Genomic DNA, 274,814 nt, shown 5'->3' with positions numbered 1-274,814 from the left:
GAATTGACTTGCAAGTGCCATGCGGTTACCTAAATTCACTTCAACTGCGACAAGCGTGTCTAAAAGGTGTAATCATGGTCTTTCGTGGCGGTTCAGAGCCACTTCATCTGCCCCATCGATTTATGCCGTGGTCACTTTTTAAGTGCGTGTACACTTCATGGGGTTCAACCCAGCTAAGAACCTTGTTGCATCCCTTACTTCAAGGGTACAGAAATAAAATATTGACTCAAGTGGGTTCCGTACACGCAGCGGCGCGAGCAGATCAGCTTAGCTGGCCACTGCACGAGAGCTCTATGCTGTCACCGCAGCTGGTCGCACCTTAGTGTTAAACGTGCACTGCACTCTCGCGCTGTGCATTGCTGAGTCTTCTGCAACTTTAGTCTGCGGCGCTAACAGATCAGATCAGCTTAACGTGAGTCTCACTATTGTCGCCAAAAATGTTGACCCAGCAAAACAGTACCATGAGCCAACCAGAAACACATGCTTTCACGCATTTACTGTGTTTAACTACGTTAAAACCCTACGTTTTTATCAAACCTGAAGCAAGTTCTCGTATAGTTTGCTGCTTTCAGGGTTCGTTCCGTGAGCCAAAGAGTGAGCGGTGTGTTGAAAGTATGAAATAACACATGCATTTTTTGCAACCAGATAAAGCTGTTCCAACATTACGGCGAGTAGGCAGGCCTGGCTTTTTTTTTAAGTGCAGATCGTGGGCACCCATTCTTGGCTTGCGTGTCGTCGGCATAACTGGAAGAGTTAAGCAAAGCGAAAAGCACGGCTAAGGATGAAAGCAAGCGTAATTTAAAGGGCCTCTGAAAGGAGCTCTCAATAAAGAAGCCGTATGGCTAGGATGTTAGACACCGCTTCACGAATATCCTCGATTAATTTTTAAATCGAAAGCTTTACTGGCCGCGAACTTGCGATTTTGCCGTGGCGGTACTCCTAGGAGGCACATGACGTCACAACGCGCGCCTTGCCGCGGATATTTCTCTCCTCCCTCCCCTAGTCACTACTGCGCATGCGCCACAAAGCACTGAGCCACAGGTGTTCGTGTTCCGCTGCTGCCCCCCGCCTTTCCTCAAAATCCAACTTTGTTTTTTCTTTCCCTCCCTCATCTGTCCCTTCCTCTACTGCGTGGTTCGGGTGTCCACCGAGATATGCCAGATGGTTATTGTGCCATTTTTCCTCAAAAACCAAACTAAACAAGTGAGCAGACGCTTCAGGCCGCATCTCTCTCTGTGAGGGGAAAAGGCCCCCAGCAGGTTCGAGCGTCCTCCGAGGTGGGGCCCCGGAGGATCCAGAAAAGTCGTCCCAGACCGTGCACGTCCGTAGATGTAACAAAAATGGTTTACTTCATATAGGAGAGCAGTCACTGATGAGTATGGAGCTGTGCGGCCGAGGGTCGAGGAGTGGCTCCGGTGTGAGGTTCCGCAGCCCGTCGCCGGAAAGGCGCCGGGGCCAGGTACCTCCGCAGGGTTGTTCTTCCTGCGGCCGGAAGCCGGGCGCGGAGCACCAGCACCGGTGGCGCTGACGACGCACCAGAAAGGTGACGGCCGCCCAGGTCTGGGCACCCGGGCACGGCCAGGAAGGCACCCTTTCACGGCAGTGGGTCCCAGCCACGGGACGGCAGGCACGATCCCACAGCAAGGCCGGCAGGATTTCCGGGCAGGCAGCACCGGCCTGTTCCCGGCGCGGCGCCCGCACTCCGAGGCAGCGAGCGACAGGCAGGAGACACGAGACAGCAGGCTCCTGGTTGAGCAGAACTGGGCGAGGACGGCTTACCCAGGCCTGGTCACCCGGGTTCAGGAAGCCGTTCAGCCGTGACCTCGCCTGCTCCGTTGCTCGAGCTCGTCTCCTCGTGCCGTTCGCGCCGCGCCCCGCGTCTCACTTCTTTTTCTTCACCTTGCTTTTCCCGCCTGAGCGAGCGTCAGGCCGCCGCTAGAGCTGAGGGTGCTGGTGGCGCATCACACTCTCATCACCGCCACATGTATCAAAGCGCAAATGAGGCGTCCGCATATCCAGGGAGCCAGTTATGCGCCCTTCCTTTCCTCAAAGCCATCGCCGTCTAGAACATAGCCAGTGCCAATGAACACAGTGAACGCTGACTTCTTTCGCTTAGTATACCCTGGATTAGCTGAGCTAATCCACATTTTTCTTTTTACTGCATTTTGTACATAGCTTACACTGGCTAGAGGGCTGACCCAGGTAGAGGCTGCACAACACCGGGTTCGGAAATTAGTGCCAAGTGGCGGCTTGGCTCTTGTTTAAAGATATATCGGCAGGAGGATATTTAACCCAGCCTAATACATGCGCTCAATGAGAAGCTTGCAGGCAAAGCAACCTCTCCAGTTCACGTAACTCGTCGAAATAGCCAAAATTGGTCCACAGCGTCGAGGGTAACCGCATTTTCGAAATTCTAAAAGCTGATGTGGATATTACTCGCAGTGGGCTACACGTACACCTCTCAAGAATTTGGGAGCCTAACAAAAAGCTAACTATTCAGTATTAACCAACCTACTAGTTAGCCCGTCTTGGCTGTATTGTAACGTACTACACTGCTGAGTATGCTATGCCGAAACAAACCGCCCTTCGAACTGAAACAGCCTGTTTTTAAAGTCGGTTGAACCCTGCATAACGGCTGCGCTGGCCAGAACAGATTTTTTCTCTCAACACAGGTTTCTAGAAAAATGAGGTATTTCTTGAATCAAGAATTGCTGTCTCTGGGCCTTCGAGTTAGATCGAGGCCTTCGATTTCGCCGTAAACTGCAAGAAATCCCGGTGGTTGGGAATTTGCAACATGCCGTTCCCTCAAATTTTAGCGGTGCAAACAAAATTTTGCAATTGGCTTTTGAGCGGGGCTACACAAGCCATAGCATAATGTGGAGGTGATATATTTCTTTTATTTTTCCATAATTTCGGCATTAAGGGATGAGAGATAGCAGACAATTACGTCAGCGGTACTGAAAGTCTGAAATGACCTATTGTGTAGTAGTATACAGCTTAAAAATACGGCAGTTGCTAACATTGGGCGTACTCCGCTGGAATCACGCTAATAAACTAAATCAACTTTTTACTGTGTGACTATATTAAACAAGCCAGGTATCAAAATTCTGAAGATTCTAATTTTTGTCCTTGTCATTAGCTCTTTGTTTAGGCAGCAAGAAAAGTTATAACTACTTTTCGTTGTGGAGGAATTCTGTGCGGCGGTCCTGAATGTGGGCGGAGCTTCACTGCGGACTCCACAAGTTTTATCCTACTTGAGGCAAAGCCCAGCTGGCCCAGCATTGGGTCGGGCGTCTCGATATATGGTGAGAATAAAACCGTCCGCGCCTTTGCAGACGCCTGCACTTGTACATATGGCAGTGGACGAATATACATGCAGGCACAAAGCTGAGCATTGAGGTCGCTCACGACTGTAAAATGGTGTCCGTGCTGAGAAAGGCGGAGTTTGGGAAGAGCCCACTCAAACGCGAAACTATTGCGCTCAGTCATGGAGTAATATCGCTCAACTGCGGAGAGAGGGCGGCTGACATGGGAAATGACGCGCTCATGGTCCTGCAGTTGTGCAAGGACAGCACCAGCCCTGTGTCCATTGGCGATGGTACGTACTTTAAATGAAGGAAGGAAATGGCAGCTCTCTCTAATATTCCAAGAAGTCGTAGCCTAGTTTAGCCAGTAAATTTTTCGTTGGCCTTCGGTGTGATGCAACATTCTATCTCCACAATACACTGCGTCGTATAGTGTTGTGGCGAGCGCGCTCGTGTGCTGTGCGGGAAGCCAAAAAATGCTGCCGCGCACCACACTTTCACACAGAGGAACCCACTGATCTCGAGAAGGACATCACTGTGCATAAAGTCCACACAGTACTGCACAACATAGCGTGCAGCTTTGCACCAGGACGAGACGGTATTCTATACAGATTACTCAAAAATCTAAGTCTGTAAGAACACCACTGCATGGCAACAGGGACCTATCGCACAAGAGTGGAGGCATGCGGATGTATCCCTGGTACCCAAATTGTGCAAACAACCAGCATTGACCCAACTGACACCCATCTTTTCACCGTGTGTAGGAAAGCTAGCTGTTCGAACGCATCATCCTGGCCGGACTCCACACCTACTTTTGGAGAAGCAGGGAGTGTTCCCGCACACGATGTTCAGATTCCTCCAGTGTCTGGGTACTCATCACGTACAAATTTGTAAATCAATGAACTACATGAGAGAATTAGCACAAAGCAGGCAAAGGCAACCCTTCGGAGCTCTATATTTAGAAGGGGTCCTTTGGTAGTGTAAATCATGACCTTATATTAGATAACCTTTTCCCTTTTACTGTCCTCTCATAAGAAAGATATAAAAGAGCCCAAACCAGCAAAGCTTTGCCGGGCTTAAAGTGGACACAAAATATATGAAAATGAGCTAAACGCCGAGAACAAAAAAAAAAACTATTTGAAGGAAAACACGGACGTACAAAAAGGCAAGATGAAAACAAAGCTGCAGATGATCCTGAAGTCCATGTCTCCAATATGTTTCACGATGCAGCAGAAGAAAAAGACAAGAAAAGAACGAGCTCTAGCCAGGGTAAGGATAAGGTGTTCGAGGAAGTAAAAGAAGGCGTCCAGGAGGTAGCAGCTGAAAGTATAAAAGAGTAAAAGCCAACAAAATACAAGCAAAGAACAGCAGTAATGTAAAAAAAAGGCAGATCGAGTAGGAAAAAAGTACGTGATGAAAAACTTGTGGAGAGAAACAGTGCAAACCAGAGGTGGAGAGATAAAAGTACTGAAAGACAAACCGTCGACAAAAGTCATGTAAATGCCACAAGAGATGTTACAAGTGAGATGGGAGAGAGAAAACATCGGTAAAGTACGTGGGAAAAAGGCGAAAATACAAATGACCGAAATAATCATAAAAAAATGAAAAGGAACAATCAGACTGGTGAAGGTAAAGGCAAAATGTTCTTATGCAGGAAGGCTGGGCCAGAACACAAATGCGAGCATGCCAAGCTCAGTACGGTACTATAGGAATAGGACCAAAGACCGACAACAAAAAGGCTTAAGTGAGGTGCAAAAACGAACCAAGCACCCACCAAATGCGGCGGAAAGGACCTAAAGGTATGGTTGAGCCTTGCAGAATAAAACAGCCATAATCGGGATGAGGGACATCAGTCCCGATCCCATCCACCTCGCAGGGAAGGGCACCACAAGGGTCATTTCTCTCCTCCACGTATGCTGTTTAACGTCGCATCTGTGGTTTGGCCCCTCTAGCTGCTGGTTGCTATCCCTTGAATATGCAGGTGTTCTATGCACGCGAAATCACTATCTGGGCCACACAGGGCTATAGCATGGGGAGATTCAATTAAGACGCATTGCAAAGAGCAGCGGTCACTACGTAGAACTATGCCCCAGCTGTAGTACTATCATGCGCCGTCCAAAAGTGTGAACTGTTTATTGTGAAAAAAAAAATGGAGGACGCTTAAGCTTCGCGACAGCGCGTTGCAGCACTGCCAGGGAGTCCACAGAACGCCATCGCCCGTTCGGCACGACGCTTCGCCCGTTTGACAAATCGCTCTGCTACGTACGGTGAAACGGACGCGCGGAGCGGCAAACCACGTAGAAGCGCTGCCAGGCTCCTTGCCGAAACGCGCGGGACTCAAGTTGCAGTCGTAGTTCGTCGGCACATCGTTCTCGACAAACCAGATGCCACGAACGCCAGCATAGCTTCTGCGCCGAACGAATGGGCAGCAAGCCGCAAGCTTTGTGGTGAACGCGCTTTGGATGTGCGCTGCGATGTTAGCCGCTCACCGCGTGATTCCTGCGTGCTCGCACGGCCCCACTGCGCCCGAACGAGATGAGCGGGAGGCGCTGCCGTTGCGCACTATCTGCTGGGGCAGTGGGGTGCATTGCGAGGAGGAGGAGGAGGATTTTTCGCTCACGGCCAACGCCGCCGACGACACCGATTTTTCTGCTACACGAGCTCTTTAACGCTATCGCGTTAAAATGACCCTCGATTACCATAATCCCTAATGCGATATCTGGGCGCAGCTTGATTTTGTAATTAATTAAGATAGAAAACTTAAGCTACCCTTAAGTGCCGCTATGTCGCATAAGGCCTCTATCTCACTGGACGAACGCTCCTGAGTGGTCTAGAGCGGACGACGTCTCGTGCAACATGTACCCCGAGGGCTCCAGAAATGAGCGATGATTAGTGTCACGATCACTGCTGAAGTTTTTAGATGACACTGGTCTTAGGGGTCAGTGATGTGGACGCAATCTATAAATTGAGTGACTCAGGCGGAGCAGTTGCCGACAGGCCTCCGCAAGGCTAATTCCGCCTGTACATTCACACCACCACCACCCACCTGTAGAGCGGCGCGGTGCAATCATTGCCCGGTTGCGGCGTAGTCTGGTGCATGGTGGTGAAAGCATTTATTGATTCTTGAGCCTTATAGTTACAGCCCACTGATCGGTCGGCTCGATATCGCGTAGAGTGACCGGCAGCTTGTGGCTCTCGGCGGCTCTTATCAAGCCTAGCCCACCAGCTGCTTTTGTGCAGCCTGGTCCGAGCTGGACATCGCGATCTCCCTTCGCACTATGTCGGTGAGTTGCCATTCGGAGGGCGGCTGGAGCTCAGAGGAAATGGTGACAGCCTGCTCTGGGTGCCCCGCAGAGGGTAGGAGAAAAGGCCAGAGTAGATAAGGGCAAGGTGAGCTGAGGATTGAAAGGTACGAGATTGGAGCTGGCACCAGGTAACCTGCTCGATTATATAGAGAGGGATTTGTGGGGAGAGGGGGTGGATACTGGAGCCGTTGCTCCCTGTAGTGGAGAGAAATTTCGTTATAGGTAACCAGGTGTTCTCGTGCATTGCCTGGGTGTGTAGCTGGCCCTGCTCAGTTGACGTGCGCTCGAGCTGTGTTGTGGTCTGCTTCATTCCCAGGGTTGCCTGCATGAGCAGGTATCCATAGGAGTTGATCTGGTCGGTGGTTGAATAGAATTGAGAATTTTGAAAGTAGGTGTGTGCATCCTGCCTCTTGGCCCGCCGCGGCATAGAGGCCGCGGTGGCTCAGTGCACGGTCAGGGTGCTCGGCTACTGAGCCGGAGTACCCGGGTTCAGACCTGACTGCGGCGGCCGCGTTTCGCCTCCATCGAAACGCAAAAAGGGGCCCGTGTGCTGTGCGATGCCAGTGGGGGTGGTAGAAACTTTATTAGGCACAGGGGAGTTTACGACACGCAGGTCCTTGGGCCCCCGCACGGCCCAACTGCACTCAAACGTTCATGTCCCGGAGGCTCATGACGCTGGCAGCCCGGCCTGTGGCAATGGCTTGCTTGGCCGGGTCCTCGGAGCGCATTAGGGTCTCCCAAGTGGTAGGGTGCTCCAGGCCCCGCAGGGGAGGATATGCCGAGCAGAGGAAAAGGATATGATCGAGAGTGGCTTTGGGGTGGTGACAAAGGGTACAGGAGGGGTTTGTGTGGACTTGGTGATAGCGCGAGCGTTATAAGGGGAGGGTAAAGTGCATGTTTGGAGCCGCCTCCAAAGTGTCTGGTGATAATTTTCGAGGGAGGGACGAAGCGGGGGGTAGAGCCGACTGTCGGCTTTGCAGGCCTGCGTCAATTCACTGAATGAATGCATACGCTCCCTTGAGAATTAACGCTAGATCGGAGGCCGCCGGTGCCCGGTTGAGAGAATCTCGGGCTAAAGCGTTGGCAGCCTCGTTTCCGGGATTCCCGGAGTGGGCAGGCACCCATATGAGCTCCATGTGGCGGGGCGGGTGTGCGGCGAGGGAGTTCAGTATGCGAAATGCAGGGACGTGAACTCTTCCGCTGGCAAAATTTAGTATGGCAGTTTTAGAGTCCGATAGTATATACCGGGCCTCCGTGCGCGTGATGGCTAGGGCAATGGCGGCCTCTTCAGCCTCCTCCGAAGTCTTTCTACCGAGCATGCTCTTTTAGCGCAAAAAGAAATAATATTGGAGGCATTTGAACAGGAATTATGTACATTGGGCGTTTTTATCGATTATTCCAAGGCTTTTGACCGGATCAGTCACCTAACATTATTAAAAAAACTGAATCATTATGGTTTCCGCGGCTTATTTCTTGATCTAATCAAATCTTACCTTCAGTACCGCAAGCAGAAAGTAATTATCAACAACAATGGCTCAGATTTAAGATCTATAATTTCAGGAGTGCCACAAGGAAGCATCCTTGGGCCGCTGTTATTCTGTATATATATTAATGACATTGTTAACATTGACAGTTCTGTTAAATTTATTGTGTATGCTGACGACACGTCCCTCCTAATTACTGCCCGAGATCCAAATGACTTGGTCCACTGTGAATTCCCTTGTTGTGAATGCAACCAAAACAAAAGCGGTCCTTTTTCGACCAAGAAACCGCCACATCTATTTGCAGTTGCAGTTTGAAAACTTGGTCATTGAAATTGTGCCTGTTGCGAAATGTTTGTGAGTACTCTTTGAACAACACTTGTCTTGGGATTTGCAAGTAGATACAATTATTGGAAAAATATCCAGAGTGTCAGGTGTACTTTCTAAATTGAGACATTGCCTCCCTAGAAGTGTAAAACTCCTTATTTATAACTCCCTTTTTATGTCAATAATAAGCTACTGTTATTTAGTCTGGGGGACAACCACATTATCAAAGATTAATAAATTATACATAATACAAAAGAAGGCTGTTCGCGCTATCATGAATGTTCCATATCTTACTCATTCCGAACCACTCTTCAGAGAACTAAAATTAGTGCCGCTTCCTGACCTCTATCAGCATACTCTCAGAAAGCGTTATCAAACAGGTATTAGAAAGAGAAACAGATCGCTTGAGACCATATCTTGTCTAACACTAAACAGAAATATTCGGGACACTCGCTATCATGAGATTTGGGAGGTCCCCTGTAACCGCACAAAATATGGTGATCAGATGCTGCGATTTCAACTGCCGAAATTAGTTAATAACTGATGACGCACATATATTTGTTTCCCTTGCATGTTACAAAGCGTTCGCCTCTGTAAGTGTGCTTCTTTGCATATATTCATTGGCTGTTTATTCACATTTGCCTTTTGTGTAATTATATTGCTGCTTTTCAATTATTATTTCTTATATGTAAAGTGTTCCTCACCTACTCTTTGTACATCTTTTGTTCTTCGAATTCATATTTTGTTCATATCTAATGTATATTTTCAATGCTGTGTCGTTGCCAAGAAGACGGTCAGTGGACGCTGTCAAGCCCTATTTTGAGGCTTTTTGTCCATTGTCCGCGACATCATTGTCTGTTGATATTGATGTTGGAATAAATTGGATTGGATTGGATTGGTGGCAATCGATTGTAGGGAGGGGTTCGTGATGGCTACAACCGCGTCTTCGCATGTGCATGCGGCATCCACCCACACGGCATCCGGTTCCGTGCCATAGTGTTTGTGGAGCGCCCGTGCGCGAGCTCTGCGGCGAGTGTTGCGAATGGGTCGCAAGCCCCAAGGGTAGCGTTGGCCTGGCGGCCTGGGGCACAGCTGGAAACATCCGAAGGTCCTGGCAAAGGATGAGTCGACTGCCAACAGAACAACTTGTTTATTCTGGCATCGCAAAAGAGCAGCCGGTCAGGGCGACCACGTTACTCGACGGAAGAAATCAAAGTCTCCCTTTGGCGTCCGGGGCAGCTGACTTTATACCCTCGGAGTCGAGGGCAAGAAGGAACGGCTCGGGATAAGGCGCACGAGACGGCGACGCACGGACACGTTGAGACGTGACGTGACGCGTCCGCCGGGCCGGCGCCGGTCAGACCTCCTCGCCTCCCAGTTGGGGAGCTCCTCTCCCCGGCTGCCGCGCTTTGACAAGCGTGGGCACCAACATGCACACACACACACGCACACACGAAGACACGTGGCACTGAAACCTGCCTGGACGCGCTTGGCGGGAGGCGTTGCGGCAGCGCTGAACGGGCCAAAATGACCGCCACTTTGAACGAAGCCCCGGCGTCCGTTGCATCCGCGCCGGCTATACCGCGCGTCGTAGGCGAAACGTAACAGACCGCCCCGCCGGGAGAAGGAGATCCCGATGGTCAGGGGACTGCATCCGCTGTCCGGAGGGATGTCGCTCGATGATGCTCGTAATCGAAATCGGTCGTCCCTCGGCGTTGCTTGAGCGCAGCGCACAGAGAAGGCCTCGTTCTCAGGTTCAGGTTCACACAGGACACTGCAAAGTGACTTCGGGAGAGTTGCCATTTTTGTTCTCGTTCCCAGCAAGCGTTAGAACTACGCCGAAACGCAACCGCTCAGTCAGCAAGCACGACACAACCCTCACTAAGCACTGCCAGGCTCTTTCCCCTTTTATACTACCGCCTAGTTCCTTACAGCAGTCAAGCAGCACTCAGAACGCGTCCACAAATGGGAAAATTGCACTAGAAAGCACGTCATCACTTTGAAACACTAAACAAAAGCAATATGTTAAAAATCCTGCCTCAGGAAGAAAACATCAGTAACAAACAACTTTGAGGCGGATTCCTACGTTAGGGGCCTCGACTTAAGCCATCGGCGTTACCGTTGAGACTCCCCTTTTTGTAACGCACCTCAAAGGAATATTGTTGCAAAGCGAGGCTCCAGCGCAGGAGGCGGCCATTTTTGGGAGAGATGGTCTGCAGCCATTGGAGAGGGCAGTGATCCGTCTCAATGATAAACCTCGAGCCGCCTAGGTAGCATGACAATTTCTGAACGGCCCACACGAGACACGCACACTCTTTCTCGGTGGCGCTGTACGCCTGCTCACGACAGGTCAGCTTACGACTAGCATACAGGACGGGGTGTTCCACTTCTCCATTTTCCCGTTGGCACAGTACAACGCCCATGCCTCGCTCACTAGCATCGCACTGAACAACGAACCCTTTTGTGTAGTCTGGCGATCGTAGCACAGGCTGGCTTGTTAGGGCGCTTTTTAGGGCGCTAAAAGCTCTTTCCTTTGTCTCGCCCCAGACGACTGTTTGGGGCTCTGTTTTTCTTAGAGCATCCGTCAGGGGAGCCGCGATATCGGAGTACCTGGGGATGTACCTCTGATAGTAGCCGGCGACACCTAAGAACGACCGAATATCGGTCTTCGTGCGCGGTTGCGGGAAGTCTCGCACAGCGGCCACCTTTATTTCAGAGGGGTGGCGACGACCCTGTCCAATCACGTGACCGAGGTAGACAACCTCGACCTGTGCTAATTGGCACTTGGGAGCCTTGACTGTCAAGCCCGCTTCGCGCAGGCGGGTTAGCACTGCCCGCAAGTGTGCCATATGCTCAGACCAGGATGCGGAGAATATTGCTACGTCGTCTAAATACGGTAAAGCGAATTCTTCCTGTCCCCGCAACACTTTGTCCATGAGGCTTGAAAAGCAGTATGGCGCGTTCTTCAAACCAAAACTCAAAACTTTAGGACGGAATGTTCCCATTGGTGAAATGAACGCCGAATACCTACTAGCCTCTTCTGTAAGTGGAACCTGCCAATAACCCCTGACAAGATCTAGGGTGGAAATAAACTGAGCGCTACTAACTTTCTCAAGGCGCTCCTCGATGTTAGGGATCGGATAAATTTGATCCTTAGTGATGGAATTGAGCCTGCGGTAGTCGACGCAAGGACGAGGTTCCTTGCCCGGTACCTCAACTAAAATCAAAGGGGAGGTATAATCACTCTCACCCGCCTCAATAACACCGAGCTGTAGCATTTTCTTTACCTCAGCCTCCATAATATCGCGTTGGCGGGGTGATACCCGGTACGCCTTGGATCGTACTGGCTCTGGGGAGGTAAGTTCTATTTCATGAGTAAGGACAGAAGTCCTACCAGGCCTCTCAGAGAACTGACCTTGAAACTCTTGTAAGAGTTGGTGTAGTTCGGTTTTCTGCTCAGGCGACAGCGGTGCTTTACTGAGTAAGTCACTAATGACCTGATCGGTGTCTTCCCTGTTCGTCACTGAGCCTAGTCCCGGAAGCTCGACCGGGAGCTCTTCGGGAACGTTTACCATCATACACACCACTGCTTCCCGTTGTCTATAGGGTTTGAGCAGATTACAGTGGTAAACTTGCTGTGCTTTCCGTTTTCCTGGCAGACTCACCACGTAGTTAACGTCCGACAGTTTTTGAACAATCCGTGCTGGGCCCTCCCACTGCACGTCGAGTTTGTTTGTTAGCGATGTGCGCAATATCATTACCTCATCGCCCACCTCAAAACGACGGGCCCTGGCTGACCGATCATAATAAACCTTGGCCCTCTGCTGGGCCTTTGCCATTGCTTCACCTGACAACTCCTGTGCCCTTCTTAAGCGTTCGAGGAGCCTAAGCACGTACTCGACCACGACTGGGTCGTCGCCCCTGCCTTCCCACGAATCTCGAAGCATGCGAAGCGGAGACCGCAGCGAGCGACCGTACACCAGCTCAGCTGGCGAAAACCCCGTAGCCGCATGCGGCGCGGTCCTTAATGCAAACATCACCCCAGGCAGACACAGCTCTCAATCACTTTGTTGTTCAAAACACAATGCTCTCAACACGCGCTTCATGACGGAGTGGAGCTTCTCAACGGAATTCGACTGTGGGTGGTACACTGAGCTGTGTAACAGCTTTACCCCACACCTTTCGAGAAAGGCTGTCGTCAAAGCGCTAGTAAACACTGTGCCCTGATCTGACTGGATTTCCGCAGGAAAACCAACTCGCGCAAATATGGACAGCAGTGCATTGACTATCTCAACTGAGCTGAGTTCTTTAAGCGGCACTGCTTCAGGGAACTTTGTCACTGGGCAGATCACAGTCAGAATGTGTCTGTACCTCGTGGCTGTTACCGGCAGAGGTCCCACTGTATCCATAACTAGCCGTCTAAAAGGCTCCGTAATGATAGGTACCAACTTCAACGGCGCCCTCGATTTGTCCCCTGGTTTGCCAACCCGCTGACAGGTGTCACATGTCCTCACAAAGTGTTCTGCGTCACGAAAACACCCTGGCCAATAGTACTCTTGCAAGAGACGGTCCTTAGTCTTCTTAACTCCTAGGTGTCCGGACCACGAACCGCCATGCGACAAGCGCAACAGATCCTGACGGAAGCACTGAGGCACGATCAGCTGATCGAACTTCACTCCCCTGCGGTCTAGATACTTCCGGTACAGGACCCCACCTCTTTCCACAAAACGAGCATTTTTCTTGGCGATACCTTTCTTGACATTGCAGCGCATGTTTTCTAGGCTGCCATCCTTTTTTTGCTCGGCTATCAAAGCCGACCGGCTGACTTTTAGCAACCTATTAAGTCCATCTGACGTAGGCGCGATGAGCAAATCTGCAGATAGCTCTTCTAACTTTCCCGTGTCGGGCATTTCCTCTCCAGTACCTGGTGCCTTCAACGCTACAGGCTCAATTTTATTCAGTTCGGACGTGCTCTGAATATCAGCTTGCTGCGCCTCCGACCCTTTCTCATTGTTCGACAACGTCGGCCCCGCAACTACCGCCTTTGCAGCGAGCTCCCGAACTCTTGATCTGGTTAAGGCCTGAACGCTAGCCTCACCAAACAAAAGCCCCTTCTCGCGCAGGAGGTGATCGGACCTGTTCGAAAATAGGTACGGGTACTGGGGGGGGGGGGGGGGGGGGGGGGGCAGCATAGATGACACTGCGGCCTCCGTCTCAATTGCTCCGAAAGGTCCTTCAATAAGCACTTTTGCTACTGGCAGACACACGCTATGAGCTTCCACGGCTTGCTTGATCCATGCGCACTTGCCCGTGAACATATCGGGTTCTACGTAAGAGGGGTGAACTACATCCATTGTAGCTGCGGAATCACGAAGCACTCGGCACTCTTTCCCGTTCACGAGGAAGTCTCGCATGTAAGGCTCGAGAAGCTTCATGTTCTCGTCAGTGCTGCATAATCACAAAAACACGACTTTTGTTTTTGTTTCTGGACACTGCGCCGAAAAGTGACCCGGCTTCTGGCACGTATAACACACGCGCGCTTGCCTCGTCTCGAACCGCTTTCTGCGTTCGGCTTCGGCTGCCGCCGTCTCCTTACGTTCGGTCGGACTGCTTTCACTCGCATCCGCACTACGCGTGTCCCCCCCTTGCTCTCATGGGTGTGAACTTCGGCCTCTCAGACTTGGAGCCAAATTCACCCTTTTGACCGTCCTTAGCTCCGCGAGCCCGACGCGTCACAAACTCCTCGGCTAGCTCGGCGGCTTTAGCCACTGTACTAACGTCTGGCCTATCCAAGACCCAGTACCGCACGTTCTCAGGTAACCGACTATAAAACTGTTCCAGCCCGAAACACTGCAGAATTTTCTCGTGGTCACCAACGCTTTCTCTTCTTTGAGCCACTCCTGCATGTTTGACATAAGCCTGTAGGCAAACTCTGTATATGACTCACTTCTGCCTTTTTCATTTTTCCCGAAACTTCCGACGGAACGGCTCCGCTGACAGCCTGTACTTTTTTTAGCAGACTCGATTTCACTTGGTCGAAATCCTCTGCCTTCTCTCTCTTCAAGCGAGCGACTACGTCGGCCGCCTCGCCGGGTAACAAAGTGAGCAAGCGCTGTGGCCACGTTTCCCGAGAGAACCCCTGCTTCTCGCACGTTCGCTCAAAGTTAACCGATCAGGAACAAACCAATGTCCTCTCCAAGCTTAAACGGCCGCATCAGGTCAGTCATTTTGAACGATACTCGTTCTCCTGCACCGTGTGCCTGACTTCCATTACGAGCGCGTTCCATCTCTACCTCGAGACGCTTCATTTCCAAAGCGTGTTGACGGTCGCGCTCGTCTTTCTCTTTTTGCTCCCTCTCCTCAATGGTCTCAAGGCATTCCGACAGCTCGTCATCCTCAGCCTCCAACTCAAGAATAGCCCTTAGCAGTTCTGGTTTTCTGAGTTTGTCTGAGACATCCAGACCCAACTCTCTTGCAAGCTCCAGCAATTTCGGTTTGCGCAACGACTTCAAATCCATGGCTGCTCCGAATGCTGCTTTCTCTACTGCCTACTATTGTCTTGCCGCAAACTAACCCGGCAGCAACGACAACGACAATTACCAGCTCTGTTTCTGACACTAACAAAAGCCTGGCAAAACTCAGAAGAAGAAAGTCCCGCACTCACCAAACCTCGCAGCCAAAATTCCGCGCAGTCGTTCCGCTGCAGGCAACCAGTCATCACACAGGGCTCGTTGCACTGCTCCCGGATGGTCGTTGTGCTGCTCAGCATACAGTCGACCGCATATCTTCGCTGCTGGCCTCCGTTGTCGCGATCTCACCGTTGGCAACCAGTTGTTGCAAATGGGTTGCAAGCCCCAAGGGTAGCGTTGGCCTGGCGGCCTGGGGCACAGCTGGAAACATCCGAAGGTCCTGGCAAAGGATGAGTCGACTGCCAACAGAACAACTTGTTTATTCTGGCATCGCAAAAGAGCAGCCGGTCAGGGCGACCACGTTACTCGACGGAAGAAATCGAAGCCTCTCTTTGGCGTCCGGGGCAGCTGCCTTTATACCCTCGGAGTCGAGGGCAAGAAGGAACGGCTCGGGATGAGGCGCACGAGACGGCGGACGCACGGACACGTTGAGACGTGACGTGACGCGTCCGCCGGGCCGGCGCCGGTCAGACCTCCTCGCCTCCCAGTTGGGGAGCTCCTCTCCCCGGCTGCCGCGCTTTGACAAGCGTGGGCACCAACATGCACACACACACGCACACACGAAGACACGTGGCATTGAAACCTGCCTGGACGCGCTTGGCGGGAGGCGTTGCGGCAGCGCTGAACGGGCCAAAATGACCGCCACTTTGAACGAAGCCCCGGCGTCTGTTGCATCCGCGCCGGCTATACCGCGCGTCGTAGGCGAAACGTAACACGGGGTTCGTGGTAGGTGGGGTGCATGTTTTTGGGAAGAGGTTTAATAAGTAGTTCGCGGTGAATGTGTGTGTGGGGGGGGGGGGGGGGACCTGGAGCTGTGTGGGATCCGTGGCTGGTCCTGATACCGAGGGTGTGTAGGATGTGTCTGCCGGTGGTGGTTTTCGCGAGACGTATGTATTGTGTCTGTCGGTGGGCCTCGATAAGCTCACCCATTGTGTTGTGTAGACCTAGCTGGAGGAGTTTTTCGGTTGAGGTATTAAGGGGTAGATGTAGCGCTGTCTTAAATGTTCGGATCATGGCATCCAGGGTGGAGATTTCTGTGCCCTGGAGTTTCAGGTAGGGCAGCGTGAAGAGAAAGCGGCTGAGGACGAAGGCATGAATGAGACGACATATATGTCATGCTCCTACATGCCCCTGTGGTGTCCAGAAACTCGACGGATTAGGTGCGATATTGACACCGCCGTCAGCTTGAGTTTTTGGATGGTGATAGTGTTTTTACCGTTGTTCTGAATGTGGAGGCCCAGCAGCCGGAGAGTGTACCCCCGGGATGTACCGGTTTTCCAGTGTCACGGTTATGGGGGCTGTGGGGCAGTTTCGAGTTGTAGGGCGGAGTATGAGGAGCTCCGACTTCTCCGGAGAGCATGAGAGTCCGATACTCCGCGCATGTTTTTGGGTGAGGGTAGCTGCCGACTGCAGAGTAGTCTCTATGTCTCCATCACTGCCATGGGTGGTCCATAGAGCCAGTGATATCATCAGCATAGAGTGTATGCCGAAGGTGAGGGATGATTTGTAGTTTGCGGGCAAGGGCGATGAGTGTGACATTGAAGAGGAAGGGAAGAGGACAGATCCCTGCGGGGTGCCAACCCCACTAAAGGTGTATGGGCGGGATGTGTGGGGACATAAGTGAATTTCGGCCGTGCGGTTATAAAGGAATGCTTGAATATAGGTGTACATACGTTCACCTATGTTCAAAGGGGAGAGCGCCGCCATGATCGCTTGATGGTCTAGGCGATCAAAGGCCTTGGAGAGATCCAAGGCGAGGACAGCTTTTGTGTGGCCCGGTATGAGGGGTCGAAAATATCCTGTGTGAGCTGGAGCATGGCATCCTGTGCCAACAGGTGGGGACGGAAGCCCACCATGCTGTGCGGGTAGAGGTCTTGCTCCGTCATGTGTTGGGTGAGTCGGGCTAGTGCGACATGCTCCAAAAGCTTGCCCAGGAATGATGTTAGTGAGATGGGACAAAGATTTGCAGGTGTAAGGGGTTTGTGGGGCTTGGGTATGAATAAGATTTTGGCGTGACGCCTGGATTGCGGAAGGGTGCCCTCCTGCCAGCATGTGTTGAAACACCCCGTGAGCTGGGCAATGGACTGATCGTCCAAATTGCGGACCATGCTATTGGAGATACGATCAACTCCTGGAGTGGAGTTAGAGCGAAGAGTCAGGAGGGCCGCTCTGACTTCTGCTTCCGTAATCTCCGGATCGAGATTGGCATTCGGGGTGCCTGCATAGGGGGGCAGGGGGTTTGAGGTACGGGGAGTTGTGTGTTCCTAAGTATGTCGATGAGTGCTTCGGGAGAAAGGTCGGTCCTGTGTATAAGGCGTGTGACGTGCACGTTAAAGATCCCCAGGTGGTCGAAATAAGTCTGGAGCCCTCCACTATAAGCCACCTATTTCTTCCTTTCTTCTTTGACTCCCTCCTTTATCCCTTCCTTATGGCGCGGTCCGGGTGTCCACCGAGATATATGTATGTACGTGAGACAGTTGAAAATTGGTTTTTGAGGACCCACCGCGGTGGCTCAGTGGTTAAGGTGCTCGGCTACTGATCCGGAGTTGCCGGGTTCGAACGCAACCGCAGCGGCTGCGTTTTTATGGAGGAAAAACGAAGGCGCCCGTGTGCTGTGCGATGTCAGCGCACTTAAAGATCCCCAGGTGGTCGAAATTATTCCGGATCCCTCCACTACGGCACCTCTTACTTCCTCTCCTCCTTCACTGCCTCCTTTATCCCTTCCCTTACGGCGCGGTTCAGGTGTCCAACGATATATGACACAGATGCTGCGCCATTTCCTTTGCCCAAAAACCAATTAATAATGATGGTGGTTGAGGACAGGAAATGTCGCATTATCTGTATCACATCTCGGCCGATACTTGAACCGCGCCGTAAGGGAAGGGATAAAGGAGGGACCGAAAGAAGAAAGGAAGAAAGAAGTGCCGTAGTGGAGGGCTCCGGAATAATTTCGACCACCTGGGGATCTTTAACGTGCACTCACATCGCACAGCACACGGGCGCCTTTGCCTTTCGACTCCATCGAAACGCTGCTGCCGCGGTCGTCGGGTTCGGACAGTTACTGCACCATTTCCTTTTCTTCAATTTCATTTTTTTTTCAAAATTCCGGATCGCTGTTTTTCAATCACTAAAAATTAGTGTGGCAGTGGTTGAGGAGATTGCTAAAGCAATTGCTGCATCCTCCGCCTCTAATGATGATGTAGATGTAGCTTTTGTCGAATCCGAAACTATAGGATAGAGTGTGTTAGAAGCTACACTCAAGGCATAAGCTTGATGACTGGCATATTTTGCGGCGTCAGTAGGCCAATGGTATTTACGTGGTAGTGTTTGTACAACACCGTGGCTCTGGCTTCTTGGAGAGCTGGGTGGTGGACCGGATGGACGTTTTTGGGGAGTGGATGGATTGTTAAATTGGTTTGAACTGCTCCCGGGGTGGAGTGCATGTGTCTGAGGGAGCTTGTAGGTTTGAGGCTTAGGGCAGAGAGAATGTGCCGCCTCGTAGTGGTTGATGATATGTGTTCGAGTTGTACTGCACGATGGGCTTCGATAAGCTCTAGGGTGTTTGAACCCCCATATGTAGGAGACGGGCATTCGACGTGTGCCTGGGGAGATTAAGGGCAGTTTTATAGGCTTGCCTTATTAATGCACTTACTTTTTCTTCCTCCGCCTTGGAAGGAAACGAGTATGGAAGTTAGTATACTACTGGATTTATTACGAAGGGTTGTATAAGGCGGCTGAGGTCGTGTTCCTGCATCCCTCGGAGGCGGTTCGCAATTCGTCGAATAAGTCTCATGGTCTAGTGGACTGCGTTGTCGAGTTCAGTAGTGATGGTAGTATTCTCGCCGTTGTTCTTTATTATGATGCTCAGTATACGCACCTTATAAATCTGGCGAACTTGTTGATCCTCGATATTGACTTGAATATTGGGCGAATGACCCGTGTCTGTTCGGCACCTTGGAGGGTGTAAGAACAGTAGTTTTGATTTAGTCGGCGAGCAGGCGAGGCTTATACAGCCGCGATGATGTTCGCCCCAACCTGGAGGGTTTCCTCCATTTGGCCGACATTACCACTGGATGTCCAAAGAGCAATGTCGTCCGCGAAGAATGAGTGGGAGAGGGGGGGTAATTGTGAGGGCTTTCGCCGTGGGAATGAGTGTAATGTTGAAAAGCAATGGAGAGTGGACTGAGCCCTGGGGTGTACTTCTGCTGCCGAGTTGGAAGGTTGGTGAGGAGAGTGAACTTAGTGTCAGTTCTGCCGTTTGGTTTCGGAGCAAGGCGTAGGAATGCGCGTGTTCCCCTACGTTAAGATTCGACAGAGCGTCCATAACGGCCGAACGATGAACGTTGTCTAAGACCGTCTTGGCGAGATCCAGAGCCAAGATGGCCCTGGTGCGCTTAGCGTCCATGGTGTGCAGTACCTATTCCGTGAGCTGTAACATTTCAACTTGGGTGAATAAATGGCTGCGGAATCCAATCATAGAGTGGGGGAATAGGCCTTGTTCGTGCATGTGTTCCGGCAAGTGACCCATGGCCACATGTTCGAAATGTTTATCTAAGCAGTAGTTTAGAGAGACCGGTCGGAGGTGCGACTGTATAAAAGATTATCTGTCACACAGATGCCAGTATGCGCAATAAGACGGACACGCATCGGAACATGTTAAAGTAATGTCTGACGTACCCTATAGTGAACGGTGTTAGCGCCTGTCTTATTTCTCCTTTGCATCAGTGATCTGGAGGTAAATCATAAACAGCCCGAATGTGTGTAGACGACTGCATTATTTGTAGAGACCAGTGCACTTGGTCAATTAGCGAAATGGTGTCGGGAGTGGCAGATGCCGTTCAATATCCAGAAATCTGATTTTATGACTACCAAGAAAAAAGAACCCGCCCGTTTTCCCGTGCGAAGTTGAAAACAGATCTTTAAAAGCAGCCAAATAATACAAGTATCCCGGAGTTGTGATCTCTTCTGATTTGAAATAGGATAAACATGTGCAATTATGCACCCTTTTTTTTTTCTTAAACGACCGGTTCCGTGTTAATTCCTCTCCCGACACCGAGTTACTTGCATATATACTGTTCCCTTGTCAGTCCTGTAGTTGAGTACAACATTCTGTGTTGGTTTCCGTGCACACAGCAATGCATAAATAAGTTAGAAGTGTACAGCAGAGCGCAGCCACGTTTATTTTTACCAAATATCGACGTAATGACTCTCTAACTAAACTTTTAAACAAAGCATGTATGGCCACTATTAATAACAGCACCCGAATCTCGCGCCTCAAGTTCGCCTTTCTTCTCTTAAGCGTTGTACTAGAGATAGATTGTGGGCTTTACTTAGTTCCTTCACCTAAAATAAATACGAAAACAAAACATTCCCAGCGTTTAGTGGACTATAAATTCCGTACCGACACCTTTCGTTATTCCTTTTTCCCGCAGGCGATTAGGGAATGGAATATTTTACCCGATAATGTTGTTACTTCCGAATCTCTGAGCAGTTTTCTTTCTAACCTGTCAACCTGTCATTAACAATGAAGTGCTGCAGCCGTCGCTGACGTTATTCTCGCAACATATCACCTAGTTCCTATTGCATTTGCTATTTCACTGTTCTGTTGTATATGTTTAATTGTTGTATTCCCAATGGTGCAGAAGTGTTTCAACTTGCACTGTTATTTTTGTTTACTTTTGCCTGTTTTGTTAAACCGCTTAGTTTGTATCCCCACCCTGCTAAAATACCAACTCCGGGATTACAGTATAAATAAATAAATAAAATTGTTTATTTGAACCATTATACTCCAGCATTGCATGTAGCATTTGTTGAAAAGTTTTATTTTTATTCTTGATGATGACAATACAAGAGGAAGAAGAGGAGAAAATCGAAGCGCAAATCAGAAAGGCATACAAAATCGCTCTCTGTTTACCAGCATATCCGCCCAAACCGGAAGAGTCGTGGCTATGGGCGCTTTCGCGACGTTTAAGGAACACACAAAGGCTCTCCTGTTTTTCCAAAGAAACAGGCTACAAAAATCAAGGACCGAAAGACAGGTGCTACAAGACCTACGTACGGTACGAGGCCTGACCACCAGGGAAATCAGAGGAACACTGCAAGCTTAGCCACGCCTAAAGGACAGAGCTTAGGGTACTGCCTATTCCCCAAAGCGTGGATCCGAAACACCATCAAGGCCTGCATGAAAGCAATAGAGAAGAACGTAGTCGAGGTGGAGGAGTCCATATACTCTTCACGGACGCTGGAAAATGCAGAGGCAACGTTGCCACAGTAGCGACGGTTGTGGACAAGAAAGGCAAAGAAATTCGGCCTGACCAAATTCAAGCGGCAGAAGTCGCAATCGCACTAGCAATCAGAGGCGAACCGCATTGGCATAGAAAGAACAATAATCTGCGACTCCCAACCTGCCTGCAGAGCCTCCCTGGAAGGGGAAATTAGAAAAACAGCCTGCCGGATTATGCAACTGAGTGGCAAGGACATCTCTGGAAGACACAAAATTTTATGACAACGAAAACAGTGCAGACTCGACGAAGGACGCAGAAAGAGAGAAAGAGCGGGTTTATTGACGGGAAAGGCAGAGAGCTAGGTTTCCGGAAAAATAAATATCTGGCGTGCTACTCTGCACTGGGGAATGAGAAGAGGAGAAAAAAGAGGGTCACGATGGTGGATGATGATGACGGGAGGAGGCAGATGAAAAAATACAAAAAAGACAAGGCACACTTTCTAACATCCCTTCAGACGGGACACAGACGAGACGAGTTTTCGTTGTGGTGAACAAGCAACTATCTCATGATGTGTTCCTCAAAATTTTATGGACACCAGCACACATGGGCTTGGCAGGGAATGAGGCCGCAGACCGGGCCACTCGGGCCACTCACACCGAGAGGACCTGATAAGCACCTGCAGTTATCTACGCCAAACACATACTCGGAAATGATTACATACTTTAAACTAGAAAGAAGAAAACTAGCGCCGCCCGACTCATCAGGGCTCTGGAGGGGCCGGCACCTTCCCCAACTTAGCAAGATATCATGCAATTTGGTCCGGAAAAAAACTACAGAGAATGTTCACAACAATCCAATCAGTGCGAAAGCATGGATTTGTGTCGCGTTGAAGACGACGATGAGCGGGCAGTCCCGCGGGACGGAGCGCTTGGCCAGCTGCGAACAAACAACGGTCTACTTTTCTCGGGGTTGGTGCCCATCGGATTAGTGCTCACGCTCTAAAATGCGAGAGGTTATGCCCCGCTGTAAGGCCACGCTTCATCAACGCGCACATTTATTTTTATTCCCTTAGCTTGCGGTCACTGCGGGCCTCCGGTCTGCGCCCCCACCCCCTTCCCGCGTGCCTCCCTCCCCCTTCCCCTACCCCCGCAAGCAGTGGCAAAGGCGCAGGAGGCACTGGCTGCTTGACAGCTGTAACGGCCGAAGGCACCTGGCTTTGTTAAGCGCACCAGGAAAGCATGCGAGGCGCACACAACGAGCACGTGGTGCCGCTTGGTCTTAGGCAGCATTCCCACTGCGGCAGATTGCGGACCACCTCGCATTCCGCGATGGGCCCCCTTTTTTTTTCTTCTTTTTTTTGGCATTCTCGATGGCACCGAAGCGTCGCGGTGGTGGTAGTGGTTTATTTAAAATAACATAAAAGGAAGGTAAAAGATTTTTGCTAGCCCCGGCATCTGCCATCACGTGCGGCGGCACCTAAGCTGGGGCAGCGGAAATAAAGGATAGCAGGCAGGTGGGAGAAATGAAATAAAAGAGGTGAGGGGACAGAAGAAAGACATGGGGGGAGGTAAATAGTGCACTACATAAAATAGATATACACTGCATAAAAACATTAAATGTAAACACTATAAATGCAAAATAAATATACTATATACATTATTTACACAAACAGTCAAAAAGTCAGTTGTCTTCGCGGCGCGCGTGTGCTGATGACGGGAAACTCGGCAGTCAATGGTCACACGCGCGCCGCACTTTGCACACAACAGCTGGTGTGGGGCGCCCAGCTGTTAGAGCGTCCGAGGTAGCACACACGAAGCGTTCAGTCACAGCACTGTACTACCTGGCGCAGAACAGGCGGGACGTCAAGCCCGCCTGTTCGAGAAATACACACAGGCTCACCAAGGTTCGCTCGCGGGTGCGCGCACTGCCTTGCGGCCACAGGAGCGTCTCGAGCGAGTCCGGGAAGATGCCCAGCGCTCTGTAGGCCGCGAGCATATCGCGACGAGCGTCAGCGAACGCGGTGCAGCGAGAACTCCCCCCCCCCTCCCCCCCGGGAGGGGGAGAGGATTTTCAGAATATTTTCTGTATGTGTATCTTTTTTTCTTTTTAGCCAAGCCCCACACTCGAAGTTGGGTCCAACCTACAGGGGCTGTTGCTACTACCTCCATTGGTTATCGAAGCTTAGGGCGGGCCTCGAAATATGCCCGCCCTAACTTCTTTGTTTGCAAAAGCTTTAAAATTGCATGTAAAATCATTGGAGAGCAGTCTTGTCTAGTTGAGCTAGAGGCTTCGTGCAGTGACACGTAATTGTACAGACCTAGACTCTAACCTCGGGTCGATGAGTAAGGTCTTGTCGAGTTTCTCTGTGTGAGATATTTTCTTTTAAGTTACAGTTTGACTGTCTGTGTGACTCAACTTGTAACGCAGTTTGCCAATGTACATCTTGTAAATATATTTTCTCTTTGTCTCCATCATCTGGCATCAATCATCGTCTGCTCCTTCAACACCGTCGAATTCACGTTTGGAGAGGTCCTGTGCCCCTCCGAAGAAACGCAAATAACCATCTTTGAATTTACTCCCGCAATGCGTAGAGCTCTTGAGGAACCTCTACTGCGCAGTCTGTGCAAAGCAAACCCAGATATTGAGGAAAACAGGAGGAGCCTCGAGCAGTGGGAGGCGGTACTGGCCAGCTCGACCCAGCCTCAGCTGGTGCAGAGGGCCTGGCGGGGAGCAACTGCCCTTGGACTTGGGAGAGCTGTACCCCTTTACTGAAAAGGTCAATAAAATGTTTTGTCTCTCTCCCTCTCTCTGGAAACTCGTGAAGATTCCCTTTAGGCCGAATTCTGAACCGAAAATTGCCTGAACAAGAAGGAGAAAATTCCTCAAAATAAGCATTAATAGAAATTATAGACACCGAACTGATAGATATGATGAGATTAAATGTGTGTGTGTTCTTAATTTTGGTGCCTGCTGCATGGTAGTGATTTTTTTTTTTTTTGCTGCGGCGCTATAATTTGAACGCCAGCGAGCTTTATTCAGTGCTTTCGCAGGACAGTCTGTGTCTACCAGAAGTAGCATATCGTGGTCTTTCATGTCTCGCGTATGCGCTTCACGAAACCTTCCTCTAATTCAGACCGTGATGTGAAATTTTTCTTTCTGTGTTTCGGCCCTGCTTTCTACCTCTTCGTTATGTCTGAGTCCTTTCTGCGTTTCAACCCTCCATGATGGCTTTGGCGTTCGAGGCTGCGAAGTCCAAGGTCGCGGGATCGAATCCGCACTGCGCAGTTTTGATGATAGTTCGATGGTAGTTGTGGTGCTGTGCACTGCCAGTGCACGTTAAGAACCCCAGGCGGTGGAAAATATATTCCAGAACCCTTTTACGGCGTCGGCACCAGTGGAGCGCTGAGCAGAGTTTATAATTCGCAACCCCCTGTAATTGCAGGGAACGAAAGTCTCGTCGTTGAACACCCAGCAGCACTGCAGTCAAAGAAGCCTTGTGATCGACAAGGTAGAGACAGTTGCGAACTTCGACCATCATCGCTGCAGAAGATAAAATACAGCCTCGCGACCAAAAAGTGGCCGCACCTGCTGGAGACTTGAATTCGGCGACGCGCTGATGCGAGCCTCTGTTCGGAAGCAGTACAGCGTTTAGCATCGGTTCACTTCGCACCCTTTGCATTTGCAGGTGAGTGAACTGATTTCCAATTCACTTATCTCACTTGTCCTTTTCAAGCACTGCTTTCAAACGAAATGTGACTATGATTGTGATTGTTTCATGCAGCGATGAGCAAAGGCGATGGAAAAGATTCCAAGGATGGTAAAGATGGATTAGACATTAAAGAACTAAAACGCTCACTTGATCGCTTGAAAGTTTTAAACAATACACGAGAACCGAGCTGTGAGAGCTAAGGGATACTGTTGCATGAACTTCTGTTCATGGGCATGCGATGGACGTCGGGACTCTTAGGGCAGAGATGAAAAGCTAATGAAGCGGAATACTGCGGTGAAAACACAAAATGACTGCTTTTGCAGAAAAGTGTGGATGAGCTTCAGCAGTACCAACGAGCAAACAACCTGGAAATTAAAGAAATTCTAGGAAACGATGGTGCAGCTACAATGTTGAAAAAAGTAGCCGCGGGGCATGCAGTCGGAGAAAGTGTGAAGCAAAGTGACATCGATCTTTGCCGCAGGGCGTCAACACAGAACATTGTAGTTCGCTATGTACAAAGGAGCAAACGAAATGACTTGCTTTCTAAAGCAACGAAGCAGAAACCTGACACTAAGCTAAGTGCCTTGGGCTCCCCGAAAACAATCCAGTATTCGTGAATGACCACGTAATAAGACATGGTATAACAAGACCCTGCCTATACGCCGGTATTGATGCACATGATTCACCGCACCACCTTACCTATGTGCGTATACACTGTGATGTTGAGGATGATGTGAACCATTCCGTTTAAGCGTGCCCGCATTTTTTGTGCCGAGCGTGAGGCACTCCTGGAAAACCTGAGCAGGCTGAACGGGGCGGCGTCTCCCGCATACATGAGGGCTCCCGAACTGAGAGGCGATTAGTGTCACGATCGCTCTTGAAGTTATGCAACTGTGGTAGAAACGCAGTCACTTAAATCGATAGCTCAGGCGGAGCAATTGCCGACAGGCCACTGTATAGAGGGCTAACCCCGCTGTACATTTACACCACCTCCGGCAAGCGCAGGCCGTGCGGCGGCACGCCAGCGTACCGTTGCCGGTGGAAACCATGTGGCGGCTACGCACTATGAGGCGGGGTATTGTCACTGGCTGGTAATACTAACTCTTTGGGCTTTCGCTTCGTCTTATCTCGCCAGGCACTAAACGAATGGGTGATACAGTTCGCATTTTGGTTTGACGATTCGGCAGCTTGACTGGGTGTAGTTGCTATCCTAAGTGGCAGTGCTATTTCGCAGCTTTCTCTGGTCATCTCGTTGGAACTGAGGCGTACGCCCTTATTCCTAGTTTACTGTCCACGAATACAGCTGTCATCACGTCCCCAGCTGTTTCTGTATTCCGCTGCATCAGTGTGTGTTGTGTTATCCGTTTCACCGTATTTTGTTTGAAAATGTCTGGCCTTTCTCTCCGTTGTTCTTCGTCGGTAAATCGTTTATGTGGGCCTGCCTTTCACGAACAGAGGAAAATTTGCGAACATTTTTGCTTTTACCTATAGCACTCTGCTCTCCCTGCACCTACGTTTCTCACACAAATTGTCTGTTTTACAGCTATATAGTTGTTAAAGGCCCGTCCCCTGGGTTGTGCGTCGGCGTTGTAACAGTATATAGTAGTTCGCCTAGCCGGAGGGTGGTAACTGTACCTTAGCTACAACGCGCACCATGCTGAGGCGTCTGAAGCCAGTGACATCACGTGCACAGCGTAACTCCTCCCATTTCCGTGACGACATTCCGAAGCGTGCATATAACTCGTCTTTCAGAATCAGACATTGGTCCAACGCCTTGAACACATCTCTTGCCACTTCTCAGATCACAAGGCTTCATTCGCGACTATCAAGGACTACGTGAGGTTCTACTTGTATAGAGAATATCCCTGTGAAATAAAAACAGTGGTCTATAGTTGGACATGTATACGTGTTTCTCTCAAATTCTTTGCCTCAGTATACTGCGAAATGAAAATACCACAAGCAACTGCCGCTGAATCTCGCGTTACACAGTGGTACCCGTCCTGCGAGTTTATAGAGTTGGTCCGGTGCTTCAACATCACGTACTCATGCCGGTGATGCTTCAGCGGAGTGTTCGTAGCGGACCGTAAACGCCGGAGGACCGAATGAGAATGTTGTTTTTTTTCACTTCCGTGCATTAGTTTTAACACCTAAATTCTTTTACACACCAACAGTTCGACTCACTTCGTCGCGTCGTCGATTTTACGCTATACTCAGTTTCAACGCACGCGGGTTCAAGCAAAGTGAGCTAGCTTGGAAAGCGAGGGAGATGCAGTGTTGGCTACGCATTTATTCATTGGGGCTACACAAGGGCCGGCCGTGGGCGCTGCTCGCACGGGAAGCGGCGCAGGCAGTCGGCGCCGTCCCTCGCCTGGCGGGCGGCCAACCGCAGGCGCTCCTTGAAGCGCTCCGGGATGAAGCGGTTCCTGAGCAACGTGTAGATGACCAGCGAGGCGACGTCCTTGTGCTGCGGCAGCGCGTCCGCCGAGAACTGGCAGGCCAGCCGCTCCAGGCAGCGGTTGTCGGCGGCCAGCATGCCGCTGCACTGCAAGTAGCCCGCCAGCACCTGGTCCTGCTGGTCGGCCCACGAGCCGCCACGCTCCTCCTGCGACACGCGTCGTTGGCGCCGCGCTCTTTGTACACACTTTGAGTGGCCGCAAAACGAAACGGCTGCTGAAAATTCAGCAGCACTGCGCACATGATGTGGGGCAAAATTTTTATCATTCAGAGGAGAACGAGGGCACGTCACCCAGTTATCCTCGGCGCTGCTCCGTCCACTGCACTTTTAGGAAAGACAGGCCACGTGCAGAGCATAAGCTGCATGCCAGGGTTCTCAGAGGTTGATACTTCTACCCCCGGCAGACCCTGTGGCCTGGCGACTTTTGGCGCACCGTATACATGTCACTGACCTTACCCTTCGGTAATTCGTCGATGAACTTGCTTTCGAGTATTCCTGGTGAGTTACGCGGAGATTCGAGCCTAGACGGACGCCGGCGCGGTCAGGCATTTTTCTTTTTTTTTAGCTGTCAAGTGGTTGTATGATACCGATATCTTCTGGAAGCGTAAGCTGTTGTCTATTCACAGGGAATCATGCAGTTAACGCACCAGGGTACATTTTCCGTGCACTTCGTGTATTCGCTTTTATAGCCGCTCACCAGCAAGCTGCTCTCACTCGGCCTGAAATAGGTATCGCTAGACGGCTTCGCTTGCTGACTGTGAACAATGTTCCCTGCCAGAAGCACCAAAAAGGTCGTATTAAATGTTGCATGGGACACCCATTCGTAGATCATAGGACGAAGCCTGCCTAGAAGGAGTGCATGCACGCAGCAACAAAGCCTAACATTGCCTCTTGCCAAGACACGTCGTTCCCGAGTCGCGGTTCGAATTTCGCCGTCCAGCTCCGCGATGTTACCAGAGCAACACTCAGGTCTCGTATAGACCAAGGTCCTGGCTCGGTGCCGCTGTGGGTCTGCGCGGTTGCACTGTGCCGCTTATGTATGGCGGACGTTCGTCGCACGTTTGCCGTTGCCAGCAGCGTATGCACATTCGCCGACTTTGCAGTCTCTGCTGCTCGGCGCTTCCCCATGCTCCACAGTGGAGCCATGGTGCGGACTGTGCACGTATCAAACAGATGGAGCTTTTAACTGACCCGACGCGCAGCCGCGCCGTGCACTGAGATGGTTCTCGTCAGGGGACAGGCGCCCTGTCAATATATGCACGAAATGGCTGCCGCTATAATGCGTTTGTTGCTTGACGATAATTTCGGTGCTCAGCAGCGTCCAACGCCTTCAGTGGAAAGGGGTACACTCACGAGGAAGGCGGCGAGCAGGTCCCTCTTGCGGCGTCGGCCGAGCACCGTGCTCATGGCGGGCACGAGCAGCGGCGCCATGCTCAGCGGCAGCGCCGTGCCGGCGATCAGCGGAAGCGCGGCCAGTGGCGCCAGTAGCGCCAGCAGGCCCGTCAGGTTCCCACCGACGCCCGCGCGAAGCAGCAGCCGGGCCACCTCTTCTCCCCTCCGCCGATTGGTGGCCAAGGCCCGGTTGCTGATGCCTGCCCATGTGTCATTTAATGCTTTATATTTCCTTATGACAGCTGTGCGGCTTCATCGCGTTCGCGCTCTAGCGCGTGTAAGAACGCTAATATTTTTAGACCATTTGGGAGGGTGACGTTTGTTTTAATTTGGTCCCGTAGGCGTTGAGTCGGTATTTCATGAATAAAACATCTCCAAAACTCACGCGACCAACTTCGCAATTTTGCGTACATCAGTTTTTTTCACCCTTTTCGCTTTAACCGCTGCAAAAGTTTTAGTTTGAGTATATTTTCTATCGCCTCTTGCTTGACCAATACATTCTTTATCGGCTCTAGCTGGACTGACAACTGATTTATTCCGATAAAGAAAGCAACGTTTATATGCTTTTCCTGCGCAAGCCCACATTCAGAACAATGTGATGAAAATAATCTCCGATGATAAAAACCGCCGCGGTGGCTCAGTTGTTAGGCCGCTCGGCTGGCTCCTGATCCGGAGTTCCCGAGTTCGAACCCGACCGCGGCGGCTGCGTTTTTATGGAGTCAAAACGCTAAGGCGCCCGTGTGCTGTGCGATGTCAGTGCACGTTAAAGGTCCCCAGGTGGCCGAAATTATTCCGGAGCACTCCACTACGGCACCTCTTTCTTCTTTTCTTTCACTCCCTCCTTTATCCCTTCCCTTACGGCGCGGTTGTGTCCAACGGTATATGAGACAGATACTGCGCCATTTCCTTTCCCCAAAAACCAATATATATATATATATATATATATATATATATATATATATATATATATATATATATATATATATATATATATATATATATATATATCAGCAGACAAGTTAAAGGAAATGAGGGGCCCGTTTGACAAATTTATGAAGGGAGCCAACAGTCACCGAAACCAAGGTGCATAGGGGAACGTTATTTTTTTTTAATGTGTTATGCTTATCAGTAGGATAATAATTCTTAGATTAATAAATCGCTTAAAGAAAATTACTTATAAAGCAGCAGAAAAAAAAAATTAACGTTCCCCTATGCACCTTGGTTTCGGTGACTGTTGGCTCCCTTCATAAATTTGTCAAACGGGCCCCTCATTTCCTTTAACTTGTCTGCTGACAGCTTAACGAGGGTCTCGGTTCTGGCAGTCTTAATGCCAAAGGTAGTATAAGGGGGCTCTCGCACAGTTTCCGCCCTCGCCGTTAGATGACGTTCTACGTCACGCTCGCGGTATTACAGGACGTCCTACGTCCGCCGCTATGGTCGAGGGTGGCGCTGGTGAACACTCTCAAGGCTCGCTTACACCCAGTAAACATAAATACCCACGAGAGCAGCAGATTGGACAGCCGTCGCCGTAGCTCAGTTGGTAAGAGCACCGGACGCGATATTCGGAGGTCGTGGGTTCGGATCCCACCGGCGGCATGGTTGTTTTTTCTGCTGCTTTATAAGTAATTTTCTTTAAGCGATTTATTAATCTAAGAATTATTATCCTACTGATAAGCATAACACATTAAAAAAAAATTAACGTTCCCCTATGCACCTTGGTTTCGGTGACTGTTGGCTCCCTTCATATATATATACATATATATATATATATATATTAGCAGACAAGGTAAATGAAATGAGGGGCCCGTTTGACAAACCTTTGAAGGGAGCTAACAGTCACCGAAACCAAGGTGCATAGGGTAACGTATTTTTTTAATTTTTAATGTGTTGTGCGTATCAGTGGGATAATAATACTTAGATTAATAAATCGCTTAAAGAAAATTGCTTATAAAGCGGCAGAAAAAACAACCATGCCGCCGGTTGGATCCGAACCCACGACCTCCGAATATCGCGTCCGGTGCTTTTACCAACTGGGCTATGTCGACGGCTGTCCAATAAGCTGCTCTCGTGGGTATTTATGTTTATTGGGTGTAAGCGTACCTTGAGAGTGTTCACCAGCGCCACCCTCGACCATAGCGGCGGACGTAGCACGTCCTGTAATACCGCGAGCGTGACGTGGAACGTCATCTAACGGCGAGGGCGGACACTGTGCGAGAGCCCTCTTATGCTACCTATGGCATCAAGACTGCCAGAACCGAGACCCTCGTTAAGCTATTAGCAGACAAGGTAAATGAAATGAGGGGCCCGTTTGACAAACCTATGAAGGGAGCTAACAGTCACCGAAACCAAGGTGCATAGGGGAACGTTATTTTTTTAATGTGTTGTGCTTATCAGTGGGATATATATATATATATATATATATATATATATATATATATATATATATATATATATATATATATATATATATATATATATATTCAAATACCCTCAGGGCCCGAAGGCATTAAAGAGGGGAGTGGGAAGGACATACATTGGGTCCGTACAGTTCAGCAGAAAAGCAAAATAGAAGAAACGAAAACGCGGCGAAAAATGAACAAAACATAACACAAAATAATGCAAGAGAAGGCAAATCGGAAAAAACAGCAATTCCCAAAAAAGAGAACATTTCCGGCAGACATCAAAAAGACAACGAAACCGAACGCAAAATAAAACTGACTAAATTCTACAAATAAAGATTACATAGGGCAGTCTTAAAAGAACTTGGATTAGAAATATCGACAATGTGCCTGGGAAGGTGGTTCCAACTGTCAGAAGTGTCGGGGACAAAAGAAGAAAAAGCGTGTTTAGTATGGCATGACGGAACACCTGCTTTGCGAAGACGATCAATGCGGCCTGAAACATATGTAGGAGTAGTTAGTAGCCGGCTCTTAAAGACGAGATTGTAGTAGTAGATCTTATGAAATAGGCATAAGCGCGAAATGTTTCTGCGGAGTGAAAGATGTGGCAATGATAAAGTAGTTTTCATAGCAGTAACACTGGAGATACGGTGATAATGGAAAGTATGAAACGCCACGCACGGTTTTGAACAGATTCGATTTCAGTAGTGTGGGGACCTGCCCTGCAGCCCCCTGAGTTTGCTCTCCCGCGAGGCACCGTGCAGCGGCGGTCTCACCTCGAGGCTGAGCGCATTTCCTTGTGAGTTACATTAACTGGCAAGAGAGGGCGCCAGCATCGCTGCGCGGAGACTGCCAAAGCCCGCGCGCGGGAGAGGGGCTTCGGCTGGGATCGTCGGCGCGACCGGACGTGCCGCTCGCGGCTCCGCTCTTCGCCGGCGGGGCGAGGAAGCGACGGGGAGACAGGCTCCCGTAGTCGTCCCGTCCGGCCTTCGGAGTATATATCCCTTGCCCTAGCGCGGGCGAACATTCGCTCGGAACCTTGCTGGTGAGTCGGACGACCTTGATTCATTAGCGTATCTTGTTGCTAGCTGGCGTTATTGTTTCTGTAGCAATAAATGCCTGTTTGTGTCAGCCAATGTGTCGTTCCTTTGTTCCCCCAGAGCAAGGCCCGCCGTGGTCGGCGAGCGCTCGGTAGCGTACGCGATCACGGGGTGGGGTCCGGGCGGCTTTGAACCGTGTCAGCCGCGATTGAGTGGGGAGAACGTACTTATCTCCCCAAGTCAACCACCACGTCTGGCAGCCCAACGTGGGGCCTGCTCTTGGAACATTGGACGACTGTCGGTTCGGTTCGGGGAACGCTCCTTGTCCGGACTTGACAAGTGCTAGGCCTAGAGTGAATTTTGATCGCTAGGACCTGCGGCATGCTTTCTTGAGTGCGAGTATTGCGCTGCAGCATGTTTGAACTTTTCGACATGCTCAGCACATTTTTCCCTGGAGTTTCTTCGCGAGAATCACTTGGTCCGCATCGAGGGAGCGCGAGGCCTAGCGCCCGCGGAGTCGCCGAGCCCGAAGCGAGTGAGTATGGAAGCCGCGTGGGTGGTCCGAGTTTCTGTATATATTTTCTCTACTGTCTCTTTTTCGACTCTGGGAGTCGCGGCTCCGGGAGCCGGGTGGCCTGGGGCCACGGGTGTCGCTACGAGCTCGCTGGTATTGCAGCTCGGCACCGGGCGCTCAGAAGCTGATTTGTGCAGTAAGCGGGGTAGGACAACCCCACAAAGCTGACGTCTCATCGCGGCTGCGCGCATATAACCCGTTTCGTGTCTTTGTTGTGGTCACGGTCGTTGTCGGAGTGGTAGTTAGGCCTGAGGCTTTTCGGAGCTGCCTGCACCACGTTAAAAGAGACACGATCACCGGACCGTGTCATTGAGAGGGGGCGCACTTTGCTGCCCGCCCGTTTTTTTTTGTAACCTCGCAAGAACTGAGCAGTCTCGTTCAACTCAAGAAAGGGCTTTGTTCACTCGAACTTTGCGTTTGCACAGCCGCCGAGACGTTTTGCTAGCGAGTTGGGCATTGTGCCACGAGGCCCTTGCGGGTGCCGTTTCCCCTCCCGTGACCTACGTTAAAGGCACGACGAGAGCGTTTCGGCAATTTTGCAGATTCGGTGGAGCCACTCAGGCTTGCTGTCCGGTGCACATCGTCTCGCTGCCACCTGCTGCGACGGAGCGGCCTGTATCCTGTTCGCCGCATCCATCCGGGGCAGCTGTGGCAAGACCAGTCAGCAGTCACCTCCGGCTGCTGCTGCCCTGGCGACTACTGCAGGATCCTGGCCTGAAGTTTTCCCACCGGCCTTCGATTCGCGGGCCATGCGAGTCGTCCCAGCGGAGACCTTCACGCCGCCTTCGGAATACCGCGGAAGTCGGCGTGACCTCCGCTGCAAGACGTGCCTCAAGGACACGAAGACCAGGAGACTCCTCCATAGCATGTACTTTCAGGCGCGTGGGTCTATTTAAGGTTGGGGGGATGTGGGGACCTGCCCTGCAGCCCCCTGAGTTTGCTTTCCCGCGAGGCACCGTGCAGCGGCAGTCTCACCTCGAGACTGGACGTATTCTTTTGTCAGTTACATTAACTGGCAAGAGAGGGCGTCAGCATCGCTGCGCGCGAGACTGCCAAAGTCCGCGCGCGGGAGAGGGGGCATAGGGGCTTCGGCTGGGATCGTCGGCCCGAGCGGACCTGTCGCTCGCGGCTCCGCTCTTCGCCGGCGGGGCGAGCAAGCGACGGGGAGACAGGCTCTCGTCTCGTCCGGCCTTCGGAGTATATATCCCTTGCCCTAGCGCGGGGGAACATTCGCTCGGAACCTTGCTGGTGAGTCGGACGTCCTTGATTCACTAGCGTACCTTGTTGCTAGCTGGCGTTATTGTTTCTGTAGCAATAAATGCCTGTTTGTGTCAGCCATTGTGTCGTTCCTTTGTTCCCTCAGAGCAAGGCCCGCCGTGGTCGGCGAGCGCTCGGTAGCGTACGCGATCACGGGGTGGGGTTCGGGCGGCTTTGAACCGTGTCAGCCGCGATTGAGTGGGGAGAACCTACTTATCTCCCCACTCAACCCCACAGTAGCTAATGATGACAGGTCAGGGTCCCAGATAGATGCTGCATATTCCAATTTAGGCCGAACAAGTGTTTTATAAAGGAGCAGTTTTATCAAAGTAGAAGAAAGGGAAAAGTTTATCATATATATATATATATATATATATATATATATATATATATATATATATATATATATATATATATACGGTAAAAACTGGCTCCTTTTTTCGGCGATAACAATTGAATGATCGCTAATGCACGTCTGCTTATTCTGTTGGATTAAAAATGCCTCCAGCAGCTCACGCTCACGTCTTGATTTCCCCCATCCGATAATACGAGCAAGATGAAACCGAAGGGAAAAGTGGCGGCAGTCTTTGACATGCAAAAAAAGTTGCTTCCCGTGCCCGAGCCCAAAGTTGTTCTGTTCTGCCTCAGACGTTCATTTACCCTCCAGTTAATAATAATAGTAATAATTGGTTTTTTGGGGAAAGGAAATGGCTCAGTATCTGTCTCATATATCGTTGGACACCTGAACCGCGCCGTAAGGGAAGGGATAAAGGAGGGAGTGAAAGAAGAAAGGAAAAAAGAGGTGCCGTAGTGGAGGGCTCCGGAATAATTTCGACCACCTGGGGGTCGTTAACGTGTGCTGACATCGCACAGCACACGGGCGCCTTAGCGTTTCGCCTCCAACAAAACGCGGCCGCCGCGGTCGGGTTCGAACCCGGGGACTCCGGATCAGTAGCCGAGTGCCCTAACCACTGAGCCACCGCGGCGGGTCATTTGGGTATTCAGGCGTATCTGAAACCATTATAAGCAGTAAGAACAGTCTATTCGCTTTTTTTCAGTGGCAGTCATCACGTTGCGCACAGTGGGGATGCGTGCGAAGTACCTCCTTCCAGATCGGAGGCAACTCTTGGCGCGGTCATGGCAGTTCTCGCTAATATTCCTCAATCCACATTCGCTCCCGTGGCACACAGCAGACATGCAGTGTAATGTAGTGCGGTGTGATGTATTGTATAGTGCAGTGTCGTGTGTTGTGGTGTGTGGCTGATGTACACAGTATGGTGTAGTGCTCCGGATTAATCTGAACCACCTGCGGTTCTTTAACGCGGCCATTTCGCCTCCAACGAAATGCGGCTGCCATAGCTGCGGGATTCGATCCCGCAACTTCGGGCTCAGCAGGCGAACACCATATATCCTCTAAGCCACCGCGACGGGTCGGTCTGTTCGAGTTTCTCGCGCCTGCGTCCCTGTGTCTGCGCAGCTGTTAAAGATGCGAGATTTTTGATGCCGGCCACACGAGCTCGTAGTAACAGTGCCCCTTAAATAATAACGCGCAAAGCTAGATCTCGGACTACCGTGACACAACGTTGTCCGGTAGGCCTTCGAAGCGAACCCAACCTGCATGGCTGGTTAAGTGAAGCCCCGGCGTGTGAAGTCGCAAGCCATATTTATTTTTGATTGTTTGTTTTTGAAGGGCGAGTTTCCGTAATATGTGATTGTGGTCCTGAGCCTCCGCAGCTCGTTGAAGACAAGAATGGCAGTCACGCATGCCGATGTGAATGCTCACTTTGTGAGTGGATACTTCATTGAGAGCGTGATGTATACATGCAGTCGGGATGTTTACACAGCTCAACCTGAGCCCCCGAATGGCTGAGTCTGTTTGATATCTTTGCAGCACTGCGACGTGTCAGTGGAAGATGCTCGTGTCAGTGGCTCGTCTTCACGTGTTTTGTATTTCGCCATGTGTCTCGACTGGCAATGAAGGGGAAAAAATGCGCTCGTGGTCTAATCGGTGGTGCACTCGTCCCGTATCGCGGCGGCTCGCAGGGAGTGGGTCCGGTTCCGACTGGTGCCGCTCTTTTTCGGTAGTTATTTCGCGCTTGTTGAGTCTCCCTTTAATGTGCTGTTGTTGCGTTATGAAGTAAACCGGCCGTCTTTAGTCATGAGCCGACTAACCCCGAAGCAAACGTATACTTGCCGAGTATTTGCGGGAAGTACGTTCATGCCTGGTAGTCCGTAGACTTGCTTCAAGCGTTCGTGAAGCCACAGCTAATGGAGCAATTAAATGACGTATATGGTGGTCAGTGCTTGAATGTAAAAGGAGGAAAAGCGACGGGCGCCGAGAGCTCACAGGTATTATACATCGCTGAAGTGTCGAGACTGCGTGGGAAAGGACACCTAGATGGCTCACGAGTAAATACATACGGCAAGGGCAAGGACAGTTTAGTAGAGAAATATTGAAACAGAAAGTAAGAGATTCCGAAAAGGCTCGCTGGAAAATGAAAGCGGTATAACCTTGCCTTCAATTTCAAGCGAAGCGATTTACTTAGCGATTCCATAGGGCTCTGGATCTGAGGACAAACCGTTGCTCGGACATTAGCTGATGGGAAACGTTCTTATTCGGATACGAGATGTTGCGGGATTAAAAGGCAGTCGATTTTCTAAATATCGGAGAAGGGTTCAGCAACGAAAGGTGAAGCGAACTGCGTACGCACCCGCGGTGGGGGGCTGTCCCTCGGCGACGGCGGAGAGCAGCAGAGCGGTTCCGAGGACGAGCGTTCCGACTCGGCCGGTGGCAGGCATCTCTGTGGCCGCCGCCGGGAAGCGCGCTTCGTCACGGCCCGGCGGCCCGCCATTGTGGTGACCACCCGCCATTGTGGTGACCATGCACTGCGGGCCACTGGGTCAGCGCCGGTGACACTTTGGGTACAAAACTGGCGTGCGCTGGACGGATGCTTTCAGCAAAAAATGGGGCGAGATCTCGTGCCAATGGGCGGGTCTCGGTACCCATCGCGACTTCGGTCAACGATGTCATCTGCAGTATCTGCTGCAAAGTATACCAGCTATTTCCGAGTATCTAAAGACACGTCCGACGTGTCCAGTTTGTGTTCGTCGGGCGACAAAAAGTAGCTGTCCATCGTGGGTCTAGCCAAGCTAGATATGTTCGCCGGGTGGTCAGTGCGGACCGACCAGGACTCATGGGTTCCAACTTCCTACTGCCTCATTTGACTCGCCTAACTGTCCGGAATGAGCAAGGCCACTAAGCGGCGCGCATCGTTTACAATGGCAAATTAATCACGGCTGTCCAGAAGCGGCCGATGTTGTGGGATTGTACATGCCTACGCTACAAAGGCATTCAGAAAATTGTAACTGCGCTGTTCAATCTACTTTCTGGAAATTCGTACTGATGGCATAAAATATATTACAGCGAAGTCGGTTGCGCGCTTAGGCGGTCGGCTATGTCCGCTCCGGTTGTTCAAAGGACGAAACAATCCATTGCGGCGATATTCATGTCGACTTGAGGTTAAAATATCGATCCCCAGGTGGTCGAAATTATTCCGGAGCCCTCCACTACGGCACCTCATTCTTCCTTTCTTCTTTCACTCCCTCCTTATCCCTTCCCTTACGGCGCGGTTCAGGTGTCCGCCGATATATGAGACAGATACTGCGCCATTTCCTTTCCCCAAAAACCAAATATTATTATTATTATCATTACTGTTATGAGTGCCTCGTCAGCATGCCTGTGCTTTGAAAAGGAAAGGAATAGGAGAGTTTTTTTTTTTGGCGAAAACGGCCGTCAGCTAGCCTCAGCATGCCCAGAAATCGATGCTTTTCGGTGCTAACCGATTCCATTTTCTTGTTTCGCTGTTTATAGGTTAAAACCGGAAAGTGCAGGTCCTAGTTACAATGTAGCGGACCCGGGCCGTGCTTACTGCCTCTCCCGATATCCCGTTGAGCCTTCTGACCATTCCGGCAGTGACTGCGTCACCGTCGTGTTCTCACTCTGCTATTGCTCACGTTGTGAAGAACAATGACGGGATTCCGAGCTACATTCCATTATCGACCGCCTCACCTCCTCCCCATCTGACCGTGCATGCATGCTGTGCGTCGGTTTTAATGCGAAAGCACCACTTAACACGCGGTTCCAACCAAAAATCTTGTGTGGAGCTTCAAAGTAACTCGGGTAAGCTCAGGTTATATCGGGGGTCCGTCGCGCAAACTGCTGCAGCCAATGGGAAGAAGCTCGAGTAAGTTCGTAAGAAGGTCGCGCCAGCTGTAGCCAATGGGAGGGTGACCTTGAGGGGGACTTTGGCACCCTCAAGGTCCCTTGCTTTCGCACCTTTCAAGTTTCCGCACGTCCGCTCATTTTGACTGTACGTTAAATCCCTACCACATTTTTGCTGGCCCTGACCTCCTGCTCATTGTGCCCAAGCACCTTCGCACTGATGTCCTCAAAGTGCTCCATTATATCCGCGCTGCTAGCCATCCAGGTGTCTCGCGTACCTTAAGACCGCGTGCGTTGTCGCTTCTATTGGCCCCTGCCTCTACCGGAAACGCCCACTGTCGCAGCGGGTGCGTACCTATTGACCTGCCCCCCCCCCCCCCGAACCTTTCTATCATGTCAGCTTAGACCTTTGGGTCCGTTTCCTGAGTCCACCTCCGGCAACAAATGGGTTGCAGTTGCTACAGACTATGCTATTTACGGGCAAGATCTCTGTTCAAGAATACGAGCGGGCGAATTGCCGGCCGCTTAATTCGTTAGTTGTGTAGCAGGAAACTACTTGCACTCAGTGATCAACTCAACTCTTGTGCTGCTGTGGGGCCGGGTCGGTCCTCGCGTCGAGCTTGGCGAACCATTTGTTGGATGTAGGGTTCGCGAGCCGCTGCTTGACGGAACCTCGGTCGAGTCGTCGCCCGTTCCACCTGAAGTCCGGGCTTTAGTTCCACCAGGACAGGAGTGCCGTCGAGTGAATGAGTTGGGTGATGATGAGCGAAAGAAGACGACTAGGTTTGTTTACATTTTGTACAACGACAAGAGCAAACGGGAGACTCCCCTGGCCACACTCGCTCTCATTCCCTGAAAGACCGTAGGCGGAGGACGACCTCGCCGAGGAGAGGGTGGCTTGTTGATCACGTTCACTTTTGACCACAATCTCACACCCTCTCACTTGTGGACACGCCGCCGTCACATGCTTGAGCTTGAGGGTGAGGAGGATGCCGATGAGGTAGCCTAGGCTGCGGTAGTTCAGTCTGCACGTTGTCGTTCCATGGCCAGCTGGTGGTCAACACGTGTTACTGACACCAGTACTTCATAACACCCGACGCGCAAGGCAGGCACGCCGGAGGGGAACCACCGGAAATGGGATCTTTGTCCCCAGCACGACCGGCTTTATTGGTCTCCAGACATGGTCGCCCGCCTGCTCGCCGCGGCGGCGCTCGGCTCGTGAGGAGGCTCCGGAAATTTGACCCTTTGGTGCCCAAACTTCTTGTAACCTGGCTAGACGATATAAAACTGAACTATTATTTGCTTTTTCACTCTTAATCGTCTTGCAAAGAACATAATCAAACAGTTTTGTAATTGGGAATATGCTGTATTTGTCAAATACGAATAAGGCGTATGGGAATGAAAGGGCAGATTGTCCAACTTTTCCTGTAACTTGTGAAGCTTCTGCAAATTTCTGTGAGTTGTAGACCAAACTGACAACAGTTGAGTCGGAAGGAGAATAAAATATTATGGATTAACATCATAACTTTCGGTGGTATTCCATTGCGATTGCGGTATACTAATCAAATTGCGCCAGCTGACTCCCATGCTGTCCACCCCAGAGACAACACTTACATCCAAGGGATGTATATGTCCCTGCGAAATCTTGAAAGGACATGCGGATGGCCCCAGGAAGTGCAGAGAAACTCCCGCGGACATCCCTCACACACCCTTCTGCCCGCTGTTTCTGTATCCAAGGAACGTCCGTAGAAAGTCCCTGAGGATTTTCAGGGGCCCTAACAAGGACGTATTGATTATTCATTAACGGTAAATTTTCCTGGGATTTTTTATGGGACCAAGAGAAAAAAGAAACTTGGTCGGCCAACGTGAAAAATATTCGCAAAGCCTAATTCACATTTCCTGCGATTTAGACAGGAAGAAATGACTGCAGCTGATTACAGTGGGGTAGTTGCTTGTCCCAGTGCCCACATTTTTACGGGTAAATTCTGCACAGCCTCACACGCTGCCACGGCGAATATGTTCAACAACAAGCATGTGCGAAGCATAGATCAGGCTACAGAAAAACAGCGCCAACATATACTGTAAATCTAAGACCATCCTTTTGGAACCAGTGACTGTTGCACGTTAAGCAATATTGTGTCATTCAGTTATGAGTCCGTGATTACATAAATAAGAAATAAAAACGAGCGAGCCACGTTGCAAATATCTTCTAATGGAAAGAACATGAGGACACTCTGCCATCTTTGTCGCGAACATTATGTAGATGTAACGAAACATGATTCAAGTAAATGTCAGTAATATCACCCGAAATGAATATCCACCGGATAACGTGTCAGAACATCTGTACCGAAATATTATGCATATCAAGTTATAGTGTCCGTAATATCACCCGAACGGGATATCCACTGGATAACGTTTATTTTATTTATTTTTTTAATTTTTATTATTTGAAATACCCTCAGGGCCACACGGCATTATAGAGGGGAGTGGTTATACAATGTAGTAAAACATAGAAATATGAGCACAATGTTACAGAAGGTTGCTAGCTATACAGTGTTAGCTAAGACATCTTGAAATAAACGGTGATCATCGATTAGTGCCAGTGGTGCGAGAAGGTGATTCCACTCGTCGGATGTCCGGGGTAAAAAGGAATGAAAGTAGGTTTTCGTTCTGCAGAATGGTATTCCAACCTTGCGGGCGTGATCCATGCGTGATGACACGTACTGTGGGGGTGAAATACGTTCTTCGCGTAGGTACGAATGGTGAAAATGTAATGAAAAAGGCTAAGACGAAGTGCTCGACGACGGGACGCAAGGGATGGCAGACTGAGACTAGATTTCATGCTGGTTATGCTTGCAGTTAGAGAGAATGAATCGAGCAGCTGTATTTTGGGCCATCTCAAGTGAGTGCGTTAAGTTCTGGTGATAAGGATCCCATATCGATGCAGCGTATTCGAGTTTAGGTAAAACTAGTGTTTTGTACAGTAAAAGCTTCAGCGGTGATGGTGCTTTAGCAAAGTTACGACGAAGGTATCCAAGTGTTTTGTTGGCGTTGTTAACGACATGTGTGACATGAGCAGTCCATGTAAGGTCATTAGTTATGTGAACACCGAGGTATTTATAAGAGTGTACGGAGTCTAGAGACAAACCGTTAAGGTGATAAGAGGGCAAGTTATTAGTCACTCGAGACACACGCATGAATTTGCGCTTGTTAACATTAAGGTCCATTAGCCAAGATTTACACCAGGTTGAGATGGAGTCGAGGTCGGATTGTAGCATTAGTACGTCGCTATCGCATGTTATTTCCCTGAATATTACGCAGTCATCGGCGAATAGGTGAATGTGAAATGAAATGCAGGAGGGTAGGTCGTTAATGTAAATAAGGAAAAGAAGCGGACCGAGCACAGAGCTTTGCGGAGCACCGGAGTGAACCACACTCGGATCGGAGGTGAGGCCATTAATAGAAACAAACTGTTGACGGTTTGTAAGAAAAGCTTCAAGCCAGGTTAGAATCTTTGGGTCCAGGTTAAGTTGCTGCAATTTGTATAGTAGTAAGTTATGACACACTTTATCAAACGCTTTCGCGAAATCTATGAACACACAGTCAGCTAGTGAGATACGATCAAGGATAACATGCAACTTATTAGTAAAGGACACAAGTTGGGTTTCGCATGAATATGATTTTCGGAATCCGTGTTGAAATCGCGAGAAGAAAGAGTCCGATTCTAGAAAGTTAGCTAGGTGAGAAAACAAGATGTGTTCGAGAAGTTTACAAGGAATGCTGGTGAGAGAAATTGGCCGGTAGTTTAGTGGGGAATGCTTGTTGCCTGATTTGTGGAGTGGAATCACCTTGCCCACCTTCCATGCGGCAGGTAGCGAACCCTGGTCAAGTGACTGCTGAAAAATTTTTGTTAGTATGACGGAAGCATAAACACTTGTATTTTTTAAAGAATTTGGCATTGATTAGGTCGCAGCCTGGAGCAGCGGATATTTTTAGAGAGTTTATCAGGTTTGCAACACCATCAAGGTCTATTGCGACAGGATACATGGGCGCATAATCGAATGACACTGTGCTAGGAAGCGGGGGATCGGCGGTGATAGAAAAATTGGATGTGAAAACGTCGTTTAATGCGCAAGCTTGCAGTTCGGGGGGAATGGTAGCTCCAGAGTTGTTAACAAGAGATATGCTATTGCTATCAGTCGGGTTGATGGTGCGCCAAAACTTTCGCGGATCAGTGCATAGCATGGACGGAAGTGTAACTTGTAAAAAAGTGTTCTTCGCCTGTTTTAGCGCTGCAATATATTCACGTGAAGCGATTTTGTACGCAGTCCATCGGTCACAGTTGGAAGAATGTTTTGCAACTTTGTACGTACGCTTTTTCCTGTTAGACAACCGCTTGATATTAGTGCTGTACCAGAGAGCTGTGCTGTTAGAGGTAAGTATACGGGTTGGTATGTACTTATATACGTTAAGTCCTTAGTTTTCGCGACGAAATAGTCCCAATTCGATGGAACGCTGCGATCGAAAGAACCGTCCAAAAAAGTGTCCAGGAATACACGCAGCTCACTGTTTATGGCATCAAAGTTGGCCTTATTATAGTTATAAAGTGTTTTCATTTTCTTGACATTTTTCGGCCGAGAGATGCAAATTCCAAAGGTTATGAGGGTATGGTCGCTCAGGCATGGCAAGTAAGCAATGTTCGAAACAAAAGAAGGTTGCGTTGTAAGGACCAGGTCGAGCGTATTTGAAACGAAATCTGTTGTTCTGGTAGCTTCTTTTACAAGTTGTGTAAGAGAGAATACAGAGCATAAATCAAGGAAGTCTTTACTAGTGTCGAGTTGGGATTAATGGTAATGGGGTCAGTATTCCATGCAATGTTCGGAATATTAAAGTCGCCAAGTAGGAACATAGGCGATGAAGGGTGCCGAGATGTAACAAGATTGATTTCATCGTGGAGTTCGTTCACGAAATTAGAAGAGTCAGATGGAGGACGATAGCAAACTCCAATCACAAGTTTCTGGTTATTAAGAACGATGTTAGCCCAAATTAACTCTAAGGAACTTGGAAACTGAATGCATTGTGACTGTAAATCCTTATTAATGGCTAAGAGAACGCCACCTCCCTGTCTATAGTAGTGCGGTCGCAACGATAAAAGGAAAACCTGCGGGCTGTCGGGAAGAGTTCCCAGTCGTTAATTTGAGGTCGAAGCCAGGTCTCAGTTAACACAATAATGTCGGCGTTAATAGTATCAATTGCAGAGGCTAGTTCATTACGCTTGTTAAGGATGCTACGTATGTTGCAAAACAATACCTGTATGTTTAACTGGCGTGTTTCACTTCCCCTCCCGTTTTCCTAGCTAGTGTCATGTGATGACGCTCCATCGTGGCAAGCATGTGTATGCTGTGGCGAGGCAGACTCGACTGTGCTATCAGTGGTGGCTATATTATGTTGCGGCACTGCGCCGTGGAAAGCATCTGTTTTCGGTGGCATGGTAATCTCAACTATGCTATCAGTGGAGGCATTGTAGGTGTATAATTTATCATTAACTGTCATTTTGTTGTAGCGCAAGTGAAAACTAGGGGAGCCTGGCAGACTTTTCGCGAAATTAACTACCTTAGTTCTGCCAGTACGCGTGGCGGGGGAAAAATCTTCGGACACTGTTATACGCTTGTCTTTAAGTTTGCATCTAAAACAGCGACTTGCCACGGACACCCCTCGCAAATGTGTTAGGAAATTTTGCTATGATTTGGATATCCCTGGTACCTTGTGTTATCACTGGGATATGGGCATCCCATGACATATTATCCTGATAGATAACACCTAATGTCTTAATACTGGGAGTTATTTCGTTTGTAGTTGCTTTTAAGTATATAGAGTTCTGTATTGACATGTTTTTGTTTTTACTTCGAACGAATACGGCTTTTGTTTTGTTTGCATTAATCGTCAGGCTATTTTACGTGATCATTCATCCAGATTTTATGACGTTAAATTAGCAGCATCAACAAGGTCGTCGCTAGTTTTGCGAATGTTAATAATATGCTGCAAAATATCCGCGTACATGATAAATTTAGCGGTTGCATCAATCCTCACAATATCATTCACGTACATTTTAAATAAAAAAGGTCCTATCTGGAACTGGAACTATCTGGAATAGGTAATGGGTTAGAGCGGAGATCATTTATGATCGACGACTATTTGGTACGATATTCAAAATATGACTATAAGAGATGCGCCTTTACCACGAAAGTCATAGCGTTTTGCAATGAAAAGCTGATAACTGATGGAGTCACGTGCTTTTGACAGATGAATAAATATTCGCCTTCCTTCTTCAAACTGATTTAGCATGTGTTCTTCTTTTCTAGCGATGCAAGCGGAGTGCCTTACGATAGTCATACTAATATATTAGTCAGCTAGTTAGTTTTTGCCCGAATTCGCTTAGCCGCTTTAAATGAACTTTTTCTAACACTTTTTACAAAACAGGAACTATTGATAATGGTCAGTAGTTTTCTGAGTCGTTCTTGTCACCTCTTTTAAAGAGCGCAGTGACTCGCACTATCTGCATCATTCGTGGAAAGGTGCCAGTTCGCTTATGCAGAGATTAAAGATATATGTTATACAAACAGAGAGAAGGTCTGCAACATATTTACGAGTATGTGAGGAAAACTAAAAATATATGTGCTCTAGAATTATATAGATATGCTGTCGCTATCATATTCTCTACCTCAACGTATCCTGTTTCTATATGTTCTAAATATGAGCCGTGGTCGCTTGCGTGACACCTGAAAGTGCATCCTGAACACTCGCGGGCGAGCGGCGCGAACTGTTCACTGCTTTTTTATAAGATTTTTGTTATGTATTCTAAAAAGTGTGTAAAGCTCGCCCTGTCCTTTCTCTCATCGCTCCCCTCTGTGCTTCTCCCTGCTATCCTCCCCCCGTCCCTTAATATTTCCACCGGCCACAGCTCGGGTGCTTAAGATATTAGATAGCAATTTCCGCGGCTGGCATTATTTAGCCTTTCTTTTTGCATTTTAACGCGAGAGCGTTAGTACCCCCATGTCGGAAAAAAAAAAGTGCGTTGTACGCAGATGGAATGTGGCGTGACCGGTAGGCGTAACCGGAAGGTGGTTACCGTGGAAGAAGGAGGTTGTGGCGAGAGCGAAGAATCCCCAACCATTGGCGGGTTACCATGGAAGGAGGAAGTATGGCGAGACCGTTAGGCGCAAGCTGAGGGTGGTTGCCGCGGAAGCCACCCTGAGGGTATTACTCTGGAAGGAGGAGCAAGAGGGTTACTGTGGAGGGAAGAAGGTTTGGCGAGAGCGTAGGAATGCGTAACCGGAGGATAGTTACCACGGGAACCATCCGGAGTGTGGCTACCGTAGATGGAGGAGGGAGAGCAAGGCGAGAACCGAGGAATGTAGCACGGTCCGTCGACGACAGCTGCTGCGAAACGCATCACCCGAGCAGAGGGCCATCGCTGATGCCGTGCGCGTATAGAGCGGCGGACTGGAGAGGAGGGCTAGTCGAAAAGCTAGTATGTGGGGAAAACTAAAAACAGTTCTTTAGGACTACAAAGATACTAAGTCGCTATCATATTCTCTACCTCAGCGTATTGCCACGTAGTGGTGACAGCAGTCCCGCGAGCAGGAAGACAGCGAAAATGGCTTCCAAGCAAAACTCCTTACTTGGGCTGACTTGCGCCCGCAAAGAACTGAATGGCTCGGCGGCGGCGAAGCAACAAGCGTGCTAGACGGCCGTCGAACGGAATGCCCGCCGCTGTCGGCATTTTAAAGCTGACGACGAGCTTTCGAGATACGACATACAAAATGACCACAAATCTGCAACAACGTAAAATCACTTCAACCTGGCTGCGACCTTTCGAGATAAATCTGGTCGCGTCTTGCATCACGAATAAAACGATAAAGCCGCGTGCCGGCGGCGTTAAACACGAAAAAATAAACACCAAAGCTTCACGGCAGTACCATAAAATCTAAGTATCGTAACAGATGTCTGTCGCTGCATCTCGCTTTACTAAATGGTAACCGTCCTGTCATTTGTTGTTGTTGTAGGGTTGTGCGAATATTGAAATTTTCGAATACGAATATGAAGAAAAAATGGTTTCGAATATTATACAATATTATATGTATTTCAGAAAATGATAAACAAGCAAATGTTGTTGCCTTTTTTTCTCAAAATAGTGTATGTGCTTTGCAACTGAAATAAACAAATCTAGACAGGCTCAGCACCGTTTAAAAAAGAAAAAAAAACGATGTGCACAGAAATGTATATTACTTGATTAGACAGCATAACAACATCCAACCGGTTATGCGGCCATGCGAAATTAAATCTATGAGATGACAAGACTGGCAACAAAAAGTAACACGGTAACTAGTAAAACCTCATTAATTCGGAGTTCAGTTAAGGGACCGGAAGAAATGCCCGGGTTATTCGAAGGTTGATTTGTAGAACGCCAAGCAGCCCTCGAAAAAAAAAAAAACTGCTGAAAATGCGGCAAAACCTTATGAGGAGGCTCCATCGCGCAAACACCCATGACGAGCGCCCAGTTTCGGCGTGCTCGAAGAACAACGCGAACGTAAGCGAGAAATGTCGCGACATTGTCGGAACGGCGAGACTGCTTCCATAGAGGGAAAAGAAATGACCAGCGACGCGCCAGTCGGCATCCGAAAGCGGCGCGGAGTTGGTATTCGATTACCGCGGAATGCGCGGGCCAACAGCTGCCCTCGCCGCGGGGGAGCGGCGAAGCTCAGAAACCGAAACTATACGCGGCCAGGCTATTTTTGGGCCTAGCGACAGTGGCCCTCCGATCGTTGTCACGCCGGCCGCTAGGCCCACTCAGGAGGAGCGCGGGTTACAATACACCATGCTATAGGTGACTTTTTACCGGATCGCTTGCCTTGTTGCGACACCTCGTCTCGACCGTTCGGGAGCCTCACGCGAAATTCCGCAAGGAGGCTTTCCCACGTACTGTAGTAGTTAACTAAGACGGGATGGAGGAGGTCTCGCTCAGAGATATGTGAAGGCGACGGGACTAATGCCATAGGTGTGGGCATTATGTATTTAACATATTACGAAAGGATAAAAAAAAACGCGCTTTCGCGTTGCGATTGTTCGAAGCGCATCGACGGCTGTATATCTTGTTCGCAGCACGTGTGATATGTGGGAAATTTTGCGATACTTGCGAAATTTTGTACGAGGTCAAGCCCAGCGACATCGAAATGCGATCGGTCCACGCTATAATCGACGGAGAAGAAAGGGAACAAGACCTTTGTGTTGTTTTCCTGGAACTGTAAACTCGACCGTCGGGCAATTTTCCCAAGGTCGAATTTATGAAAGTCGACGCGGTATACGATCGCTTGCTAGTATTCGGGAATTCTCGAATATCAGTGTCTCGAATATGAACCGAATATCAAACATATTTGATTCGTATTCGAAATTTATAACATTCGCACATCTTTTTTTTTAACGAGCACGAGGTTAGGCAGGAGCGCGCATATCGTGAACATTTTTGAGCTGCCGGGGTCGATTCCTACAGTGCAACCGAATCAATAAATAATCATAGCTGCTTCAAATTGGGCACGCAGCTCATTTCTGCCTTCAGCGCAGTGAAAGCGACGGGTCGGTGTTGGCCTTGCGTTTTCTTTGCTTTGTTTGAACTGTGTTACCTTTGTAATTGCCCGAACTATGGGAAAGAAGAAAATACGGTGGAGGGGTAGGGGCGAATAGTTTGCTGGGACGGAATTGCCGGGAAATCCACAAAACGTGTGCTTCGCGTTTTGAGGGAGATATATTCTATCTATTTGCTTTGGGAAAGATAATATGAGTTGAACGTGATTGCGGGATCAAGCGCCTTTTGTCATCTCACCCGCAGCTGGTAGACATAACAGGGCCCGCGTATATAAGTCCGCGAAGGCTATGGAATTTTCTATCTCTATCTGTCTATTTCGTATCGCTATCTCTTCGCTACACGCGCGTGCGCCAATATACCACGTAAGATGCATTGGGAGCGGGAAGTGACTCAGAGACCATATGTCCGTATGTATGTGGAGCGCCAAGGAGACTGGGAGGAGACGCGGGAAAAGGAGCAGGAACCGATTCTGCTTTGCTCTCCCAGCCGTTCCAAGCCACAATCACGCGGCGTGTTTCGCTGCCCGGCCCAACTTGAAGCTCCTGACACACGCACAGTTCCAGGCATGGATCCGGGGCCGAACTATTGGTGACGTTCTTGCCACATATATATATAGTTCCTGTAGAAAATTCAACATATAAATAGGCTGCCGGCGAGGCACCGTACATCCCCCTTCTTCGATCACCAGCTGACAGCATGCCTGTGGGCCTGAACGTATTTTCAAGGCTCCTAAAAGAAAAATCTGCATGGAGTAAAAAGAAAAAGAGAGATAATTGGGAAGGAAAGAGAGAGAGGAAAAACTGCATTATCCGCCGAAAGTGTTCTCGATTCCCGTAAACGATGCGTGAAGGCTCTGATTTGCTTTTCCTTGTCTTGTTTGGCCGCGCTACTCTGAAAGGCACTTAGTTGCAAGTGATGCGCGCAGCAGTAGTATTCGCTGACCCAGTCGGCTTCTAATGAGCCAGGTGCTCCGCTACTCCCGGAGCCAACATAAAAAGTGCGCGGTTTGGCGAGCGGAATAATGCTTTGACCTTCACCCGGGAGCGCGCAATATGGAACGTCCGACTCGAGCAGCGCCCTGCGCGATCGACGGCCGCATCGGCCGAAAGCGACACCTGAGCCCCTTCGGCCACCACCGGCAGCGTGCGCGGGTGCTCCTCTCGCGGACTCCAGCAGGGGGAAGTCTCGCCACTCGCGCGGCGGCGGCGCTCCGGCGCGGTAGTGATCGATCTCGGGCGGCCGCGGCGCGGGCCCCTACTCGCACGTCGGGCTCGCCTGAGCGCGGCTCCGCAGCGGCAGCAGCGCGGCGGCGCCCCCACAGCCGCCATCTTGGTTGCCGCCAGCGAGCGCGGTCCGTCCCATGGCGCGGCAGCGTGATGAGGAGCGCGCGTAGATCATGCGGGCCCCCGGCGAGTTGCTGCTCCTGCTGCTCGCCCTGTGGCTGCACGCGGCTCCTCCGCCGCTGCTCGCCGCCCGGCACAGGAGAGGTGAGCCTTCGCCGCACAGCACGCGCGCCTCGCGGGGCGGCCGCCACTCTGCAGCCCAGCTCGCGCGCTGTACATAGAGATCCCCCTGTAGCCTGTGGGCTACCCGCGTGTGCTGTGCTGTGTGTGTGTCTTCGGTGGACTTCTGCTCTTATATGTGGCTTCGGGACGACGCTGCCGCACAGGCTCTCTCTTAACTTCCCGCACTTTCGTTTCCTGCAGAGGCAGATTCGGCCTTTGATGAGCTTCCAGACAACAACCGGTTACTAGGTAAGATTTAGTTTTCAAGAATTCATTGCCAAAAGTCGAAATCTGAGTCGGTGCCATTTAGAATTCGCAGTGCGCGTACAATATTTCAGCCGCATAAAACTCTTTCTCCGTACGAATTATTATGGAGTAATATTAAGTTGTATCAATCGATAATTCCGTCGCCAAGACCATTCTTGCCACATCTGAGCACATGATTTTGTGTGCATATATGCAGCCATTAATTGGGGCCAACATGTGTACAACTTCCAAGTCACTCGATCTGTAGGCTGTTAACTTAAACCTAAATTGGGTGCTCTGCATGCTCTTGCAAATAGATATTGTGCATTCACAGATCTGCACTCTAGTGCACCTGCTGATGCAGGCCTTCAGGGCGTAAACTCAATCATTAGTTTATTAAGGCTAAAATGCACAAGAAGTAAGGCTTCTTTAGTTCTGTTTGATTCATTGTGTTTCTTGGTATAACTGTGGGGACAAATTAAATTGTTGACCTGGTTTCAAGCACTTTACAGCGATAGCTGTTAATGGCATGTGAAGCCCTGGACCTGTGACGTTGGCGTATACGCCCGCACAGCGAGAGGGTAGGAGGATGGGGAGTGTGGAGGGCTGGGTTAGGCTAGCTGTTACGCTATATGCTACGTCTGCGATATGTTGCTCAATTGCTTTTGCTGGCATTGTTTTCGTCGCACATGTAACTCAGAGTAACAGTTATCACGGAGTTCTCGCATGCATAGCATTAGAGTTTAAAAAATTTAGGAGTGATCTGATAGAATGCTAGCAAACTATTTCTGTGAGTCAGACGAAACCTTTTGTGCATGACGTACTCTACACAAATATCTGCTCTTAATTTATGTTATTCAAGACTCTGTCTTGATAATTCCTCATGAATAACAGTCAATTTTTAAACTGCAAATGATAATTTTGCACAACTTGTGGTAAAACTCATGCTGCCGCTACTATTCTGTATAGGTTTTCTTTCTTTTCTTGTTTGTGCAGTGGCGAGAATTTTGTTCTGTGCTCCTCTTGTCTTTTTTTTTTTTGTGATCCAAGTGCAACACAAATTGGTCAGGTTCAGGATGAGCCTTTCAGTGGGCCAGCAAATAACTTAGGCAGGTTCTTAAAAGGACATCATATTGTCTAGTGTGTCTGATCTCATCTGTGTACCCATAAACAGAAGTGATACCTTAGCTCCGAACTGTCTGAAACAAAAAGTGCTCTTGTTGAGCCAGCAGTTTTTTCCTGACTGCCGCTTATAGTTTCCTGTACAAAATACATACACTCTCTGTTGCTCAAACTAAACTTATCGCTGTCAGCGGTGAATTTATGGACCGCTGTTGAAGGAGGCAGCCTTGTATACACACTGCATTTCATGATGTTTCTTTGTCTAAAAACTGGGGCCAGCGCAGCTTTCCTGTACTAAATTCCCTGCTTGCTGGTCGCCCAAGATCAGTATTCTTAACAGAGTCGCATCCAGCCATCATGGACCCCTGTTAGTATAACAGCCATCAGCCTTAAATTGGGCGCATAGGAGGCGCGCAGGAAAGAATCAACACAATTGCACCGCTGGTTGAGGTACTGGCATGCAGCTGGCAGTTTCCATTATGTCTAAATCTATATAGTATTGGGGAAGTTGCAATTGGGACCGGCTGATCATAGGGTGGATTCGTAGGGCTGCCCTTGTGTGGGATGCATGACTCCAGTGTCTGGCCATTAACTCGTGCTGCTTTTACTGGCTGAGTGTTGTGTGGCCTCTGCAGAACTGCTATTGTGCACTGTTGTGCAGTGGTGGACCGGCTCAAGCGGTACCCGGAAAATGAGCGACTTATTGCAAGCATTCCGAGCCGCATCTATGAGGTGATCTACCCAGTTCAGGTGCGCCACCACCAGAAGCTGGGCATTTCCACCAGGGACACCACGGCCAACAAGGTACATATATACGTGCTGCCTGTAATCATGCATGGTGTGTTGGGTCATGCATGCAGCAAAAGTGTTCTACTCAGTAGTGTTACAGGGCTGAACTGGAAGCGTTGCAGGCATTTCAGGTCATATGACACTATATAGGCTGGTGAGTATGTTGGTGACTGTGCATGCTGCTCAGCTCTGGGGGAAATCTCGAAGGTGGAGAGAGACTCATGATAAGCATACTCTCTAACTGTTAATTTATTTCTTGAGCTATGTGCATGCAGACATGTGGTTCCAGACTTGGCCTCTTCTAGCCTGATTCCTGTGCACTTAGTTAGCATGTAAGACAAATAGCAGAGGGTGTTTTAGCAAAATTGTTGTGATAGTAATGGATTTGTAGCTGTCTTGCAAAACAGCAAAAGCATTGTGCAAGTGCCCAAGGAAGTTTTTTTTGTGCTTTGAGCTGGAGCCCACTGTGTTTCAGTTAATCTGGTGTTAGGAAGACAGCCTTGTGTTTTGCAATAGCGATTCTATTGTTTTGCTCACATAAGCACTGTGTGCGTTTTCAGATGCACCTGCGAGGTTTGCAATTGAAGCATGCAGTGGGTGTGTCCCAAGTTAATGGCAGCTGGCTGCATGAGGCTCATGAACCTGCAAGCAGCTTGTCAGAAGGACACACAGTTACTTGAGGGCAATGAATGTATTCATAGGGTCATTTTGAGGAAAAGCATCTTTCTCTTCGTCTCTGTGTGACCTCCATATTTATCACTTTTTTTATCACTTCTTCCTTTTAAACAATCACTGCTTGTAACCCATAGTTGTTCCTAAAGACAATCACCATGTCTTCTTGAAAAGGACATTACACAACACTTGTGTCAGGAGAGGAGACTACATGTCTGCACTCCCAGTGTGCAAGCATAAAAGACCTTTTGGCATGCTCAGATGAATGTGAATGACCAAGCGAATAGGCAGCATGTTTGGGGGAGTTGGTTCAGCATATTATGAACTTTACAGTGTGTAACAAGCAAGACAAAAGGTAAGCAGCACTTGCTTGTTATGCTTTATAAATTGTGCAAATTACCCTTGAATTCTTCCATGCCTGTTTGAATAGAATGGCTGCCTGTTTGGTTGATCATTTCACTGATGGTGTGCAAGTTTTTATATCACTGTGATCCTACGGTCCCTGATGACTCTGTCACTTGTGAGGCATGGGCGCTGAGCAGGGCAGTATAATATTGTCTCATATTGTAAACTGAACCAAGTCCAGATTTATTCATATCTGTGAGCCACTGAAGTAGTAGCACAGTAGAATCTCGCAGTTACGTTCCCGAGTGCTGCTTTCTCCTGGCTTATACATTTTCATGAGCTGGTCCTCGTCCAAGCTTCTATAATCTTGTGAATTGCTTTATGCCCACCAATAGGATTTTAAGAAAGCATGCCCAACAGTTGACTATCTCGTCTGCCTTGAAACACAGTTCGAGAGGTTTTCATGCACAATCAACATTGTCTGGCTGTTGTCTTTGATATGGAGAAGGCTTATGACACCACCTGAAGGTTTGGCATTCTCTGTGATGTAGCAGACCTAGATGTTCATGGCAGGATGCTGAACTACCTAAAAGATTTGCTGTCTGATCACTCATTTCATGTACGCTTGGGTTCAACCCTTTTGAGGAACTTCCTTCAGTAGAAATGTATTTTAAGCACTACACTCTTTGTCACAAAAATGGATTTCATAGCCAAGCAATTCCAAATTCAATTATGTACTGAGTCTATGTCGATAACCTTCAAATTGTATGCACATCTTCCAGCTTATTAACACGAGAGAAACAGATACAACTCACAATAAAGAAACTAGCAGTTGTGGCAGACAGAAGTGGATTTAAGTTTTCACCACAAAAGAACAAAAAACATAAAAAAATTCTGGTCCAAACCCACAGTGGAATTGACAGCAACAAGAAAGCGGACATGTGTGCAGCACAAGCTCACAGCAAATAAATGAGGAAAATAAGCATTCTCCACTAATACTGCATGAAGTTAGTACACTGTAAACTTAGGGATAAATGACAGTGTACATGGAGTAATCGAGTAGATTATAAGCTACACCTGATAAAACCTTTCTTAGGAGAATGTAAGTCATGTACACAACGAGAACGCTTCATAGAAGTTGTAATATGTCGTCTTCGTATCGGGTACACACACCTTACGCACAAATTTATCCTGACAAAGCAAGAGAAACGAACATGTGAACTTTGTGGAGATATGGTCACCACAGACCACATTTCTCTTTGTGCACTAAACTGTAGAGGCTGAGGGAAAAGTGTTTCCCACAATTTTATGATGAACGTATTCTGTTGCACCCTAGATTACTCCTGTTAGGAAATGCACCGAGTGTCATTTCCTGTGTTCTTATGTTTTTAAAGGAAGCAAAGCTCCTGAACAAACTGTGAGGTGTTAAATTATTTTAGTTCTTTCCTGCAGTGCAAACACATTAACCTTGCATTTGGCGCATGATGGCAATGTGCCATGATGGCAATGCACCATGATGGCAATGCGCCATGATGGCAATGTGCCATGATGTCTATGTGCCATGAAACCTGGCACAACAGAACTTTTCATAGTAGTGTTTTCAAGAAGTTCACATGGCATGGGTTTGGCAAAACCTATGAGCCTGCCTCATAGTTTACTGGCATCGAAATGGAAGCTACAGCGTGTCTGAGAATCTGAATTCTGAGAGTTGTTTGCTTTTCGGAACACTGTGTGACTAGCTGGCTTACCTTGGTGATTGTGTGTTCAGTTATCTTAACTGCCTGATTCATAGGCATGACAGATTCATAATGTACGAGATGTTGTAAGAATTCAAGCGTTGATTTTCTGGTGTTAATTGTACCTCAGCATCAGCTAACTGATTGCAAGAATTTTCCTTGTGTTCAAAAAGATGTCTCCTAGTTGTGATAGACAAAACAGAAAAACCTCCAGATTGTTGTCCATTTCCAGATGCTCAGCAGAGTAGTTTTTCTAGTGCACTGCATGTATATTTTAATTCACACTGCCTTTTATCTTGAGCTTGATGAAAGCTGACCAATAGCAGAGGTAAGGAGTGCATGCTTTTATGGCCTTGCAGGCCAACCTCCATTGTCTACTGTGCCCACACTGCCTGTCGAGATTGCACCCCAGCGCACCGTCAGTTATCTCATTCTGTGCACCAGGAAGATCTGGTGCACACCGGTTCTGATGAGCGAGAATTCTACAGAGGAGCTGTCAGGTTAAAACAGTGATCATCAATGTAGTCATCATCATCTCGGAGCATGTATTCCCGCAGTAGTCTCTTTCAGCATTAGCATGGGCATGAATGCAAATTATATGTACCAGCATCATTGAGGGGGAGTGTTAGATACTATGTCTACGTCTAGGCTCTTATGACTGTTCAGGACAGTTTATGATGCAGTAACAGTGAAAATAGAGAAAGTGATTGTTCTTTCCACTTACATGACGTGTGCTGTATATATGCTTGTGTACTGGTGGCGGCTTGCAGTGTTGAAGTTGGACTGCAGTGTAATTTTCTGGACACTTAAAACATGATTATGGAGGAAGCAGGCACCAGCCTCGTATAATTAAGTTGGCGAACAAGTTAAAATTGAAGTTGGGCTAAACCTGGCATTTCTGGGTTGTGAATAATAGAGTTCACTTTTGTGTGCCTTTTCCAATTCCAGTCTGCAGCAGAAGATCAGTTGCACGAAAGCTTTCGAACTACTAATGAGGCTATGTCATTCACTGTTATTTCTTTCAGACAAACAAGCATTTTCATCAAACATCCCTCCTCATTAAGGCATTTCACTACAAATTTCGATTGGAACTTGAGCTCAATGAGTAAGTAAATATTTATTTTATTGCCTTGGCGCCCCTGTAGCTGAACACGGATTTGTTTCTTAATATGAAATGTACTGTTTGTTTAACTGTGGTGCCACGTTGAAGCAATTGCTTGTGATTGCAGGGCACACATTTAGTCTGCGGTTATCATTGCACGTTAGTAAGTTTCTAAAAGTTTGTAGTTCATGAATTTGTGAGCATTGACAAAGTCGAATTCTTTGCTATATGCTAGAGTTGTTTCCTGGCCAAATTAAGGTACCGAAGCCTTCTTCTGGAAGAGAGAGCATCAAGAAGCCATTGTGTATTAATTTGCGCCTGCACATTGCTTTTGCAGCTACCTGCTTGCCCCCAAGATGCTTCAGAAGCACCTCCATCCTGATGGCATTTGGCAGTTGTCCAGTCAGGTGTGTGAGCACAGCAGGAATTTTCAGTGCATAACATATGTAACACCTAGCTCATGTTGAAAATGATGTGGGGGAGGAGAAACCTCTGTGTAACATGACTGGGCTTCCACCCTCACATGTAATGTTTCTTGTGTCCCTTGCCATGGGCCATTTATTTAAGTTTCAGGCACGCAAAGGGACTTTAAAGTATGCCTGGTGGTTGCTGCTGTTACATCGCTGTAGCTGAGTGAATCTCATTATTATCTGGTGCTCAGCTGGTGCTCACACCAGTGGGGCGCTTCTTTACACAAGTGGCAGCAAACTCTTGTGCGCTTCCTCAGCACTGTGTGGTTAAATGACACAGTGCAGTGCATGCACCAGAACTTTAATAAGCGGGCTAGGAAACAATGTATGGATGAGAGTGACTGCAGCCAGACTCTTCAAGAAGGAGAGCCCCGACAAAGTTCAGCATTCATTCTTGACTACTGCAAATGAAAAAATTTCTTTGAACTCCTTGAAGCTACACTCTACCAAAAAATTGAATAAGCATCCTATTTCCTGGGTGATAAAGAAATGAACAAGATCTTGATGGATATTTTTAAGCAGTATCCAAATAATAAATTCTCTACCTTCGACTTCACTCCAAAAATGGCATTACAGACTTGGTAAAGTTCGTGAGCCCAGCACTCATCTTTGGCCCATAGTGGACTTCATGAACTCGCTTCTCCAAGTACTATCTAGCCGTCTATGCCTGATCCTGTCAGCAGTGGGTGCATTTCTGGCCCATTTTCATTCCATAAAGCCAGCCATCTAGTTCACCCTTGAATATGTATGGGACAGCACTGTGCCTTTCCTTGTCATCTTTTTAAGAAGAAACAAGGGGTGCATGACTTTTTCCATGTATTGCAAATCATCATACACCAGATACCACCTACTATTCACCTCAAAGCAACCCATGACTCGCATAGCCTCGGTGGTCTCAGCACTTCTGTCCCATGCAAGCAGCATCTGCACAACAGTAGATGGCTGGAAAATGAAGAAGAAAAAACATGATTGCCAACCTCAAGCGGATTGGCTACCTTGAAAGCAGGTTCATACACCACTTCACATGCCGGCTAGGGTGCGTCCTTTCATTTTAACACGAGCGTTAAGGAGCTCATAAGACGGAAAAGCCAATGTCATTGCCAGCGTTGCCACAGTCTAACGCTGCCGCGGCTCTGTTGCGTAGTTAGTGCAGGAAAAATTCCAGGAGCAGCAGTGGTGAAGCATTTGCGCAAGCTTTCCACTTCTCACGGAGGCCACTAGGAGCACTGTGAGTGAGTGGGACATCATCGTTCATCCTTGTGGAAGTGGAGTCGAAAGTTTTCATTGTGTTTGGGGGCCTCTAGGAGCAGTGCGGAGTGATACCGTTATGTGGATGCTATAAAGAGCAGGCGCTTAATTGCTCCTGACACACTTGTGTGATGAAGCCGGTAATGTCTACTAGTGCAGGGCTTTCTTCTGAGTCTGCGCCTTCTTTGAATGCTGATGTGCCATCTACATCGACGGGTGCTCTACTACGAAGGGACGCTATCTCGTTTCACTTTTAAGGCAGAGCTTGAGCGTCTCCCAAGTTTTTGGTCCTTGTCTTCTTCTGCCCGAATGGAAACCAACTGTTTCGACAAGCTGTTGTCAGTGCTCGGACACCTACTTCCGCATCGAAAAGATCAATCCCAAAAGAAAGGGCTCAAGGCTTAGGTTTATCTAATGTACAGTTGCCAGCAAAAGTTTGCGGGGCACGATTTCTTGGAAAAACATTTATTGTATCTCCACCTCGCTACCCGTTTGCCTGATATTATTACCGGAGGAAGGAGCATGTAGGCACCTAGCATCTTCATACATTTTAAACAAGTGGCTTGCATGACTGTGCAGGAATAAATTTTTTTCTGCACACCCATGTCCCGTTAACTTTTGCTGGCGATATTACATCATACACAAAGTGTTTGGCCACTTATATTGGTGAGGCGAAAAACTTCCTGGAACAAACTCAGCAATGCGAAAATCTCATCCAGAAATGCTAAGCTGAATGCAACCCCATGGCTAAACACTGCAAAAAACATGACCACCAAATTGATTGCGACGATGCCAGGGTAATTGATTCCAAAACAACCAACTGAAGCGGCTGTATTTAGAATCTTAGAGTATGAAAACTAAATGTAAAACGAATAGTAGGTTGTTGGAGGCACTGCCGAATGCATACTCCCATGGCTTATCCCAACATTGCTGACCGGTCAAATCACGTTCAAGAAAAGTGACTGTACAAGTCTTGGAAGGTTGAAATGCTCTCTCTTGAAAATTTTGGCCAGAGTGTCTCATCCACACAGTTTTTATCCTGGGTGGGCAGATTTCAGGCATGTTTACCTTAACATTTACTTTTGTGCATTTCAGACAGGAAGAGGCATTTCTTTGAACCTTGTTTGTCTTTATCATTATTTTTGCTTTTCACAGGAGGTGGAGCACTGCTACTACCATGGCACCATCAAAGACTACCCTGGCGCTGTGGCCGCTTTTCGTACCTGTAGCGGGATCAGGTACATACCGCTGACTGAAAGGCGTTTTTACTAAGTGTTTTGAGATAATTTGGATTCAAGAAGAATGGTTCGAGAATGGTCATGGCAAGTTCATCTTTTGCAAAGCATTTCACTCAACTTCATTTGTAGCTATGTGTGACTTTCGCACTTGAGGCATGCACTCCTGGGAGACTGCACACAGACTACTTTGGTGGGTGAACTGCCGCCAAAGTACATTGCCTGTTCTGGTCAATGCAAACAGATGCTGCCGTCAAACGGTGTGCACGTATCAAGTTGGCTTATGAACAAAACATTTTACGCAGAACACAATAGATAATTATGCATCTTGTAGTGCAGTTATATTCTCATTTGTCTAGCTGCTTATTACATTGATTGGCCATAGCAAATAGCTGTTTACATCTAGTACATAGACCAGCAAAATGCTGGCATTGTAACACACATTTTTATTTTGATTTTCAATGCTTTAATGCAAAATATGTGTCCTCTTGTTCACTTGTCTGTGCAACACTTATTGACATTCTCTTCTTGAATTGCTTTATTACATTTCCACTTAAGTTTCCTATGTTCTGAGCAGGCTCTGTGATACTTGTGTTGATGATCGATGATGGGTTTTGTCTTGTCCACTGGCAGTGGGATCATCCACATCCGCAACGAGACCTTTGTCATCCATCCCTTCTACGGGGGTGACCTTTCGGTGAGTGCCCCAACGCCCGGTGGTCAGCCACCTTGCTAACAGTGACATTCTCCCTGCAGCGGGTCCACCCCCATGTCATCTACAAATACTTCAATGTAAACAAAAACCCTTACATCTGCGGTGAGTGTTTCCTTCAGCTAGTTATTTTTTAAAAGAATTAACCTGTTGTAGCTAGTGTAGACTGTGCTTCGATTGTGAGTTGTTGCTTCTTGCTCAGTTAAATTCTGCTACTGGCCTGTGGGATAACTAGTTTTGGGGTTAATCTGTCTGATGAAACATGTTCATTTAACCCTTTCAGGCGCCATTTTTGTCTTCAACAAGAACAAATTTTTTCCATCTAGATATTATATTGTGGCCTCAAGAAAAATAATTTGTTAGTTTTCCAGCGAAAAATACCGGAGGATCTTGGAATTAATTTCTGTTTCGAGGATGCACATTACGCTTAAAACTGTGAAAATGTGTTATTACTGGTGGCAAAATCCATCGCCATAAAAATGACGGATGGCACGGTACCTTTCTCATTGTTTCCCATATTATTATTCACCGTGTTCGTTATCTGGCACAAAAAACCATTTATTCGTGTTAAGAAGGATGCTGAATTCACCTGAAACGAAGAAATCACTGCTGGCAGCAGCACACACTAAGAAAAGGCCGTGAGTTCACTTTCTACACAGTTGTGTACGAAGCTCCTTAAAGGGTCAAAGGGACTCTGAAACACCTGAGGAAAGTGCATATACTCGCTGAATCACTGCATTGTGTTGTCATGAACACCTGAGCCTAATAATACATTTCTACATGCAGCAGAAACCCACAATCACACGCAAAATTTGGCTAGTCTTTTCTGGCGACTTTTTCATGCTTGTGCTCTCCTCTCTTTCATGCTCCTGCATATGTAGCTTGTGGCTATCAGTTTATGCTTTCAGACATCATGCAGCTAGCACAGCCACAGCTAGTCAGCCATGTCACTCTGGTGAATCAGAAAGCTCCACATGCGTCATTCCTGCATGCGTCATTAGGCAGCGATGGGGCCTAGAGGGTTGGGCCAGCAGAGGGGCACCGACCTTTCAGATTGGAAAAAAGTGATGAGAGGAGAGGAAAAGGTGCAGAAACACTGAAATTCAAATTTTGACTACAGCTAATTCAGCTTCTAACAGATACATCAAAAAATTCTTGCTGGAGGACATTTGCAAAGTGGCATCCTTTAACATCCAGGCGTAAGGCAACTTTATTGACAGCCCCTTTAAGGTCAGGGGCACTGACTTCTTGGGCCTAGCTGTAGCAGTGGCTGAGAAAGCAGTCTTTTACAGCTGTGGCTGTTAGAAGTTTGGTCATTTAAGCACACATGACCACAGGGTTGTGAGGATGTTGTTGTGGTGGCTCCAGGAGTGGGCACTCTTGAAAGCACAATATGTTTATGAGCAGATGTCATTATGGGTCCTTTGATACTGGCATCTGTCGCTTCTGTAGCACTGCTATGCAATTGTGCAACAACCCACCAGCTGTCATGCATCTGATGCATGTGTGTGTTCAGGAAAGAAGCCAGTGACAGTTTGCAGTATATTTTCATTTTAGCAGGCTTCTGGAGCCTTCTGTGTGAATTGCCCAGCCAGTGGTCTAGTGCTTAATCCCCAAGCGGGCACCTCTAACCATGCATGCAGGTAACTCGCGCATGCACGAGTGGGGCTTCAAGCACTTCCGCAAGACTCTCCCCCCTCCGCCCAGATACAAGGCAAGGCCTCTGCACTCTTTATCATTGAATGCTGCTGCTTGCCTGCCAAAGATTGCATGGGCACTTGAACTTCCAGGTGCTGCCAGTGCAGTCCCTCAGGACACGTTCATTTACCTCACTAACCCTGTAACCATTAAACCTGAGCTGTACTCATCATGGGAGAGTGTACCAATATCACCAATGACGAGTCACACTCGTCTGGCTCAGTGTTGTGTTGCTCCTACTGCTGAAGACTAGTTATGGTCGGCAATTGCATTGATTGCGATCTTCAACATTAGAAGGCGGTAGTTGTTCATTAAACACATTTTGCACGCATGTTTTAAACATGACAGCAGCTCACCAAAAATCTTCAAAAAAAAATGTGATTTTGGTGCATTCTTTTAGGAATAAATGTGCAGTTAAAGCAAGCTCTCAGACTCAATATACATTTTAAAAAATGTTTTGGTTGGGCTCAAGTTTTAAAATTGCAATTGTTATTTCTGTGTACTGGTTTATTGTACAGATATTCTGGACATTCTAGGCTCTGGGTGTGAATATCTCTTGCCACATAGTCTCATTTCATTGTTAGAATGCAATATTGAACGAATGGACATTCACGCTGCCACCTAAGACAGCCATCCAAATGTGGTCCTTCCAGATCGATGCCACAAGGGGCACAATTATTCTTTCACCACGCGGGAGCAGTTCTGCTACACCTGGAGCAGACAGAGCTATTATCTCTTTAGGGGCAGGCCACTTTATTACAAAGGAGTAGTACTGTGGCGGAGAAATCTCGTGTGCTGCCCTCAGTCGAAAAAGCTGTTCATTCTCCTGCTGCCCTTATCTGCTTCCTTGACCTGTGACATGCTTTGTAGAGCTGTGCAGTGCTTTCAGGTTTTCATGCTTGCACTCTCAAAAAAGTGTTGGCTTGCTTGCACTTGCCTTGCAGACTAGAATCCAGCCTCGGGCTGACAAGGTAGGCACCACGCTCATGTCTTCACACGTACGCTGTGATTCTGGAGCATGCTACCAAAAGCGTGTGATGGGGTGCTTCGTGTACAGGGTTCTTAAAATAAAACAAAAGCAAGTTTCGGGTGCATTCATATGTTAATTCAGAGTGACATTCAGTTCATTCAAAGTTTTGTAGTGTCTGCACTGTCGGTAATTATTTTTAGACTAATGAGCATCTTGGGGCATGCAGTTTGGAATGGGCTGCCACTATTCCGCATTTCTCTTTACTTTCCTTTTGTGGCATCATTTGTGTTTATTGTGCATAGTTATTTCTGTCATGTGTGTCGAATAAATATTAGAATTAGATGGAGTCAGAAGTTGTTTCGAAAGCATATTTGCGACCATGTGAAAAGCAGTTGCTACCACTTTGTTTCCAATAGGTCCCATTTGCGTTGTTAGAAATTTTAGCTGCCTTTTTTTTTTTACTGGAACGTGCTGATGCAGTTGTAAGCATGCATGTGTATATTGCCAAGAATCTAGCTCTGCACAGATTCTGCCACGTTTGTTTAAAATTTTCTTTTTTCTTTTCATTCGCAGAGAGACGTACGAGAAGTGTACAAATTCATTGAGCTTGCCCTCGTACTTGACCAAGCCATGGTGAGTCACTCCTTTAATCGCCATTTAGGCATCTGCGTTTCTGTTACAATTGTTTGACAAACCAAGAGATACACTGTTCCCAAGTAAGGGTGTTCCAGCTTAGCTTTACTGATGCTGTCCTTCTATGTTGTTAGGCATGCTTGTGTGAAAATGGAAGAAAATGGTATGAGAAAGTGTATGACTGTCCAAAATTTTGGGGAAAGAAAATGGACAGACACATGCTGAGCTTGTATTCATTGCTTTCGTCTGCAGTTTGACGCCCGTAACAGCACCCGTTCGGAGGTGGTGAGCGACGCCATACAAATAATCAACTGCGTGGACATGGTGAGTTGTATGCCACTTTATTGGCCTTGGCAAACACGATGAAAAGCCTGCAATTAACAGTGGTGAAGAAAATGTCATAGCTCAGCTGCTGGCACAGCATGCTTGCAAGCGTTTTTTTTTTTCCCCTGTTCACTCATTAATCAGTACATGATCTCTCTCAGACGCATTTTCAGAAAAGAAAAAATGTATGTCCTAATTGGAAAATACGAGTACACTGAATTTTATATAGACAGCTCAAAAATGACATGGCATGTCGGGAGCACAGTATTGCAAGGGCAGGTAGAGAAAAGCGTAATATTACCACTGTATTTATTACTATATAATGCAAGGTGATATGCTTTGTGCAGGTGTAAAAAAAACATTGCACAGTAATGTTGAAAGCAATTTATCGGCACCAACTCCCTGTGTATAGTCCTGGCATAGCATTCCTGACATTCGTTTGGGCCTATGATAAAATCATATAGTTGTTGGTACATATTTTTTTTTTTTTTTTGTTGCGTCAGCACTAAGCTGATGGGTACCAACCCCAAGCAAAATCTTCCGTTGTCACACTGTCTGTTTGCCTAGTGCAAGCGCTGCGTCCCGCAACACTGCCCGCTCTTTGCTGTCTTTCACGTGGCACTAATCTGGTGGTTCTGACATGAGCAAAATCATCTCTTGCATGTCCCAGGTGGCCTAGCACGATCGCTTCATTCCGTGGCACTGCCTGCTCATCGTCGTCTTAACGGAGCAAAAGTTTGTGCTTTTGCACTGATTCGAATGAAGTAAACATTCTCTGTAGTTTTTTTTCATCACAGCGTGCCAGACCTTACAAATGACAAAACTTTATGTGATATGCCCCAATGTGCTTTATATAAATATCTTAAGCTCTTTTTTCTTCTAAAAGCTACCACACAGAGCTACCGGAAGTCATGTGCGCTCACAAAACAACAAAAGAGTGACGTATTCACTGCTGCGTCGTCAGCTGCGCAGAGCATTGACATGGATGCGAGACTTGCCATTGTCATCCTCGTTTGCTTGACCCTGGTAATATATGGAACCAGTTTTGGAGCTTTCTATGTAGATTGCAGCTCTGTAACATGCAGCCTAAAAAGCTGAGGAAACATATTTGCAACACTGTCAGGACGTCAGTGCCAGGACGTCAGTAATGTCTACACTTTGCTAATCCCACTCCCATCATGAACCTGCTTGGTGAGGCCAGGTAAAGAGCACAGAAGCGATCACCACCAGTCAGGCACAGGCATGCATCTCTCATGGGCGGTTAAAAATATGGGTACGGTTTTGTCTCAAAATTTGACCCTGGTGGTTGTCAGTGATACTTTTAAGGCGAAAGCCTTTAATGGTTTGGTGTCAAGGTCATCTGCCATTAGCAGAAACTGTCACAGCTTTCCGGCCTCCTGATTGGTCTCCTCTGTGTCGTGACGTCACTGTCATCAAGTGCGGGTGTCGGGGTGCTTCAGCTCCGCGCAGGATGACTCATAACATCGGCACACGTGACGGCCGTGTGTTCAACGGTGCGCCCTGATATCACTGTCGTCAGGCGCTTGAGGTGGCCTCCCGATTGGGCGCTGTGTGGCCTGACGTCACTGTGGCGAGGCCTGCGTGGCGACCGTCTGCTTGGGTGTGGTGTGGCGGCGGCGGTGGTGGCAGCAGTTTACTTTACGGTATTGTGTGGGAAGGATGCCTCGTCTCGCCAAACCAGTGTCTCATAACACGCGACGTGTGGCAGCTGCTGAATGCAAGCGGCACTCAAGAGAGGCTGAGCGTATGTCGCATGCATCAGGGCGGCGAGGAGCGTCCGACACCACAGTGTCCAGGGGCATGACGGGCCAACGCAAGAGAGGCAATGCGTTTGAAATGACTCGCTGCATCTTCGGGTACCAAGCGTATGAGTTGTGTGCCTCCGTGGTGTTTCCAACGCAACAAATCGCCATTGGCAATGGTGTCAGGCTTCCACCGTTTCACACTTTAGCCTCGACAAAGTGTCTTCCCTAAATATGCTTACGGTTTTGTCCCAAAATTCGACCCCGGTGGTTGTCAGTGATACTTTTTTCTAAGCATTACCATACAATGGTGCGGTTATCACCACGTGCATGCACCTGCATTCACAATGAAGCATACAGGCAAGTCTGAAGTTTAGAGGGCTGGAAAATTTGCGAAGGTGCACACAAAGGTCTGGCAAACCACAGAAAAAGACCAGGCAGACCATTCACTGGGCCACGGGGATATTTGATTGCACCAGCAGTGAAAATCATGGCCCATATTTAACATGTAGGTTAGTAGCTTGTCATGTCGCTTGCGGACTTCTCAAAGCTGTTCAGACAGTTGTAAAAGCACAGCTTGTTGCTGTGCTCATAGGTGATGCGTAAGTCTGCTAGTCTCCAGAAATTAACTCCTGATTCTAGATGTAATTTGATTTGGGGTTTCCTAACTGATAGGATTACAGTGCTGTAGCACGGCCTGCTTGATGGTGTTATTGTTTCTAGTTTTCTGAGCCTAATACAATATGGCATTTTGATTGTTTCTATCTCCATCACGCTGCTGTTGATATCATCGCGTTCAGCATTGGGTGTCTGCTGTCCTCTTCAATATTAGTAAATTTTAAATTTCTTTTACACTTTATTCATAACTGATGCGTGGGTGCAAGTAATGTCTGCATTACCGGGAACTGTACAACAGGCTTCACATAACATTGAAATTTGGTGTGTATATTCCTTTGATGGCCACAACATGAGGTTATAATGGAAAGCCTAGCTGGATTTCAAGTCATGTTGAAGTGAGTGTTAACAAAAGAGCAAAAAGGTACGGGAGCGGCGGGAACTCGTGATGCTGAAATAAGGTTTACTTGACTTTACGAAGGATATATGCAGGAAAGTGTTGCAAAAATGCAGAGCTAATTTGGATGGTGTGGTAAATTACATGTTGCATTTGAGGGACCCGCCTAGAGGATTGGAACTCTGCAGGCACCAGGAATGTTTCTTTGTAGTGGTTTTATGTCACTTTCATATCGGGCACAAGTGCTAATTTGCACAACCTTGATCACTGTGGAGACTTAGTGGAAACCACATTCTCCTTTTAATGCAGAAAAAATCGCAAAGAAACCATAGCTTTTAATTGCATCTTAGCTTTTGAAAAGCAGGCACTTGCAAGCCCTTCCCTTGGTTTTAAATTTTTGGTAAATATTTTGAAAGAGAAGTTTTTAAGAAAAATTGAACAAGCTTAGCCTCAAAAGCAAGAAAAGGACTCCCGTATGACCCTTTGTCTGGTGCACACAATGGCTTGAGTTGATTATGGTATGCGCCCAACATAAAACTTAACATAAGCACTGACTCACTCATTCACTCGCTTTTACTCATTTTAATGCTGGCAGCTTGGTGTCTTTGGCATGGTGCACTGTGAAACTAATCTGAAAACACAGCTGTCAGAAAGCCTTATGGTTCTCTTGAGGTACTTATATTACCCATGTTATTCTTTGCAACTGCATGGCTGAAGCTGTTGACCTAAGGGGTCTGACAATAAGTGATTTATGCCCAAAGAAAAGTTGTTTGAGTTGTGGCAGTATGATTGGTTATCATCGTTTGTGGCCATGCAGTACTTCCGGACGGTGAACACGCGGGTGTCGATAGTGTACCTGGAGACATGGGCCACAGGTGACCAGGTGGAGCACACGAATGACATCCGCCAAGCGCTGCTCAACTTTGTCGACTACTCGGCTAAGAACCTCTACAAGCAGGCCGTCGACGCCACCCACCTGCTCACGTGTGTTGGGGTCAAGTGACAAAGCTAGGACTGCATGGGCTACGTTTACTCTGATGATACAGTAATGAACTTTGGATCAGCTGACATAAATGTGCTGATTCTCTTACATAAAATAAGGGAAACAAAAATAATTTCTGCCTCGCAGTTTAACTACTATTTCATCATGCTTCCTTGGCTTTCGAAAAATGTTTCCTTCTTTAGTGCAGTTCCCAAAAAAAACGTTAGATTAAGGCAGGAATCACTTAGTTGAAGGTCCCCTCTGGGAATTCACTTGGCATAAACTGGGATCAGCCTGGCTCTAATTGAATGCAAAGTGGACACGGTGTTGTTGGAAGCTTCACAAGTGTAAACCAATTCCATTGGAAGGGCTTTTGAATGCTTTCCCCCTGTTGTCCACCAGGCACTATAAATTTCTCATTGGTATGGTGTGCAGTTATGGCTGGAACTACTAGATGGGGTTAATGGTGCCGTTTTCATCCTTACTGCATCGACTTGAGAGTTTCATTTGGAATGATGAGGCCTGGTATTCCTAGCTGGGAACAGTTTTTCTCCCACTGTGACCAGCTGGGTTCTTGCTAATAGTACTAGCTGCGATTTTAAGTGGCACATTCCTTTACTGCACAAATTTTGTGCTTAGGCGTGGATAGTCTGCAAAATTGGATGGTGCTTAGTTATGCTGTGGAGTGCAAGTTCAACGGGTGAATTTTTCTCTCATCAGTGTGGTCTAGGTCTCTCAAGTAAGCAGAGTCAGCAATTTAGGATTGGGCAGAACAGAAATAACACATTATTTTTTTTCAACTTTTTTATGAGTCACTCCTATACCACACCTTCTGCAGAATTAGCAATTAGCTGACAATCTCAGCCATGGCCAAGTCTTGCCTTGATGCAACCTGAGAGAAAAGCAGCATCTCCATCGTCAGCATAACTACAGCTAGAGTGTTGCAATTTCAATTTTTTCTTTCCTAATACGCTGTGCTTTTCAAAAGTTGTCAGGCCAGAGCATGTGTATTGAATAGACGCCAAGCTGAGTAGTGGGGCTGCTGCCATGCTGTATGTGCTTTGGATCCATTAGGCTATGATGAACGTAGCCCACATCAGGCACTGGGTTGCATATTCTCATGGGCATAGTTCCCATTGGGCACACCAGCAAAAACAGAGAACAAGATGCCAAAAAGTAAGATTTTACTATAGGTTTGTTCAAGGTAGTGCACAATTCTTAACTGTGTCCCAGCATGGCACCTCGCAGGGCTTGAATCCATTTGTCGTGGCTGAAAGTAAATCAGGCCACTACTGTGCCTTAGTTATTGTTAGTTTGCAGACTATTGATGCATGTTCATTAAAGAAAGTAGCTGCTAAGAATAAGTAGGTGCTCTAGAATAGGGCTGTGATACCTGCAGCTTTACAAACCTGCGAAAATTCCGGTACCGAATTATTTTCAGATTCCTCATGCTGCCCTGCAGTTGAGTAAATTGCCAAAAATGACAGTCAGAAAACCTGAAGCCTCACAAGCTAGAAACTAGCATGTCAGGACAAGCTAATGCTCACTAGTTTTCCAGATTCAGAAATGGGCCACGAAGCAGTTGGGAAGGGAATGGCAAGGCAGGTATTTAAGACCTATGCTCAAGAACAGCAGAAATGAAACAGGAGTTTCACTGCAACCTGCAGTTGCACGCAAGCCCTATTACGGTGGTTACAGTGGAGACAAACAGCATGTTCTTGCTGCTACCTCAGAACAGGGCACTTGTTGTGACTTGTGCAGGGGCCGCCATTTCCCCAGCCGGGAGGTGGGTATGGCCATCCCGGACACTGTGTGCACAGCCAAGGCTGTGGGCATCAGCCAGGTGAGTGCTGCAGGAGTGGTGCACTTGTCCAGGGCAGGGCACAAATGCCGGCTTTCACTTGCAGGACACAAATGTGTATGAGCCCCACTTGGTGGCCAGCACTGTGACACACATGCTGGGCCACAATCTGGGAATGAGTCATGATGATGGAGGTGAGTGCCTTTGTATCTTGCCATTGCAGGCACAACTCCTTTGAAAGCCCACTCTTCCATTGGGTGTTATGGGGCCTCACCATGACAGTGGGGGCAATAACTATGCCAATTTGGTTTCTGAGTGAACTTGGGTGCTTGTGCTGTTGCGTGAGTTGTCAGGAGGAGACAATTGTACAGTAAGAGTACAATAAGAGTACAGTACAGTAATATTGCTAACTGTGCAAAATGGGCACTCGTGCTCAGTCGTGCTTAGTGTTGTAAGGAGTAGGTTACAGGGATAACAGAGATGCTGTCTGCCTCTCCTCACTTGGGGGTTTATGGAATAACTGCTAGGCCACTGCAGAGGGAGGGCCACAACAGGGACCGATCACGTGACTACTTCACGCATGTAGCCCATATCTAATTGTGTGAATTTTTCCAATACAAATGAATAAAGGCTCCCAGGAAAGGCATGTTTGTGTTCATACTCACTTTGCATCAGTGGAGCTGAGCAATATCGGAGAAAGGAGGAGGCAGGGGATGCAGGGACTCTGCATGGGTTGCACGTGCCAGCTAGCACTGATTTTCCACATTACCAGTTGTATAATCACCATTCAGATTTTTTTCACGTGGCTGTGTATTTAACTGATGGAACTGGAGCAATGTTATTTAAAGAGAATGTGTAAAAAGGTGCAAGCCACTGATAAAATGCAGAAAGATCGTCACCACAGTGTTGACAGGTGCTGCTTGAGACCTTTGAATGGATCTTTGAATTTTTCCTTCTGAAGCATGTCCAGCAAAGGAAGGAGTGCTAACTAAGTGCTTGTGCACAAGCAGCAGCTTGCAAGAAATGCATTGGTGTAATGCTTGGAACTACCGATTGGTTTGGGGTGATGTACTTTGTGAGAGAAAAAAAAAGAGAAAAACAACTTGTTTGCATGGAGGTTTGGACAAGTTGGTTGTTCATATTATGGTTGGTCAATGCGTGAAAAGGACAGCACAAACATGAGAACCAGGCACACACAGTGCTGACTCAAATGAGTTTATTCAAGAAATCATGAATTTATTCAATGATCACAGCATCAGAAACCAAATCATTCATGATTGGGAAGCATACAAGAAGGTCACCCTCTGACTGGAAAGCGAGATTTACTATCTTTCCAGTTTCTTTCCTAGTTAACTAATGAGCCACTGATGCATGAATCATGGTAAGGGCAAATCCCAGCTAATGGGGGAGCAGATTGCAAAGCACCAGAAATTTCATGACTGGTACCGTTGGCACGCCACTCTCCTGAGGTCATCAGCTAGCTCACATACTATGGGGAAGGTTTCCGAAATAGCAAAGCATTTCATTTTTATTTCGCGGAACTAAAAACTCTCAAGTGACCACCATCAGCTGTGTTTGTGCCAACACGTCAACACAGCAAACAGCATGCAATGGATGATGTGGGGCAAGTATGCCTCTCTGATATCAGCAATCAAAGTTGCCAGACCAGCTAGCTGTTTGCAAAAGTAGTTATGTTCAAAAGTTGGATGTCATGATCTCATTATTGCATAGTAACGCAGACCTGCTAACTAGGTATGTTGGAAAGCGTAATCTTTAGAAGGCCACGATTAGCTAGTGCAACCACTGATGACTAACACTTATTTCCAGTGAACCATGTGGTCACTGGTGAATGGTAGGGTTATATTTCTGCTGTTTTTGCTTCTGTACATAAAGCACCCTGCTTAGCTACAAAGTGTACTAACTGGATCCATCCAGCATGTACTAGCATAAGATTTTCTATATGTGCATATGCAGTTTTTGGGTTTAGATCTGGACAGTAGCCTGCACATATATTTGTGTACATATTTTGATTTGGAGGACACCGGTAGGGAAAAAAACTGCCCTGAAATGAAGATCTCTGGTCTGTTTATCTGTTTGTAAGTGGTTCTGGCATGCTAGCTAATCACTTCTGCAGCTGCCTCTGTAGTTGCACTAGCTTGCTGATTGTACTGTAACTCTGGGCTTTTGCTGTCATTTTAATGCGAGAGCATTAGGAGGACCATGATGGCGAAAACTGTCTGGCGTTGGCACCTGCACATTGTAACAGGTAGAAGCTTCACACAGATGCCGCCTCACCACCTGCCACCTGGTATAAAACCAGCTAAAATGAAGCACCGACTATATGAACACACAGGCTGTAATGAAACACTGGCTCTCACGAAACACCAGCGATAGGAACTTTGGAAGGACACTTCAGTGACAGGCGCAAGTGATTGAGTTCTAGTGATGATAGTGGCTTAGTAAAGTTACAAGCAGCAGTAGTGGTTATAGTGCTACTTGCTCCAGGCTGCAGAATGACAGCACAAAGGAAGCGAAGGTACAGAAGAATGCTCCTGCATTTTCTCCGTGTCGGTCCAATTGATCATCCCTCTATTTTTTAATTCCACCAGGGAATTGCCAGTGCCAAGACTCCTGGGGCTGCATCATGGCACCAGGAATTCTGTGAGTCTCCGCTTGGCTGACCTCGAGAGAAGGCTGGTTGCTTGACTTCGGCTACAACTCCTTTGCAGAGGCACCAACCACATCCAGCCGTACCACTTCTCATCGTGCAGCCTGGAGGAATACATCAATGCTCTGCGCATTGGCCATGGCATCTGCCTCTTCAACAAGCCTGGCCAGGTGAGCTCTGGTAGCCTGCAGAGCAAGAAACGTGCAGGAGCGGAAAGTCCTCTCTCTGGCCCAGTTCGCCGCTGGCTTCTGGCATCGTGAAAGGCAGCCATCCCCACGTGCCCTTAATAACTCAAGCTTGCATACTTCAAAATGTCAGTTTGGACAAAAATTTTTTGTGTTGCACAATGAACTGCAGTAGGTATTATATGTTTGCCAGTGCTTACCTTGGAAGGTTTTTGTGGTGAAGTTCAAATGTCTCGAAACCTGCTGTATCAAAACTCAAAAGGGCCATCAGCGGCAGTTAGCATGGCCATGACCTAGCCGCGAGCCAGAGAGCAAGTTTCCTCTAGCACGCTTCAGTGCACACCCTTTGCCATCACTCTATAGCAATCTTGCGCATGATACGCACATGTCACTGAGAAAGGGGACAGGCTGGAAGAAGCCACCCTAGACCCATCGTGAGCCATGCATGGTGAAGACAGTAACGGCTGCTGCTGCCATTATGCTGTATTCACACAAGCCTAGTTTACTGTAACAGCATTCAAACCATGCCAAAATGGAATAATGTTTGTACTGGAGCAGTTTTTATTTGAGCGATGTATGAATAAAAGAATGCAAAACACATGCAGCATGGCAATGCTGAAAGAAGAAAAGAAAGAAGGATAGCTTCAATGATGTCATCACACGTCTGGGTTGACAATGGCACACATCAAAACTCCTGGCTTGAAACACAAATTGTTCATTAATTTACAAATTTCTATGCTAAAAATTGGTTTTTCACACGAAACAAACATGGGAATAAAATGTGAGCAGCCTCATTATTTGACTGCTTTTAAGAAGTGAAATGCTCAGGAGTTGAGTTTATAGTCTCCATAAGCAAGTTTGTTGGACACTTGGGTTCGTATTCCGAGTTTGTGTCATAATAAAAGGTGTCATTATCTGGCACAGTGGCCACACCTCATTGGTCGAAACAGCGGAAGTGAATGTGGTGGTTAGCTGATGCAGGGAAGAGTCGAAGAAACGGACCAGTGACGTCAAGCGCATAGCAGACCAGGTGCTGCGACAACCGCAACAGAGTGACATCCCACCGCCGCTCACAATCGCAACCAAAACAGACATCCGCTTCCTGTGTTTCGACCAATCAGGTGCGGCCACTGCGGCAGATTATGACGCTTTTAATTGTGACACAAATGCAAAGTACGGCCCCTGGTGATGCACGTATAGTTTGCCTCGTGGTCAGTCTGGAATGGTATTGCTTCTTCGGCAAATTGCAGTGTGAAGGCTTGTATTTCATGCTGGCAAGATCTGCCGTTACCTGCCTCCTCATGCTGGTGCCAATTGGTGGTTTCTGCTCCTGCACATTCTTGCTTTGAGCCCGTGCAATTGCTGCCACTGGCACCCTGATGCTGTCCACACAATGTTCCAGGTTCTTTTGGACTGCGGCGAACTCCAGGGGCCTTCGTCAGTGCCAATTCACTGCACACCGTTGGCACCTCATGGAAGTACTGACGAAGGCGTGACAAAGGCACGCATTCCTGTATTTGTCGGCAGTCCAGAGGACCTGGAATGCAGTGTAGACTAGAGTGGTGCACTGCTCGCAGCTTCGTAGTGCACCTGGCTTGCACATGTGCTAGAGCAGCTGCTGAAATTATGCGCTGTCTTCACATAGGTCCCACTCAATGCATCATCACTACAATTAGGGGTGTGCGAATAGTACTTTTTGGAAGCCGAATCAAATACAAATAGCACAGTTAAAATCCAAATTGAGTACAAATCGAATAGTAAAAGAACTGAATCGAATAATTTTGTGATTACTTGCTACTTGTGTCAATATTCGTACAAAACTAATAAGCCTGCAAAATAGTGTAACGCCAATGGTGGCGCCATAACTTATGGAATTGAAGCTGTAAATGCCGAGAGACACAACACTAATAGCCACCTGGAGCATACAACACAAAGTCAGTATATTAACTTCATGACCATCTTGTCATACACATAGGAAAATTATGTTTTGCTTCTGATGACAGCAGTGAACAAACTAGCGGTGTGCTTTGCTGAACTTTGCTGAACCCGGTCGTGTCTCTCAATCTTGAAGGCCATATATGTATATATATTATGAACGCTGTCACATGAATAGACCGCATCGCGGCACTGAACCCTTCTTTGTGCAGAGACTCATCATTGCAGCATGCTCTGCAGCATCGAATTGGGTCCTTTTTGAAAAAACTACAGGTGTGGCCTGTTTGAACTCTTGCTAGTGATTCGAATCCTTTTCGAAAACTTGAGAGCGGATTCAGTTCATTTCAAATAATTTTGAACCTTCGCTATTTGATTCATCCAGTAAATCAAATAGCGCAGGTGATTCATTCAGTGAATCAAATAGTGCAGATGATTCATTCAGTGAATTTAATAAAAGATATTCAATTCACTATTAGAAAATTTTGAAGAGTCGTGCACCCCTAGTTACAACTAATTCATTGAAGAAGACCGTGGCTTTTTTTTTTACTGCACCAAGACACTGCTTGCTTTTTCTTTCTTCTTTTTTTCTTCTCTCTTTTAAGATCAACAGTAAATCTCAAGTGAGCAGTATACTAGAGCTTTAGTTTAGCCATTTGGTTCTGAACTGTTTGCCTTGGTGTTTAGTACTGCCACTTCTTTGGCAAACTGGTATTGTACAGTCTTTGCTGCTTTCCCAGACAAGGTACGTAACATTTACTCTGTTATTTGAATCCCTTGGCAGTGGCAAACTTTCCTCTCAAAGGGTGGTGTTTGAAGCCACTTGGAAAAGAAGCTGCTTATGTCACATTGCAGCTCTTTTAATTTTCACACATTTATTTTAGCATTTGTGAACATGTTTGACACCTGTAAATTTTTCACAAGAAAGAAGAATTGTGCATCTTTTACTTTTCCTTTTTGAACATGTTTATGTGATACATAGTAGTTATGGAATTTATGGTAGCAGCTCCTCCTGCAAAATTGTTGCAGCTCGAGGACTTCCGCTCGTGTGGCAATGGCATCAAGGAGCAGGATGAGGACTGTGATTGTGGCACCATGGAGGTGAGTGCTCACCATGCCTTGTCACCTTGTGCTAGCTACGTCTACACCAACCCAGTTCTTTTCTTGTTTTTGTTTTGTTGGCGCACTTTAAAGAACCGCATATGGATCCTGGGCTATCTGCTATGACATGCCTCATAGGCCACAGCGTTGCTTTGGCTCATTTGTTGATCTATTAGTCAATCAATCCTCTTTCTTTACAAAAAGAAGAACAATGACGGGCGTGGCATTAGTCTACAATTATGCATAACCTTTCACGAGGTGTTATACAATTAGACTAAAAGTAAAAGCGATTGTTTGGCACTCTTGGTTGTGGTACATGGAACCGTGCCATCATAAGACCATTTCATCGGGCTGCCTGGACAAGAGCGATTTTACTGCCTAATTGAAGGCAACCCACGTATTCCACTGGAAGTCATTATACGAGCTGTGCACTGCCTGTGGTGTCATAGTTGTTTCTTACTATTCACTAGAGGGAAAGCTGGCGGCTCTGCACTTCATCGACCATGGACACCCGAGGCATGCCGAGAAGACAGCGGTTCTGGATTGACATTTGGTGGCTTGTTGACTGTGCTACGGATTGGGTTTTTTTGGTTGCTGAGTTTCGTTTTCACCGCTCTAGTTTTCACTTATGTTTTGCACACTTTGTGGTGGTGTATTTGTCCAGTTACACACCAGTTTATTTGAGATCCAAAGCATCAGAAGGCACCTAAAGTGAACTGAGCACGGTATCTGGTGCCTGCTAAGCCGGAAACCCATTTGCCCCATCGCTTGGAGCCATTTACGCAGCTAGCTGGCTTTCCAGCAGAAGCCTGTGCTTCTTGTGCATTGAAAGGTGAAAGAAGGAAACAAAGTCTTGTGTTTATTGAGAGCTCAGCAGTCTGCTGCTGTAACCACTCTGCACATTTCTCATAGGAGTCGCGGAGATCGACATTCATCTTTAAAAAGCACAAAGTACTTCTACAAGCGCAGGGCACCTTATGTTAACCGTACTTGCCAAGGATTGCGTTTGGTTCATTTCGTAGATTAGCGGTGGCTGTGCACTGCATGCAGGAATGACTTCCACTTCATGAAATAATTCACATAAATACCCACATGTTGCACTTATCAGCACGAACATGGCCATCACTTACGACTAAGACAAGTTTCAGCTTTATAATTCATGGTTTTCTTGGCAAAATTTGTAAGCACAGTGCCAGGACATGGGGAGAGCCAGCACTAAGTGCATGCAAACTAGTCTCTCATAAAAAAGCAAGGGCTCCGGCAAGTTTCTCTTGGCACGAACCATAGCCTATGCAGGGACATGGGGCGCTAACAAATTTTTTGCAAGTATATTTGCTCTAAAAAGTGCGTCTCTTTAACGCAACCAATTATTTTCCATGGTTAGCTATATTTGGCGGCATGAAAAGAAAGCCCTCTCTCGCCATGAGCAAATTTAGTGCTCGTTTACACCTCTCTGCTTTTCCACTCATTTATTGCAAAAGTAAGCATATTTTATTACAGGACATATTGATTGTAAAACAGCGCTTCCTTGCAAAATATAATTTGCAAAAATTTGTATTTCTGCAGTCTTAGTTATGTTTTTGGGCGAAGCCAAGTATGGTACTCTGTCTTCCCAGCATTCCCACAGTGGATGAAGTGCCCTTTAAAGAACTAGCATAGACGGTGGTGCCATCTTTTCCTGTAGGTAATATTTAGAAACTCTGTGTGGACATAATTCCTTGAACATGGGACGCATGATCACTCAGTGCATTTTAAAAGTAGCAACAGATGATAATGTACAGTAAGCCCTTATTAACTTTAACTCGCATGCCTTGAAATATTGGTCCAGCGAAAACTTTTTTCATGTTGTGTAATATTAGACTTCAATGGGTACTGCTCATTTGTCAGAGAAAGGGAAGCTCTTTAAGGGGGGATGAGGGTCTTAAAAACTTGTTTTTTATTTGTCAGCATAACTTGTTGAAACTTGGCACACATATGTAACATAGAATGCTGATATCAAATATGCATTTAGATTTCAAATATCTCACCTGGAAAGAACTTTATGACAAAATAACATCCCACTTAGGTCATTTTTTACTGGCCTTTATGATAATTCCTCAGTTAAAAAAAGCATTTTTAAGAATATGTAGACATTTCCAAAGGACCATGCCACACATCCTAAAGCTTTCCTTTTTCCTTTAAACATGATAAATTAGCAATTAGGCCAAATGTGGGCAAATTACTGCTACATTGTTTTTTCTTTCCAAGTTTGTTATTCGTTTATGATCAACAAAACGAATTTACAGATATTTTATTAGCTTTAGGATGTGCTGTGGGCCTGTGCAAATGTCTGCTTATTCTTAAAAAGCTTTCTCTAACTGATAAATTTCGATAAAGGCCCGCAAGAAATGACCTAATTAAGATATGTTAATTTGCCGTATATTTCCTTCCAGGTGAGATATTTGAAATCTTAATGCATATTCAAAATCAGCATTCTATGATATACGCATGCTAAGTTCCAGAAACATAGGTTCACAAATAAGAAAAAAAAATTTAAGATTCTCATACCCCTTTAAGGGAAGCTATTTATTTTGTGTCACTTCTGGGCATTTTTGGGGGCATAGTTAGAAAGACCTTTTAGATACAAAAGCTTCCATTTTCTAAAATTCGTTATTTTTCGAGATTTTCATGATTTGAAAGCCGTGTACCCCTTATTGAAAAAGAGAATTTAGCTGGTGTTGAAGCAGCACTGACATGCTGCTCTGTGTTGAGGAAGGGTTTTTGAAGAGAAAGGCGGAAAGCGAAGGGTACAGAAAATAGTACAGTAAAAGAATTAAAAAAGAATAAAAATGTGCGGTCATTGAATTGGGGTGAATATGCATAAGATGTGTACGTATGAAAGCTTTGAAGTTAGTCCTGCTGGTGATATACATATATGGACAAAAAGTTCAGTGCATGTCAAATTCAATTCTATTAGATGCAAGAAGATGTCACAATTTGTCAGTAATTAGTTCAATTTGCTCCAGATAGGCAAATAAAAAGTTAAATACATGGCACTGCTGTGCAGGGCAGGCTGAGAGACCTAAGCACAGTGCTAATGGCACTTGTCCGAGAGATTCCATTTGGTGCATGTAATATGCTTGCATGCCTGCATTTGCTCAGAACAGAATGTACTTTTTTTTTTTTTTTCAAAAATTATAAAGCGCACTTAGGACAACAGACAAGAGAGACCAAACCACACAAGCGCTTACTCGCAACTGCGCGTTTATTCGAGAAACACACAAAAGGAAGAACAATCACAAACAAAACAAAAGCCATCGCGCAGGCGTGACAGGAAAAGTGCTCATACAGGTGCGTCAAGATAACAAAACTCTCTTTCATGCAAAACCACCATAGGGTCGGCAACACACGTGTGCTGATTCTTACGGATGTGATAGGCCTCTGAAATCTCTCTGGTTAGCTGATTAGGGTATCGGAACAAGATTTTAGTTTGGTCAAGCAAAGGCTTGCAGCCGCTGCATTTTGAACAGTGCTTAGCGAGATTAGATGAAGGCGACTTATTCAATGACAAAAAATGCTCTTGCAAGCGCACATTGAGGCAGCGGCCCATTTGACCGATATAGGTCCGGCCACAAGAAAAGGAAATGTGATACACCACTCCTTTTGAACATCTGACATAGCGGTTCTTGTGATTCACAGTGCAGCACCGCTTTCGTTTATCACATACACCGCTGCTAGAGCGCGCAGCAACCTTCGCACAAACACTACTAACTTTCTGAGGGGCAGAGAAGAGAACATTAACACCATATCTGTTACCCACGTTTTTTAGTTGATGAGAAAACCGATGAACATAAGGTATGACTGCAATATTTTTCTTTTTCTCCTCAGAACCCTTCAAAAGTGACCTATTGAACTCTTTTACTATTTTCAGCACCTTGCTAGAAGCTAGAAACAGCACGACCTCTGGAAATCCAGCCAATCTTAGTCTGTTCACTTGCTCGCAGAAACTTTCCTTCATTTCGTGGGGGCACGACTTGAGCAAAGACGATCCTAGGCAGGAGACAGCAATGCCGCACTTCACAATTTTTGAGTGATTTGATTGATAATTTAAGAGTGGTTTATCAGACCTCGGAGAATACCTCCAGCACACATGATCCTGCACGAAATGAAGTTTTGTGTCAAGGAACTGCAGGCAATCGTTTGTAGGAGTTTCAAAGGTGAACTGTAATTTACGCCCATATTCTTTAAAAATCTTAATAATGTCCACCGCCCTCCTTGTAAATTCATGTCGGTCAACAAACACCAGATAATCATCGACATACCTGAAAATCTTTTTTGCAAGGCCACTCTGATTCTTTTCAATATAAGAATCAACTCGAGACAGAAAGATATCACTGAGGACGGGCGCTACTTTGGATCCGATACAAACACCTGTCTTTTGAATAAACAAATGCCCATTCCAGAATGTACTACACTGTTCGCTTGGCCTAAGCTACTGCTTTGTCATCAGTGTGATCAAACACTCTTTTCTGTCGACCACGCTTCTTTGTGCTGCCATGCTGTCATGTGGGATTCATCTTATTTATTTATTTATTTATTTATTTATTTATTTATTTATTTATTTATTGTATAACTACCAGTCCTTTCCAGAACTAAGGTAGGAGTGGAGTCAATCCATGCAAAGTGACAAAAATACAAAAAAAACTGATAGAACAAACCTGTAAAAATTATGCTTGCTAGGTGTTACACAAATGATCATAAAGCAGAGACAAAATCCCCCTCACCTCACCTCGAATATGCCCTGTACTTGTTGTGTGCCATGTATAATTGTAGACAGAGTCCTTCAATAGCGTTCTCCTATAGCCAAGCTTTCAAATCCTACTGGTGCACTACTGGAGAACACGGCTTCAACCATGCGTTATAAGTTGACTAGTACGGTGTCCATTACTCACCGGGAAGTTGCTGGAACAGAGCATTGCTGAAATGGTATCCCTGGAGCACAAATGAGGCTGTCTGGCATAATGAAGGCAGTCATCTCCTGGTCTCTCTTATCAAGTTTACTCTGCCAATAGCCACTCTTGGAATCCATCGGTGAGAAATAGTTGGCATATGACAAAGTCAGTCCTGTGTGTAATCAATCCAGGGGAGAGGATTGGCATTTTTCTGTTAATTGTTCACTCTTTGGTAGTCAATACAGCCCTGTAATATGATACCATCGTTCTTTCTTACAAGAACAGCTGCTGTTATCCAGGCACTTTTTGATGGCTGATTGTCACAGATGTCTTTCCATTCTTACAGCAGTTATCAGCAGGTGCTTTCAACAGTTTTAAGAGCTGTTTTAGGTTGTTTCTTATGTATATATATCATAACCACCTCCTCTCACCTGCCATGTGCTTGTCTGCTTGATTCCAGGAGTGTGCAAAAGCTGATCCTTGCTGTGACCCAATCACCTGCAAGCTGCGTGTTGAAGCAAACTGCTCTGCAGGGCCTTGTTGTGAAAACTGCAAGGTGTGTGCAATGGGTTGCCCATTTGCTGTTTAAGCCTCTGCTGAATGCTATCAGTGTGTGCATCTGTGCTCATGAGTATCAAGGCCTAAACACTGGTTATGGGGAGTAACCACTTGTACAGTTACTGTGCTGGCTGTACACGCCAGAACAAAAGGTTATAAATATAGCGGTTTGCTATATTTGAATATGCTTGCTGTTTTGTTCATTTTTAGTTCAAGAAATTGATATTCGAGAATTTACAAATATTCAAAAATTTGCAAATAAGTGGCCACGATCGAATATTGCGCCAACTTTCAAGTGCAACAATGAAAAAACCACAATATCTGGGCATATTATCTGAAGATTAACTTTAAAGTGTTAGGAAAACACTACGAAGGCGTCTCTTTGTTTTCTTCTCTGTCCATCACATTTGGACACTGCTAGGCTTGGACCTTATGTGAAATTCCGCAAGTGTGCTTTTCCACATACCGCACTTGATGGAAACAAGACGGCCGACCACCCTTTTTGAACAGCCACAATATGAAAGCGCGCTGTTCTTTTTTTGATCATTCCATAATATGTTACGTGACATCCACACCTAATATACTCGCATTGTCTCCTTCGCAACTCTTCTAGTTTGAGCACCGCCACCTTTTCTTTTAGTGACCTGTGATATGCAGGAAAGCCCTCTTGCTGAAATTTACATGACGCTTCCAGTCCCAAAGGGGCGAGTTGGGGTGTGACCAGTAGTTCAAGTGATTGTGTAAAAATTCTGGCTATTGGATGGATCATTGTAATCCACACACCTCAGAAATGCGCATGACAGCAGGCTCGACAACTATACAAGTGCCAGTGTCGCTAGGCCGAAAAATAGCCTAGCAGCGTAGTTTCGGTTTCTGGGCTTTGCCGCTCGCCCACGGCAAAGGCAGCTATCAGCCACGCATTCACCAGCCATCCGTGTCCAGCTGCATGCCGCTTTTGGATGCCAGCTAGCGTGCTTTTATAAACTGAATATCTCATATTTCAGGCATTACTTTTGATTCCTTAAAGTCCGAATAAATGACTGCATTACAGGCTGCATGCTGCACATGCTGTCTAATCAAGCAGTACACATTTCTGTGTGCATATTTTTTTTTTGTACTGAGTGTGTCCAGTTCTGTTTATTTTTATGGCAAGAACCATACACAATTAAAAAAAAATAGACAACAACATTTTCCTATTTATGTTTTTGTGAAAATTTTCTTATACAGAACGGATATTCGATATTCAAAGGCTTTTGTTCTGCTGTCGGCCTAAATTTGTTCAGTTCAGTGGTGAAGACTGTACACTTTTTTGAAAAAAAAAAGGTCAGTGTTAGCCTATTTACTTTTCTTAAAGAATTTTTTCATACTGAACAGATATTCGATATCCAAATGCATTATTTCTTCATGTTCAAATATTTTAATATTTGCACATACATTTCTTTAATGCTGTAGTTTCTTTAGTACCTTGGAGACGGAACTTACAGCCAGGAGCAGCACGATGAAAGAAACATATCACAATAATGGTGCCTTTGCTGTGATGCCTCAATTAGAAGACACTCATGGCAGCTGTGGCTTGTTAATAAAGCCTAACTGCAAAAGCTTGAAGTGGTGTTTACAGCAAGCTGTGCTCACCAGTGACAGCCATCTATGTCATTTTATACAGGTGCATGGTGGTTCTGTGCAGGAATTAGTTTTAAAAAAGAGCAATTAACTCAAATAGTCCTCCAGTAAATGAGGTCTGTGCTGAGTAGGGGTTTGCCTTGTTTCTTTCATACTTATTTGCATTTTTATGGACCCAGCATTCATCCCCTTGTGCGAAAACATTGACGATACCATGCTGTTTGGTTTCTGTCTCCAAGTGGTAATCATGCTGCTCTCTGGAGTAGAGACACAGCATAATGTCTTTACCGGTGCCTCTTTGCATGTGCAAGCATTTTACTGATGGGAGGAGAAGTTATTATTTTTTCAGATTGTGTGTAAAATTTTTGCATTACTGGCTGTGAAAAACTGCTTGTGACCAAGTTTCTCCCAGAAGACTTGACGTGTGAGCTATTTTATCCGATTTGATGGGTGCAGTCTTCTGTTCTTCCTGGTATGCAATGTGTACACTCGACAGCAAACACAAGAGACTTCCTTTCCATTCTGACACATTTGCACCTCAGCTGTTGTTTTTGTTTGTTGTTCAAGGTTTTCAGTAATTGAATTACACCTCAAGGGACAAAAAATAACATTTTATGTTGTTACGGAAATGCCGTTCAAAACCGGAGCAGTGCTGCCCTCTTTCTGTTGGGTGAACACAAAAAAAAATGGCATTGTATGCATGTCTCGCGTTTCAAAACTTTCCAGGCTAATGCGCCCAAGAGTGGAGTGTGGTTACATACTCATGAACAATAGCACAACTCCTTCTAGACATTTGTCGTAACAAAAGCAGTACATGGTGGGGGATTTACTGTGTTGCCAAATGACGACATGCTCCCTGTGATGGCTTGGCCTGAGAATGTTCCCAGAAGGTGGTGTATGTGCATCACATGGCGCGTATGCTGCAGTTACGTGCTGCTGGCCAGCTGTGCCGGATCCCAGAGTCTGAATGCGACATCCCCGAGTTCTGTGACGGCCATTCCGGTGAGGTGAGTCCAAGCTGATGACGTGAAGCGCTCAAGTGAAAGAAAAAGGTGTGTGAGTAAGCACACCTCTTTGCGCTGCAGTGTCCACCCAACATCTACAAGAAGGCTGGCCAGGACTGCAAGAAGGGAAGCGGTTTCTGCTACAGAGGCAAATGCCACACCTCAGATGAACAGTGTGAATTCATCTGGGGCTTTGGTAAGCTTCCTTGTTTTTCCTAAGCTGGCGAGCAAGCAACATGCCTCAGCCATCTGATGCAGAGTGCCTTGTTTGATCTGATCCACCTGGGCACAATTGAAGGGGTCCCCTTAACGTGTGCTCAAAATTTAGTGCACAATTCCAAATTAAAATATGAGGAAAAAAAAACGGAAGAATGCAAGGGTTCACTGCACTGTTACTGATGTGGCTGAATTAATGTAAAGGTCTCTGGTGGCATTGTTGAGCACCTCTTATCTCAGCTATCCCTCTCTCTTATTTAAAGCTTTCTCCTTGCTTGAAAAATAAGCACTTGCTAAGTAAGCAACTGTCCTGTTCATAACGTCTTCATTCCATATTTGTCATTGTGAACTCTCACATCATGAACCATGTTACAAACACTTGCACAATGCCAGCAGAAGATTTTAATAGTGTAATCTAAAATTAGTTCTTATTAATGTTTTATGCATACTGCTAATGCACATGGCAATGTTGCAGGAGGAGATAATAGGGCTAAGAAGATAACAGGTGAAAAAGAGTAGGAACATTAAATTGAAGAGCATGTCAAACAACGATGGTCAGGGCAAAATCCGAGATACTAGAAATAGCTAAGGCAGGTGCAACAAAGCTGCAATGTAAATCAAGAGAAATGAGACAAGGTTTCGATAATGTTACTTCATGTAAAAAATAGCAATAATAGAAACTTGAAGCAGAATAAAAACACTTTGCACAAAACCTAAATGCGCTACGTATTATGTCAGCACATTACAAAGAACACTGAACAAAATAATGGTAGTTTGCTGTGGTACACAGCATATGTAGTTGAAATACAATTTGAAACACGAACAGCAGAGCACCAGCAAAGATACAATAATTGCAAAACAAATGGTCAGCTGATGAATTACTAGTTAAATGTTTTTCTATTAACTGCAGTAATAAAATTCTCAATGATGATCTGTTAGTAATAAGAGGACTGATTTCCAGTTGCTTATGGAATAAATGAGCGTTTAAAGCAGTCAGTGTGGAAATGATATTCACTAAACATATGCGAATATTCATTGCGCATTGGTCTTGTTTTGGAAAAGGGTATATATTCGGCAGTGTTCAAGTTTAAATTTACTCAGTGAGTTTGCAGTATTTGTCCGTATCATCATTTCAGTTGGAAACTCGATTATTTCTTATTTGTTAAATATAATCCTGGCTGTTTTTCTTTGAATAGCATTGAGTTGTGTTATACATGGTGCGAAAATGGAAACTAAAGTGCACATGAAAGCAGAGAAGCAGAGTGCACTCGCAGTGGGCAGCGAGGAGATCGGAGAACGGGGGATCTGCAGTTTGCCACTTCGAATTGATATGGAAGTATTGGGCACCGAGTATGGCTAATGGGGTTCACTGGAAGTTTGTTACATCCTGTTGTCAAAAAATTTTACTTCGTAATAATGAGTTGTCACATTAATGGGCTTCTATGGGAGCTTCTAAGAAAATTGCTATTTCTTCGTTATATTTATTATTTTGTTACAAACCATTTCGTTATAACAAGGTACAACTGTATGTATGAATTCTAATTCTGCTATTGTTGAGGTCATTTGACAGAAGCCATTTTGAAATGGTGATAATTAAGGCCCATATTTTTCTACGATTCTGTGAAAAATTGCTGATTTTAGCATTTTTCGTGGAACTGTGTGTTAGCAGCCACATTCTCCTTTTCTAAGAGACTATGGATGTCAGTACGAATAATGGAATGATGCGAATGTGATTAGTTTAATTGGTTGAAATCTTTTCAAAGGTAGAATATGGTGACGAATGAAGTTCTATTGATGCCGTGGCATGCTTGCTCCCCCACTTGCTCAGGCAAGCGCCGCAGCTCTAGCGGCAACACACCCACATACTGCTACAGGAAGAATTACAATACTGATGCCTGTCAAACGCAATATTTCTGTAAAAATGAGAGTTTTAATTCCTTAAAATGATCCACTTCAGAAAGCAACTCGCAATATTACATATGTAACCAAGCCACGAATATACCGGAAACCGTTTTTGTATTTTGCGCTGATCTTTGACATACTCGCAGCAAGCTTATCTGCCAAGCCTATGAGCTGCAAGGAAGAACCAACTCCGCGATTTCCTGCATTGTTGAGGCAAAGTGCGCGGAATGCACTGGCAAGAAAGAATTAAAAGGCACCAGCCAATGAGAAAAAAGCAGTCCATGGGATGTCCACCAAAGATTCATGGAATGTTGAGAAAAATATACATTGGATGCCCACCACAAATCCAAACAACTGTTTGTGTGGATGTTTAAACTGCATGTTCAGCTATTTGTCAGAAGTTTAGAGATCAGGGGTTTTGTGCTGTGCTGTGCTGTGTGGCTTGGTATTGCCAGTATTCAACATCTCTTGAAAGCCCACAGATGCTACGAGAGTCTTGCTACACATCTTAGAATCAAATCCTTAGGGCTCTTTACTTTAGACAAAGGCTGTGCATAGGATGTCTACATTTTTTTTTTCCGCCATCTTGGTGACCATTGGGGAGTTCCCAGAAGTGAATATTGGGGTAGTCATTCCTAGAAACTTGAGCCATATTCATTTATGGATGTGAAAGAGCGATTAATTTAACCATGCCCGTGTAAAACTGAAAGTAATCCTGGAAACGTGTGCGCTAACGCAACAGACCCTTTCCTGGCAGTGCACCCCTCTAGCACTGGCAGGAGAACTAAGCCTGATGGGGCAGGCCTACACTCCCTTGCATCTTCTCTGTGTATATTCCTTGACATTGGCAGAGTGGGCTTACATTCAGCCAATAGTTAAAGCAGTACTGGCTTTGTCTAGCCAGAGCATCTGTGAACACAGCCGCCGCATGGTACATTACCAGCGCTGCACTTAATTAGTTTAATCTCAAATTCAAAGTTTCAGGAGGAACAGACCACATCTTAATTTAGGCAGGTGCGTGTAGGGACCGCACATGCATCTGCGTGAGCCCACAAGATACTAGTACTGCACCTAATCACTGTCCTGCAGTTCGCCGCTTTGTTGGTCGCACAAATGCTGTTCATGGGAAAACACATGAAACGAACCCTTCTGCCATTTTCACCAGGAAGACGACGCTTGGTGCATGTGCAGGGTGCTTCTGGAGAAAGGTCCATTATGATCTGGATGTCCTGTGACAGATACTCTTAACTTCTTGTTTTATTGGCAAGAACGCAGCATATTGTGAATAAATAAAAGATGAACTTGTCCACGTGGTAGTGTGTGTATGTTTTAGTGGAAGTGTAATGGTTGTGTGCTGAAATGTTGACTGAGTTCGAGAAACAGAAGTGGTCTGCATCAGCCACGTGTTGCTGTGTGACAGCCACGGCCCAATGGAGCTGAACACCTCTCGCATTGTTGTCATAATGCAGGGGCACGACGCTCGGATGAGAAGTGCTTTGGTGAGTTCAACGTCCAGGGCAGCATGAGCGGCAACTGTGGGCCTGATGGACGTGGCGGCTACATCAAGTGCAGCCGTGAGCACATGATGTGCGGCACGCTGCAGTGTCAGCGTGGTGCACGTGCCCCCATTGTGCTTGGCATGGAGAAGCTGTACACGCGAACCATCATCTCCATCGAGGGCTCAGAGTTTGAGTGCAAGTGGGTGTCGCTATGGCTCACTATTCTTCTCTGGTTACCAACTGCGTTACAGGAAAATGGAGAGACAACGAGTGATGGAGAACATTGTGACACGTCGGGCATTAGCATAAGGCTACAACAAGTGCATGCTTAAAAGGCTAGGAAGTAACTTCGATTAGGCACTTGTAAGATATTGGTGAATAATGGTCCTTCCAGTAGCAGGGTGTTTCTGCAATACAGGACCATACAACCTGAGTAAGATGAAGCAAAAAGTTTCTTTCAAAACTTAACGATAATGCTAGCTCACAAATCCCCATCCCCCATTGTTACTATCTGCAGTGCGTCACATTTAATTTGATGATAAAAAGTGCATCTCTATTGTGAGGCATAGACAGTTCAGAATAGAAGTGATGTATTCATGTAGGGCTTGTGCCACTTGTTGGACCAGGTACTTTTACATAATAGGTAATGAGGCATTTATTGCTGTAGCTTGTTATGCATCACAGCAACACAGGTATCAACTCTGTCATTGTCTTGCTGATTCTATTTTGCTTAGACTGTTGTGTAAGCAACTGTCCTGGTCTCCCAAACTTTGCAGAGTATCCACAGGTTCCATCTCTGGAGACATCCCAGACATTGGTATTGTTTGGGATGGGACCAAATGTGGCGCTACCAAGGTACGTGTTTGATGCGTTATGCACTGATTAGAAAGATAAATATATTATTATAATATTATAGGCGAATATAATATTTACTGAAAACAATCTGAAACAGAATGGTGTAGGCATGACGTAATGTGAGTACAGCCACGGATGCAAAGCAGAACCACTTTTTGTGGTAATGAGTTTCAGCTTGAAGCCTACCTGGAGTGATATGCAAATGTGGAAGTTTTGAAGTGTGGAGAATACTGAATGTAAAAAGAAATAAGAAAATGTGGCTTGTTTCAGATGCACCACAGGAAAAAATTTCTTCTAGTTGTAATCCTTCACTTGATGAAGCCATAGTAAGAAAAAATTGGATAAAAAGCACCCTATAAAGAAAATCAAAAACAGTGATGTCAGTGGTAGTAGGCAAAGTTTCCAAAAATCGGCCAGCCTTTAGGCACATAAACTTTCTTTGTAGAATTTGGATTATGAATGCCTTGTACCATTCCTTTTGCTCTTGGTCTTTGCACTTCAGAGTACATGTCATCTGTTCCCTTCACACTGTGTCTTAACAGATTTTGCTAGTTAGGCCACTTTGTTATACACATTTGTGGTGCAAGAGCAAGGATGACTTGCTTAATTCCTGACATTCGCACCGAATTTCAGTACTTTCCTTGAAAATAACAAGGAGTATGATGTGGGAGCGAACTATGATGGGAGCTGACTGAAATGTTTTTTCCTGCGCATTCAAAGAATGTAGGTTTTCAAACGCAGTTCTCCGTTTGAAAACAGGCACCATATTTTAAAGTTTTCATCTGTGGCAATTTTCTCTGCTTGAATTGCATGCGGAGCAGTGCCTGTATCTTAACACTGGCTCCATCAATACCATAGGCTGACCTTGCTTATATACGACCTACTTCTGTTGTGTGCAGATCTGTGTGAACAAGTCGTGCCTTCCAGTGGAGCACTTCCGGGAGCTGGGGGTCTGCCCGAGCAACAACCTGGCACTCGCCTGCTCAGGCCATGGCGTGAGTAGTGTGGTGGCCCTTTGTGTGCCTGTTTGTGTATGGACCCACAACTCATTCAGCTGACAGCACAACATTCCACAACGGACTCTGGATGTTGCGGCATGATTCTCTCGCTAACGGATGAGCACGGGAGTTTATTGGAATGAAACAGTACAGCACTTCAATAAAGCGGCTGATGTAGCTATGTATGAGGGTGGCGCTGGTGAAAATTCTCAGGGTTCGCTTACACTAGGCATAAATACCCCCAAAAGCAGAACGTTGGACAGCCACCGCCGTAGCTCAGTTGGTACAGCACCGGACACAAATTTCGGAGGTCGTGGGTTCGGATCCCAGCGTTGGCATGTGGTTGTTTTTTATTCTTTTTTTATTAATCTCGCATTAATAATAACCACAAAAAAAGACATCCCCTGTGCTCCTTGGTTTCAGTGACTGTTGGCTTCCGCCATTTATACATTTCTGCTGTTAGACTTGGCCCTAGAATGCCCCGAGTGTACTTGACTTAACTTGAGTGCCAAGATCTCAGAGGGCAGCCTTAGCCTGTGCTTGTCAACCTATGCAACCTTAGCTGACTTTGCTCTTGAAAGCTAGCATATGTGTGCAGGTGTGCTCCAATGTGAACACATGCTACTGTGATGAGGGCTACCTGGGGCCCGACTGCAGCCAGCGGGCCAATGCCACCGAGGCTCCGCCGCTGGTGCCACCAGGTGGTGCAGCCACGCCGGCCGCACCGTTGCCACCACCCGTCACCACGGATGCATCGAGCCGCTCCAACAAGAGCTCCAGGACAACCTCCTATGGCATGTCTTGCTTGTGCTCTCACCTATCCTTATGCAACAGGCCATACCTTCTTCTGCTGCTGTCTATCGCAACATGTCAGTGCAGGAAATATTTTTTGCTACCTGTACCTTCAGTGTGTTGATAGCACAGTTTCCTTGAAGTGTATTAAGTGTGGGGAAGAAAGAATACTACGAAAATATGAGTTTGATTTTGAATCACTGCTTGTCTACTTTTGTGCACCTGCGGACAGTTGTCTGGTTCTTCAAGATTTTTACGGGTTCAGAAAGGATACGAATGAACAACTAACGGTGATTTAAGGGAGCAAGAGGGCAAAGACACGTGTTGCTTTGCGCGTTATAAATGCTGTGTGTAATGAGACGTGATATTTTATTCCTTTTCGATATACAACATTCTCTGCACAGCGAACCACAAATATCAGTTGGACATAGCACAGAGTACCAGATATCCAGAAGGTAAAATGATGTCCATGCAACAACTGTCATGTATACCCCTTGCTAACTTAATGTGATGAGCTTCTAATGGGCATTGCTATTACTGTGAGTTGGGCATGCAATGCACATTCTACAATTTTCTACATAAGGCACATTTAGTAAAAGCGCGTTAATTAGGATTTCAAGGGACTGGAAAAAATGTTAGAATTATGCAAAAGTTCGAATCATTGAATGACCCTGAAAAAAATTTTGAATTGCTTGAATCACTGTAAATTTATTCGGTGAGAGACTGGGCAATGGTTGCCTGCTTTTGAGATAAGAATGGTGCAGCAATGACTGTTTTTCACGTTTCCATCATTACTTATTGCATACATATTGTCAGAAGCATTGAAGCAGATAGAACTGCAAAAAAAAAAAAAAGTGAGGGCCTCTTAGGCATCCTTCATGGTGATAAGCAGTGAAGTGAACGGCGCATGACGAGTGCACAGTTTCGGCGCACTGGAAGAATGGAACCACGCGGACGGAAGCACAAGAAATGCACAGCAGCACTTCAGCGGGCAGAAGGAAAAAAATTAGGGGGGGGGAAGAGGGAGAAAACATCAGCAGTGTGCCAATCAGGGCACGAAACATTGCTTGGCTGGCTGATGCTGGGTGCTCAAGCCACCATCGCTGCGGGCTGGTGTGAAGCTCAGAAAAGCCAAAGCTAAGCGGTCAGACTGTTCTCGAAGACAGGGCTGTCCATTCGTCGTCACGTCTGCTGTTGCACGCTGTCGTCAGAGATGTGCGAGCCACGAGTGACACTGTAGCATGGAATGCAGGTTTTGAATAGGGCTATTTTGACGATCTCTCGCCGCATCAGTCATACCTGGACGCAGCCTCCCTTCGGGAGCCCATTAAGCAGTGTGAGACCCGTAGCGTCTCAATTAGCGAGCGTACGGGACCGAGCAAGCAGTTTGAATTATCCTGATTGGCGAATTAACCGGGGTCGAATTAACAAGCTTTCACTGATATAAACATTTTAGTGCAAAGTGTTGATCTCCGTACCTTTCAACCTTCCTGCCAGGTTGGCTGTAAAGCATTTTTTTTCTTTTGGGATGTGTGCTAGACAATATTTGTACATATTTCATACCGAACTTGAAAATATTTTTTGAAATATGGGGACAATACCTCTGGAGATGTTTTAAGTTGTGCAAATAATCTTAAGCATATTAAAATCTCTGTGTACAATAGTTGCTCATATTAAAATTAAATAAGGAGCACGAAGGAGATGACAGTGATGAGAGATGCAGAAATGTCATAACTGGCACTCAGTGCAAGTCCTTTCATTTCTGACCCTCTCATCAACATTATCTTTTTGTGCTATTTGTTTAATTCTTAACCCCTTAATGGACCATGACGAGCCAGGCTTACCTCAAGCCAACAGTCATTTTTCGCTTGTGACAACTCACGGGTTTTGCGGTACTCCGTATCAGGTTACAATGAGTAGGGCTTGTCCAACTGTTTTTTTCTCAGCTGACAAATGATGGTGCAGGCACTGAAAAACCATTTTGATGCAAATTTCAGCTTTAAAAAAATGTCTATTAGAGAGTTCAAGATATCTTTCTTGACAGGGCTATGACACAGTAAACAGGGAGAAAGAATCTGTTTTAGGCCAACTGCCAAAATAAAATTTTTCCGCTAAGTACACGGCATGGCCACTTTGTAGAGGTTAGAATGTTCATGCCATGTGTGTACAAGAATGACCACTGCCCTTAGAATTTGTATTTATGTTTTGCAGTAATCATGGCCTTAAACTAACACAGCAAAGTACGTGAACCTGCTCAGGTGCATTCTGCTCAAGACGTACAAATATAGCTGTAAAATTACTTTAGATCACTGTCCTGGTTGACAGTTGTCCAAAAGCAATCATGAGGGCGCCCATCTTGGGTGGCACAGATCGTTTTTATAGCCATGGAAGAGAATGGCTGTGTGAGGGCAAGGAACTTTCCTTGTCTCACCAGTATGTGTTGCAGGCAAGTACTGGGTTCTGCACCTGGGACAAAGGGTGTGCAAATCATGCTTTAGGTGCCCTTTTTTGTGTGGAGGCATCTTTTAGTGCCATAGAGATCTCGAGCAGCAATGCTTGGACCGTAACCACTCAGACGGACATCAGAACCACTGTGCTGCCATGGCTGCTTCATTTTGCTGGAAATATTTAGTGGGATTTAACTCATTTATGCAGCATCACATTTGAAAAAGTTAAGCGGTCCCTGAGCAAAATTTTAAATATTGCACCACTCACGAAAGTGTGGAATGCTCATGACGTTGTATTATTTCATTTTCATTACCCATTTGAAAAAACAAAAAAAAAGAAGCATACAAGGCTTCAGCTCAGTAGCCTCTGGGCGAAATTCCGAAATGCCACATCCTGTGTGCTACACTTGCGAAACTGTCACGGAGTAAAGTACCCTTGACACTGCACATGGAAACACCTCTTATGATGAAGCCCAAGTAGATTGTTTACCTCTTTTCTTGCCTAAGCAAGAAACTTTTACATTTTTTGGTTGTTTGCTATGACTAGCATTTCAGTATCAACTGGAGGAGCATGTTGAGCACAAGTTGGTAGAGTAGCAAGTTGTGGTTCAAACACCTTGAAGAGTGTGCATGTGCAACATATCCCTTCACTCATGTTTGGCCTTGCATTGCAGTGGGCAGGAAGGATGCACTGAGCACCCCCTCATTGGTGATTGTCCTCGTGTCAGTGGTTGGTGGCGTCTTCATCTTCTTTGCCCTCCTGGCCACCTGCTACAGGCAAGTGTGGTCTCCTGTGAGCCGCAGCGACTTTTCCTGGCTAATAATCTGACCTTGCGGGAGCGTTACTTTGGTGCAGCTTAACACACTACTGCTACTTCTACAAATGACTGCTATGACTGGCATCTCAAATTTTCTGCACATTTTTGCTTTTTCAGCTGTCAACCGGTACTCTACAACCTGTGAAAGTAGATAACTACATGATCAAAAAATTGCAGACTAAGTGGGCACTTTTGCCTCTCCTTTCCTGGGTGGAGCAAGCTCTTCCTAACCAAGATGCATTCATCATAAGGGTAAACTTGAGAACAGCATCACACTGTGCATTCCAAACAGGCTTTAGAATGCAGAAAGAAGCCTGTTAGCCATTGGCACTAGCAGTCTGACGTTCGTTGGCTATGTGTACTGAGCACGGAGCATTGCAGCAAACCAGTACAGGGTGCCCGTTTTGATGATAGTGCCAGAAAATGTCCGTTTAGTGCAGAAAGAAGGGCATACTTTACCTCTGCATTTGTGGGGAATCAAAATCAATTGCTGCATGTGCAGAAAGTGGCTACATGCTGGCCATAGCAAAAACTTGAGGAGACACAGCCTGGATCTTGTGCCAAATGTGCTGCTGCAAATTCTCCCCATTGTGGTGTTGTCTATGTCTACAAAGTAGATACATATGTGAAGTGCTTGCACTTGCATGGACTCACTCCAAGTGACTGCCTGCAAGTTGAAGGCAGCACACGTCTGCCAGCTGCTGTCTTCCTCATTGTTTATTTCTATGGTGTTGCCACACTGAACTTTTTGGCCTTGCATCACTGCACTGCTCTTCCTTTTGCCAAAATGAAACAACACTTGCATCAAGGTGAGCGCGATACCAATGCCAGACTGCTCACACCATTTGGCCCACTGGCACAGCATTGATGGCCTCAGCCATCAGCAAACACTGCAGGAAGCAGCACAATGCTGTTGGCTGAGCAGTACATGCTTGCCCACTGCAGGCGGAGTACCATGCCCAAGCTGGAGCAAGCCCCAGGGCCAAAGAAAGGCTCAGCCCGGCACAAGGCACCGGTGGCAGCACCAGGTGCCAAAAAGGAGCACGAGGATGCACTCCCCCACCATGCCTCGACCACCCTCGATAGCCGCATCATCACCTTTGGGAGCATGCCTTCCTACAGGTAGTGCTAGCAGGCTTCTTAGTGTGCATGGCATGGTGCAGCATGTGCTGGCATGCATCTTCTTCTATGCCTTTTGTTCTGCCATCATGCATGCATGCCCTCTGATCCTTCATATAGTGAGTCTGCCATTGAAACCAAGATATGAAAACAATAGTGAATGTGCAAAGGTATGCCGGGCACTTTTTATGTTCTCAGCTATGGATGACAATAACTGCTACAATTCTTCTTATCTTTCATGGCCATGCATTTCGGAAAGGCACAGAAGCACCACTAGTGCCAATGGCACATGGTGCACTACTGCAAAGCACACACTACTGCAAAGTACACAGTCCATGCCTAGTTTGTCAGTGATGTTCACTGTAGCTGAGATCTCGTTCATAAAATAGAGATATTGGTATACGTGGTTCCACATGAGATCCAACAAAGGGTGGCTTGTCAGCCTCTTAATTTTATTTGAAATTTTTATATATTGTTGCCTTATGAGTGGAAAAAAAAAGATCCGCAATTTGTTTTGCCCTCCCAACAGCACCAAATTTTTTCGAGGCACTGGAACTTAATAATGACAAAGAGGTGGAGTTGTGTGCTTACATGCTGCTGTTTTAGCCAACTTTGGTTATGAATTGCATAAAATATATCAACGTTAGGTTCCTGAATATTGTTTGAGTAAATATATGGATGTGTTTATTTGTGCTCAGTTATTTTAGCTGCTCTGGAAGGTATGGATTTTGTTACAAAATTTTCCAAAGTCGACCCAAGGAATGTTTTTTTGTCTACTTTACAGGTCTCTGTCTCAAAAAAAAAAAACTTGTGGCAGAGCTTCAGTACATTATGCGCTATATTCTATGCAAGCTTGTCTATCAAACTGCTGAAGTTCATATTTATGCGACTCTTCAGTAAAGAGATATATATGATCGCACTAACTTCTGACAACAATGAAAAAAAAAAAAAACATTTTTGAAATTGTTTAAACTTTGTCTACGTATTCTCCTCGACATCAGCTTTCACAATCATTAAAAACATATTGCATAATTTTGTTGTTCTACTTGTTATGGCCCCTGCAATGAGACCATTGTGCAAGGCTGAGCACACCATGCAGGTCTGAAGAGGTCTATGACATTTGTGAATCGCATACAATTTTTCCATTTGGTACTATATTGTATAGGCAGTCCTTTATGTCCTGACATGGCAAATCAGCTATGAGAGACACCGTAGTGAAGAACTCGCGATTAGTTTTATCCGCTTCGGGTTCCTTGATGTGCTGTGGCATTGCACAGGACGCGGAGGTTTTTTGCGTTTTGCCCCCACCAAAACGCAGTCAGGATTCAAAGCGCTGCCTAGATTACACAAAAAGAGGTTAAAGCTAAATAAGCAAGCAATATATTTCAAATAATTTTAAGTGAAATGAATAAATTTAAAAGGTCATGGAGAATTTGGGACCCTTTCACCAAGACTAACATCACCAAGATGGAAATGGTGCAAAGAAAAGCAGTTCGCTTCATATATAATAGCTTTGGACGTACATCAGTAACCGAACTACTAATGAAAGCAAACCTGCCACCATTAACGCAAAGAAACCGTGTATCACGACTAAAATTCCTCTTTCAACTTATTAACGGTCATTATAAAACCGACCTCACGGGAATAATTAGTTTTTCATCTGGGTATTCTACAAGGCAGAGACACAGTCGCACAATTACCGCCTTTAGCACCCATAATAACTGTTTTAAGTATTCTTTCTTTCCCCGAACAGTAACTGAATGGAATCTACTAACCAATGATCAAATTTCAAAATCATCACTATCGGCATTTATTTCAGGTATTGTTTAGAAATGTGTTGTCTTTAACTGTTTATACGCTCCATGGATCTAATTTGTATTATATGCTTTGTCTGTGTTATTGTTTTCATTATGTATTTATTGTATCCCACCCTGCTAAAATCCCCAGAGGGGATTGCAGTATTGATAAATAAACTGCTTCAATAAAAATAATTTTTGAGGGCTGCAATCTTTTATTCGACGACGCACAATGCCTTCATTCCTGTACACTTAATTTCTTCATTTCATTTCATTTTATTACCTTAAAGGCCCCAAAAGAGGGGTGTTCCATAAGGGGCTGTGTGTGCCACGTACAATTCAGAGGATGCTTCTGTTGATGATCTGAACAGCTACCATGCATGCCAAGATTGAATGCCATGGAAGATGTTCTCTGTCATCCACTCTTTTTTTGTAATGCCTGGAAGGTAACAACTTCTTTTTCTTCTATATGTACGATGCATACCTTTCAGTTTCTCCAATAAAACAGTTACAAGGTCTCCGGCTGCCCGAATTGTGCTTTCAGAGTTTGTTCTCAGCTTGTTGAGCATTGCTTGGTGCATGACGAGTCCTCCAACCACATCCCATGCATTTTTCCCATGTCCTGTTGCTGGCAATATCCATTGAGTATCGGAAATATCGCCCTTTAAAAACTCAAAAAGCTGGTATCTATTTTTGAAATGAATGGCAGCTCCACCACTCAGATATGTCACCTTGGAATACACCGGCATGTTGTCATCCACCTATTCTCTCACTTTCTTTAAAGCCAAGCAGTCATGAGCAAAGTTGTGGCTCGAGTCATCGCTAACAATGGCAAAACTTTCCATAGATTGTCTCACTGTGATCACACATGTAAATTTTGATACTTGTTTCTTTTGCCAGTGGTATGCCTGAACCTCGTCATGAAGCACCACAAGCTCAGTCCGGTTTTCGGCAAAATCGAAGTGGAATACAATGCTCCCACGCTGTGTGCTTTGCTTTTCCTCATAGATAGCTTTACCTTGTGTCTTCCTAATGTGGTTGTGCATGATCCATCTTGCCACTAACACCTGAAGATGATTAAAAAAAGTATCAGCATCCAAAGCTTTTTTCACAATGTGACCTGACTCTCACATCGCTAACAATATTTCGTTGTCTTCTGGGATATTAAGTTCCTTCAGTGTTAGAGACCTGCCTTTTAGACACTGATCGCATTCGCCTGAGAGGCACTGTGTTGATGACAGAATGCAAATGAATGCTGTGTGAATGTCATCAGCATTTATTCTGTGGCCAGTGACATTCTCAAGAGTGGCAAGACCGAGTTTATAATTGGCGCAAATGGCACAGACGCACACATCAGACTTGGGATAACATTTTGCCCATCGCGATCGCAAGGTGTATAATTTTGATTGGCCAATGCCAGAATCAGGATGGTCATCTTTATACATTCTGATTGCCTCTCTAATTGATCGTGTCATGAAACACTTTGTTAATAGTATTTTTTCTCCATTGATCATAACCATGAGGATATCCTTTTTGTTGGAACTTTGTCTGTAACATTCCAACTTGTTCTTCATGTAGTGCTAACATTCCGCAAATACCCACTCAGGGCTCACCTCATGCCCGGTGAAAGGATCCAGTTGGTACCACACGCCGTGATTTTCTTTAAATTTCGTGGATTTGTTGATAGATATATCAATGCCTTCAGGAGTAAGCTTCTTAGTCTTTTGCCAGTTTTGATGGGTATCACATTAAAAATGCATGTAAAGATGTAAAGCAGTATTGACAGTATGTAGTGCAGATGTAAAGCAGTATTGGCTGTACATTTCGCTTTTACCACTGCATCTTTTAGTTTGCTGTGTGCATCTAGTGGGTAGAAGCTTCTGGAGGGTGTAGACGGATGGGTGGTGGGCGGAGGCATTTTAGAGAATGGAAGTAGGTGGAGGCAAGTGGATGGGTGGTGGATGGAGGCCTTCTGAAGGTTGGATTTGGAACATGCATTTTTATTGGTTGTTAATCTGGAAGGTGCCCCAACCTCCTCTGGTTCACTCCTGCCGCGGGTATATGGAGGCTTCACACGCGCGTTTACGCATGAATTTTCGCAGAAAAAGAACTGTTCTGCCAATCTAGTGAAACAGTTATGGTAAAGAGTGTATGGCCATGGCGACATACTTCTTGCGGAGGGACATTGTGGCACATGCATAGTTTTGGACATGTCGTAGCAACAGAGACTTAGCAGCATAATTGCAAGGTCCACAGTCAAAGGTAAATGGATTTTGAAGACGATAAAATGGCACTGGTGTTATATTTTGAATAAGTAAGCACACTATGTGCGTACAGTAAGTTGCTAAATTACTACGACTGTATGCTTGGAGCTGTGCCGTCATTCCACTGATAATGCAAAAATGCATGTGCGTCATTTTTTATCTTCTTGCTCATTTGCTTTCGCAGGCACAAAACACCAATTTTAGCAGATATAAGATGTCCTGTATGCAAGTGTGTCTTTCTTGTCCATGTTTCTCGCACATCAAAAAGTATGAGATGTAACCTGCTCTCAAACATTTAGGTGACTTGCTGCCTTGTGGATTCACACCCCTCTCCTACGGACAGCACCAGTCAACTACCCAAATTTCTGCCTGCATCCCTCTCCCTTCCTTTATGCCTCTCGCACATGGTGACCTATAGTCATAAGAGGTTGGCTTTTGCACAAATTTCAATCACTTAAAGATTCAGTGTGCCTTATTTTTAAACACAAAATCAGAAAAAGAAATGTGTATGTATATATATCTCACATTATGTTGAGAGCACAGTTCTAAATATTTATGAAGTGCTTTCTCAAAGCTGCAAAAAAAGAAAGAAAAAACTAATTGAATTCATACAAATACAGTAGCTCATTCAGCTGATTTATGCAGCTTAGAGAAGGCATGCTAAAAGGTACACCAATCGAAGAACACTTGTGCGAGATCATGGCAGGTAATGCACTCCCTAGTATACGGTGATACACTCTCTCTGAGGAGCTGAAACTGCCGTCCAGGGAGGACAAGCTGCAGGAGCTGAAGCGGAAAGAGCCGGACGAGGTGGACGAGACCTTCATGGAGTTGTCGCCCAAGGATCTGGCCAAGGACGGCGGCTGGCCTCCACTGGCTGCTGCTGCGGCCGGTGGCGGGGACACACTGAGTGAGGTCGAGCGCACGCTCAAGAGCCTCAATGGGTACCACGAGGAGATCCTGGAGGCATTGCACTCGGCCTCATCTCATGCCAGCCCTGGTCAAGACTCGCGCCGCGACCTGCCACGCCCCGAGCCCTGTATGGCCGATCCCACCGCTGCCGAGCCCATCCGCATTCGCAATCTGGAGGACCTGCTGCGGCAGCTCGAGCCCGGTATGCCCTTGCTTTCTAACAGAGCAGAAAAAAAAAAGACATGAAAGCGCTGATCATTTTATTTGGAAGAAATGCCTTTCTTCCCTGTATAAAAGGCTGTCGCAGGCCAGCACTTGCACCAAGTTTTCTCTCCTTGCTCTTGATATTCTGTTCGGCTGTGTTCAAGGTGGAGTTCTACCAACTTATGTGGTTATCACACTTACTGCTTCACATCCCACCAGCCAGAAAGTTGTTGCTTTTTCAAAGAGTTTTGGACAAAGGAACCACATTTGCAAATTGCAAGCAAGCCTAATGCCAGAACTAAAAATGAGTGCACTGAAAGTTCAATATTTCAAACTGCATTAATTTGAACTTTTGATTAGCTTGAACCTTATGGGAACTTCATCTTAGATGAAACTGTAGAACGAGCATATTGTACACAAGAGACGTATTGATTTATAAGGATTGCTTGCTTGTGCCCTCATCTTGAGTCTTAACGGTACTCTGAGGCACAGTGACTGCACAAATAAATTCTTCTTGCTCTCTTTCATGTGAACTCTTTTTTTCCTCCATAAGAGTCCTCCCTTTTGGCAGTCCACACACATTCAAAGGCCTTTCATATCTCGTGTGTTCTGATGCATGAGTGGTGGGCATAGACGAGCACCCTGTACCACAACGCTGCCCATATTATCATCTTCTGTCCCGTGACATTATGATGAGGCACCAATCGATTATCCTGATCGATTTTGTCTTCATAGTTGTCTTGTATTGCTTCTTCAGGACCGCCTGGGTAACACCGTAATCTAGCAAGGTTACACCAGACATCAGAAAGTACTTAGATTAGGCCCATAAATATTAAGCATTTAAAAACTCATTTATATGCAAATTAGTTTTTCTATTGATAGCTTGACCTGTGTACCACCATAACCACTTGCACTGGCAGTCGCTTTCTGAGCCAAGTGGTTAGTGGCATGGGGCGAATTTAGGAATAGCGATTTCAAGAGAATTCGTTGTACCAAAATGTTTAATTGCCTCTAAATCTAAATATGAGTGCTGCATTACTGAAAAGCACAGTTTACCTCTCTCTGACACACACATGCCCATCATTTCAAACACAACTGTACTTACTAGCATGTTGTGGCAAGCATGTGCGTGTGGTTGGTGTAGCAGGCCCCTTGGAACCGAGCGGGTCGGAGCGACTGAGCGAGCCGGAGGCTGACCGGCACTACCTGGATGGGGGCTCGCCGTACGGCCTGCGCTACCTGCTCGAGGATGCGTATGCGCAGCCGGACGATGATGACGATGACGAGGAGAGCGAGGAGGCCGGTGGCGGGGGCCCATATGGCGGCGGTGCGTCGCAGCCACCTGTGGCCGGGCGACAGCGGTCGGCGAGCGAGGAGGCACTGCCACTGGCCTTCCCTGCCAGTGGTGCCCTGCCCAGCCCACCGTCGGAAGAGTCGGGCTCCCTGGAAGAGACGGCCGCCTTCCGGCCACCACCGATGCTGCTGCCCGGCCCACCGCCACGTCGCACCCGGCCAAAGAAAAAGTTCCCCGAGTACAAGGTGTAGCACCTCCTCCCCTTGCCACCAGTGGCTGTAGTGAAATGGGCTGCAGCCGAGGACTATAGCACCTGTACAACACAGTGCATGTGCTCTGTCTTCGAGGCATTTTGCGTATCATCGTGCTACGCAAACTGTTATACCGATAGAGCACATCAGTGTGCTGGGGGGACATGTGCGTTGGAACTAGTTGCTTATCCCTCACTGCCGATGGGAGCTTTTCACGCAGCATGCAAGATAAGATGTTACGAGCTGCAAAAATGAAAAGCTATTAAGGTATTGCCTTCTTCATGGCAGTCTGTTGCACCTTTCTGGCCCTCTGTGCTCTTCTTTTTATTCTCTTTTTGTGGCGCTGCATCTTGAGAATTCCAGCTTGCTTTTGTTGACCAGCCCCAAGGCAGTTACATTAACAAGGTCCACAAAACCTGCCTGAAAAAAGATTTTTCAAAATAGATAGCCGGAAGCTGCGTGTCCATACATGATGTAGAAAGCAAAGACATGAAACTGTCCAATTGTGCAAAGGTGCAAGGCAACAGCTTGCCTGCCAGGAAACTGCCGTCATGATGTCAAGTGAAGCCCATCACTATGTTTCTGCATTTTGCTTGTGGAGGCATGAATGCTGTAAAAGTACGTGGGGTCTTTGCTTATGACTGTAAGGTGTGTAAAAGCAACTTTTGGGATGTTATGCTGGCTGTGTTGTCATGGCTGATGCCTGCATCTATACACTGTAAATCAAGTGCGAGTAGTGTTAGAAGTTACTTCCATGACCAGAACCTTAGAATGTCAAACATGTGTCTATTGAAGACCGTGACTGCTAATTGGCTCATGCAGCTCTAATAAGGAAAAGAAGTGGTTTTTACACAATGCTATACGTGTCCACATAAATGCAGTAACCTTAAAGCTGCATTTCAAGCTCCCATATATGTCAGTGACATGGCTCGTTATGCATCAAGATGCAATGGTTAAGTTTGCTGTCCGATTTATGTGAGCAGCTCTCCTCAGCAGGCACTGAAAGTGTAGAGAGTTCAGCTGTAATTCTTTTGATTCTTTGCGAAGCAGCATCAGACCTCTATTCAGAGTGTCCCCAGAGGAAAAGGACAAAGGGCCATTGCATGAGGGTGACACCTTATGATGTGTGAACGCCAATGACTCCCGTCCATGCAACCGTTAGTTGCTCTTTCTCTTCAGCTGGTAACTTATTTACACAAGAAGTGCTTTTACATGCCTGGCTGTGCGTTTTACCGATAGTGCAGATTCTTCCGCTACATGCGCTCAGTAGTGCTCACACCTGCCGACGCATGTATTTCACTCGAGTTACTTCCAGTGTGCTTCATTGCTCCAGTGCACCTCTGAACTTGGTGTCCGATTCTCCCACAAGTGTTCTCCATGCAGCTGAAGCATGCATGGGTCTGCTTCTGGTGGTGTGGCACGGAAGTGTTTAGCCTCATCAGACAATGTAGAATAAGCGTTCATAATGTGGCCATATTTTATGTTGCTGCATGACGATCACTCGTGTGGCTGCCATTGGGGGCAACAAATGAAGTTGATTGTGCCCCGACAGTGGTAGCAACTCCTGACCAGTGCAATGAAAGTGGGAAAGGCAGGATGGTGAACGCATCCTTGCACACAGACGACACCGCTCTGCAAGGACACGTCGGGCCATACACAACCGCCAGGTGAAGCCAGATGCATCCGCAATTGTGGGGATTTACTGCATCTCCCTGCAGCATCGTGATGAAGCCCAAGAAGCCTAGTGCCAGAGGTAGCAATAAGTGACCCCCTCGCCATCGGTGCCCTGAACACAAGCTGCACAACTGCCTTCTCGTTGAGAGCCTGCCCATGTGAGCCATCTCCAGGTGCCCAAAATCTGGTTGCTGCCTTCTTGGACCAGCTTGCAGACTTGTCTGCTCGGTGCACACAGGCAGAAGCCCATAGCACGGGCGTCACCATTCGTCAGCTGCATGTACTTGGGGCGGCCCATGCTGAACTCTCGCAAATGCTGATGCCGCCCTGCGCAGTGCTTGTGTTTGCATGAGCAGTTTTGAATGAAGAACCGCCCACAATAGCTTATGTCTTGCAGGCTGTCTTCCAGCAGCTGTTGGTTGTCACAAGGAAATGAGCGAACTGCTAGAGGGTGTAGATGTCTCTTATAGTTTATGGTCGCTCATTTGTTAAGTAGGCTGATCCACCTAACTTGGGATGACTTCACAGGGAAGGTGGCAAGTGTGTGTATTTCTTGTGCAGGTCTTTTGCCAGATTCATCTAGTTATAGGTATTGCCATTAGCTTAAAAACATTTGTTGTGTCAGGCCATCCGTCACAGCCTGCTATATTTACGGTCAGGCGTGAATGATTTTGACACTTAACCATACCAAGCCTCATCTATCATGGCACAAAGCAATTTTCAACTTTATTCATTGCACACATCAGTGAGTGTTGTACATATATGCTTTGATGCTTTGTTTGAGTGTGTGCATTTACATCACTGGTAATCTAGTCAGCACTGTACTGTTGGCCCACCTTATCTTTACAGTTTATCACTTTGTTGGTACTGATATGTCATACGTGTTACTGCACACCTGAGGTATGAAGCCACTTTTAAATGATTTTATAACGCAACAGCATTTTAACCTTACTTAAGCATGCAAATGTGTCATCAAAATAAGCACATTTCTATCTTGCATCATTCTAACCTTGTAGCCAACATTCCAACTTCAAAACTTTGTATTAAGAAGGGGCATTCAATAAGTTTTACCTTCGATTTTTATCAAGTGGTGGGAAGAAGCTCGCTCATCTTGCAGCCTACAGTTTGCACCGTTGGACTTGTGCCTGTTCCCCAACAGGAAGGAACATCTGAAGGGTGCGCTCCCCAAGTCCAGTGCAATGCACTATCGATGTCATCAGCACCCATCATTTACATGTAACATCGTTTCATTCCATCATTAATAAAAAAGTTACATGCCAGAAAGCAAAGCCTATTGAACGCCCCTTGTATTTTTGACTCGGAACTTGGTTTTGGCCCATTTTGTGCTGTGAAAGCATGGCTAATATTTCAGTAAATGAATGCTTGATGAAAATTTGTATGCCAGTTTTGTACAAGTGATGGCATTCGGTGAAACAGTATAGACTAAATCACTCAATAAATTTCGGCAGTGCGACAGTTCACTTCAAGAAGTAATTGCCCAAAGCTCTATTTTAGTGTGCAAGCACTGCTTCACTTCGTCTAACCGGCTCCCCTAAGTTGGTGTGCAGCTCAACCTTGAAGGTCACCTTTGCAAAACCTAGCACAGCAACAGCCCATGCAGAAATAAAATAAATATTGCTGTGACTGGGCTTCAAACCTGCGGCGGCGCAAACAGAACGGCTTCGCTGGTGACTGCACGAGAACACTATCGCCACAGCCGATCACACCTCGTGTTTAAACTACAACACACACTCGCGCTGTGCACTGCACGTTGCCATCAACTTTCATATGCGATGCGAACAGATCAGCTTAACCTCGATCAGAGCTTAACCAGAGTCTCATATCGTCGCCAGATGTGCCGACGACCCAGACAAGCAAAACCATGAGCCAACCAGGCTAAACACATGCTTTCTCATGTCTACTCGGTATAGCTATGTTAAAACCCTACCACTTTTTTTCCTTTTACATCTGCTTTCATTGCTGCCACTGCATTTGTTGTAGCTGGACTTCATTTGTGAGTTGTGGCTATTGTACTATGACAGATCCAAGAATAATCTTGACTGTTGCACTCCTTGTGAAAGCAGTCCAGATTTAAATGTCCCATTTCGAACTTGTATGTACGACTCTGCAGCACACCTGCCCACTCCCGAGTGTGTGCAGCAATGTGCAGTTTTTGCGATTCTACATCCTGCAGGCTTCTGGCACTATTAGTATATTTTGCACATTGCCAGTCATGGAAAAATGTTGCGACACATCCCAGTGTCTCACTACTCGAATGAGATACAAAATTTGTGTTTAGTTGAAGAGACAGTGAAATTTATATTCTCAGCTGAACCAACTTCCATAAAAAAAGCCTCATACCTTAAACACTGGCTTCTTTAATGCTGAAAGGGAAAAAAAAAAAAAAAGTTGCAACCTAGGTAGGCTCAAAGTATACCTTACCGATTTCAATGTTCCACCTTTTATTCATCAGAATTATTGGTTGCCTCTTACTCAATCACTGGATTTTCCATGCGTTTGAGCACATCTTTCAGTGAGTCTGGCATGGTATGCTTGTGAGCGAGTGTATTCACCATGTTATGACAAATGGCTAAACCTTGCCTTCAAGCATGTCTCTGCAGAAGTATTGCTAGTATGCAAACCAACAAACCCCAATTTACGAAACTTCACATTACTCGAGGACATTGCTTGCATAAGTGCTGAGGGCAAAACTGTTAAAGGATGAGTGCACAATTGTGACTCTTTGGCGTTCTCGTGCACACTGCCATCGTTGAAATTTTGTGACTGCTGGCGGCATTGTGGGCTTTGGGTAAGCTGTATGCTCTTCTACCTTCTCTGTAACAGTACAAATAGTGGCCCATTTGCCACACTGGTATTTCTTGGTGGAATAACTTTTGTGGTGTGAGAAATCATGCTGTTTGACGATGCAGTCAGGTTATCCCTGTGCCAAACTGCCAAAACATAAAGGCGCAGCACCTCACTTGAAACAGCAGAAAAATGCTTGCGCTTAACAGTATAATGCTTTCAGTCCAATCACTTTGAGGACAGCAAAGTAGATGTTTCTTGTGCTAATTACATGTATTGCTGAGCACGAATTTTCTGTAGACAGCCATGATGAAAGAACATCACAGAATGAGTATGCTTGGAGTCCCAATACCGGCTACACTGTGGCACCCCAGTGTAAGCTAAGTAGTATGAGAATCGGGAAAGCCAGAGCAGATGACAGGTTGCGTCTGCTCGTTTTTCAAGCAGACGCTCAGTGCACTGGAATCGGATTCCAAGGCTGTGTGCAAGCAAGGAGTGTGCCCTTCCTCCACAGTGTTGAGAGATGGTGGTGGTGGGGGCAGGGTGCACTCCGGGGAGAGGCGGCGTCCACGTGACCCGGTGCGTGTGTCCACTTGCAGATGCCTCCCGGGGACCGGAGGAACTACTACAAGTGAGGCCGCGGCCGGGACCGCGGGGCGCCGCCGCCGACCCTGACTGCACTGCCGCCCCAGTCCTAGTCTTCTACTGCACTAGTCGTCGTCGTCATAGCGCGTCGCTAGTCTCACCGCGCTCATTGTAATCACTCGGCAGCAGGCATTTTCTGTGTTCGGTCTCACGCTCTCCTTTGTATACTCATGGACGCATTAAAATGACAGCCCTTTCACACTGGTGGCTCAGACTTTGTTTTGCATCATATCCGCATTTGTGCTTCAGAGCCTGCATTTGAGAATACTGAACCATGGACATGCGTGGCAACTCTGGTGGACGTCCCAAGATGCTGGAAAGAAGGTGCTTGCTTCCGAGGAACCCCAGAGCTATTGTAGTTTTGCAAAACCACAAATGAAGCACAGTGTACAGGGAGAGCATGGGTTGGACATGGGATGAAACGCAGAGCAAGATCTATCAACGGCAGAGGAACATGAACAGAAATAATGGGCAGCTCAGATGCAAGTTTGGTACAGAAAGAGCGTTGGCTAACAGTGGAAGAAAGGGACCAAAAAACTAACCAGTATGCAGAAAACCGAAATGGAACAATAAGGCGCACCACTACACAAGCACTCAACCTCTGAAGGCAGATCTCTCCATCGAATTAATGTTCGCAGTAAAAATTAATTTTCTCTCTTTCTGGGTATGTTAATGTTTGTCCAGTAGCAAAAGATGCACACATGGCTGAGGAAATTAGATTTAAAAATTTTCTTGCCACTTGATTCAAACCCATGACATCCGCACCAAGGCCTGTTGCCACCATTTTGATGTGAATGGCAGTGTAGCATAGCCTCTGGGATCCGCACACCAAATTCCGTGTTGACACACGCAGTTAACTTGTGAAATCAACCGGTGATGGCAACACCTGTATTTCTTTTTCTAATAAAAGAAAGAAGCAAATCTGGCATGCAGCTTGCATGTTTTGCACAGAAGCACCTTTTCTCTCCTCCATGCGCAGGGCCCATATTCTAACTAGCACATTTTCATTTCCTATTCCTTCAAATAAAGCCCTGCCCAGGTAGGAGCAAAAAACAAGTTTTCCCATTTTTTGCATACGGACCGAACAAACAGAGTCTCTAAGCAAGAAACCGGAGAAACCTCGTCATATCCCCCCTCCCATTCCTGGGAAGGCAGGTTCGCTCCTTCTACTGCACTCTGCTCAGCATTACCTGTGCGCTGAGCATCATTATGCAATGCCAACTCCAGCTTCAATTCACTCTCTTCAACTGGCTACTGGGATGCATATCAAAGTTTTCTCTCGCATTAATTTTCTCCAACGAAAGTGGTTTATGCAAAACAGATCGGGGACAACAAATAGTGTGTGCGCGTTGCTGTCCAAGAGACAGCGTCATCATAGCACCACTTCCAAAAGCTTGCTCTAAGGACTCCTCTGCAGTTTCAAATACTGCCTTGTCTGAAATGTTCCTAGTACTTACGTGCCTCCCTTCTGCCTGCACATATTTTTCTTTGGGGAGTGGTTTGTTGCCCCTAAGCTACAACCTGCTGCTGAATGAGGCTGTAGGTGGTTATGTGCACCATAGTGGCACCTCACCTGCACAACCAAGGATTGTGGAGCAGGGTGAGCACTACTCAGGCTGGTGGAGGCAACCATACGCAAATTGTATAATGCAGATGTGGGTGTGGTGATAGGCCACATGCATGGCCCAACTCCTTCTCTTGCACCATTACAGGCTCCCAATCAACTTTACTGCAATGAGTGATGATATGGCTAACTTTCTTTTGTTCTGGAAGTCGGGCTACGTTTTTGGTCTGCACTCTGACTGATTAGCAGATAAGTCCATCTCATGCACATGGACCATTTGGCATAGTATCTGTCCATTTTTACGAGTGGTAAGTAAGTACAAACAAGCAGACATGTCAACAAATGCTTGGTGTTAACAGGGTTCAAAAAGATGCTATTACAAAACCAAACAGTTCAGCCTTGATAAGAATAGGCTGGGATTCAGCGAGTTCACACCTGATGCAACAGGCTATCAGCAGGTAACAAGCATGCAGGCTGTGCTACATCTTGCACATAGCAGCTGGTGCAAAACAGTGGCTGGAGACAACCATGAAACAGTCTTCCGACACCCTTGCACAAAATAGGTGCCACATCCTGTATTAAATCCAAACGGGGGGCCACTGTTCAATGCTCACTGCACTATGCAACACACTATTTTCATGAAAGCTGCACATTGGCCATCTGGAAATAGCGCTGCAGAAAGCTGTTGGCTGCTGGCTGCAAAGAGCTATTGATGAGGGGAGCCAGGCGGCCGGGGTAGGCGGCCGACAGCTTCTGCAAACTCTGCACCAGATGCAGCCGAGCATCAGGGATAGCTCCCTTGAACGGGTCGGGCTCCTTCTTGCCAGCAAAGATCAGCTGTGAATAGGCCGTCTGGTAGCCTGGCGTGTCCTCAATCTCCACAAAGTGCTCATCATCCGGCACACTGTCATCCTCGGGCAGTTCAAAGAGGTCGACCAACGCCTGCAGCAGGGGGCCCCAAAACTGCGCATACTCCCCTTCGATGAGGGCGGGAGCCTCCGTGAGCAGCTTGGTAATGCCGACAGCGCAGATCTTCCGTTCCAGCTGGCCTGTGACCTTTTGGACATCGGCGATGACCAGCCGCTCCAGCACCATGCCAAACATCTTTGCCTGAATGCTGTCAACTGTGGAGATAAGGGCAGGTGCACCATACCTGTACACATACAGACTAAAGAAGACCAGCAAGCCTCGCACAAATTTTGTAGTCTTCGAACTTTGCAGCCGCTGAAAGAGGAGCAAGAAAATCTGCTTGATGTATTGACCCACCGCATCAGCACTCATGTGTTCAAGGATGCTCTGCACAATGTAGAATCCTTCATGGTCATTCGTTTTGGAGGCAATGAGCTTCTGAAAGACACCAAGCAGTCCCATAAGGCGGTCAGCAGCTAGAATTTGGGCTGCCCCGCGCTCTATGAAGGCTTGCAGCAGACGGACTAGGGGATGAATGTTTCCTGGTCGCTCCCACAGCACTGGAGCAAGCAGGCAGGGGAAAAGGGCCATGTACGGGTCTGGTACTGGCGAGCCATGGCACTCCAGCATGAGGGACAGCAGCTGGAAAACATAGGGAACAAATTCCTGGACATCCTGCTGAAGAATGTCCTGGAACACTGGAAAGAGGCTGCTCTCAAAGCTCGTCACGGCCAATGGGTCCTTCCCACAAGCAATACGGATGGACAAACTGAGCGTCTCAAACAGGAAGTGGTTGAAGTGAGGCTTTGTGGGGTTCTTGCTGGCCTGCACCAGCTTAGCCGTCAGAGTGGGAAGCAGCTGACCAAGGTATGGCAGGATGTTCTCCTGCAGCAGGGAGAAGGTGCGCATCACTGCCTTCATGGTGTACTCATTCTCTGCAGATCCTGGATGGTTGAAGGACTGAAACATGTTCTTCAGCAGCTGCTCCGAAATGTGCCCCACGTCAGAGGCCATGATCACAGCCTTCCCCTGTGGGTCTTTCATAGTGAACAACTTGTCCACGGCACTGGCAGCGTAAGTGTGAACCACATAGCTTGGAGCGAGGAACAAATGTACCACATGGGGCAGACTCTGAAGAATCACTTGCTTTGGCAGCTGGTTTCGGAATACCATCAAGTACTTGATTGCATCAGCCTTCAGTACGGGAAACTCGGTCAGGTTCTGGTTTTGGAGGTCTGGGGCAATGAACTCCTGGTAGAAGTCTACGACATTGACAAGTGAGCTGGTCTGTGTGGTGCCCAGCTTGGCAGTCTGTGCTTTGACGGCCATGGACGTGACGAGATAGATGGCGACATCTTTGTTCTTCCAGTTCCGTGCTGGCTCTTTGGCAAAGAGTTGCAACATGGCTGTAATGTACTGAGAGAACGTAGTGGTGATCTTCTGCTCAAAGTGTTTGGACAAAGCACGCACCATGTCACATGCTGCACGCCGTCGAGTATCAATATCCGAGCCTTCAATGTCCTTACGCACATACTCCTCGGGGTTGTCCTCAAACAATTCTTCATCGCTTGCGCGAAACTCCATGTTTGGTATTATTACCTTCTCACAAATTGAACTGAGCACACTGGCATCTTCGAAGAGCTGCTTGTAATGGGGTCGCTCAGCGACAGCAGAGAGGAAATGTATGGCATTGCTGACCAGGATGTCGTACTTGGCCTGCGGCCCGGTAGTTGTCAGAAGGTGCCACACCGCGGTGACGAAACCCGGCAGGTACGCCTGGAACTCCTCGTCGTACTTCTGCGCGTACAGGCCCACGTTGTCGCAGATTTGGGACTTGAGCTGCTCCAGCAGCCCCGCCTCTTCGTCTTGCTCGGTCTGCAGGAGTTTGTTGTCTGCCGTCAGGAGGGCGAGGAAGTGCGTCATCCAGATCTCCATGTTGTCCTCAAATATCTCCGGCAGATCTTGGTAGTTCAGGCTGTAGAACACCTTGGCGATGAGGACCAGAGAGCTGAATATTACCTTCAGGGCGGTGGGGTTGCTCGCGTGCGTCTTGGCCAGCTCCATGGTGGCCACGAACAGGTCGGTGAAGGGCTTGGCAAAGTTGTCCAGAACGTGCTTGATCTCGGTCCAAAGCTCCTGCGACTTGAACTCGTAGCGGTAGCGCTTGAAGAGAGAGTGCGCGGTGCGCAGCACACCGTTGATAATGTGGAACTCGCCACTCTGGAAGTGACCGATCATCTCGGGCAGCAGGTTGGGCCAGCGCGCGGGGAAGTCCTCGCGGCCGATGATGCTGACGGCGTCGCTAAGCTGCTTCTGCAGCTGCTCGGGGCTGCGCAGCATGAGGCCCACCACCATCTCCCGCACGGCGGCTCGGTCGCTCGGGTGCACCCGGTCGGCACCGTCCTCGGGAACCGCCCAGTGGCGCTTAACGTAGTTCTTGAATGCAATCGCGCCGGCCACGCGAACCATCAGCTCGACATCGGCTTTGTCCACGAGGTGCAGCAGCAGAACCGGGTAATTCTGGTTCAGCTCTACTGTCTCGAGAAATTTCTCCGCATTTCGCCGCGTCGTCGCGTCCGCCTGCAGCGTCTGCTGAAGGTAAGAAGCAAGCGTACTCAAATTGTTGTCAGTTATTTCCATCTTGCCTCAAGTGGACATTTGCCCGCAGACAAACTTTAAATGACGGCTTTTGAACTCTCGTTCTCAGTCCCTCTAGCGCCCGCTCCAACAACAAGAAAAAAAAAGACATTGTTCGCCGCTAGAGCGAAGCACAGTGTAGGTACTACATCAAAGAAACTGCGGTGATAGGCTCATGGAGAAATTGAGTACAAACTCCACTGGACTAATGAGTGTTATTGGTGTTATGAAGACACACTGAAGAACGAGACGATGGCGGCAGTGTTGAAGAAACGAGCGTTGGCAGAGTTCAGTCAAGTTTTACAGGCAAGCTCTTGTTCAATGAGTACTCTAGCGTGCGATTTGTTTGACGTCGTGTTTAACGCAGGAGGAGCCGCCAAAACCGCTGAAGAAGCTATGCATATCCAAAAAACCGACTCCACAGAGAACGGTCGATGTCGCAGAAGTCCTGCAGTCAGGCAGCTCGTCGGATGTGATTATGATGCTGATTCAACTATCGGAATGCTTACCCACACAGGTATTGTCTCTGATGCAGTAGCGAACCACTTCAGTTCAAAGCACGGATCGTGTCCTTTAAACACTGGACCACGACCGACTGTTATCGTGCGTTGAACGCTAAACGCGCACCGTAAGATGCTTCTTTACCGCTCGCTTATTCGTGCTGGAATTTAATTCAGAGATAGCATACGACAGTCGTACTTTGTCAGTACCAAGTTTTGATTATGAACTCACCTGATTTGATCAAAATTAATTATAAATCCGCGTCGTCTGCAGTATTGCGATCCCCCTCCCTCCATAACCAGCAGCTTTCGCATAGTGCGCGTTTAGCGTTGCAACAATCTTATCGAAATAGTTTGCGTCTTGAAAGTCCGCAGCTGCCGTCTGGTTAGCGAACAGGGGTCCCGGGTTCGATCCGCAGACCTGTACAATTGGGTAATTACTTTTGTGCGACTCCTGCGTTTCAGGGGCTACAGACTCGTCGCTGAGCATACCATTTTTTTCTGAAACCGATGAATAGCTGTTCCCTTCCCAACTATCTCCTCCGTTGATCGCTCAATAGCACTTTCATTTTGGTTAAAGAACTTGCTGTCAATTGAATTCATTAATGTTCATGCCACAGTGGTTGAATTCGTTTTTTGAATTTGCCTACCGTGATTAGGCCATGTGTGATGCTTTCTCATTGTTTCAGAGTGATAAAACAAAGTACCTTGTCATTTTACGCCTTGAAATTTCATCACTCATACTTCATAAAAATGTGTTATGAACTGCCAAATTTAATTCGCATATTTTTCTCTTGACAGTTTTTTATTCGTGGCAAAATGTTTGTATATTTCACATACTTGAAAGCTAATTTGTTAATCTAGACTCGCATTGATATGTGGGTGGCAGCGGGAAACTGGATAGGCTAAAATGGAGAAAAAAAAAATCGTGTTTTGGTTTTCTACTAATGTTGTTTCTCTTGCTGCTTAATATTGCTGAGTAATATTGATAATAATATCAACAGTAATGTCAGTAGTAATATTAGCAATAATATTGAGAAATGTTGATAGTTCAACACAGTTGTGTGTCCTTCTCATCCACAGACTTCCCACAAATGCATGCCATAGAAGCTTCTCTCAGCTAAACTGGTGAATTGTTAGAGCTCAACTTTGCACAGAAATGGCATTTGGTCGGCAGTATTACTTTATACCTCATTCGTTTGAGGTACTTGCCTGAATCAATCAGAAGCCAGATATTTGCATCGTCTGCAGCGATGACAAAACAAAAAAAGCGACTTTCTCAGTGATTGCACTAGTGGCACCATCTTGTTTGCTGGCCATGGCGATTCAGCAAAAAAGAGGGGGGGGGGGGGGGGGGGGGGTTGTTTTGTGGGAGATTTGAAGGTTTTATGCAACTGCTTTATCAGTGACCATAAAAAATTAGTTTTGCCAAAACTGCACTAAATTTGAAGACTTTCGTGAAAAAGCGTCTTCAAACCTTCTATACAAGGCCCCCTCCCTCCTCTTCCTTGCCAAATCTCCACGGCTGTCAAACGCGAAGCTGCCACCGGTGTAGTCACTGAAAGCGGCTCGTTTTGTTTCCTCCCCGCAGACGATGCAAATATCTGACTGCTTCTGATCGATTTACGAAAGTACCTTAACTCTTTCGGTACCATGCCACTATGCATCAATCCCCGGCATACTGGCCAGTACATTTATTGCTCGGTAATATTGCAATGTTAGAGGGTGACCATGGGAACGATGGTGCAGCCAGAAGAGGCACAGAGTGTGTACCGATCCCTGCTGGAGCACTTCCCATCGGAGCGGGAGGCTGTGGCTCGGGCCAAGCTGGCCTCAGTGCTGGGCCAGCTTGCCAGCAGCCAGGGCCTGGACCCGGCTGTCACGCTGGAGGACCTGGCCACACTGCTCAAGGCGGAGACATCGCACGCTGTGCTAGCTTCCCTGGTTGATGCATTGCACTGCGTGGGGCGGCTGCCGGCTGGTGACAAGCGCATCCAGCTACGGGCCACCCAGCTGGCGAGGCAGGCACTGCTGGACAGCAACCACCGTGTGCAGTGCAAGTGCTTGCGCCTGCTCAGTGATCTGCTGCCCACAGATGGGCGCCCGGAGGCCCTGTCTGCCCTGCTCAGTGACTACAGCCGCCACCAGGACCCCCGCGTCCGCACAGAGGCCTTCCAAGCCATGGTCAGCTGCTGTTGCGCGTTTCCACCTTTTCCCTTCTCCACCATATTCAGCTGATGTCTGAATGCCACCAGTCGCATGACCATTCAGTAGACCTCATAGTTTTCTAACTATATGTGAGCCCCTCGTTGAGAGCAATAGGAATTGTTAACAGTTTGGCTGATTGCAATGAGAGCTGAAGGCTATTTGTTTAGGCACGTGAGAGTAGTGAATTTTCAGTACGAAGCGAAATGAATGTTTTTTAATCGAAGTGAATAGTTTGAAATTCGAAATGTAGTAGTAAAAAAAAGGCAGTTAATTAGAGCTTAATAGCATTTGCCTATAGACATGGTTTGCAGAATTCACTAAGGCAACTGAAATAGAAAGAATGACACAAAATAAAAATTAATGCTTTCAAACTTGAATTAGGTAGTGTTCAAACTGCAGCAAGCTAAAGAGCACTGAGCATCACAGTCTCAAATCCTTACCATATGATTTTTAAAAGGCTGCCGATTTTAAATATAAAAGTTGCTCACAGATTTACTGGATGCTGAGATTTTGGACGCGTCGCATCTGACATCTCAATTTCTCAGACTTCATTCGAGCGGCACTTGACCGCACCGCGCATGCCTGATCGCGCGCTTGTATCGCTCATTCAGAAGTCTGTGGCCCGAGTCATCCATATGGCTAAGTGAAAATTTAAAGATATCAGCGAAGACACTGCACACGCGCCGAAAGTGGCATGCAGCATGCCGCCATACACCAATCAAAGGACGCGGTACCTGAGAGTTCTGTGATGGGTCCTTGCATAAACCAACCTCGCAGCATTTTGCTACTCCAGACGGAGGTGCGCTGTCAGCATTGGTCAGCACGAAGCGCAGGGAAATGCGGGCACGCCCTCTTGCATTGCCAGATGCGCCACTGCGTAAAGACGTGGGGTGCACCTATCTTTGGTGAGGAGGTTTAAATGGAAATCTTTCTGAGGTGAGTACGTTCGTCTAAACACGCGAAAAGGTACTAGAGAAGCAGGGGGGTGGTGTACGCCTACACCACGATCGTGAGCGCAAAAAAAATGGTATTGCCATACGAAGCAAACACTGATCAAAGTACTTTGCTGTGCCGGCTTTCTCATCTTTCTCATCGTGATGCTAAAATAAGTGGTGGTTCACCTGTCATCTAATTTCAGCCGTCGAAAGGTGCACACAGTAAGGTATTGGCAGCTTTGATGTTGGTGCCCCGTGACACGCGACACCGCAAATACGAAAGCCAACGTCAACTGAGCACTTGTCTCAGTTATGTTGGTAGTTCTACATTCTTATTTTTTTCATCATCTTCGCCTTCCGGGCTTTCCGTGCGCCAGTACAACGCAGTTCCTCCCGCGGCACGTTCGCTTGCACATCTGGGCTGTCTGTCTGTGCTTTTGTCCCATCACGCGCTCTTGTCGGCAATGTGCCGAAGCATACAGCCGTTGGAAGGCCCACTTTCTGGACGTGGCCGCCGTGCTGCGTGCACGACATGTGCCAGCATCCGGAGCGGTGCAATCGCCCGAAAGCATCAGGGTGTACATAAGGCCATTGACTGCTTCATCTAGCTGCTCATTTAGCTGCTCATTTAGCTGCTCATTTTCCGGTGTTCTAGAACTTAAAAATACTTCGAAAATATTCAGGGTTTCTCAATATTGCTGTTCGCCTTGAAGCCCAAATCGAATACCGCATTATTGGCTTCAATATTCGAAACATCTGAGTATTCACTCAACCCTAGTATTTTTCTGCATTTTATTAGGGTTTTAGGTATGTTCCTGTGCCATTGCCAAATCATACTACCTACATACTTGGAGAAGTTCTCAAACATGGTGAAAATACTTGTGTGGGAGGCTGTTCTTGTTTAATGGACTTTGATTCCGTAGCTGTGCTTGTAGCCAGTTGCCACTTTTCTGTGAAACACCATAGCTGAGCTGCGTGCAGGCACATGCATGGTTCTCTCTTTTCATTGCCGGTGTCAGGAGTGGTTAAGGAGACAGGCCCACTTGTTTGTGCTGATCCTTGCAACTTATTGCCCCTTCAGACGGCCTGAGTCCAGGCTGGCATTGAAGGAAGCTTTGTGCAACAAGAAAACTTTTGGTTTCAGGCTCGCATTTGGAGCGGTTGTCCAGCCATTGGGCTCTGGTCGGACGGATGGCTGAGTGATGCCTAGCCTGAGCAGATTCTTTTCATGCAGTACCGGCTCCACGAGCGTGGCATGAAGCTGGATGTGCACCTGTATGAGCACGTGGCGGCTGCTTTGAATGACGACTACGAGAGTGTGCGGATAGCTGCCCTGAAGCTGGTGCAAGTGATAAGCCACGCGCATGGTGACAAGTGAGTGCTCTGTTCTGTTTGGGCTGCCTGCTGGGCTGGTAGCTTCTAACCCAAGTTAACAAGGCCTGATTTGCCAAGTGGAACATTGCTATGTCTCTTGGAAAATTTCTTGCCAATTACTTGGCGAGCATTGTGTTTTCAAAAGTCATCCTGTAATGAATGCCACTACATGAAATTACATTACAGTGGCATATTGTGCATCGCAACTGTTCATGGTGGCTAGTGTATGTGGTATTCTGCTGTCAAGTGTGATTCCTTAAAGCGCAGCATAACCATATGATGATTTCGGAAGCTTGTCACTGTTTTACCTTGTTCGTAGTTTCTTTCATGCAATGTGCAATATGACCAAGTGGCTGTGCTAGATTTTTTGTGTTTTATCACTTTTACTGTTGGGTATTTTCGAGACTGACGTACCCCTAGTGTTGGGATTTTTTTCTATAATGTCAGGGATTGAACATAATAGTTTAACTTTTAAAAGAAAGGTGAGAGAGAGAGAGAGATAGAAAAGTGCAATTACCTCGCTTGCTGCTATCAGCAGCAAGCAAGGCCATGATAAGGCAGCAGTGCGCACTCCCTGCACTAGACGCGACGTAGCAGACATGGCGAGAATGAAAAAAAAAAAAAAGAACACTTCAAAAGTTACAACATATGGCAGAACTACCCTTGCGAATGTTCGAATGAAGATTGCTAGTGCAGGACTGTTTGCACTCACAGATGCATCCACTCCTTTCAAGAATTGCGTGCGCGGAGGTAGCGCCGAGCAGCCACGCCCCCCTGGAGAGACCGCTAGCCATGATCACTATATGCTTGTCAACTCACTAAAAAAACACAATGCAAGATGAAAGTACACACTTCTAGAAAGATGAAGATAGATCGCGGGACCACCCCAAACACTACAGCTTTGAGTTCCAGCACACATTTTTGAATGTGGTTAGGAGAGCATACAGATACGTTAGTGACTCTGGTAAGAGAGAAAGGTGGAAACATACTGGTACGTAAATGACACTCTAAGTGGTAAAGCACTGCTCATATGTACTAGCAGAAAGGCACTTTTTCACTGAACAATTTAAGCATGCTTGAAATGGATCTGTATGTGGGTCTGTGTTGCTTTAGTTTTAGCAGCTTGATTGTGTTGTTGCTTTGCTGTATTTTTTACTCTGCTTGTGCTTTGAATGGTTAGTATATGTTGTGTGGAGTTGGTTTTCTGAGCCTAGTGGCTTTCTGCTTCCATTGGCATTAAACTGATATAGCTGTGCCTCCATTAAATTGAGAATGGATTTCCTCTCATGTTGACAAGTTGGTAGCACCTGTGCATTCCTTTTTACCAGGCTGTGCTATGCAGAACCAATTTGCCCCACTGCTGTGCCTGCGCTGGGAGCTTTGTTTCCTATTTCTGGCACTTTTTCACTCTACCAGTTGGAAAGGTGCACCAGTTTGCAAAAAGTGAAACAATTTCAGTTCTTAAACTCTAACCCTGAAACTCCTTAAAAATTTCCTTTTTGCTAAGTTTTACTTCCCCGATTTCTCAAAAATGGGAAAATTGTGGCTGTGAGATACAAACATGCATTCAATGAGACACAGTGGAGTTAGCAGCAGTGCATGCCTTTCCTTTTGATGATGTTTCCCATGTGGCTACTCCTTCTCTAAGAAAATGAATGATGGCAGCACCAGACGAGTGCAAGAGCCAGAACTCTTTGATCTTACTGTTTGCGAAACTTCCCGTAGAGTCCAGACATAAAAAAATGGTGTTCTGAGTAGGCCAAAAGTTCGGCGGTTTACAGATTGTTGCTGCGCCTGTGGTCAATAACTTTAACTGCGTTCAAGTTGCAGACTTTGAGATTGTTGGTAAGCGCATAGCCACCTGACAACAAAATCAGTGATACAGATGTAGTAACAAAAATTTGACAGAGACACTTAATACTGCTTACGTGTGGAAATGTGAAAACATTAATGTCTCTGGGTGCATTTATGCACACATACACGCACACATGCACACACAAATTTTGATGCGGAAATTGATTTTTGAGGAATAAACCGCGGGAAGGGGTAAAGATTCTGGGAAAGCATACAGTTTAAGGTGCATATGCGGTCAGTTTGAATCCCTCTCGCAGGCTAGCTGCCAACTTGACTAGTACATGTAAGCTATATGCAACGAGAAACCTTATATGTATAGGATTCTCTGAAGTGGCGGTGCTCGACTTGCTGTGTGCGTCATATGGTTTCTTGATTATGTCGCCCTATTTTTCTTGCCATCGCTGGGATTTTCTGTACCATCTGCGAGTACACAGACACACGCTTGCCGCCGGCTTTCCTTGTAATGGGACTAGTAATGCTTTTGCATTGAAAGTCCATACATATAACAGTCTGAAAGGTGACTGAAGAAGTAAAGAAAGCAAAAAATAAACTTCTTAGGATAATTGCAGCCAGTGGCGACTGATAGCTTTTCTTGGCTGCCATTCGTAAGCCCCCGCAAAGCAGCCTCCAGGACTGGTCACCTTTTGATGTGGAGTTTCCCAACTGGTATGACCTAAGAGCTCTTGCAAGAATGACACTGGAAGCAATGTAAGTGCAGTACCCATGCAGCCCTTGCCTGCATGCTTAGAGAAATCCCCACATTTTGGTGTGCCTCTTGGGTAACTGGGCTGGCAAGTGTTTCAGGTCGGGCGCGGCAGTCCTTTACGCAGCTCTGTTTGAGTGATGTAACATGGACTTGCATAGCCAAATAGCAGTGGGCAGCGTTTTCGGGAAATGTGACAGAGCCTGGCGGTATTGTTCCCCCCAACAGCCCCGTGCAGGTGCGCAAGAGCCAGGAGCAGATTCGGCTGGCAGATGACGCCTTTGCCAAGATCTGCCAGATGGTTGGGGACCTCTCCATGAGCGTGCGTGTGGAAGCAGCCTCTTTGATGGTGAGCATCCTCCTCCTCCTCCAGGTGGGAGAGCCAGCAGAGAATGTGTTGCCAGAGGCTGCACTGCCTGCCGGGTATGAGACCATCTCATGTTAGAAAAAATTTTTGAAATTAAACTTTGTCACTCACTTCAGGGGACCATGGGTCATGTGAGCCTGCACTTCCTGGAGCAGACCCTGGACAAGAAACTCATGTCGAACCTCAGGGTAAGCACCATCTTTTTGAGTGGTCACTGATGCGAGCACTTGGGCTGTTTGTCTTGTGGTGACACGGCTTTCAACACCAGCTTTCTTTTTTTTTAAGCATTTTGATTCAATTTTTTTTGCCTGTTAATTATGTTTCTAAATGTAAGTGCACAAATTTCTATTTTATTTTATTTTATTTTATTTTCTACTAATTTTTTTCTCTTCTACACCTTCTGGAAAGCCTGCTGACTAACCAAATCGTTGTAGAAGACTGCTTCAACCTTCATTGGATTTCTTCATGCTATGCATCGTGGCAGTCCTATTTCTTTTTTTCTGTGAAAACAAAAGTTTTAATTGTCGTTTTTTGAAGTGTAGTAGCTGTACAAATGTGTCGATTGCAAACAAATTATCATGCCAAGAATTCACAGTATTTCAAGTTCAAAAATAGGATTGTCATTGCATTTGGTGTGGTTCAGAGAATGCAAAAAAATGAACAGAATTGAACAGTCATGAAGAAATGAGCTCCATAATGTGAGCAGGAGCCCAGAAAAGCAGTCTTGAGGAAAGGGAATTCGAAGTTGAGCACCATGTTTACTTCCACGGAGGGCAGCAGGGTTATACTGCTTGGTGCCATTTTGAATGCGGCATTGCTTGGCTATCCAGCCTTTCACCTGGGTCACTTTTGATTATTCTTCTCTCTGCATGGCATACTTTTCAGCTACTTCTAGTAGATTGTTTTGTAGTAGCAACGGCGCCCAAAGAACTACGCTGCATTTCCATGAAATTCGCAGCATGGTTTCCAGCACCGATCAAGCCACTTTCCGCAGACGCACTACCAACGGGCCTGAATTTCTTGGATACACTTCTATAGCGACTTCTGCAATAAATTCACGAGAGCAGCCCACAGAGAGGTCTTACCATTTGGTGCTTCTTTTCGAAGTGGTGTCTGTCACCGAAGACTTGAGTGTCACTGAATTCTGCGCCCACAGAACACTATAACGTGAGACGAGCAAGCATAGGTAGCCAAGGGCAAGATGCCGCTCCATCAGCTCTCGATGGTAACTGCTGAGGAGACCAATGGCGATGCGGCAGACACATGGCAGGACCTTGCAACTTTTGCTTTTTGTGTGTTTGCTTCTGCACATAGAATCGAGATGAGGTGCCAGTTTAGAAGGTGAAGAAACAAGCTTTCTACCAAGCCAAACAAAGATAGCGCCTCTTATTCGTGGCATTCGAAAGCCACATGGGTTCAAAAAAAGCCTTTTTTTTTTTCAACTATTTCTAGCACTGTTGCGGTTGATGAAACAATCTTTTTAATACTTCCTGGTAGATTTCAACAGTGAAACTTAGAGAGAGAATAGAAAATGCTTTGATTTTTAGAAAACCAAACTTTCCGCCATTTTTCAAGACTTGCAAGCCGTGTTAACCCTCGGGGAACCTGGTTCGCTACTCTGGGGCCATGCTGATTAATCTGGTTTGTGTCATGACAGCGCTTAGGCAGGCCTAGTCTTATTCTCTTGTGGGCTGATCTCACCCCAGGAAATTGTGCCTTCCTTTGTAGACTGTTAGCTCTTGACCCTGCCCCATGGCAGTGGTTGTCCTCCATGGAAGTTGCCTCACTGTAATGAAACTTTCGGAAGTTATTTTGTTGCAGGCATTATTTTACTGTGAATGCTGGTTTGCAGGTGGGAGTGCAGGGCCTTTTTGGCTCCTGGGTCACATTTTCATTGGCAGGAGTGCTATGCCCAAATGATAACAGAAGTGGAGCCAGTGCCAGCATTTGGGAGCTACCTGAGGCCATGGCTTGTGTCTTGATTTGTGCTTTATGCAAGGACATGTATGTCTGTCAGGATCATCTTTGAACAGTCACTGCCTGTTAGTACACTGAAGAGGCATTCTAAGCATTTGCGTCACCAGCATAGCTGTTCAGCCAACATTATCCACAGTGAAAACAAGGGCACACAAAAGGAAGTGCCTTAGGCGTCTATCCTGCTGCCTTGTCCTTGTTCATGCACTATTTCACGAGGACAGATGTCAGCAGTGCTTCCCACGGCACCAGCAGCAGTCACACATAAAACACTGTGCTAAACGGTTCCTAGTGTTGTCACAAGTTGTAGTTGTTGTAAGCTAGCCTCACGACTGGCATGTTGCCACACGCAGTGCTTTTGCGGTCTGTCCAAGGAATGCAAGCAAGTGGCAAATGTGTCACGAGTTGAGGGAGGCTGCACGGACTGGTGTTGAGACCTGAGGCACCATGCACCACCACAGAAGCAAAGCACGCCACATTCTTGGTGGTGAATTTCTTAGTCACGAGTAGGCATGTTTTGAACCAGAAGCTTGCATTTTCCTGCTGGCCAGTTTGAATGGGTTGGAAAATGAGGTTTCATGCCATTCAGAGTTTTTCAAAATTACCTAGAGGGAAATATGGCACTGCAGTAGTTCATTCATCATGGAGGGTGCAGAAATGCCAAGACATAGAGATTTTGCTTATTTGTATCATCCAAAACGAACACAATTAATATGCAGAATTTATGCAGATCTGTTTTTTTTGGCTGACAGGGTTTGCTTACGTCTACGTGCCACCGCTAACTTGCGACGTCGGCGCTGTGCTGGTTGTGCGCCTCACTGCTCACGATGCACACTGCACAACTGGCAATCGTGGCTCGGTGATCTGGCATCAGTGGCCATGAGAAGGGCTAACAAAGCAACACACATTTATTCGTGAAGCAATATGGTTGCAAGTGTTTCTGTAGTTGCAACAGACTCTGCATTCTTATTTCCTCACAAGACCTGCCTGTGCTTGTGGGTTTCCACGCAGCACTGTGCTCTCGTTGCTGGGTACCATTTTTTCCAGCACGGGAGCATTTATTCTGGCTGTGTACCCAATTGTGCAGCGCAAGCGGTCTGCCCACGAGCGCCAGCGGGAGAGCTACGAGAGCGGCGAGTGGTCATCGGGCCAGCGGTGGGCGGATGATGCCCCCCGGGAGGAAGTGGATGCCCAGAGCGTGAGCCTCATGGGCTCAGGGGCCTGCGGAGCCTTCGTGCATGGCCTCGAGGACGAGTTCCTTGGTGCGGCTGTTATTATATTCATCATCATTTGTTATGCCTTTGAGTGCGCAGAATAATACAACTGTGTTCAGTGAAAATCCCAATATGACAGATTTGCAGTATTTACCTGAATGTAATGCGACTGCAGTACAGGAAGGTTTACTGTGTGGGCACGAAGGGGCTGGGGGAAAACGCGATTGTAACACAAGGGTTGACTTTGCTGGAATGTAGAGGGGGAAAAAAATGAAAAAAAAAACAAATGTAACAATGAGATTGCAGTATACAGAAAGATGGGCAGAAGGTTATTAGCAAATATACATAAGACAACGGCTTTCACATGTCCCTTCCTTCTATTTCAAGAGAGCTATGCAAAAGACTGTCAGATAATACAGATAAGAATATAAGCACGGAGTCTCACTACACTATCACCGCGTCGACCGAGCACTTTATAGGCCTCGTCATAAAAATGAAACAACTCCCATTTGCTCAACCTTGCGATCAGTCATTGTTCTCAGCAGCTTTTAAACGAGTCTTAATCTTACGCATAAAACAGTGCTGCAGCATGCAAATTTTATTCTGCTTAAATGTGCGTCAGATACCAAGAAGAGCAGCGAGACTTCCTTTTCGCTTGTAGTAGCATTGCCAAGCTTTCTGTGCACCCAAAGCAAATTACTGCCATTAGCATGCTACTGCATAGTGGCATTGCAGACATTGAGGGTGTCTGCCAAACTTTAATAGAGCAGAACAAAGTCCTCTTCGTCTGAGGCTTTCTATTGTGTTTCCTTGGGACGATGCATCAGAGTTGTGCTTGGTATGCAAGTGCGCCATCTCCAGTGATGAGTTTCTGACTGCTCTACTGTTGTTCTGGTGCACTGTCCCGGCTGCCTTAATTGATATCTTTGGCTCAGAGCTTCCACTGGCCAACTAGTGTGGCATTCTAAGTGTGTTTTTGTTTCTTTTGCCATTTCCCCAAGAAGTTGAGGATCGACGTGCATGATGCATCAACCAACATGCAAGTAAATATAGCATAGTGTGCTTTTGTCTCCACATAATATTTTATTATAACACACCTATTTGATTACAACATAAGGGAACGACTTTGTCCTTCTGCCTTTGGTTATTTATTTCAGTTAGCTTATTTATTACATTCAAATAAACACACTAAAGTTAGCAAAGAAGCTGACTGAAGGTTGCCATGAAGTGTTGTAAGGTGGCCAGATATGTTCTTACTGGCAGAATAGCATCCGAGCGAACGCATGGGACAAATGCATTAGCACTGCTTCTATTTCATTTCTTTATAATGAACTTTACTGGTACTTGGGTGAATGTCTGTAGTGTTTTTACTGTTGTGTGTCTTTGAGTTGCTTTGTTCTTAAATCTTGACTCAGCTTTTGCTATTTTTCCTGATGGTTTTTACACCCTTTTTGTTATTAATATTATTTTTAAATTTTGATATGTTAACCCTACTTTCGCTCAGGTATGCTGTCTTTCACTTAGTTGTTTGTTGCATTTGACCGTTTTCTGTTTGTTTTTGTTCTGATGTTCTTTGTTTTTCCTCAGGCCTGGTTTTAAGCTTCTTGTCAGGTTTAACGTCTATCACTTAGTGGTGCACTGAAAATCATTATGGAAAAGGTTGTAAAGGTGCACTAAAGAACGTTCCGGTAGTTTTTGCATTTCCGTGATTAAATAGTTTCAGTCGCAGACAACATAGCCACAAATTAAGCCCATGGAATAAAAATATGCATGGACTATGCTACCTCATCGCTCTGACTGTGGAGCCCTCCTCCATTTGCCACATGCAGAAGTGCGGCTGGCGTCTCTGGACTCCCTGTGTCGCCTGGCGCTGCAGTTTCCATCCTTTGCGGCCCAGTCTCTGGACTTTATCGTCGACATGTTCAACGATGAGATTGAGGAGGTGCGCCTCAAGGCCATCCAGTGCCTGGGCCGCATCAGCAACCAGATCGTCCTGCGGGAGGACCAGCTCGAAACGGTCCTGGCAGTGCTCGAGGTAAGCCACAACTCCTTGCCAGTCGGGATGTGTTGATCTCATTTGAGGTGATATGCTTTTTCAGTGCATCCTTGTGCCATATCAGTTGTGATTGTGTTATACACTGACGTTAATCAGTGATTGCTGTTGTAAAACACACTAGTATATGAGCTTCTATGAGAGCAGCATGGTAGCAAAGAGCAGTTGCAACTTCCCTTCTAATACACACATCTTTTAAGAAAAGTAAATAAAAATGAAAGCGTACCACATTTGTTAGCTAAGTTAGCTTTATAACTGTGCCCAGTTTCACTTTTTTTTTTTTTGATGGCAAGTCCACAGCAGAGCTGTGAAAATGCTTGGAAATCCTTTTTGCTTTTCTTGGTGCTAGCAGCAAAAAAGGAACAAAAATATGAAAAACGAAGACATGAAACGAGTTCAACAACCATATGCAGCTGGTGTTGATTCCTGGCCACAATGTGTTTTGTTATGCCTCGCCATTGCCCAGTTCATGAAAAAAGGCTCTCTGCAAACAAGTGGAAGGTGGAAACCAGGCACCATGTGTGCTCTGCACTGACTGAATGAGTGTTTTTCATGTTTTGTTTTGTTGCCTACCAAGTGGCCATTGCAAGTGAACACGAATTTAGCACACCAAATACGCTCTTAAACTGCACCACAAAAATAGGAACTTTGTGGCACTTGAGAAGCGCACCATGCTCACTTCGAGCAGGCCATGTGCAGGGAAGAGGCTAGAGAACGGGGGAACTCTGCCGAGGTTCAGCGGGCTGTGTGTATCGCACTGTGTGACGTTGTTCGGTGGGCTGCTCACTCCAGTTGAAGCAAAGGTGAGAGCGCTGGCATCACGACATCTAAAATCATGCTGAAACTGCACTGGAACCAGACACCAGTGACTAGTTTGGTAGGAGGAATATTTCACATGTTGTTCTTGACATAGGGAATTAGTCATGTTAATTACAGTTAATTGCTTTGAATGAATTTGGGGCATGTAGACCTAGGGCTGCGCACTGTTACAAATAAATATATTCGGTGCCAAATGACCAACAGGGTTTGTTTTGGGTTCATTACGGTTGTGTTACTTTGTAGGGAAATTTTACTTTGTAAAAGCGAGGTATGAAATACTCATGTTTTTACTTAGACTTCTAAGGGGAATCACCACTCTTTTGTTTGTTTTTTTTTTTTGTTTTTTCGAGTGCTGCTGCGCCTCCTGTACTGATTTCAATTTACATTTCAAGTGTAGGCACTCTGTGAATGCCAGTTTTGCTCTAAAAATGGGTTTTTAGAAAAATTGTCGTTGAAGAATACTTATAAAAGTGTGTTTATATACTCTGTGAAAGCAGTATCCACAAGTTTTGTAGATGCTATACTGTTATTTTGGATGTGTTGCATCGTGAGGGTGGGTTGTTGGTGGTCCCATATCACTGCTCACCCTCACCTTTCATTATCATCTTCCCTCATCAGCACGGTATGATAAAATGTTGCTTTGATTGCTGCACTCAGCATCACCATTACTGTCGAAGAAAATAGTGATTAATGCTACTTTACAAGGACTGCGTTTGCTCTACATGATGGCTTTAAGCTTGTGCGCTAAAAAACAGCCAACTCAAATATCAGGAAATAAAAACAAAAATATATTCATCAATCTGTCCAAGAATGTCATCTTGGGACGGCTATAAAAGCTGTTAAAACCATGGGTTGTCGTGTCAGTGGCTTTGGTAATGTGGCCCTGCCTTCCGTGGCCATTCATCCAATGGCATTGGAAGCCAATGGGTTAAGTAAATTCATTACTCTGTTATAGCAAGGTCTGACTATGTCAGCAGTGTTTCAGTGCGGCATTTAGATGTAAGAATCAGTGTCTGCGTGACAAAAGTTTTGCCCACAGAACAGAGGCTTGAAACAGCTCCTGTGCAGGACTCGTCAATGGACATCCGAGAGGCCCTCCATGAGGTGCTTGGTGGGTGTTGCCTGTCAACCAAGGCGGGCCTCAAGGCATGCGTTGATGCCCTTCTGGACAACCTGAAGCGCTACCCGCAGGACAAGCGTTCCCTATGGAGGTACACTATGGCTGCTGCATACTTATTTTGGTAATGCTATTCTCTCGGTGGGCCAACATGGGACCTGATCATCTGGAAGCCGCCAACAGCCGGGCATCGCAACCCAGTCTTCTTCTCAAGCTCGCGCCTTGTTTAGGGGGCTACTGCATGCACCACATGGCGCTGTTAGTGCTTTGAGCTGCAAGGGTAACCTGGATACCCATCCACTAGAGTGGATGGGAAGCCTGTATCCAGGCTTGTATGAATACCTTTGTGCCGAAGATTGTACCACATTGCACAGTAGTCTTGCTAGTTTTTAATCCACACTCACGCTACTGGTTGTTTTGCTTCCCCTGCGAATTGAGTGAATTCTCGGGTGTCTCTCTCTGCATTGTTGCAGTCATTAAGCAGAATCCCGTCAAGAAAAGTTTTGACTTCAAAACCTTCACAGAGAGAGAGACACCCCTAGAAAAACGGCAGTGTTAGCTATGAAGGTCTCCATACATAGGCAGCCCCATCAAATTTTTTGCCGATCTAGCCACAGAAACATTGCATTGTACTTGACTGTGCACTGCTTTAAGAATATAGTTGGCATCTGTACACAAGCAGAGGTAAAGAAAATAACAGGTGGCTATCACTTCATGCTGCTGATTTCAGTGGTAGCTGTAAGTTTTGCATGATGAAGGATGTGATATGCATGCTATCTTAAGGGGGGACACGGGTCTTAGAGGTAAAAAAATCGCCAAAAAATCGATTTTTTGAAAATGCTATTTTCGAAACCTGTTGCCTATTCTTCACCAGTCTGCGAAGTTTCATGCATCTAGGATCAGTAGTTTTCGCGCAGTACCAATTTATACCGTCGATTTCGACTGAATCTGATCCGAAATTGACATCAAAACGGCACTTTTGCGCGGCGCGCAGCTCCTACTCTATGCATGCTATCGGAGCCACCTTGGTCTCGTTTGAGAGAGCGACCTTTCCTCTTCAATTTCCCGCCACCGATGTCTCCGTCCGCCCATTGGTTGCCGAAAAAAAAGCGCCAAAATAAAGGTCCTGTGCGCAACCTAATTCGTTACTCAGGGCACGTGACACGTGTGCGCTAGCGGATTGGCTGAATTTGTCTCTGTCGTCTGCAAGACGTGCCGGCCGTTGTTGCCGCGGCAGACCAAGTGCCATTTTGTTGTGCGTTGACTCCGGTGGTGCAGTACGCAATGAATCGCAGGTCGGTAAAATTTCGTGCCAGGCACCAGTTCGGGAAGAAGGTGAAGCGTTCGTTGAGCGATAACTTCAAACCGCGCACCGCCTCACTGCAGTGTGCCCAAGGAGAAGAGCTTCATGCGCCTAGCGATGGGGCCGCCGGCACTGCCGCTCTAGGCCTAACGGACCCAACACCCGAAAGCGGTACCAACAGCGGCCACGTACGCCACGACACGATATTTTTACAGCCTTCTGAAGCAGAAGAACGCGAAAAAAATGCAGCGGACTTGGTAGAGAACCTTTCAGCAACGGCAGCAACAGATTGGAAGAAGGAACTTCTTGCTGACAGCGACGACGCCGCGGTTCAACTTCACAATGGAACTTCGTTCACGATTGTGTGTTTGGATTCAGTGAACGCTCTGCTCGAGTTCACGAAGTGCAGATCCTGCTTTGGAGTTTTGAAAATATTCAGAGATGAACGTGAATATGGCCTTGCGGTCAAGCTGGACATTGTGTGCGAAGATTGCGGCGACACGTCGTCGACATGGAGTTCGCCGCGCGTCAAAGGTACACAAAAAGTGAATCCTTTCACCATGAATGTCCTCGCCACGTGTGCGATGCTGGCCACTGGCAATCGCCAAACGGCATTAAATGATATTTTTTCGGCAATGAATATCAGCCGTCGGGGTCTGGACACAAAAACGTGGCAGTCGCATCTGAAAGTCAAGCTGATGCCTGCTGTTAGTCGCGCGGCACGAAAACTGACCAGTAAGCGCGCGCAGTCCATTCGCAGACTTTACGCATAACTGAATGTGAGTAATCCTGGCAACATCGCCGTTTCATACGACGGGTCGTGGATGACACACGGGCACACTTCCCACATTGGCGTCGGGGCGGTAATTGAACTGTTTATTTATTTATTTATTCAAAATACCTTACAGGGCCCAGAAGGGCATTTAGTAAGGGGGGCAAAACAATAGATTAAGCAAATAGGAAGAATAAATTAAAAACAACGCGTGATACAAGGCAAAAATTAAACACAATTATAAATATACAGGGCAAAACGTAACTAAAAGACATACATCACCGCGAGCAACAAAAATTAAATTAGTAGCAAGAATGCATCGCAAGTGCCCAATAGGCATCAAAAGGAAAAAGCAGTAGTCATAAAAAACATACAGATGGCTGAAATTGCACAAGAAACCAAAACTTTGTAAAATACCAACGAGAAGAAAAGGGGACCAAGGACACAGAACAACCTGAAACAAGACACAATGTCGTTAAAGAAAATGTTTGTGCAGTTGGTCTTGAAATGATTGGTGGTTGCCGATAGATGCGATACAGTTGGGAAGATCATTCCAAAGAATAATGGCACGTGGAAGTGCAGTGGCTTCGTGCTTGACTATGTCGTGCTAAGCAATTTCTGCGCCGGATGCGAGTCGGGCCCAAATGAGGATGACCCCTCATATGAATCGTGGACAGCCAGCCATGTGTGCCAAAAGAACACGACGAAAAAGGCAGGAGAGATGGAAGTGGAGGCTGCCCTGATCCTGTTCAAGAGGTCCCTCGAGTGCCACAACCTGCGGTACACTACTGTACTTTGCGACGGTGACAGCAGGACCTACCTTGCGTTGGAAGAAGAGAAGGTGTATGGGTATATACCCATAAACAAAGAGGACTGCGTCAACCCTGTGGAGAAACGCATGGGTACTGCTTTGCGGAATGCAGTAGCGAAGAACAAAGGCTGTGGTGGCTCCAAAAGCCTCAGTGGAAGGGGCAACCTAACGGGAGATCTGATAAACAAAATGAGCTCCTATTATGGGTGGGCTCTGAAGACCCACAAAGATGTAGATTCCATGCAAAGGGCGGTGATGGCCACGTTTCATCACATCACATCCAATGATGCAAAAAGCAACCCTACATTTTGCCCAACGGGGCCGAGCTCTTGGTGCAAGCAAAATGCGGCAAAGGCCAGGGGTGAGCCAGCCCCATGTTTGTGAGGCCCTGCTTCCCATATATCAGCGCCTCTCGGACAAGAAGCTGCTGGAGCGATGCCTGCGTGGCAAAACGCAGAACAATAATGAAAGCCTACATTCTATGGTATGGGCACTTGCTCCAAAGCACTCCCATGCCTCACTGTTCGCGGTGGAGGCTGCTGTAGCTGAAGCCGTTCTCAAATTCAATGCTGGAAATGTGACAGCATCAAGAGCGATCCTCAGCGAGCTGGACTTGAATCCAAGCAACGAAAGTAAAAAGCGCATGCTGGAGAAGGACCTGCGCAGAAGGAAGGCATCAGCACGCAAGCGTGCTGAGAACGCGAACATGCAACGGGCCCTAAGAAAGCGCCATGATGGTGGCAAAAGCCAATCAGATTATATGCCTGGTGCCTATTAGCCCTTTTTGAATGTAAATATTTTTAGCTTTTCCTCATTAAATATTGTTCTGCTTGTTTTTTGCCATTTTCTCAAAACTGTGTTTTGTGTCAAGTTGGAAGTTTGCTCAAGGTGTATCTCAGCACTTAGAGCAGCTAGAGCTACAATTCCTTTTGCATTGTGCAGCTGGAAGCATAAGGCATGCAACGCTGGGAACAGATTTTTAATTTTTATTTTCCAATTTTTTTATTTTTTTGTTTGTTTTCTCACTTCAATGACCATGTTTCAAGCACCAAGTTCATTAGGCTGCTAAATCTGTATCATTAGCTTAATCTGAAAACTGATTCTAGCGTTCCATTCCTCACACATTGTAGTATCTACCCACATATTAAAATTAAATTTCTGATGGCCCATTTTTTTTCTATTGTTTGAGCAGACAATGGCATGATATATATTCATATCTCAGGAACTAATTGGCCTAGAAATAAACGAACTGCATATTTGAAATCAGCGGAAAAAACTGAATAAGTCTGTACAGTTTCATCAAATTTGGTCTGTAAATAAAAAAAGAAGGTCCAAGGCCCATGCCTTCCCTTAATTACCATTGATGATAAAATAGCCAGTCTTTTATGGCTGAGGTCTTTCATGAACCTAAGTCTGTCACAAGTGGTATGTGCAAAGGCAAACAAGTTTGTTCAGCTGATGCTAAACTGCGCGCTTAAGCAGCATTATGTGTTGCTTGTCGTCTTCGCTTAGAAGCTTCTGCTTCTGGAGCAGAAAATTCGTCTCTGTTTCTTTGGTAGGTCGGGGTCTTGTCTTTGCTCTGCTTTGTTGAGCCTTGCGGATGTACACTTAGGTACTTTGACGAAGTTTGCTCTTAGTTTTTGATCGCGCTTCCAGCAGCATTGTAGAGCTTCATTTGAACTTGTTGATGTCTGCAAGGCCAGATAACATTTGCTAGAGTTTTAACACAGTAATGAAACAGGCCTTTTGAAGATGCAATAAGAGCACAAGCCCCTTTCACGTGTTGAGCAAAACATTTGTTATTATTTTTTATTTTACGCCGTGCAGTGCACCCAGCGAGATGCTTTCTTTTCTTTTTTTTCGATGCCATGACCACAAGTCTCTGCTGCATGCCTGGCCAGGTACTACTTTCTTCATAGTTATTTCATCCGCGGATCCCGCACCACATGCCGAGAGCGGACAATACAAGACGAGACTCCTAGACACATCCATTGAGTTTTCTGTTTAAACTGTGCAAAAGACACTTTAAACGTGAAGCATGCTGTGGATCAGCGGTTTGCAGCTTGGGAGGCCAGAGGTGGTGGCAGTTCTAGTGGCGCTGCGTGTTGTGAACAAGCGAAGCGAACTGGTCTTTGTAAATGGTCTATAGACAAACGTCATGTTTGTTAACAAAGGCAGCGCTGCAGCTGGCAGCAGGGCAGGTTGTCGGCCTGCACTGGGCCAAACGATGCTGCCTTCAAAACCAACCGCTTGTGTGAATTTTTCAAGGCATGTGTGCCGCTTGTCGTTTTAAACATTTTTGTTTATTATCGGAGAGTAGTTCCGGAGCCTTTTCAACCTTTTTGCTAGACGGAATTACAAAGTGGAGTGCTGCATCATCTTCTTCCACTGCTCTTACCATATTTGCACAATTGTAAGTCTACTCGAATGTAAGTCGACCCCCCTCCCCCCCTCGTATCGCGTGTTAAAAAAAAAAAGGGCATGCCTGTGGGCGCATTCCAAAATGAAAATGTATTAATCGCTGGACTACTCGTGCTCATTAGTACTACTGTAATCATCACTGCTGCGGTCCCACAGCACGTCATTCTAACGCTGTCATACAGCAAAATCCCCCTCCCCCCTCCTGGCAAACAACCGCGCCATGACATCACGTGCATCTGCTGAAAAATTAACATCGCTGCAGCCACCACACCTGCATCACACGTTCCAAAACGTCGAACTTGTGGCTTAGCGTGCAGTGTTTCATTTCTTCGGCGTAAAGAATGACAGCCATCTTGAATGTAGCCATGAATGAGTGCCAAATGCTTACCGGCCCTGGAGCACAAATGACGATTGACGAAACACTACATTAAAAACTGGTAAAATGTGAGCGGCATCGGCTCTTCCATCAGCTACCAACACTCCCTGGAAGCACTGCCGTTCCGAGTGGCGCTGCCACCGCGATTGGAACAGTGGCCCTTCTGTCAACTATCTGCGCTCCCATGAGCGCCGAGTGTGCAGTTAAAAGTAAAAAGAAAAAAGAAAGAAAAATTTTTCCGAACAAGAGCACACAATAGCCAACTACTACTGAGTAGAAACATAGAGCAAAGATAAAATTGCAACCACACTGTAGCATCCCGGATATTTCATTTGTCTCTGCTTTATTTATGGTGCCATGCTTTGGTTTCGATTGTAAGTCGGCCCACCCCCAGTTCAGATTTTCAAATTTAACAAAATGTGTTGTCTTCCATTCGTGTAAATTCTACTTACATTCGTTGGCAGCAAGAGGGAAGCTACGGTGGGCGACTAGTTGATTAAGTGAAGCCAAGAATGCACGAGATACAGATCGAAACTAATCAACCATTGGACCGATACAGCATACCCGACTGCCATTGCGTGAAGGAGGACGACGCCATAGACGATGCGAAGCATCTTTGCCTGCACTTTCATGACGAACTCTGTGGTGTGCTTCCTGTTTTCTCTGAGCCACTTCACTTCGGAGAACATGGAAAATTACTGAACACTTAAGTCATACAGTTACATTGAATAATGCAAATGGTATCTCTCTGTTCTTCCTTTGCCGAGTGCGTAGCGAGCTTAACTTGCTTAATCTGCCTGATGAAACAGACATTTATGGCAGGAGTCGAGGTATTGCTGCGATGGTAACGTATCGAGTTCTGCAATATGTACTCCTGATTTTGGGTCACCCACTCATGCACCTACATAGACGGTTTCCTCGAGCTTCAAGTGAAAATTACATTCAGCTCTGCTCAGCTAAATATTTCAACACATTCTGGCTCTTATTTTAAAATTTGTATTCCAGTGCGCATCTTCTGCTTGGTTAGAGTGGCTTTTGGTGTGGTACATTTGCTGTGTTTTTCAGGTTCTGAGTGCAGTGAGAAAATTCAGATAATCTAGGGAAATAGCACTGCTTGACTTTGCCGAGGTCCTAGCTATTTGTAATAGATTTTTAGGATATTATTGAAAAGAGACGCTTGTTGAAGCTCGCAAAAGTGAAAATAGAGAAAAATACCTATCACACTACTTCTCGGGTGCGGTGCTGCTTTCGCAACGTTGCGTTTAGCTGCTACTGTGAATGCTGAAGGCAACTGGCAGCCACTGTTTTGTTTTATATTTCTGTGCGAAGAGATGCTCGGCACATACTACAGGTGACTGGGATCTGAAAATGAATCTCCCCTGTGTTCAACTTGGGATTACATGCACACAAAATATCACGTCTATAACTCCTCATGTTTAGAGCATGACTGAACGTGAACGAGTAGCAGGTGCTGATTCTTGCACTGTTCACTGCATGATCGAAGAGCAGCCACAAATGAACTGATTAGAAATGTAATGCTAGCCATGAAGCCAATCCGTCGCCAGAGGGGTCCACTTTTTCCGCTCTATAGCCGCTGCCCATCACTCTCGTCCCAGTCTGACCGCAAGAAACTTGTGGAAACTTATGCCAATGCCTTTCTTGTGCCTTGCGATGGAACCAGCCACATCACAACTTGTAGGCATGTTACAAATTATGTTCAAAAACACGCAAGTGTGGCACACTGAATGGGGAGAGTCCCGCCTTTTGGATACACAACAAAAGTCACTGCTGACACCAGCACCGCCACATCTCCGTGACTTCTCACCCTGAAGCTTGCCAGCACCGGTGAGCGAGTGACAACAAAGGTGAAAGATGGCAGAGACACACCATTTTCTGCTGTTGCGCGTCTCCTTGTGTCTGAAATGTAGACCTGCACTACTGCTTCAGTGAGGCATTTTGAAGGTGAAAAATGTTGGTTGGTGGTCCCTTTTATCTGGCTGCAGGTGTCTGCGATTGTTAGGTATGCGACATCCGTACCTGACGCTTCCACTGGTTCCTGAGCTCTTGGGCATCCATGCATACTTTGACCTACCAGAGCCCGACGTAGAGGACCCGGCCTGTATCCTTGGTTGTGGCACCGGCATGGTGATTGTTGCTACTGCGTTGCAAACATAAGCCTTGACTGGCGGTAATTTCAGACATGAGCACCCTGATCCTGGTGTTCAATGCGGCAGCGGGCTGCCCCACCATGGTGCCCCTGTTTGAGGAACACACGCTGCGGCACTACTCCTACCTCAAGGACTCCCTGCCCAGCCTGGTGCCCCCACATTTGCAGCTGCCCAACCAGCAGAGCGGTCCGTCGGAAGGGGCGGCCTCATGCTCGCTGGTGCAGTCGCACAGCTTCCTGCACCAGGCCCTGGAGCGTGTTTCGGCTGCCGAGCTGCGCCACCCCACGGCCAGGCAGGGCTGGCTGGAGACCTCTGTTCGGCAAGTGTGCTTTTCCGCTGTGTCAGCCACTGAGACATTTGCAACTGCTGTTGTGGCTTGACTGGCACAGTGTCTTCGCCGTGGGGTGTGACACAACAAAGAAGCCAGTCCAGAAGGGCAGTGTTTGGACACAAAAAGCACACATAGTGCATCAGCTGTGGTTGTTGAGTTTACGGGGACACCCCTGGTTATGTAGTGGTTAGCCCACATTCTACATAGTGGGCATAGATTCTGAAGAGTCTCTTGGCGCAGGGACCTGGAGCGGTTGGCTGAGATTGAGCCTCAGCTGACGGCTGCAGCCAGCTGTGCCAGTCTGTACATCCGGTGCCAGCTGCTGTTCGCAAAGGTACGACGCTGTGCAGCTTCTTGGTTTTCCTTGGAATGGGTTTTGCTTTTTCTTTAGAAAAATGGTTGCATAGCAGTTAATTGTTTCTTTGGGGTGCAAGTGTGGAAACCAGCTGACATCAGAGGAAGCTGCTGCTGCTGCTTGAGCCATCCTTGTGCCCGCCGGAGGCTGCGCAGGCCCCCTTGGAACGAACTTGTCGTGCTCCTCCCTACAGATCCTGTCCAACAAGAGCTGGCTCAACCTATCAGCCGCGTCCCCACTGCAAGGCTGTGCCCTGCGATCCCTGCTGGAGCAGTTGCTGCAGCAGACGTTTGTGCTGCAGCGGCAGTTCCTAGGCTTGCGTCCGGCCGAGGAGGGTTATCTGCGGCAGCTGCGCCTGCGGGCACTTGCCCTGCAGCTGGTGGTGGTCATCCGGGGTAGCAACGCTTCTGCGCTGGGACTCTGCGAGGCCTTCCTCGAGCAGCTTGAAGCCCTGCAGGGGTTCCTCGAGGAGCATGACCTGCAGCCAGATGCGTTCACGGCAGCCATGCTGCGTGAGGTGGACGCCCTCGAGGAGCCCAAGCCGGGGGCCGTGGCCCGCGTGCTCCAGCCCCTGCTCCAGGCACACGCCTGCCCCACGCTACGCTTCGCAGCTGACACCACCCAGCCAGGGTCTGTCTTGTTCCCCTTCTCTGGTTGATAGCACTCGATTCCAGCAGGTCTCTTTTTGCCACCACGAGTCCGAGACAGAAAAAGAATTGACAGATTCTCTGATAGTCTGATGCAATTAACTGTGAGCAGAATGCGTTTTTAGGATGGTGCTTTTCTATTTGATGCTTTGCCTTTTTGTCGTACCCCATTGCCTGAAAGTCGTGCCAGTTTTGCTTTTTTGCTTTACTTTGGCTGGCTTTTATGGCTCACTAAAAATTTTTTATGCTTTTAGATTTGTTGCATTATAGAGAGTATTTGCTGACGTCACAGCAGCCACCATTCTTTTGTCTGTGGAGCACTGCGAAAGGCCACGTACATGACTAAAGGGATTATCTCCTCCTGCTCTTGCTTGCACTGCTGAAGCTACGCACTGGACAACAAAATGGCACCCGTGACGTCATGTGAATACTCCCCTTACGCATTTTGGCTTACTTGGCACGCCACGGATCAGCCGATGACGCATGCTCGCTGACATGATCTGCTCACGTGCACTCGCTTTTAACGCAACTTTCTGTCTCTCCGCACTCGCTGCCCACTTGGCGACATTGGTGCACCCCCCTCTCCACCTCAGCAGATTTTCCCTCTCATCTCTTGCGCCTGGCTCGCTGCAAGAAGCGGAGGTTTCACTCGGCAGCCACGTAGAGACATGCTGGCATTTTCGCTTAATGGCACTCATACTGCTTAAGCAGTCAAATTGCATCCACGCACTTGAGAAGCGTGATAAACCTGCATGGAAGGTTCAGAGACAGTGCATGGGTTGCTGTGCAGCTATCAGTGCAAGCATTGGCCCTCATAATTCCCAAATTATGGCAGACAAGCTTCTCACATTCTGCACACACTGCCATGGAAAGCCATTTATGCATGTGTCTGGCATGCTTTGACACTGGGTGCGAGTATAAGCCCCTGAATAATAAGTTCCTCATGGGCATTCCAGAAATGAGGAATCTTTCTCTTTGTAAAGCCGTACGTGCCTATGAAATGACTGCTCAAGGAACTCCAACGACTGTTGCATCACTCAGAGAAAATCGAAAAAAAATTCTCTTGGCCTAACCACTCACTTGTTCGAGCTCGAATTTCGCGTCTAGAGGTCATTTTTGTTTTTTACTATGTTTGGGTGGAGTACCTGCCTGATTTGGTCAAAATTAATTGGAAATTTCCATCATCTGTGGCCACAGCAAACCAATACCGCAAGCTTTTGCAGCAATAATGCTGGTAGCGACATCACGCTATAAACGAGCGCTTTGTGCTGGGATGCTGCGGAGAAACGTGTGGGAGAAGAGCAAGTTGGGGGAGGGGGCATTTGCATGCAAACTATGTTTACTGCGCCCAGTATTAAAAAAAACAAAAACAAATTTACAGGGCACTTAAGACTGCTTATGTGCTGTGAAGGCAAAAGCATTAGTGTGTCATTGTGAGCGTTCGACCTCTACACAGGTTGCGCACTGAAAAAATGAAATGAAGGCATGCCTCAGAGAGCTGAGTCCGCAAACGCCAAATCCGCAAAGGTCCAAGTGAAACACTCTGTTCGAGTACCTGTCACAAGCTAGCTTCCAAACTAAGAGGCATATGCTATATGCAGCAAGAAAATTCTAAGGATGATTACGATTCTCCCTAATACGAAATTTGAGCATAGCTCTGTACGTGTCTCATGCTTTGTAGGCTAATTGTTTTGCTTTGCTGGGCCATTGGTAGGTCTTGCGACGACATTAGTTCGATAGTATTATTAGTTGAAGACGACGACGATGTGCAATGCACAGTGTGCAAGAATGTGTGTATTAGCTCGACATGAGTATTAAATAGATGAAGATGACAGTGTGCAATGCACAGCGCAAGAGTGTGCTGCTGTTTACCCCTTTCACTGCCACTCCCAAGATAACTTTGGAGGCCACACGCTCACAACCCTGCTACTCCCGAGTATACTCAAGTTGCCCTTTTAACTCTCTCCCTGCCACTTCTGATGCTGTTCGTGTGGAAAAAAATAATGCGGGCATGTTGTGCCATCTATGGAGAGGCGACATAAACACATAGAACTTGTAAGCTAAATTTTAGACAATAGATAAAATACATTTCTCCACCCGCATCACGTCTATAGTGTCGATTCGTTGTTGCTTTAGCAGCGCAGCCATGGCGAGTCAGCATGCCACGTGCATCCGCGCTGTGAACAAGAAACCCGTACGGGTTTCGAAACGTCTTTCTTTTTTTCGACTATGGTCAGTGACTGCTACTTCACTTCATTGCACAAAGAATTTCAGGAACTGTTGATGAACTCTGACTCAGATGAAAGTGGCAACGATGAAGCGAGTCAGCTAAATGGCTTGCCGAGCGAAGGCAGCAACGAAGAGCCCCTGCTGCCTAAGCCACTGCTGCCTAAGAAGAAACCTGACTATTCAAGCCTCAGGAACATGCACAAGAAACCTGACCAATGTGCAAAAAAATAAACCCGGCAGGGAGTGAAGAGCAGTCAGAAAATAACTCGGCAATGAAAGGGTTAACGTGAGGTGTGATCGATTGTGGCGATAGCCTAGTGCTCGCAGTCTCTGTAGGCTCATTGTTTTGATTTGCTGGGTCATCAGCACACCTGGCAACGGTATTAGTTCGACAGTAGTATTAGCTGATGAACGTGACAATGTGCAATGCACAGTGTGCGAGAATGTGTATATTGTTCCAACAGCAGTATTAGTTGACGACGACATGCAATGCACAGCACGAGAGTGTGTTGCAGTTTAACACGAGGCGTGCTCAGCTGCAGCGACAGCCTATACTACTCCGTTTCATACATCAGGTGCAACGCTGTTAAAGGTACGCAAGTAGTCTGCGCGGAAAAATAAAGGGAGGCTTGTTACTCCGCACTTGTTCTGTGGTCGTGTTGTCTAAGGCATAAGAAAGCGACAGTGTGTCGTCAGCAATAAGAGCGCAATTAATCAAGCACATGACAAATGTGTCGTTTAGTAAGCCTGCAGACAAAGCATTTACTGCGTTTCACTCACCACACGGAGCACACTACTTTTTGGTCGCGGATGCAAGCAGCGCAAACAAGAGCGCTAGCTTTGACAGCGTTGCACCTGATGTATGAAATGGAAGGTCTCCTCGATTTTGCTGCACTTTCTGCACCAGTTCAGGAAGTGCAGCACTCTCGCACTCGATTTGACAGTGCAGCTAGCGCCACCTGCACTTCGGCACTCTATTTGACTTCGTGCTGCACGAGTTCTTCTGCACTGCTGCACTAGCCTCCGGGCGAGTTCTCTTCTTGTGCAAGTAGTGCAAGGTGCTTGGCGCGCTTCGTAGCAGACGGCTCCGCGGCAACGCTTGTTTTAGTGAGCGGCGTTGAGACCATGGTTGAGACGGCCGCGTACCCGTGAGAGACGCGGCATCTGCGCCGTGTCCTCACCAAACAGCTGAAATGACAGTGCACATACGTGTGTGTATGTGTGCGTGCGTGTGCGTGTCTGTGTACGCGCGTAAGCGACTGGCTGGCATGGCGCACTGCGTATATGGGTTCTAATCTGTCTGTCCAGCCTTGTTTGTTGCTTCACACCATTTCCCTTTTGTGTGCAAATATGGTTATTGCACGCAGCATGATGGTGAGATGTTGGTGATCGTAACGCTTGACTCGCTGCGATATCAGTACCTCCGCTTACGGCAGCGACTGGGCCTGAGGTCGCCGTCAGCCCACACCTTCGCCTGCCAGTTAGTCCCTGATAGTCATATTCGTCGTCACCGTTCGCCGAAAGTGAACGCGGTTGAGTTGAGTTCAAATATAGTTCACATTACCAGGCAAACTCTTGGCAGACAACCGCAGTCACATTCGATAGAACGGAAACAGCTTGAATTACGCGTATGGACTGTAAAAGATTGTACCGAGCGGAAGTTTGATTAACCTCTTGAATTCAAAGTTTGTTACCTCTTCAAAGTACCCGTTGAATCAGGGATGGTCGGCCGGCCTGCGCCACTTTGCTCAATGCAGCGGAAAGGGCGGTGTAAAATTCTTCACCACTTTTATAATTAGCAAATTTCATAGCCGCTCTACAAGATGTGCCACTTCGAGCAAATGCACAGCGTTCAATACAGCTAGCACAATCCCGCGCATATGTCAAAACACACGACAAACACCAACCCATGGCTGCAGCAGACGAACATTTCTGCACTTTTGCACTCAATGGCCGCTGCACAGAGAGCACTAGTGTCAGGCTACACTCGCCCCATAAGAACTGGCGTTGCACTGGCACGGCACTTTTGTGAACTAGTGCAAGAAGTGCAGCCAAATCGAGGAGACCTAGAATAGTGCTCTCGTACAGTGGCCAGCAAAGCTGATCTGTTCGCAGTGCCGCGGGTTCGAATCTCAATCGCGGCAATGTTTATTTTTATTTATTTGTAGTTTGGCTCGGTTACACCAACGACGGTGACGCGGCTCACCCCAAGAACGGGCTGTTAAGAGCTACGGTCTAAAATCATATGATACCGCCCGCACAGTGTATGACGAACAGTTGCGTCACAATTTTAATAGGAAAATTGGTTTTCGAGGAAAAGAAATGGCACAGGAGCTGTCTCACATCTCAGTGGACACCTCAACCGCGTCTTAAGGGAAGAGGTAAAGAGTCTGCTCTGGGAAGGCATACAATTGAAGGTGCATATATCATCAGTTTGAATCCCTGTCGCAAGCTGGCCTCCAACTTGACTAGCGCATGTAAGCTATATGCACGAGAAATCGTATGGCACCACTCGGAATGCTGTATGACAAACTGTTGCTTACAATTTTGGTGCGAATATAGATGCAAAAACTGAGGTGACATTGAGGTTGGCCAGTGGGGTATATATAGATGAACGAACATGTATATAATTGTCTGAAATGGCGGTGCTCGGTTTGCTGTGTGTGTCCTACAGCCGCTTGATGGTGTCACCCTATTTTTCTTGCCATCGCTGGGATTTTCTGTATCACCTGCGAGAACACACACTAACACATGCTGCCAGCTTTTCTCGTAACGGGGCTAGTGAGGCTTTTGCCTTAATAAAGTTGTCGAGTAAACACTTCCAAACAGATTGCGCAACCACTTTCTCTCCCTTGTGTTTCCGCAGCCTTGTTGGTAGAGCGCTCATCCTTCCGGCGGGCGCGAGATGGTGCTACCGGCACCACCACTATGAAAGCTTGCCATGTCTGTCCAATGTCACTGCAGACGATGGAGATTTTCGATTAATTCTGACTGAATAAGGCAAGTACCTTACTAAACATAGTTTAAACAAAACTGACCGCCAAATGCCACCTCTGTGCAAAATTTGAGTCCGAACAAACATGTGGTTAGGCCAAGGGAATTTCGTTTTTCGATTTTCTGTGAGCAACACTGCAGTCGGTATACATTTGTCACACTGCCAGACTTTGCTGTTCCCCTGCCCAGAGCCCACCCAAACAGTGGACTGGAGCGCATCAAGCAAACACGTGCTATACTGTATGAACCTGCTGGAGAAACTGACCTGCCGCAGAAGTTCACAGCAGGCCTTGTGCTGCCAATTACCCTGGATGCTGAGATAGAAAGTGTCCAAGACATCAGGAACGTTCGTGTCAAGGTAACTCCTATTCAAGGCACTCATCTCAGCACCCCAGTGTGGATTTCCCTCTTGTAGAGGCAGTCCTATGGGCGTAGTATTTTGCTTTGATAAAAAATTACGGGAGCCCACTGCTGTTGCCGCAGGTGAGGTACCCGGACAAGCAGGTGCAGCTGATCCTGCCCAGGCTTGCAGACTTCCGCCAGCTGGAAGAGCTCAAATACCGGCTCTACACTACGGTGCTGCTCTCGCACGGCGTCTGGTCAGGTGAGAAAGCATTCAATCTCTGGAGGCTGTAGTAGAAACAGCTATATGTGGTTTAATGGCCCCATCAGTGCTGACAACAAGCAGCTGTGAATGCGGCAGTGCACAAGAGCCCAACCCACTAGAACTGTTAATTACTGCAGTTAAGCAAAATGGGGATGTAGCCAGAGTTTGCCCAGGGACCTTGTAAACCAAACAATTTTTCAGTTTGTTGGTTTCGCTTGGCAGCATTTGTGGAAGAAAAGATTTGTACGCATTGAAGAATATGTTTTGTGAAACAAGCATGTTATGTGCAGAGGCCCTCCATGTGGAGATGGGCCTGGTGCTGGACTTCACAGACACCGAGACGGCGGCTCCCAGCAAGGGCAGCAGCAGCCAGCGGTCAGGGCTGCGCGTCGAGGACCACACCATTGAGCTGTGCAGGCCTGTGCGCGTCTACATCGCCCCCAAGCCCATCAAGAGGGGACTGTGATGACCATCGAATGGAACGTTCTCTCAGACTCATCAGTGGCAGTGTTACATCTAGTGTCCATAAGAAAAATGGTGTTTTGTTGCTGCATCAGTGAAATGGTACTGCTTGCACATAAAACCACTTGCTTGGTGGCCTACCTTCAAAAATGCTGAGTGAAGTGTACGCAACATGATTTTACAAGGGCACACGCAGAATCTAATTAAGTACAGTAAAACTCGTGCAGTGTGGCTGAGGGGCTTGCGATGCATGCCCTCATCGCAGTTAGCACCACTATAGTTTTCGTGGTGTGGCATGAAATCACCACGACTGGCATCAAGCGACATTGAACAGGCTGGACAAGACTCTGCACTTGTGCACACTGAAGCTGACGAGACTTGTGACAAGACTTGAGTGGAAGTGAGGCAATCTGGTCAGGACCTTTTTATTTCCTCCACCGTGGAACATCCAAACTGTTGTTCAAAGGCAGCCACGAGGGCTGGGTAGACCTCATCAATTGTGACCTCCCGGCCCAGTTCCCGAGTCAGCGACGTCACTCCCTTGCCCTCTATGCCGCAGGGCACTATGTGGTCAAACCAGCCAAGGTCTGTGTTGCAGTTGATGGCAATGCCATGCGTTGTAACATATCTGCTGCCATGGACACCTGGAACAAACACGGCTCATGGTGGCGCTTGGGTGAGCCCACAAGCAAAACCTTGAAAGTGCAAGGGCTGGCACACTGGGAATCTGTTTTTTGTGTTCTATAAAAAGATTATACTTTCAAGGCACATCTGTTTCTCACCCATTTCCGCCAGATTTTCTATTTTTACAAACACATTTGAGTTCCACAGCTGAAACCATTCATGCTTACAACTGTGCATTGCTAAGTAGTAGTATTGAGAGCAAACAGAGAATTTCCTGCTTGCATTATGCTATGCAAAAACTACTGAAATGCCTTTTCTCCATAGTGGCACCCCATAGTTGACAGAGTTTTCCACTTTGGAGTGCAACAAAAGAAGACATTTTGGCTCCATTCTGCCTGCTATCGTTTATTTCCACTGCCCCAGCTCAGGTGCTTCAGTATGGCAGATGTCGGGGCTAGCAAAAATCTTTTCCTTCCTTTTTATTATCACTTACTACTACTAGTCGGCACATGTTCTGTGGTCTCACCATAGTGCATGAAAACAAAGTGACAAAAAGAAAAATGGTTCACACAGGACAAAGTGCTAGGTGTCATATTTAGTTCACTTTACATACTGCACCAAAACGCCACAGCTTATACGCTCGTACACAATACCATTTTTTTTTTCTTATAGAGCATATCAATACACGCTCTTGCCACGTCCTGTTCTCTTGTCCATCAGGTTTACCTGCACTTCCAAACTGTGGTACATAATACAACCAAACACACATCTTTAGAGATGCATCCGTGGTTCTCGAGGGATGGTGTGCTCAGGCACTTGTCTCCTGCTTTAAGAAGCAAAACAGCTAAAAAATCTTTGCAGTTGGCCTGCTTGCTAGCCCTCATGAACACATTCACGGATGTATTGTGACAGCTCAATGCTGTTCTGGCGTTTTACTGAACCGTGTTCAGGAAACTTCAGTTGACATTGGTGTTATGTCATGTTTGCAACTTTTCTTGTCCGCAGTGTTTTCTTCGAGCATTACAATGTGAGCCATTTCCACACAGCCTCTTTCGTGATGCTGAACAGTAATCCCAAATACTTACATATAGAATATACACATCGCGTATATCACCTGGCTGAACTTTCGAAACTTTTTTTTTTACATTAAATAGCTCTTCCAGACAAGTCTAACTTACTAAATTGTAGACTGGGGAAGTGCAAAGAGGATGGCTTAGCAGACGGGCAAGTGCCATCCGGTCATTACCAAGTGTCTCACCGCGGCCCCTGAGCAGTCGCGAAGATCCTCTTAAAGAATGACGTTACCTATGGCGGCAATTTTATTGTCTCCGACCCAAACGCCCGTGTCCTTTGTCGTCCTTGCCTCCAGTTGGAAACGCGCGCACAAGGTGATGATCATCCTCTCCAGGCTGCAAACGTACGCGCGCATGCTTCTGTCCCTGAAAAACGAGCCGAGGTAGAGCACCGGATACGCCACAAGCTGGCCAGGCCCGTGGTAGGTGATCAGGCCGCCCCGATCAGTGCGCACGAAGTCTGCGCCCAACCTGCGCAGCTCCTGTTCGACTCGAGCTGGGTACTGTTTAGACCGGATGCCGACCGTGTACACCGGATCGTGCTCGACGACGAGAACTACGTTCGATGCCACCGCGCGGTTGCTTCCTACCTCTTCTAGCACGACACGCGCGGCCTGGCTCTGTATCTGGTAGGCCTGAGAAAATGCCATCCGACCAAGATTGCGGAACTTAACACAAGTTTGCGCACTCATGTTGAAACATATAAACTAGAGATTTATCACTACCGCCGCATCAAGCAGCACTAATGAGAACGCCCGTCGCCATTTTGGACTTTGTTGCGAGCGTTGAGAGACATCTTTTGATTGTTAACTTTCGTAAGGGGCTAATGACTCCTCGGAATAACGTGCAATTTTTAACCACAGGCGTTTTGTTCTGTAAAACCAAACAACACTGTTCAGTCACAGCTCGGTGGTCCAAACCGTTTCACACACACAAAAAAAAAAAGGTGCGTTTCAAGTCGAGCCAAACCAAGTGGGAACTCCGCCACTCCGCTCACGCGATCATTCCTCCATGTGCGGGGATTTACGAGTTTATCAAATCGAATGCAACGCAGATCAAGCGTTGTCGAACCCGACTGCGGTGGCCGCGTTTCGATGGAGACAAAACGCAATAGGCGCCGTGTGCTGTGCGACCTTGGTGCACGAAGATCCCTAGGCGGTATAAATTATTCCGGAGCCCTCCACTATATGGTACGTCTCATTCCCACCGTCCCTCACGGCGCGGTTGAGATGGACGAGGTATATGCTCCCGCAGGGAGCAGAGTTGCGCGAAGGTCCGCCATTTCGTTCCAAGCTCTGCGGGAAAGATACGGCTGTGGGGGCTTCACAATACCCCCTCTGTCAGATAACAAAGCAGACAGCACTCAAGATGGAGATCCCCTGGCCCCATCCTCGCCCAGGTGGTGCCTTCACAATATACCCCCCTCCCCCCCGTCGGATAACGAAGCAGACTGTGCTCAAGGTAGGAGGGGCTGTCCCCCTGTGTAGTGTTCCTGTGTGAGCATAAACAGCAACACTATGCCTGTGAAGTCAGCTTCCCCACGGAAAGTTGAACACTTGACGTCAAGAAAATCATGTGATCGCCTCTCGGCGAATGGCGTTTGGAGCGGCAAGGGAAAACAGACGCGCAACTCTGCTCCCTGCGGTAGCATATACAGGAACACTAGGTCGAGGTAGTAGTGTCTGCTCTCCCACCTTCCTCCCTTCCATCACGGCGTACGCTCAGGAAGCACCCTTGGAGGCCATTCCATCCAATTCGCCGATCAGGATCGAGTGAGGAACGAACGTGTAATAATAATAATAATTGTTTTTTGGTGAAAGGAAATGGCGCAGTATCTGTCTCATATATCGTTGGACACCTGAACCGCGCCGTAAGGGAACGGATAAAGGAGGGAGTGAAAGAAGAAAGGAAGAGAGAGGTGCCGTAGTGGAGGGCTCCGGAATAATTTCGACCACCTGGGGATCTTTAACGTGCACTGACATCGCACAGCTCAAGGGCGCCTTAGCGTTTTGCCTCCATAAAAACGCCTCCATTCAAGACAAGGAACATGGACCCTATACCATTGGATCTCGGGGAACACCACAGGGTACAGTTTGATCCCCTCCTCTTCAACCTCGCAATGAAAGACCTTCCGGCAAAATTAAGCTCCATGCCCGGCATCCGATATGGCGGGCATGGAATACAGAAGGTAATCTCGGACACATGGAGATCTGCCTACAACAGGCAGTGGAGGCAGCACTGGACACTTACGCTGCATACGTGGTCTCCAGTGTGCTCCCACCAAATCAGAATTTGTCCCCATTCGACCCTCTCCTCGGGACGACACTTCGATTCACCTCACACTCCCTTCGGGTCCGATCAGAGAGGCCAAGGAGATCCGGTTTTTCATTAGCGCAGGGGACAAAGGACGTGACAAGTGCACAGACACGGCGCTGAACTTGAGTTGTAAGTTCAGCGTCGTGTCTCTGCACTTGTCATGTCCTTTGTCCCCTGCGCTGCGGAAAAACCATGTCACACCAACTTGCCCAAGCTTCTACAGTATCAAGGAGATCCGCATCCTCGGTCTCTTTCACAACACTGGCAAAACTCCGCATGTATGGTGATCAGGTGGGCCGTGTGGTCCACCGAGTCTCCAATAAGCGTGGGGGGGTTACGAAGCAAATATGCCTTGCAGCTGGCACATGCCTTTGTAACGAGTAGAAGTCTCTACTCAACTCGGGCCCCTACCTTCACATGCGCAAACACGACGAGGACCAACTCGAGGTCATGCACTGCAAAGTCATCAAACGGGCTCTTGACCTTCCCATTACCACATCCAACCAGCGTTTGTTGGACCTGCGGGTGGTCAACACCTAGATATCGGGGACTCCGAGACGCCCATCTCGTCAACCAATATACGCGCGCCTATCACAAACGCCATTCGGTCGCCGCATTCTTGACCAACTCCACACACCATCACCTTTGAGGAAAAGGTACGAGCGCAAGAACCCTGAGACGCGCCCTCAGGGTCCGACCCACTCGCCGCAAAATGTCACACTGACCACAATGGCAGTCGCCAGGCGCGTGCGGAAGCACTGGGAGCGACATTGTGGTCGACAACACGTGTACTACGTGGACATTGCCGGTCCCCACCGTGGGGGGTGGTTCACCGCAGCGGTGGTCCACAACACCACCACAGTGGCAGGACTCACTTTCCGCGCCTAGCTACAGCACAACACAGGTGGAACACATCATTAACGACTCGAAGGGGGCCTGTCGGAACTATGAGCTGGGTTGGATACCTCCTCTCGCCTGGCGCATTCTACAAAATTGCTGTCGGTCCAGCGACCCTCCAAACTGTAACCTCATTCGGGCTCCCGGCCACCAGGAACTCCAGGGCAATGAGTTAGCCGACCAGGCGGCCCGCGCGCTCTCTCCCCGGGCACTCACACTTGCTCAGGAAGCCTACTCCGAGCTTACCCAACCTCTAATTACATTCAAAGACATCACTACATATTATAAGGACAGTCATCGTCGCTTTCCGGAACCCTGTAAGGATCTCCGGAGGGCAGACGAACGGCTTCTCAAATTTTATTTACAAATGTGCGCGGCAGTATTGAAGCACTTCAAATAATTTGATGGTGGCTGCAGGCTGTGCGGAGCGACGTTCTGGGACGTTTTCCATATGATCTGGGCCTGCCCTTCCAATCCCCACTCTTCCCAATCCTTCGATCATCTCCCACCCTTCTAGGGAGGTCTGGGAGTCGGCGCTGCTCACCTGCCATGACCTACAGTCCCAAATTAACGGACCTTGGTCGCCAGGGCGCGAGCGGCGCTAGACACCATTGGGACTCCGGAATCGGAGCTCCACCCAGATTTGTGAGGACCTGGGCCAATAGGACCTGGGCCCAAACACTTCCTTATATTATACATAATAAATGTTTACCACCACCACCATAAAAACGCAGCCGCCGCGGTCGCAGCGTTGCATTTCGAGTCGAAATTTCAATCGCATATCGTATACGTGCCCTCTTTCCGTCTCCTTGCCATGGCCTTTTCCTATGTTTGTCTCTTTTGAATGCGCAACGTGGTTCTTCAAAAAAAATGTGACAGCAGTAGCTCTCATAATGAAAGTTTTAGCGCTTGCAAACGAGGACGGACATGAAGACAACACGTGCGCGTGTACTGGTTTGGTTTGGTTTGCGGCGTTTAACGTCCCAAAGCGACTCAAGCTATAAAGGACGCCGAAGTGGAGGGCTCCGGAAATTTCGACCATCTGGGGCTCTTTAACGTGCACTGAAATCGCACAGTACACGGGCCTCTAGAATTTCGCCTCCACCGAAATTCGACCGTTGCGGCCGGGATCAAACCCGCGTGCTTCGACAGCGGTCCCAGGTGAAAATCTCGCAAGTGGTACGTCCCACTTGAAGTGGGCTATTGGACAGGGACCACTTCGCAAAAGGGACCACTTGCAAATACCAGGTTAAAAAAAGACATTGGAAATTTCAATTAGACCCAGTTGGATATTTCAGTTCGTTCCAACTGGGTTTTGAAATTGGTTCAAAATCATTTTTAAGGTGCGAAAGAAAAGGTGATATGCAAGGACTGCAGGGCAATGCTCAGCCTGGTACCCACGTTTTCACAGGAGAATTGCATACGCCGTCATGGAAATCGACACACACACATACAAGCATGGAGTCAGCAGGCTCGTGCTCGTCGGTAGGCCGCCTGACAACCGGGAGGCTGGAGCCAGCAGGCGCGTGCTCGTCGGTAGGCCGCCTGGCAACCGGGAGGCTGGAGTCAGCAGGCGCGTGCTACGTCACGCACAGGAAACACATATATTATGGCTGAACATTAGTAAAATTGGCTAATGTGTACATCCACAGAACAGCTCCCATATATTGGGGGAGGGGGGGAGGAAATGGCGCAGTATCTGTCTCGTATATCGTTGGACACCTGAACCGCGCCGTAATAAAGGGAAGGGATAAAGGAGGGAGTGAAAGAAGGAAGGAAGAAAGAGGTGCTGTAGTGGAGGGCTCCGGAATAATTTCGACGACCTGCATGGGGATCCGAGCGCCCTAACCACTGAGCCACCGCGGCGGGTGCTGGCCTGGATTTCTTGAATCCCGGCGGCCTCTTCAGCCTGGCCAGTTAGACGGCAAGGAGCTGGTGCTCAGGGTCCGGGCTACGCAGCAAGGTCTCCCAGGCGTCTCTACTATCTATTCTATTCGCCCTGCCTGGGGATTGTGTGCACTCCCAAATAATATGGTCGAGGGTCCCTCTCGCTCCACATTTCTGTCATCCTCAATTTCCGGGATAATAAACATGTTTATTAATATTGGGCACTGCGGGTAGACGCCTGTTTGAAGACGTATCCACGCCACCGCTTGCTGATCACACTGGGCGGGGGAAGTTGTCTGCGGTGTTGCCTGTAGTGCTGCTATATATTTCTTGATATATTAGTCGCCCTTCTCTTCCATGGTTCTCGAGATGCACGGGGCCCTTCTTGAGCTGCTCGGTGGTAGAGATCTTCAGCCAGCTTATGGGCAGCCTCGTTTCCACGGAGAGATTCGTGCGCGGTGGTCCAGATTATGTTAATTGGCCTGTTCAATTTTCTGTCTTAAAATTTTGGCTTTGAGAGGAGAGACCCTCCCTCTACCGAAATTTTGGATTACTGTTTTACTGTCGCCTATAATGTATTCGGCATTTGATCCGACGCAAGCCAGCGCAATCGCAACTTCCTCTGTACCCTTGTAGCTCTATGGGTTGCCCAGAAGGAGACAAAAGAGAGCCGAAGAGTTGGAACGCATATACAGCGAAAAACCAAAAGAAAAGGTCGCATACGTAGACAGAAATAAAAAATACACGGCAGCCGTTGCGGTGGACGGCCGAAGCGCCAAAGAAGCACAGAAAAGTCATAAACTTTATGAACAAAAAAAGTTGTTAGCAGCACCTGGCGGCTCCAACCAACGAACACTCCGACGCTCGCGCACTCACGCGCCAATTTGTGGAAGCACATAGAACAAAATTTTTCGGAAAAGCTCCACATAATTTGCGTAAAACATGCAAATTTTATTTAAAATGCGTAAAATTTGTGTCAGTGTTTTGTTTTAAGTATGTCGGAGTATGCACCCGGCAATCTCCTACAGGGAGCAGGTCCGTGCCCCGCCGCGCCGCCTCGTTTGAACGGATTTTTGGGCGTTGCGTTGGTTGCGTTGTACGCGAGGCCGCTAGGTAACTGTCGTTCTCAAAGGGAGAACAGAGTCACCGATTACCGAGTGTTGCGCTCCCGTGGCTCCGGCTTTGTTTTCACGCTTTGACGCAGCTGACCCTGGTGACGCTTGAGGCGCTCAAACCGCTCAAACGACGAGGCCTCTACCCGGCCCCTTTTTCAGGAGCTATGTTTTAAAGTCGCACAGCCAACTAGTCGCCGACGCCGCCGGAATGGCCTGCGAAAGCTCCATTGCGAATAGCAGTGCCTATGCGCCGAGTGACAACGGTGAGCTCGGACAACGGCAGCCGGCCAGGGCTGACTGGTCGCGGACCATTTCTTCTCCAGGAACCCATGGCTGTCGAGGGCACCCCAGGACAAGAATCTGCCTCGTGGGCCCAGTCGGAGACGACGCGACTGTCGTCCAGGCTGCCAAGGTAACTTTTTCCGGCCTCTAGCCGTGACAAATTCGTGCTCAGCCATTTCTTTGGTCGCCTACAACGGCTATTTCTGGTGCCGCCGGAACTGTTACAGTCGATAAGCGAGGTAGAGACGAAACCTGACATCTCCATAGTATTCAATATTAGCGAGGGTGCTTTTAAATCACGGAGGGATTTTTTTTATATATATAGGGGAGGCTGTACCAGTGTCGTGATGTTGAGGCTAAAGAATCGACAGAGGTTATATTGCCCATTTTTTCACATTGCACGACTCAATGCCAGGTTTAAAGGGGAGATCGACTTAGTCAGAAGCGTAATGATGCCAAAGAATGGGCTCATTATGTAATTTGAATGGTAATACTGTCAGCGAAAAAAAGGTTATGTAAAAATTTTTACAGCAAAATGCTATAATGACGGGATTTAGGAGTGTGCCCGCCTTAGATCAGTAATAATTGGTAAACAGAGCTTTAGTACCTGCAAGAAGGTGTGATACTGAGGGGCGCATTGGTTTTGAGGACAGGCAAAATATCTGGCTCACTTATCTGTGGAGAGAGTGAAAGAAGAGAGAAATGGGCATTGTAGTAGTAGAGGGTTTCAGAATAAGCTTGGTCTTCTCGGAATCTTTAATGTGCATTGACACCACAGAGCACACGGGCACGTTTTTCATTTCACTTGCACCAAAACTCAGCTGCCGTTGCTGGGACTGAACTCGCTTTCTTGGGCTCAGCAGCCAAACCTTCTAACCCCTGAGCCACCGCGGCGGGCACTCTACTGATGAAGCCAACATGGATGTATATAGCGTGTTGTGATATCTGTGCAAGTTGTACTCTTGAAAATTCTACGCTGGTTTCAGTGCCAGGCATTCAGTGTTTATGAATGTGACTTGCTGCCTTACTGCAGGCAACAGAATTCTGCCAAATTGTTCTTTTTTGTATATATATATATATTCTTTCAGGTAGTGGTAATTCCGGTGCAATTTTATGACTTGTTTCTGCCACTATTTTGGATTACTCGAGTGCTCACTCACACCATAGACATGCTAGTATTTTAACCATGCAGTTTCTCAAAGCAAGGTGATGGCTTGTGCAACAGCGCAAATAACTAATAATGAGAAAGGGCCGCTTCACAGTGTGCAGGCAAGCACGGTAGAGCTGCCACACAAAAATAGACAAGCACGAACAAGTGAGTGAAGTGAAAATAGGAAACAGTGATAGCCAGCACTACAATACACAGGGCCGAGAGAAGTGGAGAGTGGCTCTTTCACATGACCTGCAGATGGTGGCTTGTGCTGCTATTGTTTCCTTATGAGCCACCCGCATGGGTCTGCAAACTGTCGCCTCATGCACATTGCTTCCACCTCACTGCTGTCAAGTAGTGGGACGGAGCAAAGTTCGGGCACTCGGATACCAGCGGTGAAGTGGAGAGCGTGGCCACTGAGCACAGGTGCCAAGAAAATGCATTGCCTTTCTGCCGGATGGTTGACCTGCGAGATTCAATGGGCTGTGGCATAAATGCACCCTTGCCACTCCTGGCGAGGATGGGGAGATTGACATTTATGTGTGAGCAGGCTTTGGTTTTAATTTTTAGCGATCTTTTGTATCACGAGTGACTAGTGCTATCTAACATTGTGCAGAGACAGAGAATTGCTACTGCCAGATGTGCACCCTGCAGATTGGATATACAGATACGTGGATGGAAATTTATATATAGAAAATGGATGTGGTATGCTTGCAGTGCCATGGCCTTCCAGTGGTGCACAGCGAGACGGGGGCTGAGTATGCGGGCGACAGGGGCACGGTCTTCGTCGTGGAACGGTTTGAAGGCCCCCTTTTTAACGAGCTGCGACAGCGCTCGCTCGTTCTCAGCTCTCTGCTCATCGTCCAGTGTGCCCAGCGAAGCATGGTAAAGATCCATCAGTAATTGCATGCATCTCCAAGCATCACACCTGTCGTCTTTCTCTTCGTTGTTTTAAGTTTCCTTTCTGGTGTTTTCCGATTTTAAGCTGTGTGTTCAAGTCAGATGTTGTGAGAGGCAGAGCATGAGAGATTTGTCTGCTTAACAATTTTGGTATTGTCTTTAACAATGTAAGGCAGTAATTTGCCAACCTTCGTATGCCAAAGCAATGAATAACTGAAATGGCCTGCGAAACAGTTGTCAAGTTTAGGAAAATAATTATAAAATCATTTGAATTACACTGTGACATTTAGTGTACAGTATAACATTGGGTGACGAGGCATCTAATATACATGTGGTATAGTTAACCAGGCCCATAGTGTGACATAATTTCAGCGAGGAGCTGTTTACGGAAGTCGTCAAAGGAACTTGCATTGTGGTTACCCCCTGAAAATTCAAATTTCAGTGACAGCTTCAGCAGTAATCGCTGGGGAATCTTTCAGCCTGTGTCCATACTTGAAGGGATGCAATTAATTTGGATTCTAATAATTAATAATAATTGGTTTTTGGGGAAAGGAAATGGCGCAGTATCTGTCTCATATATCTACCTGAACCACGGCGCATAAGGGAAGGAATAAAGGAGGGAGTGAAAGAAGAAAGGAATAGGTGCCGTAGATAGATAGATAGATAGATAGATAGAACTTTTATTCATGTCAATTGCCAGACAACATAAATCAGGCCTACCAAAGCCTCAAAGGGCTTTAGTGGCAGCGCCTGGCAGACAGCGAACGTTGGCAAAACAAAGGAAAATAGAGACGTTGCAATGAACTTTGCAAAAAAGAAAAAGGTCACCAAACATAGTGAAACAAATATATAACTATTACAACATCAAGAGAGATTACAGTAATTTGAAATTAATACAGTAAATAGATGAAATAACTACGAGGCAGGAAGCAGCGCGGAGACATACCGCAAAGTTTTTTTCAGGGTGTATTTAGTTTTCATGCGGAGTACAGTAGGTGGCAAGCTATTGAAACAGGCAGGTACATAGTAATGGCGTGTGCGCTTTCCGTACCGGGTTGAGGAGCGAGGAATGCAATAGCGGTATTTTGGTCTTAAATCCCGAGCAGGAACATATGGAACGGTGAACTGACTGTACCAGAAGTGTTTTAGCACAATAGTTTCTGTTAATAAAGAATTAAAACTTAGAAGCTTTAGTCTTCTAAAAATATCAATGTCATTACCAATGGACAGGTCGTAAGCAATATTCTTTAGAAGCAAACGCAAAAGCGAATTCACCCTATGTTGCCAACGAACTGTGCAATGACCATAAACAGTAATTCCGTACCTAAGTACACTATAGGCTAGAGCATGTGCAACACATTTACGGATAGAAAAAGGCATAAAATATCTGATGTTATACAGGACACACGATACAGCACGCAGCCTTTGGCAAACAAAAGAAAGGTGCGAGTTCCAAGAGAGATCGCTGTCGAAGATCAGGCCAAGATATTTGACCGAATGCGCATATTTTACTGGTACACAGTTGCAATTAAAACAAGAGGAAGTATGCAAATAAACAGGGTCAGTCAATTCAACTTGTTTTAATGGGTTATGAAAACAGATCAGTTTTGTTTTAGAAGTATTAACATTAATAAGATTAAACTTAAACCAGTCTATGACTTTAATAGCTGCTATCTGTAGTGCTGTAACAGCATCAGTGTATTTCTTTGCACATGCAACAATAACAGTGTCATCAGCATACTGAAACAGCAAAGGTGGCACACTGGTAGCAAGGTCGTTAACGTATAAATTGAATAATAAAGGACTCAATATAGAACCCTGCGGGACTCCAGAGGTAATTGCCGTGAAATCGCTTTGGAATCTTGAAATCGACACATATTGGCGCCTATCTTGTAAAAAGTTAGTAAGCAGTTCTAAAAACGAACCTCGAAATCCCAGTGCAGAAAGTTTATCAAGCAAAAGAACGTGGCAGATGCTATCAAAAGCCTTGCTTACGTCCAGAAAAAGAGAACATGCGACTTGATTCTTATCAAAAGCTGAATTTAGCACGTCAGAGAATTCTTCAAGAAGAACCGTTGTTCCTTTTCCTGCTATAAAGCCGTACTGACAAGGTGATAGAACACTGTGCGTATTCAAAAAATTCGTCATGGTGAGTAATAGATGCTTCTCAAAAATTTGGCCAATGCATGGTAGAATAGAGATAGGTTGGTAATTACTCATAATGTTTCTGGAGCCACCCTTGTACAAAGGTATAACTTTAGCAGTTTTCATTGAAGCAGGTATTATATTAGTAGAAATGATAGTGTTAAGGATAACTAGTAGAACACCTTTAATCACTTCAAAGTTTCTGCACAATTCAGAAATCATGAGGCCGTCATGACCAGGAGATTTGCTGCGTTTAAGACTGAAAAGTATACACCTTAAATCACTTTCAGTAAAATCAGGAAGGAAAGCAGATTCCATCACACTGAGAGGCATAGGACAGTCGGTAGGAAGGGTTCGAGATGCACCAGAGACCAGAGAAAAAAAATTGTTGAAGTCATTCGCAATGCTCTGTCCATCTTTATGAAAATGCGAGATGAAATATGTATCACTGTAGATAGCAGCGCTCCCTCCTTTCAGACTATTCACCAATGACCATGTTTTTTTGCTGTTAAAACGTGCGTCATTAAACTGAGACCTAAAGTGGTTGCGCTTGGCCAGACGGATCATGGCATTGACACGGTTTCGTTCACGTTTAAACTGCAGTCGTAGCTGAGAACAGTTTGGGGCACGTCTTGATCGAGCCCAGAGCAGATCCTTCTCTTTAATGGCTTCCAGTATTGCGGAAGACATCCACTTATTGTCTAAATTTCGTTGTTTAACTGTCACCATGCGGGAAGATTCTGCTTTGTGTGAACGAAAAACATCGACGAACCTGTCATATAAGTCCGCAGGGGACACACTGTGTATAAAAGAATCCCAATCATGCTTGGCTATTCTTTCATCAAGACACTTATAATCAAGTACTGATACCTTTTGCTGGCTGTGCGTAGATGCAGGATGGCTGGAACTATCTGTTAACGAGCAGCAAATGAAATAGTGGTCTGCAAGCTTGACCTCAACCACAGCAGACCGCACCGACAGGTTTTGAGAACGCACGTTGATGTGGTCGATGCAAGACGCGACAAGCTGCCCAGCTAAGTATTCCTCACGTGTAGGGCTGTGGATTGTAGTCGCTAGTCCCCACTTTGATAAAATGTCCAGATAATCTGCGACCGTTGACACAGTGGGGCGTAGAATATCAATATTCATATCACCGATAATGCACACGTGTTCTTCGTGGGAGAACGATGATATTGCAAAATCAAGCTCAGCTAAAAAGATTCGACCGTTACAACACGGAGAGCGGTAAATTGTGAGAAGAACCAGCGACAACCAAGGTGTACTTAGGCGGAGCGCAACTACTTCTGCTTGAGTGAAAGGAACACTAATTTCAGAAACGGACCAAGAAACCTTAACAAAAACTGCGATTCCTCCTCCCATTCTTTGTAAACGAGTGTAAGAATATAACTGGTAGCCTGGCAGCGAGAAATGTAGTAACACGTCTGACGAAGCGTTCACTTCCGTGAGAGCAACGACGTCAAAACTTGAGAGAAAAGGGTGAGTTAACGCACAAAAATGGTCCCAGTGTTTCCGTATACTGCGAATATTAACATGAGTAAACTGAAATGAATTGCCTGTTTGATACTGAAAAAACTTCCGGACTTCAGAAAAATCGGAACACTTCACGAAACCTGTATCAGACATGGTTATGTTAGTTTCTCAAGATCCGAAAACTTGTTGATGCGAATGAGAGGTGCGCCTTCGGACCGCTTTGCAAGGACCTTCCCATTTTTGGTCCAGATGAACTCAAAACCCTTTTGTTTGCCCCGAAACCTTGCTAGTCGGAACAGCTCGCGATTAACCCGAGACAGGTTATCGTTAAAAAACAGCCGAGGAGACTGGTCGTCTTGCACCAAATCAGGAAGGCCCTTCCGAGCTTCGAGCCATTTCTGCTTAACAGAAACCGACTGAGTCTGTACTAGGATCGGTGGGATATAGTCGCCTCTGGACGGCAGCCGATGGACTGCCGATATATCTGCTGGTTGAAAATCGGTAAGGTTTAGTTTGGCTGCTAAGGTACTTAAGAAAGTGTGCAAGTTTTCATCAGATTTGACTGGAAGGCCGTGAATCTCGAAGTTACATCGTCTGCTGTATTGTTCGAGATCATTTATCTCTCCACTCATCCTGTCAATCACTTCTGTCTGGGAAACTACTGTTGAAGACAGTGACTGAACTTGTGACCGAAGATCTGCAAGCTCAGCCTGATTAGGGGTCACTGTAGCAAGCACAGAGTCATACGGTGACGAAAGGAAGTCAATAGCTGACTGTATGTCCTCGACTGCTGAAGCAACCTTTTCGCTAGTTTCCTTGACCAACAATAGTTCTTCCATTTTCACCATCAGTGCTGATACAGTGGTAGTCAAAGTATCCAGCTTCACATTCAGAGCAGACAGTTGCTGCGAGAACGAACCACCATCGGGGTTGGATGCTACGTCAGGTTGCGCCACCAAATCATCCTTGCATGAAGGACACTTCCATGTTTCACGTGTTACCGTACTCATCTTCTTGTAGGCGTTATCAGTAACTGACGAGCAGTTTTTCCCCAAGTGAAATTCGCCCTCACAGGCACAGCAAGTCATAAATTTCCCATCTTTCGGTATGGCTTTTGAGCAAGAAGTACACAAAGAAGACATGGTGCAGTCAGCGGCAAAACACGAAAAGTGATGAATTACAACAGGTTTAACCAACACTCACCTGCCAAAAGCGAAGCAAACGTTTAGACCGGGACAAAGGTTTGCCGCTGACTGCAACGGTCCACGAAGTTGACGGCCTTTAAATAGTCGGTGATCGGCGCCAGGGGGACATCTTTGGCAGGTCCAGAGCCAATGAAGGCAAGGATGGCTTGCGATGTCGAAACAGCAGCTTTCTTGAGAGCCGCATGCGCAGATCAGTCACCCGAAGCAGTTGCGAAGGTGATAGCCGTTGAAGATACGAGCCGCTTTCCGGCTGATACTGTCTCCTGGCTTGCAGAGCCTGCCAAAAGCGAAGCAAACGTTTAGACCGGGACAAAGGTTTGCCGCTGACTGCAACGGTCCACGAAGTTGACGGCCTTTAAATAGTCGGTGATCGGCGCCAGGGGGACATCTTTGGCAGGTCCAGAGCCAATGAAGGCAAGGATGGCTTGCGATGTCGAAACAGCAGCTTTCTTGAGAGCCGCATGCGCAGATCAGTCACCCGAAGCAGTTGCGAAGGTGATAGCCGTTGAAGATACGAGCCGCTTTCCGGCTGATACTGTCTCCTGGCTTGCAGAGCCTGCCAAAAGCGAAGCAAACGTTTAGACCGGGACAAAGGTTTGCCACTGTAGTGGAGGGCTCTGGAATAATTTCGACCACCTGGGGATCTTTAACGTGCACTGACATCGCACAGCACACGGGCGCCTTAGCGTTTTTCCTCCATAAAAACGCAGCCGCCGCGATCGGGTTCGAACCCGGGAACTCCGGATCAGTAGTCGAGCGCCCTAACCACTGAGCCACCGCGGCGGGTCTAATTTGGATTCTCATTTTAAAAATTTGAAATACTGTGGAACATTGGTTATTTCCTTCCATGGTTCCAACTTCTGGTTTGGTTTATGGATTACAGGGGGTTTAATGTCCCGAAGCGACTCAGGTGTAGTGAAGGACTCCGGAAATTTCGACCACATCGCTTAATACATGGGCCTCTGGCATTTCCGAATAAACTGGATGTTTGAATTCAAGGTTACGCTTTATTTGAACGGACTTTGGCCCCGTCAACTTTACTCATAATAAAGAGGCTCCAGTTTTAATATAAATGAACTCCACATGATTTTTCGAATTTTCAGTCCTCTTTGAGTTAAAATTCTTGAGAGTTGGCTGTTTTTACTGCATACTGTTAAACACTTTACAATAATGAAACTGGTTTTAGGTATGCAGGACATATAAAAGGCACAGTAATGTCACTGGCATAAAAAACATAGTTTTTTTTATTGGAGGCATTAAAAATTTTATACAGAAATGAAAACTTTTTGTGAAGCTTTCTGTGTAACACAGTCATGATCAAAATTCACTTTTGCAGCCATGAAGTGGCAGCTGGGAGGCATTTGTGGCAGGTCTTTCGTTCCCACCAAATCATGAATGCTATTTTGGTGTTGTCATGTCCCAGGTCAGTGTGCATGTGTGTGTGCCCTGTTTGCATGCAGCCATTCCCTGACAAAGGCCGGCCCATCTACAACCTGTCCATGGATGGATTGGTCCTGGTCTTTGCTGGCTTCAAGTCTCGCACCGAGCTGGTATGCTGAACATAGTGGAGACTATGCTTTTTCTCTTAATTTTTTTAGGCCGAGATCTGTTAGGCTGATGACTTTGTTGCATACCCGAGTTGTAAATACAGCTTCATTTCGGCGAGCATGCGACAAACCTGAACATTGCTGCATGTCATTCGGAGGCTGTGCCACAAGATTGAAAGAATTCATTGAGTGGATGCACTGCGGTTCTTTGAGGCACTCCCTCACTGTGCTACCTGTGTGCCATGTTCTAAGGAATGGGGGGTGTGTGAGTAGTGAAATTTTGTAATCAGATCAAGTGCAAATGTTGTGAGAAAGCTGGCATGAAATATTGATTCAGATATGGAATGCTTCCAGTCTCCACAGCTCTAAGAAAGAATGGCAGAAAAGAATAGCATCATGAAGGGATTTATGTATGTTGAGGGTACTCTGTGTCCTGATATGCTTAAATAAATGAAAGTGCTCTGAGCAGGGCACAGGTAATAAGTGGCATGTGACTGCAACAATGTGATGGAGCCTTGCACATTCTCTGGGGAATGCAGAGTGTGCAGTAATGTATGTAACACTGCAGGTGACAGTTCAAGGGCATTCAGAACGGGAAGTGTCTTGGACCGCTGCCGCTGTTGGTGATGCAAACATGGGTTATCTCTGCAAGGAGTAGATTATGTAGAAATACTTGGACATGAGTAATTTCCAGAGAATACACAGTCGTGCATATTTCCCAATGTTTGTTACTTGCGGCCTAAAGCTCTCAAAAGTTCGTTCCAAAAAATTACTTTTAAACAAATGCACTTTGGATACACAAGCTCTGCACTGCCCTGGGCATCAGCCTAAACCTATTGATGGGTATATTATGAGGTTCTCACTTGAATTGTCTGTCATAATGACTGAAGCAAAAGCTCATCTGAACGGCTTCATTGACAAATACATAAAATGGCCACCCAAATGTGTTTGGGTTCAGTATCAGCGCCTACATCCCCGTAATCTCGCCAATTCATGTTGTGTGCATCACAGTGGCCCCTCTGTCCACACTGGTGGCGCACATTGCTGCATATAAAATGTCTTGCGGACAGACTTGAATATTCTCTCTGAAGGACGGGTGTTTTTCACGCAGTGTGAGCTGTTGCTGTTGTCTCACTACATGGGGGCCAGCGTGCGGGACCGGTTCTCCTGCGGCAATGTGACGCACTGCGTGGCAGACTCGGTCAACAGCCCCAAGTACGAGGTAGGACGTCCACTTTTGCTTTCTCAATACGGGCAGTGCAACAGCACGACCTCGGTTCTCTGCCACTGAGAACACGGCCTAAGCAAAAAATTCTACTTGGACAAGGTATTTCACATTCCCCCCCAGCAAACTATTTAAAGTTACACAACTTCAAACCACAACGAGAGCTATTTTGGAATGGAAATCTGCTTGCACGAAGTTTTTGGCTAGTAAAAGTGCACTTGAGAGTGTATTTGGTAAGAGCGATAAGGCCAGTAATCTGTTTTATTTTTATGCATCTAATGAGGCCTACTGAGCTTCATCTGAATATTTGGTTTCATAAAAATGGCTGCAAAAGTAGGACCAAATTCTGTGGCCATATCTGACCAGTGACCATATTGTGTGTGCGCAAACATGCTTGAATGGCTGCTGTATGTCTTCCACTGTGTTAACTTGAGTAAGGAACTTAGTTGTCCCTACTGCACAAAAAGAAACCAATTGAACGAATGGGAGGCTATGCTGAGGCTACGAACAGGTAAAACTGGGGCTACTCCTCAAATTTAGGGCCACAAATGCAAAACTAGACGTTTCACGGTTCTGACTCTGATTTCACAGTAATGAAGCTTTCACCCCTGCCTTACTGACATTTATTCAGTGTAAATGTATGGACGGGGTGAAAGGGCCCCCGAGTTCACCAGCTGTGGTGCCTATTATACACTTCTGTACACAGTGACCAAGGCAGTACATAATGACATTTGTGAGTGTTAGCGGCGAAAGCACAAAAGTTGGTAAAAAAAAACGAACAATCCACTGTAACTCGGTAATGGTAAGCACTGTGGAAATGAAATTTTGTATGTGGAAGCATTGGAGCGTTGGTCTTTCGAAAATGCTACTGAATAGTTGATCCATTCGAATCACTGCACTGCAGTCATCTTTATTTCCATGACATGATTGCACATCCGGAAAGCTCTAGAGGTTTGTAATTGCATACACCACTTTTTCACACACACAATGAACTCGTCATCTCGAACCTGTTTGCCACGCAGACGAGTGTACAATTGTCCAAACATATAGAAATCGAATAGCGCTTCATGAATGAATTACTTTGTGAATGCGTTGTGGACAGTCCCCCAAGAAAATTTGCTGAAGGTTATCACACACATTGTTTTAGGTTTGCATCATCTTCCTTGTCAAGAGCTGTGGTGCCCAGGAAGCAAAAATTTGGCTGTATTCCAGTTGTTTGATTGGAATTAAGACGGGTCCTTTAGTCATATTTTTGTGTTTCATGATCTGTCTTGTAATGATGCATCTGTGATTTTGAATGAGTTCATGAATGACATGTGGTTTCATCAGTTCTGTCACTTGACAGTCTACTTGAACGTAGCAGGACCTGGAAACTGCAATCGCCATGCTGGAACATCTGAAGCTATCGAAACACATTACTTCGATTCTTTGTATTATCCTTATAGATTGGCAGCAGTTTACTGTGAATTGTCCCCGCGGGGGGCCGTCTGCAGATTGCAGGCATTGGTGAGTGGCGACACCACGGGTTCCCGAGCATCCGCAGGGACATCCCCCCAGGGGGATGATGGTGAACAGTGCATCACCGTGGACCCGAGCACCCACGCTTCGTCATGCGTGGCATCGCCATGCTCGGGGAAAAGGGGATCCTGGTGGTTAAGCCGAGGCCGAGCGTTTGGACTTTTAAGGCCACTCAGCAGTAGCAACACACCACTTTGGCCCCAGCTTTCTGTAGACGGCACCTCCGGCCTGACCCGACCAGGGAAATCGGCAGTCGCCTTTTCCTATCCTCCCCTCCATCTTTCACTTTCCTATCTCTTTCTCAAAACTCTCCTATCTCCTACTCACTTCGTTTTTCCTTTTTTCCCTGGCGGCAAGGGTTAACCTTGTGTGGCCAACCACCCTGAGTTGCGTCATATTTGGTTATAGTTAAGGTGTACAGCTGGCGTGGGCAGGCCTTCCTTGCAAGTTCCTGTCCCGTCCCCTAGTTGGGCTCCATGGTGGGTGGCTGGCACCATGACCGAAAAACTTAATTTTTTATGGCTCCCCCACTTTCAAAACCTCTCAAAAGAGGGCGGAATGGAGCAGAAGATTTTTTCTCAAAAAAGAAACCTACATTCTCAAAGTTTTATGTCATACACAGTCAATGTGAAGAAAAGCAAGCTCGTGTAATATCCCCATTTCCCGTGTCCAAATGCTTAACTGATACCTTGGGCCCCAGCTACAAGGTCTAAAAAATGGCCAGCGGTGACTTACTGCTTGAATTACATGACAGCATCCAGTGTTCCAAACTCTCAAACATTGCTTCTATAGGGGACATCTCTGTCTCCGTGACCCCCGCCGATCTCTCAACACAGTCCGAGGCGTAATCTCTGAAACTGACTTCATCCATCTGACAGAAGCCGAAATGCTTCAAGGACTATCTGACCGAAATGTAATTGACGTTCACAGAATCAAAATCCGCAAGGACAACAAGGAAATAGATACTAAACACGTGGTCCTTACATTTAACGCCAGCACCTTGCCCGAAACTATCGAAGTTGGATATCTGAAGGTCAACGTCAGACACTACATACCAAATCCCCGCCGATGTTTCAATTGTCAGAAGTTTGGCCACGGCTCACAAAGTTGCCGCGGCTGAAAAACTTCAAAGGACCCCCATTCTGAGGAATGTGACGCAGCACTACGCTGCGCAAACTGCGAAGGAGACCACGCTGCGTACTCCAGGGCGTGTCCGTCCTGGAAAAAGGAAAAGGAAATAATCAGCATAAAGACCAAAGAAAATAGTTCATTTAAAGAAGCGAGGAGGCAATTTGCCCTCACCAATACATTCGCCTTCACAGCGAAACCCAACTTCGCTGATGTGGTGCGCAGGGGCGTAGCACCACACAGCACTCCGGCACACCTGCCAAGGCCGCTTCCACCAAGCCGATGGCAGGGCCATCCACGCCCCAGGCAGGGACAACGGAGGCTGCTCTGCCACCCTCAAAGCAGGGAGCGCCGGTCCATGGGTCGGCATCCCGCAGGACTTCCCCCGTCAGGGGAGGCCTGAAATTAACACAACTGCGGCCTTTACGCGGTCCTCCAGCACCTCTGGTGAGGTGATGGATACAACTCCCACTCCGCCTGCTTTACAGCAGCGGAACAGCTCTCTCGAGCGAAAAAAAAAACAGACCCCTCATAATGGGTCCAGAGCATAAGTAAACCCCATAACGTTCCCACCCCAACACACAAAAAGGGCTTTTTTAGTTCAGTGGAACTGTTGAGGCATGTTGAGAAATTACAGTGACATAACAGATATTTTAGGGTCAATGTTGCCCATAGCCTTGTGTCTTCAGGAAACCAATCTAGGTCCACAACATATGAACATCCTGAAACATTATAAAACTTTTAGACCTGATCGCGAGCAAGCAAGTCGACTCTCGGGAGGCGTCGCGATTGTTGTTCAAAGCGGCGCCCCTGCTCGAGAAATCAAATTCAAAACAAAACTTGAAGCTGTTGCGGTCAGCATCGTCACCTATAAAACAATTACTATCTGTTCTGTATATATTCCTCCACATCTTACAGTAACAGTTCATGACCTACAAGAACTCATCCATGAGCTTCCACAACCATATTTAGTAGTTGGGGATTTTAACGCTCACTCCCCTTTTTGGGGAAGCGAGCGCTGTGACTCTAGGGGACAAATAATCGAAGATCTTATCCTTGCAAGTAATGTATGTCTTTTAAGTGCGGAAAAGGCCACATACTGCTCCCCTACCTCAGGGAAAATGACCTGTTTAGATTTGTCGTTTACTTCACCTTCTGTTTTTAACGACTTTAGATGAGGTGTCATTGACAACCCATATGGCAGCGATCACCTCCCTATACTAATCAGTTTAACTTCTCCACTGGAAATAATCCCCACAAAATGGCAACGCTGGAAGCTGCATCTGGCAGACTGGGAACTTTTTAGAGCAAAAGCCGGTTTACAAAATATAGATTTAGAAAACCTGAGCATTGATCAGATAAACGAAAAGTTCACCAACTGTATCTTAACTGCTGCAGAATTAGCTATTCCGCAGTCTTCTGGAGTAGTGCGACAAAACCACAACGTGTGGTGGACAAAAGGCTGCAAGGAAGCAAAAAAAAAAAACAACAACAAAATAGAGCTTGGGGTAAATTTCGCAGGTATCCGACACATGAAAATCTCGCATATTTTAAAAAGGCAAGAGCTAAAGCTCGGTACATCCGTCGCATTGCCGAGAAAGATTCATGGCAGAGTTATGTTTCATGTATAAACAGTCAAATCACATTAAAAAAAATGTGGGAACAGGTTCGAAAATTAAACAACAGCTTCTCACCGTTCACAATTCCTCTTCTGACAACACCTGGCACAGAAACAAGCATAAGGGAACAGGCAGACATTTTGGGTGAACACTTCGCTGCAGTTTCCAGTTCATCGCAATATACGCAGTCATTTGTAAAACACAAAAATGTAACCGAAAAATGAAGACTTCCAATAAGTGGAGGTGAAAAAGAAGAATACAACAATTTGATTATTCTCCAAGAAATAAACAGTACTGTCTGCCGGAAAGAAAACTGCTCCAGGAGCCGACCTAATACACTATGAAATGCTCGCCCATCTCTCTGAGCCTGCCGTAGAAGCACTTTTAAGATTCTTTAACAAAGTATGGGTTTTGGGGAAAATACCTGAAGCCTGGAAAAAAAGCTATTATTGTACCGTTTCTTAAACCAAATTAGCCTCCAACATCTCCTAGCAGTTATAGATCCATAGCCCTTACCAGTTGCCTCGCCAAATCCTTCGAAGGTGTCCTGAATATAAGATTAACTTTTGTCCTTCATTCCTGCGAACTTCTAGATATCCATCAATGCAGTTTTAAAAGGGGATGATCCACACAGATCACCTAGTCCGTCTTGAAAATACTGTCAAAGGAGCTTTTATCCACAAACAATACTGTCTTGCAGTCTTTTTTGATTTAGAAAAAGCATATGATACAACCTGGAGGTTCGGGATTCTTCAGAACTTAGCTGAGCTCGGCATCCGTGGCAAAATGCTTAACTCCCTTAAAGGCTTTTTGTCTAACCGTTCATTTACTGTCCGCCTGGGCTCAATGCTTTCGAGGAATTTTATTCAAGAAAATGGAGTATCTCAAGGCTGCATTTTAAGCACTACTCTATTCTAAAAATGAATTCTCTTAGCAAAATAAGTATTCACTTTATGTAGACGACCTCCAGATAGCTTGCACATCCTCCAAAATATCAACATGTGAAAGACAAACACAATTAACAATGAACAGACTAGCATCATGGGCCGACAGAAATGGCTTAGGGTTTTTTGCACAGAAAACAGCAGCGGTGATTTTCTCACTGAAACGAGGATTGCAGGCAGATCCGACCCTACATATGAACGAAACCGAGTTGCCCGTGAAAAATGAACACAAATTTTTAGGTATAACATTTGACAAAAAGCTCACTTTCCTGCCTCATATTAATGCGCTTAAAAAGAAAACTTCCCGATTACTGAATATACTCAAAGTCCTTTCACATTAACACTGGGGTTCTGACAGGGCAAGCATTCTAAAAATTTACTGCTCTGTGGTGCGATCCTGCTTAGACTATGGCAGTATAGTATATAGTAGTTCAGCAAGGCCATCATACTTAAAATGACTCGACCCAGTGCACAATTTGCGCCTGCAGCTTGCAGGCGTCGTGACGGTGAGTGGCGACACCGCGGGTTCCCGAGCATTCGCAGGGACATCCCCAAAAGGGGATGATGGTGAACTGTGCATCACCACGGACCCGAGCACCCGCGCCTCGCCGTGCGTGGCATCGCCGTGTCCGGGGAAAAGGGGATCCTGGTGGTTGAGCCGATGCCGAGCGTTTGGACCCTTAAGGCCCCTTGATGGAGGCAACACACCACTTTGGCCCCAGCTTCCTGCAGACGGCACCTCCGGCCTGACCCGACCGGGGGGAATCGGCAGTCGCCTTTTCCTATCCTCCTCTTCATCTTTAACTTTCCTATCTCTGTCTCACAACTCTCCTATATCCTACTCGCTTCTTGGTTTTTCCTTTTTTCCTGGCGGCGAGGGTTAACCTTGTGTTACCAACTACCCTGAGTTGCGTCATATTTGGTTATAGTTGAGGTGTACAGCTGGCGTGGGCAGGACTTGCTATCAAGTCCTGTCCCGTCCCCTTGTTGGACTCCGTGGTGGGTGGCTGGCACCATGACCGAAAAACAGTTTTTTTTATGGCTCCCCAATTTTCAAAACCTGATCGCTCTCTCCAAAGAGGGTGGAACGAGGCAGACAACTTCTTTCAAAAAAGAAAAGTAACTTTCCCCAAATATCATGTGATCCACAGTGAACAACAAGATAAACAGGCAAGAATAATATCCCCCTTCCTTGTGTCAAAGTGCTTGACTGAAACCCTAGGCATTGGCTATAAGCTGTCAAAAATGGCCAGCGGCGACTTATTGCTCGAACTGTGTGACAATGTCCAACATTCTAAGCTCTCCAACCTAACGTCCATAGGGGAAATCCCGGTCTCCGTGACTCCTCATCGCTCACTAAACACTGTCCGAGGCGTAATATCGGAAAATGATTTTATTCACATAACTGAAAAAGAAATGCTCGAAGGGCTCATCGACCAAGACGTCATAGATGTCCACCGAATCAAAATCCGGAAGGACAACAAGGAAATAGACACAAAACACATGATCCTGACGTTCAACACCAGCACCCTGCCCGACACAATCGACGTGGGATATTTGAAAATCAATGTAAGACCATACATACCAAACCCTCGCAGGTGTTTCAACTGCCAAAGGTTCGGCCACGGCTCACAGAGCTGCCGCGGTCGTAAAACTTGCGCAAAATGTGCCTCGAACGATCACCAGTCTGATGTATGTGACGCAGCCCTGTGCTGTGCAAACTGTGAAGGAGAACATGCTGCATACTCCAGGGCGTGTCCGTCCTGGAAAAAAGAAAAAGAGATAATCACCATAAAGACAAAAGAAAACATTTCTTTCAAAGAAGCAACAAGGCGTTTTGCGCTAACAAACACATTCTACTTCACAGCAAAACAAAACTTCGCTGATGTGGTGCGCAGGGGCGTAGCACCACACAGTACTCCGGCACCTGCCAAGGCCGCTCCCACCGAGCCTATGGCAGGGCCATCCACGCCCCAGGCAGGGTCAGCGAAAGCTGCCCTGTCACTGCCAAAGCAGGGACCGCCGGTCCATGGGTCGGCATCCCGCAGGACCTCCCTCCGTCGGGAGAAACCTGAAACTAACACAACCGCGACTGCGCGGTCCTCCAGCACCTCTGTTGAGGTGATGGATACAACACCCACTCCGCCTCCATTACAGCGGCGGAACAGCTCTCGTGAGCGAAAAAAAGACAGGCCCCTCATAACGGGCCCACCTCATAAGTAAATCCCCTTTCATTTTCTCTCAAAAACACAAGCATGGCTTTTGTAATTCAATGGAATTGCAGAGGACTTATGCGGAATTATAGTGACATAACACATATTTTAGGGTCAATGTTACCCATAGTTTTATGTCTTCAGGAGACCAATCTTGGTCCACAACATGTACATATCCTGAAACATTATCAAACTTTTAGACGCGATCGCGAGCAGGCAAATAGACTCTCAGGAGGCGTCGCAATTGTCGTCCAAAGCGGCGTCCCTGCTCGAGAAATCAAGCTCAATACAAAACTTGAGGCGGTTGCAGTCAGCATCGTCAGCTATAAAACACTAACAATCGGTTCCGTATACATTCCTCCACATTTTACATTAACAGTCCATGATCTAGAAGAATTGATAGATGAACTTCCAGAGCCATATCTGGTAGTTGGGGATTTTAACGCTCACTCCCCTTTTTGGGGAAGCGAGCGCTGCGACTCTAGGGGGCAAACAATCGAAGATTTTATCCTCTCAAATAACATCTGTCTTTTAAATACAGGAAAAGCAACTTATTGTTGCCCAAGCTCGGCAAAAATGAGCTTTCTCGATTTAGCTTTCGCATCACCATCGCTTTTTACCGATTTTAAATGGGATGTTTTAAATGACCCTCTGGGAAGTGATCACCTACCTATTATCATCAGCCTCTCATTGTCTACTGCAGTCATCCCCACAAGACCACGGTGCTGGAAACTTCACCTCGCCGACTGGTCACTTTTTACAGCTAATGCCACACTAGAAAAAGAATTTTGTGAATACCTCACCATCGACGAAATTAACGAAAGGTTTACTACATGCATAATATCGGCCGCTACACTAGCCATACCACAAACAACAGGACTCGTACACAAAAAACATAAAGTATGGTGGACACAAGAATGCACATTGGCAAAAAAACAACAAAATAAAGCTTGGGGCTGTCTGCGTCGGTATCCCACAGCGGAGAACTTGATTGCCTTTAAGAGGGCCAAGGCCAGAGCGCGATTTGTTCGGAGAAATGCCGAGAAATCCTCGTGGCAGAAATATGTGTCCTCAATAAACTGCTCAATAACCTCAAAAAAAATGTGGGAAAAGGTTCGAAGATTCAGTAGTGACCATACCCCTTTCACACTTCCTCTACTGACTACACCCGGGACACAAACATCATTAGAAGAACAGGCCAACATACTAGGTGAGCATTTTGCTGAAGTTTCCAGTTCGTCCAATTACACAAACACGTTCCAGAAGTACAAAGCAATAGCAGAAAAACAAAAACTTCCATTTGCAGCAGGTATGCACGAGGACTACAATCAACCCATCACACTCCAGGAATTGATTAGGGCATTATCTTCTGGTAAAAAGACAGCAACAGGCCCAGATAATGTGCATTACGCTATGCTTGCCCATCTCTCTGAGGCTGCCGTGCAGGCATTGTTGAAATTCTTTAACAAAATATGGACAACTGGAAATATACCTGAGGAGTGGAAGAAAGCAATAATAGTACCTTTTCTGAAACCCGGAAAACAACCAACAAGTCCTAACAATTACAGACCGATAGCCCTCACCAGCTGCATCGCTAAATCTTTCGAAAGCATAGTAAACATTAGACTGACCTTCACACTTGAATCTCGTCGACTCCTAGATTTACATCAATGTGGATTTAAGAAAGCATGCTCGACCACTGATCACCTTGTCCGCCTAGAAAACACCATCCGGGAGGCGTTCATCCACAAACAGCACTGTATCGGGGTCTTCTTCGATTTGGAGAAGGCCTATGATACCGCGTGGAAGTTCGGCATCCTCTATGACCTAGCAGAGCTAGGGATCCGCGGCAGGATGCTGAACTGCTTGAACGACTTCTTGACTAACCGCACATTCAGAGTCCGTCTGGGAGCAACTCTATCAATGACATTCACCCAAGAGAATGGCGTACCCCAGGGATGCATTTTAAGTACGACACTCTTTATAGTAAAAATGAATTCTTTGGCCAAAGTAATCCCTAAGTCCGTAATGTATTCAGTTTATGTAGATGACATACAGATAGCATACACTTCTTCCAACATACTGTCCTGCAAGGCAGTGTCCTTGGGCCATTACTGTTTCTTATCTATATTGATGACATTACAGACATCATCTCTCATCCTGTTCAAATTAGGTTGTTTGCCGACGATTGTGTTTTGTTTAATGAAGTTAAAGTTCAAGACGACCAGATTTTACTTAATCATAACCTACACAATGTTAGTGAATGGTGCGTTAAATGGGGGATGGAACTAAACGCTGACAAGACAGTATTTATGCGGATTACTAATAAAAGAAACAGTCATTTCTTTTCATATAATTTTCCCACTCGGCACCTTTCAGAAGTCAAAGAATACAAGTACCTAGGAGTAACACTAACGAATAATCTTAGTTGGAATAAACATATTGAAACCGTATGCTCTTCTTCATTTCGCAATCTCTGTTTTCTTAGGCACAGGTTAAAACTAGCTCCCCCTAACGTTAAGCAATTGGCATATTACACCATGATTAGACCAAAACTTGAGTATGCATGCACTGTTTGGGATCCTCACACAAAGACTAACATTAATGCCCTTGAAAGAATTCAGCGCAAAGCAGTTCGGTTTATATTTTCTAAATATTGCACCACTGACTCACCATCTGCTCTGTTGCTTCAACATAATATACAGTCCCTTGAAATTCGGCGTAGAATACTAAGGTTAAGATTTCTCTTTCTATTGAAAACTAACAAACTGTCAATGGCCCCCGATTTGTATCTCCAACCGATAACGTCCAGGTCAACAAGAAACAGGCACACTGAATCGTTAAAACCTTACTTTGCCAGAACTAACATATTCAAATTCTCTTTTTTTCCCCGCACCATTACCGAGTGGAATCAGTTACCACCATCATCAACAGTTGACGTTGATGCCATTGAACAGGCCGTTCATTGATTTTTGTTTTGTGCTTTTTTGTATTGTGTTTTTTGTGCCCCTCCTGCCAGGGCCCTTCACTGGGCCTGCAGTATGTCCTAAATAAATAAATAAATAAATAAATAAATAAATAAATAAATAAATACAAATCACACTAACCAAACTGGCTGCTTGGGCAGAGAAAAATGGATTCAAGTTCTCCCCTCAAAAAACAGTAGCTGTTTTGTTCTCATTACGACGAGGCCTACAGGTAGATCCCAATCTGTGCTTGAATCAAACCACACTGCCAGTCAAACAGGAACATAAATTTTTAGGCGTCACTTTTGACAAGAAACTTACATTTCTGTCACACATTAACAACCTGAAAAAGAAAGCATCCCAAGCCCTCAATATATTAAAGGTACTCTCGCGAAAACGGTGGGGGTCCGATAGAGCATGCCTATTGCAAATATATCGCTCTTTGGTGCGCTCCAAGCTGGACTACGGGTGCGTGGTATATGGTTCGGCAAGAGCATCCTACTTGAAACGACTGGACCCTGTTCATAATCTTGGTTTGCGCCTATCAACTGGAGCATATAGAACATCCCCGGTAAATAGTCTTTACGTTGAAGCTAATGAGCCCACACTAGAGGATAGAAGAGTCGCACTAACATGCACGTACATCCTAGAAACCCGTTCTCTCCCTAAACATCTCTGCTATCCCATTGTTACCAAGTGCCCATCTAGGAGATTATTCAATAATAAACCACATTTTATCAGGCCACTAATAATGCGCTTTGAAGATAAATGTGAAGACTTAGCAGTGCTGGACGCCCTACCTAATATTGCACAAAGACATGAATATCTACCACCATGGTACAGCCTTCCTTCGGTGTGTGACTTCACACTGACACACGTAAACAAGGAGAAAATGCCACACGAGCACATACTACAAGAGTTCTTTGCACTACAAGAAAAATATAACACTTACACTGAATTTTACACTGATGGCTCAAAAACAGAAAGTCATGTCGGAAGTGCAGTAATTCAAGGAACAAATGAAAAAATGATACGATTGCCACAGTATGTATCGGTATTTACTGCGGAGTGTTATGCCATCTTTGTAGCTGTAGAACAAATAGTAAAACAAAACATAAAAAATAGCATCATTTACACCGATTCACTGAGTATGCTAAAAGCGCTGCATTCTACAAACGCTGCTGAACCCATAATAGGAAAAATCATACATAACATAGTTAAAATTACAAAGGAAAAACATAACATTATATTCTGCTGGGTCCCTAGTCATGTTGGAATTTTAGGTAATGAGAGAGCAGATGCTTGCGCAGCACAAGCTAGAATTGGCCGTATAAAACAAGTTAACATACCACAGAGGGATTTTTCTAAATTACTGCACAGTAAACTCAGGAATAAATGGCAGATTGCATGGGACGAACAAACAAACAACAAACTACATTCTATAAAACCTGTTTTGGGAGAATGGAGATCATGTACACATCAGGAGCATTTCATAGAAGTTATTTTGTGTCGACTACGCATTGGACACACACACCTTACTCATAACTTCTTACTGGCAAAAAAAGACAAACCTCTCTGCGAAATGTGTGGCGAAGAACTCACGGTAAACCACATTTTAATTGTATGCAAAAAACTGGAACAACTGAGGAAAAAATATTTCACAACATTGTACAATGAATACATCCCACTACACCCCATGTTACATTTAGGAGATCAAGCACTGGTTGATTTTTCAAGCATTTTTAAATTTCTCAGAGAAGCCAATGTTTTATACAAACTTTAGATATAAAAAGCGTAACCTTTAACAAAAGCTCTAACCGTGTGTTTGGCGCATCATAGCCTCAGTTGCTTTTGCGCCATTAAAATCAATATAACTAACTAACAATTTAGGTTTACGCCTTTCAACTGGTGCTTACAGTACGTCACCTATAAAGAGTCTTTATGTTGAAACCAACAAACCGTCACTTACAGACAGAAGAGTCATGCTCACATTCTTGTACATTCTAAAAATTCATTCACTGCAAAAACATATTTGTTACCCCACCGCTACAGAGTGCCCATCTAGAGTACTCTTTAGCAATAAACCACAAGCTACCCATCCACTGCTCTTGCGATTTGAAGACATGTGCCAGAACTTCGGCGTACTAGACATATTGCCAAACATTGCTCGATGGCGAGGTCCACTTCCGCCATGGTACAATTTTCCCGAAATCTATGATCTCACTCTTACACACTTCCGTAAAAAACAAATTCCGCAACAACATATAATACAAGAATTCCTCACACTTGAAGAAAAGTACAGTAATTTTGCAGCTTTTTATACAGACGGTTCAAAAACAGACGCTTACGCTGGAAGCACAGTGGTACAGGGGAATTGGAATAAAATAGTAAGACTTCCACGGTGTGCTTCCATCATCACTGCGGGATGTTACGCTATCTGTGTAGCCATAGAAAAAATGGTAAATGAGAACCTCAGCAAGAGTATTATTTACACAGACTCGCTAAGTGTGCTCACAGCCCTTCATTCTAGAAATGCAATAACTCCGCAGCTCGGCGACCTTGTACAAAACATCACAACAGCCATAGATGAAGGACAAAACATAAGACTGTGCTGGGTACCAAGTCATGTTGGCATAAAAGGCAACGAAAGAGCAGATTTGTGCACTGCTCAAGCTCGTGGCAAGCAAATAAAAAAGGTAAATATGCCCTAAAAAGATTGCATGAAATTACTACAATGTAAGGCAAGGAAAATTTGACAGTCCACTTGGAACAGTGAAGTAAATAACAAGCTACACATAATAAAACCAGTTCTAGGTGAATGCAAGTCATGTGTGCACCAGAAACGTTTCAAGGAAATCATTATCTGCCACCTCCGTATAGGCCACACACAACTTTCTGCTAACAAAAGAAGACAAACCAGTTTGTGCATGTGGAGATGAACTTGCAGTCAGTCGCATTTTAATGTCATGTTCGAAACTGGAAAACCTACGGAAAAAGAGCTTCTCTCCGTTTTATAGCCAATGTATCCCTTTTCATCCATCACTGCTCTTAGGTGAAAATACAATTGTGGACATGTCCTGCGTTTTTAGATTTTTAACAGAAGCTGGCGTTCTTAAAAAGATGTAAAACATCACCCAGTACTTTGCTTGATGCACCTCAGCTACTTTCTAATTTCTGAGAAAAGGGCTGAAGTTTTTTATTTTGATTGGTTGGGGGTCTCCAGTCCTTGTCCAGCCAAGGATGGCTGATGAGGTTACCCAGCCTCCTTTTGAAACCTTTAATATTGGCCATTTGTGAACCTTGTTTTTCTCTCAATACTGTGCAGAAGGATTATAACCTCTTAGGCTTTCTACACCGCCATATTTTTTATACCTTTGTAAAAATCTACAGAAAACAATTTCTTATACCTTGAGCTTGGCGCATGGTAGCCTTAGTTGCTTATCCGCCATTGAACTCAACACAACACATACTGTGAATTGATGTTGCTGAGTTATTGATGGATTTGTTGAAGAAATCAATCACTGCACATTGTCATTGTAGGATGCCATGTTGATCCACAGTGCCTCAATTGCAACAACAGAAAAAAATTAGGTTAGGATTAGAGTATCAAGGACCGATGCTTCTACCTACAAAATTTCATTTACCGTATTTACACGATTGTAAGTCGACTCGAATTTAAGTCAACCCCCCTCCCAAAATCACATTTCCGAAAAAAAAGAAAGGAACTTCGAGGTTGTTTAAGCTGAACCTTGAATAGTCGAACGCAATAGCTTTATTTAGCAGCCGCCGTTTATTGCCAGCCGCTATCGGCTGCCGCGTGCGGGAGTGTCCGTGGACACATTCCAAAACGAAAATGCATTAGTCACTTTACTACTGGTCCACACTTGCACCATTGTCCTCACTAGCGCTGCTGTCGTGATTGCGGCTGTGGTCCCACAGCTCGTCGTTCTAACGTCCAGCGAAATCCTGCACTTTGCAAACAGCCACATCACGACATCGCGTGGAACAGCTGAAAATTTTGCCTCGCTGCAGCTGCCACACCTTTATCAACCGTTGCGAACGTTGAACTTGCGGCGCGCAGCTGTTCGTTTCTTCGGCGTAAAGAACGACAGCCATCATGAATGTAGCTGTGAACGAGCACCAGTCGCTTGCCGGACCCGGAGCACAAATGACGAAGCACTACATTAAAAACGTGTGAAACGCGGCCGGCAGTAGTCAAATGCATCAGAGCCAAAGAGAAACTATGACGAATGAAGAAGGCGCCGACCAAAAGAAAAGATGAGATGACGTTTCGGCTCCCCCACGGGAGCCTTGTTCACAATCTTCTTCACAATCGGGAGCCTTCTTCATTCGTCATGTACCATCCCGACCAGACGGGTTTCCGTCAGGCTGTAGACTTCAAAGAGAAACTACAGTTAAAACTCGATTTAACGAAGTTGAGGGGAGCCGTGAATTATTTCGTTAAATCGAGAACTTCGTTAAATTGAATGAGGCATTTCTTGGGCACATAATTCAGTACATTCGATTACAGTAAAACCTCGTTAAAACGTACCCGCTTAAACAGTACTTTCGTTTTAAAAGTAGTAAAGTCAAGTCCCCGACTGAGCACCCATCGAACATAATGCATTTTGCATCCGCATAAACCGTACCAGCTTATCGCGGTCGTATCGGTTAGCACGTACCATTTTCACTTTTCGTCGCACTCGCGCGTGACGAATTCACGCCGGTAGCACCGACCCAAAGGACGGTTCGGCTAGCGGCGCAACAATCTTCCCTAAATACCGCCGACGGGACGGCAAGCCGCACAGCTAATGACAAATTGGCGCCAAAGTTGGTAATCATACAACTAGCGCAATCTTTGGGGGTCCGTATGGTCATCGTCATGACCCCCCGCGCTACTTTCGAGTGGGTAGCGCCAACACCACGACCGGCGCCACTAGCGCGTATGAAAAGAAACAACAAAAATTCTTACTCGACAAGAAAGGCTCGAGGGGACTACAAATTTATTTTCCGCCAAAGAAGTCGGTGATCTTTGCCTGCGTGCGCTTTGTGAGCAACGGCCGCACCGATTTCTCGTAGGTCTGAAGTACGTCCAGCGCGTCTTCCGTCCCCTCGTGTGCGCCGGCAAAGTGTCGCAGCAGATCGAGAGCATCCATCACCTGACCTGGTGTCGGCACGGGAGCTTCGGCACCTGCAGGGTCGTCGGCAGCGTCTTCAGCCGTCACTCCCTCCACGCTTCCTACAAGCCGCAACATATCGGCATTAGTCAAAACTTCCGTTGTGACTGCGTTTGCGTCGGCGTTCACGTAGTCTGAGAAACTTATGCCTGTGGGCACTTCATACACTGAGCAAAGGTGTTCCCAGGCATCTTCATCCTCGTGCACGGCGCTCGCGCAGTCCGGACCAGCTTCGGCAGTTTCAGGGCCTAGTGTACCGAAACCGGCAGTCCTGAAGCAGTTGACAATTATCGACGGCCTCAATGCTCTCCAAGCCGCCGCCACCATCTCAACCGCCATAAAAATATCTATTTTCGTCTCGCGCTTCAGCTCCAGGTTGAGGAGAACTCTGTCGACGACTCGACGCTTGTATGCGCACTTCACGCTATTAATTATCCCTTGATCCAAGGGCTGAACCACGGACGTTGCGTTTGGGGGGAAGTAGCGGAGCTCCGCGCTGGTCAGCTCGACCTCTGCAACGTAGTGGGCCGTGCAGTTATCCAGCAACAGGCACACTTTCCTTTTCTGGCGACACATGTCGCTGTCAAATTCCTTCAGCCATGTAGCGAAAATGGCATGCGACATCCACGCCTTTGAATTGGCAACGTACTTCACAGGAAGCTTTTTGGTGCCTTTAAAACAGCGCGGCCTCGCACTCTTTCCGATGACAAGCGGGTCTCGTTTGTCGGTGCCGTCCATGTTGACACACAGCAAAAGAGTCAGCCTTTGTTTGCTGTGTTTGCCGCCGTGGCACGCCTGCCCCTTCAGGGCGAGTGTTTTTTTAGGCAGCATTTGGTAGAATAGACCGCTCTCGTCGGCGTTGTAGGCGTCGCTGGGGGCATATTTTCCCAGAATGTCGGGCACGTTTTCAGACTGCCAGTCGCCGACTACAGCCATGCTTACGCTGCTCGCTTCACCGCTAAGCACTTTCCCGACGATGCCGTGTCGTTCTTTGAAGCGCGACAGCCAGCCGGGACTTGCCTTGAACTCGTTGTCGCCCAGCAAGCACGCGAAAGAGCGAGCTTTTTGTTGGAGCAGGTCTCCACTCACGGGAATACTATTCTTCGCCCGCAAATCCATAAACCAGGCGAAGAGGGCCTCTTCCATTTTGCTTTGAGGAGTGGTCTTCAGCGTTTTTTTGCGCGAGAGATTCCCTGACGAAGTGGCGCGGAGGATGTCATCTTTCCCTTTCAATATTGTGGAGAGAGTACTCGCTGGAATGCCATGTGATGCAGCCACGTCACATTTCTTCTGTCCACTTGTCACAGCACGAATTATGTCCGCTTTCTCGTCCAGGGTAAGCCTTTTTCGTTTCTTGCAGGGCTCCATCTGCTAGTCAGGAGGGTTAGCGGCGCGCTTGCTCGCACACACCACGTCCGCGTTCACGATAGCAAGGCTAGACTGATGGAGGCCTAATAAGCTGAGCTTGACAAAGACGTGCATTCAAAGGCACGGGGAAATCCGCACAAGAGCGAACACAGAGCACAACACACAAACACACACAAGAAAAAACGCGAACTGCAACAGCGCCATCTATGAAATGTGGCACGAAACTTTTTTACTGCTGGCGCCATCTCCTGAGCTCGACTCAAAATTAAAACTCGTTTTGCGCCGCGCAGTTTGAAAAAAGCGACGGGATGAAGATGCTCCGCGCTGTTACCGCTGACTCGCAATCAATAAATTTTGGGGTGCTGTCTACAAAATAGACCAAAAATTAACACTTTTTCACCTTTATTTCTCGAAAAAAGGTTCGTTAAATCGGGACGGATCACGAAATCTGTTTCGTTATTTCGGGTTAGTCAAAGCATTGAACCCTATGGGCGTCTGAGGGGGATTTAAGATACCTTCGATAAATCGAGATTTTCGTTAAATCGGGTTTCGTTAAATCGAGTTTTGACTGTATGCGTAAATGGCGTTGGCTCTTTCGTCGGCTACCGATACTCCCCAGCGCCGATGCCGTTCTGAGTGGGGGTGCTGCCATGATTGGAACAGCGGCCCTTCCAACAACTACCAATGCTCCCTTGAGCGCTGAGCGCGCATTTGAAGGTAAAAAGAAAACTTGTTGGACGCTTGAGCTTCCCATAGAACGCGATTGTGTTATCGGGCTGAGTGCGCATTTGAAGGTAAAAAGAAAACTTGTTGGACGCTTGAGCTTCCCATAGAACGCGATTGTGTTATCGGGCCGCCGCCGCTTATCAGCAACCGCAGTCAGCAGCCACGTGTAGGGAGTGTGGGGTGCCAGTTTGCTGCTTTTCGATAGCCGGCATCGGCCGCTGCCCGCACGCATTGGGAGGGCATGCCAGTTCTGCACGTTGACATAGCAGCTGCTCAAGGCCAGCACCAAGAGCAATGCGATGGAGCCGCGCAGCAAAAATGCAACCACGCTGTAGCATGCCCAATATCTCGTTTGTCTCGCCTTTACTTATAGTGCGATGTTTTCATTAAGTCGACCATGCCCCCCGTCCCCCCACCCACTTCGGATTTTCAAATTTTGAAAAATAGGTCGACTTACAATCGTGTAAATACAGTACCTAGTTCTTACCATTTATGAGCTACAGGAGATTGTCCGTTACTTTTTGACTGACCTTTGCAGTAAGTGAAGCAATGGTTGAAGAAATTTGACAGTGAGATCAGAGTGAAGAGACTCGGTTTACAAACATGCTGTGTAACTCGAGCAGTGTCCTAGCATAACAGGTGCAGTTATTCATGTTTGAGGGTCGTGAAGGCCTTCCTAGGCATGATGGCTTCTTCCTTGTTTGGGCCAGGTACCTTGGTAGTGCACACTATCTCCACGTAGTCTGTCAGTCTGATAGAATGATCGACAGAAACTTACCTGTGGGAGTTTGCCGAATTGAGACAATTGTCAAGCAGTTCCAAAAAGTACTGACCTGTCCTTTTGGTGCTAGGCTTGCTGAGCAACTGCTGCGTCATTCAGATGACATGACATAAGGTGGCACTTGCAAATGACATTTGCAAATGGCGTTTGCAAGCGACAGAGCTAAGGCAGGCTTGGACTCTAAAAAGGCCCCGATGTGACATATAAAGGCTGAGATGGCCCCATGGTTGACGTGCCTTATGTACATCAATGTCTTGCACGACGTGTCAACATGAGCCTTTCATTGAAATATTCCAGTCAGATATCTGTAAAGTTGTGTTTTGGTACCCACAGTGTAGTTGTGTGCTTGTTTCAGCTGTGTGGGGCCATGGAGATCCCCATCATGAAGAAGGAGTGGCTGCTTAAAGCTTGGGCCCATCGGGATGACAGGGACTTCTCTGCCACCTCGGAGGACATGGTGGGTGTTCTGGCCACTCTTATTCATGCACAATTCAACATAGGCCACCTGCCCTTAGTTAAAGAGAGCATCTTCAGTGGTACAACTCCCGTTTTAGCAAAGCACTCTGCCACAAGGCTGCGTACGTTTCACTTTGCATAGGGGTGGATGTGGATGGACTTGACCATGGTTGCTGCAGGGCCTGCTGTGCAGAGGGAGACTACTGCCAAGGTTTTACTTGGGGGCAAAAGGGCACAGAGTGGCCCATATATTACACAAAGTGCTTGCCACATGCACGCACACTGAGAACAAGCAGTGCCATGGCTGGCTCCTTGCACGTGATGCCTGTGTGCTGAATTGGGGCAGTACCCGCAATGCTGGTTGGCTGGGCTAATTAAACTGCAGTAGACTTGCAGTGGTGTACATTGGTGTTTCATGTTTTGCTTATAGACCAACACCGGTCTGTGACATAAACAAGATCCGGTGGCACGGTTGTCTGTCACCAGCCGGGAGCGCGGCCCATTGGAATGCATGTAAACAAAAATTTTCAAAGTAGTTTCCTGATTTTGCAGTGCACCTATGAGGTTGTGCCTTTAATAATAAAAACTGAGTACATCCCAGAACAGAATGTGCAAGTACTGATCATCATTTCAAAGCTGATGTATTTTTAAAGCTACAGTGCGTGCGTGCCAGTTACCCCCAGGCTGGGGTACCAGGCGTGAGCATGGCCCCATAAAAACAGATCTAAACAAAAGTTTTCAAAATTATTTTCTCATTTCTTGGTGCACCTATGAAGATGGCTGTTCGTTAGTCACTGGCAAGTACTTTTAAGAAGAGCATAAATATGTATGCACTGTCATTGTGGAGCTGATATCTTCAAAACGTCGAATAAATGTGCATTTTAGCACCACACACACACCCCCGCAACATTTAAGCGCTCTACCAAGTGAGTGTTTCTCGTTGAAATGCGCAAGCTTCTCTTGTAGTCTGACATGCTGCTGCCTGTGCTACATTTGCTTGCGAACACAGTCATTCAAACCATACAGCCTACTGGGAGGCAGTTAGTTCTCAAATGGCACGATAGACACCTCCAGTGTCCGCGAGCACACCCTACATTTGTAAACGTGGTGTTGGCCTATTATCCTGGCATAATCAGAGTTCATCCACAGTGGGACGCACAACACTAGCAGGACCACTGTTTTTATTGGATGCCGAAGAGACCACCTGTGGCAGCTGTTGAATGTGGCACTTGTCACTGCTGTGCATGGCATTGATCTTTTCACAGGACTGTGTTTTTACTACCAGTGTCTCATAGCCATGACCACTTTGATCAGCTCATATTGTGAGCTTTCAAGCACAGCACCTTGGTGGGCTTATCTGTGCCAGTGAGCCAGCTAGGTGCTGCTGCAACACAAGTGGCAGTGGCTTGCACGAAACCTTTAACAGTGCCAACAGATAACCTCAACCAAAAATGGGACACATTTAGAGATGTAGTACAACAGTGCAGCAGCGCACTATTCTCGCATCTTGCACAATGGCATCCTCACGCATGTGGTTGAAAAATTTTGTACACAGTGCCTTTACCCACATACACTGAGTAAGATTGTGGCCACAACGTCAAAATAATGCTTGGATTGCAGTGTCCCCTGCACAGCATCATCTCTCAGCAGTGTCCTCAATTACAACTTATTGTTCGCAATCATGTTTGTGGTCCTGGAATGCAGTTGGTACGTTCACGCACGCAGCATATCTAAACGAAGAGCCACCAACGTCTTCCAGATGAATGGCACGCTTCCACTCTTCAGGAAGTTTGGAGGCCCGAGAGCTCCTAAATAGGGAGAGCTTCTTTGCACTTGCCTCCTGATTCAGCACAATAGCTTGTCACACGAGTTGAAAGAGTTCTCTCATGTGCATGGCTTTATTCCCTACTAGCAAAGCATGTAATTACATGCTTCTGTAAGATCTGCCAGGGCAGAGTTCAGCAGTCTTAGTGGGCAGATAACACAGTGAACACGAGGTGCACTGTGTGGCCTTTTTTGAAAGCATATGCACTGAAGGGCAATAGGGTCGCATGCCGCCCTGTGCATTCCATATGGAGGTGCAGTGCCAGTGACTGTTGAGATGTTAGGTTTGCAGAGGGTGGGGAAATTGAGTGCTAAGGGCCATATCTTTAATTGAGCAGTCTGAGCGTGAAGGGTGTGACCCATCCAAGAGTGTTGGTCATGCCTGCCAGGTTTGTCTTCTCTTTGATCTCCAGTGAGCCCTCTCCAGCTAGTGCTGTGCAGAAGTGACACAAGAGGACCGTTGGGCTGGCTGCTGGGTGCAGTGCACTCTTACCTGATGGCCTCACTGGCACTGGCTACACTAGCAGAGCACTCATCTCGGAATCCGTAGTTCACTCTTCTTGGGAAATCATTTAATGCTGGTATTAGTGTCTTTTTACTGCTTTCATCCACGGCCACACATGAGCCTTGGGAACAATAGTACTTCAAGGGGAGAATGAAATAAAAATAAGTATGCATTGTGGTACTTTTGGAATATGGCGTACATTTCTATTCACGTCTGTATTACTTTGGTTTCCTGATGAGTGAATCTGTATTTTTCAGCGGTACTGAACTTAAAGCGATTCTGAAATTATAACTACTTGAAGTTGCCGAGTAATCCTTTTTGGTTCTAGCCTTGAATCGCATGTATATTATTATTCAGTAGCGTCACTCAGGGAATGAGGTGAAGCGTATCTGCATGACTAAAATGCAATGGGGGAGCTTCAGGCTTTATAACAATGTTATAACAATAATGCGGGCTCAGAATACTTGAGCCAACCATAGTGAAGGGCTGTGCATAAAAACAGTTGTCTTCGGTGTCGTCAGTGTATTTAGAGGCAAAAAACTCCTCAGAAGGGCAAATGCCACCACTGCTGTCTTGTGTTTTGTGCCGCGCAGTTGTGTGCTCTTTGTCCCCTTATTAGTGGTGTGTAGCTGCATTCATTTCGCAGAAAGCGAGCAGGCAATGTAGCCTCTTAATTGTTTGTCTGAGAAAAGTCACCTCTGCATTGCTGGGCATGCCAGCAAGGCCAGGAGGACCGTGTGTGCCTGTCAAACCATCTGTGAATTGCATACTGTTCCAGATGAAGCTCCGCCTGGAACCCTTCAAAGGTGTACAGATGGCCTTCCTTGGTTTCGCCCCGGACGAGCAGAAGCACATGGAGGAAGTGGCACTTGCAAACGGTAGGTGCAAGGGCTTGTGCTTCTAGATGCTGATCGCTCCATTAGCCTCAGCGCAAAGAATTGAAGCAAGCATCTGAGTGAAATTTGAGCAGCTGGGAAATGTCAGGGAATTGGACTGTTCTGTGTACACTCAGAGAAAACTTGGAATATCTGCAGTTCCTTCTCGTTCAAGAAAATCTGGCATTGACATTTGCGGTGTTTTGCATTTCTGATTCACAAGCATCAACTAAGTTCTACTTTCTGCTTGCAGCCAAAGATCGTCGCAGTAGTCATAGCAATGGTGCTACTAGTGCAGGCTGTTGATTGCTTAAACCGTGTTTCATTTAACTCTGCTATGCCATATGATCACCAATGAACATCTCCGTCAGAATATTAAATTTATTTGCTGGGTGCTGTTGAATGCTCCCAAGCATTACGACTGCCCCCACATCGCCTGCAGCTTACAAGAATAGCACACCCAAAAGGACATAGCACCGGAAAGGCTCCGCTCATTGTGTTGTGGTACCAAGGTGCGTTTTGTTTGCCGTCATAGTATGCGACTGGCACAGTATACTACTTGTGAGCAGTACTGGTACTTAACTGGCATTGTAGAAAAGAAGGTTCAGCGGGTATTCACTCGTCAATGGTATCTATTTTTTTACCACATTTGTTGCGCAGAAATTACTTTTTAGCAGTAATGGGAACTGGGCAAGAGACGAGCTTCCAGCTGGTTTACCTCCTGGGCTGCTCAGGTCACTTTTTCTCTCCTACATCGCGATTACTCAGCATGCACAGTTTAATAAGGCATGGCTCTTTGACTGTTCCTCCTAAGTGCAGATTTTTTGAGGGAAAGAAAGTTGAATTGCTCAAATAGGATTGCCCCTTTCTTTTAGAGTGCCCAGAAATCTTGATCTCAGTGTATGCACTGCTTGCATTAGTCTTTTTTTTAGCCAAGGCATGTACAAGCGTCGCGGTGAAAACTTATGAAGTGCTAAAACTGTATCAGGCTGGTGGAGACTTTTGCACAACACATAGAAAGAACACACTGCCTTACACAAGTTCAATACTTAATGCTTCGTCCACGTAGTGCAAACTTTTAGATGCGACTAACATATGCAGCTTGTGGCAGTTCCGTTCATTGTAAGCGAGCTAGACAGTCTGTGTTTTGCTTGGAATTGCTGTCAAGGGGCAATCCGTGCGAAGTGATGCTCTGGCCGATGCAATAGTTCACTGGGGTCGCAGGGGCTGTGGTCGAGGAGCCAACCGATGCTGGCTGCAACTTCCTGGTCGTCGACGACTCTAATCCCGTGCCGCCTGTCGTGCCGCCAGACATCGGTCCCAGGACACAGGTGGTCCGGTCCGAGGTAAGTGTACTTGCAGCTCTGATCGAGGGTGATTGACGGGAAGCTTCTTTCATGAAGTCAGATTGTTCCGATCAAGCAGGGCGATGATATGTCCAGGAAGAAAATATTGCACCACTGTTGTTCCTCAATAAACAACCTGTATTGTAAGCTTGCAGAATATATTCAACGTAAGTTTTTTGAAAGTTGTAAGAGTGAACTAGGAAAGTGCATTGCTTTAGCTTGACTGTTTGGTTGTATGGTAGTCGTGTGATCCTCCTCCAAAGTCATTTGTTGAATGCCACCGCATAAGCTGTTGCTCCCATGAGCAGGGCTAGCGTTGTAAAAAGCAAAGGACAGCTTATTTTCACAGTGGTCCGCCTAGTTGTCAGCTAGGCTTGCATGTTGTCCCTTTAACATTCAGGCGTGCCAATGGTGCCCATGATTACTTTTGGTATACAGGCTTATGCCTGCTACTTTCTTGCCTGTTACATTGTAGTTAAGTTTGCATCATTTCTCCCCATCATCTTCATTGCAGTGGTTTTGGGCCAGCATTCAACACAATCGCTGCTTCATGGCTGGAGTTTACAGCTATGACTTCGTGAGTATTCATTTGTATTTCCTGTTTATCATCAGACAACACCCCCCTACCCCACTTTCCAGCAGAAGGACTTGCGAGAGGTCAAGCTAGGAGGCTTGCTGCGGTAAAAAGTGCATAATTTGTACCAAAACTTGATACAGCCTTGCCTTAAGCCTGTACATAGCATAATCACTGGAGAACACAGATTACACCTACACATGAGAAATGTCTGCATGTGTACATGCACATCCAGAATAAGAGAGCATGTGTCAGCGGTCACACTTCTAAAACTGCACCTGATGAAAATGAGTAATTGAGGTGAGATTGTACGAGTGAGTGTTGCTGACATAGTTGCACATTAAAACAAAGTCCTTCCGCTTCGATTATTCCCGCCCAGTGCCTTAGAGGTGCAGCTTTGCCAAGGGAATGTTGATGGTTATGCAAAACCTTGCTGTAATTGGACGCTTCTTTCATCCTCACAGTTCTTTGGAAATTTTTCATTTCTGCCATTCATCACTTATTCCGGACAGGTCCAGAGGTGGCCAGTATCTTCTAGCATGTTCACATGGATGGCAGCCTTGCCAGTTTTACCATTGTGATTCTTATGTTCTGAAGCTATGAACTATGACTAAATGTGCACTGCATTCCATTGTGTTTGACTGCTTTTAAGAGCCTGCTTTCACGGTGGTTCAGCCTGCAGTTAAGCACAGCCTCAGTCTGACTTGCACAAAGTACAACTGTTCACAAAAGTTGCACTGTTTGGCAAAGTGCAGAATAAAAGCCAGTTTACATCTGGTGCATAGCATTGCTGCAAAAAATGCAGCCAGCATGATTCAGGAAAGTGGGTCTGACCCAGGCATTTGCCATTTCTGTAGGTGTACTTAGTGTGCAGGAGCACCAAGCTGATAGAGGGTTTGATAGTAGGTCTGATTAGAAAATTCCGAAGCATAAGGGCCCCTGGCTCTAGAGACAAAATAGAACTAGCAGGGCTATCGGAGTTAATAAATACGTGCAGGGTAGCCGACAAAAGGAAGTTTAATATGGAAAGAATCGAGCATGCTCTAAAGAACGAAGGTAGCCTAAAAGCGGCGAAGAGGAAATTAGGCATAGGTAAAAACCAGACGTATGCGCTAAGAGAAGGAGGGCAATGTCATTAGCAATATCGATATAAGTTCTGCACAAATCTATACAGCAGCTAATACAATCGGAATGTTACTGAGAGAGACAGTAGCGAACAGCAATGTGTCATGCCGTCTGTAACGAAAGAGAAAGTAAAGAAAGCCTTCGGAGCAATGCAAAGGGGAAAAGCAGCTGGTGAGGATCAGGTAACAGCAGATCTGTTGAAGGGCGGAGGGGAGGTTGTGCTACAAAAACTAGCCACCCTGTATACACAGTGCCTTATGACCTCGGCCGTACCAGAAGCTTGGAAGAACACAAACGTAATCAGATGTACAGTTACACATAAGAAACCGCTCGTCGACTGCGATACTGGAGTGGTTTATTCTATCCCGCTTTCCTGCGGCAAGACGTACATCGGACAGACAGGCCGCTGTATTAACGAGCGGCTGTTTGAACATCGAAGGTCAGTAAAAGGGGCAGTTTCGTCTAACCTTGCTGTGCACTGCCGGAAATGTAAAGATTGTTTCCCCCATTTTGACAGGACAAATACCTTGTTTAGTCACCCAGACCGGACCTGCAGGGAGTTAGTTGAAGCATTTCTGATAAGGCAGGAGTCTGAATCTTGTGTCGCTTCGCCTTCTATCAATCTTGTGGAAAAAGAGATTCACGCTCTTGGGGGAATGTGTGGCGACAGGGTGATAGCTGGGTGCATGTCATGTGTTAAGATTGCTGGTGTGCTCTATTAAAGTGTGGCGATTAAACTCCTACTGCGTGCACATACGGTTTTACGGACTATTGCGATTTTATGTTCTGGGTTTTGTGTGTTTTTTCGGTTCTTGTTTTTGGTGCCTATATAACTAACCCTTCAATAGCGCTCGTGTCGTCTCGTGTTTCTTCCTCTTGTCCTGTGTTTCGCACTGCTTAAAGATGAATACATTCCAACTCGCTCAGTTTTCTGTTCTAGTTAACAAACATAATCTTAATATATAAGAAAGGACACTCCAAGGACTTGAAAAATTACTGACCGATCAGCTTACTGTCTGTTGCCTACAAGGTATTTGCTAAGGTAATCGCTAACAGAGTCAGGGCAACCTTAGACTTCAATCAACCAAATGATCAGGCAGGCTTTCGTAAAGAATATTCCACGATATATCATATTCATGCTATCAATCAGGTGACAGAGAAATGCACAGAGTATGACCAGCCCCTATATGTAGTCTTCATTGATTACGAGAAAGCATTTGACTGAGTGGGACCTCGGCAGTCGTGCAGGCATTGTGTAATCAGTGTACAAGAGCCTTATGTCAAAATACTGGCAGAAGTCTATAGCCACTGCACAGCTACCATAGCCCTCCATAAAGTCAGCAATAAAATTCCAATAAGGAAGGGCGTCGGGCAGGGAGACACGATCTCGCCAGTGTTATTCACCGCCTGTTTACAGAAGGTGTTCCGAGGCCTGAATTGGGAACAGTGAGAAATAAGAGTTAATGGAGACTTCCTAAATAATCTGCGATTCGCTGACGACACTGCCTTGCTGAGTCACTCTTGAGATAAACTACAAAGCATGATTGATTATTTAGACAGGCAGAGCAGAATGGTGGGTCTAAAAATTAACATGCAGAAAACCAAAGTAATGTTCAACAGTCTAGCTAGGGAACAGCAGTTCACAATTGGCAGCGAGGCGCTGGAAGTGGTAGAGGAATATGTCTGCTTAGGGCAGGTAGTGACCGCTGATCCGGATCATGAGAGGGGAATGACCAGAAGAATAAGAATGGGGTGGAGCTCATATGGCAGGTTCTTTCAGGTCATGAATGGCAGTTTACCGGTATCCTTCAAGAGAAAAGTATACAACAGCTGTATCTTACCAGTACTCACCTACAGGTCAGAAACGTGAAGTCTAACGAAAAGGGTTCAGCTCAAGTTAAGGAGCAGCAAGCTATGGAAAGAAAAATGATAGGTGTAACGTTAAGAGACCAAAAGTGCACTGGACCGTTTCACTAGCCACACAGCTATCGCTCCCAATATTATTTATGTGTCTTATACTTTCAAGAATAAAAAATGCTCTGACTTTGAGTGGGTGAGGAAACAAACACGGGTTAATGACGTTAATGACATCCTAGTCGAAATCAAGAGGAAGAAATGGGCATGGGCAGGGCATGTAATGCGGAGGCAAGATAACTGCTGGTCCTTAAGGGTAACGGAGTGGATTCCAAGAGAAGGCAAGCATAGCAGGGACCGCCCAAAAGATAGGTGGGTGGATGAGATTAAGAAGCTTGCGGGCATTGGGTGGGCGCAGCTGGCAAAGGACAGGGTTAATTGGAGAGACATGGGAGAGGCCTTTGCCCTGCAGTGGGCATAGTCGGGCTGGCGATAATGATGACGTGATGGAATGAGTGTAATGTTGCAGAGTCCCGCGACGCCGTTGCGGCCCTCCCTGGATGTGGTCCCCAAGTCTGAGAGCAAGCGGCGCAAGCTGCGTGAGAGCTTGGCGCAGCAGCTGGCCCAGGAGGCTGAGCAGAGTGTGCTAGTGGACCCGTTCTCCCCTGAGAGCCCCCGGCACCGGCGGCGTGTCTCTGCAAACAACAAGTCACTTACCATTCTCGACATCAGCCTGTCACCTGACAAGCGCAACCAGGGTGAGTATGCCAGCCTTGGTCCGAGGATTTGATGTCTTTTCCTTGCTGCTGTGCGCTTAAGGTGCTTGAAACTATGTGTGTACCCCTGTGGCCATGCAGTGCTGGACGCTGTGGGTGAGGGTCAGGAGAATGTGGAGCCTCCCGACCTGAGCCGTATGTCCAAGCGGCAGCAGGTCTGCATGGAACTGCTGCAGACGGAGACCAACTATGTGGCCATCTTGAACACCATTCTGACGCTGTTCAAGAACCCCCTGGAGGACCCCAGCAGCGTGGTGATGCGAGGGGAGCCGCTGCTGGACTCGGCCGAGGTGCGACTCATCTTTGGGCACCTGCCACCTATCTATGATGTGCACCGGAGTCTGCAGATGCGGCTGCAGGCCATGGTGCTGTCATGGTCCGAGGACATGTCAGTGGGCGAAGCTGTGCTGGCCCACCGCGAGGCCTTCGCCAAAGCTTACCCGCCCTTCGTCAACAACTTCGAGCGTGTCCGTGAGACGCTGGCCCAGTGTGACCGGCAGCGGCCTCGGTTCCACGCCTTCCTCAAGAGATGCCAAACCAAGCCAGAGTGCGGACGGCAGACCCTGGCTGAGCTGATGATCCGCCCCATCCAGAGGCTGGGCAGCATGATCCTGCTGCTCAAAGGTCCGTGCGTCATCCCACCTTTCAGATTGTTACCTCTGGATGTGACACACGCCCAGAATTCTCACAGCTTTGAAAACATGACACATAATTGAGTGTATTATTTTATAGTTCAGGGTATCTTTCAGAGTGCTGTGGTCGTTGTTTCTCTGAAGCCCAGTGCAATGAGGCAGTTTGTATTTCCATTCAATGTGCCGTAAGAGCTGATATCCTCACCACAACATGCGATTATTTTGTGCATAAGGCTGGTTTGACAAACTTAGTGGGAAAAAAAAAAACTTTCTCGTTATGAAGGAGTTGCAGTAAAATATTCTTAATTCGACCCCCATTAATTAAAAAATTTGGATAATTCAGACTCGCCAGACTCCCACCAAACACCCATGCAAGTCTAGTGTTGGAAGCTCGTTTGTTCAAACGCCCTGGGGCTGGCACCGGTATATGTAGCCGGGTTTCCGATGTGGCTTCATGTCAATGTATGACCCGCTTGACAAATGATTGTCCAAATATTCGTTCTTTGCCTTGAACAGCATATTTCTTTGTTTTTCACGCCAATAGCATGTCCGGCCACACAGTTTCGTTTTTGATGCTTTGCCGCCAGCCCATGGCGACGGCAGTTAACAGCCATAGATATCAGCCAGCCCAGCCCATAGCTGCATGCTGTTTAGAACAATAATTTCCTTGCCGCAGATCTTTTTTTTTTCTAATTCTTTGTTTTTCAAGGGCATCGTGCTGCTCCATTGCCTATACATGCTTCCCTCGATTCCGTCCGCGTGGCATAAACTCCGTGCCGCCACATGCTCTTTCCTGTTTGTACGGTGAAGCCTCTTCACGTGCGACTCCACACATGAAAAAGCTCGTTCTACCACGTCGCGCACAAAAAGAGTCTGCAGATACCTTTGCCATTCATTATGGAGCAATTCTGTTTCCAACACTCCCAGTGGTGTGCACAAATTAAAGCATTTGGCAGAACTGCGAAAAATCGTCATTGCGGCAGAATCTGTCTTAAAGATGACCATTGTCCATGTTTTTACTAAATAAATTTTACTTTCACGTGAGCAGTTTTTAGCATTGTTCCACATTCGGATAATTCAGACGATTTTTTTCACTCCCTTGAAGTTGGAACTAATGAGGTTTTACTGTATATCATTCAAGCTGTGCAGCCATGAGTTCACCAGTGTGACCAGGTACAGTCACTTGCACAGTGGACAGTGCCATTTTAAGATATATGCAGTTCAGTGTATCTGGTGAATTTTCTTGTTAATACAACCCTGCCTGTTACTATATATCCTTACTCCTCGTTTAGTATGGAAGCTGACTGTTTATGCACTGCATTGGGTGAAAATGCACTGAGCCCATTGGGATCATGTATCTTTGTGATTTGTGGAATTTTACCAAATTGCGAAAGGTAAGTGCTGAAATTAGTTAAGCGCTGACATTGTGGTATGCAGAAGTTCCAGAAGGAACTTTTGCATAGCACACCGCAATGCAGCAGCACTTACGGGCCCACTATGGGGTTTACGGTGCAGTGACACCTATATGCGAGGGTTAAAGGAGCACTGCAACTTTTTTTTTTTTTTCACTGCTGATTCATCATCATCAGCGTGACTACACCCACTGCAAGACAAAGGCCTCTCCCATGTCTCTCCAACTCCAATTAACTCTGTCCTGTGCCAGCTGCGGCCACCCTATACTGGTTCAAAGGATTCTTCATGCGTTGCAGAGAGAGAACAAAGGATTACCATTTCTTGCCCAGCATGTGGCAGATGTACTGTGCCAGGAGTGGCAGTCCCAGAGACCAGTGCAAAAAGAATTATGCTTGAATCTCTATGATACAATTGCGGATGATAACAATTTCGTTATGATACAAATTCGTAAGATTCCCTGGCTGAAGTGCAGTGTGTACAATGTGCTAACAATATTGCTGCTGGGGATAAGGAACGTAGTAGCCACGATAGCTTCCACTAGTACTTACTTAGTGGTGGCGTGCGTCTGTAAGTAAATCCCGTCAGCCATCAACAGATTTGTATTGAATGAGTTTTTCATGCTTCAGCACGTGGATTTTGCTTGTTTTTTGATGATAATATTCTTTTGCAAATGCGCGAGATCCGTATCGTTGCAATTCTATTTTATAGAAATCTGATCGCGCAATCAAAATTTGTTCTACCTGAATATTTCAGAATAAAAAGATCAGACAATATCTCATTTCACTCACCTGGTGCCAAGATTGGGCACTACCAATCAGAACCGCACCCTGCACACATGCATTAAAAGCTTTTGTGCCATTGTTGCCTTGTCAGGGCAGTGTGCAGCCATGCTTTTTGACTGCAGTGTCGTTTTGTACAGAACAGCACCGCCATCAAAAGGCACGGGCAAGTGCAGATAAAGATGGGACTATAGCAGAGCTCCCTGATGGCCGCTTGCAATTCTTTTTGTGCTGTTATGTATCTGCTCTTGCTATTGGTAGGCTAGGCTTGCTTGATCATCTTGGATCATATTGTTTTGGCAGTGCCATAAAATAGAGGAGATGCTGGTTTTGGGTTGGGACTTCTATGCCTTCATACTCTGAGCCCTCTCCCATTCTTTTCGCTTTCTTGGCCATGGTGTCTGTCAACTGGTTTTTTCCCCCATAGTCTCGGTTGAGCAGTTTCAACAACTGCACTCACCTCCAAGACAGTTCATATTAAAATGGAAATTGTCACCCCTAGCGTTATTTTTATTACTTTTTATTCGCTTCTAGTGCTTTTTTTTTCCCAACCATATTGTGTGTACAGAGACATTGCATTTTGGATTAATTTATAAAGTATAAAGGAATTAAGTTTAATCCAGAATGCTCAGTTGATCAAAAAAGCAGTACCCATTTCAGCTGCCAACTCATATCCACTTCTGAAAATCTCCTCTATGTTTTGACAGGCTCAAGAGTAGCATGATTTCGGTGATCTCCTTTGCGCATCACAATTTCTCATACCATGCACACAAAGAACAAAAACCATATGGTTGATTTGCGTTGCAGGGCCTCCTTAAAAAGGGGGACATGGATTTCAAATCATGAAAAATTTCCAACTATTCGTTGTTTTTTTTTTTTTCAAAAGTCATAGTATCCATTCGTATAATTTGCTTTCTGCGTTTTCACGAAGGTTCTTTGCCCAAACCCACCAGGAACTGCTACAAAAAAAATTGGTTTACCTCCGCAGTGGTGATGTCGTGTATATAATAGAAAGGTAGAACAATAGGCATTTTCTTAACCTTGGAATCTTTGCGGCACTGCAACCAATAGGGTGTATCTTGGGCTCAGCAAGAAGCTTGTTTCCTTGCCTTGAAATCTGGCGCCCCAGCTAGACTTCACCTCCAGAAGTAATGATACTAAAAGCAGAAGTTTCAGTGCCTCACCATGTAACTGCCACGTATCAACATTGCTCTCCTCCGCGATTGCCCCCAGCGGCCCGTGGATTCTATGAGGGAGCCTCTGAAGTGGCATCTGTTCTTGCGATTGGTTGGCTACACCTGCTCAATCGCCTTGAATTATATATTGCTTTGGCAGTGTCATAAAATAGAGAAGGTGCCAGTTTGGGGTTCAGACTTCTGTGGTCATAGACACACTCCTTTGAAAAGCAGTACAGTCGCGAGTAAAAAAGATTAGCACTGGTGACGTGACACCACAGCGGCAGATAGCAACGCACGGCACTGTGCTTACGAACATGCCGATAACAAAAGTGCCAGGTGTGTTTGAAAACCACAGTACCGTGCCAGCCGCACGGGGCGATTTCTGATGATGTCACTGTGCTAATATTTTTTACTCGCGACTATACAAAATGGCCCATTGTTGTGGCAGCCAGAAGAAAAAGTTGCCTACAACCAAGATAGTAAGAAGACTTCTCTAAGGGCTGCTAGGAGTGAATTTATCATGAAGGTCATCATGGACGTGCATCTGAGTTCTTCAGGCTCCACTGGCAGTGTTTGTGCGGAAAATGGCTTGCTCATTGGAGGCCATGGATGTGCAACCTAGTTCTTCGTCTGCTGTTGCTAGCATGCAACAGCCGACTACAACTAGCCAAAGTGCACTCCACGCGTAGAAAGTGGCAGCCTAAAAACATTGCACCATTCAAAAGGATGCCAAGGAATTCAACCATTCTGCCGTCAGGAGAAGTAAATGTGGCAGTAAACTTTGGATGCCTTTTTCTCAACATTGGTTTTCTCGCTTGTTGCTCATTTTGTGCAGCTGACTTATTTTGTGACTGTTTTTGTTTATTTTGACTGCATTTGTTTTGTTGTCCTCCTTGAACCTGAGGTCACGACATTCTTGGTTTTCCAATTTTTTAATTTTACATTTTTTTGTATAAAATTTTCTTCTCAGTCTAGACACATCTATGGCAACTTCATGGAAAAAATTCAGAACTCAAAATTTGTTTTGAGGAAAAAAAAATTATGCATTTCTTGGCTTGTAGCATGCCAGTATAAAAACGTAACTAATGTTGAACCAGCTTTCCGCCTCATTTTGTTAACCCTGCAGGCTTTTCCAAAAAGGAAGATAAAAATATATTGTGGAAAAAAATTTTGTTGAGATATAATCTTGAAATTTTGTCAGAATAGTCATAATATTATTTCTAATAAGTTCAAAAGTTTCCGTGTAAATCGATCAACAAATCGAAAGCTTTCTGCTAAAAGCCATGTCCCCCCTTAACCCCATAGCGGACTTGAATGAGGCAGTATCGTCTTAAGCCGACTGTCGTTTCTGGCGCCTGAAGAGTCCATCTTGTCGTGTGGTTTCTGGAAATCTGTGTCTGGTTTAAGGCGATTAGGGCTCATACAAAGCAATTTTTTTTGTTTTCGCGACAAATGGCAGCTCGGGTTATAAATGACTATTTTGGCACCATTTTCAAAAAAATGTCTATTAGGGGGTTAAGCTAGGGATATCTTGTTAAGAATTCCACCTTTGGGGACTGATTTCTTGTCTTGAGGCATCATGCCTCTCACAGGGCGGTCTAAACTGCCACTTTTGGTCCCTTTTGTGAGCTATGTGTTGTGCCCTTCAGTGCCACTCTGCCAGTGAGGAGCTCCTCCTCTTACATGTCTGAAATGGGGAGAGGGAAGAGCACTTCTGCTTGCAGTATGTGTTCAGATGCTTATAGTGCTTTGTGAATACAATCATAAACCTGCCTTGTCTATGTGCATCGGGCCCTTGGCTACTGCGGCCCACTGTTGGCACATTGCACGAGCTGTTCATTCGCTACAAGGCACTACTATCAGAAAAAAGATTTATTCTGCTGTTCCACAGCTACAAATATTTTCTAGTGTGCACTACAAGTTTAGTTGAGATTGAGTTCAGTTGTAAGCACTTGTTGTGAGCAATGAGCCAGCTCTAAAGGTAGCTTTCGTTTTGATGTGCGCGACTGTCTCATGCACTGAATTGCGGCCTATAGTGGAGGTTGCCCATGGTGAGTGCATTACAGTTATTCCCTGGGTTCATCCTTTGCAGAAATCCAAAAGCGCACCCCCAAAAATAACAAGGACTTTGGAGAACTGGAAAAAGCAATAGCAGCCCTCAACGAAGTGATGCTGTGAGTTTATGTTGCATGACCCTGTTTTTTGGTATATGCTTTCGAGCATGCGTACCAGAGCAAAGTGCTTGAGTGTACAAACAAGGGAACAGAGTTCTTGGGCAGTTGCCATGCAAGAGCCATAGTGAGTGGGCTCATGTGGGGAGCTTTGCTGCTGCTACGTGAAACACGAGGGAGGGTTGCTGATCGCAGCTGATTACTGGCAGTCACTGCTGCACTTGCATGCCTCCTCTCTGGCATTTCGCGTGCTTTGTTCAGAACATGGTAAAGCTTTGGGAATGGCTGCAGGTTTTGAGATGTGCCTGCAAATTGTCTCCTACCATGTGCTTCAGAACTTTGGAAACGATTGCGAGCAGTCAAAGATGCTTCCATGCGACAACCTCGAGCACAGATGCATTAATTTGTGCTTTGCAGTAGCGAGGTGCTAATGACTCCCCTGTCCAATCAGCTGGTGGCAGCCTCATAGGCCTTGCAGTGCAGGAGGGCAAAAGGATGACCTCAAGAGAGTAAAAGGAGCAGTATATGAATGTCAGAAAAAGGCTCATAAAGAGAAGCAGATAGAGAATAGGAAATGCCGGATAGCGACAATCAAAGGGAAGTACTACTAAGCTGAAGCAAGAACTCTGATACATACTGAAGTAAAAGCAATACCTAATGCAGTTGTTGCTACCTGTCAGGAACTGGCAGAGATGTGCAAGCTGTTAGAGAGCAAATGAGGCAGGGAAATAGCCGATACAGGTCAGGAAAGAAAAACTCACTTTATGCATCAGTATTTACTACCCCACCTTCCTACTGCTGAGATGAGTTTTGCTACAAAAGTTTGTTCAATTCTTGTGTTTTGGATTGAAAAAGGGCACGTGAAACTTTTTATTTGCAAAGGAGGATAGGACACCTGCCACGTGTGGTTGTTGTAGCTTGAAAGATGCTAGCATAGGTGTTGAGAACTCGTGCGAGTAGTTTTATTTGTTTGCAATACTGCAGTCTTGATCTAAGACCACAGCAGATGGGGAACAAGATGAGAAAGAAAATAAGTTAATACTGAGCAAAGGGTGCCGTCTAGAAAAGTAGCGCATTTGCTTTCAATAAGCAGTTCTCTCGTGATAGCACTACATAAGGTTACACGTATGGTCTTTGCTAATTTAAAGTTCTCTAAAACTGTTTTGGGTTGTCTTTCAGCATGATTAGGAGGGTTGTTTCAAAGAAACATTGATTTGCTGTCCAAACATATTTTGCTGATCGTTTTGTTGCATTGCAATATAATTGCCATACACTGGGCATCCTCCACATTTTTGTTGTCCATAACGGGTATTTTTCAGTCTGTTTTGTTAAGCCATGGAGCAGGTGCAATTTGAGGCGCTCTGTCGGCTCTTGCTGAACCTAATGAGGTGTTAGGCTGTTTACCTTGGACCCACACAATGCAGACTGCCAAGAACAGTGTACTTTTTTTTGTTCTTTTTTGCAGCAACATCAATGAGGGGAAGCGCAAGACAGAGAGCCAGGTCGCCATGTTTGACATCTTCAATGACATCGAGAAGTGTCCCGTAAGTGAGCCCTGTTGCTGCAAGTGCATGCTCAAGTGCACTGATGTCTGCTTCCAATGAGGCAGGGCACGTCATGTGATGGCAATGCCTCTGGGTGCAGCCCAACATCCTGTCTGGCCACCGGTTCTTTGTGACCAGCCTGGACGTGGTGGAGATTGGGGAAGGAGGCCTGGGCCGCAAGGGGGATGCCCTCACGCTGTTCCTCTTCTCAGACCTCGTGGAAGTGTGCAGGCGCCGTGGCAAGGCGGCACTGGCATCACGCAGCCCCGCCGCAACGTTGGGCCGTGCAGGCTTTCCCAAGACCTACAAGCACATCCACATGGTCTACCTGTACGACATCAAGCGTGTGGTCGAGCTCGAGCCTGCAGATGACAACGGTCAGTCTTTTGCGGGAAAGTAGAGGGCCAGTGCTTGTGAGCTAAGCACAGGACGGGTGCTGAGCTCACAAGTAAACTTCATGCCAGTGGACGCAAAAGGTATACCTTTGCCAAGCAACAATGCAAAAACTGAAAAATCCAAAAAAGTAAGAGCATTTCAAGGAACCTCACCATACTCTTTACAATCAGAATATTTATCAGCCAATAAAGATTGCTTATGCTTCTTGAGGCACACTGAAACATGGCCAGTCTAGCCCATGTAAACATTCCCACATGAAGAAAGGAATTCATCGACCACCTCTGCTTTAGTGAGAACAAGCAAATCGTGTTTTATCCTACACATACTGTGTGGCCCGCACACCTTTGTGCTGTTTTTCTTTATCAGGCTGATAGTCCGAGGTAACCCATTAGATGATAAAAACACATCAGTGTTATTCCCTTTTGCCATGTGTCACCACAAGGGACTTGTGGCAGCTTTCTAAACCCATCCAAAGGGTTACAAAGTTGCAAACAGGTACCAGGCCACTGGGAGCTCCGCTGTGACAATGTGCTGTGAAAAAATGTTGCAGTGCCCCTTTGACAGCAGGTTTTGGAAAATAATCGCTATATTGTGATTGCAAGAATTTTTTAAGGACAACTGATGTCACATTGCCCCACCTGCACTTGGTGTGTATGTCACCGCTATTGAGGTCATGATAGCCTAACCAAAACTATGGCAGGACAAAGCTGTTTCCAGTGACCTCTAGTTTATCTTCCATTTAAGTGGCGACAAGCATGACCTTCCCGACCTTGGTCCAGGTCTTAGTCGAGGTCTTAGCCGGAGAGTTGGGAGCCTGTATCGCCCAACACATGGGCGATATGGGCAACGAGCAGTGGTCACAGTATTGGGCGGAATGCAGCAGGAGGAGTGGCTCAGCTCTCCTAATAATAGGGCACCTGGGTGAGTAGGGTGAGGTAGAGTTGTGACTCTGTGGAACATGGGCAGGTCCAATGTGGATGTGTGTTGTTAGAGTAGGCGCCACACACCTGACAGTAGGGTGCTTGAGTATGTGGTGGTTGTACGGGTCACAAGATAGAGAATCTGCTTGCGCTTGTCTAATGAAAATAGACTCATGGCGAGTAAGATGTGGAGGAAAGCACTGGTGGGAGTGTTGTAATTCTCCGTCTTTCCCTTTGGTGCTTTTGGTCCATAGCCGACTGTCACATCGCACCTCCCGCCAACTCTTGACTTTCAACCGTGGGACCATCTACCTTACGTCACCACACTGCTACACCCCGCAACATGGGCCCGGAGAGCGACTCAGCTCGCCGAGAAACAAGAGCATGCCACCTCAAGACCCCATCCAATGACACTTACTACACAGATGCAGCCTTCGCCGACTCCAACGCTGCAACTTCGTCTATAGTCCCCCACCATCACGATGTCCATCATAATACCGGTGTTCCTGATCTGACCTCAGCTGAAACGCAAGCAATCGCAGAAGTGACCCTTCACCACTCTTGCCAAACTAACTGGATAATTAAACTCCCAAGCATGAAGGACCTATTGGGGTTTAATGTGCAACATGAATAACTTTACAGTCGACCAGTGTTTCTAGATATATTGGTTAACGAAGGTTTTCTGCATTTTGAGAGCTGTAGGTTTTAAAAAAGATTTGGTGTGTGGTTCTTTAGTGTATTTTATTCTTGGCATTTTCAGTTGTTGTGTGGTTGCTTGGGAGAGGTGTTTCAGTTGTGAGGATTCTTCAATCCCCATTTCTCCGTTCACGCATGGCTGGGCCAAGCCACCCCAACATGTCCCCTGGGGTGCCACCATCTCGGGCAAGTGACTACATGTGCGGGACTTGTGTTGCCCACTCGACACATGTGCCTTTGCACCCATGTCCCGCATGTAAAGAGTGCTGAAGGAGAGGGTGCTAGCAGCCTTCCATATATTCACTCATCATTCAACGGATAGCACGATTCAGCCCACTATGGTCGCCGTCATGCACCACATGTGGGGAAGCTCCACATCTCTCTAGGCCTAGCTAGCTGAGTGTGTGTCTCGTGCAGCCCAAACCCCCAACATTGCAGCAACAAGGGTTTGTTGGTAGTTGTGTACCTCTTGTACTTTCTAATCTGTGGAACAGCATGTGCAGGCACTCATTTGATGAGGACTTGCATCTTCGCATTGCAAGCTGCAGCTTTTTGTTAAGTTGTGGCTGGGGGACAGCAACTGCAGTAGAATTGACACATATGGTTGCTCTCTCGTGCAGATGTGAAGGATGCATTCGGTTTGGTGCTGCGGCTGCCTACGGAAACTTGTGAGAATCTGTACACATTTGTGACTGAGCCATCGGCACCCTGGCGGGACTTCCTGTGCACCCTCTGCCTACACATGGGCAAGGTCTACAGTGCTCCGGACCACGTGAGTTCTGCCTTTAGTTGTAGGCAAACCACTGGGGCCTCATATTGGTTGTGTCGGCTTAGCCTGTCCATTGCCAAGGCAGCATGACCTTGCTGCGACGAGCCTCTGTCACAGTGAATCCCACTGTGGCATCTCAGGTTGCATTGCCTCTTTAAAAACTGCATAAGAACAGCAAACAGCAGACAATGATTGCTTGTTGCACCTAGCTCTACTGCTGGATTGCTGACCCAAGATGGCACTCAAGCTGTGGCAAACAGGGCATCTAGAATGGGCTTTGCAAAGCTTTTTCGAGTGGCTACGGAGGAAGCCATAGGTGCTTCCATCGTTTGCCCAGTTTTAGCAAGAGAGCATGATAGGCTCTTGTTTATCTGTGAGGGTAGAAAATAGCCCTGTAGCCAAGTGTAGTTATGGTAAGCATGTTTGTCATTTTGTAAGAATCATCTCCAAAACAGCTCCTATGTTCACTGCTTAACAAGTCAGAATGTAGCCAGCTATGCCTAGCAGTGGTTTTTTTTTGTTTCATACAGGCTTGTCTTGTAGTAACAGGCGTTTGTGCTTATGCTAGCTAGCGAGTCTGGCAGCACATGCTTTGACATAGTCATACAGACTAATTTCGTGATGTAATTTTGCTCTGGTCTTCTTCCGTCACCTGCTGCTAGCAAAAGAATATTTGCGTGTTCATCGCAGGCCCCTTTTTCTTCACTTGTCAGAACTGTGTTAGAAATTTGCTGCCATCATGATGCTTTTAACACAATTGTGTATATACCTGTAAAAACCAACAGTGGTTGTTTCACATTTGAGAAGAAATTTGGTCTGTTTAAGCTTGCGTTGAGAACTTAAGTGAGAAAGGAACATTTTTTTTTTATAACATAAATAACCAATGGCATCTCAATCGGATAATGCAGCATACATTTATTCTAGTTAAAATTTTCAGCTAGAACATTTAAATTTTCAGAAGCATTCTTTCCAATTGGTTTAGGCAATCATAAAGAATGCAGTTTTGTGTATTTCAGATTTTTAAATTCATGTTTGGTTATTTGCTATGATTTTCATCATCAGTGTTTAACAAAAGACTTGCACATTCCAGCATATTTCTTCTTGAAATGCATACTCTAAGAAAGTAAACTGCTTTACCTGAGTTTTGGTGTGTTGCATGGTTGTATAATTTCCAATGAAAGATGATAAAAGAATCCGCAAAAGAAGCATATTTTTCCTTCTGCAAGGAAAAGGCTGAGCTTTTTTTTCTTTGCAACTTATTTGCTCAAGAATAAAAGCCAATGGGAATAGCATTTGACCCAAGGAAATGGCCCTGGCTTGTGGTAAATTGTACACGTGTTAAGACTGCATGTGTGGCCCATATTTTTGCCTTACAGACTGCTTTCATGAAGAAGATGTCCATACGAGAACTGGGCTTGGACCCTGGTGCCCTCCAGACCACTCTGGCCAAAGCACTAAAGCAAGTGTGCTTGTATTGTTTTGCATGTGTTTTGTGCTACTCTTTATGGCTACATGTCGCACGGGCTGTTTTCCTATTCGGACACTCATGCATGCTTTCAGCTTTTGCTTGAAACGCTTCTGGTGCGAGTGGCGCAGATTAAGCAGCCCTTTCTTTGAAACCTCTGTCTCCCGGGATTATTTCCTCTCTGAAAAGGAATACACAAATGCATGCCAGTGCTTTGTGCCACCGCTAGACTTCCATATTGTTGCCTGGCATCATTCGTCTGTCATAGAAGAGCTTCAAGGAAAAGTGTCCAAAAGGTCTTCAATAGTTTCAGGACATATCTAACACAGAAAGATAATATGCATTGCAATGTGTAATAACCTGAACAATGGTGCTAGCTATAAGTTATCACCCAAGTGTGCGCTTTGGGCCATACATTAGAGAAGTTACAAGTCAAATAAGAACTTCGCACCAATGATATTTGAAGCACTCTGCAGGAAACTAGCATGGCTAGTGGCGGCTCTCTGGGTGGTTTTGAGATACTCGAGGTGGATGGTAATGTGGCCACCAAGCGAAATTTGTCAGTCGCTTCAGTTGCCGCATGACCTCTCTGTCCCTACTCTCCCCTTCTATGCCTGCTCTTAAAACTGTGGTGTTTGCGGGGCAGAAAGTTGGGCAGTGCATGGCTCTCTGCCAGACAGTGGACTGGAAGTGTTCGCATTGTTTCGATGCCCAGTGCCGCTGGGTACCCTCCGGTGATACAATGGGTAAAAGCTTTCCCTTGGCCTGTTGCTCGGCTTATCTAGGATAAAATGCTTGGGAAATGTGTCAATGGCTCCACCTTGAGTAAACGAAAAAACCGCCATGGTGCTTTTTGGCCATAGAGGCCCTTGCGCCATAAAAATTATCACCAGCGCTCGCACTGCACGGAGCCGCTTGTGCATCGTCATGTTTGCTTTCATAGTGGACCGCATTATTTACCTAGAGATGTAGGCAGTTCTAGTTTCAGTTTTATGAGCTGAGTGTGTACAGTCCCCAATCAATTTTTCACATCTCATTTATTTGGATGGCAGTTCCACAGAATCACCCATAATATTATTGGTGGGTGGGGTTTGTCTTTTTCAGACTGCTCAATTATCGGGACTCTTTTCCTTTTTTCTCATTTTCTGCAAATTGATTGTTTCTTGATCATGCAGGCATTATGCCATGCCGTATATTTTGACTCCTACCCGGGCCTGATTATTGGCCTGCAATGCTTTCAGACGAACGAATACAGAGCAGTGGTTGTGTCCGTAGGTATGCTGCCAAGAAAGGGGAGAAGCTGTCGCGTGCACTGTCCATCACACGACGGGTGGCCACGCCCAAGCACAGGCTGAGCAGGGCCGTGTCCACCTTCATCAGCCCGCTCAGGAGTATGACCAACCATCCGTCCCCACTGCATGGCATGCGATCTAGTTCCAACATCAATGTGAGTAACATCACAGCACCCCCGACGCAGCCTCCCGCCCCCCAGGAGGATGGCATTTTCCTGGTGCCACGCCAGGTCAGCTAGCACAACACCCTCGAGCAAGCGCTGCCTTTGTTCAAATTTCGTATTGGGCCTTGAGCGGAGTTAATGCTCTTGTGCCAGCACACTTATGGCAGGCTCTGCTGGCATAGCCTGTGCTCTTTTCTTTTGCACAGTTAGCCTGCGGTGCTCCCTGTCTTTTCGGGAGCGTGCATTTATACTGGATTGACCATTTAAAATGTTTCAGTGGATATTAGCCATGATCTCTGGCACATCTGAATTGCCGTATCAAAAACATGCCCTTCAGTGATAAAAACAGCACCCCTATAATATGAGCAGCTTGCTCTACCAGGTGGTTTTACTGTAACTCCCTGAATGCTTCGTGCTCAATATCATCAGAAAATTAACTACCTAGTTAGACACAGGGTAGCAGCACCATCCAAAGCAACTTAATATGACTAGTCAACACATTGGTATATTACGCCTGAAGGCTACTCTGCATCAACTTGCCTTGGACTATGTGAACATAGTTGTCTTTTTTACATGTTTGCAGAATTCTGTCTTGAATCCATGCGATGAAATGAAGCAATTTTTATAAAATATAAAATTCTAATTTCTGAGGAAAAAAAGGGCAGGTTTACCTGAAAAACCGGCATATAGTTTATTACTTAAACCTGGAGCACTCCTCCCTTTACAGGACAGTTTGTACTCTGCTGGTGTCATCATATCCCAAATGAAATTTGACTACACCTGCTCATTATTTGCAGCTTGTCGTGGTGCGCTCCCCTCACAACTGGGTGCTTAGAATTTAGTTGTCAGGCAACCTAAGCTGTTGCACCGCAGGTGTGCTTGTCGCGATGTGGATTATGTTGTCATCCCAAGAGATGTGTTGATCCAACTGCTGCATCTGGCTAAGGAAAGCAGGACAGCTAGGTTGGCAGCACAAAATTTGGACAGGTCTTGTTTTCCTTTTAATACTCATTGACATTTTGGGGGTCAGAAAAGGAAAAAGAATGACCTTGTCACTTGCAAAATTTAGGTTCTTCTTCATACCAACCAACCTTGAGTGGGTGAATAAGCATTAACGTCCGAACACCTGCCTGGAAGAAGAGTCTGGCTTGGGGTTTTGTTTGCTTTGGCATAGTCATGTCGTGCCATTGACCTGGAAGGTGCACTCCTGCTTCAGGGCAGTGCTGCGCTTCCTGGGCTGCAGCTTTTTGGTTAAGAATGGGAAGGTGCTGCATTCAGGTAAAAATTTGTGATGTATGATGTTGCAGAAGGTGGGAGAGGGATACAGGACTGCACTTGTTTAATGCATGACACAAATGGTAAGGAAACATTTTTAGCGTAATTATTTTATACTCTGGGGGAAGCTCTGCAGCGTGCTGAGGCATCGAGTAGACTTAAAAAAAAAAATTTTGCAACACATGTATTTTTTGTAAATTTGCCTGTGTTACAGGCAAGCCACAGTGGATAAGACAAGAATTGTATAGCCAGCAATGTATTGGCAGCATTGTGCCATACAGAAGCAAAAAAAAAAAAAGACAGGCTGAGAACTTATGGCAGCTTTGTAATGATGTGGGTTAACTCATCGTCCCAAGAGGTGTTTTGATCCAGCTGCAGCACCTGCTATAGGAAAGCTACAGCCCAGAAGGTAAAACTTGCTGAGTATGGCTCGTAAATTGTGAACACCGTCTTCAACCAAAGCACCACTGCAGCTGGCTTACCTGGTGGTTGGCTCCTGCTCAGTGAGCTAAGGGTAGCCATTTTGTCACCTCAGTAGCACTGTTTGTATGGCTGAAAATTGCGTTCAGTGGGAGCATTGGATTGTGCCGAGGCAATATGTCAAGAAGTACCTTATTTTTCTGGTGCCAGCAATTAATCCTTAACTAGTTTTGGCAATCAAGCAGATTTTCTGTCAACAGTCCTATACAGAGGAAAAATTAAATTTACTTCTTCCCCTCTGTATTGCACGCGCGCTTGCGTGGCCCTGAAACATGTGTACTGGCAACCACTGTGGAGGGAAGCTGCGGCTAGAAGGCACCATGCACTGCTCAGTTGACATGAAGGAGCAATAAAGTGAATGGTGCTGGAGTACACAGCATCCTTGATAGCAAGGATAGCAGAGCCAACTTGGAAAGCATTCTGTTGTTCATCAGTTGATACCAGATGGTCGAGCACCACTGGAGCCTGGTGCTACATTGGTCTTTGCCTGCAGTGCACACTGGGCAGAGCCACAGTGTTCAAACTGTGTCTTATGTGACTACTATGCACAGCTGCTTGCATTACAGTTGATCTGCCGTATTGTGCTCTGTTGCCTGTATTGTGGAGGTGATGTGCTGTCTTGTGCTGCAATTCCCTCAGTGAAGGGGTTGCATTTCTTCGACAACTGCTTACATTCTGACTTAACATGCAAAAAAGATCTCGCACTCATTTTCTATTGCTCCATGGTCTCTCTGCATCATTGTCCTGCCTTGCAGCAAGTGCTGGCTTGTTCATGAATGAAGATCAATGGGTTCTTAACGCACACTATACTGGAGGGCCCCAGATTTATTCTGACTATCTTTTATTCTTTAACCTGCTTTGCCATTACTTATTTCTTGTTCTTACAAGTTTTTATCTGCTCCCTATATTTGTACACACTACCTGTTGTCACTTTGTAGTGCTCTGACCCTAGAGTTAGTTGCAACAGGGCAGAAAGTTGAGCTAGTTGGTACACGTTCATTATGAAAAAACCTGGCGCTAACAAACGACGACACAGAGGGGACACAGTCGTCGTTTGTTAGCGCCAGGTTTTTTCATAATGAACCTAGAGTTAGTGTACATGACTAAGCCAGGTATTCCGATTGCAGCGTGGGAACAGCTAACTATGAAATCTGGTGCAAATCTAGGCAGCTCAACTAAGGTGGTGAATTGGCCTTGTTGGTGCAACATAGCTGGTGAATGCAGTGCAAAGACATGAAAAAGCTGTCATGTCTCTATGTCCTTTGTCCTGTTTTTGCTCTGCATTCACCACTTCGGCAGCTGGCGAGGAAGGAAATGTCGAGGAAAATGTTATATGCTGTACTGGCATTTTAGTCCGCTGCCACATGGCATGCAGTGCCAAAACATTCACCCTTTGGTGCTGTGCATTGTTCCTGTACTCACTGTTATGTGTAACTCGAAGAAAATGTGTGCATTATGGCTCACTTGACCGTTCCAGTGTTGTGAACGTGTGGACAGGAAGTTTGCCACATGCTGCATTCTCTTTCAAAGGGCAGGTATTTAGTTCATCTCTTGTGTGTGCGTGATCAGCTGTCAGACTACCTCTGCAACTACTCGTCTTTGTGTGCATCTATATCTGTTCCTGTGCTGTGCAGTGTTTCTAACATTGCAGCTGTGTGTTCTCTAACAGGCTGTGTGTGCTACCACAGTTGTTGCATCTGTGTCCTGTACAGTATTTACTGTGTTTAGGCTGCAAATAAACATTGTGCCACACTGCACTGTTGTGCTGCGCGTGACTGCACACATGCATGTAGAGTGTGCATCTCACATTAGAGAATTGCCCTCTTGCATCCTGCTATAAGGATGCATTTTCCAAGTCTGTTATTGAGCGCATTTTGCACTTGTGAAAGGCCGCCTCAAACCATCGAGTCATGTCATGACATGCATACGAATAATGTGGCTGATTTTCAGTGCATGAAACCGATCATTGCTTTCATAAAATGTGTGTGACGTTTAATCCCCACCCATAGGTATGCCACCCAGCGGATACGATGTGCTGCTCTTCTGCTCACCTGCAGTTCAGCACGCATCAGATGAGAAAACAAAACATGTCATGTGGCTAGGTGTTGCGTCAACACTCATGCCTGTTTGGTGTGCATTTATTCTCTGTGCATGCAAACAAGCTATAACCGGAGATTTTGCCTTGTGGGCAACAAAAACGAATGCAGTGTGTAGAAATAACTGGGCATGCCAGTGGACACATGCTAAGGGCACATCGGCGACAAATTCATGTTGGCCTGTACCAATATATTACCACGCTGTAACGACAAAGAGGCTACTTGCACTACTGGAAAAGGCCAAATTGTGATCACAGAGTCCTTGTCGTTATTGACATCATGAGTTTGAATTCAATGGCAAAAAAAATGTGTTCTTTTTCAAAATTTATTTTCTCAGCAACAAATACATCTTTTGCTGCTGAACAAACATGAACATAGCCAGGAAGAGCCGAGCGATCAGTTTTTATTGAGAACAAAATTGGGTATAGTTATCCTTGGTATCCTTTTAATTATCCCCCCCCCCCCCCCCCCCAAAAAAAAAAAGGTTAATTCGGAGACTTCTTTGTATAACTTTTAGCTAACTGCCTGTTGTGCTGTTGTGTTTTCACCAGTCATTCTAGTTTTTGGAAAAGGTTTAGTTTGTCTAACCTATAGACAGATTGACTCGTGCACGGATGTGTTACCTTATCATAATGTCAGTATCTTGGCCTTGTCTCATGGTTCCCCTGATCTTGTATGCTACTGCCATGTAAACCATTTTGTCTGGTATGATTTGTGAAGTGCCACAGAGAGGGGCTGTGCAAACAGACACCGCACTACCTCAAACTGTCATGCTATTATTGTAGGAAGTATTTACACACAACCTGTCAAAATTAGGAGCAAAATAGAAGCAAACCTCAGAGCAAAGGCCTAACCTTCAATAGTGTTTAATGTTCCCTCAAAGAAATCCATCTTTTGTTGACTAGCAAAACTGCAAATGGCTCGCACGTCTTTTATTATTTCTTTTAATATGCTTCCAGAAGGTCCAGTGCAACTGTATTCTTGCTTCTGTTCATCATCTTTATGAATGCCTTGGATGTCACTTACTCTCTCTGCTGATGCCCATTGCCTTGGCTCCTGGGAAAGAGCAGAGGCGGTAGATGTGGCCCAAGCATGGGGTGGTGTCTGTCTGTCATGGTCACACAGGTGCACTGTTCTGCATCACAACCTCAGCCTCGGCTTACTAGTTTTGGGCAGTGTTTCTTGAAAAAAGGGGCAGCTCACATATCCCTCAATGCGGTACAAAAGAAAGGCGGAGAGAATCACTTTTCCTTGGCTCCCACTCAGCTCCAAACCACACTGAAAGTACACTTCTGCAGTTGCTTGCTCTACCGCTGCTTGGGGCGAGAGCAGGTAGCCTTGTTTCACTGACCATTGCAACACATCAGGACTGTGGTCAGAGGCAAAGCTTCAGGTGTTTTATTCATGGCACTCAAATGCTGATTACCACAAACTCTGGTATAGTGGGCATGTTGCATGCAAGCACTGTCTGCATTTTTCGTAAGAAATACTTGGTCATAACCTGCTGTGCTTTTTCGTTATTTTGCTGACAGCTATCTCAAAATTCTCGGGTGTTATGCATATCCTGACTCTGCTGGCTAGTGTTTACCTCTAAATATGTTTGTGCCCCTGAAGTAGGCCCCAACCACACCGAAATGCCCTGTGCAATCACTGAAAACAAAATTGGCACCCGAGCTGTGTACCCTTTCCTGTTTACTTGTAGCAGCCTGGTACCAAGGGCTCATATCAGAGAGGCAAGTATTCATGGATGCAGTGGTCTGGGATTTGAAATCTTTTCTTTCAGAACCTGCCATGGTGGCTCAGCACGTTATGGTGCTCGGCTGCTGTCCCGAAAGACGCGGGTTTAATCCCGGCCGTGGCAGTCGCATTTTGATAGAGGCAAAATGCTAGAGGCCCGTGTACTGTGAGATCTCATTGCACGCTTTGGGACGTTAAAACCTCATAAAACCAAACCAAACCAAACCTTTTCTTTCAAAGCAAAATTGATTAAGGTTACGCCACAGGTGACCCACTGCAATAAATTTAAATTTGAATTTTTAACTTGCCTACGCAATTTGGAACCAGTTGTAATTAGAAAAACATCAGAACAGATATCGTTTCTATTGTTCAAATAACAAATAACAAACATTGAGCGAATAAAAACACCCCAGTTGCTTTGTTAATTTGTTGCATCACTAGGGAAGAATCACAAAACGGCTAGAAAGTGCCTGTGAAGTGAGAAACTGCAGTGAATTTAGTCGAGGATTCGACACATTCGTCTGGTCAGGCATAGAAGTGGAAAATATTTACAGTCACTGACCAAGGCAAAAAATGATGAGATTCACTGCAGGGCTTTTGTACCTGCAATGTGAAGTGCAGCTGCCGATGAAGAGGTGGCTTGTATGCAGCGAAACTGAGAAGATAGCTTCTGTGTTATGGAGGCAGTATGTAGGGACAATAAGACTTGAAACTTTGTTTTATGTGCAGTGAAAATGCATTTTCAAGATTAAAGTAGAGATAGCTTAGTGATGAATAAAAAAATTGGCTCCAATTAAATGGAACAGTTCTGTTGTCTTTTCAATGCCATTACCATTATCTCTTAGATTCAGTGCAAAGTTTCGATGTTTCTTGATAAAACTTTCTCTGTACATTTTCCTCCGCATCATGATCAATTTCACCAAGTTTGGGAGCCGTGCAGGGGTTTGTAGTTTCCATAAATTCAGGCGATTTTGTGGACAGCACTGCATTTGCAATGTCACAAACATTAAATGAACGATAAATTTTCAGGCCTGTATTAGGTTGCCTTAGGCATTTTATGAACAGAGTCGTCATTCCACTCACTGTTTCAACCATTCAACACATGTTTGAATATTTTTTCAATGTCTATGACGCAATGGCTATGTCATCGTCCCAGCAATTAACCAAGTTTCGGTTTGCAGTTCTTGCTGCTTTACCATAGTATTACTTGCTATCTTGAAACATGCTTTGTAGCGCTGGAGACAGTGGATTCCGCGGAATGTGATGCAATCATTAATTCAAAGTGTTGGAAAAACTGCGAAGTTGCCCTTCAATTGCTGAGTATTCCTGTTTCTACAGACAAAAGTCCAGCAGTCTGACACACGTGACTTTAGGGGGGAGCTGGGGGTGCGCATTGGCTCGAAGGCTTTTCGATGCATGAGGCCTTTATTGCAGGACCCAGCAGACGACTCCCCGTGTGGTAGCCCCCAGCGCAGCGGCACAGTCAAGAGCCAGTCCTACGGTCCGTCCTCATCAAAATGTGTGTGATGCTCTACTGGTCACGGTGTTTTCTTGTTTTACAGTTGTCAATTTCCGGACGCTTGAGCACTGCGGCTTGGCTCATTGAATTACTTAATAAAATGCTGATTGCCACTCCCTGGTGTCCTGAACATCTTGACATATCAATATAGATATAGAAAATAGCGCAGCGCACTGTGGATGACATCCACGTACATACCAACTTGTTGGTGGTTCTGTTGTCTTTTTGTGGGTGGTCGGAGTACAGCTTAAAGGGATGCCGAAGACAACTCCATCCAACTTTTCTTGTTACTAAAGATCACTTCTGTGACTCCTTCCAGTTATGTGTATGTTTGTGCAACGCATTTATTGCCGAGGAACTTCGAGTTGAAAATTTTTCTGCCACTTGATTCAAACTCTCGAAATTCACACCAAAGAGTACTCCGTGATCACTGTTTTGAAGTGAATGCCGGTTTGTCTTGCCTCGGGGATCCCCACTAAGAAAGCTCGGTAGACCAAGGAGGTTATACTAATTAGTATTAGTATAACCTCCTTGGTGTAGACTCAATGCGGCAATTTGCTTATGAAAACTACCCGAGGTGGCGACACCTGCACCTAATTTTTTTTTTAGCTTCTGAAAGTGGTCTTTGTCATTAGAACGTAGCATTATATCTATACAAGTGCAATTGGTCCTGTATCCCTTTAAGTTGGCACTGGCCGAGACAGCGTCTGTTGGAATTCTTCCACTCACTCTATAACTACTCTCTTTCCCCCCACGAACTTCCACTTCTTGGAGGTACCCTGGCAGTTTTCAAGCCACACGGTGTGATGGCCTCATGTACTGAGGGATGGAAGACCTTACACTGGATGTGTTGCATTCTGCAGCAACAACACCGGTGGCACCAAACTTTTACAGGCAGCATTTCAACTCAAGCACCCAACCATTGTGTGGCAAAGTAGGACGTTTTTCTTGGAGCTGTTGAAAAGGTCCTCGAAGGTCTAACATCAATTTATCATGCATTTCTTGCCAGTCAATATTTTCAGTTTCATGCTTTGTTTCAAGGTTATAATTCTCTCTTACAGTGCTTCCACTCCTGTTTTATTCTGCGCTGCACTGATGAAAATGACAATAGTTGTGCCAATGTGCACCAAAATGTCTTCAGTGGCCGCAGCCGGAAAAGGGCAGGGTTAATTGTAGAGACATGGGAGAGGCCTTTGCCCTGCAGTGGGTGTAGTCAGGCTGATTATAATGATGAGCAGCTCTTTATACTGTACGAAAAGGTATCCAGGATTTCGCATATGGTCTGCATAACACGTTTTCACACCTCCCTTGGTTAACGCTGTGATCGGCAAACCTCGTCGCCACTCCCGGAACAGCTCAACCTAAAGCTCACCGCCGCCCCCATGACGTGCCACGTGAGCATCGAAGAGGTCAGTGAAGAAAAAAGCACATTGGCTTCCTGGCTTCCAACCTAGGTTATATATACACCTGCAGCAGTCAAAGTTGTGTACTGTGCCATTTTCTTTAGATTAATTGTGTTGCAGCAGGAGTGCTCTGGTTCAAGTTGGGCCAGTTGGGCAGTAAATTTAAGGCCCCAGAGGTGGCAACCAAAATGGTGAATTATATGGTCAGCAGCACGCTAGTTGCTCAAATTATCCAGTGAAATTAGTGTAGTAAATCCGGAACAAAATTTTCCAGTGGACTAGTATTTTTAAAAAACTTACTGCGAGTGAACCGATGTCAATTTTTCGGGGTTTGAATATGTATGGCCAGTTGTGGGCCTCTTATCGAGTGAACAAATAGCATATCCTTGGTACGAGTCAAAATCCCTGCTGTGCCAGCAAGTCGAAAGTGCTCAATGTGGCGACCCCATTGTTAATGTTTACAGTACAATATTCTGGTAAGTTTTTCTACAGACTACGAAGACCCTTACCAGCTAGAAAATTTAGTCACGGTACATATGGCAGGAGTGAACTGAGCACAAGTTTGTTTCAATCCTGGCACGCAAAAAATCTGTACCCAGAAAACAGCTACATCCTCAGGACGTCCTGAGGATTAATTTTTGAGGACATTGTATTGTCCCGAGAACGTCCTCTATTGATCAAGAAGTCCTGCTGTCCAGCCTAAGTATGTCCTCAGGACATCCTCAGATTTCCTCTGGAAGACCTCCTCAGTCTATTTTCAGAATGTAATTAGGTGGCGATGTAGTCCAGGGAATGTGGGCCACTATTTGCTTAATCGTTACAGGCGGTTGTGAAATGACTTCGTTTTTGCTTCTTCTGTCTTGGATTCTAGCAAAAGTAGCAAATGACCGGTTCATTCGCCACATTTGCTGGTACAATTTGTACATGCAACCTTTTCATACTCCCAGGAGTTGAATTCTGCTGCCTCAATGGAAAAACCAGTTGGAAGAGTGGTCCAAAAATCTAAACAGTCCGTCATTAGATGAATGCAGTACATAAGACAATGTTTAAAAACCATAAAATCTGAAGATGTCTCCTCAAAGCACAATTTTTTGTCACAATGGTTTTGTACATTACATTGCTGTGTACATAAATAATAAACCTGCAGTTTTGAAATAATGGAAGCCAAGTGTGAGAAGTAAAGCTGGTTTTATTCAATGCCACAATATTGTCCTGTGATAGGACTTCTAAAGGTAGGGCATTTCAGGAATTCTTTTCCTCGAGTCCAGCAATATACTGAGGACATCCTGATGAGGACATTTGGCTCTGATGCTCTAAAAAGTACTCAATGTCTTTTTTGGGATGAAGATGTTTTGACTATATCAGGACGTCCTCGGGACGTTTGGTGTTGTCGGAGTAAGTATATATGACATCTGAAATTTGCAAGGGTTTGCGGCTCTCCAACCGGCACTCCCGTTTGTTCTGTATGCACACAAGGTCCTGCGATGGCGCTTCATCTGCTAGTGCAGCTGCTTGAAGAAAAGCAGCAGTGGCGGGATGGAGCGCATGGAAATGTGAAGTTGCGTCGATCACGCGTACGCTCATGCGGAGTTTTCGCGTGGCCGCTTTAATCCCACGCAATTCTCAGCAATTATAAGTCCGCATTTTAAGCCATAGGGGCTGAGAAAACCGGGCGATAGTAATAAAAGCCTGCTCACCTCTACTTAGCACAGCGATGCCTCTCGCTCCATAGTTTCGTTTTCGCGCTATCACTTGCCTTGTTACCATGGCGTAACTTCATCAGGAGCCGCACATAAAATTCACACCGCCTTGACTCCTTGATGCGTCGGTGTTCTCTGAGCACACCGGAAGCCTACGAACGCGAGTAGGGCCTATAGTCGGATACGACTTAAGTCTGCAGTGAAGCTCCGCCCACATTTAGGACCGGCACACAAAATTCCTCCACAACAGAAAAGTAGTCCGTTGTTAAAACTTGTCTCGTCACCTAAACAAGAAGCTAATCACGAGGAAAAAGTTATAAGCTCTACAGTTTTGATACCTCGCATTGTTTAATAAAGTCAAACATTAAACAGCTGATTTTGTTTACTTTTGTGACTGGCCAGCGGAGTAATACAGTACGCCGCGGATCGTGGCCCAGTGTTAACAGCTTTTTTTAGCTTATATCCTACTATAGCAGTTAAACATCGATGGGCCTTACAAGGTTTCACCATATCTGGCGTGCCGTCGCCGTGATGCGTGCGTACGCGAAACGTGCCTTGAAGCGTCTGCAGCCTCTGTAGTAGTCACTGCTTTGATACCTGTGATGATGATCGTATATGTGTAGTAAAGCAAGACGAAGGGCCAAGCCGCGTAGACAAAAAAAACTTTATTGCTGCGAGTTTTAGACCGTGCTGGGTCACTGAGCCACTGTGCGGTCCCGCGCTACATGTGTAGTAAAGACGAACCCAACAAACACAACCTCCTTAAAATCTCCCTAAAATAGCCGATCAGGACATTTGGAATTTCCCTGGGAGGCGCTCATTTTTCCCGAACACATCCAAAAAACGTACCCACTACTAGCAGTGTCCAAAAAGTGCGTCCCAGGGAAAGCCCCAGAAGGTTATTGGTCGATTTCTCGGCTCTGGCTCAATAAAACTATTTCTCCTTTTTCATGCAACCTTCAGCCATCTAAGCGCACCTATGTGCCAAATTTCAGGCATATGCTTAAGTTACAGGTGGCGTAATACATCTGTCCACTCCTGTGAATGCATGCTGGCTCGGCAATCCTGGACTTACCTGTTTACATGAAATGTGCTAGAATTTTACACACAAAGGAAATATGAGTTCAAAAATTCGCCCGATCCCGCCTATATAACCAAAAATTGCAGTGCAATACAGATACAATTTCAGTTTATTAGATGTGCTCTTTGCATTTGAATACAAACAGCAGAGGCTCCATTTAACAAACAATGCACGTAGCACTACGGCACTTGCATATAATAATGGCCAAATATTTCTCTAGCTCTGAAACATCTAAAAAATGAAGCAATAAAAACATAATACAGGCTGAAAGTTGATGCACCTTAGGAAAACATTCTAAATGGTTCAAGAACATATATGCACACGCAAAAGCAAACCAAAAGAAAAGGCGAGATGGGCGTACGCTACAGATACGTGGTTTCAGGTCACGGATTTTCTGCAGGTTGAAACCTCCATCTGGCTTTGCCTCTCGCACGAGCCTCGGAGTAAGCTTCAGCGACGTGTTATCAAAACGGAAAAAAAAATTAATTCTACTAGGCGAAAATAAAAAAATAAGCGCAAACCAACGTACCTTGACGACGTTGCCAACGGAAATTAACCCAGGGATGAAATAAAAGGCGGCAACAGCTGCAACTATGAATTCAACGCAGCCTTCTGTCCTGCGCCTTCTCACGGCACAGCGAACGCTCAAACATGCGCGTTAAATCCTCGTTACACCCCCGTTTTATTTTCTTGTGACTAAGTGTGGAGATAAGACTGCTTGGATGGAGCCAGACGGGAAGGTGGACGTCTTGAGGTAGGAACCCTGGCGCGCCGCACCCATGGTGCAGCAGACCGCGCGTGCGGCACAATACGGCGTGGGAAGCGAGATCAAGGTGATCAAGGCACAAGTAATCCGGTGGGGTTGGGAGTCAGCGACACGAACACAACACAAACTATACCGCTGTGACAGGACGGCAATATAGGTAGAGCAGGTTAATCCATGGGTACTCGCAGCAAGAGTGTGGTGGGCCTCCGAAGGAACCTCCCGCCTATGACCGCAGTGGACGGCCACGCTGCCACCAACAACAAGCAGCAGTTGTCTGAGGCGCTAAGGAGTGCAGGGTGCGTGCTAGGAGTAGCCCATTGCCTTGAACTCCGCCGCCGCGAACGCCGCCTGGAACAGCAATATCATGGAGTAGGGCCGTGAAGCTGCACAAAGGACTTGCGATGCGCCGTCGCTGCATCAGTCCCAAAGGAATTGTGGGCACGCCGAGGTGCACGGGAAAGCTGTCGTGAATCCGTAGCTACGAAGTTCACGACAGCCCAGTGATGGCAGCAAGAGCTTCCGCGCGCTGGGGTTTGCGCGCGAGCGGCTAGGGGCTGCGCCAATACGAGTGCGCAAGATGGCTTCCGTCCAGCGAGGAAGCCGGGCGAGCGACGGGAGGCCATTACTGCATGTCTGCTAGACAGCGGCGCAACGAGCACTGCTGGTAGTTGGAGATGCTTGCAGGGACCACATTCCGCACCGTGTTGAAGTTGTAAACACTATAGAAGACGGGCACGTTGGTGACCGCCACTTCCTGTGGCGCGATGAAAAGGCAGACCACCGTCGCGCCTGCCTGCAGCATGTAGTAGACGGCCCACGTGCACGAGAAACGCATGCGCCGAGAGAGATGCGGGCTTAACTGCTGCCTTCGGCTGTCGGAGCGAAACTGATCTCTCAAAACGGCGAGTGCAAGAGCAAAACCTTCTCTCCGTGCAGCTTGTGGCGCGAGGGAGAGAGAAAAAAGAGCGAGGAGTCTATTTTTATTTTTAGTTGAAAAGCATTGGTCCCATAACGTACTCCCCAGTTACCTTTTTGGGACCAAAATGTGATTCTTTTTTTTTGTTTCTGCTTAACACTATCTAAAAAACGTTCTGCCCCTTTGCTTGTGTTTCCATGTCCTGCCTCTACAGTCTGGAAATGTTTGATAAATGTTGTACTGGGACATTACATCCTTTCTGGGCGCACAGGGGGAGGTATGTTGCTTGCTGGGAAGGGCCAAGCCGCGTCGACAGACTGACGGAAAACTTGCTGCAAGTGAGTTTTAGACCCTGCTGGGTCCCTGGGCCACTGCGCTGTCATGCACTGCATCACGTTGGTCATGTCGGTACTTGACGTCGGCAGCCCGAGTCAATGCAGCAAGCTGATATGTCGGTTCTGCATACGTGAGCAGGACCTCCCAGTCGTCCCCGCTCGAGATGGCGTGCTGTCCCTGCGGGGGAGGGTCAGAAGGGCAGCCGAAAAGGATGTGGGAGAGTGTGGCGTGAGGGTCATCGAATAGGGAGCATGCAGGGGACGTGACACAATAGCGGGATAACAGCTGAGGGGATGACAGAGAGCGGGTCTGGAGGCGTCTGAAGAGGATGTGTTGGGAGTGCGTAAGAGAGGGGTGGGAAGGGGGTAAGTCCGATGGTCCAAACGGGGTATTTGCGTGAGCTCTGCAAAAGTGTGCGCCCGCTCCCTCGAGAACCCTGGATCGACACTGTCCTGAGCCCGGCAAATCAAACCTCGGGCCAATTTATCGGCAGCCTCGTTTCCAGGGTTCCCAGAGTGAGCCGGCACACACTGGAGCTCTACCCTGCGCAGTAAATTTTGGGTAGGGATGTTCAACAACTGCCAGGCAGTGGTGTGAATCCTGCCCCTGGAAAAGTTTGACAGAGCTGTTTTGGAGTCGCTGAAGATGTATTGGGCGTCCGAATGTGCAAGAGCTAGGGCGATGGCGGTTTCCTCTGCCTCCTCGGGCGTAGAGCCAGAGGGAAGACGGCGAGTTAGGGGGTGAGGTAGGGTTTGACTGTAGGCAACTGCTATCGCCTCATGCGCTGTACATGCAGCGTCTACCCAAATGGCATCGTGGGCTTGCCCGTAATACTTATGGAGGGCATTAGCGCGAGCTACGAGGGATATGATATTGGGGATAGACGTTTCGAGGAAGGGGTTTCAGCGTCGAAGTTCAAAATGGCTTCTGACACTCGTTGCACGAGCCGGCGCTGGGTGACATTTTTCGCGATGCGTCATGCAGGAATGTTCCCACCGTTGAAAAGTAAAGGCAAGTTTAGCCCGCAGAGCGCTTAAAAGCATAATAGCAGGGCTCTGCTATATTTAGCCTTTGTCCTAATGCATAACAAATGGGCTTCGAAATGCCCCCCCCCCCCCCCCCGCTTCTTTGCTGTCCGTGAAACGGTGGCTGTAGGCATGCGTTTAATAAAAACAAGCGCATTGCGCAATATCGCGGGCAAGCCTTTCAATTGCTTAAAGGGCCACAGAAAGGGGTGCTTGAGCTTGGCTTTAAAATGGTTGCACTATGTAGAGTACAGGCCGCCGAACGTCCACGCCGCATACGAGACCTCAAAAGCGAGCGGGAAATTTACAATACATTTTTAAAAATTCCCGTTTTCGTACCTCGCGGCGACGCGCGGTGCCATGCTTTTGCGCGGAACCTGGCATACGACGTCACGTCATGCAGGTGACGTCAGCAGCCGGGGGTTAACATGGTTCACAGCGCCAAATTCTTTCAGACGTCACGCGCTACCACGGCCACTCCGCGCGCGCCGTAGCCGGGGGAGGTAAGGGAGGGGGCGAGGCTAGTGTTCCTAGCGGAGGAGCGGCGCCGTTTTGGCATGCAAGAGGAAAGGGAAAGACGCGAAGTTCAAGTTTTGTGTGCTTATAAAACTCAGCTTCCGCGAAACGCATTAAAAAAATCTTGCTGGAGGATAATTATGAAGCAGTGTCCTTAAACATCCCAGACATCGCAACTTTACTGAGAGCCCCTTTCTGGGGCCCCTTAACAGCATTCGCCAGGTAAAAATGAACGTAAATCGCTTCGGTAAAGATCTTTCTAAGATACTCGTAAACACGATGACCTTGAGGCAGTTCGATTTTGGCTACGATTCTGTTTCTTAGGAGCATAATTATCTGTTTCAGCATAGTCGCTTCAAATGCGTTTCTGGGTGCTCCAAAAATTGATCCGAATTACGGTTTGGCGGTAGCGCCATTGCTTGTATATATATTTCACAGTGCTATTGCTAGGGCTCAGCGGATCTTGACGCTGCCAGTGACATCGTCCCGGAGGGTCGATAGATCTATCGATAACACTATAGATAACAGTGAGCGCAGCGTAAAGTCACTGGAGCAGTACCGCATTCGGCCGAGCGCGCCGCGGCGGCCGCCATATTTATAACAGCGCCCGGCAGATGCACCTGCAGCTCGGAAATTTGCAACGTGCCTACGTGTGCTGTGCGATGCCAGTTGTGGGGTTGAATTGGGGAGAGAAATACGTTTCCCCCATTTAATCGCGACTGACACTGTTCAAAACCGCCATACCCCACCCCGTGATCGCGTACGCTACCAAGCGCTCGCCGACCACGGCGGGCCTTGCTCTGACGGAACACAGGAACGACACATTGGTTGACACAAACAGGCATTTATTGCTGCAGCAACAACAACGCCAGCTAGCAACAAAATACGCTAATGAATCACGCTCGTCCGACTCACCAGCAAGGTTATGAGCGAATGTTCGCCCACATTAGGGCAAACGATCGTCCGAGGCCACACGGGACGAGATAGGGGAGCCAGTCTTCCCACCGCTTCCTCGCCCCGTTGGCGAAGAGCGGAGCCGCGTGCGAAACGTCCGCTCGCGCCGAAGATACCACCCGAAGAGCTTCCTCCCTCTCCCGCGCGCGAGCTGCAAGCAGTCTCTCGCGCTGCGACGCTGGCGCCCTCTCTTGTTTGTTAAGGTAACTAACAAGGGAATGTGCCCCCTCCTCGAGGCGAGGCTGCTGCTGCACGGTGCCACGCGGGAAAGCAAATCACAACCGGCTGCTGTAAACTGCAACTCAATCGAATCATTCATAGAGCATGTTAACAGAGTTGAATCACTGTCAGTACCACCGTGATGAACCTATGTCGCCCAATTTCCATTTGTGTTTTCTTTGCAATTACATGTGTTTCCTTTTCAACCCGCTAGTTTCTTCTCCTGGCTTTGACGTCATTAGTACCCTGTGCCACTATAGCGATGAAATGTTATTTTTGTACCCTTGTACTTTACGTATTCCCTTTGTTTTATATTCCCTCCTTGTAACCACTCCTGCATGGGCCCGAGAAGGGCCTGCAGTATCTGTAAATAAAAAATAAAAAATAAAGATAATCAGGGGGTCGAAATTACTCTGGAGCCCTCTACTACAGCACCTCTCCCTTTCTTCTTTCACTCCTTTCTTAATCTCTTCCCTTACAGCACGGTTCAGGTGTCCGCCGAGATGTGAGACAGATACTGCGTTATTTACTTTCCCCAAAAGCCAATTGTAATTGTATTGGCTACTGGGCCTAGCAGATTGCTCCGAATGGATGTATGTATTTAATTTTTCACCTAAATGTTTAATGGTCTAGAATGACAAACATATATTTATGTAATCCATAGTTTTTGCAATATAAATTCGAACTGAAACAATGCTACGACAACGTAATAAAGAAATCGCCAGAATGCATGCGTGCAATGCGTAATTACATCATCGAATGTTGAAGCGGAAACCTCCCAGGAATAGGACGAGTAATGAAGCCAACGAAAACGGCGTTTTTTTTTCTCGTACCGTCAAGCCAAAGTGTCATTCGAACAGCACATTGCGCTGCGAAATGTTGCAAGTAGATCACACAGCAAACGCTAATTTTGGCGTTATAATCCGTTCCACCCGTTAAGGGTCCTTCGATCACTGCTGCGGTAACAGTTTAGAAAGGTATAGTGGCATATATCTTGTAGTTTTGTCTCTATGTACAGTCAATGAGACAAATGTGCAGACACAATACTTAGATTTACGTTGCGAATGGCTGCACAATAAAAAAAAGGTAGCACAAGTACCTGTCGAAGAGTTTCGAGAGTGCAGCAGTTAAGCCCCGTTCCCTTGGTTTCGTGGCGTTGCCGTTGTGGTCAGAGGTGGAGTGCGAGGACGGAGTGCAAGCGCTCCGCAGGAGGTTAGAACATGCGAAAAGAGGTTCGTGGGGTGCAACGGGCGCGTCCTGTAAAGGCGGAGAGGCAAGATCAGGGGAGAAGTGCGAGAACGGAATTATTTTTTGGGGAAAGGAAATGGCGCAGTATCTGTCTCACATATCGGCCGACACCAGAACCGTCCGTAAGGGCAGGGATAAATGAGGGAGTGAAAGAAGAAAGGAAGAGAGAGGTGCCGTAGTGGAGGGCTCCGGAATAAATTCGACCACCTGGGGATCCGTGCACTAGGTGAGGTTATAACATGCGAAAAAATTAATGTGAATTAGCTCAGCTAATCCAGCATATACAAGAGAAAGATATCGGCGTTCACTGTGTTCATTGGCGTTGGCGTTGACAATGTTCTAGACGTTGACAATGCTTGAGCAAAGGAAGGGCGCATAACTAGCTCCTTGGATATGTGGACGCCTCATTCGTGCTTTGATTCGTGTTGAGAGAGAGATGTGGAATGAATTAATTAGCGCTGACAGCGTTGTGGCTGACATGCGGCACTGCGGCAATACCTGGGCCGCAGAGTTCATTTGGTGATCTCTCGCGATCAACCATTAACTGCATGCGACCTCCCTGGGTGGCAAGGAGGGCGCGCTGCCTATCCAGTGTGCGGAACGCAATCAAAGCAGGCTTTTGACACCAACGCCATGTACATACATGAAAGCGAGATGGAAGTCTCCACTGGCCCACGGAGCCGGTTGTGCGCCTTTCCTTTCGTGAAAATGAACAGCCTTTGCAAAGTTGTCAGCGCAAATGAATTCTATGAACGCCGTCAGCTCACTTGTTTTGTTTGGTTTTTGAGTAAAGGAAATGGCACAGTAACCGTCTCACATATCTCGGTGGACACCCGAACCGTGCCGTAAAGGAAGAGATATATGAGGGAGGGAAAGGAGAAAGAGAAAACTGAAAACTGAAAGTTGCATTTTGAGGAAAGGCGCGGCGCTGTGCAGTGGCGGAACACCTGTGGCTCGGTGTGACTAGGGAGCGAGAGAGAGAGAAAAGGCGACGGAGTCGGCGGCGGCCATCTGCGCCGTGCGTGACGTCACTCGTGGTCCGACATACGCCGGCTCGCGCGTAGCGCGGTGTTGACTAGCGTAGTGAAGCTTTTCGCTTCAAAAAGGTTCGTGGGGTGCAACGGGCGCGTCCTGTACATGAAGACGGAGAGACAAGGTCAGAGGAGGAGTGCGAGGAAAGAGTGCATGCGCTCCGCAGGAGGAGGTTAGAACATGCGAAAAGAGGTTCGTGGGTGCAACGGGCGCGTCCTGTAAGGACGGGAGGACAACGTCAGAGGGGGGCGAGGAAAAAAATTGAAAGTTCTTTTTTTTTGGGGGGGGGAGGAGATGGCTCAGTATCTGTCTCATTTATTGTCGGGCACCTGAACCGCACCGTAAGGGAAGAGATAAAGGAGGGAGTGCAAGAAGAAAGGAGGTGCCGTAGTGGAGGGTCCGGAATAATTTCGACCACCTGGGGATCCTTAACGTGCACTGACATCGCACAGCGCACGGGCGCCGGGTGCTGTACGATGTCAGCGCACGTTAAAGATCCCCAGGCGGTCGAGATTAATCCGGAGCCCTCCACTACGGCACCTCTTTGTTCCTTTCTTCTATCAGTCCCTCCTTTATCCCTTCCCCTACGGCGCGGTCCAGGTGTCCGCCGATATGTGGGACAGATACTGCGCCATTTCCTTTTCCCAAAAACCAATTTTCCAATTTTTTTATGGAGGAAAAACGCTAAGGCGCCCGTGTGCTGTGCGATGTCAGTGCACGTTAAAGATCCCCAGGTGGTCGAAATTATTCCGGAGCCCTCCTCTACGGCACCTCTTCTTCGTTTCTTCTTTCACTCCCTCCTTTATCCCTTCTTACGGCGCGGTTCAGGTGTCCAACGATATATGAGACAGATACTGCACCATTTCCTTTCCCCAAAAACCAATTATTATTAAATTCTTTTTTTCGCGTTTTTATGGGGCAAAACGCTAAGGCGCCCGTGTGCTGTGCTATGTCTGTGCACCCTAAAGATCCCCAGGTGGTCGGAGCCCTCCACTATTGCACCTCTTCTTTCACTCCCTCCTTTATCGCTTCCCTTACGGCGCGGTTCAGGTGTCCAACGGTATATGAGACATATACTGCGCCATTTCCTTTCCCCGAAAGCCAATTATTATTTATTTTCCGAGCTGGCGAGAACAGCTTCCCATTGTTCAAGACAGGGAGATGTAACGAAATCTACCAGAGGCGCGCGCATCCTCCGAGCAGACTCAGATTATGTGGTTCAAAGTGGCAGGCTCGCCGCACAAGTGACAGCACGGGTTTACCACATAGGGAAGTATGTTGGCGTATGTCCATGGGTTCGGTTGTGTCTGTGTCTACAGCCGCCGCCACGTGGTAGCCTGTTCTCTGTTGAGCGAATCGTGCGGAGACAGTTATGACCTGATGCGATCACTTCGGGGCGAAGGTTCCCGGCGTGCGGGATCACGTGAACACCCCGTGCACGTAGGCGGTGCTGTTCGCTTCGCGCCACCACCGTGCTACCGGCCGTCAGCAGAGTACCGGTAGCTCGCCCACCGCGGTGAGCACGCGCTGATTGGTCGTGGTGCTGCAGGAGCGCGCGCAGCTGCATGCCTACTCGTTGCCAGCGCTACAGCTGCCCACTGCCCAGCTGCCTAGAGTCACTGGCTATTTTATTATCCAGACTCTACAGCTGCCGGGTGGCGCCGTAAAGGCGGTTTGCGCATGCGCACTGACTGCGCGCGGGCTCCCGGTACTCCTTGAAACATTATGAAACACCGCTCAGTATTACATCCTAAAATGACTACTTGGCGGGCGCCACATCCTGCGCGGTAGCAGTCGCACCGCGGCCAGCGGCGACATGGCACACCATTCGCGTTGCTGGAGGCCCACGGATGTAGCCGAGGCGAAGCGTCGCGCTCTGAACACTGCACGAGTGGCAGTGGTACAGTGAACTAGGCAGTGGTGTGGTGGCCCTGGTGGGTCGAACGTGGGATGAATGCTTTCCGGCAGTGCCTCGGAGGACCAGCGAGCGCTCATTACCCGCATTGTCACGGGTGTAATCGCCACAAAATGGCTTTATTACATGCTTTATTAGCATCTCTTTGAAATGGGGTAGAGTATCTCGTTACAGCTTCCTTGAAACGGGGCAATGGCGAGCGCCACCTTGCCTGGTAAATTAAAATGAATGCTTTATTTAGTAGTAGTTTTAAACTTTTAATTTTATTTTAGTTGTTTGCCATTTTAAGGTAATTTTTTTTTATGTTTTAAGCTATATAGTTTTGATTTTTGTGAGGGCCAAACGAGCCTCAGCGCCGTGCGGCGGCCAGCCTGGTAACCAACTGAGAGGCGATGGGAAAGGGAGGAATTAAACTTGCGCTTGCGGAGAGGACAAAAATATAAACGATTAAACTACATAAGCAAAGACGTTGCACGCAGCTTGCGACAGGGGTCGCCATTTGGCGCTTCGCCGCCGCTATTTCGTTTTGCGGTCGGCGATGGGGTATAGTTGGGCTTGTTCGTTAAAGCGAAGAATTTCTGCTGAGTTGTACACTTAGGCTCGCAGGGACACTTTGTTACAAAACGACAGCAGCCGTATCCTCCCCGTTGGCACGGTACTCGTCGCGGCACCGATCATCCTTCGCCTGCCCGGCTTGACCAGAAGTTTGACGGGTGAGTAGGCCTAGCAGGTGCAGGGATTTTCTGCCTGGGCGTTTGTATGAGCTCGCCGTTCGCAATGCCCGCGCAGAAGAGAGAGACGACGCTTCGTGCTTCGCGTGTTCGTGCAGCTCGTGCGGCGCCAGCGGCGCGTGCAGCCGCGGCGCCTGATTGTTTTGGCCTAGTTGCCCGGCGTGGCTGGCTGTCCTGCTTGTTTTGTGGTGCGATGATGGTGCCCCGCGAGAGCTGGCTTGCGGTGATGGGCTTTTAGCGCGCTTGTCGATGATGCTTGAGTCTTAACGCCCGTTTCGTTTTCTTTCAGCAGACGCCCAATGAGTGTTCGAGACGCAAGATGAGTTTTAGCAGCGATGAAGTCAATTTTCTCGTCTACCGATATTTACAGGAGTCTGGTGAGTGTGCCCTGGGGAGTCCCCTGTGGCATGCCTGAGAGTCTCTTCTCGCAGGTTTCTTTCACTCTGCCTACACGTTTGGCATCGAGAGCCACATCAGCCAGTCGAACATCAATGGGGCCCTGGTGCCGCCGGCTGCGCTGCTTTCCATCATACAGAAAGGACTTCAGTACACAGAGGCCGAAATCAGCATCGGAGAGGTGATTTCCTCCACACATTGGCTTGTTTGATTCGTGTTTTTCGCTCTGCTGACACAAGTGTTCTTGTGAGGAGCTCTGAAATTGACGTGGTCTCCAGAAAGCAGATAATGACAGCACCGTGTCAGCAGTACTGTTGTTCACTGTTAGCCAGTCATTTTCTGTGGCAGTTTAATGGTATTACAAAGTGGTACCAGCAGCCATCGAATTCTCAACAGCAGCTCAGTTAAACTGAAATTGACCATGTTTAATAGGTCGACGACAACTGTCGACTGCCCCATGAATCGACTATGTCAGTGACATTTTCTGTGGCGATGTGCTCAAACCGGCAAGAAAGTTCACTGCCTGGTACTGACCCAAGTCTACAGCTTACCTCTGACGAATGCATGTAAACATAATAATGGCATCGGAGAAACTCCATCCAAGTGATGAAGCCAAACATTTCGCAACTGGATTGTGTTGTCTCTGTGCAGTGTTTGTCGTGTATGTAAAGCATGAAACCTGCAAAGGCACTTTGGCTCAGTAAAATATTTAATGGGTATTTAGCATTAAAAGTGACAGAATGCACATGTTTATTAATTAGCCACACAGGTTGAGGCGCTCTTGTGGGAAAATGCTCCGTATAAATATTTAACTGCCTTTACAAAAAGTGAAAAAGTGAGCTGTCTTACAGTAGATTGGCGTGTGTAAAGGAGTTAACCGCTTTTGTGGATTGCTCTGCAGTGATGACACACTATGCATGCTTAGCAATTTACAGAATGTTTTCTCAGCTGCCTCACAAACATTTCAAAATAACCAGCTGCACCAACACCATAACGTGCTGGTGTACATATGAAGAGGCGTATACATATACAGTTGTGCCCCATTAATACGACCCCCGTTAATATTGTTACGTGGCGACCAGCCGAAGAATGAGGTGCGATGAACGATGGCAGTGAGATGATTTTTAATGGCCGCTGGCCTAGTGTGAGCGCTCTGTCCTGCTCCACTGCTAGCTTCATCATCCTTGTGACGCTACCCGGGGTTGCCGAGCGATCGTCCCAATCATGAATAGAAGACACTGACGAGGAGACGCGCTGAGTGGTAATGGGTTCAGAGGACGGCACAACAGAAATGGCATGGTGGGGAAGTGCTGTCCTCCACGATGAAAGATATGGGTGAATGAATCCTGGTCCGTGAAGCTTCCGGGCCGCAGGTCGCCAGGAGCCAATGGCCGAAGCACTTGGACGCACCAAACGGCATGGGCAGGCAGGCTGTGTCCTCACGTGTGGGCAGCGTCTCGGGTCAGTTGGGTCATGTTGTCAGGTCGGTTGTGGCAGCGTTGTTATGTCGTGTCTTTTGTTCAGGCTGGGGGGCGGGGCTGGGGTGAGCGGCAAGGTCTGTTTATGTATGTCGGGCTGGGGCACAGCCAGGCGGGGCGGACCAGGTGCACACTGCCGACGACCATGGCTGGCGGAGGACGCCGAAGCTCCAAGACTAGGACGGGGATGACACCCTGCACCTCCACCAAATGTTACGTGGCGACCAGCCGAAGAATGAGGCGCGATGAACGATGGCAGTGAGATGAATTTTAATGGCCGCTGTCCTAGCGCGAGCACTCCGTCCTGCGCCACTGCCAGCTTCGTCATCTTCGTGACAATATGAACGACTCGAATTATGGATAGTTCTTGTGGGAACCAAACTTTTTCAGTGCATTTACGTCTCGTTAATATGGAAACTTGCTGTCCAGACAATGGACAGGATGAAAAGTCACGGAGCCCATTGGGAGCCATGTATTTTTGTCCCGCTAATATGAACAGTGATGAGAACAAAAACCCCAAGTGCCTCTACCAGTTGTTCCGCCCCTTGTAATTTGAATGCTGAACATCAGCGAAAGGCAGATGAATGTGCAGATGCCTTAGTACATGTACATCATGTGTACATGATTTCATCCTTTACAGTGGTAAGGTGCCAGGTCGACGCACCTTACCGTTTGCCACAATGGATGACTGTTTGTGAAAAATAATTGTCTGTATGCTCCAAAGAAAAGCACATTCAGCAGTTGTCAGCTGAGTGAGTACAGAGTTTTTGGGATGTGAGCAGTCATCTGTCTCACAGACGACTAGGCGCTTCAAACGGGCTTCAACCTAAACCGTTCGGTTTTAAAAATAAAGGTGACCAGAATAATGCACTTGAGCTGCTAAGATTGCCCAATTTCCAGTTCACTGCCCACCACTGTACTTAGGAGTCTTTAATCATGAAACGAATTTTCTAAATATTTGTCTTTATTCATGATTCGTTACTACAGACGACTCGCTTTATAGACACTTTTGCTCGGGAACCAAAGTGTCCACATTAACGAGGCACGACTGTATGCGGACACGCATTAATTAATTCACAGCTTTAAATCTGTTTCTGAGGCTATAAGGCCTGGCAAAATGTCGTATACCAAATAAATTCCAACGGTATATGACTGCCCTGTGTAATCCCAAAATACTCGCTGTTGAAAATACAAATTGGGCCGTAATTTCAGAACCGGTAGCACAGACCACTTCTGCCGAGTTCCCTTGCCAGGGCATGTTTTCCTGGTTGATCATGATTTAGTTCCTCTGTCTGCTTTTCAGCTTTCAAACTAATCGATGTGATCAGTGTTTCTGTAGCTAGCCCTGCATTTAAATTAGTTGAGCTGCATTAGGGTCTACATTCAGCTTCACCAGGGCTGGGTGCATGAGACATCTACCAAAATTGTCTTTGGCACCTTCCGTGTACCTTTGGAGGGTCTGATTTTCACTGCTTTCTGGCATGTCTTTTAATTCGAAAGCATTACAGGTCCCATTAGCAAAAAAGCTGGTGTCTGCTGTCTATGGCATGAAATACCAGAACATCTTTTGGTGTGGCACCGAATTTCATTTCGGTGCTGCGTCATTGTGGTCAACACATACGCTCATGACCACCATGCATTGCTTGGACATATGCATCAAGATTTTTGCCCGCCAGCGCCCGATCCTTGTCAATGCCTCCATCATCATTCTACGTCAACATGTGCAGAATACTGTGCACTGAGATTCCAGGTGGCGACACGGTGCAATCAAGCTATAAATGGGTCTCGCGCTGGCTTCACAGTCACTGGGCACGGCAGCACTGGACACATGCAGAACACTAATCTGTTCTTCTACCTTGTGTAGTTCTATGTAGAATGCTTATGCATTCTTACACGTAAGCAGTCTTAAGTGTGTCTGCCGAATTTTTTTTTGTTGCGGGCAGCAGATGTGCCACAGAAGACACTGGCAGCCCGATTGGCTCTGCATGATGATGATGGTGGTGATGATGGCTCTACAAGGTGGGCTGGTACCAGTGCTAGTTGCATTTTTAAAGAAAATAAGGTGTGTCATCTTTGTGCGAGACCTAGGCATGAATGATACCCCTGTCACGCTGGCAAGGCTGTTATACCTAGTTGCACAGGGTGGGGAATTTTATGTCTTTTTTTTTTTTGCCTGTCCACACATACCTTTTGTCACATGGGCAGTTTGAATGTCCATTGAGTCAATCGTCATCGAACACAGTGGAGATTGGCCACCACCAGTGACCCATTGAATTTGGGGATCGACTCGATGGAGGTTCGTGAATGACCATTGAAATCTTGAGGACCCTTGAGACCAGCCTTGCATGCACTAAACTTTGGGGGAAAAAAGAAAAGGGTATAGAAACTCAAAACAAGTAAACAAAATATTTTTGATTTCATTGCAAAATTTTAAACTACATTATCCAGTTTGTAAGCCCGCCATTGCTGTCTGTGGGTTTAACTGAACTGTGAAGTATTCGAATAGCTTTTTCAGAACAAACTTTCAATTAAAAAAAGCACTTCAATATTTGCCTTGTTTTATTACTGCTTCAATGTATGTTTATATTGTTATTACCTCTAGCTCCGTGTGTTGGATCGCATGCTCACTTCCCAACGAGCATTGAAATTGACCTTGTGGTAGTGGTGCATGATGGTCATCAAAATTTTCAGTGTGGATTGAGATTACCTCTGTGACATCGGTATGAACTGCATGCAGCAAAGTGTCAGAGTTGCGAACAATGTTGTTCAGGTCACCAGTGGAATAGGTGCATGAACATGCTGGCAAGCAAAAGTGTTGCCAGGCTCAAAATGACTCTGGAGGGGTTGCCGCTTTTCCTTTTGCAGGATGGCTCGGAACGAATGATCGAGTCCCTGTCACTGATAGATGCTGTCATGCCTGATGTGGTTGCATCGCGGCAGCAGCAGGCCCACAACAACAAGAATGCAGTGGTCAAAGCAGAACCTAGCAACACCAATGGCGAGGATACGACGCACAATTTTGGCGGTGAGAGAGCATTTCTTGCATAATCAGGAGGTACACCTCTTGATGCCCTTATCTGAAGTGGTTTGTTAGAGAGCAGGGAGTGTTGAGCAGGTTGGCATGGCATTTTCATTGGACCGGGTATGAGTGCACACAAACGAGAGCTCTTGTTTTCCCAAATGATCATTGACACAGATGCACAATAGAATCTCAAAGATACGAGTCTCACGGGGTCACAGAAGATGTTCTTATTGTTCAAAACGACGAAATCCATATGCAAAAGCACGGGAAATGTATTTGCATAGACCTGCCTGCGACTGATAGGTCTTTTTTTTACTGCTGCACCGCTGAGCGCTGCTCGCAGTTGCCCACTGCTCTACTAGTGTTGGGAGAGTGTTCATGGGAGAGTGTTTAGAATGTCTGAAATTCTGCACATTGTACACAGTGCGGTCTGACCAGGGAATTGGAACAAACTTCTATAATCCCGAAATTCTATCAAACGTTACTGTATCCTTGAGACCGTACTGTATATACACCTTCTTTCATCATGACATCTAAGCAAGTGCTTGTGTTGTCTACATCTCTCCTTGTCATTGTTTGTGGATGCTTGTACGGGATCAGAAGGAAGTCATTGGTTGGACTGGAAGCATGCTTGTGCTTGCAAGCTTTGATGCAGGCACTTGCCCCAGTGAATGAAAAGAAAAAAGCCTTGTGTGCTGGGGCGCTTGAAATTAATCCTTACTTCATGGCCGCTGCATTGGCTTTGGCTGGTCATAACCTTTGTATGCTGCGCTGCACTGCAACAGGAATGCTTGCTGATGTGCACCAGATGCAGTGGTCACTTCTGTGGGAGTATTCAGTGTTGAGTGGGACAGTCTCTGTACCTGTTCATACTTGGCCTGCATGTATGACTAACTCTTTCGCTACCACGCCTTTTTATACCTGCCTCACGCGACTGTTTTTCCTAGTGGCACTGGCATATTCCCCAGCTTGAAAGGCCACGGAAAGTGCGGTGTATTATGTATGCAGCTTAAAATGACTAGAATGGTGGCTAAGAACATGTGCAACGTTTTTTATTTTTCAATTTTTTTGTGATCAGCTTCTGGCTCAGTGTAGCTGCTTGTTTTTTTTTCTGCTTGTATTTTTTTTGTATTAGCAGTATATCTAACCAATAATTTTTCAAAAATTTTGCAGACACAAGTCGTTTTTTTTTGTTCGGAAGTAAAGTCTGCAAATGTAGAACAAACAATCCACTAAATTCTGCAGGAAACATCAAAATACTGTATTTATTCGAATCTAGGCCAATAGTTTTTTTCAAATAATCGTATTCCAAACTCTAGGGTCGGCTTAGATTCGAGGATTTTAAAAAACGCGCCAGTTTTTCATTGAAACTGCTAAATATGGTGCATAGCTAGCGCCATCTAGAAAAGTCAGTATCGCAGCCGCTACAAGCCGTGCCAGTAACCAACCGTACACAAGCGAGGTCGCCATTTTGACCTGTGTCATGTCAGCCGTATCGGTGTGTGGCGTGGTGTTATCGCGATGGCACCAAGCAGGAGATGCCACTACAGTGCCACTTTCAAGCAAAATGTTGTGATAGCCGCAGAGGCATCGTCGAACCTTCAAGCCGGGCAGGACTTTGGCATCGACGAGAAATACCTCCGTTGTTGGAGGGGACAACGACAGCAGCTTTTTGCGTGCGCCGCAACGAGGAGGGCATTTAACGGACCAAAGAAAGGCCGTCACCACGAAGTGGAGACAGTTTTGGCCGACTTTGTTCGGACGCAGAGAGCAGCTGCCCTTCGAGTGACAACAGAAGTTCTCCAAGCGAAAGCTAGGGAACTTTCGAGGGAGCGAGGCCTAACGCCAAAGGATTTCAAAGCCAGCCTGGCTGGCTTCAGAAATTCATGAAGCGCTTCGGCTTCAGCCTCCGACGTCGCACTTCAATCACCCAGAAGCTGCCAAGAGATTTCGAAGAAAAGCTGATAGCTTTTCAGCGCTATGTGCTGAGAGAGAAGCGGCAGGCTGCAACCTTAGGCAAATCGACAACGCCGACCAGACGGCCGTGTATTTTGATATGCCAGTGGCATACACTGTGAATGAAAAGGGCTCCAAGGAGGTGAAGGTGCGCTCTGCGGTCTACGAGAAGCAGCGCGCAACTGTGATGCTGTGCTGCACAGCTGATGGACATAAGCTCCCTCCTTATATGATATTTAAAAGGAAGACACTGCCTGCTCGAGAAACTTTCCCAAGAAATGTCATTGCGTGGGCAAATGATAATGGGTGGATGACGGGTGCGATGGTGGAAGAGTGGGTTAAGATTGTGTGGCGACGGTGTCCAGGAGCCCTTTTGACAGAGAACTCGCTCCTTGTCGTCGACTCTTACCGTGGGCACTTGACCGACAACGTGAAGACTGTGCTCGCCCAAGCGAACACGGACCTCGCTGTCATGCCGGGCGGCATGACGGGCCAGTTGCAGCCACTTGATGTCTGCATCAACAAACCTTTCAGGGATCATCTGCGGAAATATTACACGGACTGGTTGACTGACGAAGACCACATGCTAACGGCAACGGGCCGCATCAAACGTGCATCGCTATCGGAGCTGGCGGGCTGGGTAGCTGCAGCGTGGGACGACATCCCAGGTACTTTGATCGTGCGCGCCTTTAAAAAGTGCAGCATATCTAATGCACTTAACGGTACCGAAGATAGTGCACTGTTTGAAGGTGACAGTGACAAGGAACACAGCGACGAGTCTAGCAGCGACGACGACGTTGAATGAGCTCTGCACGTTCAGATTCAATAAATGCTGTTTGCATTTTGTGAACGCTGTCCTCGCTTTTTTTTGTTCGGCCTACATTCGAAGTTATATATATATATAATTTGTTGGCTTCAGACTTTAGGGGTTTGGCTTAGAATCTGGGTCGGCCTAGGTTCGAGTAATTACGGTAGTCCCTCAGAATGCGCCTTGCTTTATATTCGGATCCAAGGTATGAATATATGGTGTGAATTTTTATTTGCTTTTTTTTTTTCCAAGGTGTCCTTCGCCACCATGTTTAGGAGCCAGCTTTTTAATGGTGCTGGGGCAAAGCACTCAGCATATGAAGTGTTGCATCGTAAATAATGTCGCTGCATCTGCTGCTTCCTTATTTCAGCGTGCCATCTGAGTTTTTTGGGGGGCCCTCAGTTATGGTTGGCCTGAACAGTTTGAGGTTACATTATAATTGTAATAATATTTTTCAAAGTTCTCCTGAGCTTCGTGTTAGATTCAGGTATTACATCATACTGTCGCTCCTATGCTGATCTTCACAACAGCAGTGTTAAGCAAGAAAATGTGGCTGCCAATACACTATCCTGCAAATAATGCTTAAATCCACGATTTTTCACGGAATTGTGCAATCGTGGGAAACTGGGGGCCTTAGGCATGATGGATTAAGAGCATGCACAGGGCTAGCCAAGGGAAATTTTAGTTGGTGCTGCTAAATGGGAATTTGCTGTTGTTTCCACCAACAGGGGGGCGTGTGTGTTTTTGTGTTCCACTGTGAACGAAGCAGGAAATTCTCAAGCAGGAGGTGGTGCTTATTTTCTCTCTTCTCAGGAACAAATCACAATGAGACAATGGAAGTAGATGGCAATGTGGAGATTCCGAGTAGCCGGGCAACGATACTACGGGGTCACGAGTCGGAAGTGTTCATCTGTGCCTGGAATCCGACATCTGATCTCTTGGCATCTGGGTGTGTACTTGTGCTCCGACATCTGATCTCTTGGCATCTGGGTGTGTACTTGTGCATGAACTGTCCAGGGGTGACCCCTTATTTGCACAAAGCAGTTGAGGTAGGCTACATTTTAATACATTGGACATGTGCCAGTTTGACCTAGTTCAGGTGTTCGATCCCGGCCGTGGCAGTCGAATTCTAGAGGCCCGTGTACTGTACGATGTCAGTGCACGTTAAAGAACCCCAGGCGGTCGAAATTTCCGGAGCCTTTCACTTACGGCATCTCATAGCCCGAGTCGCTTTGGGACGTTAAATCCCCATAAACTAAACTAAACTAGTTCAGGTACTGAAGCAGGAATCTGAACTTGCGATCTCAGTGTACGTTGTAGGGCTGGGCACATGTTAAATAAGTAATTGTGCTGCAACATTGTGCGTGCAATTTCCGAGTGCACCTTTCAATCTAGCTTAAGTTAACTAAAGGAGCTGGACGTTCCTGTCTTTGCTATTCCTGTCGCACTGCCATGCCGTGGAAGGTGTGGCTGGCACTGGCTGATTTGGGGCCGAGTGCTCTAAAGCTGTTATCAGATTAAAACAGTGGGTCTTTTAAATTTGCCAGGTGCTACTGGCCAGCACCTTCGCTCCTGGTATGGGCAGGCAGGTTTTCACTGTTCCCTGTGCACAGTGCCAGCGGGCTCCGACCATATAAAAGTGATGCCATGAGCAAGACACTGTACAGCAAGTGGCACTTGCCTGATCACATGTTTGAAAAGGTCCTGGCTTTCAAGCACGTGGAGTCTTTTCTAAAGGGTTACCACACATTGAAGCACATGCATCTGATTTAGGTTAATGCTGCTCTACGGCTAAGATTACGAGCTCTAGGAGATTTGTAGGACACGTCATCCTTCATTGAAGCTTCCTGGCATACACAGCTGATCACATGGTGTACAGACATGCCTCGCGTTCAGATTGTGCTTCATAAGCCTGTCCTTCTATTTGTGCGCCATTGGTGGAAGACCACCGCATGCTTTCAAAATGCACCAGGAGCATAGTCAGGGTGCATGCTGTCGCGGTGCTTCTTTTTTTCCGCTTTAGCAAAGCCAAGCGAAGCCGCCCGCTTCTTCGCAGAACATGTGTTACGGTGCAAGTCCTTTTCTTCAGCTCTCCTGGAGACAGTTGCTGGCATGTTCGCGTTGCATTCTTGCAGAATTGCTGTTGCTGTATGCTTGCAGTCGGCATTGAAGCGCAGCACAGCTTCTGCTGTGGCTTCTTCCACAGTAAACAGTGACGAATGCTGCTCTTTGTGGATCAAGGTCAGTGTAGCCGTCAGTGTTCGGCTTTGGGCCAGTTTCGCAGCCCAGACAAAAGTGACAGCACCGCATAGTCGAGCACATAACCAGTGAAGAGTTCCACTACGGCACCGACGCCTATATGTGACGAGTGCCCGCGCGTCATCCATGTGCCGTCGTAACACACTGCAATGTTCCCCCTGTGTCCAAAACACAAGTCGTCATATACCTTCGCCACTGCCTGCACGGCCTGTGCCATAGCTGCCACGGCTGCTCGAGTAGCAGCAGGTTGCAGTGTGTTTTTCAAGTGCCGTTGAAACGTCTTGTTGTGCATGCCACGCCGTGACAATCCCATCGCCGAAAAAATATCGTTCATTGCGGTCTGGGCGTTACCGGTCGACAGCATTGCTCGACTAGCAAGAATATTGAGCTCGGAAGGATTGCACTTTTTCTCACCGTCCACCCTCTGAGAGTTCCACTCGGCCGCAATCTCACCACAGTTGTCACATAGCACGATCAGTTTCACGGCAAGGCCATAGCTCTGGTCGCTGGTAATCAACCTCACGCATCCGTGACACGTTTTGCACCGCACGGCATCCAAGAGGACGTTCGCAACGCTGAGGTCAATTATTGCATAGGAGGCTGTTCCGTCTGCGTCCGATCTTGCGGTCGCACCACTTGCATTGGTGAACAGCGCGGTCTTTCGTGCCGTCGCCGGTGTCGATTCCAGTCTATCAAGTGTAGACTGCTCACGGGCACTCGCTTGAGTTATGTTATTGTTAGTGACAGGCACGGTGTCAATTCGTACGCAACTACAATCGGCACGAAGAACACCGCCGTTATCCAGCGGAGACGGAGAAGCGTCGCCGCCCGCAACGTGACCGTCATGCAATCCCGTACCACTGGCACTTGCTTGTTGCACAGTATGCAACAATGTCGCGTCATTAACACGTTTTTTTCCTTTTGCACTCTTTCACCCGAACTTGTGCCACAGCGGTACTTCTTCGCGCATCCTGGCATGGTTCTCGCGTTGCACTAGCGTGGTCGGCAGAAAGACAAAATGGCGTCACCGGGCGTCCGCTTTCCATGGCTAGCTTGCCGGAACCAATCAGACGATGCCATTTTGATCACGTGCCTAAACCGGCCAATAGCAGCGTGCACCGCTGTTTATTTTTTCTTTCGTTTTTTTTTTTTGGTGAAGGCGGCATGTACAGGGTTGCTGCTCAAAAGAAAAAATAAGCCGAAAGCCCGCGCTTTTGAACGAGACCGAAATGGCCGCGGTAGGGCGCGTAATTTCGATGTGCCGGGCGATCGAAATTAGGTGCCGTTGATCCACGATTTAAAGGGCAGTGGGTGTGGTACTGCATTTTTAAATCGCTATAACTTCTTAATTACGTGGGGCATAATGATGAAAATTTGCATACAGATGCGGAATGGTGCGAGGAACACGAAAATTAAAAGATTGAAAATCTGATTTTTGGGCCGATTTTCGGTGCCAAAGAGCCGTGTCCCCCCTTAATAGATGGAGCAGCCCATGAAAGACTGTTGAGCTCATGCAGCTTGCAGGCAGGATGGAGGGGAAAGTCGAAAGAGGCCCAGTGCTAGCTTGCTTAGGGCCTCTACTTTGGCCTTGCCAACACGCAACGCAGCTGTCAGGGCCAAGCAACTGCCAAACTCGAGTGTGTAAGCCAGCCGCAAAAACAATTGAGAGTGATAGCGGGGACAGCACGCAAACAACATTTATTTCCACGAACCTGCTTCTGCTCACTCGTCCTCGTCATCGCTGACCTCCTTATCACTGTCCTGTTCGCACAGTGCACAATCTTTTGTGCCACCTGCTAGTACCACCCGTTCGCAGGCACTAGCTTCATTCACATCACTATCGGTGATAATTCCTTCCCGGTTAGTGTCGACTCGAACTGCACATTCGTTACTTTTGACCGGGAGCAGGGCCGACAACGCCACTGGCGATGCGTCATCGTTCACGGCGCAGGTCCGCGATGCGCTTCGCGGCTGCTCGCGATGCAGCTGCCAACACGTCAACCACACTTTGATCTTCGTCCTTCCTGGAGGCTGCGTCAATTCCAGCGTCGGCTCGAACTGAGCTTTCGTTGTTCTTGCTCGGGAGCGGAGCCGGCGACGACACTGGTGATGTGCGTTGTTCACGATGCCGGGTCTGCGACGCGCTTCATGGCCGTTCACAGTGCGGTCGGAAATGCGCCGAACCAATCACATAGCGCCATTTTGATCACATGGCTTTCCTAACCAATGAAAACACAGCGCGCACGTTCTCTTCGTGGTCATTTTTTCCGTGGACGGAAGGATCACCGTGTTGCTTACCGATTTAAAAAAAAAAGCTGGAGGCGCGAGCTTTCGAGCGAGACCAAAACAGCGCACGGACCAAGCGAAGGTGGGGCATGATTTGATCTCAATTTAAAAGGAAACTTGTGCGCCGCTTGGAAATTTAAATGGCTATTACGAAGCAAATACTGGTTATATTTTCTAAAAATTCAATGCAAGCTGCAAAATGTCCTCTTGAATCCGAATTTGACGAAATTGAAAAACCAATTTTTCCGTGAATTTTCGGCTTGAAAGAGCCGTGTCCCACCTTAAGGTGGTGCCTATGTGTCCCCTCAGATTTTTTTTGTTTGCTTTAGAACATGTGCCAATGTCAACGAGGTTGCCATCTATCATATTGGATATGGTTGATGCTTGTGCTTCTGAATGGCTCTCTCGAAGCTCACTCCAGGGCTGTTTCTTGTTCACAGGTCCGGTGACTCGACAGCCCGTATCTGGAACATGAACGACAACAGTCCTAGCCCCAACCAGCTTGTTTTGCGGCACTGCATACAAAAGGGTGGCACTGAGGTGCCCAGCAACAAGGATGTCACCTCGCTGGACTGGAACGTGAGCCCATGTCTTATGACCTAGGGTCTGCGACGCGCTTCATGGCCGTTCACAGTGTGGTCGGTAATGCGCCGAACCAATCACATGGCGCCATTTTGGGGTATGGGCAGCATGCTGAAGGTCTTGCATCAACTGACCTCGCTACATCCATGGCTTGTTGGTTTTGCAGTTCTGCTCTTAGATGATGGAAATAGATGTGCACTGGATGTGACCACAGGAAAAGGGGGTTATTGCAGCGTGAAGTTGTGCAGTCTCTGGCAGCAGGGTTGGGTGTCTCAGCGAAGCCCTCTGTTCAGGAGTTGTTTATTTGCTTTAGTGCTTTCGTGTGGCTCGTTGGCAGAAGTGAATGCCCTCTTTTTGGCCAACGCCCCGCCGGGGGGCGTCTGCAGCTTGCAGGCGTTGGTGAGTGGCGACACCACGGGGTTCCCGAGCATCCGCAGGGACATCCCCGCAGGGGGATGATGGTGAACAGTGCATCACCACGGACCCGAGCACTCGCGCCTAGCCGCGCGTGGCGTCGCCGTGTCCGGGGAAAAGGGGATCCTGGTGGTTGAGTCGATGCCGAGCGTTTGGACCTTTAAGGCCCCTCGGCGGAGGCAACACGCCACTTTGGCCCCAGCTTCCTGTAGACGGCACCTCCGGCCTGACCCGACCGGGGGAAATCTGCAGTCGCCTTTTCCTATCCTCCCCTCCATCTTTCACTTTCCTATCTCTTTCTCAAAACTCTCCGATCTACTCCTTGGTTTTTTCCTTCTTTCCTGGCGGCGAGGGTTAACCTTGTGTGACCAACTACCCTGAGTTGCGTCATATTTGGTTATAGTTGAGGTGTACAGCTGGCGTGGGCAGGATTTGCTATCAAGTTCCTGTCCCGTCCCCTTGTTGGACTCCGTGGTGGGTGGCTGGCACCATGACCGAAAAACAAAATTTTTTTATGGCTCCCCTACTTTCAGAACCTGATCGCTCTCTCCAAAGAGGGTGGAACGAGGCAGACAACTTCTTTCAAAAAAGAAAAGCAACTTTCCCTAAATATCACGTGATCCACAGTGAACAACATGATAAGCAGGCAAGAATAATATCCCCCTTCCCTGTGTCAAAGTGCTTGACTGAAACCTTAGGCATTGGCTATAAGCTGTCAAAAATGGCCAGCGGCGATTTATTGCTCGAACTGTGTGACAGTGTCCCACACTCTAAGCTCTCCAACCTTACGTCCATAGGGGAAATACCGGTCTCCATGACTTCTGGTCGCTCACTTAGCACTGTCCGAGGCGTAATATCGGAAAATGATTTTGTTCACATAACTGAAAAAGAAATGCTCGAAGGGCTCATCGACCAAGACGTCATAGATGTCCACCGAATCAAAATCCGGAAGCACAATAAGGAAATAGACACAAAACACATGATCCTGACTTTCAACACCAGCACCCTGCCCGACACAATCAACGTGGGATATTTGAAAATAAATGTAAGACCATACATACCAAACCCTCGCAGATGTTTCAACTGCCAAAGGTTCGGCCACGGCTCACAGAGTTGCCGCGGTCGCAAAACTTGTGCAAAATGTGCTTCGAATGATCACCAGTCTGATGTATGTGACGCAGCCCTGTGCTGTGCAAACTGTGAAGGAGAACATGCTGCATACTCCAGGGGGTGTCCGTCCTGGAAGAAAAAGATATAATCACCATAAAGACAAAGGAAAACATTTCATTTAAAGAAGCGAGAAGGCGTTTTGCGCTTACAAACACATTCTCCTTTACTGAAAACAAAACTCGCTGACTTGGTGCGCAGGGGCGTAGCACCACGCAGAGACAGGGCAGTCTCGGGAGAAGCAGGTCTTTCTAGGGAATGAAGGAAGGAGTGTGCGCCCTCTCCCCACAGCCTTAATGCGAGGCTGGATGTTTGTCTATGCCTCAAGCCCCACACTACTAGCTGGTTTGTGTTGCTGCTTTTTCGGTTTTAGACTACTTGAGTTGCTATGAAAACAAGTGCCTGGGGTGAATGCATTGTTTTGACGCACACGTGTCATGGCCTATTGCTGCGTGCAGTCATTCCTGTGAGCACATTGTGTTTGTGTGTGCGTGCGTGTGTGGTGATTTGCTGTGACCTTTCCTGTTTCCTTGCAGTCTGACGGCACTCTGCTGGCTACAGGCTCATATGATGGGTTTGCCAGAATATGGACGACAGACGGTGAGAACTGTTTCATGCACTGCATGTTTTGCTTGCACTTAGGACCATCTTGGATTAAAGATGGAGGTGCCTGTAATTGCCTAAGCGTTACTCTGTGCAAAGCAGTGAGAGCTTTACTCGAACTTTGAAAAGAAATAAATGGTGTCTTCGGCTGAGATGCACTGCCTCTGCGCCGGTGCACAGGAAATGACGTCATATATGACACGAGTGGCTCATCTCTTTGTACCTCAGCCAAACATGCGAAACACTCACAGAGTACCATCACTCTTTCTGCCTTCTCCTCACTGTGGCCTCTGAGATTTGAAAATCTCGGAGGCTATCCTTAAGAATGGCCAGTGCCGACAACTGCAGTTAGCAATTTCAACAGGTAGTGACAAGCTCTTCAGTAACAGCGCTTGAGACCGTATTTGCATCAGACGCTTGTAGAAACAGTGGGAAATGAAATCTATGGCCCCACAGGTGCGTCTGCAGCGTGCAGATGGTGAGTAGCGATACCACGGGTTCCTGAGCATCCGCAGGGACATCCCCGTGGGGGGGGGTTGCTGCGTGGCAGCGGGCAAGCTGGCAAGCGCCGCGCGCCGCTGTTGTCTGCTTCGTCAACCACGCCGGCATTTTCATTTGACATGCAGAATTCAGATTTCTGAACGCTCCCATGAAAGCTCCCAGCACAATCCTCCTACGGCGAGAAAAAGACTGCGGCCAGCGGAAGAAGCAGAGCACCTGACTGAACATGTGGATAGCGTGCCGCGCTGCCTTGCACCGTACAAGTCCAGCAGCGAAGCCGAGAATCTTCTTGTGCCATCGATGCCGATAACCCAGTCGACGGAAGACGCACCAACGGAGACTCTCGCACCTCGACGTACTGTCACGCAAATCAGTAGCCGAGATCACACCGTTGGAGGCGACGCGAGTCGAAGATTGCCATCGCCGGCAGAGGCAGTGTGCTTTGTTTCTGGCGCATCGTGCGACATGGACACGCAGCCTGGGAGTGAGCCCCAGCCGTTGACGAGCTACAGTTTGATAGCTGAAGATTAACAGGACGAATCGTCGCCCGAACATACCACCGTTAAGGCGCGTCTCGAGCCACGTTTTGTTTCGGCAGTGACGGCAGCGTTCACTATTCCCTTCGTGCAGTGCCTGCTACTGAACGGAAGTTCAGTTTGATGGACCAGCAAAGCCAACAGATTTTGGCCTCTTGTGACAGTGAATTTATTCTACTGCAGGTTTCCACGGTGATTGGTAAAACTCTGTGCCCAGGTTGCCAACAGCGTTCCATGGGTGTGCACTGCGATACCAGGCTCGGTCTGGCAGTGAAAATGGTGCTGAGTCCCAGTGGTCTTCTTAAAGGAAAGAAGGTGCAAGGGTATTTGATGTGAACATTCGCTCAATGCTAGCTATTAAATAGATAGGGAAAGGGCAGACAGCTCTGAACGATTTCTGGACCACCATGAATGTGTCCCATTGTGGTTTACACAGTAAAACATTCCAGGGCCACTTTTAAGTGCCTGTTCAAGCCTGCTGCAGAGGAGGCTGCCGGCAACATCTTTAGGGATGCTGTAGCTGCTGTGAAGAAGGTGTACAGCGAGATCGAGGTTGGCTTCACTAAAAATGTAACCGTTGTTTTTGATGGCACCTGGCTCACACGCGGTCATCACTCCCACATTGGGGTAGGATGCATAACAGAATTCCACACAGGGCTTGTGCTGGACAGTATTGTTCTTTCGAACTTCTGCCTTGGATGCAGCCTGGGGCCAGCAGAGAGTGACCCCACATATCTTCAGTGGAGGCCGCAGCATCAGTGTCAAAAAAACACTGAAGTTGGCTCTGGCTGAATGGAAGTGGATGCCGCATTGCAACTTTTTGTCCTTTCATTGGCCAAGAATGACTTGCGATATACAGCAGTTTTCTCTGATGGAGACAGCCATGTTTTCCAGTCATTGCAAGATGAGCAGTCATATGGGTTTATAGCAGTCACAAAAGAAGATTGCATAAACCATGTGAAAAAAAGAATGGGTACTGGTCTTCGCTCCATTGTGAGCAAGGCCAAGAAATGGGAACCACTGGGTGGCAAAGGTGGGCTCACACAACAACTGATTAAAAAGCCCACCAACTACTATGGCCTGGCTCTCAGCAAGAACGTTTACGATGTTGCTGCAATGCAGAAAGCTGCCATGGCCACTTATTGGCACGTGACATCTACCGACAGTGACCCCCACCATGCGCTGTGCTGCCCTGGCCCCCTCGGCTGGTGTGAGCAGAGAGCAGCAGAAGCAAAAAAGCACAGCCTCCTCATAAATATAAGCGTATGAGCAGAGTTGCCCAAGCCATGCTGCCCCTGTATCAACGCCTTTCAGACGTCCACTTGCTGGAGCGCTACAAGGGTGGAAGGACCCAGAATGCAGCTGAGAGCCTACAGTCGGTTATTTAGTCAGCACTCTCAAAGGATGAGCGCGCCTCACTTCTTGCGGTAGAGACTGCAGTAAATGAGGCAGTCATAAAGTACAATTCAGGGAGCCAAAGAGCCTACTCGGAAATGTGTGCCACCTTGGGTGTACATCCTGGTGTCCTTGCCGTCCAGAGGGCTCAAGAAAAGGACCAAGAATGCCTGAAGAAGGCGTGTCTAAAGCCCACCAAACAAAAAGACAAAGGTGCAAGAAGATGCCTGACAGCAGTGATGCAAAATATTACAGCTCTTGTGCTTTTTAATAAATCTGCAGTGCTTGCAAAACTTCGCAGCCCATTTTCTCAGTTGTGTTATTTTTGTCGATCACCTCGCTCGTTAAAAGCATAGCACAACAATGGCTGAACAGATTTTGATCTAGTTTGATTTGCTGTGATCCATAAATTGTGCTGTACTTAAAGACAGTCTTGAAATGTTTCTTTACCTTTCCATTATTGTATTATTTCACAATAACTACATGGCTATATGCAGTGAAGCAATGTCTTGTGCATGTCATGTTCAGCAAAAGATTATTAGCGCGCTAAAAAAAAAAATTTAACACCATCTTGGTGTAGATTAGACATTTGGGCAAACATGCAAAGTATTCCCGGTTCACTATGATGTTTCGTTACTGTGCCTGGCTTTCCACAAGTAAGGGACTATAAATTCTTGTAAAACAAAACCCAATGAAGATGTCTTTCTGAAATATTAATTTTTCTCTTCGCTGCATTGTGTAACATGCATACCAAATTTCAGCCCTTTCTGCCAAGAAACAAAAAGTTAGTTCTGATTCCCTCCTCCTCCTCCTCCCTTAAGGCTTCTTGGCGGAGGCACCACCACTTTGGCCCCAGCTTCCTGTAGACGGCACCTCTGGCCTGACCCGACTGGGGGAAATTGGCAGTCGCCTTTTCTTGTCCTCCCATCTTTCATTCTCCTATCTGCTTTCACTACTGTCCAGTCTCCTTCTTTCTCGGTTTTTCCGTTTTCATGGGCGGCTAGGGTTAGCCTTGTGTGGAGTAGCTACCCTCATTTACCCCATATTTGGTTATAGTTGCTGTGTACAGCTGGCAAGGGCAGGAATTGCTTGCAAGTTCCTGCCCCGTCCCCTCGTTGGGCTTCGTGGTGGGTGGCTGCCACCACGGCTGCATAGAAAACTCTTTATGGCTGCATCCTTTCTTGCAACCGATCACCCTCCGAAGCTAGTGCGCACCGAAGTAACTGCGAATTTCTTCTTAAAAAATGCAAACAATTTTCCAAGGCTCCACGTGGTCCACAGCGAACACGCGGACATAACTGCATGGCTGGTGTCACCCTTTCTTGCAACAGGAACCCTAACTGAAAGCATTGGACAAGGCTACAAAATCAAGAAACTGGCAAATGGCGACCTCCTCTTGGAAGTCCTTTATAATCACCAATACGAGAAGTTGTCTGGAGTGACGGGATTTGGCGAAATACCAGTGAAAATCAGCCAGCACCGATCGTTGAATACTGTTAGCGGAGTAATTTCCGATGATGACCTGAAGTACTTTTAACAGAAGAACTCCTAGGTGGACAACAAAATGCAACAAATGTGTAGAAGACCAAAATAAGGCGTGACAACACGGAAATACCAACAAAGCACATTCTTCTCGCATATGCCTATAGTATACTACCCGATTCTGTTCACATAGGTTACACAAAGCTCAAACTCGGACCATACATACCAAATCCATGTTGATGCTACAGATGCCAGAGGTACGGCCATGGTTCGCAGAGCTGCCGGGGCCAACAGACCTGCGCCAAATGTGCTTCTCACGGCCATCCCGCTGAAAACTGTGATGCTGAACCCCACCTTTGCATTAACTGTGAAGGCATCCATCCGGCTTACCCGTGGCCAGCCTTGAAGAAAGAAGAAGAAATAATTGCACTTAAGGTCAAAGAGAACATATCATTTAGGGAAGGACGTAAACGACTTTTGTTGCAAAATCCAACCTACTCCGCCATGGTGCAGCAGGGCACAGCATCACAGTGGCCTTCGGCGCCTGCACAGCTCACACAAAGTGAGCCTGGAGCAGGGCCACCCATGCCCGTGGTGGCCGCAGCTAACTCTGCACCACTACCCACAAAACAGGCCGCGCGGACCTCTAGGTCAGCTCGCCTAAAAGCCACTCCCCACACGGAGAGACCCAACGCGTAAAGAACCGTTCTGCGCGCTCGTCCAGCGTATCAGATGATGCAATGGACACAACTCCTGCCTCGCCCCCGCTGCAGCGGCGGCATAGCTCTATCGTGTGCAAAAAGAGAGGATGAAGTCCTAAAAACAGGTCCAAAAGACCCACTAACCTAGTGTTTTAACCTTATTCCCAACTAGTCTTTAAACATGGCATTTCTAGTTCACTGGAAGTGTCGTGGACTTCTAAAGAACTATACTGAAATAACAGATATTATAAATTCGTTCTCCCCGGTAGCACTGCCTCTCCAGGAGGCTAACCTAGGACCACAGAAAAACAACTTGCTTAAAAAATGTCTAGTCTTTCCCTGTGACAGAACTCGAGCAGGCTCTCTGGAGGCGCTGCTATTTTGGTCCAGGGGGGTGCTGCAACTCGAAAAATCGACCTAAAAACCTCATATGAGCCCGTTGCTGTAACTGTCCTTCATTTTAAAACCATAACAATATGTTCCATATACATTGAACCTCACCTAACCGGCACACTTCATAATTTAGAAACACTTTTAATACCACTACGGTAGGCCGCCGCGGTGGCTCAGTGGTTATGGCGCTTGGCTGCTGACCCAAAGGACGCGGGTTCTGTCACAGCTGCGGCAGTCAAATTTCGATGGAGGCGAAATTTTAGAGGCCCGTGTACTGTGCAATGTCAGTGCATGTGAAAGAACCCCAGGTGGTCGAAATTTCCAGAGCCCTTCACTACGGTGTCCCTCAAAGCCTCAGTCGCTTTGGGACGTTAAACCCACAAAAATCAAACAACTACCGGAGCCATATCTTTTAGTTGGGGATTTTAAGGCGGACACGGCTCTTTGGGTCGAAAAAATAATTTTTTGAAAATTACATTTTTGAAATCTACTGCTAACATTCTTTAAATTCACCAGGTTTCCAATCCTGTCGTTTAGTATTTTCGCTGCGGGATCAATTTATAACATCCCTGTGAGCTGAATTCGACGCAGAAACAACTTTCTTTCGTGGTATGTAGCTCTTCTTCTATGCACGCGAACGCAGCCATCTTGGTCTCGATGGAAAGAGCGGCTATTCTTCTTCAATTTCCCACCACAAATGCCTATTCTGGTTCACTGGTGACGACTAAATCCACACACAAAGAAAAGTCCCAACGCGCGCGTTGAGTTAGTGCACGTGACCAAAAAGCGCACTGTGATTGGCTCCACTATGTAAGCGATGCGTCTCTTCGTTCTTTGTGACGGGTGTGCAACGATGTCCGATCCAACGGGGAAGTTCGCCACGAGGCACAAGTTTGGCAATAGAAAGAAGCAATCTGCTTATAACTTCCAGAAGCGTGCCATTCCTCTGAGGGCATTATAAAGTCTTCTGCCAACGACGAGCGATGGCGAAGCCACTGACAGTGCTGAAGTAGGCCGAGCCAGCTCGTCAGTGAGTCGGTGTTGCGGACAGCTGTCGCGTTCGGCATGACACTGCAATGTTGCAGCACGCGGATTTGGTGCAGACTGAGGTTGAAACTCAAGAAAAACTTCAAGTTCTTGCTTCAATGCCGGCAACGACGCGAAAGCTGGATTTTCTCACTCGCGCTGACGATGGTGCCGCTGCGCCAGCCAACATTGAGATGGGCGTCGTCGTCGTAAACTTGGACTCCGTGAATGCAATAATGTCGTGCATGATGTGCAAAGTGTGCGGCGGTAGTGCCACTGTAGACAGAGACGGATGAGAATATGGCCTCGCCTTAAACATTGTTATCAGGTGAACACGCCGCAGTGATGTGCCGTCGGCGTGGAGCTCGCTCTGCGTCTGTGGCAGCCAGAAGGCCAACCAGTTTGTAATGAACATTCTTGGTGCGTGCACAATGCAAGCCACCAGGAATCTGCAAATGGCGCTAAACGACGTTTTTGCCGCGGTGAACATTTCCCACCGTGCCTTTCACACCAAAACATGGCAGAGGTACCTGAAGACGAAGTTGGCGCCCACGGCGCCTCTTGCTGCTGAGAGAAGGAGAAGACTCTGTGCTCGCAATCGGTTTGGGAATGTACGACGACTTGAAGCTTGGGAATCACAGAAACATTGCCGTGTCATACAACGGTTTCTGGATGACACGTGGCCACTCTTCGCACATTGGCTCAAGCACGGTTGTCGAGTTGTGCACGGGGCTGGTCCTCGATTTTGTTGTACTCTGCAACTTCTGCACTGGTTGTGAGCGTGGACCCAAGGAATATGATCCGACGTACAAGGCTTGGAAGGAGAACCACGGCTGCCAAAAAATACCACTAAGAAGGCTGATGAAATGGAAGTTGAAGCCACCCTCACCTTTTTCCAGGGATCACTGCAACGACATAGCCTACGGTTTACCACCCTACTTTTTGATGGCGACAGCCGCGCTTTCCTTGCGCTGTAGGAAGCCAGAGTGTATGGGTACATTCTAGTGGAAAAAGAAGGCTGTACCAACCATGTACAAAAATGGATGGGCACAGGCTTGCGAAACCTCATCACAAAACATAAGCGACCTTGATTGGAGAGCCTTGGCAGTAAAGGCAAACTAACCGCTGACTTAGTTGCAAAGCTAACGCGGTACTGTGGCTAGGCCCTGAATACTCACAAGGGTGATGTGCAGGGAATGAAGAAAGCAGTGGTGGCTGCTTATCGTCGCACAGCGTCAAATGACTTGGTGTAAGACCAGAGCCATTGCCCACCAGGACTGAGCTCATGGTGCCGCCAAAATGCAGCAAGTGCTAAGGGCGAGACGGCTCCTAAGCAGCACTACAATCTGCCTCCATATGTCTGTGGGGCCCTGTTGCCCATTTATGGGCGCCTTTCTGATGAGAGGCTTCTTGAGCAGTTCTAAAGGGGCAGTATTTAGAACAGCAATGAGTCCCTTCACTCAGTGATATGGGCATGCACTCCGCAGGAACAGCATGCCTCACTGTTCTTTGTACAAGCTGCATTGGCTGAGGCTGTGATGAGATTCAATGCTGGCTGTGAGAGGACATCCGGATCAATAATGAAAGAGCTGCACCTCAACCCTGGAATACCAAGCACGAAGAGCATGGCGGTGAAAGACCACCGCTGAGCAGTGGCATCTGCAAAGAGGCACAAGACCACTTTGGACATGCAGCACACTTTCAAAAAGTGCCATTTGGGTGGCCGTAGTCAGACTGACTACATTCCTGGTGACGTTTAGTTACATAGGATGCAAAATATGGCACTCTTTTTCTGCATTTTTGATTAAAAAAGAGTTTATTCCTTTTTTCTCGTTTTTCTCAAAACACCCATTTTTGACTTGCTAATTTATGGAGGCGATATCTCTGTCTTCAAGGCAAGTAGAACCATAATTTTTGTTGTGGCATGTATTCAAGAGTGCAAAGCATACGATGTTAGGAGATGATTTTGGAATTTAGGTTTTAAAATTTAGCAGTTCCGCTGTAGATTAGATAATAGGGTACCCACATTTGGAGCAGTGAACTTTGGATTGCTATAGCATCACTAATATTTGTTACATCAATAAGTACTCCTAACATTGTATTCCTTGTGCTTTACAGTACCTAGCCATAACGTTAATATCAATTTCTGTATTGCAGTTATTTTTTCATTGTTCCTGCAAATTATGAGCCATTAATCTCATTTATCTTCATAACTAATTGGCCTTTTGAAAAAGAAAAACTAGATATTCAGCTTTAGTAAATTCGGTCGAAACATAAAATAATAGCTTTAAGAGCCATGTCCCTTCATTAACGACTGGATTCAGTACATAACCTAGGTTTGCGTCTTTTGACCGGGGCATACAGGACATCACCTGTTACTAGTCTCTATGTAGAAACAAATGAACTGTCACTAGCTGACAGAAGAAGCATGCTTACGTGTTCATAGATTCTGAAAATCCGTTCAACACCGAAACACATCTGTTACACCATAGTTACAAAATGCCCCTCTGGAATACTGTTTTAACAAAAAACCCCAAGCCATCAGACCACTCATGCTCCGTTTTGAAGAGCAGTGCCTGGAACTCGGCATACTGAATGCACTCCCTGATATTGCACAGAGACGTGATCCATTGCCACCTTAGTACAACTTCCCTGCTGTATGTGACCTCACATTAGCACACTTTCGTAAAACACGAACACCTCATGAACACGTTATACAGGAATTCTTGGCACTGAACGAGAAATAGTGGTCACGCAGCATTTTATACAGATGGTTCCAAAACAACACTTTATATTGGCTCTGCTGTTATAGAAAACAAGTGAGAAAAAATTGTAAGGTTGCCTCAGTGTGCGTAAGCTTGTACTGCCGAATGTTACACCGTATCCCTAGCTTTAGAAAAAATACCGAAGAACAACATTGAAAACAGTATCATTTATACAGACTTCCCGAGCGTAATTACGTCACTACATCCCAAAGATGCTACAAAGCCTTTAATAGGAGACATAGTCCACAACGTAGTAACGACCAAAACACAAGGGTTTAAAATTAAATTCTGCTGGGTACCAAGTCACGTAGGAATCTGCGATTACGAGAGAGGTGATGTATGTGCCGCAGCCGCCTGTAATGTTAAAATACAGAAAGTAAAAATGCTGCATAATGATACTATAAAATTTGTACAACGAAAGCTAAGAGAGAAATGGCAGGGAGCATGGGATAATGTTGCAAATAAGTTAAATCTAGTAAAGCCAGTTATAGAAGAATGGAAAACATGCGGTCATTGAGAGTATTTCATTGAAGTAAATTTATGTCTCCTTTGTATTGGACACACGCACTTAACAGATAAATTAATTCTTGCAAAGAAAGACAAACCTACGTGCGTACACTGCAGAGAGATGGTCGTCAGAAACCACATAATAATATCCTGTACAAAAATTTATGAACTTAGAAAAGGCATTTCCCTCAATTTAATGACAAACACATCCCATTACATCCTTGCTTACTTTTGGGAGAAAATTCACTAGTCGAAACCTCTTTTCTTGTTTTTTCCTAAAAGATGCAAGTGTTCTAAACCTGCTGTAGTGTTACAAAATAATCTTTAAGCTTCTGCACACCAAACAGACATATTAAAACTTCCGTTTGGTGCATTATGGCCTTAGCTGCCTATGTGCCATAATACCCAACACGAACTCAACGAGCATGTTCGCTAAATGCTGCGATTATGGTACGTGGTGCATGTTTGTAAAACACCTCACCAAAGCGTGTTATGCTTGCCGGTTTCGATGTATATGCTGTAAAGCCTCGGCTAGGGTAACTGCCAAAAATATCTGCAGACTATTTTCAATCCGATCTTGGCTCGCCACGTTGTTGCTTTATTGATGTCCTTTAACGTGTGCACACACTGACAAAAAGTGCAATGGTGTAATGCACACATGCCAGATAAACATCATATGCAGTCCACCGCGTGAGCTAAGGTAGGAATATCGGGGCGAAAAATCTTGATAAACCTTTAATTTTCTCATAAGGGCACAGCACATGGCTTGTTGGCCGGCGTCTGATAGCAATGCGAATAAATGCGTTGGAACTGCTGTCATAATAAACATTACTTTAAAATATGCCCACTTGAGATGCTTCATCTGTTTCTGCTCATCGAAGCTCCTTGTCGGCCAATGTAGAGTGAAATTCTCTGTGTCAACAGCGTCGTCTGCCCACTTTGACTGCTAGTGCACCCTGCATGACGGGGTTGCACTGCGATTGCCACCATCTGTTGTCACAATGGCGAGGTGGCACGCAGGCGTGTCGTGCTCGTCCCAGCCAAACGCGAGGCACCGCAAGGGTGCGCAAAAAACTCCACAGGTGCCATCAGCCGAAGGCACCAAAACATGATGACACAACAAGGCCAATGGTGTTGCATGTGCTGGGCCAATCTGAATAGTAGCGTGAAAAAAAGCATGAACAAGGAATGACAAAGGTGCTAAAAACACAAACAAACAGCTGTTTACTTTGGAAACTTGTGTTTTCTACACAAGGAAAATGAGCAGTGCTGAAACATCTCAAATCTGACATCATCACTGCTTCTGTTTTACTGTTAAAAAGTGAACTAGATGTGGTGAAAATTGCCAAGCTCATTAGGTCTGAAGTGTGGTTTTTTTAACCTAGCTTTTTTGTGTATGCGTGCATGCGTGCCTGGTTTTAATCGCTGTGAACGTTTCTCCTGTGTATAAAAGACGTGCTTACTAAGTAAAGGGAGACTAGTAATTTGCACTTTTTTGTATTGTTCTTCATTCACTGGTGTTTATAATGTGTAAGCCACGTAAAAGCAGTTATGCCCAGCCATCTGAGCCTAGTTCTTGTTGTTCTACCATGGAAGGATTGCTGTTGCCGTGGTGTGTTTGGTTGTTTGTAACTTTTGCATGGTTATGGTTCCTTTCATGGAAGGGAGTGATTCTTAGCCTAAAGCAACTGGCTGATGTTTTCAGGTCACCTGGCCAGCACATTAGGGCAGCACAAAGGGCCCATCTTTGCGCTGAAGTGGAATCGCAAAGGCAACTACATTCTCAGTGCTGGAGTTGACAAGGTTGGTGTTAACTGTTCAAGTGACCAACATTTTTGTAGTACAGCCTTATTGCATGAGATATAACATTATGATCTGCGCTTTTTTTCTTGGTGCACATTCCTTTCTCTGCCATTGACTCAACTTTGTTCACTGCAGATTCAGTTACATCCATACAGACTCAGGGAACTAAATTAGGTCAGTAAGCAGGTTTGTGCTACAGCAAACTGTTTTAGCAGTGGCTTGTGTTTGATTTAAGGTATTCAAGGGTTCGGCTTAAGTTAAGGACAATGCAGCGAGCCATGAGAAGAAAAATGATAGGTGTAACGTTAAGAGACCGGACGCAGGCAGAGTGGGTGAGGGAACAACCGAGTGTTAATGACATCCTAGTTGAAATCAAGAGGAAGAATTAGGTTTGGGCAGGACATGTAATGTGAATGCAAGATAACTGCTAGTCCTTAAGGGTAACGGAGTGGATTCCAAGACAAGGCAAGCATAGCAGGGGGCAGCAGAAGGTTGGGTGGGCGGATGAGATTAGGAAGTTTGCAGGCATAGGGTGGGCGCAGCTGGCAATTGACAGGGTTAATTGGAGAGACATGGGAGAGGCCCTTGCCCTGTAGTGGGTGTAGTCGGGCTGATGATGATTATGACGTGTATCTTGGCGACATATTGCTACAGCAACGATTGCACCTTGCATATTGTTATAGCAGCATATGGGTGGATAGGGGTAAATAACCCTGACCCACAGGCATTTCGGGGGTGCGTGTTTGAACCGATAGGCTATCATTTCAATGGCCAATTGAATGCTATTACATTGGTAGATAAGAAGCTTGTGGGGATCAATGGCTGCAGCTGGCAAAGGACAAGGTTAATTGGAGAGGCATGGGAGAGGCCTTTGCTCTGCAGTGGGCGTAGTCAGGCGGATGGTGACGATGACATTGGTAGCTCCAATGACAATTGTGCCATTAGTCTATCGAGTCTGTGGAGGAGCACAGAGTTCTTGAGATTTCGAAGGCCTTCGAGCAGTGGCAGCATGCACTCTTTGGTACGAGAGCTCACCGCAGTGCACTCACTGAAAAGTTGTGGAACTTAAAAATATGCTACTTGTTTTGCAGAGAAAAAAAAGACATGCCTGGCCGCAAAACACTGCAGTAAGCATAATACCATTGTTGCCAGTGAAACAAAACTTCACTTCTTCAATATGCGCTTCCTCGGAAGTGCATGAGTGCTACTACAGCTTGTCCGAAACAACGAAATTCGTTTTTAGAGTGATTAATGTTACTTTAATGAATAACATTTTGTTTTTAAACTTCCCAGGTTAAAGTTGTGAGTTGATAGCTTGCATGCCTGAAAAATAATTGGCAGTGATGGCAACGCCACACTGCCTTGGTGTGAGGTGATGTAATTTCTCAGCGGCAATCAAGTTTGCTGTGTAGCAGCGGTGTAACTCCTTCAAGTTCAGTCGTGATTGAGGATCTCAAAGGCTATCGACTCAAAGTTAACTTGTGACAGGGCCCTTTCAAGTATGTAACAGTGTTCTAATAAAAGCGTTATTGTGCTTAGAAGCCTGCTGCGTGCCCCATTTACTTATGTCCGCACCTGTACATTGTGTAAAGTCCTGGATAATTCAAGCAACCTGGATGATAACAAATAAGATAGCCATGGCCACTGGCAGTACTGCAGTAAGGAGGCCACAGCAAATTTGAGATTTTGGCAGCAGCTGCAAGCTAAGCTGTAGCAGCCGTATTTTATTGCATTACTGTGCCACCGCTCATTGGTACATTTTTCCTCTCCTATTTCCTATGGGCCCGCATCACAGCGGTGTAGCCTTGTGTTTGTGCTGTCAGCCATTGTGTTAACAGGTGCCAGTGCTTGTTCACTGCCAGCCAGCCTTTGCAGTAGTCAACAGTCCTTTGTGGCACCTTTGTTGCCATTGCATCAGAAGAGTTAAAAAGGAGGAGTTAGAACGGGTGTTCAGCTGGTGTCTGCTGCTTGCAATATTGCCTGAAAAAGCCACCTGCCCTGCATGCGGCATCAGCTGGGCAGTATGCATCCATCCATGGGCACTGAGCAGCGGAAGCATTCTAGTTGTTGTGCCAGCCTGAACTGATTTTTGCCTGGCATCAGGCTCACAGTTGCAAAGAGTGCTTGGGAAAACACATCAGCCCAGTTTTACGGGCTCCTCAATTGCTGCACTAGCATAAAGGGAAACATAAAAGGATGTGTTTTCAGCCCCAAATAAAATTGTGAGAATGTGTGACCTGTGAGACTAGCATTGTGTGCCTTTGTGCAGACGACTATAATCTGGGACGCAAGCACTGGCCAGTGCACGCAGCAGTTTGCGTTCCACACAGCACCTGCGCTCGATGTGGACTGGCAGAGCAACACGAGCTTCGCCTCGTGTTCCACGGACCAGTGCATTCACGTGTGTAAGCTGGGTGCCGACAAGCCAGTCAAGACATTCACAGGCCACACCAACGAGGTGAACGCCATCAAGTGGGACCCCCAGGGGGCCCTGCTGGCCTCCTGCTCAGACGACATGACCCTCAAGATCTGGAGCATGAAGCAGGACACGTGCGTGCACGACCTGCAGGCACACAGCAAGGAGATTTACACCATCAAGTGGAGTCCCACAGGGCCAGGCACCAACAACCCAAACATGAGTCTCATTCTGGCCAGGTGGGTGGAATTTGACGCAAAATGCCAGTTTGCTAAATTGTCAAGTAAAGGCAAGCAATGGCAACTTTTGCGGCCTAGAGTGAAGACCTCAAATGGCCCATTTACTCGCCATGGTGGCTCAGCAGCACTGGCTTCTGGCTGCTGGTCCCTAAGTCGCGGGATTGAATTGCAGGATTGAATTTCAATTGAAGTGAACTGCAGAAACTCGTGTACTGTATGATGTCGGTGCACATTAAGGAACCCCGGAGGTCTAAGTTGACACTGAGGCCTCCACTACAGTATCCTTACATGGGCCACATTAGGGATGACTGCGGCCAGCCACGGAAAAATTGCATTTGTTTTTAAGTGCTACATGATTGACTCACGCTTCTTTGCTGGTGGTTGCCACTCTGTGTGAGCCACCACCTTTATGTAACACCTCCTTCAGTGAGAGCCTTTAAGGAAATAAAACTGAACTGAGCTAAACAGCCTTTTGTTGCTGTAGAATAACTTTCGTGTACATACTTTGATTTCAATAATTGTTTTTCGTACTGCTGTTTGGAATGCACGAGGAATCTCTCTAACCAGAAAAATACATTAAAAGAAAGCATCGCAGTGCCTCTTTAAAGGGACTATGCAATAAAATAATTGAGATTACGTAAAGCAGACGAGAGATAGGCATTCGATCACTCGTCACCCAGTGCAAGAATTTTTGAGCTAGCATCAATAACAGCGAAGATATAGACGATTAAAAATTATGCTCCTCCTGTCCCCCCTCAACTCGTACACGAGGAGCACCAGAAAAAAAATAAAGAAAACAGCTCTGGGACTGGGCCCCGCCTATGAGTACGTCATCCGCCGACGTTTATTTTGCAACTTCCGGTTGTCGCTCCTAGCCCCCCTGCAGCAGCATCGGCGACGTGGCGGCATCTCTCCGGGAGTGCGGCGCGCGTCGGGTTTCTTTCCTTGTCATCTGTGGTAATTCGCAGTAATAAACACGGACCTCAAGGTGCGACTGCTCGCTTTTACGGCCGCAATGGGCATCGAGCCCTATGCGTGCACACGAAGAGCCATGCGAGTGGCTCCGGAACTCCCGACAGAAGGAGGCGGCAGAGGAAAATTGAAACCATATGCGCGAAGGCAATGCCCTGGCTCGCGTTGCCCGAGAGGGTCGCGCGGCGGCCTGAGCAGACGATTTTCACGGCTACGTGTGCCCGTGACGTCGTGGCTGCCGTGGCTCCAACGAATGAGAGCGTGTGGTGGCCTGGCGCCGTCATGGGTAGTGTGACGTCTTTGTTTCGCGATTTTAGTTCCAAAATCGGTCACTATGAGCACACCAATCGGCCCGCGGATTTTGAAAAACACGGTTTTTAAAAGTTAGTAATAAATTGCCGGCTCAGTTCTGAAGACTCATACTTGGTGTGAATGCTTCTTAGCATCATTTCTAAGCATTGAAAACATTTACAAGCGACTTTTTATTCGTTGCATAGTCTTTTTAAGGTCTTTTTTCAGGATACTGCTTCTCACTTGTGGTGTTGTGAAAGGCAAACACATTGCCTGTTGTGAGGCTAATCATGAACCTAGTTATTAGATGAGGATTAGCTGTTGGGCAAAGCACCCTAGGTTGTAGTAATCTGCGGTATGCTTCCTCTTCTTGATGAAAATCTTTCAAGCATTCCACTATAGAGTGGCAGTTTCCTGTACCCAATGCTGTCCGCATTGCTGGCGCCAGCCAACTCGTGCAGTAGCACTTGGCAGGTTCTTTTTTACTATGAAGGTCTGACAACAGTGCATGAATGTGCTTGCAAATCACTTGTTTGTGATGGTGCCACAGTGTGGCATTGATTTCGCCTAAGTGGCCAACACATGTTCATTAGAACAGTGCTGTACTTGATCTGCCTTGTGCAGTACTGCACTTGATCTGCCCTGTACTACTGGCTCACCACTACAGTTGTACAAAAAGTCTCCAGGAAGTTAATCTGGTTAAGCCACCAACTCAGTATGAACAGCGAGCCTGATAACGATGCTTTCTAAGCAAAACATGTCGCTAAGCCCTTAGTTGTACCCCAGGCACTTTGAGATGATATTTGTGTATTTATTTTATGAGCACTGTTGCTGCTTGGAGCATTACAGTGGGGTATATAAAAAGTACTGTGCAAACAAAAATAACACAAAAAAATAAACGGTGACAGACACTGCAGTGCAAGCAGCGCAGTAAAAGGGAGCACTAAGGCTTGAATGGCTTAGAACAGAATTTCAGTTGCATGTGTGTTGGTGTAGTTGGTGCAGAGAAAGGAAACGAGTGATATGGGTAGGTGAGTAGGTGCACAAATACCGGCACAAGGCCGAGGGAGCGGCAAGGGACTAATGCTGCTTGCTAACTTTGACTGTGTAATATTTGTATATGTGGCTTTACAGTTGCATTTGTTTCCGACATTCAGTACACACGTCAGTATAGTGCTTTTGGGCTGAAAGCTAGCACTTGCATGAGGCCTGCACGCATCGGTGTCAGAAGAGAGAGTACACAGAAACGTGCCGAGTGCTGTATTGCCCCTGTATGTGCAGTGCCTCATTTGACTCAACGGTGCGCCTCTGGGAGGTGGATCGGGGCGTGTGCCTCTACACCTTGACAAAGCACACGGAGCCTGTGTACAGTGTGGCCTTCAGTCCGGATGGCAAGTTCCTGGCCAGTGGGTCCTTCGACAAATGTGTCCACATCTGGTCAACACAGGTGGGCTTTTGTGCAGCACCAGTCCTCGTGTTCTGTTTTGCTTAGCTAGGGAAGCTAAAGTAAAGGCCATAGAAATCTTGGTTGGCAGAGCAAAGCTGTACAGCTGTATGTGAATACAGTAAACATTGTTAATTTGTCCTAATTTAATTCGGATTACCAAATATTGTTCCGGCCAAAACCCATGTAAGTCTGTGGCGTTGGACGAAGCTGAGCTCACAACAGTGAATTCTGGCAGGCTTCCTTGGTAAAGTGTCTGGCCGTAACAACATACTTCCCGCGGAATGATGACATTCGCAGCACGCGCAGTCCAGGAAATCTCTGAGCAACTGACGCGTAACAGCATAATTGCAAGGCCAGCATTACACTTTGGTCTTAGCCATAGGAGGTCGAGAAGGAATTGCTAGGCCAACATTCGGAGGCAAATAGATACTGAAGTCCTTAAAACAGCACTTTCTGAGATGGCAAATTCATGTGGGAAACATTCATCGCAACAACTTTATGCAGTTCTTTCTGCAAAAAAAACTGGCTTTCAAGAAATGTTGACTATGCTGCTCCCCACATTCTGCTTGCAAGCAATAGTATTGGACTTTATATGAGCCACACCCCGCGTCATGATAGTCTAAAGTCTACATCAAAATACCAGAAAGTGTGGCGCGGGCGCAGGTCATGCCGTGATCGAATGCATGCACCGTGCGAAGCAAGAACAGCCAGTTTGCGCAATGACACTCATGCAGACTGACGGAGGTAACCCAAGGGAAGACGCAAGCAAGAGCGAGCGCCTCCGAATGTGCCCCTCACCTCCCCTACAGTGCGGGTTGCGCCGTCCAAGCTATGGCATACCCGTTCTCAGCACATTCATGCGTGATTTGTAGGCCATCTCGATGGCAACCAAGAGCATGTCATTATCTCAAGTGGCAGCCATGAAGAACAAATAGCCTAGCCTATCCAAGCCAGCCCGTCGGATTGAGTCAGTTTTTGATGGGGGCCTTTCACAGCAGCGGAGAACCGGTTGGTTGCGACAGTGATATCCGCTTGTGTGTATATTAAGTCGAAAAAAACTAATTTTCTGTTGTGAAATGACTTCCGTAGTATTGCTGGCATCTATTTTAGTCAGAAAAATCAAACTTTTGGATTCCACAGAGTCTAAAATATCAGTTGTGAAAATGTACACGTTCTTACGAGGTGTGTATGATGGTTCCTCAGCGAGGTTCCGAAATATCACTCAAGTCCAAGTTATTGGAGTCCATGAAATCAGTCTGCTGCTGTATTTGGACACACCCAGCATACTCATACACCTTTCTTCACAAACTCTTGATTAGCAAACATTTTCTGGTCCCTTCAAATTAATTTTAAAGGGAGTCTACTGTATATTCATGCCTTGGTTCCGAATACAGTAAAACCTCGTTAATTCGAACTCGAGGGGGACCGGAAATTTGTTCGAATTAAGCGGAGTTTGAAATAACGAGCGGGCGCTAAAAAAAGCGGCCATCACGCCCGGCAGCACGGGCCGAAGCTAAAACAGGCATATCTGAGATCGTTATCTCTTACTACGCGCTACTACACATTTGCGGCGGGCGATTGCGCGAATTAAAATCATAGAGCCCGAATGTCGAAGGAAATAAAGTTAATTTGTTTATGCGGTTGGAGCTAACATCAAAATGCATTCGCGTAAGCAGCAAGCTTAATGATTAAATATGACACTATGCTTCAAAAACATGTTTATTAACAGCAGATTGGCAAAGCATATCAAAGAGAAAAATAATCGGTGATGCGCATTTGTTTTCGTTTTCTTTGCCGTGACTCGACAAGCATCGTCTGCAACTTGCCCAACAGCTCCAACGCAGCGTCCGAATTATCATCGGCGGAGAAGTAGCGTGCAGCCAGATCGAGTGCTGACGCTGTTTCACATGCACTCAAAGGTGGCAATGGATCGTCGCCTCCGTCGGACTCGTCGTCGCTGTCAGCTGTGCTCGCCGCGCCCGAGTTGTGCGGCATCTGGTCACCGCAGGCCGCTTCAATAATCTCGGCATCGCTTAACGGCCCCGATGTCTCCACGCCGCTGTCAACGTCTACGAAGCTCTGGAAGTCAACACCCTCCGATGAAGCAGCGTAGGCAGGGTGCAGCGCGACGGAGTCATCACACTGAGCATCCAGCTCTGCCGTGCTGCAGGCTTCTGGGCCTTCAATGAAGCCGCACTTTCGATAACAGTTCGCGACTGTGTCCGCCTTGACAGCATTCCACGATGTTGCCAGCATGTGGCAAGCTCCGAGGAGATTGACGTCGTACGATTTGCCGCTGTCCATACACACAAGAATCCGCTCTAGGAGGTGGCGCCTGTACAGTGTTTTGAGGTTTTTAATAACCCCAAGGTCCATAGGCTGCAGCACAGCCGTAGTGTTTTTCGGCAGAAATGCCAGACGGATCGCCTTCAGTCCGCTGATGTCGCAATGGGCTGAACAGTTGTCGACGAACAACAGAACATTCCTGTTCTGTGCCGCGAACTTCCTGTCGAGTGTGCGCAGCCAATCCGTGAAAATTGCTCGCGTCATCCACGACTTTCTGTTGAAAGTATAATCAACAGGGAGAGTTTTTAGCCCTTTAAAGCAGCGAGGCTTCGCTGCTTTGCCTATAACTAGCAAGCGGCACCGTTCCGTGCCAGTCGCGTTTGCGCACACCAACACCGTCACTCTTTCCTTGCTTCTCTTCCCGCCTGAACACGTGTCGCCTTTGTAACTGACAGTCTTGTTCGGCAGCAACTTAAAATAAAGCGCGGTTTCATCTGCATTGAACACATCGCTGAGCGAGTAATCGGCAAGGTAGTCCTTTAGTTGACCTGAGATCCAATTTTGACACGTTTCTTCATCGACTGCGGCTGCCTCTCCACAAACGCTTTTAAATGTAAGTCCGTGACGGGCCTTGAAACGCGAAAACCAGCCTTCCGTTGCGCTGAAGTCACTTATGCCCATCTGGCTGGCAAAGTCCACTGCCTTTGCGGCAATTATTGGTCCACTTAGCGGAATGTTCCTGCTGCGAACGTCCTTAATCCATGCCATTACAGCATCCTCCATCTCTGGATGAGCCGATGTTCTTAGTCGTTTCCGCGAGGGCTCCATCTCCTTTTGATACGCATTGAAGATCGAGTCCTTCTTCTTGAGGTATGTGGACAGCGTGCATTTCTTGACTGCAAACTTCTCTGCGATCGCTGTCTTTGTTAGGAGACCACGTTCGACCTCCTGTAATATCTCCACCTTCGTCTTAAAATCCTTTGCGGAGTACTTTCCTCGGTTTGCCATGATTGGCACAGTCGATGAGACGTCACCAGCGAGACACCAAACAAACGAGGAATATCACGCAACACAAACTTCGCTAGACACCGCGGCAACAAAGACTAGGCGCAAGAGGGGCCGGGTGCTGCGTGCAGGATGAAGGAAAGGAAAGAGTCTTCGCTTCCCACTTCTTTCCTCCATGTCGCTTCCCGAGCTGCACAAAAAAAGGGTACCGGAAGTCACGTGTTCTCGCAAGGGCTACTGGGAGAGTTTAGCCGACGGCGCAGCCAATAGAACGCTGGGCGCAGCGGCGTCGTCTGCTGCATAGGCAGGCGCGCTGGGACGGCGCCCAAGTAGAGGGAAGCGGGGGAATGGGGAGGGGAGGCCCGCTTGATTGAAACGTTTATTTCCATCAGAAAAAAAGCGCGGCTTCAAAAAAATGTGACGTAACCGCCTCTCCCGAGTACTTCCTTCCTCCATGGTCGCGTGCGTCTCCAATGGTCACGACCGCCTCGGCGCAGCGGAAACCTGCAACGGCTTGCGCCGGAGCCACCGTGGCCGGAGCATAGGCGGCGCCCGCGGTAGGGTGGCTACCCGCGTGACCGCGCGTCAGCCAAAAATAGACAAGCCAATGCTTCGACGCTCTGGCAGCGAAAACCTGCTACGGCATGCACCGCAGGGTTGGTTCGGGCAACGAAATTCACGTCTCACCTCGTGTGTGCTGACATGCGTGCTGGCTTATTTTTTTTCTCATCATTCTGCATTTTTTTTAATTTTCAGCGCTTTGTATTTGCTACGAGGTGACTTCTATATGCGCGGAGCGATGCCAGCCATCGGCGCCTAGTTCGAATTAACCGACGTGGATACCGGCATATTCGAATTATCGGGAGTTTTGACCCATTGAAATACACAGGGCTTTGCCGGGACCCGGCCGTCAGTTCGAATTAACCGGAAGTTCGAATTAAGCGATTTCGAATTAACGAGGTTTTACTGTATAATGCGAGGTGCATTCTGAGGCACTGTTTGATTTCTCCACTGAAATTTCACAGATCCTTTGTTCAAATTGAATACGCATCTTCCATTTGGTCACCTCACCAACAGTACCTAATTAATTCCCTAGAGCGCGTACAAAATCGTGTCGCTCGCTTCATTTCTCGCAACTATTGCCGACATTCCAGTATAACTAACATTAAGGCTTCGTTATCCCTTCCATCCTTAGAATCTCGCAGAACAATAGCACTTATCTGCCTCTTCCATAAAATTGTTTACAGCCATCATTCCTTCACACTACCCCTTACAAAACCGGCCCGCACATCTCACCGATTGCATAATCACCTCAGTTTTAAGCGCCTTTCGGGAAGGACCACTGCATTCAACTCATCAGCCCTGACCCGTGCAATCATTTATTGGAATAGTCTTCCTGATAACATTGTTCACATCTCAGATCATGTTATTTTCAAAGAAAAAATAAGTAGCATTTTCTTCTGAAGTGTGTTCTGTAGTGCGTTTTTCAATTTAGTTTTTCAATTTAGTTCTATTTTCTGGTTGGTTGCTTGTTCTTTGTATAACGATGTTAAAATAACAATGTTCTACTTGCTTCTTTTTCCCACCCCAGTTATGTAACCCCCCTCACATAATACTCCAGTCGGAGCCCGTGAGGTATTTGAATAAATAAATAAAGTTTGCGGAATTTAAATTTTTCCGCCGTGAAAAGTCAAGGCCCTTGGGTTTTTGGGTAGCGTGCATGGTCACCCATTTTTCGCCACCTCTTTAATCCACCTAAATTATATGCAGAGTGGCAACCTGATCCACAGCTACAAGGGCACGGGTGGCATCTTCGAGGTCTGCTGGAATCAACGAGGTGACAAAGTTGGCGCCAGTGCATCAGATGGCTCGGTAAGCTCTGACCCTTGCATGCTCGTGGCATTGAAGTGGCATGAATAGTGAAACACCGTTTTCAAGTGCCGTAATGTTCTCGGGATAAACCAAGATTTTCAAGCTGTTTCTACCACTGCCCCTAGATCGGCACCCTTTTTTTGCTTGCTCTGATATGGTACCATTTGAGAAATCTCTGAGTGTAGCTTATTGGTGAGGACGTCAGCACTTTCACAGCGATATTTGGAATGCATATTCATATTTTTGAAATAGTAATGTCTGCAGTTCTGCATACCAGTTTATGGCTTTCTAGCAATGAGAGGATGTTTTAGCGATTGATTGATTGAACTATGATTGACAGTATCGACTGTGGTTGGGACCACCTGTAGAGTGAGGTGGAGGCAAGCAGCTCGAATTGGTTTGCTCTTTGGTCTATGGTGTAAGAGCAAGGTATTACCATAAAATACTAAGCAAGCGCCCAGCTACAATTTGAAGATACAGTCAAGCCCACTTATAACGAACATGAGCATCACGCGCCGTCCGTTCGTTATATCCCGAAGTTAGTACAGTAGAATCTCGGTGATACGAACCTGGCTGATACAAATTTCGGTGTGATACGAATTCCGAACACTTTTCCGCGTCGTGCCGGGTGATATGAACTTCGGTACTGCTACCGTCGAGCAGCCACCGGCGCAGCATGCGCCAGTGCCGGTTTGGGATTACGCTGCAGCAGGGAGGCTGACGAGGCAAGCGAAACTTTCTCTCTCTCTCTAGTTTTTTGGGGGCGACCTCTTTGCCTTTTTCATTTTACTTTGTTGTTTTGCCCGCCGCTGCTTATTGGTCCGTTCACCCTGCGAACCAGCCAACCCAACCGGTCGGGCGCGATTTGTCCTCCACATTTCTCGCGGCCCTGCGCGCCCGTTCCGCCGGTCTTTCCGCTACAGCCAGCGCGCAGATCGTAACACCAGCAGCAGCTCCCGCTTCTTTGTTCCCTCATGCGCGACGACTACGGAAGTGCAGCGTGGTGTTTGCATGTGCCGTTTTACAAGCATTGATCACATCAGCCGAAAGGTACTGCAATCAGTACGATGTTGCGAAAGTGGAAGGCGCTGTCCTTGAAGGACAAACTGGATATTTTAAAGAAGGTGGACGAAGAGCCCAAGAAAAGGCGCATTGACATGGCCAAGGAATTAGGCCTGCCAATTTCTACGCTGTCTACGATCTTCGGTCAGCGCGACCAAATTATGCAGAATGTGCAGCACTTAGGCATAAACTCCAAAGAAGCGAACACTGCTCACCATGTAATGTTAGAAGAAGTTCTCCTAACATGGTTTTAAGAGGTCACCGCGGCCGGCGTCAACGTTGATGGAAAAGTTCTGCGTGAGAAGGCTGCGGACATTGCACTCACGCTTGGAATTGAAAATTTTCAGGCCTCTGCTGGCTGGATTCACCGATTTAAGGGGGGACACCCCTCTTAGAACTTTTTTCCTTATTTATGGGTGGATCTGGTTGGAACTTGCACCATTTGTATATTTTTGCATGCTGATTTCAAATATCTGATTCTTGTAGATGAAATAGTTTTCAAAATTTCACCTAATTCATGTTGCTCATTTGGAGGTGAGCTAATTACTAAACACTCTATGGCATGATGAGAATAGACCTGCCAGAGTGATCTAGAAGGATCATAGAGTGCAACAAGACAAGAATTAATGTGCTAGAAGAATTTCAACCAAAGTTACACCTAGTCAAACATTTGTGACAAAAAGCCCAAGTTGGCACCCAAGATTGATAATTAATTTTGTGAATGTTGCCGTGTAATAACTGAACATATTTTAGTCTTAATGCACTGTCCAAGAGTTCTTCTTTCTAACAGAACAAGAATGAGAGCTATAACACAAATAGTTTAAGAGATATCGCTCCTCCAAAATTGCAGAACCCTGAAAATTGCAGTTTTGAGAAAACGAGAAAAAACATCTCACAGTATCTACATGTAAATTATGCCAATGATTGATATGTCAACATGATCAGAAACTAGTGGAAAGTGAACTAATGCAAAATTTAATGGCTTATGCCAATTTCAGCCTAAGTTATGCAATAGGAAACTTTTGAAAGGAAAGGTCCATTTGGGTACCCAAGACAGATAACCTCAGTAAATTTTGTCTTGTGATCATTGCATTTACCTTGGCGTCATGTGACTCACAAGGTTCCCTTTCTAGCAAAAAAAAATATAGCAAGAACAGGACCGGAGATATTAGTCTTTAAAAACTGCAACACCACCAAAATTGGGGGATTGGGAGAAGCACTCAAGCCTCACAGCATATTTAATCAGGAAAGAAAACCCCAAAGACCTTCGCATGCTTTCAAAATGCACCAGGAGCATAGTCAGGGTGCATGCTGTCGTGGTGCTTCTTTTTTTTTCGCTTTAGCAAAGCCAGGCGAAGCCACCCGCTTCTTCGCAGAACGCGTGTTACGGCGCAAGTCCTTTTCTTCAGCTCTCCTGGAGACAGTTGCTGGCACGTTCGCGTTGCATCCTTGCAGAATTGCTGTTGCTGTATGCTTGCAGCCGGCATTGAAGCGCAGCACAGCTTCTGCTGTGGCTGCTTCCACAGCAAACAGTGACGAATGCTGCTCTTTGTGGATCAAGTTCCAGATGATCGAGTGGAAGCTCTCGTTTGAATTCTGGGTCTTCCCCCGAATGCACCTCTGCAGCAGGCTCTTCTCTGATAAGCGACTGTACACGGGCAAAAGAGCTTCAGCCACATCGCATGGCAGACTGTACTTATGCTTCGGTTCGGGCTCCTCTTTTGCTTTTGCAGCATTGTGGCGGCACCAAGACTGCTCACCAGTGGGACACAAAGTGTGATTGGGGCAGTCACCAGTAGACGTGATGTGGTAATATGTCGCCATCATGGCTCGCTGCATGGCATCCACATTACCTACATTTGACCTTAGCGCTCGGCCATAATATATAGCTAGCTTGTCAACTAGATCAGCTGTGAGCCTTCCTCTGCCACCAAGACTTTTTCCTGCACCCTTGTGCCTCTGCAAGAGGTTGCGCAAAGCTGCTCCCATACGCTTGTGCACATGGTTTATGCAGTCCTCCTTGACTACTTCAATGTAGCCATAGATTTTAGCATCTTGAAGGGCATTAAACGTGCGACTGTCCCCATCGCATAACATCGTTGTGTAGCGCATGTTGTGGCGCTGTAGAGACCTCTCAAATAGAATTTTGCCTGCCTCTACCTCCATTTGGCCAGCCTTGCAGTTGGTGTTCTTTTGGCACTCGTGGCGCGATCTCCAGAGTTCATAGCCGTCAGTGTTCGGCTTTGGGCCAGTTTCGCAGCCCAGACAAAAGTTTGACAGCACCACATAATCGAGCACATAACCAGTGAAGACTTTCACTACGGCACCGACGCCTATATGTGACGAGTGCCCGCACGTCATCCATGTGCCGTCGTAACACACGGCAATGTTCCCCATGTGCCCAAAACACAAGTCGTCATATACCTTCGCCACTGCCTGCGCGGCCTGTGCCATAGCTGCCGCAGCTGCTCGAGTAGCAGCAGGTTGCAGTGTGTTTTTCAAGTGCCGTTGAAACGTCTTGTTGTGCATGCCACGCCGCGACAATCCCATCGCCGAAAAGATATCGTTCATTGCTGTCTGGGCGTTACCGGTCGACAGCATTGCTCGTCTAGCAAGAATATTAAGCTCGAGAGGATTGCACTTTTTCTCACCGTCAACCCTCTGCGAGTTCTACTCGGCCGCAATCTCACCACAGTTGTCACATAGCACGATCAGATTCACGGCAAGGCCATAGCTCTGGTCGCTGGTAATCAACCTCACGCATCCGCGACACGTTTTGCACCGCACGGCATCCAAGAGGATGTTCGCAACGCTGATGTCAATTATTGCATAGGAGGCTGTTCCGTCTGCGTCTGATCCTGCGGACGCACCACTTGCATCGGTGAACAGCGCGGTCTTTCGTGCCGTCGCCGGCGTCGATTCCATTCGATCAAGTGTAGACTGCTCACGGGCACTCGCTTGAGTTATGTCACTGTTAGTGACAGGCGTGGTGTCAATTCGTACGCGACTACAATCAGCACGAAGAACACCCCCGTTATCCAGCGGAGACGGAGAAGCGTCGCCGCCCGCAACGTGACCATCACGCAATCCCGTACCACTGGCGCTTGCTTGTTGCACAGTATGCAACAATGTCGCGTCATTAACACGTTTTTTTTTTCCTTTTGCACGCTTTCGCCCGAACTTGTGCACAGAGCGGTACTTCGCGCCTCCTGGCATGGTTCTCGCGTTGCACTAGCGTGGTTGGCAGAAAGACAAACTGGCGTCGCCGGGCGTCCACTTTCCATGGCTAGCTTGCCGGAACCAACCAGACGACGCCATTTTGATCACGTGCCTAAACCGGCCAATAGCAGCGTGCGCCGCTATTTATTTTTTCTTTCGTTTTTTTGGCGAAGGCGGCATGTACAGGGTTGCTGCTCGAAATAAAAAATAAGCCGAAAGCCCGCGCTTTAGAACGAGACAAAAATGGCGGCGGTAGAGCGCGTAGTTTCGATGCGCCGGGCGATCGAAATTGGGTGTCGTTCACAATTTAAAGGGCAGTGGGTGTGGTACTGCATTTTTAAATCGCTATAACTTCTTAATTACGTGGGGTATAATGATGAAAATTTGCATACAGATGCGGAATGGTGCGAGGAACACGAAAATTAAAAGATTGAAAATCTGATTTTTGGGCCGATTTTCGGTGCCAAAGAGCCGTGTCCCCCCTTAAGGCATGGCATGACCTCTCCTACAAGATCGTTTGCGGCGAAGGGAAAAAGTTGAAGCCTCCGTCGTTGAAGATTGGATGGCAACCACGCTGCAGTCTTTCATCGCGGGATATGATGCTCGCGATGTTTTTAACATTCACGAGGCAGGGTTGTTTTACAATCTTCAGCCCGAAAAGAGTCTCTGCTTCAAGGGCGAAGCCTGCCAGGGAGGACAAAAAAGTGATCAGCTTGTGACGGTTTTGTTTTGCTGCAACGCTGACGGGTCAGAAAAAATGAAACTGACCGTCATTGGAAAAGCCCCGATGCTTCAAGGCAGCCGGTTGTTTTCCCTGCACATATAGAGCCAATAAAAAGGCGTGGCTGACGTCTGCTCTGTTTGTGGAGTTCGTCGCATACTTGACCATAGGATGTCATGCAAGAACAGAAAGTTTGTTTTGCTGCTGGTCCAGTGTGCGGCGCATCCAAAGCACATGACGCTACAGAGCATCAAAGTGGTATTCCTGCCCCCGAACGCTACTAGTCATTTGCAGCCACTGGACGCTGGCTTTATCAGAAACGTAAAGCACCACTTCAAAGGTTTGTTGGTGCGCCGCCTCCTTGCGAAGATTGACCGTAAGGACACAAATATGCAGATTAGTCTTGAATGCTGTACATTTTATTGCAGTGGCCTGGGAGTGCATCTCCCCCGCAACCATCGCGAATTGTTTCGCAAAGTGGGATTTTAAATCCACAGTGGCCACCACCTCAGAAGTGCCAGATCCAATTCCGGTTGATGTCTGGAACCAGCTTAGTGTTGACTGCAGTGCCGACGATTTCGTCATTGCGGAGGACGATCTTGTCACCTGTTGTCTGCGCACAGTGGAAGACATCGTGGAGGATGTATCGTCGCATCCTGGAATTTCGACCAGTGACGAAGAAGAAGACGAGTGCCAAAATGGTGATGACCAACCACCGTCGGCAGCCGAAACTATGCACGCTCTCGATATTCTGCGGCATGCTGCGACATCCGATACTGTGTGTGAGAACACTACAGCCCAGCTCTTCAGCTTCGAAAATTCTCTGCTGGCCGACCTCACAAAGAAGAAGACTCAGAAGGACACACGTGACTTCTTTCAACATAATTAAATGTTTTGTTTTTTTTTTTCCCCGTGTCTCATGGTTTCGGGGCAGATTTCGCTTGTTTTTTGGTGATACGAAATTTCGGGTGATACGAATATTTTCGCCTCCCGTTTAGATTCGTATCACTAAGATTCTACTGTAGTAAGTGGACCACAGCTTTAAAGACAGTTGCTTGTCAAAACACAAAATTTTTTTTTGCGAAAAAGTCCGTGATGGATGTCTGTTTTTGCAGCGCAGATCTGATGAGGGAGGTTTCCAGTTTATTTAAAGCAGAAGCATGTTCTTCGCCGAGGCCCTTGGCATAGACAAGTTGTCTGAGGCTCTATGTAGCCCATAGCTACAGGCGTGCTAATGGGTGCTGGCTCCGAAGTTTGATCCTCATCTGATTCCTCCGCGTCACTCTCGTCCCACACTTCAGAAACAATGCCCTCGTCCGTGCACGGTTTCGTGGTATCGGCATCGTCATTGACAAATAAAATCATTACAACCATTGTCATGACCCCCCATGTCAGAGTCGACCTGCCATAAATCGCCGCCGGGCTGGTCATCTTCCGAAGCATTAGGCTTGGCATCAGACACTGTGTCGACGAAGCCGGCTTTGCGGAAGCAGTTCCGCACGCCAGTGGCCGTCACTTCCGCCCTGGCCGCTTTCATCATCTCTACCGCTGAATACAATGGAGACTTTGTCTGATGGTTGATCAATAAATTCAAGATGGTGGCCACCATGAGAGAAGGGAGAAACATGGTACTGCGTAATCACAGCATATGCGAGAAGAAGAATTTGAACAGTTTATGAGAAGATATTAAAAAACGTGATTAAAGCACGGCTAATCTTCATCACAGAATCCATCGAACACTCTTCTAAACAAAAATTTGGTGAGGTTTAGCTCTTCCAAACCTACTTATACCCCTGTCACACGGCCAGTTTCAATCACCCTCAAGTCGAGGGTCTTCGAGATTTTCAATCGCCATCGAACTCGCCGCTGCTACACGGCAAATCTCAATGGCCATTGAAACGGTTCTCGTGTCTTACGCCACGGATGTGTGGCGCCAGAATCGCTACTTTGGATTTTGCAAAAATAAAAATATTTGATAAATGTATACTAAATGCTGAACTACACGCATACGCGAAAGTCGTTCAAAACCCTTTTAATTGCACGTACGCGACGGACATTGCTGTAGCCACTCTAATACAAGACGAGCCAAAACCCAGCCAATCCAACTGCGTCGGAGCGCTGCTTCGTCAGGCTTAAGACCTGGGAATTCGCCATGATATCTGAAATACAAGAGCTATTTGTCTCTTGAAACCTTATGCGAGGGTAAGAATGGGCAAATCGAAGGCGAATACAACAGCTTAGAACACGATATTGCTTTGAGGGATTAGCGACGAAGCTGTTATCGCTGTGAAGCGGGCGGGCAGGGGGCCGCCATGGTGTCAACGTTAAGTACGCAAGCAACGCAAAATTAGTGCGCTTAAAACAAGTCTAATATAATTTTAAAATAATTTTACAGACTGCTTGCATTAAATTTTATGCGAATAATGTTTGTTCACGTTTTTGCACCGTGAATGTGTCGTGTACGAAAGTGCGCTTGGCGCCGCTCGAAGCAACACTAGCAACCTTGGGCAGCGCTCGAAGGCCCTCGAAATCTCGATGGCCCTCGAAATACGCTACTCCGTTGACTCGATAGGCTATTGACTCGATCGCCATTGAAACTGCCCGTGTGGCAGCGCTCGATCGCCTTTGAGTCGATAGACTATCGGTTCGAGGGCCCTCGAAATGCCCGTGTGACAGGGGTATTATACGGAGCAACAGCTCTGCTCCGTTCCTTCGCAAGTCTAGCTTCTCGTTGCTCCTCGGTGTGAGCGGCTTGTTTAGCTCGCGTCCTCTGCAGTACACCTTCTCGTCGAGCTATATCGACTGGATGATCTGAAGCGGCTTGATGGCGACACCAAAGAGTTGACACACCCAGTCCGGCGCGCGTCTCATACATGATGAAACTGAAGCAGAAACTGCCAACATAGCAACTGTTACACCCTCTCCTAGTGACATGGTATCACAACGGCGAAGCCGAATAGCACGCGTAGCTGGGCCTCTCCCAGCCTGCCCTCTCCTAATCACATGGTATTACAGCAGCGGAGCCGGCGAGCACGTGCAGGTGCGCCTGTGCTTGGCGAGTGAAGTGGTCTGCCTGTGCTCTGGGGCCTCACGGTCAAACGCACATCAAGATTGACCTTGGGAGGCGTGTAATAATAGAACTTTCGGTCTAAATCACGAGGTCCAAGCACACCTTGGTAAAGGCGCCACGATCTTCAGGCACGGATGGCGATCCCATTCTCACTAGGCGTTGATGGAGCACTTCGTTCTCGTTGCCATCCAGGGAAGTGTTAATGCTGCAGCCTTTTAAGGATTCCTGTATAACAGCTTCCGATACTGCACCCATGCTCTGGACGCGAAGTTCAGGATATCTTGCCGCAACAGCTTCTGTCAGATCCCTTTGTTGGTTTCCTTTGGAAACTGCTTGACCTTGAAATTAGGCACATTGTCTGAATGATGTTATTGCCTCTTTCACACCCTTCCGTTACCTCTGTGATAAACGTCACAAATATTTCGAAGAGTGGGCACTTAATGTTTGGTTAATGTATTTTTGATGTTCTCCAGGATATGGGACATGATCGCATGGGCACTTGTTCAGGATTTTTAGGAAGATTCAAATTTTAAAGGAAAAGGGGGGTGGGCGCTTATTTGGGCATTGGCGGATGCTCTGTATTCTACGGTAGACCCAAGAGGGTAGTGAAGAAAAATTTTTGTTACTGGGATGCTTTACCCAAATGGTAGCTGTGACACTGAGCTGAGAGCACTGTTTGTTGTAAAAGAAGTTGGCGCAAAACTTGGACAAGGATTGAGAAGAAACACATACGACTGACAAGTATGTGTTTCTTCTTGGTTCTTGTCGAAGTTTTGCGCCCACTTTTATATCATTCAAAGCCAACTTGCCCGACAGCACACTCTTAACCTGTTTTTAAAGAGAAATTGGCAAAAATTAATTAGTATTTTAATGACTCTTCCAAGAACAGTTCACCACCAGCCATCTGCTGTGCTGGCTACATGAACGGATGCAGTTAATGCATTCCTGCTTTGTTATGCAGTCTGTTTCGTCCATCTCATATCCATGTCTCAGTATTCTTGGCCTCAGTATTCTTGGCCTGCATTTCATGAATTTCTGCTTTGGTTTGTCAAGCAGCTGGCACAGTACAGGAGATTGCTGATCAATTGCTGCCCGCAAGTGTATGGAAATAGAATCGTTGGGCAAGGCACACTATGCTGCTCTTTTTTTGAAAGATCAGAAGTTTACGGAATATGGATATGTGTAGTGCAGGCATTGCATTTCATGTGGGCGCCTGTACTCTTTGTTTTCTCAGTAAAACATAAATAAGAAAGAGGTGTGTTTGAGAACAAGAGATGCACAGTCGAATCCCGCTACAACGAAATTCACGGGACCCGTGAAAAGTTTTACTAAAGTGTAAACTTCGTTATTGTGAAGTGGGACCGGAACACTGCCTGACTGGACTATGTAATTCATGACCAACATTTATTTCCTAAAATTTGTCAGCATTGGTCTTTCATTGTATTGAAATCGGCGCTTTGGCCCAATTTTCATAGTGCTCCGGAAATGTCAGATCATTGGCATTGGTGATGATGAGCACGAAGCCTGTGTTTAGGCACAGCGCAGACAATTTCTGCAGTCTGTGCCTGCCAGCTATGGTTTTCATATTTCCTTTTCAAACTGAGAATGAATGCATGTAAAATGGAAGCAGCAAAATGTGAAGATTTTAGCTGAAGGAGAATGAATACTGGTGCAGAAGATGGTCACTTGTATGGTGCGAAGACTGGTGCGAAGGCATGGAGTTTCAATCAACGAAGCCTGTGTTTTTTTTCTGCAGGACCTGATACCTTTGTATTCGTGTGTTCACGTTTATCTCTCTCGTGTTTCATTTGACGTTGATGGCATTCAGTGAAGTGTTGTTCTTGGAGGTTATTAGTAGCAGCCAAACATGATATTTGGTTTGTATTACAGCAGGCGCTTGAGAATGCTTTGGAACAGGCCGTTTGATGATTTGCTGGACACGCTGAAGTTATACTTTGTCCTTTGTTTCTTGCTGTTCAAAAGTGTGCTTCTTCTGCCAGGGCTGGGCCTGCAGTGTGGTGAAATAAATAAGTAAATAAACTGCAGTCCAGAGTATATGTGCAGTGAACTTAAATGGATTAGTTTTGATGTGGGTGGCAGAGCTGCTCCGGAGAGGTGGTGTTAAATAGATAATGTGTTGTTTTTTCAGGTGTTTGTGCTTGACCTGCGGAAGTTATAACAGCCTCACTGGAGTGGATTGCAAGAGTGAGGGAATCAAAGCTGGCTCACAGGAACCGTGTTCTGCAGGCCTTGTGCGGTCTCCATTGCAGCTGCTCATCTCTCTTCCATCTTCTGTTGCAAGCCCACCAAGTGGTCTGCATTAACAGTTCAGTGCTGATGAGCATGCCGTGGTGGCCACAGACGTGGGCTGATGCGTGCCTTGGCGCGAGTGCACTTCACACATGCTGCCTGAGGAGTGGGCACTTGGGTTGCGCGCTAAAGTTATTTGTTCATGTTGAAATGGGAACCTCAGGTGGGTGCCGTCTCATGTGTTGTAAATAGCGTTAGGGTTTCTAATGGGAGGAGGGTTGGTCAGCATATTCTTTTTAACCTCATGTAGATATATTCATGTGTACATGGCTCCTCCAAAGCATTGTCGTTTAATGACTGAAAACTTGTCGGCATGTACAGCAAATGGCGCCGTCAGACTGGTGTGCAACAAATGCCCTGCATTACGGATATACAGGAGGGCGAGATTTCTTTTTGTGATTGATGCTGAGTAATGAGACTGGGCATGTTGGAAAGGTTGCAGTTGTGACTCTTAAAGTGACCTGAGGCAAATAAATGATATTACCTTGGTTCCTTGTCTGGTGTGAATGGCTTGAGCTTGTTGGTCTGGAGGCATAGGCAAAATGCCTTTCTGCATTTGATCTTCGGGGTGTTGTTGGAAAACTGGCTGTAGTTCAAGACTTTGGTGCACTCCATGATGTGGCGATTTCCTTGTTTAGGCACAGCGCAGACAATTTCTGCAGTCTGCGCCTGCCAGCTATGGTTTTCATATTTCCTTTGCCATTTTTATTTTCACCTTTTTTAACATTAAAACTTGGGTGGCACGCCATTGATGATCATGAAAGAAATGTTTATGCTCTGTCGCATATTGCATTAAACTGGGCGGGAGCCATGCTACATGTCTGCACTGTGCAGAGTTTTTTTACTTATCGTAATATTTTGCGAGCGCCGTCTCTGCTAGAATAAGGGATGCATGCCTGGGCATGCATCCTAGCTTGAATCGGGTTTTCCCTCACCAGGTCCTCCTGGGAAAGCGGCGCTGCGTGTTACCCTCACTTGCCGACGGCCAATGCGTGCGTATCGAGGGGCATCACATATAGTGTATGCATTAAATGGTTAAACTGACTCTTGACACTGAGAGAAGGGGGTTTCACCGCGAAGGAAGAGCGTGACTTTGGGTTCCACCTCTTGAGCTCTCTGCGCCTTTTTTAGCGTTAAAGCTCTGGTTCATTACCGAAGCTGAAAAACCTGAGGGATGTGTGAAGCCTCAGCCTTTGAAAGAGCATCAGTGCCAGAGGCCTTGCGCACCTGGCTGGTGATATCTTGCATGGGGTTGCCTTTGAGGCCGTGTTGCTTCAAGTGCTTTCGCACGTCCTACTCGGTTTAACTCAGTTAACCCGCCGCGGGGGACTGAGCTGGAGTACTCGTCTACTGAGCTGGGAAACCCGACTGCAGTGGCCGCGTTTGGATTGAGGCTAAGCGCAAAAGGCGCCTGTATGCTGTGCGATAGTGCTCGGTAAAGATCCCCAGGTGGTCGAAATTGCCGGAGACATCCACTATGGCACCTCTTCTTTTCTTCTTTCACTCCCTCCTGTATCCCTTCTATTAGGGCGCAGTTCAGGTTTCCATGGAGATATGAGAGACAGTTACTGTGTCATTTCCTTTCCTCAGAACTGAGTAACTGGGTAAAACCCCCTTTTTTTTTTTTTGCTTCGGTTCGCTATGAAAGCTACTTTTCTGGAGTTCAGAGCCAGGTTAACCATTTCTCTTGCTCCCTCTTAAGTGCTACACATACAGTACATTAAGCTTTCGGTGCAATGAAAGTATAAAAGTTGCACCGGTACTTGTTGTGCATGCTATGGTCGCACCCTCCGCTTAGGTGACAAGATGACGGCTGTTGTGACATTCTTTTTGGGACCACCTCTTGGCCTCAACAACGCCAGGCGCTAACAGAATTTTGTCTAACTGGGCTAGTAAGGGTTTCGCCTTAAAGTTTGTAAAGATAAGCTTAGCGCACTAAACAGCAAAAGGTGACTGGCATTAGTGGTCGAAAGATCTGGAAGCGGCAGGCCCGTTTTGGCGTCTCTGCGCATACGTCCGTACTCGGCCGCCTTCCACTTGCGGTGTTCAGTTCAGTCGTGTTCCCGGCACTCTTCACGGATGCTCTTTGAGCTTCACGATGCAGAAGCTGTGTCGCTGCAACGCCGCACCTTCTCTATCCTGCATAGAATCCATGGCACACCAATTGTGAGGACCAACCGCTACAACACGGTGCGGACGCAGGGGAAAAGCTGCGTGGAAATTCCCCGGCGAGTCTTCGTCACGACCTCTCCAAAACGAAGTAGATTGCAGCAGGGAATGCTACTCGAAAAGGCTAAACTAAAGCTAAAACAGCTATCGCTTTCAAAACAGCCACCGAAACAATTGCGCGCGATCACTAGCCAGTTTTGTCATCCTTGCTGCTTCTCCAGACGGCTGTGAGCCGGTTGTAACTCAGCACCTCTACCAGATCTCACGTAATGGTGACGGCAGTTAGGGTACCCCGAGGCACCTTCGACGGCAGTCTGGCAGCAAGGAGACGGAGAAAAGGGCTTCCAAAAGAAACTATTGTGTGGACCTGCGCTCACAAATCTGAATGGCTCGGCGGCAGCGAACAGAATGCCTACCGCTCTCGGCCGCGCTCAATTTAAAGCTGGTAAGGAACCATCGCGATTAGGCGCCAAAGCAGTAACAATTTGAAACAGTGTAGAATCAGTTGCGCGTGGCTGGGATCATTCATGATAAGTCTGGTCGCATATCGCGTCACAAAATAAGTGCCGGCGGTTCTGAGCGTGAACAAACTACAAAGATTCGTGGGATCACTCCCCTCTCAAAGAAAAGCAAAGGCCTCTCCCATGTCTCTCTAACCCTGTCATTCGCCAGCTGCGTGTATTGTATGCCCGCAAACTTCTTAATCTCATCCGCCCCGCAAACTTTCTGCTTCAGGCGCGCAACTTCTGGGCGTGAACGCCACCGCAGAAATGGTGTAACTCCATCGGAAACAACCTCGGTCAAGTTCTCCGATTCGACGAAGAATCTTGCATGGACCGTAGAAGCGGCGCAAAAGCGTTTCACCGAGTCCGCGGCGCACACACCCTCGCCGGGCTCGCATGCCGTGTGGCGTCGGCGTAGCTAGGTTGCAGGGTCGGGCGTCGGTACCTGTTGGCCCTTGGTCGTAGCTGGCCAAGTCGTCGAACTCCTGCACACTGAAGGTAGGCAGCGACGATGTTTTCATCGGTGACATTTGGGAGCATGGTGTCGAGCGCGATGATTGCATCCCTGCTCGGGACGAGCTTGAATGGTGTCACTTGGGCGGTGTTTTGCATAGCGGTGTTGTACGCAAAGAAGACGTAGGGGAGGAGGGCAACCCAGGTCATGTTCTGCGTCCACGTGCACATAGCGAGCCTGTCAGCGATAAGTCCGCTGCGCTATGAATGCTATGAGGACCAGTATGTAACTTCCACAACGTAGCTGCGGTTTAACCATTCAGAGTAGCATTTCATGATGGATTCTATCGTCACCTAAAGTCTACATCAGGTTTGATCTAGGGACCTTACTATCGTATCCAGGGTCGTACTGAAATACGAACTACCGGAGCGTGGCAAAGAGGAAAGGTGGTGTGCACGAGCGATATTGCCATGAATCTACACTGTTTACGCTCACAAGCGATGCGCCACTTGCCTTGCGATTGCAAGTGCTGCCATCAGTCAATTAAAATTATAACTGCCATCTGTCATAATGGGCATTCGCTCGCAATCCGGCGGGCAGGTTGTGACGCCACTGGGTCATGTGACCTAGGTGGCCCATCTGCTACTCGGGTATAGTGCTCTAGAGCACTTTAACCTATAGGTAACTGGAGGAGAAAGACAGTGGCGAAATCGGTGACTGGGAGTCAACCTTAGTTTAAGCGCGCTAAAGAAGGGTTCTTTGCTTTACTCTACCGTTATAAACGACTTACAAAACCAGTTTGCATTTCATATTTCTTAGCTTCACCTTATTGCATGATGATACAGAAGTTCAGAGGCTGTCGTGTCTGCTGCCGAAGACGACGGAGCTCGGTATATCGCGCACAAGGACACCTATCTCTTTATGTGTTGACAATGCGGTAGAGTTCGAAGTTATCTTTGCCGGAACTGAGCGGTGGGGCTTGGCTCAGTGGTTAGGGCGCTCGGCTACTGATCCGGAGTTTCCGGGTTCAAACTCTACCGCGGCGGCTTTGTTTTGATGGAGGCGAAACACTAAAGCGCCCGTGTGCTGTGCGATGTCAGTGCACGTTAAAGATCCCTAGGTGGTCGAAATTATTCCGGAGCCTTCCACTACGCCACCTCTTCCACGCAGGATGTCCTCCTTCAGATCAAAGAAGTCTTAACGCAAGTCCCGTACAATGACGAAAACGTTATGATGGCCTTAGACGTCAAAGGCGCTTTTGATAATGTAGGCTACGTACGCCGCCATCATGGAGGGACTCAACAATGCCAACTGCGGAAAGAAGATCCACGATTACACCAGGGCCTTCCTAAGCAACAGGACAGCCACGGTGGGAATCGGGGGTGCTCAGAGGAGAAAAAAATCAGCACGCCGCAAGGCTCGGTCATGTCACCGGTACTCTTCAACGTACCCAGGTGAAAATTTGCTGCTGGTTTTCTGCTGGGATCCTACTGGTTCCAGTAGTACTGGTTTATTAGCACATTCCCAGTAGCTACTGGAACCAGTAGGTACTGGGGCCATTAGCTTCCATACATGTAGCACCGAAACATTTCATTTAATTCTGTGTAGATAAATCATTCATGCAATATGTCCTTTAATTTTCGAAATTTTCTGAAACTTTGAAACAAATAGTAACTTCCTAAACGTTAAGCACGCACAAAAAGAAAGAGCAAAAAACTCAAAACCAATGGTAACTGGTAAACCCACCCTGCAGGACCATGCAAATCTACCCATAGTAGGAACACAAGTACAGCTTTAAACCCCATTTGAAAAGCAGCTATAGCAACAGCCCTATAATATACATACAACTTCCAAGTGTAACTCGTACTCACATTCTAATACCATATGGCCTGCCTCATGCTTACATAAGATGGGTCTCCCACAGGTGTTAGTGGGGAATGGTTAATAAACAATGCTCTCTCATTAAATTTTGACACTTCAATTTTTAGCGCTCGCAGTTGAATAGATTTAGCTGCAAAATTCTGTTAGCTGAAGGATATTGTTACCATGCAAACAAAGGAAAAAGGCCTCCGAAAAGAACAGCAAAAAGTCCTGATGCTGGAATTAGTGAAACCAACAGAAAACCAGTAAGCACCTTGCTGGAACCAGTACAACCAGCAATAAACCAGTAAGCACCCTGCTGGAACCAGTACAACCAGCAGAAAACCAGTAAGCACCTTGCTGGAACCAGTACAACCAGCAGGTTTCTTGCTTGCTCCAGCTGAACCAGTACAAACCAGTAGGTTCCCATCAACAACTTTTCACCTGGGCTATAGCGATGATAGAACTAGCAAGAAGACTCGGAAAGATCGAGGACATCGGCTTCGCAATCTATGCGGACGACATCACGATATGGGCCAACCAGGGAACGGTAGGGCAAAAAGAAGTTTACAAGAAGCGGCGACGTATGTGGAAAAGTATGTGAAAGAAAGAGGGCTGGCGTGCTCCACTGAAAAGTCGGAGATCCTCAGAATCCAGAGAGGGAAGAAAAACCCGGAGAATGTGGAAATCCTGCTCGAAGGAAGCCACATTCCGGAGAGGGAACAGGTCAGAATCCTCGGAATGTGGATCCAAACAAACAGGATCGAGATGCGGCTTAAGCTGGCTGCGACGCAATTAAGTGTCAAGAATGCATGGCAACCAGAGTATCGCAGAGAAGACGCATAAAAGAAAGCGACACTCGTGTAAGAAGTTTGATCATAAGTAGGGTGACCTACTCCATCCCGTACTTCCAAACAACCCAAGGGGGAAGGGACCAAATCAACGCTATCATTCGGAATTAAGGCGTATGAAACGGCCCTTCATCTGCTGATGCATACAGCAAACGAGAAGTTACTAGCACTCGGCATTCACAATACATTCGAAGAGCTGGAAGAGGCACAGCTAGAGACACAAAAGGAAAGGCTTGTGCAAACAAGAAGCGGCAGAAGAATCCTAGCAAAGTTGGGATACAACTTAAGAAAAATACTAGAAAAGGAAGCAGACATCCCCGACAACATCTGAGCCACTATCAAAGTCTGCTCGCTCCCCAAAAACATGGACCCAAACCTACACCCGGCTAGGAGAAAGGCGAGAGCAAAATACATCGAAGAAAAACTGTTGGGCAAAAAAAAAATACAGTATATGTGGACGCGTCCAAATATAGAGGAAGAGACGTGAGAGTGAGAATGGCAGCGGTAGCACTCAACTGGGAGGGTGCAGAATTTGCTAGCGCATCCATTAAAAACGGTACGGTTGATGAGGACGAGGAACTCGCAGTTTCTCTAGCGATCGCCGGAGGCAACCGGATCGGAAAATCTTTAACCATCCTAACGGGCTCGAAACAGGCGTGCAGGAACTATATGAAAAGAAGGATGGGCAAATGTGCAAGACAGGTCCTAGCACAAGTGGCTCCAAAAAAGGACCAAGCGAGGCATGTTATTTTCTGGGTACCCGGACATGCGGAAGTATGGGGCAACCGTAGGGCCGGTGAGACCGCTCGAGATTACACGAACCGAGCCTCTTCATCCACTCAGCCCGGAGGGGGCCTTGAAACGTAATGCCCACCTTCTCAGAAATCAACTATACACTACAGGGGCAGACAAGTTTCGCAGCATGAATAAAACGCACACAGAAGACAAGGAACAAACGACAGGACAGGATGCAGCACAGTCCTGTCTTGTTTGTTCCTTGTCTTCTGTGTGCGTTTTATTCATGCTGCGAAACTTGTCTGCATTATGAATAGCAGCCAACTAGGCCAAACCACCGTGTTACTTCAACATACTACAGGGGGGTAATGAAAAGATATCCGGAACCGCACTCTAGCCCGACTCATGAAGAGGCGGTCATATGGAGGAGGCTCTAAACAGAAACCCTAGCTAATCTTTTCCTATTAAATAAGATGTATCCAACGCAGTACAGGGACACGTGCCCCAAATGCGGAGGCAGACCCACGGTGTATCACACAACGTGGGAGTGCAATTACTGCGCCGCCGGCCAAAGACTTCCCGTAGTCCTTGCGAAAGTGCGTGACTTTCGACACACTTTTCGGGCGCAGCTCGGATAGCGAGGGCCTCTCCTGGGCTTTCCTTCCTCCATT

At 46.9% G+C, this 274,814-nt stretch overlaps 8 protein-coding genes and 1 pseudogene across 19 annotated transcripts; 4 read left to right on the top strand and 5 right to left on the bottom strand.

The window, feature by feature from the left end:
- Window positions 1–27,290: 27,290 nt before the first annotated feature.
- On the bottom strand, window positions 27,291–37,028 carry LOC144124388 (uncharacterized). Its single transcript, XM_077657015.1, has 3 exons — window positions 36,869–37,028; window positions 28,849–29,087; window positions 27,291–27,642 (listed from the first exon to the last, which is right to left on the bottom strand). Exons 1-3 carry the CDS (start codon window positions 37,026–37,028, stop codon window positions 27,340–27,342), a joined length of 702 nt encoding a protein of 233 aa, XP_077513141.1. The 3' UTR covers window positions 27,291–27,339.
- Window positions 37,029–49,132: 12,104 nt separating this feature from the next.
- On the top strand, window positions 49,133–105,078 carry mmd (disintegrin and metalloproteinase domain-containing protein mind-meld). 9 transcript variants are annotated; one of them, XM_077660149.1, is made up of 31 exons: window positions 49,213–49,509; window positions 49,729–49,776; window positions 51,557–51,699; window positions 55,463–55,542; window positions 55,877–55,946; window positions 58,413–58,495; window positions 59,126–59,189; window positions 59,249–59,309; window positions 60,848–60,918; window positions 61,847–61,873; window positions 62,446–62,505; window positions 62,758–62,829; window positions 66,422–66,588; window positions 68,348–68,429; window positions 68,494–68,581; window positions 70,997–71,048; window positions 71,117–71,225; window positions 72,643–72,741; window positions 74,202–74,273; window positions 79,665–79,760; window positions 82,309–82,389; window positions 82,468–82,582; window positions 85,974–86,202; window positions 86,780–86,858; window positions 87,758–87,853; window positions 88,455–88,650; window positions 91,770–91,872; window positions 92,859–93,035; window positions 97,860–98,206; window positions 99,356–99,747; window positions 104,832–105,078. In XM_077660149.1, the coding sequence occupies exons 1-31, from the start codon at window positions 49,419–49,421 to the stop codon at window positions 104,865–104,867; spliced, it is 3,486 nt and encodes a 1,161-aa protein (XP_077516275.1). In that variant the 5' UTR covers window positions 49,213–49,418; the 3' UTR covers window positions 104,868–105,078. The 9 variants fall into 9 exon arrangements, with proteins under 9 accessions (XP_077516279.1, XP_077516278.1, XP_077516280.1 ...); XM_077660148.1 differs by having other exon boundaries at window positions 99,353–99,747; XM_077660153.1 differs by lacking the exon at window positions 72,643–72,741 and having other exon boundaries at window positions 49,133–49,509.
- LOC144126170 (uncharacterized) lies at window positions 95,067–96,520 on the bottom strand (annotated as a pseudogene).
- A 1,696-nt stretch (window positions 105,079–106,774) lies between the features above and the next one.
- Window positions 106,775–110,058, bottom strand: Cse1 (chromosome segregation 1). The gene has a single exon (XM_077660157.1). The coding sequence runs from the start codon at window positions 109,988–109,990 to the stop codon at window positions 107,078–107,080; it is 2,913 nt and encodes a 970-aa protein (XP_077516283.1). The 5' UTR covers window positions 109,991–110,058; the 3' UTR covers window positions 106,775–107,077.
- Window positions 110,059–110,138: 80 nt separating this feature from the next.
- Window positions 110,139–141,345, top strand: IntS4 (integrator complex subunit 4). Its single transcript, XM_077660158.1, has 16 exons — window positions 110,139–110,293; window positions 110,355–110,504; window positions 112,237–112,671; window positions 114,865–115,004; window positions 117,790–117,910; window positions 118,045–118,116; window positions 120,990–121,164; window positions 122,946–123,151; window positions 125,057–125,199; window positions 132,792–132,907; window positions 132,987–133,275; window positions 133,528–133,621; window positions 133,836–134,272; window positions 139,702–139,870; window positions 139,996–140,116; window positions 140,410–141,345. Exons 1-16 carry the CDS (start codon window positions 110,240–110,242, stop codon window positions 140,583–140,585), a joined length of 2,898 nt encoding a protein of 965 aa, XP_077516284.1. The 5' UTR covers window positions 110,139–110,239; the 3' UTR covers window positions 140,586–141,345.
- Window positions 140,993–143,080, bottom strand: Lipt2 (Lipoyl(octanoyl) transferase 2). Its single transcript, XM_077660159.1, has 2 exons — window positions 142,511–143,080; window positions 140,993–141,225 (listed from the first exon to the last, which is right to left on the bottom strand). The coding sequence occupies exons 1-2, from the start codon at window positions 142,968–142,970 to the stop codon at window positions 140,996–140,998; spliced, it is 690 nt and encodes a 229-aa protein (XP_077516285.1). The 5' UTR covers window positions 142,971–143,080; the 3' UTR covers window positions 140,993–140,995.
- A 5,183-nt stretch (window positions 143,081–148,263) lies between these two features.
- Window positions 148,264–206,855, top strand: pbl (epithelial cell transforming 2 pebble). 2 transcript variants are annotated; one of them, XM_077660145.1, is made up of 18 exons: window positions 148,264–148,756; window positions 148,817–148,905; window positions 150,643–150,810; window positions 157,127–157,216; window positions 158,325–158,435; window positions 177,234–177,335; window positions 180,442–180,541; window positions 181,763–181,884; window positions 182,399–182,461; window positions 185,967–186,195; window positions 186,295–186,837; window positions 192,308–192,389; window positions 193,852–193,930; window positions 194,031–194,307; window positions 196,563–196,714; window positions 198,088–198,170; window positions 199,452–199,623; window positions 206,655–206,855. In XM_077660145.1, the coding sequence occupies exons 1-18, from the start codon at window positions 148,702–148,704 to the stop codon at window positions 206,745–206,747; spliced, it is 2,610 nt and encodes an 869-aa protein (XP_077516271.1). In that variant the 5' UTR covers window positions 148,264–148,701; the 3' UTR covers window positions 206,748–206,855. The 2 variants fall into 2 exon arrangements, with proteins under 2 accessions (XP_077516271.1, XP_077516270.1); XM_077660144.1 differs by having other exon boundaries at window positions 148,442–148,756; window positions 199,452–199,698.
- Window positions 206,856–220,312: 13,457 nt separating this feature from the next.
- On the top strand, window positions 220,313–268,063 carry ebi (transducin beta like ebi). 3 transcript variants are annotated; one of them, XR_013313466.1, is made up of 12 exons: window positions 220,313–220,563; window positions 220,874–220,958; window positions 221,013–221,158; window positions 225,321–225,480; window positions 229,055–229,190; window positions 233,227–233,365; window positions 235,486–235,549; window positions 246,564–246,661; window positions 248,931–249,316; window positions 251,861–254,024; window positions 255,945–257,189; window positions 267,411–268,063. XR_013313466.1 is itself a non-coding variant. In XM_077660142.1 (12 exons), the coding sequence occupies exons 2-12, from the start codon at window positions 220,901–220,903 to the stop codon at window positions 267,438–267,440; spliced, it is 1,485 nt and encodes a 494-aa protein (XP_077516268.1). In that variant the 5' UTR covers window positions 220,313–220,563; window positions 220,874–220,900; the 3' UTR covers window positions 267,441–268,063. The 3 variants fall into 3 exon arrangements, 2 of the variants coding, with proteins under 2 accessions (XP_077516268.1, XP_077516269.1); XM_077660142.1 differs by having other exon boundaries at window positions 251,861–252,026; window positions 257,088–257,189; XM_077660143.1 differs by having other exon boundaries at window positions 220,424–220,563; window positions 220,871–220,958; window positions 251,861–252,026; window positions 257,088–257,189.
- On the bottom strand, window positions 259,418–262,244 carry LOC144122863 (uncharacterized). Its single transcript, XM_077655843.1, has 2 exons — window positions 262,239–262,244; window positions 259,418–260,921 (listed from the first exon to the last, which is right to left on the bottom strand). Exons 1-2 carry the CDS (start codon window positions 262,242–262,244, stop codon window positions 259,551–259,553), a joined length of 1,377 nt encoding a protein of 458 aa, XP_077511969.1. The 3' UTR covers window positions 259,418–259,550.
- Window positions 268,064–274,814: the final 6,751 nt, after the last annotated feature.

The sequence above is a fragment of the Amblyomma americanum genome, chromosome 3, assembly GCF_052857255.1.
Source record: "Amblyomma americanum isolate KBUSLIRL-KWMA chromosome 3, ASM5285725v1, whole genome shotgun sequence".
NCBI lineage: Eukaryota > Metazoa > Arthropoda > Arachnida > Ixodida > Ixodidae > Amblyomma > Amblyomma americanum.
This window is presented reverse-complemented; position numbering and strand designations above follow the sequence as displayed.

What these genes read in the sequence shown, in the direction of transcription:
- LOC144124388 (XM_077657015.1), bottom strand. Translation starts at nt 37,028, where the DNA reads ATGGCGGGTGGTCACCACAATGGCGGGCCGCCGGGCCGTGACGAAGCG. An exon ending in GGGACAGCCCCCCACCGCGG is followed by an intron (nt 29,088 to 36,868) that starts GTGCGTACGCAG and finishes ACACATGGGCAG; the next exon opens with GCATCAGCAACCGGGCCTTG. An exon ending in ACCTGCTCGCCGCCTTCCTC is followed by an intron (nt 27,643 to 28,848) that starts GTGAGTGTACCC and finishes CGCGTGTCGCAG; the next exon opens with GAGGAGCGTGGCGGCTCGTG.
- mmd (XM_077660148.1), top strand. Translation starts at nt 49,419, where the DNA reads ATGCGGGCCCCCGGCGAGTTGCTGCTCCTGCTGCTCGCCCTGTGGCTG. An exon ending in CCAAATGTGGCGCTACCAAG is followed by an intron (nt 86,859 to 87,757) that starts GTACGTGTTTGA and finishes TGTTGTGTGCAG; the next exon opens with ATCTGTGTGAACAAGTCGTG. An exon ending in CTCCAGGACAACCTCCTATG is followed by an intron (nt 88,651 to 91,769) that starts GCATGTCTTGCT and finishes CTTGCATTGCAG; the next exon opens with TGGGCAGGAAGGATGCACTG.
- Cse1 (XM_077660157.1), bottom strand. Translation starts at nt 109,990, where the DNA reads ATGGAAATAACTGACAACAATTTGAGTACGCTTGCTTCTTACCTTCAG.
- IntS4 (XM_077660158.1), top strand. Translation starts at nt 110,240, where the DNA reads ATGGCGGCAGTGTTGAAGAAACGAGCGTTGGCAGAGTTCAGTCAAGTT. An exon ending in CGGAATGCTTACCCACACAG is followed by an intron (nt 110,505 to 112,236) that starts GTATTGTCTCTG and finishes ACGATGGTGCAG; the next exon opens with CCAGAAGAGGCACAGAGTGT. An exon ending in GCCAGCTGCTGTTCGCAAAG is followed by an intron (nt 133,622 to 133,835) that starts GTACGACGCTGT and finishes TCCTCCCTACAG; the next exon opens with ATCCTGTCCAACAAGAGCTG.
- Lipt2 (XM_077660159.1), bottom strand. Translation starts at nt 142,970, where the DNA reads ATGAGTGCGCAAACTTGTGTTAAGTTCCGCAATCTTGGTCGGATGGCA. An exon ending in CAATAAAATTGCCGCCATAG is followed by an intron (nt 141,226 to 142,510) that starts GTAACGTCATTC and finishes TGTTTGTTCCAG; the next exon opens with GTGTCCATGGCAGCAGATAT.
- pbl (XM_077660144.1), top strand. Translation starts at nt 148,702, where the DNA reads ATGGCCTGCGAAAGCTCCATTGCGAATAGCAGTGCCTATGCGCCGAGT. An exon ending in AGTGTGCCCAGCGAAGCATG is followed by an intron (nt 150,811 to 157,126) that starts GTAAAGATCCAT and finishes GTTTGCATGCAG; the next exon opens with CCATTCCCTGACAAAGGCCG. An exon ending in CGAGCCTGCAGATGACAACG is followed by an intron (nt 194,308 to 196,562) that starts GTCAGTCTTTTG and finishes TCTCTCGTGCAG; the next exon opens with ATGTGAAGGATGCATTCGGT.
- ebi (XM_077660142.1), top strand. Translation starts at nt 220,901, where the DNA reads ATGAGTTTTAGCAGCGATGAAGTCAATTTTCTCGTCTACCGATATTTA. An exon ending in CCGAAATCAGCATCGGAGAG is followed by an intron (nt 221,159 to 225,320) that starts GTGATTTCCTCC and finishes TTCCTTTTGCAG; the next exon opens with GATGGCTCGGAACGAATGAT. An exon ending in CAGAATATGGACGACAGACG is followed by an intron (nt 235,550 to 246,563) that starts GTGAGAACTGTT and finishes TGATGTTTTCAG; the next exon opens with GTCACCTGGCCAGCACATTA.